Source organism: Epinephelus lanceolatus, chromosome 5 (assembly GCF_041903045.1).
Source record: "Epinephelus lanceolatus isolate andai-2023 chromosome 5, ASM4190304v1, whole genome shotgun sequence".
Taxonomy (NCBI): Eukaryota; Metazoa; Chordata; class Actinopteri; order Perciformes; family Serranidae; genus Epinephelus; species Epinephelus lanceolatus.
The window spans coordinates 41,626,877-41,915,234 of record NC_135738.1 but is presented as its reverse complement, the minus strand read 5'-3'; the positions used below and the strand labels follow the sequence as shown (position 1 = coordinate 41,915,234).

The 288,358-nt window shown below is 41.5% G+C and overlaps 3 protein-coding genes across 4 annotated transcripts; 2 read left to right on the top strand and 1 right to left on the bottom strand.

Annotated features, from left to right (window-relative positions):
- Positions 1–73,637: 73,637 nt before the first annotated feature.
- On the bottom strand, positions 73,638–203,860 carry zfpm1 (zinc finger protein, FOG family member 1). Its single transcript, XM_033634158.2, has 9 exons — positions 203,309–203,860; positions 141,099–141,245; positions 131,727–131,864; positions 102,564–102,697; positions 83,122–83,224; positions 81,796–82,047; positions 80,638–80,871; positions 80,231–80,473; positions 73,638–80,101 (listed from the first exon to the last, which is right to left on the bottom strand). The coding sequence occupies exons 1-9, from the start codon at positions 203,346–203,348 to the stop codon at positions 77,457–77,459; spliced, it is 3,936 nt and encodes a 1,311-aa protein (XP_033490049.2). The 5' UTR covers positions 203,349–203,860; the 3' UTR covers positions 73,638–77,456.
- Positions 203,861–230,133: 26,273 nt separating this feature from the next.
- On the top strand, positions 230,134–248,907 carry ces3 (carboxylesterase 3). The gene is made up of 13 exons (XM_033635344.2): positions 230,134–230,290; positions 232,819–233,020; positions 233,136–233,274; positions 235,294–235,427; positions 235,563–235,716; positions 235,893–235,997; positions 244,401–244,502; positions 244,995–245,135; positions 245,273–245,353; positions 246,275–246,416; positions 246,712–246,861; positions 247,073–247,145; positions 248,501–248,907. Exons 1-13 carry the CDS (start codon positions 230,224–230,226, stop codon positions 248,682–248,684), a joined length of 1,674 nt encoding a protein of 557 aa, XP_033491235.1. The 5' UTR covers positions 230,134–230,223; the 3' UTR covers positions 248,685–248,907.
- Positions 248,908–251,013: 2,106 nt separating this feature from the next.
- kiaa0513 (KIAA0513 ortholog) lies at positions 251,014–287,978 on the top strand. Of its 2 annotated transcripts, XM_033635346.2 has the most exons (13): positions 251,014–251,140; positions 264,993–265,588; positions 271,202–271,301; positions 271,593–271,666; positions 272,280–272,350; positions 273,264–273,471; positions 273,571–273,611; positions 273,760–273,832; positions 275,383–275,460; positions 275,853–275,882; positions 280,790–280,870; positions 281,408–281,502; positions 286,109–287,978. In XM_033635346.2, exons 2-13 carry the CDS (start codon positions 265,188–265,190, stop codon positions 286,156–286,158), a joined length of 1,302 nt encoding a protein of 433 aa, XP_033491237.1. In that variant the 5' UTR covers positions 251,014–251,140; positions 264,993–265,187; the 3' UTR covers positions 286,159–287,978. The 2 variants fall into 2 exon arrangements, with proteins under 2 accessions (XP_033491237.1, XP_033491239.1); XM_033635348.2 differs by lacking the exon at positions 275,853–275,882.
- Positions 287,979–288,358: the final 380 nt, after the last annotated feature.

The following is a 288,358-nucleotide window of genomic DNA, read 5'->3' as shown; positions in this document are numbered from 1 at the left end:
AACTCAAGACTTTTGATTTAGGTATGACATACAAACATTTCTCACTGTAGACATGATAACTTATAAGACAGTGAGAGACACCGAAGCATTTTAAGGCCAAGTCAAGTCAAATTTACTTATTAAAGGCCCAGTGTGTAAAATGGGTTGAAAATAGTGACATCAGTGGTCAAATTCTAGATTGCAGGGCTCACTCGCTCACCCCTCCCGTCGGGTAAATGACGGTGGCCTCGTAGGGACAAAAAGCCTTGCGCATGAGTTTTTCAGGAGTAGGTCTATCTAGTGACGAGGTGAATATTTATTTAGAAATCTAAACCATGTTACGATATTGTAATGAATCCCTCACGAGCAGGAGACCAGAGGAGAGTTCGGAAAAAAGGCCAGTTTATTTGAGCACTCCAGAAACTCCAGTAACACTCCAGGGGGTAAAAGACTCCGTCCCAAACTCTGACTCTTCCAGCGTAACAGACACACTTCATACACACATACTCGTTTACAATACCAAGTGGGGACCCCCTCCTCTCTCTGCTCCACCAATCTCCAGCCCGCACACTGACTGACAGCTTAGCCTGTTAACAAAACTCAGCTGTTTATTTAGCCTAGCAATATCTCAGGACTATAGTAGCTGCAATGGACGACTTTGAACGCGATTTTGAAGAGTTTCTTGTAGTGGACACAGACCCAGAGCCATACCTGTTTGAGCCGGAGCACACAGATGAGGAACTCCATGTGTTTGATGCTGAGCGGGTGAGAAGAGAGGCTGAATGCATAGAATGGGATTCGGTGCTACCATCGCTGGGGAGATACAGTACAGGCCAAAAGTTTGGACACACCTTCTCATTCAATGCGTTTTCTTTATTTTCATGACTATTTACATTGTAGATTCTCACTGAAGGCATCAAAACTATGAATGAACACATGTGGAGTTATGTACTTAACAAAAAAAGGTGAAATAACTGAAAACATGTTTTATATTCTAGTTTCTTCAAAATAGCCACCCTTTGCTCTGATTACTGCTTTGCACACTCTTGGCATTCTCTCCATGAGCTTCAAGAGGTAGTCACCTGAAATGGTTTTCCAACAGTCTTGAAGGAGTTCCCAGAGGTGTTTAGCACTTGTTGGCCCCTTTGCCTTCACTCTGCGGTCCAGCTCACCCCAAACCATCTCGATTGGGTTCAGGTCCGGTGACTGTGGAGGCCAGGTCATCTGCCGCAGCACTCCATCACTCTCCTTCTTGGTCAAATAGCCCTTACACAGCCTGGAGGTGTGTTTGGGGTCATTGTCCTGTTGAAAAATAAATGATCGTCCAACTAAACGCAAACCGGATGGGATGGCATGTCACTGCAGGATGCTGTGGTAGCCATGCTGGTTCAGTGTGCCTTCGATTTTGAATAAATCCCCAACAGTGTCACCAGCAAAACACCCCCACACCATCACACCTCCTCCTCCATGCTTCACAGTGGGAACCAGGCATGTGGAATCCATCCGTTCACCTTTTCTGCGTCTCACAAAGACACGGCGGTTGGAACCAAAGATCTCAAATTTGGACTCATCAGACCAAAGCACAGATTTCCACTGGTCTAATGTCCATTCCTTGTGTTTCTTGGCCCAAACAAATCTCTTCTGCTTGTTGCCTCTCCTTAGCAGTGGTTTCCTAGCAGCTATTTGACCATGAAGGCCTGATTTGCGCAGTCTCCTCTTAACAGTTGTTCTAGAGATGGGTCTGCTGCTAGAACTCTGTGTGGCATTCATCTGGTCTCTGATCTGAGCTGCTGTTAACTTGCGATTTCTGAGGCTGGTGACTCGGATGAACTTATCCTCAGAAGCAGAGGTGACTCTTGGTCTTCCTTTCCTGGGTCGGTCCTCATGTGTGCCAGTTTCGTTGTAGCGCTTGATGGTTTTTGCGACTCCACTTGGGGACACATTTAAAGTTTTTGCAATTTTCCGGACTGACTGACCTTCATTTCTTAAAGTAATGATGGCCACTGGTTTTTCTTTAGTTAGCTGATTGGTTCTTGCCATAATATGAATTTTAACAGTTGTCCAATAGGGCTGTCGGCTGTGTATTAACCTGACTTCTGCACAACACAACTGATGGTCCCAACCCCATTGATAAAGCAAGAAATTCCACTAATTAACCCTGATAAGGCACACCTGTGAAGTGGAAACCATTTCAGGTGACTACCTCTTGAAGCTCATGGAGAGAATGCCAAGAGTGTGCAAAGCAGTAATCAGAGCAAAGGGTGGCTATTTGGAAGAAACTAGAATATAAAACATGTTTTCAGTTATTTCACCTTTTTTTGTTAAGTACATAACTCCACATGTGTTCATTCATAGTTTTGATGCCTTCAGTGAGAATCTACAATGTAAATAGTCATGAAAATAAAGAAAACGCATTGAATGAGAAGGTGTGTCCAAACTTTTGGCCTGTACTGTATATATAAAAGCATAATTATAAGGCTATGAAAACCAAACGAATTTTATTTTATAGCGATTATACACTTGTATAAACATATTAATGGGTAGAATATTCAGATTCAGATTCAGATTGACAATAAACCATGCCAAATATTACACACTGGCCCTTTAAGAGCCAAATCATAACAAAAGTAATGCCAGGACACATTTCAAATAGAGCAGGTCTGGACCATACACTTACACAGGGACCCAACAAATTTCTACAATCCCCACAATTAGCAAGCACTATGGCGACGGCGGAGAGGAAAAACTTCCTTTTAACAGGCAGAAACCTCGAGCAGAACATGGCTCTGTTGTGGGTGGCCGTCTGCCTCAACCGGTTGGGTTGGGTTAAGTTGGAATGAGGGATGGTTGGAAGGAGTGAGAGAGAGAGGGACTGAGAGTGAGAGAAAGAGAGGGGGAAGGTTGGAGGGAGGGACGGAAGAAGAAAGGGAGGGATGGAGGGAGAGAATGGGAGCATCTCTGCATGGGGAGGAGGAGTAATCATCTCCTCCCGGCTGCTGATCAGCTCCTGGTGGATCTTGAAATCCACCAGGGCGTGGAGAAAACCACAAACAGTGTCCAGATATTATTCAGAAACGTTTTGTTACACTGATATATAACATCCCTTCCTTTACTAAATGACTTCTACAGGCTTGATCATTTTCTAACGTACATTCAAAAATCAGATTAACTGAAAATGCATGGCTACACACTGAGATATGAGCAGATATCTCATACGGCTATACACCAGCCTGCTCCACACTACCTTGAGTTCAGACGACTGGGAGGAAGACGAGCTTTTTCCAGCAGATGAAGATCAGCATCACAGTCAGTGAGGTTTATGCTGATACGTGTGTGCTCTTCTTTCACACAATGTCTGGAAATACCTGTGAGGAGAAGATGATGATATAAACAGATAGTAAACAGGAAGGTGGGTTAACTTTATCAGGCCATGAGTGCTGTTTTAGCAAAGCTTTGTTTTTCCATTTTATCTGAAAGGTTATATTTACGTGTGTGTTTCTGGTTCCTGCTGTTCCACTGAGGTCTACACATGGCAACAGGACAGGAGTCAGTGGTGCAGCATGCTGAAGGAGGCTGGTGATGGAGGTTTGACCACAGCTGTCTGCCAGAATCTACAGGTGGAGGCAGTTACTGCAGGTTGCTGACAGAAGCTGTTCATGAAGGTTTGGCTGCAGCTGTCTGACAGAATCTGCAGATGGATGCAGTGGCTGCAGGTTGCTGGCAGAGGCTGTTGATAGCAGTTTGGCCGCAGCTTCTGCCAGAATCTACAGGTGGAGGTGGTTGCTGCAGGTTGCTGACGGAGGCTGTAAGTGGAGGTTTGGCCGGAGCTATCTGAGAATCTGCAGGTAGAGGCAATCGTGCAGGTAGCTAGCAGAGGCCGGAGGTTGAAGTTTGGCTAGGGCTGTCTGACAGAACCTGCAGGTGGAGGCCACGGCTGCAGGTTGCTGGCAGAGACTGTTGATGGAGATTTTGCTGCAGCTGTCTGCCAGAATCTGCTAAATGGAGGCGGTGGTTGCAGGTTTCTGGCAGAGGCTGTAAATGCAGGTTAGGCCGCAGCTGTCTGTTTGAATCTGCAGGTGGAGGTGGCAGATGCAGGTTGCTGGCAGAGACTGTGGAAAGAGGTCTGGCCACAGCTGTCTGCTAGAATCTGCAGGTGGAGGCTATGGATGCAGGTTGCAGAGGCTGGAAATGGAGGTGTGGCTGCAGCTGTCTATGAGAATCTGCAGGTGGAGGCAGTGGTGCAGGTTGCCCATAGAGGTTGGAGGTGGAGGTTTGGCAGGGGCTGTCTGCCAGAATCTGCAGGTAGAGGTGACAACTTCAGGTTACTGACAGAGGCAGTGGGTGAGGTTGATAGAGATTTCTGATGGAACACGGTTCTTTGGCATTTGAGGTGGTGGAGCTGGTAGAATGTTGCTGGTGGAGGTTGACGTTTTACCATTTGTCTGCAGCTCTCCACAGGTTGAAGCTCAGGCAGCAGACAGTGGCTGTTGTAAAAATGCAGTTTAAATCTAAAGGTGGCTGTGAGAGGCTATAGGTGTAGGATGGAGCAGGACACGTTAGAGGCAGAGAGATTTGCGTCAGCAGCAGATTGCTGGCAGATGCTGTAGGTGGATGTGGTAGAATGGACCTAAGAATGAGTTATACTTGCTGTGTAAACACAATAAGAGGCACTGGGGAAAGCGGTCACATTAATCTGGGAGCATTTACACTTTCCAGAATAGTTAATGCCATTGCTGATCTTATACTTACATTGGATAAATGCAAATTAACCCTAAAGTAGCCATATATGTTGTGTTTATATTGTGTATTGTGTATTTGCTAACAAACATTTTACATTTTATGAAGGCTTAAAGTAATGCATAATTAAGGCCATGGCCACTTCGAATGACAGGCTGTCTGCTGATAGTGAAGAGAAGATGGCGACGGCCAAAATGCTGAGTTTGAGGCTTCAAAATGGCTATGTTGATTATTTTTACAGTTTACGGTTGTAGCATAGCAATAATGTTCTTAATATTGTTTATCAATATTTTGGGTAGGGACATTATGAGCATACTTGAATATATTATAATTACTGCCTAGGTGTGTGTATGCGTGTGTGTGTGTGTGTGTGTGTGTGTGTGTCATTACGGCAAAATGTGGCCCTGGTGACAGCCATTGTAGTGTGAACTACCACAGAAGCCGCTAGAGCACTTTGGCTGGTGTTCATATTTCTGTCTGTCTGTCTGTGGACAGATTTTTTTTTTTTTTTTTTAATCACAACAAAGACGATACACTGATGTACTGCAGGCAGTATTTTGTGTGACAGAGGAAACTGTGGCCTTAAGGATGGAGTGAAAAAAAGATGTGGTTAAAATGCTGCTGGGGTTGGCATGAATTAAAATTCTTTATTTGCACTCATATTACATGATTCATTTAGATATAGCCAAAGAGGATGTAGCTGCACAACTTATTGCTCTCATTTATTTTTAGAATTTGATTCATTGTTTGTTCTCTCTCTTGTGTGGCTATGAGATGTGCAATGTGTGCGTTGATGGGTTTGACATTTGAAAGCATCAGTGAGCTTCTGCTGGCATGGCCGCAGTGTCACTGAGGAACACGTCTCTCCGTTTCTGCGGGGGGGTGACAGCACAGGGGAGCTGTGACACTGCTGATTATACGTAATGTTGATTCAAAGAGTGTGGAAAAAATACATCAGAAAACCAAGCAATTAAATCATGTCAGGCTTTAACAGTAACTTGTTAATGTTCACCATGGCAACCAGATTAAGGTGGGGTTGGGTTGAAGGATGGTTGCCTAGTTATGTAGAGTGGAATAAAAAGAGGTCATTGACTAACTGCAAACTGTGTGATGGGTAAATTAATGAGTCCCTTCATGACACATTGTCATGGATAGTTAGATGCCTATTAACACACCTAGCAGACAGACAGCAACATTTGCATTCATTTTGAGTTGTGCATCTGGGCTCCTGATGACTGTATGTCGAGATTTACTTTACACCACAAGTAGACTTGATTAAAATGAACCTCTGAAGCCTGAGCCCCAGCAATCCCTTTGTTCATGTCATTAGGGATGGTTTGTAATTAGATTTTATTAACTATTCTGTATTGTCATTATAATGTCAGTAAGATGTCCCAGATCTACTTTTAGCAATCGTATGCGCCCAACAGAGATACTGTTACTAAGTTATTGTAAGTAAATGTATTGTACTGATAATTAACTGTTTGTTTTACTCAAAGTAGCATGTTTCCACAGAGAACTTAATTATTGCAAAATAACGTCTACAAATAAAACCAAATGACTTTACTGAGAATGGTTCCAGCATTTAGGTTTGGATTACTTTGTATTCTCTAATAGCTGCAGAAGGCCAAAGGGCCCATTTCTATGATACTTTCAATGTTTTGCTTTTTCATGATTGTTAAATAATTACTGCGTGCTGTCTGAGAGATTTTTAATGTGGATATTATCTACTATATAATCAGAACACGTGTCTCTGCCACATGTCTAATTAATGCTCACTGCATTCACAAACAACTGTGAATGACTACAGGGATACAGGCACGGCTAACATTATAGTAATGGTCAGGCCCGCCTCAGGGCCAAGGCCAAGAAGGGGTCCATGAAAAAGTCTATGGTTGACCTTTAAATGGGATCACATGCAATAATTTACTTACTGACTTAAATCATTGACATATGAGTTATATGTATTTACATGATAAATTAATGTATTTCTATCATTAAAACACATTTCAACATTGTACCTACAGGTACTGTGAAATGGTGCGGTCCATCTGATGTGGGTCAGGTGCGCAATGTGCAGAAATCACAAATGCCGCTGATGAAAACCTGTTAAGCTGACAACAGCCTGATTAGCAAAGTCAAAATGCCTCACCAACAATCGGGCTGATTGAGCTAGCTGTTGGCTGGTTTTAGCAAATAAAACCTGATGTATCGGGATCAGTTTTAAAGCTACAGTGACGACTCAGTTATCATGTTAAGCTGGGCATCCACTGGAGCAATGTTATACTATATTGTTGGGCAGGAGGTCAAATAATGCTCCAAACTTACACTAAATTGTGGCAAAAGAAAAAGGAACATTGCCATTTTTCAAAACGGTGTATTTAAATATTTCTGCTTACTAGGGTCCCTAAACAGTCTTGGATTAACATAAATTAGGTATGACTGGAAAACTGAGAGTTGACAACAATAAACTCTTTACGCTATTTCACTTCAGCTCACAGTTCAACCAATATTTTATCAAAGTAGCCCTAAAGAATGAACAAATGATTTGATCTAATGATTTAATAGCTTGCAGTAATTTCTTCAATCAATGTTTGATTTTACTTTCCTTTAATCATTCATTGGAGGGCATTTTTTGGCCCAGGGCACATGCTGTACTACCTCTGCTTTTCAAAATAAGAAAATGTATATGTCAGAGATTTTGTTGTGAGTTGCAGCTGCATTTGATTACAGGTACAAATCATATTTTGTCAATGACAAATGTAATCAAAAGAGAGCTTTGTTAATTGCTACATGCCAGGCAGGGGCAAAGTGCGGTTGTGTTTGTGTGTCTGTTTTTCCCTCCTGGTTTTCTCTCTCTCTCTCTCTCTCTCCTCCTCTCTGCTCCCCAGGTGCCATCAACCTGATTGCCCTGCACCTGTAGAGTGTGGGTGCTTGCAGACTGGCCAATCACATCCAGAGCTCTTGCATAAAAGGACCATGCCTGCAGTGATCACTCTCTTCTCCTCTGCCTGCTAGAGCTGCTGCACATGTTGAGTGAACTTGGATGCACAAAACAAGGTTTTGTGGAGTGAGGTTGAGGTTTGTGGACATAGGTAAGACGGGGTACCCTTTACATTTCTTCATTCATGTAGGTATCCATTGTTGTAAAACACTAGGTTTTAGGGTTCGTGCCACTTCTGTATTTATTTTTGGTTAAGCTTCTTTTTTAGATAAGAGAGTCAGGTTTTTGTTTGAGTTTTGTTTAAAGTTCAGACTCAGTTTAGGTCCAGTTTTATTGTAACTCTTTCTGTTTATTTGGCACAACCACCTTGTCCCACCCTCCTCCACAATTGTGATCTTTTGTTAGTAAATTTAATTATCCAGTAAACCATTTTCTTTGTGTATACACCCGCTCTGACTCCATCTTATTTTTTGATTGTCGTGTTGATGTCTCCTTTCTACCTGCATCAAGGGAGACGTAACACAAATGGGGGCTTGTCCGGGATCAATTGTTCCCTGAGCTAAAGGACAATCAAAATTGATGAGTCACTGTGGTTGTGGCAGTAGTAGTAAAGATGGTTTTCAATTTACAAGCATTTGACAATCCTACCCTTGAGAAGGTTGATGCATGCCATAAAGATGATCTGTTATATATTGCAGCACACTTTAACATTTCTGTACATAAGTATGGGGTTAAGAAAGAAATCAAAAATAGGGCGTTGGAAAAACTAACTGAGTTAAGGGTTCTTGAAGTTTCTGATACCTCAGCCCAGCTGGTGGCTGAAGTTTCATCTGATGTTCCTTCCACTGGACCATGTGCTTCCCCTCTTGTAGATAGTCGGGGGGAAGAGGCTAACATGGCTACACCTCAGGGTGGTGTGCTTGAGGCTCCTCCTACAACTATGCCTCCTTTTGAGCCTTTCTCTCCACAGTTGAGTGGTTCAAGTGTGGATGTCAAAGTTAAGGTTTGCTAGAACAGACCCATAGCTGCTGCCAATGGGTGCTCAAAACAGTTGAATGCCCCACCCTATACACCCAAAACAAACCTTTAACGATAGCCTGTAGGATTTATTGCTATACAGATTTAGAAAAAGAAGTCAAATGCATGCATATCAACACCATAGAAAATGAACAGCAATGACTGACACACACATACACACCAGGACAGGCTGGGATGAAGTGCCTGAGGGGGCTGTTTTACAATGAGGCAAATTTTTTTTTTTTTTTTTTTCATATTATAGAATTCAATTTATACAATAGCCTCTAAAGGACTAAATAACAGCATAAGGCTACTGTTTTTAAATCAAAGAATGAATGCTCGTGCTAAATGTTTTTTGAACTAATTACGATTCTCTGTAAAAAATCAGGGGAAGGCGTGTAGAAGCTCTCTCTCTCTCTCTCTCTCTCTCTCTCTCTCTCTCTCTCTCTCTCTCTCTCTCTCTCTCTCTCTCTCTCTCTCCTCTCTCCCTCTCCCTCTCCCTCCCTCCCTCCCTCCCTCCCTCCCTCCCTCCCTCTCTGTGTGTGTGTGTCAAACAGCGCTGTCCATGGTCCTGCAACAGTAGCAGCTTTATACATTGTACTGACCCCTTGCTGTTTGGAGAAGTTTGCCTAGAGGGCTTTCTGCCAGAAAAGTATTTTTTGTTAAGGCTTGGGTGAAAATGTGGCTTGCATTTATATTCGAGCTGTCAAACAATAATCACATTTATTCACGTTTAAAATTGATTGTCTTGATTGGGAACCAAATGATTGCAAAGAAATGTACTTTATAATGTTGACTTTCAGATATATTTCTTTCAAATCAGTGCTTTACTGTTACAGCAGTGTGGTGCAATGTCTAGTCGGTGTCAGTATGGTGCACAGTTACTCCAAAATGAGTTTGATTACTCACTAATGGTCAGTGATCCCCGATTAATGTGACAGCATGACAATTTTCATAGGTTCCAGTTTCGTTGCTTTCTCTGATTCATACAGGTCCTGTATGCGTGAAACTATTGCTCCCCCCGACAGTAAGGCATATGACTGGGCACAGCATGCCAACCTCAGGACGTCTCTTAGATCCGAGTCTTCACGATGTTGACTGGTCTGCAGTCAGTTGCCACCCATTTAGCAAGCGCTGTAGTTAACTTCTTCGATTTAGTGTCATCCACAGGACTGCGGCGATTCGCACACTCCAAAAGAGGGCTTTGGTGATGTGGTTGCCTGCTGACATAAGTCTGATTAGCTGCACCTGTGTGCTCAGCCTTTAGCTGTTAGCTCAAACTCAAAGTACTTCAGTGATATTTTAAGTCTGTTTGACACAAGGTGCATCCTACTTTTGACTTGTCAACCCAGCTATCTGGGAGTTTTTCAAAGTGAATGGAGCCATTCAAAAGTGTAGCATTGTTGTTATTTTCCATCACTGCAGCAGCAGGATAACCTGGAAATCCAGATGCCCCGCCCCCAGCAAATTCAAATTTACACTGCACGGGGATCTGGCCCCGACGAGCAGAGCCCGCTGAATCGCCTATCGGACCAATCAGATCAGTCTATCTGACAGAGGCGGGCTCTGAGTGAGCGTAACATGATGACGACAGCACTGCACCATAAGAGTCGAAAAGTAAACAGCCAAGATGGCAGCCGCTGAAGGACCGTGTCCATTCAATTTAGCTTTTTCTTTTTTTTAATTTAGCTAAGACAACTACACTTATCTTTTTCCTTGAGAGAGGAACAGAAGACTACCCAAGAAGCCTTCGCTTCCAGGAAGGACGTTTTTGCCGTTTTGCCGACGGGATACGGCAAAAGCATGATATATCAGTTAGCCCCACTGTTCAGCAAACAAATGGGGCCTAGTGCAATGAATATGTCACCTTGCTTTTTGCTCTGATTGGCTATAGTGCTATCCAATTGCATGCGGTGGCATTTATTATGCCTCAGTTAGTGCCGCCCCTTGGGTAGGAAGGGTGTATTGGTGAGGGCCAGACTCAAAATCTTTCTAGATTTGAGTCTGGAGTTCCAGGCTAGCAGCAGGAAGCATTAAATCCAATATTACAAAATGGGAAAAATGTGGCACCACAACAAACCTGCCACGAACAGTCACCAAAACTCAAGGACCAGGGAAAGAGGGAGAAACAACAAAGAGGCCTAAGATATTCTGTTCAGTAACAGTACACATTATACTGACAGTTATAGTTGGCTCCATGCTAACACTCGTGCCAGGATTACGTCTTTTTAAGATGGTCACTGTGTCACATTTGATTATCTTGTAGAGTTTTAATGTAACTTGAAGGACTACGCAATGGACCCTGACCAATCATAGTTGACCATCTTTCATGACTTACACAGCTTACATGAGAGGAAACACGGTGAGAGGATAATTTCATCTCACAGCAGCAACAACATCATTCTTTCACTTTGTCATGTTTACAGTTGTGAAGAGTCCTCTTCTATTAGTCAGTGCTTCAGAATACGTTATAGAAAGAAAAGGTGAAAGAAATTGTTTTGTCCAGATGTCATGAGGCTATTGTGGTTGTCTTCCATTATGACACACTACACAGGATAAAAGAAGCAATTTGTTGTGCTCTACATTGCAGCAGCCCAGTGTGTCGCATTTGTGTGATATTGTGTAGTCTGACCCCAGCACCAGGCAAAGGCTACTATGCCTACTATGTAGTGTAGGTTTAAATGTTAGCATAAAGCATCAAAACACATCATCCACTGAAGACTCAGACAGCCTTGATAGTTCAGTGCCTTTTCACTGAACCCTTTAAGCCACAGTCAGCCTCCAAACATGAGCAATCCAAAATCATCTGACTTACAACAAGGAACTCTGCCCTGTTTATTATTCTGGTTTCAGCTGCTGGTTGAATGGAGGGATTCAAAGAGAGAAGCTGAGAAAGGATCTCTATTAGTCATATATGGTAGGTGGCAGTGACTAATTTACAGAACGTGTGGGCGTTGGTGAACAGTTGTCAGGGTCATTTGATTGACTCAGGCTTACAGCCGGCACCAACATTGCTATGATGCCTGATCTAATCGAACACAATGCAGCTTATGAGTTTATGCCAAAGAAAAATGAAGAAAGAAACAATATGTAATCGTACAATTAAATGATATGCATACTCTAGAAGAAGTCCACTATTCTGAACAAACATCAAATATGAAGTAGTGAAGTTTAGTCTAGGTTTGGGATTTATTGTGTGTGTAAGGCTGAGAGAATGACAGATGGCAGGAACTAAAGAGTACACTGGGTGTAAAGAAGAAAATGAAAATAAATCCCCAACCATATGTCTGCTGGAGTCTTTCAAATACAACGCTGCAAAATTATTTGGTCTCCTCAATGACCTTTTTTTTTACCATTTCTACTGAAAACACCAGCATTTTCGCCATATTTTTCTTTCATTCTCTTTTTTAATTTTTTTTCTCTTATTGTCTGTGCGACATTTATTTTCATGCACACCTTTGTTCACCCAGCATGATGGACACTGACATCCATTTGTTTAGTTCAGTAAGTAAAAAGCACTCTCACTAAAGAGGGGGCTGTTAGGTAGGAACATATGTCCACTGGAAAGGAAAAGTCAAAGCCAGCCTTCAGAGTGAAAATAAAAGGCCTTACGCAAAGCTGACTTAGTACAAAACATGAAAGTGCCAGTATGTTTGAGCATGCCAGTTCAGTCACTGTGGATAATTAGCCTTTTATTCTTCAGTAGTTGAAGCATACAAAGTCAGAGTTTAATAAAGTTAGAGTAACAGTTTCGTTAAAATGAAATGAATTTTTCTTCTCTGGATATTTGATGCAGACACAGAGGTGTTTCAGTCTGTAGATTGATCAAAGCACTATGTGCAGAAGTTAACCAGCCACCATTACTGAAGTGAAATGTACAGTCTTTGTCATGACATCTGCAAAGGACATCCTGTAGAGCTCAACCCCATTGCCAGAAACAGTTGGTGGTATTAAAAAGCCACGGAGTATATTAAAGGTCCAGTGTTAAGGATTTAGGGAGATATATGGGCAGAAGTTCAACACAAACTTTTTATATCGAACACTACAACTGTTGCATTCAGCTCAAATGTTCATGTCAATACTAAAAGACGTCACAAATGTTGCTTCCGTGAATTTGGCAGTACATCCAACTAGCCTCACAACCACACAAATCGGTTACGACAAACTGCAGTCAGGTCAAGCTGGTGTAGTTACATGTGATCTGTGGTTGTAAGGCCAGTTGGAGGTACTGCCAAATGAAGGCAAACGACTTTGGAGATGTCCTATGGTAATGGAATGAACATTCAGATAAAGGGCAACAGCTCTGGTGGACATCCCTCTAAACTTGTGACGTGTGTCATCGTGTTGTATAATCAAACTGCACATTTTAGAGTGTCCTTTTATTGTGACCATCCCAGACACACCTGTGTTGTAATGATGCTGTATAATCAGCATCTTGATATGTCACACCTGTCAGGTGGATGGATTATCTTGGAAAAGTGCTTACTAACACGAATTTTAACAAATTCACAACCACCATTTGAGAAAAAAAAATTCTATTGAGTTCACGAGAAAAGATTTTTTTAACTTAAATCTGTGAAAAATGCAGGCAAAACGACAGTGTTGTGTTAAAATTTTTGTTTAGTATAATAGGTATGTTTTCTTTAGTGTATAATCACCTGGAAATAAGATTTGTCATTTTTTTGTTACTTTAGGATGAGCCATTTATAGTTGCACAGGGAGCGGGTCCTCATCTACAGAGATTACCATATTGCACCGCCATGTTTCTACAGTAGCCCAGAATAGACTCTAGACAGGCTCTAGACAGGGCCATTCATATTTTCATGTAGGCCACCGTAGTTAGCAGCCCCTCGGCAATGAGCAGTGTCAGAAAAAAACTCTGATTTTTTAAATGTGAAACTGTTTTATTCTGTTTTTACCACCTTAACTCAGAAGGCCCAATTGTTCTGGAGAGTAAAGAGACCTCTGTGGAAAATTCAGCACCCGGTAAAACCTGAATGTCTGGATTAGAAAAAAAAAAGTGAACACACAATAGCAGATGTTAGGCCAGTGGCCTGTCTCTGTCATGCTGAACAACATAGGAGAAACATTAATTTCTAACATTAAACTACTTTCTTTAGCAGTTTATTGGAGAGGAAGAGACTTCTGGAGATAACCCGGCTCCCAGGAAAAACTTCCTTAACTTCTGGATTAGAAAAAAAGTGAGCACACATTTGCTGGTGCTGGGCTAGCAGCCCATCTGCGATGAGTCAAACTGCATTGAGGAGACCCTGATATGTAACATGAAACTGCTTTATTCAGTTACGCAATGTGTTTAATCACTTGGTCCATTTGTGTTGCAAAGGAAAAGACCTCTGCAGTTAATTCGTCTCCCAGTTAAAACCTCCTGAACAATGGACACTGAAGAAATTCTAAACAGAAGTTTCAGCTGGTTGCAATCTGCAATCCTCACCACTAGATGTCTCTAGATTCCCCTAAATTTTACACACTTTGCCGTCAACACGTCAATGTCTTTAGAATTCGTACCTTCTACAATATGTGTGCATGGCAATGTGGTATGGTTAAGCTCAGAGAAATATTGTGGTTACTTTTATAGAGCTGTTTAGTTTACTTGTAAACAAGCAAAAGTTAGATTCACATTCACCCTAGTGCCACTTTTTATCCAAGTGACAGCTGAGAGTGAAATCACTCTTCAGCTTGTCATTTAAGGGTGATGGGAGCCTGATTGCTATGATTCATCTTGGGTACTATGTTAACTCACCTAGGCAGAGGTCCAATACTTTAGTCAGTGTCGGTTAGTCAGTGTAACTGTGTTGAGCCATGCCACCACAGTAATAGTGGTGTCAATAGAAACATGCAACACATGAGTCATTAGTTAAATGATTTACCATATATCACTTCATGAAAGCTTTTACACTTGGCTAAGCCAAATGATATGTCTGGGAAATTTACTGGAAAAGTCCTCAGTCAGACATGAAATGTTATGAGTTGTATTTCAAGTTTGTGTGTAGCATACTTTGCCCTCGTTGGTGGAAGGGCCCCTTTGGACTAAATGAATTATTATATACCAACAGATAAATGTTAACAATACAAAAATTGTTGTTGGTTGTTTGCTCCTGATTAGTATTACACCAAATTATCAGCATCATAACAAATAAAAGGTGATTGTTAAGACGGTAACATCTGTTGACTGGGCATTCAAACTGTGCTGCTGGCTGCTGCTGGTTGTAGAGAGAAGCTTACCTGCCCACATGCTTTATTCACTGCAATTCATCTATCTGTGTGATGTGTTATTTTTTTGCATTCCTGCCATTTAACTCCTCTGATTCACAGAAGCCAAGAGCAACAAGAGTAAGTTAACAACAATGTGTTAAAGGGGGACATGATGGGGGCATGGAGTGGAGGTGGAGGGGTGGACCACAGAGTGATACAAGCACATTGTGGGGGCAAAAGTCTATCTTCATGTTGTCAGTAGGTTATTTATACTTGTGTTTTTGTTCTCTCAGACCACCTGGCAAGACATTTTCATAGCTTGCTGGCTGAAATGCACAGATGGATGTCTCTAAATGAATAAATAAAAACACCCCTGTTGTGGTTCAAGGGTTTGTTTGTAGTCTGCTGTTTTATTTTTTTCTTTGTCTCCTCCTTGCTGAATTTGTTTGGCCTTTAGGACTGACTTCCTGGTATTGACCGTTGCTTGCCTCACTATTGCGTAAATTTGTCTCAATAAATTATTGAACTTCCTGTCTGCCCTGATTGCCTCCTTCCACTGCTGCCCTTATTCACCATCATGACAGCCCCTTTTGCTGCTGTCACTTTGAGAAGCCTCATATTGACTCTCATGCCTGTTGTAAGTCTGTGTAAAGTTCTTTTAATATGTTCATTCATTTGTTATGGTAATTGAAATCTGTGCTTTTTCTGGTTATCATGAGCCGCATATTTGAAGTCTATACTTTGAGATTATTTGTCAAGCAGCGACTATTTTTTTCTTTAAGGAAATCTCCAAACACAGTTTCAGCTAATTAATCAAAATCTGTTGTTTCGGTAGTGATTATTACAGGGACTTCTCAGGTTTGGTTTATTGAAGTGACTGGTGGCTTTTCTCATAGTATTTAGATTATATGTTGTGCATTCTCATAACTAACACAACCTTTTTATACCTCTGCACCTGCAAAAGACATAACTGGAGGCATCATGTTTTTGGGTTGCCTGTCCATCTATACATGCATTCATCTGCCTGTCCCACTCTTGGGAAAGCGATATCTCACGGGAATGCCTCACAGGAATTTCTTTAAATTTGGCGCAAACGTCCACTTGGACTTAAGGATGAACTGATTAGATTTTGTTGGTCAAAGGTCAAGGACACTGTGACCTTGTCGGTCTCATTCTCATGAATGTGTATCTCAAGGATTTCATAAGGGAGGTTCCTCTAATTTGGTACAAACCTCCACTTGGACTTAATGAACTGATTAGAATTTGGTAGATAAAGTCACCCCTACAAAACAAATATTTGGCCATAACTTATAAATTCATATGTTAATTATGACAAAATTTCACACAGATTTCTAAATAAATAAAATGAAGTCATGACATTTAAAATCTAAAATGTTAACTTCACTGTGACATCATAATGTTCTGCAAAAACAGTTTTCTGGCCATTACTCATTGTCATAACTCAGGAACAGAAAGGGAGACATTTGGTCACATACTGAATTGGTGACAATAATCTTGGTGCCCACTTTGAAACTGTGTTGTTCTTTGGTACTGCCAGGTTGAAGATGCGCGTGAAGCATCCAGAGTATGTAGTCTCTTTTTAGTAACATCCTGATTTTAAACATTGCCTACTGTCATGGCTATATATGAGCAGACATGTGATGTAAGCTGTAACTGCAACTTGACTGGATCGCAGAGGTATACAACCTTGAGGCTATAATTCTAGTTAATTATGTAATTAAAAAAACTAAAGTCAACAGATGTTTTCAGACATAGTTGTAATTGTTTTCTGTGGCTAACACTTAACAATAAGGTACACAAAAAACAAGTAGTTACAAAGGAACTTATGAGGAACAAAATGACTAAGTAACTATTAGTTAATGGTCAGTTCTTGAGTAACTCCAAATCAAATATCATACAGTAGCTAATTATAAGTTTATAAATAGTGAATTATTTGTGTACCTTATTGTAAAGTGTGACCTTTCATTGTACATATTATGCACACGCTAACAAGAGTTTAAGATTCTAAAAATGGAAATTCAGCAACATATGCCATTAAAAGCATATCTGGGGTAATGCTGTGTCAGTGTTCATTTCATTGATGAAAACTATGAAGATCATTCTTCGTCAACTTTTTCAACCTTTTTTTTTCGTGACAAAAACAAGATGATGATGAGCAAAAAAATAGATCTTGATCGTAAAGACTAAGACAAAATCTATGTTTCATTTTTGTTGATGGGATGTTCGTGGTCGACTACTGGACATTGAAAGCCAAGAACGGCCATGCTTGCAATTATCTTCAAATGCCATATGAGCAACAGGATGACAAACTCCGGTAAATAATCTGCCCCAGAATGTTTTTGCATGCCAGTGACAACACTCTTGCTGGAGCACATCTGCCATTGTAGCAAGTTGTGAGCTGTAAGTCGGTAGTAAATAATCAGTCGTGTGTGTCTGACTATGGATGGAGGAGCTGTTGAATGGATTTGTGGAGTTTGTTAGTTGCAGCGGTTGCTGTTAGCAGCTCAACCTTCAAACTGTCATGCTGCAGAAGTTATTTCTCTGCTTCTTAACAGTGAGAGGGTACAATGGGTACAAATAAGAATAAGAATAAGAATGTCTTTATTGTCATTGCAACAAGTACAACGAAATTGTAAAAAGTTAAAGTCCCACTGATTGAAATTTGTTCTCCGCATTTGACCCATCCCCTGAGGGAGCGGTGAGCAGCAGCGGCACTCTCGCGAATAATGTGGCAATCTAACCGCCCAATTCCAACCCCTGTTGCTGAGTGCCAAGCAAAGAGGCAATGAGTCCAATTTTTATAGTCTTTGGTATGACCCGGGGCCGGGGATCAAACCCACGACCTCCCAGTCTCAGGGTGGACACTCGACCCCAAGGCCACTGAGCTGGTCTTTCCTAACCCTAATTGTCTCAGATTAGCTGTTTGTGGTGTCAAAGTTTTTGAGAGCATACATACAGTACAGGCCAAAAGTTTGGACACACCTTCTCATTCAATGCGTTTTCTTTATTTTCATGACTATTTACATTGTAGATTCTCACTGAAGGCATCAAAACTATGAATGAACACATGTGGAGTTATGTACTTAACAAAAAAAGGTGAAATAACTGAAAACATGTTTTATATTCTAGTTTCTTCAAAATAGCCACCCTTTGCTCTGATTACTGCTTTGCACACTCTTGGCATTCTCTCCATGAGCTTCAAGAGGTAGTCACCTGAAATGGTTTTCCAACAGTCTTGAAGGAGTTCCCAGAGGTGTTTAGCACTTGTTGGCCCCTTTGCCTTCACTCTGCGGTCCAGCTCACCCCAAACCATCTCGATTGGGTTCAGGTCCGGTGACTGTGGAGGCCAGGTCATCTGCCGCAGCACTCCATCACTCTCCTTCTTGGTCAAATAGCCCTTACACAGCCTGGAGGTGTGTTTGGGGTCATTGTCCTGTTGAAAAATAAATGATCGTCCAACTAAACGCAAACCGGATGGGATGGCATGTCGCTGCAGGATGCTGTGGTAGCCATGCTGGTTCAGTGTGCCTTCAATTTTGAATAAATCCCCAACAGTGTCACCAGCAAAACACCCCCACACCATCACACCTCCTCCTCCATGCTTCACAGTGGGAACCAGGCATGTGGAATCCATCCGTTCACCTTTTCTGCGTTTCACAAAGACACGGCGGTTGGAACCAAAGATCTCAAATTTGGACTCATCAGACCAAAGCACAGATTTCCACTGGTCTAATGTCCATTCCTTGTGTTTCTTGGCCCAAACAAATCTCTTCTGCTTGTTGCCTCTCCTTAGCAGTGGTTTCCTAGCAGCTATTTGACCATGAAGGCCTGATTTGCGCAGTCTCCTCTTAACAGTTGTTCTAGAGATGGGTCTGCTGCTAGAACTCTGTGTGGCATTCATCTGTTCTCTGATCTGAGCTGCTGTTAACTTGCGATTTCTGAGGCTGGTGACTCGGATGAACTTATCCTCAGAAGCAGAGGTGACTCTTGGTCTTCCTTTCCTGGGTCGGTCCTCATGTGTGCCAGTTTCATTGTAGCGCTTGATGGTTTTTGCGACTCCACTTGGGGACACATGTAAAGTTTTTGCAATTTTCCGGACTGACTGACCTTCATTTCTTAAAGTAATGATGGCCACTCGTTTTTCTTTAGTTAGCTGATTGGTTCTTGCCATAATATGAATTTTAACAGTTGTCCAATAGGGCTGTCGGCTGTGTATTAACCTGACTTCTGTACAAGACAACTGATGGTCCCAACCCCATTGATAAAGCAAGAAATTCCACTAATTAACCCTGATAAGGCACACCTGTGAAGTGGAAACCATTTCAGGTGACTACCTCTTGAAGCTCATGGAGAGAATGCCAAGAGTGTGCAAAGCAGTAATCAGAGCAAAGGGTGGCTATTTTGAAGAAACTAGAATATAAAACATGTTTTCAGTTATTTCACCTCTTTTTTGTTAAGTACATAACTCCACATGTGTTCATTCATAGTTTTGATGCCTTCAGTGAGAATCTACAATGTAAATAGTCATGAAAATAAAGAAAACGCATTGAATGAGAAGGTGTGTCCAAACTTTTGGCCTGTACTGTATGTAAGATATAAAGATGTTCAAATCACCCCTTAAACCTGTCAAACACTGCTGGAGTCACCTTGATTCTAATTTCTGATACATAATTTAACCTAACTGGATTAGTTTAAAGATAAAAAAAAAAAAACATATAGGAAACACTTACTAAAAGTTGACTAAAATGTCATGATTTTTCGTTGACTAAAACGATTTGAGTTTTTGTTGCCTAAAATTAGACTAAAACTATGAAAGATTATAATGAACAAAATGTGACTAAAACTAATAAGCATTTTTGTCTCAAGACTAAGACTTAGTCTAAAATAGCTGTCAAAATTGCTATGTGCTGTAAACACATTCAGGCAGCTACATGTTGATATGGGAAAGTCAGTGTATTAATGTTAAAGACAGACTTTTGTTCCTGGTGAAAGTACAGGTTTGTTTGAAACCATCCACCACCTTTCCCGCCTGCCCAGATAGGAAAGTCATGAAACACAATTGAAACACATGCGCACACACACACACACACACACACACACCTTTCTTTCCTCCATTCTTCTATTGTGGTCTGACAGAGTCTCATAGCCCGGAAAATTCTTACAAATGCCACCTTTGGATACAATAAATTGTGGTCCATTATTTTCTACTGCTTCCGTCTAATGTGGATATTTGTGATTTTTCCAGTGCATAGCTATGTTACCTGATATTTGCTTTGAACTAAGTTGGAAGTTTTGTAAATTTTATAATGTTCAAATCGAGTGTGGCTCATTACTCTATTCAAAGAGGCGACAGAGGCGGAGGAAGAAAGATCTGAGGGCAGCAGCAAAGCGAAGTAGGTCTTTGGAAACCTGGTTTTAAAGCAGCAGACAGCCAACAGCTGAATCATTACTGATTATACAGTTTTTCTATATTTTCACTCCATTAAAGTATATTTGTCTTCATATCCTTAGTTGAAATTGGAAGAAGTTATGAGTTTATGGCCAATAGTTATATGTTAACATCGTTATATTGGACATTATTAATCTTTGTGGATCAAAGATTCTTTGCACTTTTGTGATTTTTGACATACAGATTTTTGGGGGGAACTGTATACATGCACAAGCATACATGAATGTACCCACCTACATGCAAAAATATACCAATGCATTTCAATTCAATTTAGCAAAATTAATGCCACTGGGAAAAAATGATGCTGTCAAAAGCAAGTCTCCTTCCCCTTTGGTGTCATTTAGATCAGTCTGAGACTACCATCTGTAACTACAGCTGTTAACACGTGAACTCTAGTGTCGACTGTGATTTTTGCAGTGAATTCATATCTTTTCTCGACAATTAAGGAGCCACACTTTAAGCAGGCTTTTCTCATGCACTGTTTGTACGTTTTCCTACAAAAGGTAATGCACCAAAATTCGTATATTTCCCACGTAAAGACAAGCCAGTAATTTGTGCATAACCTACATATTGTAAAGGCTGAGATTGTCTGTACCATGGCTGACTATTCTTGCTTAATTCATCATCTGAGAGCAAGAGATTCAGGGACTGACTATCCTCCTTTACTTGTTTATCCAACTCAGTTTCATATTTACCTGCCTAAAATGGTCCACAGTTACTGGATAGTGCTCATGCACCAGTCACTGTAATGCTGTATTGGACGTGCTTATATCTGTCTGACTTGCTGCATCAGTCTTACTGGGGGAACACTGTACACTTATGGATTGCTGAACTGGTGGAATTATTAGGTGATGATTTACCGCAAGAGGCTGCAACTGCAGGAGCAGGTTGTTTAATGTTGATGCTACGTCCTAGCAGGGGAGCATCCAGCAATCACCTATCTTTCACATTTTTAGAGGGGACTTCACTTGCTTTGCAAGGGCATTTAGAATCCTTGTGGGGAAAAAAGTGTAAGCATGGCATTTGGTTTTAGATTGCCCTTTTAAAGGGCCAGTGTGTAAAATGGGTTGAAAATAGTGACATCAGTGGTCAAATTCTAGATTGCAGGGCTCACTCGCTCACCCCTCCCGTCGGGTAAATGACGGTGGCCTCGTAGGGACAAAAAGTCTTGCGCACGAGTTTTTCAGGAGTAGGTCTACCTAGCGACGAGGTGAATATTTATTTAGAAATCTAAGCCATGTAACGATATTGTAATGAATCCCTCACGAGCAGGAGACCAGAGGAGAGTTCGGGAAAAAGGCCAGTTTATTTGAGCACTCCAAAAACTCCGGTAACACTCCAGGGGGTAAAAGACTCCGTCCCAAACTCTGACTCTTCCAGCGTAACAGACACACTTCATACACACATACTCGTTTACAATACCGAGTGGGGACCCCCTCCCTTCTCTGCTCCACCAACCTCCAGCCCGCACACTGACTGACAGCATAGCCGGTAAACAGAGCTCGGCTGTTTATTTAGCCTAGCAATATCTCCGGACTATAGTAGCTGCAATGGACGACTTTGAACGTGATTTTGAAGAGTTTCTTGTAGCGGACACAGACCCAGAGCCATACCTGTTTGAGCTGGAGCATACAGATGAGGAACTCCATGTGTTTGATGCTGAGCAGGTGAGAAGAGAGGCTGAATGCACAGAATGGGATTTGGTGCTACTGCTACCATCGCTGGGGAGATATATCATCAGGAGGAAAAGCGCCGCAGAGAGTGCATCACAAGGAGTGAAGTTGCGTCTTCTTTTCTTTGCAGATGACGGTTCAGGTTCATTCTCTCCTGTTGCGTGGTAAGTGTGGTCCATTCGCAAAATTTATAACTAAAAAAAACTTTTCACTACTCTCTATCGACGAACTACTAACACTCTCTGCTGTTTCCTCCTCCTTCTTCCTTCCTTCCGCTGTCTTCGTTGGTTCATTTATACACGCAAAACACGTTCTCTGGCTGGCTGGATTGTCCGCTCGGTCTGCCGTACATACATGGCGGCGCAAGATGGCGACCTCTCTAAAGCAAGGCCCTTGCTATATATATATATATATATATATATATATAAAAGCATAATTATACAGCTACGAAAACCAAACGAATTTTATTTTATAGCGATTATACACTTGTATAAACATATTAATGGGTAGAATATTCAGATTCAGATTCAGATTGACAATAAACCATGCCAAATATTACACACTGGCCCTTTAATGGGCAGCACCAGCCCATTCTCCAGCCTGGCGGCTAGAGGTGGGGGAAATTTCTGATTCTTAGATGCATCGCGATTCGGACGTGGACGAATCTGAATCGATTCACAAACTTCCAAATTTCGATTATTTAAATCTGTTAATTAGAGTAATACAGAAGGTTCTAAATAATGCGGAACTAAGAAGCGCGGTACGTGTCATCTCCGGGACACTTTGGGATGCGCACCTGGAGCAGACACGCCGACACGCGCACAGAGGAAAACAAACATGGCTGACCGCTACCCACCTCGCCGTGAGAGCTGAACAGCTTCTTCTAATTTAAAAGCAGATGTGTGGAAATACTTCGGCTTCTACAACGTTGACGGCGGAAGCGAACTGGACAAGAGCCACGTTATATGTAAGCTGTGTCGTGCTAAAATAAAATACTTTGGCAACACAACAAACATGAGAAGCCATGTAACTCGATTCCACCTGACGGAGGAGTCAGGGAGACAGCAGGCTGTTGTTGCTGCGGCTACTAGTAGCGCTACCGACCAGAGAACAATCGAGGAAGCAATTAGAAAGCTGCCACCCTCATCGGAAAAGGCGAAGTGAATTACGAAGGCCATCGCGACATTTATTGCCAAGGATTTGCGTCCTTATTCCGTCGTGGAAAATCGGGGATTTCGAGCACTGCTGCATACACTGGAGCCCAGATACACCATCCCATCCCGACGCTATTTCACCGACACTCTACCATCAAACCAAAACAGAAGTCATGGCCTCACTGTTGAAGGCAGGCAGGCAGGTAGGATCGCAGTTACATGTGATGCGTGGACGTCTGTCGCCACCGAATCATTTGTTACTCTAACTGCGCATTTTATCTTGTGATTTAAGATACCTGTTGTTACCTTTGGTTCCGTACAACGAAGTTGTAACTTTTCAGTTTGCAAGCATTTCCATTTATATGTTTAATATAATATAATGGAAATGAATTCAACTCTTTCTTCTTCTTTCTCTTACAAATGCACTGTTTTTAAAAATTGCAAATGTTGAATGCTTATTCAGTGAAACAAAAAGAAATGTGTGTTGTGAAAAAGTGCATCAATATACATAAATTAAAGATGCATCAATAATCGTTTTATAATCGAATCGTAGCCCCTGAATCGTAATCGGAATCAAATCGTGAGGTGCCCAAAGATTCCTACCCCTACTGGCGGCGCATCATACTACCTTTCACGGTGGTATGATGCACCGCCAGGCGGCGTCAATATGCAAGACAGACGTAACCTTTCACATATTTACGATTTGCTGCCAGTCAGCTGGCTGGCACATGTCCTGGCTGTATGATCAGGTTAATCGGTGCTGCAAGTTGAATGCTGCCAGTAATGGTATAATATAAGGAAATGGAAAGTCTCCATAGGGTGGGTGGGAAAGGTGATAGATGGTTTCAAACAAAGCTGGACTTCCACCAGGAGCCTGGTATTTGCTTCCTGCACGGATGTAGACCCAAACCATGATGTTTTTTTGCTGGACCTAACCATGTGCTTTTGTTGCCTAAATCTAACCATATGCTTTCGTTTACGTCTCAGGGTAGCGGCATCTCGGAACATCAACAGCAGATGAGGGAGGGATACTTAGCACATAATATGTAGATGTGAAAGGCTACTGACAAAATGGCGATGTGTGATGACTTGGGATGAGAATGTGTTGGAACCACCTGCAGGCTCTTTTATCAGCTGTGGCTGACTAAATGCCTTTAGAAAGTGGTACTTGTCAACAAGCATTGTCACACACCTTTCTCCTCTTCTTATCACAAGGAAAGCTATAAAAATCTACATGAGTTCCTCTTGTTGCTTTTCGACTGGAAACTACAACCAGAAGCAGCATTGCAATGATATTTTCTCTCCTATAGGGTGGTTAAAATTGCAACAATTAATGGCCGGTAGCTATAGCCTAGTAAACTAATGGCGGCCTCTGTCGGTCAAAATATGTATTAGACACTGAGGGTTTTTAATGTATTGAAAACATTTCATGTGTTTCTAACTGTGTATCTTAGTAAGAAAAGTCAATTATGGCAAATTAAGGCTGACAACTCTTGACAGTTGGGGTTCCTTTTAAAGGTGAGTGTAGAGTCCTTTTTCAAAATGGGAGAAGAGACCTGGTTTAGTAAGCAAATCCTGAATATGGGCCATTGCAGATGTAAGAATTAAGGAGGCTTCTCTGATGTCTTATAAACATGTAAAAATGACTGCCTCATCTGCGTACATTTAAATATTTATGTTTTGACATGCATTAGGTAGGACATTAATATATAGTGTGAATAAAAACAGAGCCCTGTGGGAACCCTACAGGACACTCAAGGTTAGAGGATTTGACACCTTTAACACAAACACTGTTATTGCTTTTTCATCCACAAGATAGCTTCTTTGGAAAATTTAAATATATAAATTTAGATAAAAGAACTTGGTGGTTGATGGTATAAGTCTAGAGAGAAAGTAGCGACATAGGAGTTCATATAAAGTAAGCATTTGACTTTGCAGAGCTCCAACCACACAGAGCTACAAAGAAATTAATAAAATACAACTGCTCTGCATTCTGCATTTGGGATCCTGTGTCATCTGTGTCTCTCAAACATACTCCAACCTACCCACAAGCCATTACAGTAGGTTTTGGATCTAACAGAAACACTATAATACATAACTGGCATTTTCAGTAGCACTTGCAGAAGGCTCTGGCAGCAAATGTGAACTATACAGCAATTTAATGGAAGAGGACTTATGATTTAATTTGATTGTTTTTTATTTCCACTCCTGGCCACAGATGCCACAAATGACTGAGTGGATTCAGTTGATGTATTGGAATGGAGTGGAAAGTGTGTGGGTTTGCACTTTCAGTGCTGAGCATCAGCAGTTGCATGTTGAGAGAATCTAGGGTCTGCTCCACTCTCTGTCATAATGATTTGTCTCCTCTCAGCTGCACACTCTGCCTTTCTCTCTCATTTTATTGTTTCAAATTTGTGTAGAATACCTTGTAGTCAGTAAGACACTACTTTCACATTGACAGCTGCTGTGCACTCGGAACATAATGTCGACCAACCATAAGTTGTCTTGCCATATACTTGGGTACTTTTTTGGCCTAAGGAGGGTAATTTTAACGATGTATTAAAGTGTTACAATCACAACAAGTGTTAACCAGAAACCTCTGGAAATTTGCTTTGAAAGTTTATAGTCCCAAAAAGATAAGTCCTGATGTTTTGGAGGATCTACTGACATTTACTCTGGTGCCACCATTATGGTAGAATTTCAAATTTTACACAGAAAATATATAAATGTAATGGTCTAACAAGAGAATAAACTCCTTAGTTTGATAAGGATGGTTTGTGAGAACCATCCTCAGTACAGAGTTTATGCTTTTAACCAGTGAAGCTCTGAGAATAGTTACTGTACATCGTTAGGAAGTGTACACGGTTGGCTTCTTTGTAGAGTTTGTTTACATATGATCCAACTTCCAGGGGAATGAACACAAAGTTAATGGAGCACCCAAGGATCAGATATATTATAAAAGTATGGAAACCCTTAACCATTGTCTGGTAAGAGATATTGCAAGATGAAGTCCAACACCACCAGACGGTGCTAACAGCTTTCCCTCCAAGCTGTCAAACTGCTGACCTCATGACATTCAATCAGCACTCAACACAAACCTTTTGCTTGAACATATTTGTCCAGTCAGATTGTACACTTCCAAGGGGCAATAAGCGAAATCGTTTCACCGCTAGGTTCGCTGTTGTGCACTGCCTGTAGAGCAAAACAAAGTGTCATGAGTCACTCCTCCCTCTACCTCTGCTCTAACATACATCTTGGACAGATGTATTTTCATTTCAAAGTTCAACTGTAAAGAGCTAGATGCACAGCCATCAGAATATGTGACCTCACTGAATCTGCATAATAATGAGTTTAAACCTCAAAATAACTGTTTTCAATCCTTCTGTCATCCTCTCACATTAATATGGACACATATATTTGTATTTGGGATCACAGAGATAGAAACACAGAGGTCACATATTCTGATGGCTCTACAGCGGTCATAGATTTCGACGGTCACAGATTTCGGTGTAACACCGGGTTCTGTCCCTTTCTTTATCTGACAACTTCTTCACATGAACGTACATGAACGCGCAGCCAGACCGGCTTGTGAACAATGGACTGGAGATCAACACAGAGAGAGGGTGTGTGAGGTGATGCTATACTCCAGATGAAATTACACCTCTAGTTCTTCACATAGCAATTTTTTTAATTCCTTCAATCTAGAAATGATGAATTTCGCTTATTGCTCCTTTAACAGTTCACACAGAGACCTAAAGTGAGGGTCACTAACAGAGTTGGGTATAATGAACCCAGAGTACTTTGATTACTTTTTGCAGTAACGAGTAACCTAACGCGTTAGTTTGCTGTTTGAGTAATCAAATACTTAAGTACATTTTCAAACAAGACATCAGTTACTTCCGTTACTTTTAGAACGCTGGTCCTTCAGCTCCAAAACAGCAATGGCTATTGTTTGGTTCTAATAACGGAGATAATGTTAAACCTATTAGTCCGAAAGAAGCCACAGAGTTTGTAGCTCGCTACGTGGTCGAAGAAATGCTGTCGTTGTCTACGGTGGAGTCTAAATAGGTGGAGCAGGACTGACAGACATATTTCAGACTCAGGACTTGCATTATGCCTGGTAACGTTACACGCTACACGCTGGTACTCACCAATTATCTTTCACAGCGTGTGTGATGTCATCGGGTTATTCTTGTCCTATTTTTATTACTTTCACTATTATTTGTGTCAGTGTGTCTGTTCATGTGCCAGCTGACATGTTGTTGTAGTCACCTAAAAGCGTCAGCAGATGGCAGGAGCTACATTTGAAGCGCCATATGTAAACTATCAAGCTACTGTATCTTCCACAGGAAGTTTTGACAAATGTTTCAGAATAAAAGCCTATTTAGAAAATGGAGGGATTCTCTAGCCAAGGTTATAAGGGGCTTTTAATTTGAAACAAGTGTTGAGTTTGAAATGACAGTGCGATATGTTAACTTTACAAAGACAACAGAGCGGATAAAAAGTAAATATATAAACACACAGAGGGATTAATAAATAACGGACCGTCTATAATGCAGTCTGTTTCAAATGAAGCTGGGAGCCTCTGCAGTTGTGGTGAGTAAAAGCCCCGCCACTGTTTGTTAATGTTATTACTTTATGTCCGACCGTGAGGATGTATCATTGTTTGCTAGCTTGATGCTAATGACAGTAAGGTTAACTCAGCGGGTTGACAAAGTGCCTCTGCTGTTTCACACCATCATTTCCCCCTTTTACTCTGTGTGGTAACATCCCTAGAGGAAATATTAAAAATGCTGGGGTGTTGTTGTCATACAGTTGTCTACGGCAGCAGATCGTTCTGTGTTTCTACTGGTCAAAGTGACGGCTGTGATGGGAGAATTGGATCTCAGTGAAGGGCAAGTGGTCCATAACTTTAATTTTGGAGACAAAAAATGTAGGCTTATCGCCCTGTGGTCCATTGCCCAATAGGAAATGTAGAATACTCAAAAGTACTTTAAAAGTGCTTGAGTTACTTTTCTCAGGGAGTAACGTTGGAAGTACTTTAAAAGTAATTGAGTTACTTTACTCAGGGAGTAACGCAGTAAAGTAACTGGTTACTTTTTTAAAAAGTAAGGCAGTAACGTACTTTGATTACATTTAAAGTAACCCTTACCCAACACTGATCACTAATTGATGTGAAAAAAACTGGTACTCTTGTTCAGTCTTCATTTTGATGAATAACAAAATAAAATCGATGAGCCACAGCTGATTGTACTTAAACATATGTTTAATGTAAACACAGACCCAAGAGGCTCTTGGCACAGCACAAACAAAGACATACCAAAAACTACAGAACAAAGAGAACAATGATTCAAACTTAGGTAGTGTATTTCACACGTCATACAGGTGTGTCTAACATTAGAGTCCACATCCACAAGGTTGATCTTACAGTATCTTAACCTTCAGATACCCTTGAGCCTCCTCTCATGCCTGCATGCAGACAAGGACTCTTAGGCCTCCAGAAAAACCTAACCATGACCACAGATGAATCATACATTCATACAGTTATAAATGATGACATTCAAATACTTTTATATTAAATAATTTTTCAACACCACTAGGCAAAGTGACGCATTTTGTTTGAGAAATCTCTAATAATTACTAAACATTAAAAACACACAACAAAAGCAAATATTTCCTTCAGAAAAAAATTGTAGTAAACTGAATATAATCTATTTTTTAATCAATCAAGCACACAGTGGACAACATAATACAAAATACAGCTATCAGTATGAACAGGTGCAACCTTAACTTGTGCTATTTGCCTGTGCTATTTGTCGATATCATACATATGTGGCTTTTTTTAAAAAAAAAAAAAAAACGTATGAATTCTATTCTTTTCTTCAAAGATTATTTTACTAGAGACACCAAACTCTACTGCACCTGCAGTTTTTTTAAATACCCTGTTAAAAAAACTTTAAATAAATAAACAAAGAGACATATAATGTTTCTTAATTAATTGTATTCTTGCAGGTCTTTCAGTGCCCATGAACTGTTGCTAACATGTAAGACCTACAGTACACCCAAGACTATTTTGCCCAGCATTATTTCTTCGTCAAAGAACCAATAAATAATGTCACCCTAACTCAAACATACTCAGAAACTGTTTATTTGTACTGCATTAGATTTTTCCATGTCATTCTTTTTAGCTGGACCACATAAGCCATATATTGGGTTTTGACCTGCTCTCTTGCCTCTTGCTCTCCTTACACGTCTTTGGCTTCTTTGATCCATGCTTGCAAATACCAACACAAAGGTGGCATCTTCTATAGCTGAAGAAAGGACTGATTGCTGACTGAATAGTTGTGCAAATGAGTTTCACACATGTGCATTAGAGATTCATAATTATGCATATAATTTCTAACAGCTATGAATAGACGTTTTCCTTTTGTTTAAGACAGAGTTTGGAAGCTTTAGATCTGTGATAACCGGGTGTGAAAAATGTGTGAAACCATTAAGTGTTAACACATTTGCAAGAGAAGACATCTGCTGTGCAAAGGTGATGAAGATCAATTGAGTCCCGGTTTCATTAAGCGTGTCTTTGCAATTAAAAAAAACTGCAACACAAACACACATTAAAACATGTATATCAATCAATCAATCAATCAATCAATTTTATTTATAAAGCCCAACATCACAAATCACAATTTGCCTCACAGGGCTTTACAGCATACGACATCCCTCTGTCCTTATGACCCTCGCAGCGGATAAGGAAAAACTCCCCCCAAAAAAACCCTTTAACGGGGGGGAAAAAAAAACGGTAGGAACCTCAGGAAGAGCAACTGAGGAGGGATCCCTCTTCCAGGATGGACAGACGTGCAATAGATGTCGTACAGAACAGATCAGCATAATAAATTAACAGTAATCCGCATGACACAATGAGAGAGAGAGAGAGAGAGAGAGAGAGAGAGATGCAGGTAATGACAGTAGCTTACAACAACATTATTGAAAGTAATAATATTATAGTTATAGTTCTGGCTACTGTGGTACAATATGTTGAAAGTATGTATTAATATCTGGTAGTATACATGTGTGACAATAGTCATATGTGTATAATAACAGTAGAAGTATGACTAATGACTAATGATGGCAGCAGCAGCAGGAGGCATCTGGCAGGACCACGGCAGCAGCACAACCACACACGTCACGCTGTCCAGGCACCGCTGCGATATGAGTTAATCTGAGAGACAGTGGAGCACAAAGGCTCCGGAGAAGAAGCCGAGTTAGTGACATCCAGAATGGCCGAGTTAGCAAGATGCAGTAATAGAATACGAGAGAGAGAGAGAGAGAGAGAGAGAGAAGGAGAGAAGGTGCCCGGTGTGTTATAGGGGGGTCCTCCGGCAGACTAGGCCTAAGTCAGCCTAACTAGGGGCTGGTACAGGGCAAGCCTGAGCCAGCCCTAACTATAAGCTTTATCAAAGAGGAAAGTCTTAAGTCTAGTCTTAAATGTGGAGACGGTGTCTGCCTCCCGGACCGTAACAGGAAGATGATTCCACTGGAGAGGAGCCTGATAGCTGAAGGATCACGTTTCTTAGTTCCTGTTAGTACACGTGCTGCTGCATTCTGAATTAGCTGGAGAGTTTTTAAGGACTTACTAGACCTACCTGATAATAGAGAGTTACAGTAATCCAGCCTAGAGGTAACAAAAGCGTGGACCAATTTTTCTGCATCTTTTTGGGTCAGGATAGGCCTAATTTTCCCAATATTATGCAGATGAAAAAATGCAGTCCGTGAGGTTTGTTTTAAATGAGAATTAAAAGACAAATCTTGATCAAATATTACTCCGAGGTTTCTTACGGTAGTGCTAGAGGCCAGAGCAATGCCATCTAGAGAAACTATGTCATCAGATAAAGAGTCTCTGAGTTGTTTGGGGCCAAGAACAATAACTTCAGTTTTGTCTGAATTTAACATCAGGAAATTGGTGCGCATCCAGGTTTTTATGTCTTTAAGGCAGTTATGGAGTTCAGTTAATCAGTTCTTAATTCAGTTCTTCTGGCTTCATCGATAAATACAACTGAGTATCATCCGCATAACAATGGAAATTTATAGAGTGATTTCTAATGATGTTACCTAAAGGAAGCATATATAGAGTAAATAGGATTGGTCCGAGCACAGAACCTTGCGGAACTCCAAAACAAACTTTGGTACGTAAGGATGATTCATTATGAACGTCAACAAACTGAAAACGATCAGATAAATAAGATTTAAACCAGCTTAGTGCAGAACCTTTTAGGCCAATTAAGTGATCCAGTCTCTGCAGTAGAATTTGATGGTCAATTGTGTCAAATGCCGCACTAAGATCTAATAAAACAAGTACAGAGACAAGTCCTTTGTCTGAAGCAATCAGAAGGTCATTTGTAATTTTAACTAGTGCTGTCTATCTAGCTATCATTCCAGTTTGATGTACTGGTGTATTACAGTGTGCACTTATATTTTTTTTCGATTGCTTACACACTATAACAGGGCCTATTAACTAAAAATCCCAAACCATAACACCATTATCAAAAGAAAGACCCATTTCCTAAAACTATAAACACTATTCACTGCTTTCACACATGATTCAGATTTGTTAAACTGTTAAAAACTCTGCACTCTATCACTGGCTGCACCATGTACTTATTTAGAAAGCAGTATCATTAACTCAAGTTATCACAGCTGGAACTCAATCAACACACAATTACCATGGGGGAAAAACAGCGGGTCAAAATTGTTTTCACACCAATCAGAGCCCAGATACATAAAAGGGCCACGGGTCAGTCCGTGTGTTTTGAAATGATGGATAAACAAAGACCTAAAGGTAGAGGAAGAGGACACGGAAGAGGAGGTGGAAGATGAAGAGTAAGGACAAGACAAATAGTTTCAGATGAGATTTGAGAAACTCTGTTACATTTATTTTATTTTTATTATTTTTTTTTTTGCATAAAATCCAAATAGTATAAAGGAGAAATAGGAAATGTGTCAGAAGAGGTCAAGAAGCCGCATGACAAAACAGACAATGTGAAAAACAGGAAAGAAGTAGGCAGAAGAACTGAACTAATATTGTACAGGAAAACACAGTGCAGAGACAAAGAGAAAAAAGGGGGGGGGGGGGGGGGGGTATTTAGATACAAGTCAAGAAATAATAAGACATCATGAATTAAATGTAATGATAATTTCCTTGGCATCAATGCCCACTGCACCAGCTTAAGCTCTGACAGTCACTCTGAGGATTTCATTCCAGTACTTCACAGCAGTCAGGGTACAGTTGGCTATGACAGGGAGGTGTGTGCAATCATCTAAGGATACACCTCCCCAGACCATCACTGATCCACCACTAAACCAGTCATACTGGATGATGTTACAGGCAGCATAATGTTCACCACGGCATCTCCAGACTCTTTTATGCCTGCCATATGTGCTCAGAGTGAACCTGCTCTCATCTGTGAAGAGAATGGGGCATCAATGGTTGACCTGCCAATTCACTAGAGGACGCCAGGCCCTCATGCCATCCTCATGGAGTCTGTTTCTGACAGTTTGTTTGGAAACATACACACCAGTAGCCTGCTGGAGGTCATTTTGTAGGGCTCTGGCAGTGCTCCTCCTGTTCTTCCTCACACAAAGGAGCACATACCGGTCCTGCTGCTCGTGTGATCCCCCTCTTCAGCCCTGTGCGGCTCCCCTTGTGTAACGGCCTGTCTCCTGGTATCTCCTCCATGCTCTTGAGACTGTGCTGAAAAACACAGCACACCGTCTTGAAACTATATGTATGGATGTGCCATCCTGGAGGAGCTGGAGCACTTTGGTGTTCCAAATCTGATCCTACAAATTTAGGAATTATATTTAAAGAAATTGCTGAATGGTGATGGTAAGGAAGAAGGTAAGAGCATATATTTGTATATGAACACACAAATCTGATGAATATTTACATCATATACTGAAAGAAGCCTCGGAGTCCTGAACAGTGAAACAGAGGCCTCATCACTATTGAAAAAAGTCACCAATCATACAAATCATTTTTATTTTACTATGTATTTGCCCAAACAATATTACCATAATCAAATAGGGACAGATGATGGAATAGTATAAAGTTAAATAACAAGAAACATTTACAAAACTTGCAAATTTTACACACACATTTTTGTCATATTTTTTTCACAGGTTACTTTTTATTTACTCAGTTGGTGATTTGGTTACTTTTAGTTTTTGTTCTGAAAACAAAAGGTTGCTGGCGGATCTTTTTGTCAGTCTGCTGTTGTTGGCAACTAGTTTGACGGTAGCTGCTGAGAGAGAAGTTATCCTCATTTGCTTTTCCCACCCACATTTTCCCAACAGATAAGAGGACTCAACCCTTAAGTTACAAACCTGCTTTTTCTTACACAAACCCACTCAGCTATCACTGTTTATTATGCGCTGTACGTTTTCAGGACTTACTTCTTTGCCAAGCAAAACTTTTATCTCAGCCCTGAAGCTTTAAGAAAAAGGACACCCTCACTATGAATCTGAATCAAGTCTGAATCCGGCTCTCTAATCAAGTATGGAAGTGTCTCTGTCTGCATAGCATTTGTCTGATAGATACTTATTAAAATGTATTTTTCATTCATGGGCCATATCCGACATTGATAGAGGTCCTTTTTTTTTTTTTTTTTACTCCATTCTGCACACTTCCACTGAAGATGAATTAATCAGGAAACAATCAGGACAACTATCTACTATCTGCCGTTTTCTTCCTGAACAGTAGGCAGTGCATATCCTAAACCTGTCCACACACTGCATCCCTAATCAGCCGTGTTGAGTGTACTGCAGGAGAGGAGAGAAAAAAGCAGAGAAAGAGAGATACTAAGATAAACCCCCCTTTTCATTAAATTCTGTAAGGAGGAATAGTGAGGAGGCATTTACTCATTTCCATTTGGAGGCATTGGAGCCTCTGATAGCTTCAGACCAAGAGGGATCATTACTGTATGCTGCCTTAACTCAGTGACTACCAGCCACTTCAGACTCATTTTACAGATCTCACTGTGCAAAAACTTGAGTGAAATTTGAAGGAACCATTTTGAGTTTTTAAGGAGAAGAGTGTCGTTTGCAAAGATACAGCAAAGAAAGTGAAATAATTTTCACTTACTGTAGGTTTCAAACTGAACATCTTCAGAAGAAAAAAAGTTATGATGGTTATGAGGTTATATTCTATCAGTCATCTTGAACTGCAATAGAGAACCACAAGAAAAATAAACCCTGGGGCTTTTTTGTGTATTTTCATCCTCAACAATTTTAAATATCTGATATGGAGTCTGTTATTGTGATCAGCCTGTCATATTTGTTTTAAATCTTGTCAAATAAATCTGTCTATCTATCATTTCATGTAAGCACAGAGAAAGATCTACATCACTGCTTCAGAATTTGTGACCAAAATGGAGGGAATGACCTTTATGTGGTCAGTGAGTCAACTTCATGTAATTTTATCATGACTATCTAGAGGGAATATTAATGCTAAATGCTGCAATAAAGTCAGTTTTTGCCAAACCTGCTGCTTGTCACAGTATGCACTTTTTCAGCTTTGCAGATCCCCCACAACTAGCCGGCCAAAAATTTTTATTCTTTTGCAAGTTTGATTCATATCCATTCTGCACTCACACCTACTGCCTCAGTCCAGCACTGTCAAAGGCCAACTCTAACCCACCTACTACACTGTTACGTTACCAAACTAACTGTCAGCGGTATCATCAATTCAGTTTCAGTTCTTTAGGTTGCTACTGAGGAAACAGTGACATACACACAAAGAAAGTACTCGTACTCGTACTCGTTGTCCTCCGCTTATCCGGGTCCGGGTCGCGGGGGCAGCAGCCTCAGCAAAGAAGCCCAGACAGTCTTCTCCCCCGCCACTTCCGTCAGCTCTTCCGCGGGAACCCCGAGGCGTTCCCAGGCCAGCCGGGCGATGTAGTCCCTCCAGCGTGTTCTGGGGCGGCCCCGAGGTCTCCTCCCGGTTGGACACGCCCGAAACACCTCCCAAGGGAGGCGTCTGGAAGGCATCCTTACCAGATGCCCGAACCACCTCAACTGGCTCCTCTCAATGTCCGAGCTCCTCACCCTATCCCTAAGGCTGAGCCCAGCCACCCTGCAGAGGAAACTCATTTCAGCCGCTTGTACTTGCGATCTCATTCTTTCGGTCACTACCCAGAGCTCGTGACCATAGGTGAGGGTTGGAACGTAGATCGACCGGTAAATTGAGAGCTTCGCTTTCTGGCTAAGCTCCCTCTTCACCACAACGGACCGGTTAAGCGCCTGCATCACTGCTGACGCCGCCCCAATCTGCCTGTCAATCTCCCGCTCCATCCTACCCCCACTCGTGAACAAGATCCTGAGATACTTAAACTCCTCCACCTGAGGAAGGACCTCCCCCCTGACCTGGAGTGGGCAATCCACCCTTTTCCGGCTGAGGACCATGGCCTCAGACTTGGAGGTGCTGATTCTCATCCCAGCCGCTTCACACTCGGCTGCGAACCACCCCAGCGAGAGCTGGAGGTCACTGTTCGATGGAGCTAGGAGGACCACGTCATCCACAAAAAGCAGGGACGAGATCCTCCCATCACCGAACCTGACACCCTCCGCCACTCGGCTGCGCCTAGAAATTCTGTCCATAAAAGTTATGAACAGAACCGGTGACAAAGGGCAGCCTTGGCGGAGTCCAACCCTCACCGGGAACAGGTCCGACTTACTGCCAGCCACGCGGACCAGACTCATGCTCCTTCGGTACAGGGACTGGATGGCCCTTAGCAAGGGGCCACCAACCCCATACTCCCGGAGCACCCCCCACAGGATGCCCCTGGGGACACGGTCGTAAGCCTTCTCCAAATCCACAAAAGACAGACTCCCATGCCCCCTCCAGCACCCTGGCGAGGGTAAAGAGCTGGTCCACGGTTCCGCATCCGGGACGAAAACCACATTGCTCCTCCTCAATCTGAGGTTCAACTATCGACCGGACCCTCTTCTCCAGCACCCTGGAATAGACCTTAATGGGGAGGCTGAGGAGTGTGATCCCCCTGTAGTTGGAACACACCCTCTGGTCCCCTTTCTTGAAAATGGGGACCACCACCCCGGTCTGACACTCCAGAGGCACTGCCCCCGATGTCCACGCAATGTTGCAGAGGCATGTCAGCCAGGACAGCCCTACAACATCCAGAGCCTTGAGATATCCAGGACGAATCTCATCCACCCCCGGGGCTCCGCCGCCTCGGAGTTGTTTCACTACCTCAGCAACTTCTGCCCCAGAAATTGGACGACCCGCCCCCGAGACCCCCGTCTCTGTTTCCTCACTGGAATACGTGTTGGTGGGATTGAGGAGCTCCTCAAAGTATTCCTTCCACCGCCCGACAATGTCCCCAGTTGACGTCAGCAGCTCCCCACCCCCACTGTAAACAGTGTGAGCAAGTTGCCGCCTTCCCCCCCTGAGGCGCCAGACGGTTTGAAAGTAATCATTATTATTTACAATTATCTAATACAGTTGTATTCATTTCAAACACTTCCTGGAGTTCCACCCTTCTGCTATTGGAGTTTCAGTTTCTCATTTCTCCAGTTCAAGTGCTTATGAATGGGTCAGAGATACTGTGGAGGTAGGTACATTCTTCTGTCATTCTTCCGTTCAAAATACACTTCTGTTTTCAGAGCAAATGTACTGTTTGCCTAGACTGACACAGCATACAGTGAATAACATTGTTGCAATGTCACCCCTGCAACCAATAATGCAATTACATCAAAACCCCACATATACAAATCATCACAACACAACATTTTAAATGGGTTAAACAAAATAACAATCATCTCAGTTCATCTGAAAATCTATGCTGCAAAAAAAAAAGAAAGTTTACAGTCAGTTGTGAGATCAGTTAATCATTCTCATTAAAAGTTCAACATTTTCATGCAATGATTCAACTGTTCTGCTTTTACATAATGACTTCACAGTATTAATTCAGATGAGAACAAGGTAAAAAGTGTTGTGTCATTGTGGTTTCAGTCAGACATGGCTCAAAGCCAAGTAAGAAATCACTAATGACAAAGTCTGCAAGTCTGATTGGTGCTGTCCGGAGAGAGAATCCTGTCAGCACTCGGACAAGGACTGACAGATAAAATCCTCTGCAGATCAAGTTGTTCCCAGCAGAATTTCTTGGCAATCTCTGCAATAGTTGGAGTTTGTCCTGGTTCCTTAGTCTACATCACTTGTGACACTGTACAACACTGTCTGTCTTGTGATGTCAGCCTCAGACTTGGTTCGTTTAAACAAAAGTGAACCCAGCCTGAAAATAATAATGTTCCTAAAAACTCTGGTGTAGCATCTGAAGACAAGCGGGCCATTAGAAGAAGAGCTGTCGAGGAGTAACACACACACACACACACACACACACACACACACACACACACACACACACACACACACACAGAAGGCTGTCATCTCTCACAGTTGCAGACATGATACCTCCACTAGTTACGCCTCACTGCTCTCATGGGCAGATGGTATTGGTTCGCTGTATCACATCAGTCATTGGCCAAATTTTATGACAGCGTATCGTGAGTGAGCCTTCCTTGTTTTCTCCTTTTGAACTGTAGGCACAGTTTTTAAGTGGTAATCTATGACTGTGACCTCTCCTGACCCCATGTTTCTTCCCTTAATACCTTTTCATTCCTCTACATGAGAAAACATACTGTAGTGCAAGGAACACTGTGTTCAGAGACTTGGAGCAGATAACTGCTTGCCCATTGGAGAGATGAAATGGAGAGATGAAATAGAGATTTAAAAGGCCACAGTGTGCATGGAAACCCTGAAAACACCCTTAAAGATCTCTTTGAAGACCCTCAGCATGTCACGATGCAAATTTAAAACAGACATCCACGCACATATTTCTAGCAGTCTAGTCTAGCAGGAGAAATATGTCCCCATGTACCAGCATGTTCCCATGTACCAGCATGTTTTTTTTTACTTTAATTTTTTTGTACCTTAGGACACTAATGGTGTCTAGTTAAGCGATTTTTCATGTTGCCAAGGTAAACTAATGGCCCACGGGGTTGAACTGCCTGCCATGTGAGAGGTGAAAAACTCAGATTTTCAAAACTCCTCAACCAGATGACCTACACAGACAAATGAACCCTCTATTTTAGCTAATTGTGACACCAGGAATCAAACGGAAAAGTCATTGGCACTATTCAGTGGTTTAAAAAAAAGAAGAAGAAGAAAACAGGCAAATAACACATTATAAGCCCATTAAAATTTAACCTTTGCTACGTGGTTGTGCAGTACTTTCCTGCATCAGTGAAATAAAACTAGAGACTTACATAGATCTCTTTTCTTTTTTTGTTTGGCGGGGGGGGGGGGGGGGGGGGGGGGTCCTCTGAGGGATAGCAGGTCAACAGCATATGCCACATAGTAGTGGTATACATCATCTGATGAGATGATGTATCTTGAGATGCAGTATGACACTGTATGTCAAGTTTTCCTAGTCGTCATCTGTATTAAACATTTTGTTTTGGTGAGGCACCAAATTAAATCTTAAAGATTTAGGGCTTAGAACATTATGATAGAAGTATATAATGGTATGATGGCCATTCCCGTGCTCATTTATGTCTCGTAAGTTGTTGCAGCAATTTTTGGGTTGATAACATTTGTTACACAGTTTGGGTGCCAAATTTAAGCATGTTTTACCACTCAAGAATTTATAAAAAAAAGGTCAAAATTCCCTCCAGAGAGCCACATTAAGACACCAAGGAATTGAGGAACGACACAGAGAAATGCATGCTGTGATTTGGAATCAAAAATGTTTGGTATTTGGAGATTCCTGTTACAATTGCATTTTTCTTCAATTGGATGGTGAGCATTTCTCTTATGGAAACAGAACAGAAGTGCTGTTTCATATGATACCAGTATCATCACACTAGCTTTAAAAGTCAGCCCTCTACAGCCTCTGACAGGCGGGAATGTCAGCCAGGATTGCCGGCAACACGGCAAGCCTATCAACTGCAAGATTATTAAATGGATTGCAATCACTCTGACAAAGATGGCAATCTGATTCTACTAGTTAATCGAAAGCATCGTCGTCCATCTTATCATCAGTCACCACCTCATCTCCCCCCCATCATCATCATCAGTGATGACACCAGCAGCCAACAGGTCAATGAGAGAAGGGAGCAGAAATGGTCCACAAAACCAGACAGGCACCAAAATCTCTCCCTGTCTTCTCTTACCCCTGACCCTCATCATATGGTTAAGGTCTTCAGAGGATCGGCTCAGCTGCCTGCTTGTAACAGACCACTACAGTTGACTGACTGGATGTGGGGGATGAGTGAGTTTTGGCAGGAGGGTAGGCAAGCAAAATTTTTGTCTTCTCCCACAATCTTCTTGAGCATCTCTCTCATGACCAGGTTCGATGTGTTTGACTGCACATCACGCACGTAAAGCCCTCCAGCTGCTCCTGCACTTCTGGCCTAACCTTACATTCATTGCCCAGCTGACGGTAAAAAGATTCTGAGGATATTAGCTAAGAGTTATGAAAAGCTGCATTTCTCACCACGCTCATGGCCATCAGTTCCAGATAGCTGCCAAACGAACACCACAACATGAAAATTTCTTAACTAAACACCATTAGAATCCTAAAAATACAGGTTACAAAACAATTTCATGCTGCATGGGGACCTATTTCTCCTGCCAGACTGATTGACTTACACAACTGCAGCCACACTAAAAAGCAAATCATCACATAGGAAGAATGGACTGATGTTGGTTTTCAAGGCTGGTGTTGTTATTTTAAGATCAAATTTGTTGATCAGTGTCATTTTGTGTATTTAAATCTAATCACTTGTGCAGTTTGGGTAATTCAGCTTCTTCCTGGGACTTGGATTCTTTCAGTGTATTCTGAATGGTTGCTTTCACAGTCCCTCTGACCTGTTACACTCCAGCTGTCAACAGGTAGATGGAAAACATATTACCAAGTAGTCTCTGAAGCACGAACGCAGACATGAGCAGAACAAGTTTCCATGCTGCTAACGATGTACCATTAAATGCTTACTTCATTTTTTTTCAACCTGGTCCCTCTTTTCCCATGTTTTGTGTCTAAGTGACACAGGCTGCAGTCTAACCACTCTAAGCAGATGCACCCTCAGCTTACACCCACTAAAAGTTCTTGTTTTCCACTGACAGGCTCAGATTGCTATTTGAAGTGTCTGACAAGTTAATGGAAAGGATCCCTAGAGAGACAGACTTCGTAATTAAAGAATAAGATCCATTTTGTTGAAACAATAACAGTCCCAAAATCACTATCTTCAAACCCCATGACTCTATTTAAATAAACAGTAATTTTATCATCGTAAAACACACCGCATTCAAAGTCAAAAGAAACAAAATAAAACTTTTCTTTCCAACAATTGCCAGCTCTGGTTTGGTCACAATAAATTCTCAAATCTGTAGTTAGTAACTTTTATAAAAAATAACTTTCTTAATTTTTTTCATATTTGCTGAAATTGTCACTATATTCACACAGCACTAAATGAGACAGATAATCCAGAGCTGCCAACTCTCACGTATTGACCGTGAGACTCACGCAACTGACACTTTTCACACGCTCTCGTGCCACATGTCCATTTTCTCACACAGTGAAAACTAAATTCATAACTGATAACGTCGTGGCGTGAAAAGAGGATACTGACAACGCACGGACAGACAAGACAGAGCAGCAAAACGCAGCAGCAGCACCGTGTTATTCAAGTCATCAGGGGGAAAGCAAGAAATATACAGATATCTATATATTGTAATTTATCCCCATGCATGCTGCTCCGAGTAATCTCAGTCAGCGTCTCTTCCTCTCCTCTCATGCCGTGCGCACACAGGCAGGAGCGAGAGAGTTACTATGGTTATGGGAATACTCTGTGTCTCTGTCGCTTTCTCACGATTCCCAATAACAGGTTTTTAGGTTGGCATGCCTCTGTGTAGCGGTAGCCAGCAGGTACAGTGCTATGCGTAAAACCTCACTCCCCGACACATTAAGATGCGCACTAGCGACAGACACTCGGGGCCATGGATTTTAGTCTGGATTATGTATGTAACTAATATAATTTTACATTTTTGGTTAACATTATACATGGTTGCTCTTTCTTGTCTTAATCCAAGAGGTTAGGTGGTGTAGAAATGCAGGACTAATATAATTTTACATTTTTGGTTAACATTATACATGGTTGCTCTTTCTTGTCTTAATCCAAGAGGTTAGGTGGTGTAGAAATGCAGGAAATTTGTTTTAAATTACATGTTTTTTGAACACATCTCACTCCAAGCTGAAGTCAAAAGTTGGCAGCCCTGAGGCTATATTTTTGAGACATGTCCAAAACAAAGTAAAAAACGTTTTTACATTGAATGTGATGTTACCTTTATTGATAAAGTCAAGCAGTCATTTCTTCATGCAATGCTTTACCTGCAAAGTGGCCCATGAAGCTTTCTGAGAGCAGAGTGTAGTATTTAGTCTGTTCTAATTCTTTTTAATGGAGAAAATACATTTACAACCATTCAGTAAAGTATCCAATTACATAAAACAGGAGAAAAACATGAACTGTTTTGGATGTAAAGACTAAAGCATTAGTTTTGTCTGATGATTTTGAATTATTAAGGGTCAAATACCTTAAAAGTATAATAGCTGCACAGAAAATGTTTATAAACGTATATATATTTTGATCTGGAGTACAAGACGAGGAGAGATAGGATAGGAAAGGATGGTTATTGTCAGAAATTTTCAAAAGTTTTTACAGCTCTCAAATATTGTACCACAGTAGCCAGAACTATAACTATAATATTACTTTCAGTAATGTTGTTGTAAGCTACTGTCATTACCTGCATCTCTCTCTCTCTCTGTCTCTCTCTCTGTCTCATTGTGTCATGCGGATTACTGTTAATTTATTATGCTGATCTGTTCTGTACGACATCTATTGCACGTCTGTCCGTCCTGGAAGAGGGATCCCTCCTCAGTTGCTCTTCCTGAGCTTTCTACCGGTTTTTTTTTCCCCCGTTAAAGGGGTTTTTTTGGGGAGTTTTTCCTTATCCGCTGCGAGGGTCATAAGGACAGAGGGATGTCGTATGCTGTAAAGCCCTGTGAGGCAAATTGTGATTTGTGATATTGGGCTTTATAAATAAAATTGATTGATTGATTGATTGAAATATTATATTTTTTCTCAGTTGTTTTGGTGCATTTCTCTGATCAGAATTAAAAGTCTCATAACTGTTAGTTCAACCTCCACAACATTGAGTCATTTGTGCACATCATAGCAGCAGTTTCTCATTCCTTCTAACAAATTGCAAATGCTTTTGCACATGCATCAATTGCTTTCATACAATTCTCTGCTGTTTTATAACATTATCATTTGCTTATGTCATGTCAGTCAAAATGAACTATACTTATGAATGCTGAATAGTCATTCCCTATAAACTAATAGTCGTCATTTAGTTGCTTGAGTCATTAAATACAAACATGTTCAACTAGTTGTCAAAATCTGTCAAGCAAATTTTATACATTTCTTTATCACCTTTTTCCAGACAATGTCGCCTAAATTGAACAATTCCAATGGACTATAATATTGTTTGTGCACAGCTCTAGCCAAAGGGACTTTCTAAGTGTGTATTTTTCTTTTGCACAATGCTGTGAAGAAATTAAAATTGCAAAGAGCATATGCAGTAAAAATGTGAATCGTATGTATTCAGTGTCTTGTACTCAGTTACCTCATTAAATGAAGTAATGTGTAACTTTTACTGTAGTTTTCAAATGGCTGTGCAAATAGTGCTGTCTTGAGCATTTTCAGGTAGTGTCACAAAGATCTGACTTTTTTGCACTGGAAAACACTTAGAGAGTAAGGTGTCATAATGAAAACATGACAAAGCAATTTGACTATCTTGTTCATAAACGATGGTGTCAGGACTTTTTTTATGAGAAGCACACTTTCATTGACATGAATACTTGCTTGCTGCAGGTTATCAACAAGGTTTTGCAGTTTGTACTAATTGTTTTGAGAAATGCACTAACCGTTGTGCAAATGTTAATAGTGATGTGAGAAATGCTCCAAAGCCACTGAGAAAAACTGTTAAAAAAAACAACACATCCAACACATCCAGCACATCTAGCACACTCAACACATCCAGCACATCCAACACATCCAACACATCCAGCACATCCAGCACATCCAACACATCCAGGACATCCAACAAATCCAGCACATCCAGCACAAGCAGCACACCCAGCACATCTAGCACATCCAGCACATCCAACATATCCAACACATAGCACACTCAACACACCCAGCACATCCAACAAATCCAACACAACCAGCAAATCCAACACATCCATCACACCCAACACATCCAGCACATCAAACACATCCAACACATGCAACACATTCAACACATCCAGCACATCAGCACACCTAGCACATCCAGCACACCCAGCACATCCAGCGGACCCAGCACATCCAGCAAATCCAGCACACCCTGCACATCCTGCACATCCACGACATCCTGTACATACAGCACATCCAACACATCCAACACATCCTGCAAATCCAGCACATCCAGCACATCCAACACATCCTGCACACCCAGCACATCCAGCACATCCTGCACATCCTACACATCCAACACATACAGCACATCCAACACATCCAACACATCCAGCACACCCATCACATCCAGCATATCCAGCACATCCAACACATCAGCACATCCAGCACACCCAGCACATCCAACACATCCAGCACACCCAGCACATCCAGCATATCCAGCACATCCAACACATGCAACACATCCAACACATCCAGCACATCCAGCACACTCAACACATCCAGCACATCCAACACATCCAGCAAATCCAGCACACCTAGCACATCCAGCACATCCAGGACATCCAACAAATCCAGCACATCCAGCACATCCAGCACATCCTGCACACCCAGCACATCCAACACATCCAGCACATCCAGCACACCCAGCACATCCAACACATCCAGCACACCCAGCATATCCAGCACATCCAACACATCCAACACATCCAGCACATCCAGCACACTCAACACATCCAGCACATCCAACACATCCAGCACATCCAACACACCCAGCACATCCAGCACATCCAGGACATCCAACAAATCCAACACATCCAGCACAAGCAGCACATCCAGCACATCCAGCACATCCTGCACACCCAGCACATCCAACACATCCTGCACAACCAGCACATCCGGCACACCCAGCACATCCAGCACATCCTGCATACCCAGCACATCCAGCACATCCAGCACATCCAACACATCCAGCACATCCAGCACATCCTGCACACCCAGCACATCCAGCACATCTAGCACATCCAGCACACCCAGCACATCTAGCACATCAGCACATCCTGCACAACAGCACATCGAGCACATCCAACACATTTAGCACATCAACACATCCAACACATCCAGCACACTCAACACATCCAGCACATCCAGCACACCCAACACATCCAACACATCCAGCACATCCAACACATCCAGCACATCAGCACATCCAGCACATCCAGCACACCCAGCACATGCAACACATCCAGCACATCCAGCACATCCAACACATCCAGCACACCCAGCACATCCAGCACATCAGCACATCCTGCACAACAGCACATCCAACACATTGGGCACATCCAGCACATCCAACACATCCAGGACACCCTGCAAATCCAGCACATCTAGCAAACCCAGCACATCCAGCACATCCAACACATTGAGCACATCCAGCACATCCAACACATCCAGCACATCCAGAGCACACTGAACACATCCAGCACATCCAACACATCCAGCATACCGAGCACATCCAACACATCCAGTACACCCAGCACATCCAACAAATCCAGCACACCCAGCACATCCAGCACAGCCAGCACACCCAGCAAACCCAGCACATTCAGCACAACCAGCACATCCAGCACATCCAACACATTGAGCACGTCCAGCACATCCAGCACATCCAACACATCCAGAGCACACCCTGCACATCCAACACATCCAGCACACCCAGCACATTCAGCACATCCAACAAATCCAGCACATCTAGCGTACCAGCACATGCAACACATCCAGTACACCCAGCACATCCAACACATCCTGCACAACCAGCACATCCTGCACACCCAGCACATCCAGCAAATCCAGCACATCTAGCACATCCAACACATCCTGCACACCCAGCACATCCAGCACATCCTGCACACCCAGCACATCCAGCACATCCAGCACATCCTGCACAACAGCACGTCCAGCACATCCAACACATCCAGCACATCCAGCACATTCTGCACACCCAGCACATCCAGCACATCTAGCACATCCAACACATTAGCAAATCCAGCACATCCAACACATCCAGCACACCCAACACATCCAACACATCCAACACAACCAACACATCCAACACATCCAACACATCCAACACATCCAGCACATCCAAGACATGCAAAACATCCAGCACATCCAACACATCCAACACATCCAGGACACTCAACACACCCAGCAAATCCAGCACATCCAACAAATCCAACACATCCAACATATCCAGCACATCCAACACATCCAGCAGACCCAGGACATCCAGCACATCAACACATCCAACATGTGCAACACATTTAACACATCCAGCACACCCAGCACATCCAGCACACTCAACACATCCAGCACATCCAATAAATCCAGCACACTCAACACATCCAACACATCCAACACACCAAGCACATCTAGCACACTCAACACATCCAGCACATCCAACACATCCAGCACATCCAACACATACTGCACAACCAGCACATCCAACACATCCAGCACATCCAACACATCCAACACATCCAGCACATCCAGCACACTCAACACATCCAACACATCCAGCACACTCAACACACCCAGCACATCCAGCACATCCTGCACACCCAACACATCCTGCACACCTAGCACATCCAGCACATCCAGCACATCCTGCACACCCAGGACATCCAGCACATCCTGCACACCAAGCACATCCAGCACATCCAGCACATCCAACACATCCAGCACATCCAAGACATCCAACACATCCAGCACATCTAACACATCCAACACATCCAGCACATTCAACACACCCAGCAAATCCAGCACATCCAACAAATCCAACACAAATCCAGCACATCCAACACATCCAGCACACCCAGCACATCAGCACATCAAGCATATCCAACGCATCCAACACATGCAACACATGCAACACATCCAGCACATCCACCACATGCAGCACATCCAGCACACTCAACACATCCAGCACATCCAGCGTACCCAGCACATGCAACACATCCAATACACCCAGCACATCCAACACATCCTGCACAACCAGCACATCCAGCACATCCAACACATCCTGCACAACCAGCACATCCAGCACATCCAACACATCCTGCACACCCAGCACATCCAGCACATCCTGCACAACAGCACATCCAGCACATCCAACACATTAGCACATCCTGCACACCCTACACACCCAGCACATCCTGCACATCCAGCACATCCAACACATCCAGCAAATCCAGCACATCCAACACATCCAGCACACCCAACACATCCAGCACATCCAACACAACCAGCACATTCCAGCACATCCAACACATCCAGCACACTCAACACATCCAGCACATCCAACACATCCAACACATCCTGCACATCCAACACATCCAACACATCCAGCACATCCAACACATCCAACACATCCAGCACATCCAAGACATCCAAAACATCCAGCACATCCAACACATCCAACACATCCAGCACATCCAACACATCCAGCAGACCCAGCACATCCAGCACATCGAACACATCCAACACGTGCAACACATTTAACACATCAGCATATCCAGCATATCCAGCACACCCACCACATCCAACACATCCAACACATCCAGCACACTCAACACATCCAGCACACCCAGCACATTCAACACATTGGGCACATCCAGGACATCCAACACATCCAGGACACCCTGCACATCAAGCGCACCCAGCACATCCAGAACACCCAGCACACCCAGCACATCCAGCACATCCAACATATTGAGCACGTCGAGCACATCTAGCACATCCAACACATCCAGCACACCCATCCAGCACATCCAGCACATCCAACACATCAGGACACCCTGCGCATCCAGCACACCCAGCACATCCAGAACACCCAGCACACCCAGCACATCCAGCACACCCAGCACACCCAGCACATCCAACATATTGAGCACGTCGAGCACATCTAGCACACTCAACACATCCAGCACACCCTGCACATCCAGGACACCCAGCACATCAAGCACACACAGCAAACCCGGCACATCCAGCAATCCCAGCACATCCAGCACATCCAGCACATCCAACACATTTAGCACATCCAGCACATCCAGCACATCCAACACATACAGCACATCTAGAGCACACCCTGCACACCCAACACATCCAGCACATCCAACACATCCAACATATCCAGCACATCCAGCACACTCAACACATCCAACACATCCAGCACACTCAACACACCCAGCACATCCAGCACATCCTGCACACCCAACACATCCTGCACACCCAGCATATGCAGCAAATCCAGCACATCCTGCACACCCAACACATCAGCACATCTTGCACACCAAGCACATCCATCACATCCAACAAATCCAGCACATCCAGTACATCCAACATATTCAACACATCCAGCACATCCAGCACAACCACCACATCCAGCACATCCAACACATCAATACATCCAGCACATCCTGCACATCCAACACATCCAGCACATCCAGCACATCCAACACATCCGACACATCAGCAAATCCAGTACAGCCAGCACATCCGGCATACTCAACACATCCAGCACATCCAGCACGTCCAACACATCATCACATCCAGCACATCCGGCATTCTCAACACATCCAACACATCCAGCACACTCAACACACCCAGCACATTCAGTACATCCAGGACATCTAACACATCCAACACATGCAACACATCCAGCACATCCAGCACACCCACCACATCCAGCACATCCAACACATCCAATACATCCAGCACATCCTGCACATCCAACACATCAGCACATCCAGCACATCCAACACATCGGCACATCCAGCACATCCAACACATCAGCAAATCCAGCACAGCCAGCACATCCGGCATACTCAACACATCCAGCACATCAGCACCTCCAACACATCATCACATCCAGCACATCCGGCATTCTCAACACATCCAACACATCCAGCACACTCAACACACCCAGCACATTCAGTACATCCAGGACATCTAACACATCCAACACATGCAACACATCCAGCACATCCAGCACACCCAGCACATCCAGCACATTCAACACATTGGGCACATCCAACACATCCAGGACACCCTGCACATCCAGCACACCCAGCACATCCAGAACACCCAGCACACCCAGCACATCCAGCACACCCAGCACATCCAGCACATCCAATATATTGAGCACGTCGAGCACATCTAGCACACTCTGCACATCCAGGACACCCAGCACATCCAGCAGACACAGCAAACCCGGCATATCCAGCAATCCCAGCACATCTAGCACATCCAAAACATCCAACACATCCAGCACATCCTGCACACCCACCACATCAGCACATTCTGCACACCAAGCACATCCAGCACATCCGGCACATCCAGCACATCCAACACATCAGCACATCTAGCACACCCAGTACATCCGGCATACTCAACACATCCAGCACGTCCAACATATCATCACATCCAGCACATTCAACACATTGGGCACATCCAGCACATCCAACACATCCAGGACACCCTGCACATCCAGCACACCCAGCACACCCAGCACTTCCAGCACACCCAGCAAATCCAGCACATCCAACATATTGAGCATGTCGAGCACATCCAGCACACTCAACACATCTAGCACACTCTGCACATCCAGGACACCCAGCACATCCAGCACACACAGCAAACCCGGCACATCAGCAATCCCAGCACATCCAGCACATCCTGCACACCCAGCACATCAGCACATCCAGCAATTCCAGCACATCCAGCACATCCTGCACACCCAGCACATCAGCACATTCTGCACACCAAGCACATCCAGCACATCCAACACATCTATCACATTCAGTACATCCAACACATCAGCATATCCAGCACACCCAGCACATCCAGCATACTCAACACATCCAGCACATCCAGCACAACCAGTACATCCACCACATCCAGCACATCCAACACATCCAATACATCCAGCACATCCAACACATCCAGCACATCCAACAACACACCCAGCACACCCAACACATTCAGCACATCAAGCACATCAATACATACAACACATGCAACACATCCAGCATATCCAGCACATCCACTACATTCAGCACACCAAGCACATCCAGCAAACCCAGCACATCCAGCACACCCAGCACATCCAACACATCCAGCACACCCAACACATCAACACATCCAGCACATCCAACACATCCAGCACATTCAGCACACTCAACACAACCAGCACATTCAACACACTCAACACATGCAGCACATCCAGCACATTCAACACATCCAGCACATCCAACACATTGAGCACATCAAGCACACCCTGTACTTCCAGCACACCCAACACATCCAGCACACCCACCACACCCAGCACATATAGCACAACAACACATTGAGCACATTCAGCACATCCAGCACATCCAACACATTGAGCACATCCAGCACATTCAAGACATCCAACACATCCTGCATATCCAGAGCACACCCTGCACACTATCACATCCAGCACATCCTGCACATCCAGCACACTCAACACATCCAACACATTAACACAACTAGCACATCCAGCACACTCAACACATCCAGCACATTCAGCACACTCATCACATCCAGCACTTCCAGCACATCCAACACATCAACACATCCAACACATCCAGCACATCCAGCACATCCAGCACATCTAGCACACTCAACACATCCAGCACATTCAGCACACTCATCACATCCGGCACATCCAACACATCCAGCACATCCAACACATCTAGCACACCCAGCACATCCAGCACATCCAGCACACCCAACACATCCAGCACATTCAGCACACCCAACACATCCAGCACATCCAACCCATCCAGCACACCCATCACATCCAGCATACTCAACACATCCAGCACATCCAGCACATCCAACACATCCAGCACATCCAGCACATCCAACACATCAAACACATCCTGCACGACCAGCACATCCAGCACATCCAACACATGCAGCAAATCCAGCACATCCAGCAATCTCAACACATCCAACACATTCAGCACATCCAACCCATCCCGCACACCCAACACATCCAGCACATACAGCACATCCAGCACATCCAACACATTGGGCACATCCAGCACATCCAACACATCCAGGACACCCTGCACATCCAGCACATCCAGCACATCCAGCACATCTAGCACACTCAACACATCCAGCACATTCAGCACACTCATCACATCCAGCACATCCAACACATCCAGCACATCCAACACATCTAGCACACCCAGCACATCCAGCACATCCAGCACACCCAACACATCCAGCACATTCAGCACACCCAACACATCCAGCAAATCCAAGACATCCAACACATCCAGCACATCCAACCCATCCAGCACACCCATCACATCCAGCATACTCAACACATCCAGCACATCCAGCACATCCAACACATCCAGCACATCCAGCACATCCAACACATCAAACACATCCTGCACGACCAGCACATCCAGCACATCAACACATGCAGCAAATCCAGCACATCCAGCAATCTCAACACATCCAACACATCCAGCACATCCAACCCATCCCTCACACCCAACACATCCAGCACATACAGCACATCCAGCACATCCAACACATTGGGCACATCCAGCACATCCAACACATCCAGGACACCTTGCACATCCAGCACATCCAGAACACCCAGCACACCTAGCACATCTAGCACATCAGCAAATCCAGCACATCCAACACATCCAGCACACATCCAGTACATCCAACACAACCAGCACATCCAGCTCATCCAACACATCCAGCACACTCAACACATCCAGTACATCCAACACATCCTGCACATCCAGCACATCCAGCACAACCAGCACATCTAGCACATTCAACACATACAGCACCTCGAACACATCCAACACATCCAGCACATCGAACACATCCAACACATCCAGCACATCCAAGACATCCAAAACATCCAGCACATCCAACACATCCAACACCTCCAGCACATCCAACACATCCAGGACACTCAACACACCCAGCAAATCCAGCACATCCAGCACATCCTGCACATCCAACACATCCAGCACATCCAGGCCATCCAGCACATCCTGCACACCCAGCACATCCAGCACATCCAGCACATCTAACACATCCAGCACATCCAACACATCCAGCACACCCAACACATCCAGCACATCTAGCACAACCAGCACATCCAACACATCCAACACATCCAACACATCCTGCACATCCAGCACATCCAACACATCCAGCACATTCAACACATCCAGCACATCGAACACATCCAACACATCCAACACATCTAGCATATCCAACACATCCAACACGTCCAGCACATCCAAGACATCCAGCACATCCAGCATATCCAGCACATCCAACACATCCAGGACACTCAACACACCCGGCAAATCCAGCACATCCAACAAATCCAAAACATCCAACACATCCAACACATCCAACACATCCACCACATCCAACACATCCAGCACATCCAACACATCCAGCACATCCTGCACAACCAGCACATCTAGCACATCCAGCACATCCAGCACATCCTGCACACCCAGCACATCCAACACAACCAGCACATCCAGCACATCGAGCACATCAACACATCCAGCACATCCAACACAACAGCATATCCAGCACATTCAACACATTCAGCACATCCAACACATCCAACACATCTAGCACATCCAGCACATCCAACACATCCAGGACACTCAACACACCCGGCAAATCCAGCACATCCAACAAATCCAACACATCCAACACATCCAACACATCCAGCAGACCCAGCACATCCAACACATCTAGGACACTCAACACACCCGGCAAATCCAGCACATCCAACACATCCAACACATCCAGCACATCCAGCATATCCAAGACATCCAGCATATCCAGCACATCCAACACATCCAGGACGCTCAACACACCTGGCAAATCCAGCACATCCAACAAATCCAACACATCCAACACATCCAGCACATCCAACACATCAACACATCCAACACATCCAACACATCCAGGACGCTCAACACACCCGGCAAATCCAGCACATCCAACAAATCCAACACATCCAACACATCCAGCACATCAACACATCCAACACATCCAACACATCCAGCACATCCAGCACATCCTGCACAACAGCACATCCAGCACATTCAGCACATCCAGCACATCCTGCACATCCAGCACATCCAACACATCCAACAAACCCAACACATCAGCACATCCAGCACACCCAGCATATCCGGCACATCCAGCACACCCAACACATTTAGCACATCCAGCACATCCAGCACACCCAAGACATTGAGCACATTCAGCACATCCAGCACATCTAACACATCGAGCACACCCAGCACATCCAAGACATCCAACACATCCAGAGCACACCCTGCACACCATCACATCCAGCACATCCACCACATCCAACACATCCAACACATCCAGCACAGTCAACACATCCAGGACATCCAGCACACCCAACACATCCAACACATCCAGCACATCCAGCACACTCAACACATCAGCACATTCAGCACACTCAACAAATCCAGCACATCCAGCACATCCAACACATCTAGCACATCCAGCAAATCCAGCACACCGAGCACACTCAGCACATCCAGCACACCCAACACATCCAGCACATCCAACACATTGAGCATGTTAAGCACATCCAGCACATCCAACACATCCAGCACACCCTGCACATCCAGCACACCCAACACATTTAGCACATACAGCACAGCCAGCACATCCAACACATCTAGCACATCCAACACATCCAGTACATCCAGCACATCCAACACATCCAGCACATCCAGCACACTCAACACATCCAGCACATTCAACACATCCAGCACATCCAACACATCCAACACACCCAGCACACCGAGCACATACAGCACACCCAGCACATCCAGCACATATAGCATATTCAACACATCCTGCATATCCAGCACACCCAACACATTCAGCACATCCAACACATCCAGTACATCCAGCACACCCAACACATCCAGCACATCCAGCACATCAACACATTGAGCACATCCAGCACACCCTGCACATCCAGCACACCCAGCACATCTGGCACACCGAGCACACCCAGTACATCCACCACACCGGCACATCCAGCACAACAACACATTTAGCACATCCAGCACATCCAACACATCCAGCACATCCAGCACATCCAAGACATTCAACACATCCTGCACATCCAGAGCACACCATCACATCCAGCACATCCAGCACATCCAACACATCCAACACATCCAGCACACTCAACACATCAGCACATCCAGCACACCCAACACATCCAGCACATCCAGCACACCCAACACATTAATACATCCAACACACCCAGCACATCCAGCACACTCAACACACCCAGCACATCCAGCACACCCAGCACATCCAGCACATCCAGCACACCCAACACATCCAGCACATCCAACACATTGAGCACATTCAGCACATCCATCACATCCAACACATTGAGCACATCCAGAGCACACCCTGCACACCAGCACATCCAACACATCCAGCATAGTCAACACATCCAGCACACCCAACACATCCAACACATCCAGCACATCCAGCGCACTCAACACATCCAGCACATTCAGCACATCCAACACATTGAGCATGTTGAGCACATCCAGCACATCCAACACACTCAACACACCCAGCACATCCAGCACACCCAGCACATCCAGCACATCCAGCACACCCAACACATCCAGCACATCCAACACATTGAGCACATTCAGCACATCCATCACATCCAACACATTGAGCACATCCAGAGCACACCCTGCACACCAGCACATCCAACACATCCAGCACATCCAGCACATCAACACATTCAGCACATCCAACACATCTAGCACATCCAGCAAATCCAGCACACCCAGCACACCCAGCACATCCAACACATTGAGCATGTTGAGCACATCCAGCACATCCAACACATCCAGCACATCCTGCACATCCAACACATCCAGCACATTCAGCACACTCAACACATCCAGCACATCCAACACATCCAACACACCCAGCACACCGAGCACATACAGCACACCCAGCACATCCAGCACATATAGCATATTCAACACATCCTGCATATCCAGCACACCCAACACATTCAGCACATCCAACACATCCAGTACATCCAGCACATCCAGCACATCAACACATTGAGCACATCCAGCACACCCTGCACATCCAGCACACCCAGCACATCTGGCACACCGAGCACACCCAGCACATCCAGCACACCGGCACATCCAGCACAACAACACATTTAGCACATCCAGCACATCCAAGACATTCAACACATCCTGCACATCCAGAGCACACCATCACATCCAGCACATCCAGCACATCCAACACATCCAACACATCCAGCACACTCAACACATCCAGCACATCCAGCACACCCAACACATCCAGCACATCCAGCACACCCAACACATTAATACATCCAACACACCCAGCACATCCAGCACACTCAACACACCCAGCACATCCAGCACACCCAGCACATCCAGCACATCCAGCACACCCAACACATCCAGCACATCCAACACATTGAGCACATTCAGCACATCCATCACATCCAACATATTGAGCACATCCAGAGCACACCCTGCACACCAGCACATCCAACACATCCAGCACAGTCAACACATCCAGCACACCCAACGCATCCAACACATCCAGCACATCCAGCGCACTCAACACATCCAGCACATTCAGCACACTCAACAAATCCAGCACATCCAGCACATCCAACACATTCAGCACATCCAACACATCTAGCACCTCCAGCAAATCCAGCACACCCAGCACACCCAGCACATCCAACACATTGAGCATGTTGAGCACATCCAGCACATCCAACACATCCAGCACATTCAGCACACTCAACACATGCAGCACATCCAGCACATTCAACACATCTAGCACATCCAACACATCTAGCACATCCAGCACATCCAGCACACCCAGCACATCCAACAAATCCAGCACATCCAACACATCCAACACATCAACACACCCAGCACACCCAGCACATCCAGCACACCCAACACATCTAGCACATCCAGCACACCCAGCACATCCAACACATCTAGCACATCCAACACATCCAGCACATCTAGCACATCCAACACATCCAGCACATCCAGCATACCTAACACATTCAGCACATCCAACACATCCCGTACATCCAGCACACCCAACACATCAAACACATCCAGCACATCCAACACATTGAGCACATCCAGCACACCCTGCACTTCCAGCACACCCAACACATCCAGCACACCCAGCACATCCAGCACAACAACACATTGAGCACATTCAGTACATCCAGCACACCCAGCACATCCAACACATCTAGCAAATCCAACACATCCAGCACATCTAGCACATCCAACACATCCAGCACATCCAGCATACCTAACACATTCAGCACACCCAGCACATCCAGCACAACAACACATTGAGCACATTCAGTACATCCAGCACATCCAACACATTGAGCACATCCAGCACATCCAAGACATCAACACATCCAGAGCACACCCTGCACACCATCACAGCCAGCACATCCAGCACATCCAACAAATCTAACACATCCAACACATCCAGCACACTCAACACATCCGGCACACTCAACACATCCAGCACATCCAACACATCCAGCACATCCAACACATCAACACATCTAGCACATCCTGCATAATCAACACATCCAGCAAATTCAGCACACTCATCAAATCCAGCACATCCAGCACATCAAACACATCAACACATCCAACACATCCAGCACACTCAACACATCCAGCACATTCAGCACACTCATCACATCCAGCACTTCCAACACATCCAGCACACTCAACACATCCAGCACATCCAGCCAATCCAGCACACTGAACACATCCAGCACATTCAGCACACTCAACAAATCCAGGACATCCAGCATATCCAACACATCCCGCATATCAGCACATCCAACACATCCAGCACATCCAGCACACTCAACACATCCAGCACACCCAGCACACCCAGCACATCCAACACATCCAACACATCCAGCACATCCAACACATCCAGCACATCCAGCCAGGGGTGGACTGGCCATCTGGCATACCGGGCATGATCTTGGTGGGCCGTTGACCCAGTGTGGGCTGGGCCGGTCCGGTCCGCTACGTTTTATTTTTTTTTTTATTCTTTTTTTTCTAAACTCCCTCCAGTTGGGCCGCCAGCCACTCATCATTGGTTACAGAGAGCTGGAACTGCAGTGTGTTGCCATCGGCCATCGACACATATTATTGGTCTATTGTTTATCATTGTCAATCAATCATGGGCTGACAGGCTCAGAGAGCCCTGACAGTGCTGTCAATCACTACACGAGCCAGGGTGGGGCGGGACCTCTTAGGCTTTTCGCTAACTTAGCTTGCTACACTACTAGCCCAGTACTAAAAACATGACTGAAATGAACAGGAAGAAAAAACGCCCAGGTGGCGCTGAGAAACAGAGGACTAAAAAGCTAAAATCTCTCGAGGTGGAGGCTGCTAAGTGTGCAAAATTTACGGACCTATTTGGGGCCGTTGTTACCACCCCAGCAGCAGCAGGTGCTGCGCCGGGAGACGAGCGAGGGGGGCCGCGTCAGACTCAGCAGCGGGAGCCGGTGGTGATCTTGTCTGTGACCAATGATGAGCGTGTGGAGGCAGACATGGTAAGTAATGTTAACGTTAGCCTGGGGCTGGCTAGGCTTATTAAGCCTAGCCTGTGGGAAAAAATCATACTTTATTGCCTTGAAAAAAATCATACTTAATTGCCTTGAAAAAATCATACTTTATTGCCTTGTAGCACTTCTAATGGCTTTACCGCATGTGAGCAAAAACAACCCATCAGAGCTAAGGAGTCTCTAACATAGCTGTCGATCACATCAATCACTGCTCGTGAACTGCGGTGAAACTGTCAAACTAGGCAGCGCTGAGCAAGTATGAATCAAAATTCTGTTACTGCATCGCCTATTTCTCACCTCAAATGTTTTCGGAAATATATTTTAGTGTACTGTTTAGCTGTAAGATGAGAAAGTTGGTCCAGCTGGTGGGCAGTGCTTGGTGCTTCAGTCACTGGCGCCCGGTGACAAATATTCTCAACTCTGTGAGAGCACACGAGTTTAGAACTCCAAACTATCATGCTGCAGAAGTTATTTCTCTGCTTCTTAACAGTGAGACCAGTCAGTCAGAGTTTACAATGAACCTGGGTACAAATCCTAGTTGTCTCAGATTAGTTATTTGTGCTATCAAAGTCTTTGAGAGCATAAATAGAGAGATGCTGAGCTTTTCAAATGATGATCAGTTAGTGTGTGCTCATAAATCACCCCTTAAACCTGTCAAACACTGCTGGAGAAATGATAGTTTGTAAGTGTGCAGAAAGTATTTGTAGTTGTAGTAAAAATTGTCTAAATGAAAATTTTATACAACCTGTCACCTTGATTCTAATTTCTGATACATTAATTAGCCTCACTGGATTAGTTTAAAGTTACAATGTGTAATTTACGTGGTTGTTTATTAGCAAATACCAATGATTGCTTTCATAAATATATATTTACTAAAGTGTAATGCAATTCACATACAAATGGAAGCTTTCTCATAGTTCCTAGAATGATTTCTCTATACACAGGCAGGGCGCGGTATGCTGGAGGCTGCCCTCTTGCGTCGGCATATTTGAATACAGTGGCCAAAAGAGATACACGCGCTTTGCCTTTCGCGTTTACCTAGAACTTGCCGTCACTGGAGATGGTTAAGGTGAAGATCAATCCAGGGCGCTTCTGCGTGAACCTGCTTTTATGATTCTGTCGCACTTTAAATGGAGGAGCACACACGTTTTGCCCAGTAAGAGGGAAACCACACCACCAAATAAAAGAAAAAGATCAGATAAGCGAGGATGGGACAAAACGCGAGTGAATATCGGCGTTGCTTATTCCAGGTGGAAAGAACTCCTTAAGGAGAAGGGTTTCACAAGGGATGCGGAGGTTGCCTGCTTTCTGCTAGACAGGTAATTCAATCTGATATTTTAAAATCATTTTGGCTTCATGTTTGCAACTACTTTTCCCTCTCGTCTAAATTCAAGTGACGGTTACATTTACGTGCTAAGGTTATCCTAGCCTTGGCTAACGTTATCCCAGAGCTACAGCTAAATGGTTAGCCTAGCCTACAGCCTAATCTGTTGATTCCTCTCGCGCTGCTGCGAAGGCTGCCACCCTCTCCTCCTCCTCCTCCTCTTCCCTCTGGGTAGCTGAGACACACCTCTTCGCCTGGCTGTTCCTGTACCGCCTCTAACATTACCCCCTCGCCCCCTTCCTCTCCCTGGTCTTCCTCCTCTCCCTCTTCCTCATCTCCCTGTGTCCTGTGGAAGAACACTCTGGAAACGACTATATTTTAATCATACCAACCTATATTTGCCGCACTGTGCCGTGACTATCACATAAAACATGTTATTTTAGCATTACTGTGCTACTGCTTGTGTTACCAAAACAATTAGAAATAAAACACTCCTATATATCTCACTAGTAATAACATATCGTAACATGGTTTAGATTCCTAAATAAATATTCACCTCGTCGCTAGATACTCCTGAAAAACTCGAAAAACTCTGCTGTCTGCACAAGGCTTTTTGTCCTATGAGGCCACCGTCACTTACCCGACGGGAGGGGTGAGTGAGCGAGCACAAGTGAGCGCTGCAATCTAGAATTTGACCGCTGATGTCACTGTTACTCACCATTTTTACACACAGAGGCTTTAAAGGATCAATAAGCGAAATTCATCATTTCTAGATTGAAGGAATTAAAAAATTGCTATGTGAAGAACTAGAGGTGTAATTTCATCTGGAGTATAGCATGACCTCACACACCCTCTCTCTGTGTTGATCTCCAGCCCATTGTTTACAAGTTGGTCCGGCTGCGCGTTCATGTACGTCCATGTGAATCTGACTTGGAGCTAGCTCTTCTTCTCCTGAACATAAAGTCAAATGTCTGTTTTAATTAGTGTTACAGTAACGTTAGGCACATGTCGCTATGTCGATTCAGTTAAATTTAATGTTACAATCGTAGCATGGGTTAATGTCTGGAGCTTGAGTTATTAGCGGCTCGGTCCCAGCAATGGGTCAGGCGTTTCGGTTGTGTTAGGTGAGTAGCCCGGCAGCTCAGCTAACATTTGCAATTAGCATTGTAAAATGTAGCCCGGCGGGCAGCCTGGCGGCTGTGTTTAGCTATTCCCCTGCCTACTTCAATGATGATGGTCCGTGTAATAAATGTAATATATTTGCTGAAATGGAGGCGAGGCTCAGTAAGAGCTGGTAGAAGCGCTCCATAGCTGCAAGCGACTCCAATAGCTATAGTAGCTCTAGTGCTAACTCTGGAAGCTAACGCTAACATTCCTCTCTTCTCCGTGAGCCCGCCAGGCTCCATGCTAGAGCTCGCCGGAGCCGAGAAGCAGGCTCCCGGAATGTTAGCATGGCAGCCGACTGGTGCTAACGCTAACGTCCCCACGCTTCTCGGCTCCGACTCACTGAGCCTGGCGGAGAAGCGTGGGGGCGTTAGCATTAATGGGCTGCCATGCTAACGTTCCAACTCTTCTCCGTGAGACCGTGAGCCCGGCTCCCGGCTCAGTTGGAGTTGGAGCGTTAGCGTGGTAGCCGAGTAGTGCTAACGCTAACAGGAAAGCAGGGAAATAGCTGAACGCAGCAGAGACCGAGAGTGAGTGAAAGACATTGCTAACTGCTAAACTAAGTTGGCTGTTTAGGTTTTATTTCCTCGCCCCTGTGGCGAGTGAATCTGCCTGCAGTGAAAGCGGGGGCTAACCGGTGCTTCCTCCTCATGCTCCACTTCACTCAGCTGCTAACACAGCCAGTTAGCCTCCTAGCTTGTGGCTCTCCGTTTGGATCCAACCGGAGCACCGAGCCCTGGTTTGTTATTCAGGTTAATGTGGGAAGAAGCAGCAGGTATATCGGGCAGCTGAGTGAAGCTGAGTGAAGCGGAGCCTGCAGAAGAATCACCGGGACCGTCTGGATGTGATAGTCCATGCTGCGGTACTTGTCTCGCCGGCACAGACGAGGCGAGTGGAGGGGTGTTGGAGAGCAGAGGTAGAGGGAGGTGTGGCTCATGGCAGCTCTGCAGGCAGTGCACAACAGCGAACCTAGCGGTGAAACGATTTCGCTTATTGCTCCTCTAAAGAAAAAAAAACATGATGACTAAAAGTTGACTAAAATGTCATGAAAATGTTTTATTTTCATAGACTAAAACTAGACTAAAACTATGGAGGATGAAAATGACTAAAATGTGACTAAAACTAATAAGCATTTTTGTCTCAAAACTAAGACTTAATCTAAAATACCTGTCAAAATGAACAGTGCACCACAGTCAATTCTAGCAAATGCCATTAGAGGCAGTAGGAGGAGAAAGAGGGACATGTTTTTGTTTTGTTTTTAACCAGAGTATCTGTCTCATTTACATCTTTCAGACTAAGTTTCAGCAAATATCACACAAAGTTATCTTCATAAAAGTTAGAAAATGTACCTTTAATTTACCCAGTTAGATGTGACAATAGTTGCTTCTATGATGTCAAACCTCCTTTTCTCTCCTACTAAGGGTTGTTGGAACAGGCGTCAGACATTTAGTTTTTGTGAGTTGTATTTTGCCTCTGTCAATTTTGAATGAAGTGTGTTTTACAGTGATAAAATTACTGCTTTTTTAAATGGATACTGGTGTGACTGGCGATGATGATTTTGGGGCTGTCTGGGTAAACAAAGTAGTGAGGCGACATAGCTCACAAAGTCAAGACAATCATTGAGTTGTATATATGTAGAAGCCATTTGATTATCTGGGCACTGCAGATTGACATTCTGATGACCATGGCGGCAAAATCCTATCTGGCTGCCACCCAAAAACCGTTTTGTCTATAACTTTTGAAACAGATGAGCTACAAATGCAAGCTTGGTGGGGTGTCGGTGGCTTAGTGGATAGAGCAGGCGCCTGTAGTGTAATGTACTGATTTACTGAAGACATATACTGTACCTTTTAGCTGACCTTTAAAAGATATGTGTTGAAGCAATATAATCTGTGCAACTGACAAATTACACACTGGTTTAATATTTCATGTATTCTTATGACACACACACACACTTATTGAGCACTTAAGCATTGTGGTGGAGAAGTACCTAGGACTCACTGTGAATCATTTCTAAAAATAGCATGAGGATGGGTTCAGAAAACACTAGTGGAAAATTAGGGGAATTACAGCTTGTCCTGAGAATGACCCTAGTAAGAGGAGGCGGTCTTAGATCTAGGGAAAACATTACTCAGCAGAAATATGACACCAATATGGTGGAGAAGAAGTGACTCAGCAGAGGTGGGATATGTTACGATCAGAGCCAAGTGAGAAGGATTAAGGGAAAGAGATGACTCAGCAGAAATTCTACGATAAAAGAGCGAGCGCAAACAAAGAAATTCCAGCCTTGCTCCGGAGCTTGGCTCATTTGGGTTGTGATGTGTTTGTTGCCTGCGAGCACATTAAACTCAGTTGCATCTGATTCTACGTGTCTCCAGTGATTTTTTTGACCTCTGAGTATTTGAGTTTTTGATATCTAATGGAAGATAAAGAAAGTCCGTTTGAGAGGAAAGGAGCGAGGTCACGAGCTAACTGGCCCGGCTCGGGACCTTGACTTTTTTGCTTCTACACGCCCCATGTACAAGGCTGTTGCCGCAGCAGCCCGGGTTCGACTCCAGCCTGTGGCCCTTTGCTGCATGTCATTTCCTCTCTCTCTCTCCCCCTTTCACACTCAGCTTTCCTATGGATTAAAGGCAAAAATGCCCAAAAAATATAAAAAATATGTAAGTTTGTTGTCCATTTTATATGTGTTGACCATGAAAAACACATTGGAATGCATATTTTTATGATTAGATACATCTGAACCCCTAATTTCTATACTTCAAAGATGGTGGCCACCTAAAATAAGTTTTTTTTGTTTTTTTTTTAACTTGATGTTTATTTCATATTTGTAAGCATAAGAAACACAGTGGAATACTTAAATTTAGAATTTATTTTCAAATGATTTTATATTTTATTTATGTTCTCTAATTTTACTAAAAATTTAATTTATACACATTTCTTACCTAGATTGAGTTGTAGGGATGAGTTGTTTCCATTGTATTTCCATGTTTGCAACACCACAGGTATAATTAACACACACGTTATAGTGAAAAATATGTTTTGTTACAATTGAGGGCAAAAATGAATGAATGAAAATGCAACAGTGTACTATTTGAATCAATTTATGAAAACATCCACTACCAGAAAAAATGATCTTACTCCTACAAAAAGGAGTGTAACTGTGGGGAGCCTTTCCATAATGTTGTCAGACACTTAGAATAACAATTTGAACCTGTCAGTGGCAAAAACAAATGCTTTTAGTGGACGTGCATTTAGGGTGCATATGCCCCTGGTTACATTGCAGCCTGTTTTATCACTGCTGTTTGCTACGCTCTCACTCAATACTGGACCAATTTCAAAAATTGTTGTTCCCATTAGTCACCTAAAAACATTGGAAAATTGGGTCCAGGTTGAAAAATACCCTTTAAGGCAGGAAACCTCTGAGAGCAGCATACACTCAGCCTCCTCAGCATATTGACCGAGCACAGCTGCACACACTTGGTTGCTAAAAACATCTAGCACCCCTCAAGTGAACTTTGATCCAGAGTTAGATTGCTGTTTGGCTGATATTGGCCACTTTTCTGAAGGAGGGTTCTTTCTGTTAACAGCCACATAAAGTGACTTCTCTTTTCAGTGTTATTTACAAATAGACACTCTGTTCAGTCAGCCAGCTCACGTGGAATGGATTGTCTGACTGAAATGTGTTTGACGTCTGAGCTCTAACCTCCTGTCACGAATGGGGGATTCAGGCAACAGAAGGAGGAGGACTCAATTGCAGACAAATGCGAAGCACACACAGGAACATATGCACACACAAAAAAAATTACGGTATAACAGACTTATGGGGACATACTGAGAAAAAGCAGGAGGGAGTGGGGAGTGACGACATGCTATCAGTGATGGGCAAGCTACTTGGACAGTGTAGAAAGCTAAGATAACAGTGACTCTACATAAAAAAAAATATATTAAAAAAACCTACATTGAATCTAAGCCCAGAGAAATGTAGCAAGCTAAGCTACAAGAAAATGGCAAAAGTAGCTTTACTTTACTTATCCTCAGTTTCATTATCCTCACTTTTATCCAGACCTCTGCAGAAAAAAGTCCTCTGCACTTAAGAGCTTTTCCTGTGAAAAATAGCTTGTAACTTTTGTGGACGCTACCATGCTACTTGGTCAGTTAATCAACTTCACTAAAGAAAAGCTACAAAAGGTAGTGACGTTACCACCACACTACTGAGAAATGTAGTTAAGTTAGTAACATCGCTACTTGTAGTGATACCACTGCCCAACACAGAACTCTATATGGACAGAAGCAGCAAATGACAGCATAGCTCTCAAGTGAGCTGTGTGGCAGCAGGCATGTTACTGTAGCTAAAGAGTGAGCAGAGGACTAATGACTTTAGTTCGCCACCATAGTATGTATGACATGTGTGCGTGTAGCGCATTGTTGCTCAAAGTGCAGGCCAATGGTGGCCCTCAGAAACACTTTGTGTGGCCCACATGCATTATATTGTAATTACTTGTGACCCATTTAAATACTTTCACTTCGAAAAGCTTACATCTAATACACTACTCAGCCCCTAGCATGTTATGCATGTTAGTGCATGTGTGTATCCCACTGGCAAGCTCATCATCGCTGCTTTGCACTGCGTTCATACAGTGGTTACCGCTGATATCAGGACGGCATCATCGTGGAAGCATGATGTTCATGCTCTGGTTAACACTGTTAGCTCTGTTTACTCTGCCTAACACTGTCTATTTATGGAGTTAGCACTGTTAGCTGTTAGTCAACGGCTAAGTTAGGCTGACCAAACGTCATATTTCTGTCCGAACCCGAACCGAGCCCGACATTATTTAATGACCAAAGCACTGAGCTTGTGTCACACAGTTGTTACAGTTACAGGCTATTTAACAGGCCAGGCACGCTCAGCGGAGAGGGAGACCTCCGTGTTTGAGACGGGAGCGGGAGGCGGGAGGTCCGAGGCTTCCAGCGAGAGGAGATAAAACAAAAATAAGATAAAATAGGAGAAACCTGTCTCCCTCTTTTATTTTATTTTCAGCGTTTAATCAAGGCGGAGGCGGGCGGCTGGAGGTCCGAGACTTCCAGCAAGGAGAGAGGTAGAAACAAACAGCCAGTGTGTGTCTGTGTGTGTTATGTTCAGGTGTTGTCACGTAAATAACAGTGCCCAAGCAATAAACAGGACAGACAATAGGATTTTATTTATTTTTACACTACATTTTCACTGAAAGCTGACCGAATCCGACCTGAGCCCAAATACAATTTATATAGCTATAACGGGTCGGGCCGGGTTTGGTCAAAAATGTAGCTACATTTTTGACCAAACCCGCCCGACCCATCGGGTACCGTTGGGCTTGGATTGCCACACTCTAGTGTCAGTATGTGTCCCCTCTAGAGGCCTATCTGAATTTCTGTCTTTGAGAGATATTATTTTGTAATAAAACTGAATTTTCTATCCATACATATAAATTTTAAATATATTAAAATGATAAGGCATCTTTGAGTAAACTGCGAGTATCATTTAAGTAGTTGTGGCCGGCCAAGTGTCCTCTTTTTTGGAAATCAAAATATGGTCACCCTAGGCTAAGTCACCTCCATGTTGAGAATTGTGCACAGACAACTCACACACTCTGAATTACTTTAAAAACCAGTGATGTAGTCCAAAGACTGCGTGGGTTTTGAGTCACCCCTGAGCCCATGAAAACCTAAATTATAACATGACCCTGACTGTTTCCAACCAACATCTATCAATAGATTAAAATCAACTTACACCACTGATGTAGCTACTATTAAGAGGGCTATTTTCTCCACACATTGAGGTAGGTCACTGCCTGGAACCCCCAACTACACAGAGCCCCTAACAATTAATGATGCTTATAGAGAAAACATACATGTTACTATTTGATCTTGTTACAAACTGATATTCATCCTGTAATATCTTAAGAAATTCTCTTCAACCACTTTCATCACTGTCAGTTTGCCACATCCCACCCACTACTGATAAACCTTATCAATAGAACAGCCACTGTGGCAGCTGCGCTCCACTCACTTGTTGCTAAGGACTTGAGGTAAAAGGCAGTTCAACACAACATGAAACACTGAAATTGAGTCATTAGAGAAGATATTTTGAAAAGAAAAAGCAAGAGAGAAATTAGTACTTTAATTGTAACTCTCCTCAAGGTAATTTTTATTTTTTGTTGTTATTGTTGTTGCTCCCTCTGAGCCTGCCTCATCAATAACTCGTTAGTTGATGGAAGCACTAACCTCCCTTTTTTCTCTGACCCTCATGAAAACAGACAAAGATAATGATGGTACTATAAATAAAGAAAGCTGCTTTCGGGAAAGAAAGAGAGGTAGCTTGTAGCCTATTATAAAAAGAAGCTGCTTTCAGGAGGGAGGGAAAGAAAATGTGCAAAATATGGTCCAAGTGCTGGAAAAGAATTCAGATCCTTAAAGTAGAAAAACTGTAATATAAAAATGTTAATTTCAAGTCCTTCAAATTTCACTTGCGTTATTTTATTACATACTCATGTTATGATCATTACTGACGCATTAACAAGCAACAGTTGAATGGCGTTTCAAAAAAATTTGAATTACTATATGCATGTATTGGTAGTAGGGCGGCACAGTGGTGTAGTGGTTAGCAGGGGCGCTGCTAGGCATACAGGCCCCCAGTCAGAAGCCGAAAAACACTTTTGAGTTCAGCCATTGAACCTTTCAATTCCTCCTTCTGTAGCACACCAAACAAGTAAGCCTTCTACAAGAGGGAATATTACCAAAATAAGTGATTTACACAGTCTTACAATCTCACAAATCAACAGGTACAAAATAAAGAACAGTGACCCCCAAGAGGATATGCGGTTACGAAAATGGATGGATGGATGGATGGATGGATGGATGGATAGTTGGATCTATAAGAAGAGTTATAGTCAAAGTAATATAAAATAAAAAATATGAATGCACTTAGTTACTGGTACTTTTTTCTTGCTGGTCCAATGAGCATTTTTGTCAGAGAACCACAGAAAATAATAACAGGTAATTGACTGCATTCATGGCAACCTGCAGCCTCCTTAAAGCCCCCTCCAGTGGCATTTGGCATTTTTAAGATATTTTATATATTTCTGAGTATGCACATAACTGGAATATTTCCATTTACAGTCCAGTACAGTGGCTTATATTTATGATATTGTATGGTGTAGCCAGAGATAAGGGGAACTTGGTCATGAATAGTTCCTTGCTACATTTCCCAAACTCCCTTGCATGACCCTGTGTTTTTTGGTAGATCCACACACAAAATATTTAAGTTAAAATAAAAAATTGCTCAAATTATTGGGGTATTACACTGCTCAACCTCCCAGGAAAAGTTTATTCCAGGGTGCTGAAAAGGAGGCTCCGACCTATTGTTGAACCACAGATTCAGGAGAAGCAATGTGGATTCGTAGGAGTTTGCCCTTCCAGTCTACATGTGTTTTGTGGACTTGGAGAAGGCTTACGAACACATCTTTCAAAGAGTCTTGTAGGGGGTACTGCGAGATTATGGGATAACGGGGTCGTTGATACGGGCCATCCGGTCCTTGTACGACCAATGTGAGAGCTGCGTCTGCATACTCGGTGTAAAGTCAAACATTTTTTCAGGGGGTGTTGGCCTCCACCAGGGTTGTGCGTGGACGTGGTCTCGAGGCACAGTTGGGGGGAGGAAGGGGTCCGGTTTGGGGACCTCAGAATTCGCATCTCTGTTTTTTGCAGATGATGTGGTTCTGTTGGCTTCATCACGCCTTGACCTCCAGCATGCACTGAGGTGGTTTGCAGCAGAGTGTGAAGTTGGAATGAGAATCAGCACCTCCAAATCTGAGGCCATGGTTCTCTGCTGGAAAATGGTGAATTGCCCCCTCTGGGTTGAGAGAGAGTTACTGCCTCAAGTGAAGGAGATCAAGTACCTCTGGGTCTTGTTCAAGAGTGAGGATAAAATGGAGCATGAGATGGATCGATTGTTTGGTGCGGCATCTGCAGTGATGCAAGCGCTGCCAGACCGGTGAAGAGGGAGCTAAGCCGGGAGGCGAAGCTTTCGATCTACTGGTCCATCTATGTCCCAACCCTCACCTAGGGTCATGAGCTCTGAGTAGTGACCAAAAAAGGGGATAACAGATATAAGCAGTCAAAATGAGTTTCCTTCGTGGGGTGGCTGGGGTCAGCCTTAGACATAGGGTCAGGAGCTCAGACATCCAGAGGGAGCTCGGAGTAGAGCCGCTGCTGCTTTGCATCGAAAGGGGTCAGTTGAGGTGTTTTGGGCATCTAATTAGGATGCACCTGCTGTGCATGTCCCACTGCTAGGAGGCCCTAAGGCAGACCCAGAACACACTGGAAGGATTATCTCATCAGGCCTGGAAATGCTGTGGGGTCCCCAAGGAGCAGCTGGAAAGTGCGCTGGAGAGAGAGACATCTGGGGTGCTTTGCTTGGCCTGCTGCCCCCGCTACCCGGCCCTGGATAAACAGAAGAAAATAGATGGACCAAGATTCCCACAGAAATTATCTGATTCTCTGAACTCTGAACCCCGTGAATATTGTAAAACTGGGGCAGTAAAAATCCAAGAAAAACATATCTGTTCCTAGACATATTACTACTTTCTTGACTTAGGTTGAGCAGTTCCTGGCTGTCATTGATATTCACTTGTTGAACTAGTTTATGTGAATGAATTAACATAATATAGCATTAGGATATGAGTAATTAAGACCACGGAAGCATGAGAAATATATAGAATATAGGTGTAGTCAATGCAGTATTTCTAGCGAAAATTGCTTGCTTGATTTGTTTGAAACTGTTGAGAGCTACATGAACCACAAGACGATGGTGGTGCGATCAAAGTGTGGTGCAACTCACATATTCAAATGGCCTGATACCACTTATTTTCCATTTGTACTTTGTCAGCTCGTCAAAGCTGCTATGCTACATTGTTGTTTCATGCCTGTGTTTATCGGCCACCTGCAGCTGCATCTGCACCTGCCTGTCTGCCTGTGCCTGCCTGTAAAGGTATTTCTTGTAAGTTATGAGTCACTGAAAATGTTAATTGTTTTTTCGTGGACTATCTGCATTTGAGTCTTTTCCTGCTGCCTCACACACACACCAGCTGGGACAAGTAGATATATTCAGAAATAGTACAACCAGTGTTCAGGATTTATACCCTGGAACCATGCCTGTACCAATTTTCATTGGAATCCATTTAATAGTAAGATTTTAACTCTGGACCAAAGTGAACCGAAATTACTATCCTAGAGCTAACATTGTCAAAAAAAACTTCAGTCTGCAAACTTTTGTTTTCCCTGTCCAGACTAATTTGGAGGACTACTTCAGTTTTTGCTCTGAAACACCTAAAAGCCAGACAATCGTTAAAGGCTGCACCACTCAGGAGACTGTGGGGTTTAATCTAGGAGCTTGCATTGTTCACTTCACTGAAACTCTGGAGGCAGCGCTCACAGCTCAGCTCAGTATTGAATCAATCTTTCAGCAATATACAAAGCAATTATCCAAACAACTGAGGACAAGGATAAGTACTCTCTCTGTGACACTTCAGATCATTGTGAATTCCATGTGAATCTAGATGTGATGTTATATAAGGTTCATCATAACTGACTCGTTATCACCCAAGCTGATTAAAAAGATAGAAGCATTAAAGCAACACTTACCTTTCTGGAAATTTTACACTTTTCTTTGTTTAGGTTAGGTTGCTGCACAAAACGCATGCACATGCACTTTTCATGCACGTTTAGCTGCCACGCATATTTTGCGGTCGTTTGGCGCGTAGACCGCACACTTTGCTGTGAGGTAGCGTGACGCGTATGTGAGATGCAATATTGACATGAACACTAGCACGCACGCGCGCGCACGCACGCACACACACACACAGACCAAACTCTCTCGCTCACCCTCTGCCATTTTCTGCATGCTGTTTTTGAAATCTTCCGCGATCACCTGCCCCTCGCATTATTTGTACTTCACCTACTTGACTTGCTTATTGAGTGAATAGAAGAGAGGAGGGGAGGGGGCAGTATTGCGCATGCGCGGCTTCCGGGTGCTTTTGATTTGCAACACAAGACAACGAGAGTAAACTGACAAGAAGCGCGTAATTGTTTTATGTCGATTATTTTGTTTTCATAATCGTTGAAAGCCCAAATCATAATCTAGATTAAAATTCGATTAATCGAGCAGCCCTAGCGGAAATATTCCCTGTGCTTTTCCTCATCGATTGCTCGCATGGGTAAAACAAGGGAAACAAACTCCCCATGTGATTGGTTAAGGGGCCGCACATACCATCTCCAATAGTGGCGGAGACGACGCCTTTTCCTCTGCCGAGATCTTAACAGCTATAAAATTATGATCTCCTCTTCATCGAGAGTGTCCATGTTTGTGTTTATCCGGAAATACACTGTCACTGCCTTCTTCACTTTTCGCGACCTCTGTGTCTGAGTACTGCGGTCTGCCTCTAGCGGAGACCACCAGTATCAGGCGTTTTGGCTGCATGGACGAACGTCTGTGCTGCAGCAAGTATACACACAGGTGCAGCACACCATGTATGCGTACGTTTGGCCACGCAGCAAGTATACTTCTCACTTTACTATTGCACTATATGTTCTTTCTTATATGTTGCACAAATTGTTTTTAAGTGTTTTGTTTCTTTTTGCTTGGGGTACGCAAAATGTCATTTCGTTTTTGTGCTGCAAATTAAAATGACAAATTAATAAGTTCAGTTCAGTTCATAATGTTATGTATGACAACAGCATCCAGTTACTAATGGTTAACGTTAGCCTACTGTAGCGTAGCCTCTGAAACATTAACATTATCTTCCTTGTGCGTTTCCACTTACTAGTAACGTTAACACTACTATCTAACGTTAGCACTGTAACCTTATTCTAAAACTCATCTGTCATCACTGACTCCGGTTGAGTTTTAAAACTCTGGGGTTGCGTTTGACTGTCTTGGTTGTAACGTTACACTCGCTCTCCTCTTCCGTGTATCTAAAGTTACCTTGCCAGTGCCTACGTCTGTCATAGACGTAATGAGGACGTAATGGAGGAGGGGGGAGTAGGCCTTCGGAAGGAGAGAGAGTTGCAGGAGGAGGGGGATGGGACTTTGGAGGGAGGCGGGAGTTGTGGATGTTCAAATTTTTTCTAAGTGCTGTGTGAAATGCAAGAAGGGTAAGAGTAGCTTAAATGAGAGAGTTTCGTCCATGTTTCTCTAGATACAAACAGTGGTAGTCTTGGATTTCATAACTTGGCTCCACAGACATCATTACCCTAAGATAATTGATGCTGCTACATTTACTGTCATATATGCCTCTTTATTGGATTCATTTAAATGTCCTAAATGATGCATTTTTTTCATAATCATCACTGGGCCACCACCAGCAGGCTGGCGCTTAGGGGCGATTGTGACAAAAGTAGATGCCATGAAATGTGCAGAAGACATTCATGAAGCCCAGGCAGCCCTTTGAACAAATTACATTTTCTGTGTGACAAAACAATCTCAAAGGTAAACTGTGCAAGAATTGTCAGTTACTGTTTGTGAACAGGATTGCCAGTGAAAGTAAAAATCAAGGTGAAAGCCAACCCCAGATTCACTGTTCGCTACACTGACATTTTTTTCTGTGCTGTGTCTGTGATTTTTATAACTTCCTCTTGGAAGCATGCTGCTTGTGATGTGGCACCTGGTCGCTATCTTTTTATACAGTCCCGATCTCACCTGCATGCTGTGCCCAGGAACGCCCCAAACACAGCAAAATAAGAGGAAAACCAGATTGAATGCCTTGCGGTTGTATGCCTACACACACCAGTGAAGTTGTCATCCATGTCTTTAAAAACATGGATGCTTAACACACATCTTCCCCCCAGCAGCACAGAAAATCTATGCAATCAGCACAGATTGAAGGTGGACAGCCAATATTAGTGTATCCAATTCAGTATCTGACCAAATGTCTTCCCTTTTGTTCCTAAAATTTGATTTTGAATAATGGCCAGAAAAGTGTTTCTGTAGAACAATACAATGTCACAGTGAAGTTGACCTTTGACCCTTTGGATATATAATGTCATCATTTCATCATTTTATCCAATTAGTCATTTGTGTGAAATTTTGTCATAACTAGTGCAAAAACATGTTTTGTGAGATCGCAGTGACCTTGACCTTTGACCACCAAATTCTCATCAGTTCGTCAATTCCAAGTGGACGATGGTGCCAAACTTGAGGAATATCCCTCAAGGCTTTCCTGAGATATCGCATTCACGAGAGTGAGATGGACAAGGTTACAGTGACCTTTGATGTATGACCACCAAATTATAAGCAGTTCATCCCTGAGTCCAAGTGAACTTTTGTGCCAAATGTAAGGAAATTTCCTTAAGCTGTTTTTAAGGGGACTTTCAGACCTAGGGTTTGCTTGCTTTGGTCAAAATGAGGGACTAATGGAGTTGGTTCATGTTCTTATGGCAGCATCTACAAGCAGACAAGATCTTGATTGTTCAGAGTTTCCATGCGAGAAAAATCCAGAAAGTAAACAAAACACTGAAGAAGAGTACACTTGCCGCACAGGTATAAATAATCCATGCAACACTTTCTAATGTCACAATGGAGGGACATATACACGGGTTGACTTTCGTGCTGGTGATCATGTACTATATTGCTTGCATTGTTCAATTTGGCAAACTATATAGAGGTGCGGCTCCAACTCGAAAACAATGTTGCAGACCTTCGGATGCACCGAATGCGCATATTAAGGCAGAACAGGAGGAGGCGCACATCAATAATCCTCTAGGACTGTAACATGCTCATGCTTGTTTAACCCAAACAATGCCTAATGCGACTGCAGTTGGTTCAGATAGAGGACAGAACACACAACACGCCACAAGCAAACTGCGCCAGAGTTCATTGGAAACTGGACTGAGACCACCTCTTCAAGAAGGTCTCGGTCTGGTTGTTTTGGTGTGCGCCCGAGTGTGATTGCTGTATTTACACCTGCCCAAACAAATTGCACTTAGGGGGCAAACAAACTTGGGTTCGATTGAACCGAACCAAACAGGGTATGTCTGAAAGCACCCTAAGATATAGTGTTCACGAGAATGAGGAGGACAGGTTCACAGAGACATTTCACCACCAAATTCTAACCAGGTTCATTATTAATTCCAAGTGGACATTTGTGCCAAATTTTAAAATATTCCCATAGGGCGTTCTTGAGATGTCATGTTCACGAAAATGGGACAGACGGAAAACTGAAATAAAATGCCTTTGGCCACAGCTATTGCTGGTGTGCAGGCATAATAAGAAAAAAAGGCAGAGGGTTGGAGCCTCTGCAGATAAATCCACCACACACTGTCCTACAGGGAGATGTAAAATTAACATTCCATAATTGAAGGATAAACACAGGGTGAGAAAGTCACTTGGAAATATGCATCTATTCATTTTTTTCTGTGCAGGCTTAAGGTAGCAGAGTTTTTATGGGTGCACTTTGCCATTGATTGAAGCAGCCTTGGGGCTCTGATTGGGCACTCTTTTCTTCTACCATTACTCATGCATATTATTGTGAAAGGAAAGCTGATGATTCACTCAGCCTTTATTCACGAGCAAACATTAAACAGAAAGAGCACACTGGGAGCTTTCTTATGGAAGGAAGTGATTTCTGAGTGAGTACTCATAAGTGACGGTGAATGGAACACCTACAAAAGTCAAGGACTCCCACTCAGTGACGAGAGTTGTGCGTAGGCGTTCACATGAAACAGACTGAAGCCGCTAGAAAGAAGAACATTCTCTATCAGTGTCTCTCAGAACTTTTTTTATTTCCCATGCATAGTTTGGACAAGAGTGTAATGGAACTGAAATGAAAATATGGAAATAAAAGTTTTGACATTCATTGTGATTTTCTCCATTATGGACATCAGAGGAATCATTAGCAAAACATGTTTAAAATTAGGTTTAAAAAAAAAGGGTTTATGGGAGGGTTTAAATCTTTCAGGAAGTCCTTCAAGGTTTGGACGGGGAAAAGTTCTGTATAACATAAATACATTACAAAAAAGTCCCTAAAACTAAAACATTCAGCACATTTTTATACAACACAGTGCAATTAAAAGGGGTAAGTTCCAAGAATGATTTTCCAGCACTCAGTTACTCAAACTGTGATGAGTTGACATGACTGATTTTCCTCTGCTTTTTTTTTTCTCTCTCCTTTTGAACTGAGAGATATAGACCAGCACAATTGTAAACACTTAGCAGTAAGATGTGCCTGGTACAGTGCTGCTCCAAACCACAACAGAGCATTAAAAAATCTAACAGATTTGAATTATGGTACAAAAAAAAAAAAAAAACAAAAAAAAACTTTTAGATTTGGTTTCCAGTTTAGGGAACGAACAGATGGGGTGAACATTAATTGAGGAGCTCATGTTGTCAAATTTGCTATAACAACTTCAAATGGTTATGAAAAGATGTCAATGTTGTGTTTACAGCTTATTCTATTGTCCCTTAACGACAAAAAAAAAAAAAAAAAAAAAAAAAACTTTACCAGGCATGACAATATTTCTCCCAAGAAATGATTAGGCCTATGTGTGGCTGTTTTGATGCTTCTACTGAATAAACAGATCAGTAGTAGTCGATGAAGGTCCAGATCTGTCCTGTGTCTGTAGGTTTACAGTTTGACTGATATCCGCATTTTAGAAAAAAGGTCTAATAGTTGGTTAATGTGCTCCCCTGCCGACCAGAAAAATCCCTTCAGTAGTGAGGACTGGTCTCAGAACTTGCTATCACCTAATACTGTGTCACAACTCTGTAGGTTTGGTGTATCATTAAGGTCCAAATACTGTTTCAAAGGCTCTTGTACATTGACAAGAGTAAGTATGTGTATTGTTTTTTTTTTTAGAATCCGGGGGAGAGAAAATCCATCACAAATTTGGATGCATTATTGGCAGTTTCCATTAAAAAAAATAATGTCCGGGCCCCTAAAAATCTTCAAGGTCCAGTGTTTAAGATTTAGGGAAATGTAGTGGCATCTAGAGGAGAGGATTGCTAATTGCAACCAGCTGAAACGTCTCCTTCTCCTAGAATTCCTTAAGTGTTCATTGTTTAGGAGGTTTTTAATGAGAGTCAAATTACCTGCAGAGGTCTCCTCCTCACCAAAACTAATGGACCAGGTGATTTAAATTGTTAAAAATACTGAATACAAGGTTATACAGGTTACAAATCAGTGTTTTTTTCAATGCTGTTTGGCATGTTGCAGATGGGCGGCTAGCCTAGCATCTGCTAATCTGTGCCCACCTTTTCCTCTGATAACTTAAAACCTAGATCTAATCAGTGTTTCTCTAACACGTTTGGCATATTGGAGATGCGCAATTAGCGTAGCACCTGCTAGCGTGTGCTCACCTTCCTCTCTGAAAGCTTAAGATCCACACATTTAGGTGATGTGTATCATGAGCTGAATTATTTGCAGAGGTCTCTTTCTCTCCAAAACAAACAGACCCAGTGATTTAAACGGGTAAAAACACAAAAATAATCTGCGTTTTCCAACATCGCCAGTCATGCAGGGGGTTTCTAAAAACGGTGGCCAATGCAAAAATACGAATGACCATATCTAGAGCCAGTGTTGGGTTTGTCCATTCTGGGCTACTGTAGAAACGTGGAGGTGCAATGTGGCTATCTCCGTAGGTGAAGACCCGCTCCCTGTGTAGATATAAACAGCTCATTCCAAGGAAACCAAAAAAACAACAATTCTTACTTTCAGGTGATTATACACTATAGAAAACATATTTATAATATTATACTCCATTTCTGCCTAATTCCTACACACTGGACCTTTAAAATGACCCTTACATTGTAAAGTTTGTATCAATATTGAAAAGAAAAAGCATTTCACAGTTCTAACTAACACTGTATTGCATCTGCAACAGCAGCATGGGAACATGGCGTAAACTGTGTGAGTATGTAAGCATGAGTAAGAGAGCATTAAAGAGAAAAGAGTAAAAGCACTCACTCACACCACAGGCCACAATAAGTGATTAGTACATATGTGCTTACTCTGCTGTGTGAGACGTTGTACTAAGTCGTGACTGCTCCCTGCTATGCCTTCATTGCCGGACAGAAACACAATAATTTAAAATAAAAATAAAAATAATGCGCATTAGACACAAAACATTTTACTTTGTGTATCTCTTAGTATGAAATGGGAATGTGCAACAAATAATGTAAAGCTGTGTGTCTGTAATGGCCCTACCTCGCATGGTATGGAGGCTAGTAACTAAAGATAAAGATAGACTTTTGATTGAAAATTTGGATTTTGTGTAACCTCTGGCAGGCCACAATATTCTCACCAAAGAACAAGCACAACGGCCAGAAGCGCTCCCTTCAACTTTCTCATGTGAAAAGCTTTAAGTGAGGAAGCTGCTCTGATCTAATCATGTTGCTCATCAGCGAGGTACAAGAGGGGATAAAAATAAACAGCGCTGGTTTTCAGACTTCACCATCAATTAAAGACGACATGAACAGAAACACCAAATGCTAACGTGATAACAAAGTTCAGTGTGATCCCAGTGATTACTGTGAGAAAAATATTACATATCTACACTTAGAAAATACACTTCAACACACCCAGATCCAAACAGTTCCTTCCAACAGTATGAAAAATATACAAATAAAAAATACAAGTACTCTCAGACACCAGGTAGGTAGTTTTCTGTTGACATGAAATCAGTGAGGACTAAAAGATAAATAGTTCACATTTTTTCTCCCTTGCATTTGAAAGAGAAAATAAAAATTTGTGTGTATGAAAGAAAAGAAAAAACTGTCCATTTGAAATATTATCCTTCAGCAATTAGTAACATTGTGACACCACATATTTGTTTTTCAGCTAAAAACGCTTTAGCTTCTCTAGTAAGCAAAAAAGAGCCAGTGTTGAAACCAAAAGCATTATATAATTCTTTTTTTTTTCAGACATCATACACTATGCACAGAGAATAAAAACATTAACAATAATCAAGTCTTTTCCACACAAGAGAAATGATTCCTCTGGTTAGGTTGGGGACATTAAGAGCTCAGGAAAAGACTGGGGATTCATCATAATCAGCATCATCATTACTGGATCATTATCAGTCAGAAATGCCTCTAACAGCCAGAATCTAATTACTGACGGTTCAACAGAGAGACAGAAAAGAGGCTGTTGACATAAATGTTTTTAACGTCCCGCAATTCAACATACTGTGAGGCCTGGGAGTGGTAGATGTTGAACTGGTGACTGGGGTACAAAGACAGAGAGTGATCTAGGGGACAAGGGCACACCAGTGTGTGCAGGTAGCATCTGTCTCAACTCTTAGTGTACTACAAACTTTGACCCATCGGAGGAGGAATATCAGTTAATGTATGTTAGTAACACCACCTGCAAGTTCTGTTCTGGAGCAGTTGGGCATCAGGCCCTGCCAGGTGAGTAACAGTCATTCATTGTGATTCATGGTCATGCCAGCTGAGTGCCATTTTGGCACCCATGTGGGAGGACTGGCAGAGGAGAGGGGACATCTGAGCTTCTTGGAACCTAGTGAAGGAAAGCCTCCACTCAGAAAGTTAAAGGAAGGGGGAAAGGAAGGAGTGAAATACTCAGCTCACTTGACATGTTCGGCACTGTGGGAAGAGCAGTAGTATTTCTTATGAGCTATGAATGTGGAGAGGCTGCTGAACTTGATGTTGCAGAGCCGACAGAAGCGGGAGTTACCGTTCAGGACAGGGGAGATCACTGTATTTTTGGGGCCGACGGTGGCAGCGGGCTGGGGCGTGGAGACAGGATGGGAGGCCGCGGTTGGGACAGCTGTGTCTGGAAGGTGGGATGACCCCACTGTCTCCCTCAGGACCTCAGGCACAGGTGACAAAGTCAGAGAGGGAGCCCTAGGGGGAGACATGGGCAGGGGTGAGCCGGCTGATGGTGATCCGCCCCCAGCTGAAGGGCTGCCGTTTACCAGTGGGGAGACGGGAGAAGTTGTACCGCTCCTGGTCTGCCCGTTGACACTGTCTCTGTGAACTCGTGTGACCAGTCGAAGCTGGCTGGTCGGGGTGGTGGAGGTTGTTGCAGCAGCTCCATCCCTGGGACTGAGGCTGGGGCTGCGGCTGACTGCACTGCCTGACTGTGGTGGCTGAATGGTTACAACCAGGCCATGGGTAGTCTTGAAGTGCTCCATCAGGTCACAGGTGATGAGCCTGTTAGGGCAGTATGGGCAGACCACCTGAGAGGAACCGACGTTTACACCTTTGGCTCCAGCTCCTGGGGTGGCTGCTAGTGTGGTGGTTGTATGGGGAGGAGATGTGGCATCGGAGGCCGGTAAGGCAGAGGGGTGAGGACTGGATGATGTGCCTTGAACCTGGGCCACCCACTCAGCGGGCAGAGCTTTAGCCTCCATAGGGTGCAGGAGATCCGGGCGCTCCTGCTGAGGCCTGCTTTTGGGAGAGGTAGAGGCTGATCTCTTGAGCCTGTGGAGCTGCTCCAAGGTATGGGGCTGGAGGGTGGTGGCAGGGCAATAGTAGGTTTTATGAGCCAGGTAGTTCTCAATGCTGTTGAAGCTGATACTGCAGGCGGTGCACTTGTGGTAGTCAGTAAGAGGCAGGGCAGGGAGAATACTGCTACTGCTGTGCCGTGGAACATCACTCAGACGGGGCCTCTTGCTCAGGTCAATCGGGCCATCTCCTTCAGGGCTGGAGCTTCCTGCCCCACTGGGAGAAACTTCTTGCTTCACTGCCAAGCCCAGAACAGATGGAGACGGTGCAGAGGCAGCAGCAGCAGCAGTGGCAGCAGCAGCAGCAGCAGCAGCAGCAGCATTGGCTAAGGCTTCAGTTCTGGCCATGTGAATCTCGTACATCTTCTTCCTCTTGCGTTTGCGGATAGGTTGGGGAAGGAAGGCTGCTGCGGTGGTTGCCTTGGCCATGTGTATGGCTCGCTGATTGGATGGGTCATGGCGTGACGCACAGTAGAAGCGTTTGTGAACAGTGTAGTTTTCATGACGACTGAAGCGGATGTTGCAGGCCTCGCAGAAGGTCCTATTGGGATCATCTTCTTGGTCCTCTGCAGAACCACTAGCAGGACTCTGGCTGCCTTCGCTTGCTCTTCCACCTCCACCTCCTCCTCCCAAGCTTCCACCTCCGCCTTCCCCTTCAGAGGAGGATGATATTCCCTCTCTCCCCACAATGGTTTCTGTCTTCACTTCCACAACCCTCCTGGATTCTGTTGCTCCACTCCCTGCAGGAGGGTCAGAGTTAGTAGGAGATGCAGAGGCTGCTCTACTTGCTGCTCCACCCTGTGGAGATGCAGACGAGTCATGTGCCCCACTGGAGGGCATCGTGGCTGAAGCTGCATCCCTTGTTGATCCAGGGCCTGAAGCTGAGGTTGCACCTTCTCCGTGGTGCCTGCTGGAGCAGTACAGCCTCTTATGTGCATAGAAGTTGTTGATGTTGTTGAAGGTAATATCGCACTCAAAGCAGGTGGCTCCTTTGTGAGGTGGAGTGGCTGTGGCTGTCGGTGCAGTCGGTCCAGAGGGGAAAAAGGCCGCTGGGTTGCTCTGAGGAACTGTCTGGCCCTGTTTCAGACGGCTGTGGACCATCTCTGACATTTTAGCCAGTATCTCTGAGGCCTGAGGCAAAATGGCTGCCTCGGGATTAAACATGTACTGAGGCAAGAACATCGCTCCTCCAGGAAGGACTGACCCTGCACCTCCCACATGTGCAGGGCTAGAACCAGGGGTGGGACTAGTTGGTTCTGCCTTCACAGTTGCTGTGGCTGAACTCTTCGGAGAGGTTGATGTCTGGCATGAGACTGTGACAATTTGACCCTCCGTTGTCTCCCTTCCTGCTTCTTGATCTCCCTCCCCTCCACCAATCTCTTCTTCCTCTCTGTCCTCCTTTATCTCCATTTGCTGCTCTTCTGTCTCTGAGTCGGAATGAGGCTCCTCTTTGATCTTTAGGTCAGTGGTTGGGGCATTGGGAGGACTGTAGTCTCGAGGCGTGGCTGAGCTGCCGTTTGCACCAGGGCTGGATGAGTCTGGTGTTGGGACACAGGCTAGGGGCTCCCTCTCCTGGGGAGATGGCTGGAGCTGGGGGTGGTCAATTGATGACGGGGTACTTTGGCGAGGGGTGGGGCTCCTTTCGGCTGGGACCCTGACCTCTAGATGGGTTCGTACATGCTGCTGAAGCTGGGCAGGGGAGTCAGAGTTGTGGCCACACACTTGACACTTCAGCACCACACCAGAGTCCCCTGGACTGAGACCTGAAGAAGAGAGTCGAGATTAATGAACTGCAACAGTATGTTATATCTGAATGGATTTAGAACAATGTGTCTGGTCCAAATTGATCTGCAGTCTTGACAATCAGTTTATACAACGATGGTATGACCTACCAGTGGACAGGGGTAGCTTGGGAAGTCCTGGCCCTGGGGAGTAGACCTCACTGCGAGATCCAGGCTGGCAAACCATGTGGCTGGTGACCAGATGGCTGTAGAGGATGTCCCTTGTGGTGGAGACGAAGCCACAGCCATGACACACCCCGTTGAGTGTGTCTGTGTGTACCTTAAGGTGGCGCTCGCAGTTTGCTTTGGTGGTGAAGGCTGACAGACAGATGAGACAGACAAAAGGACGCTCACCTATTAAAGGACAAAGAGGGACAATAGCTTAGATGGACAAACAATCATCTCCCAGACAATGTAATGAACTGATTGATGAAGGCACACTAGTCAAATATCTACAAAGTAGGTCTAAACGTTCCGACCCTTTGTGTGTTTGGCATATATATAAATCTTGCTCTCACCACTGTGTGTACGCATGTGGATCTCCAGTGAGCTGGCACTAGGGCAGCTCTTGTTGCACTGTGGAAAGGGACAGATGCGTTCATTTGGGTAGGACTCCTTGGGTTTGTCTTGTGGTGGGGATGAAGCTGCAGCCGGCTGCTTCTGACGGCTGGCACAGTAGTACATAAGGTGGGCCTGCAGGTTCCTCTCACTGCGGTACCAGATTCCACAGTCCTTGCATGGGAAAATGTCCTCTGATAGACAGCAGAACATATGTTTAGGATTAACTGCCTGAACAGAGACACAAATCTGTGGTTTGAGCAACATCATGAAAAGCAAGCAAGTGCTGAATTTGGGTTTCAATTTTATCTACCTGTCTTTACATCTACCTTTATTAAATATACCTAAAGTATGTGCATATGTGACTGAAAACATTTTTCAGAAGTCAATCTACAGCTCCACTAGATTGAGCAAGCACTCACGTTTGCCACACACGCACATTTCATTGCTATGAGTATCCAAGGCGACAAGAAACTAAGGTCATGAGAACAATAATTATCATACGTTTTAACTTCTAGGTTATTTTTAACAACGTCAAAATCATTTGCTGCAGTGTTACCAGATGAACGTGTTATCATCTAGGATGATTATCAATGGTCACAGAAAATGTGTGTGTGTTTGGGCATCAGCCACACACATCAGCACAGCAGAAGGCCAATAGGAAACTTTGCTGTGTAGCACTGTGAGGACACTGAAAGAGCTGCAGTGTCATCTTGTGGCCAAAGAGATCATTGCAGCTTTCAGACATATGGTAAATTACAGTAGATCATAATGGCCTGCAGGCACCAGCTTGTGTTGCAGTGATCAGAATAAAAATCACTGGATGAAATATGTAAAGGCTGCCAACACAAAAATATAAAGCATAATAAATTAGAAGGGGGTACTGTACTGGATGTTATATTCTTTAGGCCACATATCTCATATTTCTAATACCAATAACGTTGTACCAATAACGGTTAAAATTCCAGTCCATCTGATTCTAATCAATGACTTGGACAAATTAGAACCCACTTCCATGTTTATACTATTTATAATATATACTCTATTGCCTAAAAAAAGCAGCTATACTACCAACAAGTAAGACAGATATATTTTCATGCCTTAAATATGACACTCACTATTGACAACGGCAGTAGCCAAGATTGCGGCCATGCCAGCTTGCTGCGGGAGGAGCTGGATGTCTGACCGCAGAGCCGCCGGATACAGTGACTCCTCCTTTACCACAGGTTGTTTTTGGGTGACGAGGCTGAGTGGAGGAGAGAGCTGGACCAGCGGGGAGGAGGAAGATGAGGCTCCAGGAGGCGACAGGAAAGCCAGGAGCTTTTCACCAGCTGCAACCTCTCTGGTCACCTTACAGAACAATTCCTCACCTGGAAACACACAAACTTAGGTCACAAATTGAGACTAGCAGGGTCAGTCCCTCGTTTTGTATGACATGGTAACAATTAGCTTTTTGTTTTCATACCAGTTGAATTTATTCTATTTAGGGGCTAGTTTTTTTAAAGGAATACTTCACCCCCGAAATGACCATTTAAACATCAGTTACTCACTCTGAGTTACATTGAATTCTTGAAGAAAACTTGGTTTGTCTTGCATATCTTTACAATGAACAGAGAATCCAACAAACGCAGACCTTCTTCATGAATGAAGTCATTGGAGTCCAGGTTTTTAATATACTTAAATACTTTATAAATCCCAAGGGAGGAAATTCAATGTTTTCACTCCGTTGTCATATACATAAACACACAGGCCCGAAATACACACGCATGCACGAACAGGACCTATACATGCATTAAATGGAGAGGTGTCAACTTTAACAACAGCAAAATGATAAAAACATCCATTAGTAGTAATGTTTCAGTTAAAATGCATGTGTTTAAGAAGTAATGAGCATACAACTAGATAAATGAGGCTTGGATTAAACTGTGCGACTTGTGTGAGTTTGTCAAGGAATGTTTTGATATAGTTCTGCTGCTGTTAAACGAGGTCCTGTTTACTTCAATTCATGAAGAATGTTTGCCTTTTTGAATTCTATGTTCACTGTGGAGGCAAAGTTTTTTTCATGAACTGAAGTTAACCCGCGGTGAGTAACTGATATACAAAGGGTCATTTTGCAGGCAAAGTACACCTTTAAAGGTATACTGCTTGTAAATGCTCACTAAGGGAGATAAAGTAAGATGTTAATAGAAAACGGAAAAAGGAACACTTTCCCAAAACCACACAATGACTTTGAGCAAGGCATTAACTCCTGAGATAGTGAATTGAGGTTGCTTAGAGGCTTCCAGTGACAGACTGGGTTTAGACTGGGCAATAGGAATGCTGATTCAGACGCAGTCAGCACACATTATGAGTGGATCACAAGGATAGACTATGCATCACAAACAGCTGTATTCAGGTGGACACGATGCTTGAAGTGTTCTCCTTTGTCACATAAAAAAACTCACCTTGGCTGTAGATGGTACAGTTGGCAGCGGAGACGACAGGGGTCAGAGGGAGCAGACTAATCCAACAGTCTGGATCTTCACATACAAGAGTCAGCCTGGAGCTCTGCACACAACACACACACACACACACACACACACACACACACACACACACACAGAATGGCAATGAGAACTGAACAGAACCTTTTCATTGATCAGACTCATCACAGTCACTGCTGAATTACACAGTACTCTATATATTGAAGTAGAATGTGTATACTCATACAAATGTGTGTAATACACTGCACAGTGATATTAAAGTGTACTGCTCAATTTGAAAATCATTTCTTAATTGTATTATTGTTTGTTTGTTTGTTTGTTTTTTTACATGATTTTACATTATAATGTCACATATGCAGACTGTACTGAAGGTCTTGTTATGGGACTATTAGTGCTTAAACAAATAGTTGATTTATTGATCAGTCAACAAAAACAAAATCAACAACAACTAAGAGTTGAGTAAAAAATGTAAAAATGTGTTGGTTCATGCCTCTCTTATATAGCATTGTAAATTGTAATATATCTTTGGACTGTTGGTCAGACATAAACAATTCCAAGTTGCTGTCTTGAGCTCCAGGACACTGTGATGATATTTAATAAATCAACCCTTTAAAATCCCACCCATGCCTTAATTTAGACAGTTGAGGTATTAAAGGGTAACTTTGGTATTTTTCAACTTGGTCCCATCTTACCCAATTTTTTTTGTGTTTATGTGACTAATCAGCACAGCCATTTTTGAACCTGCTCCAGTACTGAGAGAGACAGCTGCAAAACAAGTTGCAATGTAACCATTCAGGGCATTTTTGCACCGTCACTGTAGATCCACTGAAAATGCTTGTTTCTGCCACTACTCAAAGGCTCAGATTTTTATTGTAAGTGTCTGACAACATTATGGAAGGACCCTGCAGAGATAGACCTTTTAGTTCAAGAGTAAGATCCTTTTAGTTTAACCAGAAACAGCCCCAAAATCACTACTGGCAAACCCAGCAGACTCCATTTAAGTAAACTGTAACTTTGTTATCCTAAAACACACTTCATTTAAGTTGACAGAAACAAAATAAAACTCACAAAAACCACGTTGGTTCATCTTTCCATTGTTGCAACAATCACTAACTCTGGTTTGAAAGAAATGTTTAATTCACCCAGTTAGATGTGAAAATATGCTTCCTCTATACATGCTAAAATGACTTTATTCAAATGGAGTCTGGTGTTTTAGTGATGGCCATTTTGGGTCTGTTTCTGGTTAAACAAAAAGAATCCTACTCTTTAAAAAGGGTCTATCTCTGTAGGGATCCTTTCCATAATGCTGTCAGACACTTAAAAAAACAATCTGAGTCAAAAATTTTCAGTGGATGTATATTGACGGTGCTCAAATGCTTACATGGATTACATGTACATTGCAGCCTGTTTTGCTGCTGCTGGCTGCAGCTATCTCACTCAATACAGACCATATTCAGAAACTGTCGATCCCTTCAGTGTCTTAGACACACAAACATAGGAAAATAGCATTCAGATTGAAAAAGTTACCCTCTAACAAATTACATTATTCCTTCCATTGTGGATTCCATTTCCTGCCACAAAGACAAGGATCTTACCTGATGATAGATACTTTACATGTTCATATTTATGGAACATTTGCATACTGTACTGGCAATAAAGTACATACAGTGTAGTGCTAGTGTCCCACAGCTGGAACATTATAAAGTCTCAATTCTTTCATGTGTTTCTCTCATGCCTCCCTTTAACAATGTTTCAAAAGGAAACAAATCAAATGAAATAAGAGAGATACTCTTAAAATACATGCCATTGTCACTTTCAAGTGTCCATTCTTTAACTGTGCTGCTGTGTAGTACGTGGAGCATGAGATAATCACAAAAATCCAAGCATTAATTGCTGTCAATTGGGAATACACAGTCACACGGTACTGTCCAGTGCGTGGCCAGTGGTAAACACCCGCCAGCGAGCAGAGGATGATTACAACCCAAGAAGGAAATGAGGAAATGAGGGGAGTACGGGCTGAACAAAGCCGTATAGAAAATCAAGGAGAAGAGAGGAGAAAAGAGGAGAAAAAGAATAAAAGAGGAAGAGAGACCCCGGGAGAGAGGGAGAGAAGAAAGGGAAGAGAAAGAAGATCTGATGAGGTCGACAGGCTGCTATTCAGCCATAATTAGATCCACAGTGAATACACTGGACAAAGAGTGGAGAGTCAACATCCAGTGTCTGTATGTGTGGAGGTATGAGAGAGTGAGACAGGGAGGGTAGGAGAGAGAGAGAACACGTAAAACACACACAGATACACACACACCTGTGTGTCCTCAGTACAATCTTGTCTTTGTTCGTATGAGGCACCAGGAGCATTCCCTCTGACAATCACTCCCAGGACACAGGCTTATCCCATGTCTTCATGAAACACACACACAGACACACTTTTTTTTCCTCAGCTCCACACTCTTCCACCGTCATGCCGTAGCAAATGATTTTACTGCAAAACTGCATTAACTTCAATGTCTTGTCATACTCAACAAACACCATTAGACATCAGCTTGTCTTATAATCTCTTCATTAGCACAGTTTCACAGTGACCTGATGTGATGTTTACAGGTGAACAAACTGCTGTAAATAATCTTGTGTAGTGTTGTCATAATATTGGAATTTCTTACTTTGATACAGTACCTTGAAAAACATTGATATTTGACGCCATTTTTGATGATGGCGACTTTTCTTTTCTTGGGTAGTAGCAATATAATGACTGTAGTAAACATGAACAATACGAGAAAGAGAGAAAGCACAGCTGGTGCTGATGTTACAATACTGTGGAAAATGAGCATTGAAACTGTTTCAAATGTTCAGAAACAATGTGTATCAATAAATGGATATTTTTGACAACACTAAGCGCATGGTTAATCCACATTTTGAAAGTATACAACAAATTTATCATTTTTTTAATGACACGGCTGGGTAAAGGTTTCATCTACTGTAACTGCCCTGCAGATAAAAACTAGTGACAAAAGGCAATTTTACCAGCTTTTAACTGAAATAGCTACCAGCATGGTACATGCACAGGTGCTCTACTGTTTGTTTGTGCTATTGTTGTTGCTAAGATAAAAGTGAAGAGTTTGCTTTTTCACATGTGATATGACTCAGCTATTCTCTTGTTTCCCCCCTAACTTAAATAAAGTACAAGTAGTTCAACATTTCACAAGGGAATGTAGACATAAAGTATGATCTCCATGTAATGGACATTTTTATCAAACCCACAGTGTCAGGGCAGCACAGTATTGTTGTCAGTTGGTGATGCAGTACTGTTCCCTCTCCACCATGAGGCAGCATTCCCTCAGCACTGGACATGAGAGTCCTCACAGCAGACTGACCGAGCAGTTAAAGTCTGTAAAGGTCACAGTTGACATAATGGTGTTTCCTGCTTGTTAAGAGTTTCTACCGTGGCACTCAAAAGTTTGCTTTAATACCAAGGCTCCCACTGCGTTATATTACATGACTTTTTCATGTATTTCAATTCAAAATCACAGCTTTTTCTTGCCCAAAAGTGTTATATATTCCACATTTTGCAATATTATGCATTTTTTTTAAATACTGACTTCCAAACCTCATCTATGCTGATTCCTAAAACAATGCATATTCCCTGTCTGGAAACAAAAATCTCAGAAATAAATATTCTAGAAATGGCCTGAGCACTCAACACTTTTTAAATATATTTAAAAGCTTATCAGCACTTTTTCACCACATCTTAGTTCTGCTGTTATTGCTTTGTATAATAGCAATTTATGTGATTATTTCTCCATTTTGTTGTCAATACTACTGCTTTTAAAGACAGGCTGAACCTCCCAGTGAGTGACAAAAAGATCTATCACTGGCTTTCTCAGAGCAGCGGACAGTGTGATGTGGTGGACAGCCAGTGAGAGCCCAGAACAGGAGGTGTGGTTCATACAAACTGGCACATTTCATGCATTTGGCCAAAAAACGGATTGCCCAAACTGATGAGAATTCTCATTGCACATGTATCTGTCCTCTATTCTTTCCATCTGTAATAAACTGCCAAAAACCTGGTTCCTTCCTTCATTAGAGAACTACAATGCACTCGACACACAATCCAAAATATATTCATTGTATTAATAGAAAATGGTTTGAAAATTTGAATCTGTATCTGCATTAGACACAAGTGCAGTAGTATAAGTATGACATTTCTTGGCTTATAATCCAGAGAGGTGAGAAAAAATGGGCTAAAACATACAAAAAACATTGTTCCTCATATGGTCAAACCTCCCACCAACATTCATTATAGTAAGTTAATGGTCTTTGAGAAATTCTGCTAAATAACAAATAGAAAACACACAAATGGGGTCAAAAACACAATATGGTGTAGATAAATGGAAAAAAAAAAGGATTGCATTGATCCATGTGTCATATTCACGATCTGTACCATGCCACTCCATAAGGTGTCTGTTTACCAAGGTAAAAAAAAACCAAAACTGCATTAATGTACAGTACAATCAGACGGATCATACTGTACGGCCTGAGTTAAATCTTGAAATACCTACAGAGGAAGCTGTCAGTGGGACAGCTTGGGAAGACAGTGAGAAGTGAAGGGAAGGACAGAATGAAGGAAGCCTCTCAGTCTGTTGTACGTTGAAGATTGAGGCAGAGCGTATTGGATTTCATGGGGAACTAGCGCTGATGTGGAGATACTGCTTCTTTTGTTTTAATTTGTAACCCAATGCTGGAGCCGTCTGAGCTGTAAGTACTGCTAATTTGTTTCAGACTAATTCATCACGGCCACGGCTTTGGAATTCGCCATGATAGGGCAATGGGGAGAGCTCAGTAGCGCACAAGTGGAAAACACACACACATATACAAAGCGAGGGGAAAATGAGAAACACACACACACACAGACACACACAGACACACACACACACAGGCTTGTTCTTCAAGAAATATTGGGTGATTACTCACTGAGAGCATGATACCCTCCCATATTTTCTTATTTGAGAATTAATAACACCTTTATTAAAAGTCAATGTTGTCCACTCCCTGATGGAATTTGCTCTCTGACCACAGCTATCAACATGTTTTTATTCATGGTAATGTCAGACTTCTACTGTCCTCTACAACAAACGAAACATAATGTACAGTATCTTGGGAAAGTTATTGATCAAGTTACGTAACATCATCAGTTTTTTTTTCATATCTGATGTTTGACGAGAGAAAACATTTCAGTGAGACGTGGCAGCTAGATCTTTTATAGAGGTACTTCTATCCAGAAAATAAGCCATGTCTGGAGGAAATGCTCAAAACTGTGACATTAGAACCTATTTCAAGATCTAATTTCCCTCTAGAAACCTCTCTAATCCCATGTTGGCCTTCACATAAACAAGCAGTGTCAAGTAGAATGAGACACTCCAGCCAAATATAGCTCAGGATCTGTTGAGAAGACAGGAAGCCTGAAGACAAATATTTTTATTTAGGGGGCCTGCCTGTGGACTCATTGGGATTCAGGAAACACTGCAGGAGCTACAGGAGAATGCAAATCTATGCACTTACATATACGTGCTGAGGAAAATCACTTGAAAATCTATTGGGCATTCAAACACCATGTCCTTACTATGACTGCAGCTGGATTTAAAGGAGATACAATGGATTGTTCCTATGCAGATGCTGCTGGTTTTACTTTGAGAAAGCAAAAGTCAAGGGTTTAAAGGGACAGTTCACCCCAAAATCAAAGCAACATATATTTCCTCCAAGTGCAATTTATCAAACCTAAATTGGATTAGAATGACTTGCCAAGTGTTGGAGAGTTCCAGTATAATGGAACTAGATGGCACTCGGCTTGTGGTGCTCAAAGCGGAATTTATTTATTTATTCATTTTTTTTAACTCAACAGCAATGTCCCTTTCCAGAGATCATGACCTGGTTACTCTGGTTACACAGACCTTGTTGTGAGCAGTTTCATGTAGGAACTATTTTCTTTCTACAAAACCACACCTGTCAACAGTATCACTGCGCAGAAGTAAGCGTTGCATCTACTCAAAGACAAGAAGCTCATGCTCATGACAGCATGAGATGTAACATTTAACAGGGTCTTCCTTGGTTGTGCTGTAACATTAGCTAGCTCAGTTGTGCAGGGGTGCTAGCACTAAATGCACCAATCATTCTGCGTGCTGATATGGTTGACAGGTGTAATTAGGTTGAAAGTAAATATCTCCTAGGTCTGTGGATTATCTTGAGTAACCAGATTGTGATTTTTGTAAAGAGACATTGCCATTACAAATGAGAAGGCAGACATCTCCATAGCTAATATCTCAAACACTCTGCTACTCACACCAAAAAATCTAGACTGATAAACAACATTACAGGTAAAAGCAAAAATATGCAGTTTTGATTTTGGGGTGAACTGTCTCTTTTACTTAGGAAACTAAAATGCAACATAACCACTGATTAAAATAATAGATTATCTACAATGTCAAACTGCAACAAGGAAAAACTACTACTTTACACACTTTACAGCCACGAGTACACACACAACACAGCTTCATGTGAGATAATGAGAATCAGAGAGGCACAGGGCCAGATCACACTTTGAGTGTGTTTGTGTGTGTGTGTGTGTGTGTGTGTGTGTAATTAACCAGGCCAGTAGAGAGAGCAGATGCCAAAGATGTGGGGATGAGTTAAGGACAACGGAGAGGCCACCGGATGGTATCAAAACCCTTTTCACTTCTCTTGGTCTGACGCCGATCTCATTGACTCAAATAGCCAACAGCTGAGGAACGTGTCTGGACCCACAAAGAGTCAACTGAGGCTGCGCCCAAAAGTTTCGGAAGCAGCCAAACAGTGTATTTTATCGAAGGTGAAAAAATACAACAAGCAAGAGAATGAACTCAACAAACTCAAGCACATTTCTTCATGCATGAGTTGTGTTCACTGCTGGAGCTGGCCACACCCCCATCAATAATGATAAAAACAGATCAGCAACATCTGCTGCGGCCTCATTGACTGAGCTGTGACCACAAAGATGCATCCCACAGAGAGCTGTGCAGCACAAATGCAGCCTCTATCTAACGGTAAAGCTATTGAATTTAGATATATGTTTGGTACCAAACAAACAAAAAGTGTCCATAGCACAGAGTATCAAATGCACCTTAAACGCCAGTCTCTACCTGCCATTACTTAGAAGAAGGGGCAGCAACAGCAGCAGAAGAAGGACAAGAGGAGACTCGCCACTATTGTGTACAGTAACGTTGTAATGTTTTAACATTCAACACATTCATACAGTTATTATCAGTATGACTGGTTTTGACCAGGGATAACAGCGCAGCACTACTCCATGATTGAATTCACCACATAACGTTAGCTACATTAGCACTGTATCATTCACTTATCTAATGCTTATAGTAAGTTAGCAAATTAACCTGACTAACTGGCTATTTCATTAGAATGATATGACATAGCATGACTAAACTTCTACCTCAGTCATGTCAGATTTTCAGCTACAATGAATGATTCAGCGCTACTTCACGACGTCATTAAAATCAGATTTTTGTAATCATTTTGATCGAGAAACAGCAGAAATTACATACGGTGGGTATAAAACTTGTACAGAAAGTACTGACCACAGTTGAGATTTTTGTTTTGTCTATTAAATCTGTTTCCATAGTCAGCTAAAACACTAACAAAATGTTTTAAAATGTTGGCACAAAGAGTTTGACAGGGTCCTGACCAGAATTAGATTTCTTTGTCTATCTATTGTTTAATTTATTGAAGGCATTTTAATTGTAATTACTTTGAATCTACTTCATATTTGTGAAATGTTCTGCTGTTTAGCAAGTGTTTGTCATTTTCTGGCAATTAATAATAGTTTAATCCACAATTAACTGTCTAGTGTCTTCAGCTTTCCCTCAGGAGCAAAATCAGCCTAAAATTTGAAAGAAATGATGATTTTGACTTTTTTTAGGATAATTATCAATATCGACTGATATGAATTTTTTTTATCCTGATAACACGTTTAGCCATATCAACCAGTCTGTATTGCTCCAGTATTGATTATGTTTTCACTCTTCCCCAGCGTGGAAATGTACTCATGTAGTGTGTGTTTCTTCCTTACAAAGAGTCTAAGGAGAAGATGAGCGCTACAAGTGTGAGGACTGTTTGAAGTGAGCAGTGACAGTTTGGAGAAGATCAAAGGAGGAAAATAGAAAAGACAGAGGGAGGACTGAAAGAGAAAAGGAACAGGATGATACATTTTTGACATCAAGACTGACAGGTTCCCAGCATGTCACAAAGACAACATGATCACATAGATGCAACACCTTGCTGTACCTCGTCACCCTCTCTTCCTCTCGTCTAACCCTAACTATCCGCCCAGCCCTCATCTATCAGTGGGATGTCAGGCCTCCCCGGCAGAGCTCCATCTTGGTTGAGAGCGCTGCCTTAAGCCCCATCAGCCGGAGGAGAGTCTTTGAGCTGCAGTCTAAGCCCCTCGCCCGGACCCCGGTCCCCTCATGAATATTAACCAGCCCCGAGCCCGGCTTTAATCTGCCTGATCCCCGCACTGCTGCCGCCGAGACGATAGCGAATCTAATTATTTGGTCTGATATTAACCCCCCGCTCCCACACCCCCACCACACATACACCATTCCCACCCCCAATGCCCTGTCCTCACTATAGCTGCTGTAACATTCACATATGAGTGTGTTAGCGCAAACAGACACCAACTGAACTCTGGAGCCACCTTCTTTTGCCAAAGTCAGTTCACATAAAACATTCATACACACACACACACACACACACACACCTCTCTCTCTCTCTCCTATCCACCAACCCCCCTCCACCTCCAGCACAGCCTGCGACGCCCTCTCCTTATCAGGCCCAAAAACGCCCTCCTCAACACCGATAAAACTTGAATGCAAATGATGCCAGGCTGATTTCATTTCTTCATTTTCTTCCTCCATTCCCTCGTTCAGTATCAGAATGGCTCCTCTCTCTCTCTCGCTCTCTCTCTCTCTCTCTCTCTCTCTCTCCCTCTCTCTGGGGAGCCAAACGTGGTGAGTATGATGATGATGATGATGATGATGGGGACAGGAAGCGCAGAACTTTCCCTGAACTAACCCCAATGTCTAACCCCATCTTGCATCGCCTGGTGTTACATATGCACTTTAATTAAAGGGGAGAAAATAGAGAAAAAAATATACTGAGCCCCCCCCTCTCGCCGCCACCACCACCACCACCCTACCCTGCAGATGAGCAGATTAAGATTTCTCTGTACAGCTGTCAACGGCCACAGTTTTACTGCTACCACTGGGGAATAAGTATGTTTGTATATGCAAATCATTACTGGTAGATCTAGCACATGTACTGTATGTCTCAATAGTGTATACTGTTTCACATTGTCTAATATGGTTTACACTGCTGTGTAACAGTCTGAACAGGAGAGTCTCATTATCATTAAATGTAAAACATACAAGTCAGGAGGAGGAGAATGGATAGGACTGCAGGAGGACAGTCGGACGGATACAACAGGTTGGCTTTTGATCGGAATCCAGGACTTGTTTGTAAAACTTAACAGCACTATACTATGGGAAACTTTTAAAATGAAAGGGTATGAATTTCCCCCCAAAAAATTGGTTATATGCTTTAACAGCACTCCTGTCAGGTCAATGATAGCAGTGATATTAAAACATTCAGTGCCTTAGGCTGTAAAATAATTTTAATGGACTTTTTTATGTTCTGACAACAGTTTATTTTTTCCTGCGGATCAGGTATTGGCTGAATACGATCAATCCATATTAAATACATATAATATGAAGTGTTCGATTCTTTTCACTCCAGCAGACATGCTAACCCGTTTTCGTTCCCCGATAGTGAATACTGACGTTTTGTTACATTTGTCGAACCTTCTCTCCCTCTAAAAAATGCACTACAATGTAGTATTATTATGTAGTGACTACATAATAATTGTACAGCTAGTGAAAGACATAAGCCTGGAGATTTTACAGCTCATGACACATTTTAAAACAGGCTCCAAAAAAATCCTCTCCTGTAATAAGTGTTTCAAACGTTTTGTTCTCCTCTAGCTGGGAATTTAATAAGCCACCCTGCTCCTCTCATGACCTTTTCAACCATCGTTCAGTCAGTCACTCCTCTCACAAAATCATTCATTCAATCATCCAATTCACCCTCTTCCTCCCTTCTCCTCTTTCACTGTCTCTCCTGCACTGCCTCCTTCCTTTTATACACCACTTTCTTTCTTTCTTAATCTCCGATTCTCTTCCTCTCCACAACTCTCATTCCTACCCTTCTGTCTGCCTGCCCCTCCTTCCCCATCCTATCTCTCCCTCTTTTCTCTCTCTGTCTCTTGTTCTATCTCTCGGCTACAGGAAATGGTTTCTTTCCCGATCCAGGGGGTTGGAGGGGTGTACTCACTGTCCCAAACAAAGAGGTCACTGTGTGAATCCTCCAAAAATACAAAGAAGAAAAGGAAGGCAGATAAAAATCAGAAACCTACTCTCATCCGCCTCTCGCATACAAACACACACACATACACACACTTTACCTCTGTTGCACTCATGCAAAGCATTTCTCTAACATTCAACAGAGACACAAGATACTTTTTTTCTCCACTGTATATTCTTCTCACGAGGTACAAATATCGTCAATACAGTACATTGCTACGGCTCAGCAGCGGAGTAAAAGCTTATTCCCTTGTGCTCATATCGACGCTCACCTCCGAGAAGCAGAAAAAGAGAGAAAAAAATAGAGGGAGCCAGGTTTGATGAGCTGCATGCAAATGACATGTAAAAATATAAAACTGCGATACTTAAAACGGGGGCCGAGATAAGAGATTTGAAAATGAGGCACTCTTGGAAAGCAGGCTCCTGAACTGCTGGAGATGAGGCTCAGAGATAGAGAGGATAGAGGTTTTCCCTCTCCTCTTCTCCTCTCTTACACCTCCTCCTCCTCCTCTTTCCTTCTTCCTCCACCCTGCAGAAGCCGGTGCAGATGACAGGGAGATGCAGATACCAGCCAGTCATTGCCACTGAGTGATGAACACCTCCTCCCTCCGTCTCGTTTAACCCTCCTCTTTCACGTGCGCCTCACCTTTCTTCCAGTTCTCCTTTTCTCTCATATTTCCTTTTGTCTCTAGTGTTTTGTTTTAGTCGATGGACCTTTCCCTTCTTTCTCTTTGGGTCTCTTTTGTTCCTTTTCCTCTCTGGACTGGCTGGCTTCATTTCTGTCTATCAGTATTTTATCTTATTTGGCGGTTTTCTCTCCCCTCTCTCCAATCAGCCCTCTCCTTCTCCCTTTCTCAGGGTGACAGGCTCTTCTGTCAGGGCCAAGTTGACAGACTGAGAGACAGACAGCTACTGTCATGATGTGGGCAAGTCATACGACAGGTAGCCCATGTGGAGCACAATCACAACAGATAAAAGGCAGCTCAGGCCAACTAGCATAGGACCATGATGCACAGGGTCAACAATTTGAGGAAATATGTCCATCACTCAAGGGATGATGGGTCTGACTTACTCGTATTTTCAACCAACACAGAGTATGGGAGAGTGATCATTTCAGGACAGATTGAATATGATAAATAATTTTATTATTCATACTTGTGCTTTTACTAATGTGACGAGTCAAAACTTATTCCTTATTCCTTTTATTAAAAAAAACAACCCCAAAAGCTAAAACAGTCTTGAATACTGCTATGACATTAAAAGTGACAGTGGTAAGACTAAGTGCATATCCAACGTATCCTCATACTACTGTTTGCATGATATCCTACGAAAATGCAATCACAGCAGTTCTTACGATATTCTATGAATGAGCACACCACTAATGACGTTATGTACTTGATGTAAAGTTACAGAGGTTAGCTTAAGGCAAGTAAAGTTACTGTGGTTAGGTTTAGGAAAAGAAACATGGAATGACTTTAAGTTCACTCAAAGTTCATATGCTTAAAAACAACAGTCTCCTAGGTAAAGTCCCAGAGAAAAGTCCTGTGTTGTCAATCAATCAATTTTATTTATAAAGCCCAACATCACAAATCAAAAACTGCCCCAAAAAAACCCTTTAACGAGGGAAAAAATGTTGTGTGGTTACTCTTGTCAGCGCATTAGTTACGTAATCGCAACCTTACCCAATTAGTAGGTTATAAAAAAATTACTGGCTTATGATTATGTGAGATATGTACAAATTTTGGTCCATCATTTTTTGTCTTCCAGCTCGCCGCCAGATCAGCAACTTCCTGTTGCTGCTTTCTCCAGAACCGCTGTCCCTCCAGCTAACAGTTTAAAGTCTGCCTACTTAGTACATGCTAACACAGCAGCAGCATCTAACATCTAACACAGAGGCATTAAAAGGTCCCTACAAACTCAAGTTACAAGTTTTCAAGGTTCTCTTTCAAGCTCTCTTTTTCAGTCTTCTCACTTCTGTCTAGATAGTCCAAAAAGTGTGCACTGTTATCCCCATATCTGAGCAATTTTCCAGTCTTGCCAGTCTGTATGATGGCCAGCTTTTCACCGTGCCTTCAGATGTGGTTCAGATGACTAAGATTATATTGGGATGGTGTTATGCACATGCAAAAACCTCAGTTTAACATGTCTCTATTCAAACATGTCAAGACTGCAAGAAAAAAGTTTCCTAAATCTACCTCCTGCTATCCCTTGGCTTTGACATTGTCGCCTCCACCCACCTATCTTTCACCTGCGTTATCAAAAAAGAGAGTTGAGGACAAGGAAGAAATGAATTATATTGCAAATATGCACTTTTAGCAATAGAATCATTTTGCCAAACATTATTCAAACACACATCGCTGATCCACAGTATTGCTGTGCTAGCAACTGCAACCCACGAGCAAATAAAGAGTGTGGTTTGATATGATGAAACAGGTTAGGTTGCTCCAAATCACCTATGACTTTATTCATTTACATGCTTCAGAGTACAAGTCACTAAAAATCTAAAAAAAATAAAAATAAAAAAACGTTCTACAGAAAGACTGAAGAGGGACTTTGATATCTAAATACTCAAAAAACAGGTACAGTGTATAAGGACCAACAGATGTTCTTTTTATTTTACAATACTCTTTTATTTCCAATAATCTTTAAAGATGGAAACTCTTGTTCGTGCTCTCTAGTTCCTTTTTAAGAATGTTCCTTATGTGTTGAGTTCTTCTGGGGGGCATCGCAGAAGGTGTCTCAACACTTGCCGTAATCATCGATTTGTCATCTTCTGAAGGAGCACCATTTTAATTAACATTCTAATTTGATGGGCGGAGGAGAGAGAGAAACAGAGAGGCAGAGAAACACTGTTGATGAGTCCAGATAAAAAAAGATCAGAATCAGGATGTAAACAAACCAGCTCAGAGTCAACGCGAAAAAAAAAGAAAAAAAAAGAAGAAGAGAGAAAACAGCTCCAGAGAGAATAAGGAGGAGACTGTGATCACCTTCACTCGTCCTTCCAGGGGAGCGAGGGAAGGAGGAAGTGGAGAGGAGAGAAGAGGAGGTAGAGGGGAGGAGAGATAGAGAGTGAGAAGAGACTACCCAAAAAGTGTTTGAAAAGCCGTGGGTGGCGCGCCTTATCGCCCCAGTTCTCCTGGAGAGATTATTGGGGGATTAGTGCGAACGCTTGTTTCTAAAACATGATGAAAAGACGTTCGGCGCGTGATAACGCTTTGAACTCCCCTACTCTGCTCCTTCTAGGATCGTGCCTTCAGGCTGCCTTTCCACGAAAGACAGGATTGGGGTGGGGTGAGCTGCTGGGTGCTGCTAAAAGAGGAAGAACAATAGGGACAGTGTTGTAAGTGGAGTTTCTCCTGTGGTACACTGTGGAGGCTTCACTTCGGACATCTGTCCTATGGGAAGATGCGACAGACGCAACAAACTCTAGGTTTGCCTACACTTTGGCACCATCACTCTTTCACTTCATCTGAGTGGAAATTTCACAACAATCCTGCAACTTCGGTCCAATCACACACACTTGCACTATCAGTTAATTAAAGCAGGATCCAATCAGAAGGAGAGGAGATATAATATCAGATTTGTTATGTGCGATCCAATCAGAATAGCAGAAGTAGTGTGCTCGCTCCTGGGTTGCCATGGGAGGCTCGCCGAGGAGGACCTGGTTGTTCACTCAACCAAAAACAGTGAGGAATCAGCAGCCAGCTGATCTGTTGATCAGTAAACATTATTATACCCTGTTCTAAAGTCCAACAGCCATATCAGCCAGAATATATTTAAATAGATAAATGGTTTTACGCCTCTTTCTCAAGAGATGCAAATGGCAGGATTTCCATATGACACAGGCCAGTTAACACGCCACTAATCTAATGAAGGAGATCTGTTGGAGGGAGAGCGAGGACTGGATCTCATTTGCCTCTCTCTCTCTCTCTCTCTCTCTCTCTCTCTCTCTCTCTCTCTCTGTCTCTCTCTCTCTCTCTCTCTCTCTCTCTCTCTCTCTCTCTCTCTCTCTCTCTCTCTCTCTTCCACCCTGATTTCTCAGAACTGACAAACTCACCCCCACCCATACAATAACACACACAAGCCAAGACAACATCAAAGACATTTAATTTTATATTGTTTCAGATAAAATAAAGAGTCATTGCTCTTATTACATGTCTTTGTGTACATGTGTATGTGTTGCTTGAGTGCGCACACACACACATCCAAAATGCTTCCTGATGTAGTTGTGTTGCTGGGTAGGCCTCGTATTAAACTGATAGCTTATCTGTCCCGGCCAAATAAGAAGCAAATTTGTTGAGAGAGAAGTTGAGAGAGAGAGGGCGATGCTGGAAGGGGCCGGACTGCAGAGTGGGCCATGCCAATCTCACCCAGAGATGGAGGGCAAAGCCTGGGGGCTTCACAGAGCCCAGCGAGGTTGAGGACTGAGGAAGACAGGTGGCATAAGGAAGATAGAAGTGAGGAAGGATAGACAACTGGGAAAGATTTGTTGGGGGGGGGGAGCACATATATAGAGGTGAGCAGATGGTGAAAGCATGTCTAAAGCGAGGAGATGAACGATTTCAAATTCAACAAAAAATCTTTTTACTTAGATAAGGTATAAATGAACATGACAAACTGTTACCCCTACATGCATTACATACTGTCGCCTGGAAATGAAAATACACTGTCCGCACCACCACGAGTTTAAACTTTATTATGCTAAACACCTGTTGAGAAATACAGAAGGAATGAGAATTGCCCCTTCAAGCATTTCCAACCAGCTCTGTCAGATGAGTGTGTGCAGACATACAGCCCTATTTAAACATCTGTAGCGCATGGTCTAAAGTCCGAGGTGCAAGTGCATTGAAGGTGTGTCCAGTTCCACTTTTGCTAGTTATACGCTGCATAATCTGGGCAAAAAGTGAGGTGCAGGGGGGAAAGGAGTCGTGTTAAGTCCTTTAATTAATCATAGGTGTGTTTTGGGCATAACATGAATTCAACCAATCGGAGAGTCATCTCCTCTTTTCTTTAAAAGCCAGATGCGCCTGCCCCTGGCCCACTGCTATTTACATGGCGGATTCAGCAAATTCAAGAAGCGGGCGGTTTTCTGCTGAGAGTAATGCAATTAGAGCAGTAATGTCACTGCAACAAATATCACGGGACAGCAAAAATAAAAACTGTAGTTCTAAACTTGACAGAGGAAAACAAAGCTTAACCTTTGGCTTATGACAGCAGCTCTCTCTCCTAACCCAAACCCGAACCCCACCCACTCCTATACGGCCCCAGTAGATCAGACTGCGGTGGCAGTGGGCACTTTACAGGTGTGAAACTGTGCAACTATATGTATGTTTTGCTAAAGTACTTCTTTTTGGATGTATGTTCTTTGTCTTTTACCACAGGACAGTGATTTTTGACACTGAATATTATTTTGTATTCATATAAAAAGGTATGTAAAGTGAGTTTATGCTTTACATCCATTGTTTTTGGAATAAAATCCTTCAAATAACCAATGCAGTGTGATGGCTCAGGCTTCAGCGGCGCAGCAGGAGATGAGCAGATTTCTCCTCTCCAACACACTGAGGAGGATAGCCCTGACCCCTGCTGACCCACGAGGGAGGGAGTCAGGGAGGGATGGAGGGATGGATGGTGGAGGGGGAGGATGTGGAGTGACAGGGGGAGAAACACGGGAGGAATGTGAGATTACGGCCACTATCTACAGCAGATACTGAAGGTCCGTCTCCTCACTTCTTCAGTCCACAGATAGGAGGGGGGGGGCACAAAATGAGGAAGAAGAGAGAAAATGGGTATTAAGAATCAGAATGAGATGCTTTCCATATGAATGCAAAGCCCTCAAAAGAACAGAATCTGACTTTACAGTTTAGAGGAGGAATAGGACGGTATGGGCAGCGGAAGGGAGGGGAAGAACAAAAGGTGATGGGTGAGTGAGTGTGTGTGTGAGTGAGTGCTCATGCACACACACACACACACACACACACACACACACACACACACATCTATCTGTACACTCAGAACCTCACTGATAATAAACGAAATCTTAGAAATGAGAGCCTATCAAGCAGGAATCAATCACTGGGGTTTGTTGTCCAGGAGGATGGCGCCATGTGGAGATAAAAGACAGGCGGACGTCTGGGGAGGGCTGGGAGGAGAGGACAGAAGGGGAGAGGAGGGGAGCAGAGGGGAGAGAGGAGGAGAGGACGGGAGAGGAGAGGAGAGGAGAGGAGAGGAGAGGAGAGGAGAGGAGGTACTGAAGAGAAAAGGATTCAGTGTGTGGTATAAACCCTACTGGATTTATATGAACTGGGTGGACATTTTTGTCAAATGTGTACTGGTTTGAACCCAGATACGGACTGGTCAAACTGGGCTGAGTTGGAGTAAATATTACTGATCTACATTTGGCACCTGCAGCCAAGACACCTTAATATAGCTTGAGATAAGACAAGGAAGCTAGGTATAGTGAGGTAGGTCAACTGCAAAAATTAGGTAGGGAATAATGGTGGCCCTCCGTGTGTGTGTGTGTGTTTGTGCTCCATGCCAGGAAGCCTCTCCCAGCATCAGTATCATATGATTAGATGGACTTGCACATGATGCACAAACCCAGCCTCTGATAGGGCTCCATCCGGTCCCACACACTGTTCCCAATGAGCACACACACGAAGATACTAACAACTGTTTTCATTTCCAACTACTGTCACACACATACGTGATAAGGTGTTTATTCTTTGTCTCTTTTTGTTAGTTGACCACCTGACCTCTGACCTTTGACCTTTCCAATTGAAATCTCTCTAGTTAGGTGGAGGTCTCTCTTCAGCCTGCTGCAGGTTGGGCACAATGTCACAGCATGGCTGTTGGACAACATGTTATCGCCCAATGAGCTGTGCTGCTAGCTAGTTGATGCACAATGCAGTAAATTGAGGAGTAACAAAATTAACCTATAGACTGACGTGCCTAACCAGTCAAAAATTATCTCTGCAGTTAACAGATTAACCATTAACTATTCACATCCCACATCAAAAAATGTACCAAAGTGTTTATTTTTCTTATTGGCTAATTAACTCTTTATACAAATTTCTGTCTTATTAATTGCCCATAAAGCAAGTGTTCATTTTATAACATGACAGAGTCATAAATAGGCCCACAGCGCACAGCAATTTTCTTTATTAAGTATTCTGACAACTATGTTTTGATCAATCAAATTTAGTTTGGTCTAAAAAATGTAAGATAAGTTTTAAAATAGCAGTGAATTCCCCAGAGTCAAAGATGACATCCTCAGTTTGCTAGTTTTGTCAACCAACAGTCCAAATCCCAAAGATAATCAATTTACAATGACATGAAACAGTAAAAGCAGTAAATCTTAAGAAAAGAAGTAAGTCATTACAGTACATTCGAGAAGCTGGAACCAGAAAATGTTTCACTTTTTTGCTTCATGAGAAACAAAATTGTTGTTGATTATTTTCTGCAAATCAACTAATACACTAGTAGTCCAGAGCAAGCTAAACTTTCATGGAATTTAGTGCAATTGTAGGGATGCACCGAATATTGCAAAAAAAAAAACACACATTCGGTATTCGGTGGAATAAGTTAAAAGCAAGGCCGAATAATAGCGGCGTGTTTAACGCAATCAAACGGCGTGCCGTGACGGGCGGAGTAAAATGTCGGCAGTGTGGCGATCCGCCCGTCACCGCACTCGCATTTGCGACTAAAAATAGTTTTGAGCGAGCAAAATAGGCTTAAATCATTCAGCATGCTGTGCGAGCAGCCTACAGATTTCAACCAGCAGCAGAAACGAAAGGCGAATCCCATCGATTGTGCGTTGAACGGGGGTCACAGACACAGACAGTAATGCATTCCTGTCAAATACGGCGGCCATCGGCTTACCCGGCGACGGAGAATTCGGCTCCAATAATATCCTCTTCTTGGCGTCATGACTGCCCAGAAGTACCTGGACAGCCGAGCCAGCCGAACACAGGTATGTGGTGTGTCAGAGGAGAAACGAGCCGTTCACGGCCCACAAACCTCACCGCACTTTAGGGACTGTTCTTTACTTATGAAGGGACTGTCAGGGGAGGAGGGTGGCTGGTTGATTTTTATTTTATTTATTTATTTTATTTTGATCCCCCCTATGTTAATCACTCATTGATGCTGTTTTTGAAGTATGAATAAGTCATTAAGTAATTTATTCCATTGAAATATCATTGATGTATTATAGAAAAGTGATTTATCTTTTTATAAATGACAAAAGGCACATCTGCCTCATTTTTGCTGTGATATCGTGATACTACTCAGAACCATGATATTTTCATTGGTATTGTACAGTGGGTCCCAATTTTGGTACCATGACAACACTAATCTGGAGGGGGTTCATCTGCAAAAACTAATGAAAAACTAAACAACAATATTCGGTATTCGGTACTTGGTATTCGGCCAAGCGTTTAATATTATTTGGCTTCGGCCACAAATTTTCATTTCGGTGCATCCCTATGCAATTGTGAGGTTGCCATTCTTTTTTTAAATTAATGTATTGTATTAATGACAACTCAAAACACACTGGGTTCATAACAGAAAAAAATGTAAATTACTGTTTTAAAATTTGTAGTGATTTACATGTAATACTTGACATGAATTGCGATGAAAGAAAAGGCAACCAAAAGCAAAGACAAACATCTCAAATTCAGAAATTAAACAACTACTTGGAATCTAATTACTGTAAATTAATAATTTGACAAACATAAAAAGATACTTCAAATTGAATCAGAATTCAACCCTTTTTTGTAATTGTTATTTTATCATGCTCACAACACACTGATGTTACTGCACAATGATGTGTGTCATTTCTACTTAAGAGCTCCTCTATAAGATTTAATAAGTTTGAGTACCTCAGTCCCAGTAACCACAACAGAGTCAAGTTGTTACTAGACTAGCTGATCGCATCCAAACTCTTACCTCTGTCTCCTGATCATCTGTGCTGCCCTCTGATTGGAGGATTCCTGGGTAGGGTCCCCACGTTGTGTCTGATTGGAGGTCCCTGCCTGCCACCACTCTGCTGTCACTGCCCTCTTCACTTAACTCCAAGTCATCTAGAGGAAGGAGAGAAGAGAGGAGCAGTTAACATCAGGGGAGCTGATATAAGCCAACTGTAGGTTGGACAAATATACAGACATGTTAATTTGACAAAGTGCTATAAACCAAATCATTAAACAACTGGGATCAACCAGGCAGTGCCATCAATGAAAAATACAATAAAGAAACTAGGCATGGTACAACATACTGGAATCACTTTACTCTACATTTTGTTGAGAAACAAATATGTTTATTTTATCACAGAGAGGAAATGCTTGTAATGAACATCCTTTTAGTGAGCAATAATCAAACTATGGTATCTAATCAATATATCAGTTTCAGCCTTAAATAAACCTAACTGGTTCAAACATCACCCATGACAGAAAAAAAAAAAAACTGTCACAAAAGCAGCACTTGAACTTGACCTGAACCCTTGCAGAAGTTCAGATCATACAGCAAGAACTGTCAACAGCTCAACAGCAGGGGGAGTTTAAAACAAGCTGAGCACTTTCTGTCCTGGCCGATTCAAACAGGGGAAACTTCTTGTGTACTTCCTCAAATTGATAACTGTAGAAGGATGGCAGTGACGGCTGTGGTCTAAGCCTGCTGCAGCCCAGATAGAGCCAGTTAGCCGGGAGGCACAGAGGACTGATCCATCTATTTAAAAACTTAAGACAGCTCAGAGTGCAGGAGGAGCAGCAGGCTGTAGTTTAGAGAGGCCTCTGCACATCTGAGGATAAATGAACAAGTTTGAGCAACAGCAGTGATCGTTGCAGTGGGGAGCTTTTTCGTTATAATCGTCCACCTCTCTCTCTGATCAAAACGCAAACAAAAAATCTGCCTCCTCTCCTCCCGACTCCCCCCCCCCCCCCATGGTTCAGGCGACTGTTTTGGGGGGTCGGTCTAAAGTGGCGGGCCTGATAAGAGTGTTTGTCTAACACTCTCCATGTCAAAACACTCATCTATCTTCTCTGTATCTATCCCCACCAGAGAACAACGGACAGACGCTGATAAAATGGCTTTCCCACAGCCGGTGGGGGTGGGTGGTGAGGGGGTGGGGGTGGTGTTGGGGAGGGGTGGGGTTATGGTGGGGAGGAGGGAACAGGAAGGAGTGTGGTTTGAGGGAAGAAAGTACCTTAGAAGGGATACACGGCAGTGAGAAGTACATGTTAATTCAATAAAATGACTCCTTACAGCCAAATAGCTGCAAAAATATATTAATATAAATATAAAATATATAATATTGTTTCACTGTTGGAAAGACTGTTGTGGCAAAGTCACACAGGAAGTGGTATGTTTTTCTTAATTCACAGCGTGACATAACAATGACACTCTGCACACTCTAATGAATAACACACATGTCACACAATGATCAAATTTTGCAGAACTAGTTGATCTGATAGTATCTGTTTTATTAGGATCCACCCTAACTGTGCTCAGAAAAAATAAGACTTTCTGTGCTTTGTCAAGTGCTTCCACTTGTTTTGCTTTTTCAAACAGGTGTCAGCCCACTGTGTTTACCAGTCATGGTATATGTCACACTGTAACCAGCCCTACTTTTTCATTCTCTTGCCCCGGTGCACATGAGAGCATGACACTGATGCCAGACGCAACAAGAGCTGACCTGACCTGTTGTGCTTGGGTCAGGTTGGGCTGAATTTTTTATTGAATGACTCAGGTTTTGGGTGGAGCTCGATTTCACAAATATTTTTGATGACCACCTCACTTCTTTGATTAGAATACACCACATTTAAGAGGAAATATCTGGTTTGTTGGGGTGTGGCCCCCTGATACATGATAGTTGTCGAATTCTGTTGGAGTTTGGACACAAATGTTGCAGGTTCAAGTCGGGTCAGTGTCAGATTTCAGTTCCAGGTCAAGCGCCAACCCAAACATGACTCCTCAGACAGTCTAACCTGCTGGCTACAGAGTCTGAAGTCCAGCGTCTGTCCAGCCAGTATCCTATCTCCTGTCTCATGGGGCCTCAGTTTGGCCACTCTGACCCTCCTTATCTCAGCACTCCATCAATGACCAGTCTGCCTCTGTGCCATTGGCCAATCTTCACCACATGGGACTCTTATCAGGCTGACCAGCTCAATTGACCCTCATTGTGAAACAGTGTGAGGATTTGACCTCAGTGAGCCAACACAGATATTAACTTATAAATAAGCCCAACACAAGCATTAGTTTGTCAAAAAAAAGGGCTGAACATGTGTTGTCCTTCCTTTCATGACCTGTTGCTTAATATCCATTCATGCAGGCATGACTTAGGGTAAACCAAACAGGCCACTAGTTGTTGTGGCAGGGTTGAGGTCAACCTAAATATCCAAATGCGTCCTCTGAGCTGCACTAGGTGTACATAAACTGGACTAACACTAAAATCAATTGCTGTAGGAGACACTGAACAATTCTCACCATCACCAGCGTGACAAAGCGTCATGCTAGTGCAAAAATCTAAGATCCTATCAGGTCTAATGCACGATCCTTTCACAATGACCAACCAGCACTGGTATGGGCAGGTTCATTTCCCATAGGGATTTTAGCTTAATGCATCTTTGCCTGATAACAGTGCACCACTTGCCATCTGTTGTAAATTTCATTCATTTCATCAAATTTCATTGTACATAAAGCCTAAATATAACATTCCCGAACATAAAATCAGTGTTAATGTTAGCGTGGGCTAACATGACACTGACGATAGTATACATTTTGTAACTGCCCAAAAAGCATACTTTTTTTTTTTTTTTTTTTTTTTACATAATTTTATATCTTTCAAAATTATTACATCATCAATTTTGAAAAAAAAAAAGAAAAAAAAAGACCCACCTAAAAGGTGTGTCTGTATCTGTAAAATGTTACTACAAAATCGGACATTTTATTACATTAATGGTCAAAGATGTTAGATTATTGGGTTTTATCACATTTTCGTCCAAGTTAAAGGAATACTGCATTTCTCACCCTGTACACTTTATTTCCAAAGAAATCTTTGTTTTTCTCACATGCCTCCACTGTGAACGGAGAATCCAAAAACAGAGGACATTTTTGACGAGTTGATGGTAATAAGGGCCATGTTTAACAACAGCAAAACTACATCAAAATGTTCCTGTACAACTCTTACACAACTCGTGCAGTATAACCCAAGTACCATTAATCCAGATGTATGCTCAGTTTTTCCCCCAAACAGGCAGCCCTTTCCAACTGGGAATTGAAAGTGAAACCTATATGCTCTCTTCAAAGCCAGACTCCATTGACAAAATGAGTAATTTTACTTGATACAGGAACTGCTGGTATACCACTGCCTCGGTCAGTAGTTTGTTTGTGCTATTGTGTGACTTTGTTGTTTTAAAGTTGGTTTGCATTCACCAAAGTCACAAGTTAACACAAACAAACTACTGATTGAGGCAGTGGTAAATCAGCAGCTCCCATGTTCAATGAGCCAAAATAACTATTTTTTTTTCCATGGAATCTAGCTTTGTAGAGAGCACTTTCTGTTCCTTTTCAGAAAGAGCTGTCTGTTTGGGAAGTACTGAGCACACAGCTGGAAAGTTGTATGACAGTTTATAAACAAATGTTTTGATATACAGTGCCCTCCAAAAGTATGGGAACAGTGAGGCCAATTCCTTTATTTTTGTTGTAGACTGAAAATATTTGGGTTTGACATCAAAAGATGAATATGGGACAAGAGATCAACATTTCAGCTTTTATTTCCAGGTATTTACATCTGGATCCGATACACAACTTAGAAGATAGCACCTTTTGTTTGAACCCACCCATTTTTCATGAGAGCAAAAGTATTGGAACATGTGACTGACAGATGTGTTTTGTTGCCCAGGTGTCTCCCAATTACATTGATTATTCAAACAATAAATAGCACTGAATGTCTGAGCTCAGTTTCAGATTGGGTACGAAAGGTTTTGCCTGTGCAGACTGCATTTAGAGGTGGAACCAACATGAAAACCAGAGAGCTGTCTATGGGTGAAAAAGAAGCAATTGTGAATCTGAGAGAAGATGGACAATCAATCAGAGCCATTGCACAAACATTGGCCATAGCCAGTACAACCATTTGGAATGTCCTGAAGAAGAAAGAAACCACTGGTGTACTAAGCAACAGATGTCGAACAGGTAGACCAAGGAAAACATCAGCAGTTGATGACAGAAACATTGTGAGAGCTGTAAAGAAAGACCCTAAAACAACTGTTAGTGACATCAGCAACAACCTCCAGAGGGCAGGAGTAAAGGTATCACAATCTACTGTTCGCAGAAGACTTCATGAACAAAAGTACAGAGGCTACACCAGAAGATGCAAACCACTCATTAGCAAGAAGAATAGGAAGGCCAGGCTGGAATTTGCCAAAAGGTACAGAGATGAGCCTCAAAAATTCTGGGAAAAAGTTTTATGGACTGATGAGACAAAGATTAACTTTTTCCAAAGTGATGGAAAGGCGAAAGTTTGGAGAAAGAAAAGATCTGCTCATGATCCCAAACATACAAGCTCATCTGTGAAACACGGTGGAGGTAATGTCATGGCTTGGGCTTGCATGGCTTCTTCTGGGACGGGCTCTTTCATCTTCATTGATGATGTAACACATGATGGCAGCAGCAAAATGAACTCAGAAGTCTACAGAAACATTTTGTCTGCTAATTTAAAGAAAGATGCAACCAAACTGATTGGGAGATCCTTCATCATGCAGCAAGATAACGACCCAAAACACACTGCCAAAACAACAAAGGAGTTCATCAGGGGCAAGAAGTGGAAGGTTTTAGACTGGCCAAGTCAGTCTCCAGACTTAAACCCAATAGAGCATGCATTTTACCTGCTGAAGAGGAGACTGAAGGGAGTAACCCCCCAAAACAAACAACAACTGAAAGAGGATGCGGTGAAAGCCTGGAAAAGCATCACAAAAGACGAATGCAAAAGTTTGGTGATGTCAATGGGTCACAGGCTTGATGCAGTTATTGAAAGCAAATGATTTGCAACTAAATATTAAGTCTCATTCACTTTAATCTATTTTAAGTTTATATGTTCCAATACTTTTGCTCACCTAAAAATTTTGTGTTCCATTACAAATAATGCTATCTTCTAAGTTGTGTATCAGATCCAGATGTAAATACCTGGAAATAAAAGCTGAAATGTTGATCTCTTGTCCCATATTCATCTTTTGATGTCAAACCCAAATGTTTTCAGTCTACAACAAAAGTAAATGAATTGGACTCACTGTTCCAATACTTTTGGAGGGCACTGTAGTTTTGCTGTTGTAACACGTGATTGCCTATGACTTCAGCTCATCAAACACTTTGTTTTCTCTGATCGAGAATTTTCTTTGTTTTTGGATTCTTTGTTTAAAGGAGGAATGTGAGAAAAAGTTTCCCTCTAAAATTCAACATAACATGGGGTGAGTAACTGATATGGTCACTTAAAGGGTGAAGTATTCCTTTAAGAGAAAATTGTATTACATTTTCCAGATTATTTTTTATTATTGGGTGATACACGTACTGTAGATTGAGTAGTTGTCAGGTAGTCTGTTCAATATGTCTCTGCCTTTTCAAATTGGTAAAAAGAAAGTGCTATCTGTGCACTTCCACTAATGAGTGCTGCTTGCTAATCCCAGCAGGTTAGCTGTGTTCACTGCAGTAACATGAGGCCTCCAACAATCCTAATCCCTGTTAATTACCCGTCCTGCCCACCACAGACCTGCATAATAACCTAGCGTTCCTTATCAATACGGCTGCACTGGTTGCTACTACCCTCACTGCTCTGTATGATACTACCCTCACCACTGTTATACACACACACATACACACACATCATTCTGTCTGGCTTGCTGTCAATATCAACCAGCTCCACAGTATCCAAACTGCCTCACACATTTAGCTCTGATACGCAACTATTTTACAATTATTCTCTCTGTCTCACACACACACAAACACTCGCGAATACACAATATCCACAGGTCCGCAAGATGACACATTGACACTCAGCAGCCAACACACATGCTGTGCCCACACACAACTAGCCTGTTCACACCATCACACCAATACACACACACACACACACACACACACACACACACACACAAAGGCTTATCAATACGGACGCTTCAGCAGCCACTGGGGCGTCCAGGCCTCTTTGACGAGCCAACACAATAAAACAATCAGTTCGCCATTAATGAAATGACTAACGCAATTAACCGATGAGCGGGGAGGGGGGAGTACAGAGCTGAAGGTGGCAGACAGCCGTTAGAAGAGACCAGAGTCGAGTCGACGGTTTTTGTTTTTTTTCTGGGATTTTTGGATCGATTTTTATTACTTTTATTTATTCAATAAAGTATTGGAGACCGTCTTTGTTAATGAGTGTGATGCTTATATAGATAATAATGAAACAACTGTAATGTTTATGGATGCCTTGATGAAATTATTGGTCAGACATGCTCAAGTCTGCAAAGGTCACTGAGTTTAACACTGCATCATGGCTAAATGATTAGTTTATCTTCTTTTTTCAAAGACATATAGCTTAAAACACATAAAGCACACACATCATGAAGACTTCCAGAAAGATACTACCAATTTCAACTTAAAAATAAAATGGGGTTACAAAGTTAATTTACATTAAAAACAAACTGAAAATGTCAGACATATTAAGTGATAATATAATGAAGCCATCACCAAGCCTCATGACACTGCTCCTGATTTATTTTCACCAACAAAAAGAATGATTTAAGATGTCTACTTAACATGTAGCCCTACTGGAAATAATATGAGGGACAAAAGTGCTATTTCTATACCTAATCAGGCAGATTAATTATTGCGTTCTCAGATGATACATCTCCAGGTGTAGTCACTTGGAAGCAAAATTAATTAAACCTGCAGGTGAGCTGTTATCTTAACTGATATGTCATATTATTAATAAATGCTTACTTTGTGAAAACTGTCCACAACTTTGGGAAGAGTCCAAAACCATTACACTTAACCAAAGATAGAAAAGTAGATTTCTCTGGCTCTAGCTGTGGGCTTGTTATGGAACTGGAAGTGCTTATCAAGACACTTCAGAAGTTTGTTTCCATCCATTTCTTTATTATTTTAAAAACAGTTGTTTGTCAACATTCGCTATTGATTGTATAAAAGGTAATCTTTCTAGAAGGAGCCAATAATTATTTGTCAAAAATATTAAAATCAAAAATATGTTACAGTATTCGGAGTCCCACATGGAGGCAGCTTAGGTCCACTTTCATTTTCTGTTTTTAAAATGATTTACAATGTCTTTGATGTTGTTATACTTACTGTATGTATGTATTGTTTTTTCATAGTAAGAATGATCTCATAAACGTATAGCACCGTTGGAACATGTTTCAAACAGTATAAATGATTGGGCGTCAAAGTAGATGATTTTGTCTTAGTCAAAACTGCATGATAAGAACAGACAATGGTCTGTAAAATGTAAGGTAAGGCAAGGCAAGTTCGACAGCAAGGAAATTCAATGTGCTTAGTTTGTGGGATTTAATGGCATCTAGTGGAGAGGTTGCAGAATGTAACCAACTGAAACCTCTTTGTGTATCGAGCATGTAGAAGAATTATGGTGGCTGATGCAAAAATGCAAAAAGCCCTATCTTAAGCCAGTGCTTGGTTTGTCTGTTCTGGGCTCCATTAGAAAAAACTGTGGAAGACAGGCCCCCAGGAAGTGCACCGGGCTTTGAAGCCAATTTTTGTAGTGGCAAAGTAGTGGTTCTGCAATTTTAAGGGTCCATTAAATGATGCCATTGGGCCCAAAAATACTTTTTCCCATACACTTACATTGGGAAAGAGACAATCAATCAGCAGATTAATATTTTTGAGTATCACAACCCCTGAAATGACTCATTCTATGGTCAAGATTTTAGCCATTCAGTCCGATAACATTTTGAGACGTTTAAAAATGCCGCAAGTTTGAATTATTTTGTCTCCATTCAAGTTAGCAAAGTGGTAAACTGGAAGTCAGCCACTTGGCGGGCAGAAGTAGGCCATTTGGCCATGCTCAGCAGCTTTAAGTCTCTAGTGCGCTTGCTTTATGGGCCCAATGATCAGAGGCAGCACCAATTATCTGGGTAATTTCATACCAAAGAAATAGAGTGTTTTTGGCGTCATGTACCACTGAGCAACTTTCATAGGAATAAACAGGGCCCCGCCGCTAATGCTGTATCTAGGTCTCTTAATACATCCATAATGGAAGAGGATCCACTCCCTATATAGACATAAATGTCTCATTTCAAGGTAATAAAAACACAACAATTCTCAGTTTGCAGTGATTATAAACTAATGAAAAAGAAGTTATGAATATTAATTCCATTTCTGCCACTATATATTCACCTCAATCCTAAACATTGGACCTGGACCTTTGATGTAACATAAAAGCATTTAGAAAAGAAACAATGGCAATAAAAAAAGACAATATAAAGGGACAATAAGGATTTCAAAGAAAAAAAAATAGAAGATAGAAAAAAGGACAAACTAGATAAAGCAGGGCAATAAATACTACAGTGCAGTTACATTACAGTGCAAATTTAATTTAATAAAAAGGCAACATTAGTCTTAAGCCCTGATTTTTTTTTAAAAAAGAGTTGGAGCAGACAGTTTTCCCGGAGCTTGCTCCAGATACAGTATGTGGTGCATTAAAACTGAATGCTGGCTCTCCATGTTTAGCTTTGACTCTGGGAAAACAGACCTGTTCCAGACCAGCTGAGAGGTTCAAATGTCACATAACGTAGCAGCAGATCAGAAATGCATTTTGGCTCTATGCCATGCTTTATAAACGGTACTATCTTAAATTCAATTATTTAAAAGTTAATATCCATTCTCCATCATGTGTTATACACATAATGTTGTTTAAGAATAGGCCACCATGTCTCACTAGGCCCATTTTTGAGGTATATTCTTATCTTTTCATTTTTGGAGTTAAGTCTGTAAACATTCTGTGTGTCATTATTAGAAATGAAGTCTTATATTGTGTAGACCAACTGTGCCTGGTGTGTAAGGAGTCACATATGTAAAAACTATGGATAAAGACATCGTACCTGGTCATCCAATAGGAACAAGCACCCTCAACAAAGCGCCTGCCTGATTGGATATCAATGAAGAATAAAGGGAAAAAAAGAAAGGTGTAACCCAACACTGATGTTCTCCTCTATCCGGCCTAATTGATTTTTAAAAAGACTATTGTTGATATCAAATGAGCACATCGCGGCGGAGCTATTGATTTTTTGACACCACAGAACAGGAAATCTTTATCTGCGTGCTACTCCGACCCCACACTAATAGGTGAGGTTTAACCTCTGCTGAATGACAAATCCCAACGCCTCCAGTTGCAATCCTCTCACTAGTCCTCTTGGGAGACACAGCACAAATACTGTAGTTCTTTTAATGTCAGCCTCTATGTTCTATATCTACACATAATGTCAATTCCTATTATATCTACCAAATATTTAAAGGCTTTCTTCTTATATGTGTATAAAACTACTAACAGTTCTGCTTATAGTCTCAATTGTCTGTATTGTATGAATTACTTTATAGGCTAATACCGCGGTATATATAAACATATATCATAGTATTATTACAGAGACAGTTAGGTATCTGCCGGTTAACATTTTTGTGCACAACTTTGTACACTGCTTTCTTAGATTGATCTGAAATTAATAATCTACAACCATAAAGGTCATGAAACCTATTTTACCAGCTTCTGGCTTTGGGTGATGGGATCCTTCATAACCACACTACCTTCTACCAAGGTTAAAGCAGTTTTGGTTGTTTTAAATGAGAGATTTCTATACTTTCTTTTCCTGTTTGCTCTTCTAACAGGTTTGGAGTGGGTATGGCTAAATTGGAATAAGGTGAGGTCATTTGGTCGAAGGGTTGGTTTGTCACTACGAGCATTTCACACATAGTAATTGATTTAATGTCAATATTAAAGGGATAGTTAAGATTTTTTGAAGTGGGGCTGTATGAGGTTCTTATCTATCATCAGTGTATTATCTACAGTAAGATGGCGGTCAGCACCCTCCTAGTTTGGAAAAGCACACAGGAGTAGCACCACGGAAGCCAAGCAATGCATTACTGTGAACAGGGGTTAGCAGCAGAACATATTTTAGCTACTTAATAAAGGTCTACCTGAAGAAATCAGTCTAAATATACACTGTATTGAGGATAATTTCACCGCCTCACCTTGCAGTCAGACAGTCAGTTCCTTTAACACTACATTTTCTCAACCATTGAACTGTATTCCAATTGTGCTGTGGACTACACTGCAGGTCAGCTGTTCGGATCATACCTTATAGCAGAAAGTGGAAGAGACAACAAATACCAGAAAATAAAAGAATGAGTGATTATGACAGCAATGACAAAATGCTGTTCACTATAAAGACAAAAGGATAACTATTTAAACCAGACTATACTGAAGAAGAACTTTTGTGGAGAGAGCATGCTTATTTGGTGGTGGTTTTACATTATCCTCTTGAGCAAAATATTCACTGCAAACGTTAAGTTGTCTCAGTCTTGGCATTGGGAGTGTTAATGTCTATATTCAATGTAACTAGCCACAGCTGTTTTCATGTCTTTGTTCTAACAGTTTAAAAAATAGAAGCACACAGCATCTTAAAAATCTTTAGAAAAGTGAATTTTCGTTTCAGGTAGATAATGCAACAGCACTTTCTGACCCAAACAGTTGACCTGTGGCATAATACAGCAAGTGGCGCACTTACACGTGGGAATACAGAAGGTCTACAGTTGAGAAAATGTAGTGCCAAAGGAAAAGGCTTTCAGATGGCAAGGTAAAGCGGTGAAAATATTGATATTGATATTTTACTGCTAACCACTGTCCACAGGAGTGCATTGCTGAGCTTCCATGGTGGTACACCTGCCTGCTTCTCCAAATGGGAGTGCGCAGACTGCCATCTACTTTAGATAATACACTGACAATGGTGAAATCCCTCATAGAGCTCCACTTCAAAAAATCCAAACTATGCCTTTAAAAATATTGATTAATGCAGCTTTAAGTGGAATCTTTGTGAATTTTAAGTGATTATCTTTGCTGTTCAGATACACATATTCTCAGCCATACACCATATTTTGTATATCAAGCATCCGCAAATCTTTGAAACGTCTGGCACATTTCAGCATTCAAATTATGCATCCTTCTGCCTTTTCTCATAACACTAAAATACTTTGGTGAATCAATTTATCATCAATGTCTCGTTATTTTGGTGAAGCTCTTGAAGTCTTACATTTACATTTACAAATCCTACCCAGCTTTTCACATTAATGACAAGTCACATAATTTATAAGGCTCACTGATAAAAGGCCTCAATCTAAAAACAACCAAGACCTGATTGCGCCTCCTTTTCTCTTTCTCGTCTCTCTCTCCATGATCTTCCATGCAGCACCCCTGGGTCCCCGGAGTCCGGCAGGCTCGGCTCAGCGGCAGATAGACATTTCTGGGATAGGCATCTACTGCTCAGGACCACGCAATCATTTCCATTTTACCCTCTGTTGCACAGGCAAGATAAGACACCTGCGTAGCCCTGCTAATCAGATGAGCTTCAACAGAACTTTATCATTGACATTTACCACTGTTTACCCAACTAATTTCTCTTAACTGCACTGCTGAACTTTTATCTACAAAATACATACACCACCAGAAAAGAGCAAGAAGCAAACATGCAAATTCACAAATATGCGAAGAAAGATAAAATGAGGGGGAGAAAACTAAAAGCATTTTTTTTCTGTTCAGAGGACGAAGGGGGTGAAAACAGAACAAGTGACAGGGCTACTGTTGATGAGATGAGCCCCCCTCCTCCTCCTCCTCCTCCTCCTCCTCCTCCTCCTCCTCCTCCTCCTCCTCCGCCTCCGCCACATTGAAGACAAACAAATGCAAAGAATGCTGACATTCACATGCAAAACTTCATTTTGCAGTTCAATCACCTGACCGATGGTGGGGAGTTATATTTATTGCTGATAAAAAGTGCGCTTCTGTATGCATATGTGTGAGAAAGAGAGTCCAGCATTATCCAACCAGTCACAAGACAGATGGAGGGGAAATGTGTGCATGCTGTTTTAAACTGATGTAAAGTAGTTGCATTGGTCAGTGTTGGAGCCGGTGAGAGGTTCTACTGTATGTGTGCCACCCCCAGGTCAAAATATCAACTTAATAGACATGATATGTCATGGTCTCATACAGTATATACAGTGTCATGAAATGTGTCGAGCATTGTCCCAAGGGGATAAACCTATTTCATGTCCATGTTTATTTGGTGCACATATGTCTATAAACCCTAAAATAATTAAAGTCTTGAAACCAGATTTTGACACAGAAACCATCTTAACAAAAACTCTCAATTTTAGGTAATGACGGAGAACCCACCTTAAGGCTCTTATCATGTTAGTTGATATTGTGCTTACACAGTTTTGATGTAGACTAATCGGATCAATCAGTACATATATGATGTATCTCTTAGACGCTGGCAACACTCAGCAGACAGCCTTTTGTTCAAAGGGCCACATCCTTAATTATGCATAACTTTAAGCCTTAATAAAACATAAACAGGTGAGTTACATATCAGATATGGGTGGTGATTGTGAGGTCTTAGACCTGGCTTGTTATTGGTCCCTAGAGCAGTAGCACACTGTGATCTTACCTCAAACTTCCTTTTTTAGGGCAGGACAAATTTCACATTTTCTGGGTATTGGTACTGAATATCTTTAAATTATTGATAGAAACAACCAGGTACCAAGTAGTATCAAAATGTCTCCTGTCAAACAATACCTGCATTTGATCTTTTTGTACCATGGGTCTGATCCTAGACATTCCCAACTCTGTTGCTCAAATAAGTGCTATGAATTCCACAAATTTCAAACTACAGTATAGAAATATAAGTCTGTATTCTCTGTCTTTGTATTTTGAAGAAAACAGTCCAAAACCTCAACAATTCCAACATTTAGCTTCAAAGCAAAATATAGCTGACTGGAGAGTCATGACTCGAGGAGAAAGAGGGAATACTTGGGAGTAATTCTAATGTGAAATTACATGTCTGAGAGAAAAAGAAAATCCAAGTAGATGAGTGTGCGCACCTCAGTGAGTGTATGTGTGTGTGAGAGGGCACGTACTTCACGAGCACAGCTGCTCCCTTTACTCACACTCCCACCTCCATCTCTCCCAGCCTTCCCTCTCTCCTCTGCTGTAGCCTGTCACAAATTGAAAGTGGAGACCTTCCAGAAACTATCCCTGATAATCACACATAAATTAATTAGAAAATGTTTCTTGACATTCTCTACGCACAGACTGGGAGAGGAAAAAAGACTGAGGCAAAGCCACAAAATTAATTGTACGGTATGTGACTCCGATAATTAATTCAATCATTAATTCATGTCTGCTTTAACAACTCCTTCTGGCTCCCGCGAAAAAGGACATTTCAATCAGGCCGGTATCGGCAGCGCGGGCCGGGAAAGGAGACATGGAAAAGTTAAAGAGTGATAGGCTTGCTCGACACACTCAGGGTCATTTAGAGGTTCATCAATTAAACAGACAAGAGCAAGAAGAGAGCAGTGAGTGAAGCGAACAAACAGAAAGAACATGAGAAGGGCTGTAAAACACAAAGATTCTTTTTTTTCCAACTCTGTAGTCAGTGTCCATATCTAGAAAGAGTACACAAAAACTGTTCACTAAAGCATCTCCCTGTAATACATCTGTTTAATGCTAACAGCTGAAGGGAAAAAGAAGAAAGCTTTGATGAGAAAGCTGATTTTATGATTCAGCTTCTTTCATTTCTATTTCATCCTACGACACATATCTGGGTTTATTTTCCCTGCTGCTGAATTCTATAAAGTACACCAAAGGATGCCATGCTGTTCTCAATAATTTTCAAAACAATGCATCTATTAGCATGTCTAAAACATTACAACTGATCGATACATCTAAAATACACAGGGGGTTTGCATTCCTATTTCTATACACCTGCTGTAACACAAGAATTTATTTTCTCTGTTGACTTACAGTCCATTTAAACCTGGAGTAGGCAGAAATCTGGAAAAACAAAAAAATGGCACAAGTTGAAAATACACCCTCCTCCCACGGGCATTGGCAAATACTTCATACAGTAACCCAGTGTTTCCCATACATTGATTTATTTAATGTTATTTCATTGTCAAGTTGCCCGCAGCCCATCTGCTTAGCCCCTCCTTGCCCCCACTTTTTCTCTGTTCTTTCTGTTTTTCAGACCATGAATGAGACAAGCCACCCGACGGTCTCTTTGCCTTTGTCCCCGCTGCTACTGACCACCTCGTTGGGAGGAGAGCAGGCAGCAACTCCCTCCGGAGACAGACCTTCAGTTGGCCCCCCCCCCCCCCAGAGCCGGTGGCCAGCAACAGCAGTGTAACCTGTGTAGCAACAACAACAGAAAGTTTGCTAATCCAGTGGGAAGTTGGAGCTGTCTGGTTCCCAGGGGCTGTAGTTTGCACTGGCTTGATTTGGGTTGCTGCAGCCACTAACTGGAGGTTCATTTCCAGGGCTGCTGCCTGCTCTCCTCCCAGCGAGGTGGTCTGTAGCAGCGGGGAGTGAGGCGGAGGACACATTGTTATTCGAGGCTCTAGCTAATGTTAGCACCATATACTGAACTTCAAGCTATAGCTGTGGTCCTGCGGCTCTGGTTAGCAGAATGATAAACTATTCACAACATTTTCTCTCCATCTCTGAAGCGCTTCGACGTAAGTGATGCATGTTTTGTTTTATTTATTGTCACACTCGCTTTTAGACTCTCTTTTGGATAGTGCATCCTCCATTTTTGGGTTGCTTTGCAATGGAGGCAGTTGTTGCTAATGCTGGAATAGCCACTTTGGTGGCAGGGTTCTCTGTCGTTGAGTCAGGCTTTCACAAAAGGGATGTGCACACACATTTGAATTTGTAGAACAGCCAGTAGAAATGCCCTTTCTCTGAAATGACCTGCTATTGGCAAAGTCCCCTTTCATGGGTTAGATTTTCTAAAGCCTGAAAACAGAGCTGAACGAAAACATGCTTAACAGTTCACTTTATAGCCAAAATGACATTGACACATTTGGAAAAATACTAGTGCTGTTGTAGACACATACACCCCCTATGAGTTGGGAAAACAAGAGATTGTTGTCAAATAAAGGAAGGAAACTGGTGAGTGTGAGATACTGTAGAGGACACAGTCAGAAAGAGACAGAACATGATAAGAAAGAGATATGACAATGTTAAAAATGAGCAGAAAGCAGGACACAAGTGTGTTTATTATGTCTTGCTGATGTTCTGTCCTCATTAATGACAGGACATTTAGAAAAGCCTCCTTCCTGCTACAGTGGATACATTTTGGGGTCAGGTCTTGAATTTATCACCAGGCTTAGGCACAAAATCCACTTGGTTATGGTAATGAAAAGATCACGTTTTGGGTCAAAATGCCTTTACCGTCCCTAAAAAGTTGCAGTAAACACAGCAATGACTCGCTAAGTCACAATCAGTTTCATTGTTTGTTGGTCTCAAACAGTGGTCTACAGCTTGGCAAACATCTCGCCTAGGTGATATGCCATCCACCATCCCCTCCACCAAAGTAAGCTCATATAGGCTATCTAAACTATCACTTTAGATATATGCATTAAACATACAAATGTAACATATTCTTGGTTTGCAGAAATGTACAACGCCAACATTTTTCTTCTGGCAACTGGGCTGAATGCTGCTCATTGCAGTTTAGAATTTTACTCCAAGTTTCAACTGCATCAAGACCCAACACCAGAAGTTGCACTTTTACACAATTTTTTTGCAGCAGTACATTTCATTATAACAGTAAAGGGTTGGGGAGTGGATGTACGTAATGGAGAACCCTGAGAAGTTAAATACGGACATGCTTGAGTGTATCTTTGTGTGAAAGGAAGGTATGCAGGGTGTGGTGCGGTGGCTGCAGGAGAAGCCAGGAATCTGATAAGCTGGTAATCAGCGTGCCAATGTCCAGTCCCGCCACCAGCGCCTGGCCTGCCACGGGCTCACATACTGGGAGCTGCTGGGCTGATAGGAGCCGGACAGCACGGAGAAATGTTCCTTTAGATTAGGGCCTCGTGCCTATCAATCATCAGGGATGGAGGAGGGGAGTGACACATCACAGACAGGCTGGAGAGAGGAGATGGTAGAGGAGGGAAGAGTGTGTGTGACAGAGTGTTTGTGTCAGTCAGAATGGGGTGTTGATCAAGAGTGGGTGATGGAGGCAGAGGGCGATGCTAGTTTCGAGTGCTCCTCATGAGCTTCAACTTCCAAGTATTTAAGTAACAACTTTTCGCTGCACACATGTTTTAAGGTAGCTCTTATTCTCATCCCAACATAAATGACTCCTGTGCCAAAAGTTGCTCTTATGGTATGAATGGGCTATAAAATATAACCAGATTTCTACAGTATTATTAAGTACTCCTAATAACTAATAGATGAATTTACATGCTCTAATATTCCACTTCTTCTGTGAGGAGTTTGCATGTTCTACCCATGTCAGTGTGGGTTTTCTACAGGTTCGTTTGATTCCTCCCACAGTCTACAGACATTCAGGTCAGGCTAACTGGTGACTCTAAAATGGCTGTAGGTGTGAATGTGAGTGAGAATGGTTGTCTGTCTCTATGTGTCAGCCCTGTGATTGTCTGGCAACCTGTCCAGAGTGTACCTGCCTCTTGGCCATTGTCAGCTGGGAGAGGCTCCAGCCCCCCTCGCAACCCTGCACCAGGGTAAGTAGTTACAAATCATGAATGAGTAAATGAATGAATAATATTCCACTCCTTCAAGATATACTATGCCAAAATTGTTGACTTTTGTTTGTGAACAGTATTGCCAGGGAAAGTGAAAGTGAAACCCAGCAACTCCCAGATTCACTCTTTTTTTTAGAACAAGCTTTGTCTGCTCTGCATTTGCCTTGCTATATTTACATGCTTTGGGCGCTGTGTATGGGATTTTCTGCTTCCTCTTGGATGCTTGCTGCTAACGGTCGGGCACCTGATCACTACCTTGGAAATTCATCCCAAATACGGCAAAATAATTATTATTATTATTAAGTAATGTATTTCAATCCGTAACATTTTGTTATAACCTACAGTTGAATTAGTCCTTCTAATATAATTACTTTTTTTCTCAGTAACTGTTAACAGATTACAATTGCATTAACTTTGAGATTTAATAACGTAACACCATTATGTGTAACTAGTTACTCCTACACTTGACAACATTTATTCAACTTTCCAGGTGTAAACCAGACTAAAAATAGCTGGAGTGACCTTCATCCACACACGGTTTTCTTTCGGGCTTCTCTTTTCATTGTGAATATCAACTCTACTTTAGACCTATCTGATGGCAAGTGTAATATACTGGGGGAATTGTGATCACTGTAATCACATGTTAATAAAGGTAGTCATTCTTTGTCTTGGATAGGTACAGATCCACAACATGACTTCCCACATACAAAAGTTTTCTTCTATGTGTCCATGGGACAAAAACAAGCTTCCACTGAGTTCATTTCATACTGCAGACTGCACTTTGAGGTATCTCAGCCTCACTGACAAGACAAGCCCTCTGGACACATGACAACCAATCATCATCCCAAAGCAGTTTGATTGACAGGTGGAATTGACAGGGTGCTTGCAGGGACACCCTCCTCCTGAAAGACATGGCAGTCTGCTGGCTGCAGATATGGAGGAAGGTTACAGAGAAGAGTGTGAGAGTACAGCAGGTGTAAGTGTGTGAGGGGTGGGTGGATGTGGGTCAGCCATGCTCTAAAAGAGCTCACAGGTGATGTGTAACAATATATTACAATTGTATAGCTCAAAATGAGGAATTGGATATGGCCAATATTAAGTAGTTGTTATTAGCTACTGGATAATGAGTGTCACCCGATTTAATTTCAGAACACAATTCTCATGTTGTTAACCTTACCCTAACCCACAACACATATCTGACCCTTTCCACTTACCTTCAAACTCATCCTCCTCCAGTGTCAAAGCCTATTTACACCTGTATCACTTATTCTTTTTCAAGCATACTACCAGTTTAAAGATACAGCAGCATTTATGGGAACACCCACAAAATGTCACATCTGTTTAAACCAAGGTGGAAAACAAAACATTTGCTGCCATGCTGAGGAGTTGCTGTGTGGCTTTCTGCAAGTCCAACAAAAAATCCTGAGTTAAAGGGTACTTTTCAACTTTGACGTTAGGCCAGACTGCAATGTAAACATTCAGATAAAGTTCAAACCATTGATGTACATCCACTAGAAGTGCTTGTTTTTGCCACTGATAGGCTCAGATTGTTATCATGAGTATCAGAAAAGATTTTTGAAACAATCCCTACAGAGACAGACCTTTATTAAAAAGTAAGATCCTTTCCTTTTCTTTCAACCGGAAACAGCCCCGCAATTGCTGCCTTCAAACCTACCAGATTCCATTTAAATAAACAGTAATTTTATCATCATGAAACACACTTCAACCAAAGTCGACAGAAACAAACAAACAAAAAAAAAAACCCCTCACAGAAACTATCTTGGTTTGTCTTCAACAATCAGCCACTCTGGCCTAAATTCACCCAGTTAGATGTGAAAATATGGAGCTTTATACACACTTAAATTACTGTTTATTTATATTTAGACTGGTGGGTTTGGCGATGGCAATTTATAGGCCTTTTTCTGGTTAAACAAAAAGGATCTACTGCTTTGTCCAAACATTGTTAGTTTGCTTATCTACTGGTTAAAAAGAACCCTGAGAATGCCAGTCCCTGCATGATAATGGTACAGTACATCATCAAAACATAGGCTGATAGCATTGAGTAACGTAAGTGTTGCTATGCTGTCTCAAATCATGCATGGAATTCACTAAAACATCTAGTCCAATACATCATAGCATTAATGTCTGTATGGTCCTGATATTATAAGTGTCTTGCCTTTAAGGCAGCATCAGAGGTAGCAAAAGCACCAAAAGGACTTCTATGTAAAAAGGCAGTCGGCAAGATGTGATAGTGGGCGGCACAGGTAGCTATGACATTTTGAGGACAGTTAGCAGCTATCTCACAAAATAGCAGGAATAGAGGAAAAATAGCAACCAAAAATGTCCCTCATTGGGAAAACAATGAGGTTCATGAGCTCCTTAACCACTGAGCAGAGGACAAGATCAGCTGCCATTTAACAGGAACCGTAAATAATTGTTGTTGCCATATTATTGCCATCGTTATTGTTTAGTAAACCATGCCGACACATCTGCTACATGTCACACTAGAGACCGACGCTGACGTGTTACAGGTCATGCCAGTTATGCCTCTTTGCTTCCATGATGCCAGCATGCTGTCTTAAATCATACACTGGAGCGACATGATGCCATTGTTTCATAAAACAGCAAAGGCATGCAGCGGCTGTGGGTTCGATTCCAGCCTGTGGCCCTTTGCTGCATGTCATCTCCTCTCTCTCCCCCTTTCACGCTGAAGTCTGTCCTATCTAATAAAGGCAAAAGCCAAAAAAAAAAAAAAAAAATTATAAAAATGCAGAGGCAACATACAGAACGGACTCCATATGGCCCTATAGCATGATCTCTGTGTAAAAGGGGCTTGTAATAGTGACCACTTTTGCAGGCTGGGGGAAAGGAATGTTCTCCCCCATGCCCCCTAACTATGACTAAAAACTGGCTGTATTTAACGTAATTTGGCACTTTAATTCCATTGTTTTAGCCATCATTCTCAAACTGTCAGAAATGTATAGGTTGCTGCCAATTACGGTATGTAAGCCCAAGAAACCCAACTTTTTATACAATGAAATGACTGTTTAAGGGAAGCATAAAGAAAATGTTTTTCACCAAACTCTAACCTGTCGTGCTCTGAGTCCTTCAGCCCACACGGGATGGCCCGACAGTCATTTCTTTATATTTTATCTCCCTCATCCTCATCATCTCTTAACCTCACCCACTTCCCATTCCCTCACCTCTAATTTCACTATCTGAATTGCACCTCTTAAAATCTCTCACCCCTCATCTCTCTCTTTCTCATTGATCCTTAAACCTTCACCCCTCTTTTACCCTTCATTAGTTATCTCGCACTCTAAACTCAATATTGTACTTCTTTATTCCAAACCACTTCTCTTAGGCTTCCTCCCTCTGCCACCTTCTTCACATCCATCCCTTTATTCTCTCTCCACCTGCATAATACCATTCTCTTTCTCTCCTCCTTAAGGCCTTTCAACTCTTTATTCCTCTATCCCAAGTTCAGTCCATTTAATCTTGACCAGGTGACATCTCATCTAAACGCTTCATTTAACCGTCTCTTCTCCTGGTTTACCAGAGAAATGCAACAAACAGATTTTTATGCTTTAACACCGCATATGAGTGAAGAAAAATCCACCTTGAATATTGATTAAAACCTTTAAAACTTTCTGGATAAACTGGTCGCCAAGCAGTAATTAAAAGAAAAAGTCTGTAGTGCTGTATTCCTGGGATGGTAACATTTTAGAGATACTGAAGGTCCTGGATTTGTATGAATAGCTCCACAAGGAGATGAGTAAACAGTACAGAAAAACTGGAAGCTTTTACACAAACATCTTATCCTTCAGTTGCTACATTCAGCCATCCATGACTAGATGGATCAAAGTGAGAAACAAAGGTCTTATCACATGTGGACAAAGTGATGAGGGTGCACCTTGTGCCGCTCGCGATGATTTCAATGGGGGAAAAGTTGCCGTGCACAGTATGCTAATGTGACACAGCCAACATCTCTCATTCCTCAACCCAAATAAATTAGACTCTCAGCGGTGATAGTGTGCGCACATAGTGTGCCTTCATGCTCCATTATAATTAACTACTGTATGATAACCCAACACCCACCCACCCACTACACACACACACACACAAACACACACACACACACACACACACACACACACACACACAGCGCCTAGTAAATAATAATAACCATTATTACGCCTGCCATTACGATGCTTTATTTGAGCTAATTTAAATAACTCTGTTTGGGAGGATAAGGAGCGAGCAGTGCTGGGCAAGCAGGAAAACACTCGCCTCACTCGGCTGGCTTCCCGGGACCCTGCAGTAGACAAGGTGTCACACATTGTGATTGGACAGCCCAAAGAGGACCTTCTTTGCCATCCATGTCACACACTAGAAGCATGGAAAGAAGAAGGACCTGGAAAATTCTTTGAAGGGGTGGAATTCACCAGGGTGCTCCACTGCTACCACAGTGTTATTACTGCTGCTGGTACGCATGGATACTCTGAAAATTTAAGAGGCTAAAGAAATAATGGTGGAAGATTATAAATATCCAACACATGAATATGCTTTCAATTATAAAATCAAAATCTTATTGCAACAAAATGTAATGAAATAAATCCCTTGTTCCAGGTTCTAAATTGAAGGGATTTACTGCTTTTCTTGTCTGTGTGACAAAAAAATGGGAATTTGAAGATGCCAGCTGGGGCTTTAGGAAACCAAGATGGTTATTTTCACTATTTTCTGACATTTCATAGACCAAATAATTCATCAAGAAAATAATCAGAAGATTAATTGATAACAGAAGTAATTATTGGCTTGAAAAATCTTAAGGCAAAAGATTACAGATAACAAGACCACAGGGATATGACACTTAACAGAAATGAAAAGCTTAAGTTTAAGGAAATATTTTTTAGTATTTAAAGGAAAGTGCACAGATTCATAAGATTCATAACCTGTTGTTAAGAGTAGGGCTGCCAGTAAATTTCAGTTGTCTTTTAATCTGCCATTTGTTTTCTTGATAAACTGACAACTTGTCTTGTTGATATAATATCATAAAAAATTGAAAGTCTCTGTTACGATTTCCTAAGGATCATGTTTACCAAGTCCAGCTCTTCAAATAGCTTTTTTTTTTATCCACCTGAAATCTAAAAATTAAACATTTGCTATCACATATGACAAAGATAAAGCAGCAAATTCTCACTCAAGGAATTTTTTTCTTTAAAAAAAAAAATGAATATGGTTACACTAACAGATATCACCATGAGACTTCCTCAGTTGATTATTTACAGTAAGACTATTATTTTTTGTATAATTTTTTTTTTTAATTGTGTGTTTAAATATGCAAAAGGTGCACTGTCTCACAATGAACTGCACAGTGAATAAAGCCAAGTTTGAATTCTTCTTTCATTTTGTTGTCATATCAGGGTCAAAAGTTTTTACAGAGGGAGTTTTTTGATATCTTATTATCACTTTATAAATCAGAAAATACTGTCAACAGCCACAAAAGAATAATTTTTTGCCACGTTTTGAGGAATAAAATGTGATATAAATCAGGCTATGAATGATACATAAACAGATTCCTCTGTAAAAGCCTTCAGAATATAGACAGGAAGACAACTGAAAAGTCTGGTGTATTTTACCGTTATTGAAGTGAAGATTTGAAGAAAAAACTAATTTTGAGAGACGGACTTTAAACATGTTTTGTGTATATATTATGAAATTCTACACATTTTTAGAGCAAAAATAAGACACTACAGGTGGAGAGTAAAAATTTTAAACTAATAGATTTCACCTCAAATTGTCGATTGCTGATATGATTGTTTATATATCCAAATATGTGCTTTTTGCATTAATTTCCAGAACAGAAATCTGAACTAAAAAAACGTGCATAATGTGTATTTTTCTTTTCACTGGTCTGAAAGAAGACCTACAGAAGCAGTCGTTGCAAATTCATTGTCTGTCCAGTGACTAATTAATCAGTTCATTAACTAATTGTAAGCACAAGACTGTCAAATCACGTTCACTTTTATAATGAGTGTATAACTGTCATAAATCCACTACAGTGATCTATGACAGTTTGTGTAACACGGGGGAGGAAACCAGTCAATGAATATGTCTTTTTTTACAGGAACACGAGCACCCTTGGGCACATGTACTGTCCTGTCCTGATGTTTCCTACATGATAATGCCATCACACACTCTCCTCTATGATTACAGTCAGCAGATCTGAACACCACCAAATCTTTCTTGTAGATTTGAAGGTTTTCCTCCATAAAGAAAGCTCTTGTACGTATATTAGCTGATTCATATTCATATATTGGCGGATGGAACACTTTGGCTGTATACTGATGGCCAGTGACAATGGATTTCTACACAGTACTGGAAGGAGAGAATGTGTGGGGACTGCCAGCCAGCCAGCGAATGACAAGGGATTACTGTGACATCCATTTGCATATCAAGAATTTTAAGCAGCGAGGGGGAAAATATCGAACCCTCCAGCCTGCAAGGTCATTCAAAAGATAGTTTTTTTTTTTCCTTCTCTTCATAATTTATTTTGCATATCATGCAGTATGGACACACTGTAGATTAAAATGGTGGCTTTAGCATATCATGCAGCTCCTACCTAGACTTCTCCTAGACACCGTGCCACCACCACACCCTCGTCAAACTGACTGAGGACACACACACACACACACACACACACACACACACACACACACACACCAACGTCATCTTGATTGTTTTAAGACAAACTACACATTGGAGAAAAGAAAGTGAAAATTGCTGAAGCCTCTAATCCATTCCAAGTTTATCATCTCTTTAATTTTAATATTTTTTTCCCCATATCAATGGAAGCCACAAAGCCAATGTTTTGATAGCCGCTGTCGGCAGAAAACGGTCGAAAAAAAGAGAAAAACACAAAAAGAAATGCCTCGACTATCATCTATGACTAAGGAATTTATTGAGATTGACATATAAACAACTCATTACACACTGAGCAGGCACTGCTAAACACGTCGATTGAAAAATGTTGTGTCCAGTAATGAATTGTATTATCTTTAAGCAGGAAGGGAGAGGATGAATTAAAATGTTCTGTTGTTGTTTTTCTCTGTTTTATGTTAATATCAGTCCGTCTGAACAATAATGACTGTCACAAAGAATTATTTGAATAAATTATTTGAATAAATTAAGAGATTATTATCGTAAGGTTAGAACACAAACTGTGCATGGAGAGGGAAATTAAAATTTTCATATCTATGAATTATTGTATTTCAGTCTAAAATCACATTTCTTTACTTTTGAAATATAATTAGCAGATTATTATTCAATTAATTTACACTTTCTATATACTGCATAGAATTTATAGATAAAAGATTTGTGCATATATAAAATAAAAACATTTCTCTACTAAGATACAGAACAGCTAGAAAAATATGTATACAGAGAGTAGTACAAGAGGCATCATGACTTGCTACAGGTGAAGAGACAGGAAGGAGAAACAGATGTAGAAGAAGTGTAGAAGTACGTTGAGAAAGATGAGTAAAAGAGAATACATTGCAAGTGAAAAAGAGGGTCACAAGCAAAATTGAAATGTGAAAATGAATGCACTGTATGACTCGCTCGGCTAAGCTTGAGAGTGTCTTCTTTAAATGAGCGAGTTTAGAGAGGCTTGGTGGCATATAGAGTCAGTGTCAGAGCGACACTCAGTCACTTCTGTTACAACAAGAGGAAAGGAAGGGAAACTCTGTGACCATTTGCTGACCGCTGCATTGTACAGTGTGTGGTAACAGGAAAGAAAAACAACATGTTTTTCATCATTTCATGAATACAATAATATATAATAATATACAAATACTGATTTTTTTCCTCGAGTTGCCTAAGAACTGTTTCATATTGCGTTCTCGAATGTGAGGAATGGATATGATGTTTTTTCAATGTCACACATGAAAGTAAATTAAATATGTTTGAGCTTTGGACTACTGGTCAGATAAAATAAGTATTTGAATAATGACATTGAGCTCTCAGAATTTGTAATCAGCATTTTGCCACATTTATATTCATTTTTTTAAAGACATTTTTCACTATCTTAAGGCAAGTTTGATCTGTAAGATCTTCCTCTTCCTTGCACTTGAAAATTGCTTTAAAAAAGAGAAAAACACAACATTTTTATTTGGAACCTGACAGTGTCCATGTCTCCTTTGTGCCATATAGTGACATATTTATATGTCTTGCAGTATTTCTGCCTGAATGTGTGCCCACTTGTGCCCCTCTTCATTCTGCAATATTTTCCAATTTGTTAGACTAAACAATTAATCAGTTAATGAAAAAACAGTCTGTAGGTGATGAAAATATTAGTTGCTTCCTAATTTCTCCAATTATCACATACCAAAAATCATTCCTTTTTCTTATTCTATTAGCAATAACACTCGTGATTTTTTCAGGTTAATAAAATAGTTGATTTTTCCACTTTAGAAAATTGTGAAAAATTTCCAGTGAAAATTCATACAGGCTGGAGTGACTTGAAATTGCTCACTTTGTCCAAGTGACAGTTCTCACTTCAGAGATTTTCAGTGCCGTCAAACATGAAGCAAATCCTCACATTAGTACCAGGAAATAATCAGCAGTAAATTGATTATCAAATTTGCTGCTGATCAATACTTTTATTCGTTTCAATAATTGGTTGGTTGTTTCGATGCTGCTGTTACGAACTGCATGTGAATGTTAAAAGCCAGTGATAGATATCAGTGTAAGAGTGTAGTAAAAGTAAAAGTTCTTCTCTTTGCTGTAACAGACACACAAAACAAGGTTTCAGTGAGGCAAGCATGTAGATTTGATTCTGTCATAAGGCTGCTCAATTATGGCAAATACAAATATCACGATTATTTTGGTCAGTATTTAGATCATGATTATTTACAACAATTACACATTGATAAAAGGCCTCTTTCCATCATCTTGTCCCCGAGATGAACTTAGCATGCCACAGCCTGGCTGCGAGTGAGTTTGGGATATAAGGGAGGGGCGAAAGCTCGCTGCTGTGAAGGAAAGGGGTGTGCTTGATATATATCACAAGACAAAACCAGAGCATGATTGTAAACTGAGTGCAGCACAATAATCATTTTTATCTCAATAGTTTTGTTTTCATAATTGTTGGAAGCCAAAAATGTAATTGAAAATAAAACTTGATTAATCGCCCAGCCCTTTTTTGTTATTAAAAAAACTTTCAAATGTTCACGAAACAAACAACACTAGACAAAAAGTAAAAGAAGAGACCAAAAAACAAATCCAACATTGCTATGCAAAGACAAAAATATGAAACAAACTATAGCACATAACACAAGCAAGGCGTTGTGCATGATGTTTGTAGTGACGTGACTGGACCAGTGGCAACCAAACCCAAACCCCATGAGATTAAAAGCTCGAAACTTGTGGTCCCAGGAGCAGGAGTGTCTAAAAGGTAACAACAGAGAGAAACGAGTGGAATGCCAACACTCCCAGAGGAGATAAAACCCTGTTTATTTCCATACCAGCTAATACACACCACTCCTCCCATCTGTTTATGGGAAATGTCTAATACATGGTGAACATTTTGTATGAACAAGAGCACATTAGCCAGTGACTCCGGTCCCACTGTGACACGCAGGACGAAGAAGAAGAAGAAAGAAGAAACAATAAAAAGAGAGAAAAAGAGGAAGAGATGTATATGCTGTTAGGGGGGATGGAGAGTGGAGAGGAGGGAGGGCTGTTAGTGGGGTTGTTAGTGGTGATGGAGAGACCAGAGGAGGAGAAGGTGGATGGATGGAGGGAGGGGGAGGGAGGAAGGGGAGGTGGAGGAGGGGGGGCTTGACGATAAGAGAAAAATTCAGACCGGTCAAAGTTTCCTTTTTGCCAATCGTGCTCCTGATAAAGACAGCGCCTGCTCCGGAGCTGATAGAGGGGCTATCTCTCTCCCTTACTCTCTCTCCCCCCCTCCTCCCTCCCTCCCTTCCCCTCCATCCCTCTGCCTCGCTCACCCAGCAGTTAGTTTGTGAGGAGGAGAGGAAGGAGAAAAAAAAAAAAACGAAGGGCCCTATCAGTGCAGCATCATGGTGCTACCATCAACCAGCCACTGCGCAGCAATTAATATCGCTCCAATTACTGTTAAAGGGACAAGGCTGGGACAGGACGATAATGAACACATCCTCTCTTCCCCACCATAGGAATTAAAATACACGTGCACACACACACATAAACATCCACACACTCAACGCTACGTACACACACATGCACAGACATACATAAAACGTGCGCAGCTTGAAAAGGAAATAATGCGAGATAGTGCGGTAATCTTCTTGCATTGTTTAACTCATTGAAGACAACAGACAGAGAGAAATAAATAACCAAACAAACCTCGATAAGAGAGGAAATAAATAATAAAATTATGGCGATTTACTTGTTATCTCCTCTTAGCCATGTGTGTGTGTGTGTGTGTGTGTGTGTGCGTGCGTGCGTGCGTGCGTGTGTGTGTTTTTGTTACGACTTGAATAAATTTTCCCCCGGCCTGTCACATTCACATCTCCTACGGGGGGACAGTAGGACAACAAGACAGACCCTGAAAGACACTCGGAAGAGGCAACACAGAGGAGCATCTCCAAGACACACACATGGACACACAGACATACATGTAGGGGTGGTTAGATCCACTTAAGAGCATATTAAGAGTTGAAATGATAATCTGTTGGCTGGAGTATCCCAGTTAATACAGTCATTTTTTACTATTCTGCAGTAGACCATTTACATCTAATGGTAACACTTGGTGCTCTTTGCTGAGTTATGTTGAAAGTTAGACTGTGGAAATGGGGCTGGTGGAAAGTCCAACTTTCATGACAGAGACTCGAGTTTATGACTGTCAAGTTTTAACAATGAATGTATTTTTGTTTCTGTTAACCTCAACAATGTTCTGTCAAGTGTTTTGTTTCTTATAGGGTAATTCGGTTCTTTTCAAACTGGATACTTTTTCCCATGTTTTTGTGTCTAAGTGACTAATCAGAACACCAATTTCTGAAAATGGTCCAGTACTGAGAGAGAGGGCTGCAGCTGGAAGGAGCAAAACAGGCTGCGATGTAATCCATGGGGCACTTGAGCTACATCAGTTTATGTCCACTAAAAGTGTTTCTTTTTGCCACTGACAGAACAGATTTTTATTCTAAGTGTCTGACAACATTATCAAAAAGATTCCTACAGAGACAGACCCTTTGTTAAAGAGTAAGATCCTTTTTGTTAACCAGAAACAGCTCCGAAATTGCGATTGTCAAACAAACCAGACTTCATTTAAATAAACAGCAACTTTATCAGAGTAAAACACACACTTCATTCAAAGTCGACAAAAATAAAATAAAACTCATGAAAGCTGTCTTCGTTCATCTTTCAACTGTTTTAACAATCACCAATTCTGGTTTGCTTGAAATATACCCCTAATTCACCCAGTTAAATGTGAAAATATGCTGTCTCTATACAAGCTTAAATTACAGTTTATTTACATGGAGTGTGGTTTGTTTGAATACGACACATTTTGGGCTGTTTCTGGTTAAACAATAACGATCTTACTCTTTGACAGAATGGTTGACCTCTCTAGGGATCCCTCCTGTACTGTTGTCAGACACTTTAAATAACAATCTGAGCCTGTCAGTGGCAAAAACAAGCGCTTCTGGTGGACGTAAATTGACAATGCTCAATTGCCCCACAGGGATTACATTACAGCCTGTTTCACCACTGCAGTCTCACTCAATTCTGGACCAATTTCTTAGAATATCGTTTATCTTATTGGTCACTTCACACAAATATGGAGAAATAGGGTACAGGTTGGAAAATATTTAACTTATCCTTTAACCATGACCATATCTTAAGAAGGCCATGCTGTGTGCAGATATTTTAAAAATAAATAGCTTTAAAATGCTGCTTTTAATGTCAAAACACTGACTGATGGCAGTCTGGTGGCTTTGACAAGAGCATAGATGAGAACTGAAGCTGTTAACAGCTTCCCTGTCAGAAAGGGCTGCCTAATGGCAAGGTGAAGTGGTGAAAAAACTTCAAAAGATCCGGACTATCCCTTTAACACAGAATGAGAACACCACCTGATCAGTGCTTCCTGTACAGATACAAAGACCTAAACTTTTCCACAACCTTCGAGTAAATGCTTATATTAGAATAAATTCACTTCTCTTGTTTTGCATCAGTACAATTGTTTTGGTTGGTTCCAAATACCAAATAACATGTTTACTGGCTGTAAGGAGCCCCTGTGAGTGCACTGACCTGGACCCCTCCAGTGTACCGCCTCCTCCTCTTCCTCCCCTTCTTTTTCCTCCTCCCCACCGCTGTGTGCCGGACCTTGCTCCTCCCCATCTTCATCTTCATCATCAGGGCCTCCTCGAGAGTCCTGCGTCCTGGGCTCTGGATGCACAACACAAACAGACACATTTAAACACATTCAAACATACTACTAACTCCTGGCAGCTTCTATCCAAAACTTTAATATCAGCCTCCAAAAACTCTCTGAAACCTGTGTGTGCATCAAAATGTGTGTGTATATGCGTCTGTGTATGTGTGTGCGTCTGGGCAGTGGCTGTTCCTGTCTGTTGATCAAAGGTGGCGGTGGAATGACTCCCTGAGCTGTGTAACACAACACCTCGCCACGCAGAGATGGACCCTTTGATTCTCATTGCAACTCTGGAGAATCAAAGACTCATCAAAACCAACATCTTCACTCCCTACCTTTAGTTTTGTCTCTTGTTTGTCTCCTTCTATCTGTCTTCCACCAGTTTATCACTCTCTCTTCATCACTGCCCAACATCCTTCTCTCTCTTCGCTGTAGGTAGATCTCGTCTTCTCCTCAGTCTTTCTGTTCTGCTCTATCTTTCCATCTCCTCCCCCTTCCTCCCCTTGGCCTGTCACCTTCAGCAGAGACTGAGGCTGCCTGTGTTCCTCTAATCAGCATTGATATCCCTGCCATTGATCAAGCTGATTACAGAGCCTCCTGCTCGCTGATCAAAGAGATCTGTGTGTGCTTCTGCACGTGGCTGGACCTGTGTGTGTGTCACTGTGTGTGAATCTGAATGTCTGGATGTGTTTATCCTGCATGCACATCTGAGAACCCTGAACTTTGCCTGTGCAGCTGGTATCAGCCGGTTCATCATGCTGCTGGTTCCCTCCCTATTAGCGGGACTCATGATTAGTTAGATTAGATTAATAGTTACATCACTGCACCTCATGCAATCTGAGCTGAAGATCTGTCTCTTCTTGTTCTCTGGTCTTGCATCATCATCAGGCCAAAGGTTAGGGTGAGTCAAAAACAGAATGCATTTCACTACTGCATGTCACTAATAATTTTCACTGTAGTTACGGCAAAATAAAGTGACCCAGATCTTAAGGGTTGACATATCAGTTGATACATGAGGGAACTATTTTTAAAAATTGGAAAGTGTTTGAAACTTTCGCACAATTAATTCTATTACAGGTTAAAATTAGGCCATGCAGACAGTGTTGTGTAATGAATTTCATGATTAAAAGTAACCTTCCCAAACATAGGCTGCCCCCTAAAAGTCAAAGATTCAACTCATCAGTTGGAGACCCATCAGTCAACTGAGATGCTTCAAGTTCAGCAGCCGTTTTATTTGTTGTCAGTCAGTAGCCCCTTTTACATTGCCAATCCACAGCCACTCAGGGCGGGTATGTCACACCGTTATCCCGTCTGGCCATTCCTCATAAAAGGTATAATCGAAGAATGGGGGGACAGAGTTGTCTCACCTTTCAGCTTGCAGCGGAGGTAGTAACAGCGCTGAATCAACTTTTTTGTAAAAGGGACAGTCAGCAGGATGGGACCATGGACAGTATGGGTGTGACCATTTGACAACATGTCATGTGTGCAACAAACTGCATGGAGATTTAAAAAGCAGCTAGCAGCAGTTAGCAGCGAACTCAAAAGGAAGAGCAGTGGCCGAAAATGTCATCCCATCCGGTTTGCGTTTAGTTGGACGATCATTTATTTTTCAACAGGACAATGACCCCAAACACACCTCCAGGCTGTGTAAGGGCTATTTGACCAAGAAGGAGAGTGATGGAGTGCTGCGGCAGATGACCTGGCCTCCACAGTCACCGGACCTGAACCCAATCGAGATGGTTTGGGGTGAGCTGGACCGCAGAGTGAAGGCAAAGGGGCCAACAAGTGCTAAACACCTCTGGGAACTCCTTCAAGACTGTTGGAAAACCATTTCAGGTGACTACCTCTTGAAGCTCATGGAGAGAATGCCAAGAGTGTGCAAAGCAGTAATCAGAGCAAAGGGTGGCTATTTTGAAGAAACTAGAATATAAAACATGTTTTCAGTTATTTCACCTTTTTTTGTTAAGTACATAATTCCACATGTGTTCATTCATAGTTTTGATGCCTTCAGTGAGAATCTACAATGTAAATAGTCATGAAAATAAAGAAAACGCATTGAATGAGAAGGTGTGTCCAAACTTTTGGCCTGTACTGTATGTCACACCTCAGGCCGACACTGTTGTGTTACATGTCATGCCCTTCACCTCTTTTGATTCTGCTATGCCAGCATGCTGCCTAAAATCACACATTGGGGCAGCATGATGCCACCTTTGTTTGGTTCTGTGTAAAAATGCAAAGGTGGTGTTGAGAAGGGACTTTGTCGTGGCCCTATAGCGTAAGCTCTGTGTAAAAAGGGCTAGTTTGTGGTGTACTTCTGGGTACATCTCTGTCCCCAGACGTAGCTACAGAGACAGCGCTCTTTGCTTTCACACTGATCTTCAGGGTAAACTCTTAATGCTAGTCAAATGCAAGTCAACCCAGCTGCTCGGTAACCATGTCTGCAAACAGTACAGACAGCTGCGGACACAGACCCTGGGTGAGTCCAGTGAGACAGAGGCAACTGCCCAGAGGAAGAGAGGCCTTTGCCCAATCATTTTGAAAGATAACATCATCTTCTGCTTCCGTATAGCAAGTGGTAAATTTACAGTTCACACCAACTCAGTACAATACAGTCTCTGGGTTTTGTCTGATATGTAGCGCCAGAATTTTTTTTTGCACATTTCTGATCTGTTGATAGTCTAGTTAGCACGCTATAACTTGGAGGGTTAACTTGACTTATTTACTATATTATATGAATGCTGCAGTAACCCTGCACATCCCACTGAACCCACCTATTACACCTACTGGCAGTGATGCTAATAATACTGTGATAGGCCAATCTGGTTGGAATTAATCACAATATTGAAAAGAATATTTTTACCATTATAAATAGATATCATGATCAGCGGTGGAGCCAGAGGATTTTTTTCACATTTACAGTAGCTATATGCTCAATTTTTCAAACCATTTCAGATAACAGAATGCCTTAAAATCTGTATAGAATTTGGGAAGTTGCCAAGGAAAACAAATAATCCTGTAGCACCTACATCTTGTTTTGTATCTATTTGTTCCCTAACCATCTTTATCATTCTGAAACCACAACTCAACAAATGTTGAGGATGATCAAATATCATTCCTTAAACCCTAAAAGAGGCAAAAAAATTGTCTGATGTTACTATTTTGAAGTTACATAACATAGGCAGGGTAGGAATTTGGCTTATTTACTATATTACGTGAAGATTGCTGTCTCCCACTAAAAAAATTTGACTTACAAAATTCTGGTACAAACAAACATGTTGCAGGATAAAAAGCACCAAACTCAGAAGATATCTTTGAGGAAGAAAGAATTGTCTCCTTTACAGTTTGTTCACCAGAGAGCACTGTTCTTTTTTTTCTACTGTAAAATGTCCAGCTAGGTACTTATCTTTGTCAGAATTCTCTGACAATTTTTTTTAAGGGATCCTTTTCAAAAATGTTTGCGTTAATGTAAAAAATTAATATCAACCAACATGAGTACCCATGGCTGCAGAAAATTTCTGGTTTGGGTAACATTTCTTCTGTGCTTTGTCCAAAAGGTCCCTCCCCTCCTCCTCTTCCTAACTTTTGCCCTTCTCTTCACTTCCTCCTTCCCAGCTCTGTCCTCTCTCGTCCTGTTTCATGCTCTCTCTCCCCTTCCCCAAATCCCACCCCGTCTTCAGCTTCCACCCCGATAACACCTCAGCTGTCTGCACAAAGGCCGTGTTTACCCTTGCATTCCCGCTCCGATAAACAGCGATAGCACCCAATCGATACCAGCCATAAACGCCCCACGACCACGTGACGCCCTCACACTCCGCCGTTATTAATGTAACAGTTAAGAGATCGTCAAATAAATCAACAAACACACACACACACACACACACACACACACACACACACACACACACACACAGAAAGAGTAGCAAATGCATACACACACACGCCATCCATCTTCACGTCACGTCCACCTTTCAACCTCATCTTCATGCAAACACTCATACACGGCGACATAGTGTACACACACTAAAGCAAGCAGACCTACACACACACACACACACACACACACACACACACACACACACCACATACACCTCCCCCCCTGCCTAAACAGTGCCATTATTTTCAGCTATAAATCACATTGAATGGCACATTGATTTTATCCTGCAGGGGCTGAAGCGAGGGAGGGGAGCTGGAGACACAGTTATTGCGTTTAATATTATCAATATTATCTCCCATATCATCTCAGACATGGAGGCAGGTATCAGGAGGAGTCGACAGACACTTTTCTGCCAAACCCCCCTCCTCCCTCTCCCTCTGTCTCCCACCTTCCCTCCCCCCCTATAGCGAGACAGTCTCCATCAATCTGATAAGCTGAACTTCCCCTGTCACACCTGCAGGGCAAAGTCACCCAACAATCTCGCCTTCTTCTACAACTTCTACAGCCCTCTATACGTTTCTATCTTTCTTCTTTGTGATTTTAACGCTGCGTCTTGTCTTTTGCATTTTTTCATTTCGTCAGTTCCCTAACATTTCAGGTTCAGCATACTGTATGTCTGTGTTGGTCAGTTTGGTGGCACAGATGAAGCTAAAAAGGAAATGGACAAAACCAAGGTATGGAGCCTTCCACCTACAAGTAGTGTTGGCAATGATACTGCGATGGTTGGACCTTATCACAATATCCAAGAGAATATTTTTTCCATTACTGTGGGATATTATGATCAGGGGTGGAGCCAGACATTGGAAAAATTTGCGCTCAGCCCAAACCTTGGGGGCTTTCCCATTTATGGCATTATTTTTCTATCTGTTGGAGATAATATATTGCCTAAAATTCTGTCTACTTTTAAGTTACATAACATAGGCAGGGTAGGAATTTGGCTTATTTACTGTATTACCTGAACATCACTGTCTCCTGCTGAGGAAAGGAATGAATAGTCGAACATCCATATTTTTAAATTATATAACACAAGTGGGTTAGGATTGAGGCATAAACAACATTACTAATTTTGAAACCTACTTTTGTTATACTGTGCTGGAGTTCATAGAATGAATGTTAAGCAGACAAATCTGCAACATTCAAATCTATGCAATAATAATTAGGGCTGCTCTCATTAACTGCAAAAAACGGATGTTTTGATATAGTTGTACCACACTCACTTCTCCGTTTCCGGGGTCTTTGTTGACCGTGAAGGTATACAAGAAAAACAGTTTTCTCACGATTTCAGCATAACATGGGGTGAGTCATTGGTATACAAATGATCATTTTGGGGGTGAAGCATTGCTTTAACAAATAGATTAGTTATGAATTCTTTGTCTGAGGAGGGCTTTGGATTCTTTTCAGGGAGAAAAAGTATCATATGTCCGTAAGCTACTGATACAAATATAATTTTGGCTAACTCTGGCATATATATACTGCATCCTTTAACAATTCACACTGTCCCCATTAAATAACAATAAAATAAATACTTGAATTATTACAAACATGTTAGCCCCTGCCCCAAACCTGTTGGACGGGGCACCAGAATTTCTAGCCTCACCCCTGCACTCTAGTACCCTGGGAATCCAGAGTTCTTGCGAGAGCACAGTTTGAATTTGCTCAGCGAGTCACTCTGGCAATCAGTAATGATGCTCATTACCCATGCCGTTGGAGCCGAGCTGCACCAATCACATCGGTGTATCTGATATAGGCGGGCCAGAGGCGAGCTAAACAGATGATGACAGCTCTGCGACGACAAAGTCTGGAATCAGTCAGTAAACACTGCAAGAAGACTACGGATGAACACCAGTTGTTTGAAACGGCTTTGGCCGCTACAATGAACAAGTTAGACTTGGCTTTTTCTCTAAAAGAGGAACAGAAGACGGCACTCGAATCTTTCCTTTGCAAGAAGGACGTTTTTGCTGTTTTGCCGACAGGATACGGCTAGAGTCTAATCTACCAGTTAGCTCCACTGGTAGCGCTCTGGATACGTCACCCCGTGTATTGTTCTGATTGGTTGTAGTGTTATCCAATTGCGTGCAGTGATATTTACAAATGCATGCTTGGTGCTGCCCCTCGAGTTGGGCCATTTGTATTACTCATAGCCAGACCCTAAATCTTTCTAGATTTGGGTCTGGATTTCCAGGCTAGCACTCTAGAGCAGAAACTATTACATCAGTTGATTGTTTTTGTGCTGATGGTTTTCTCAATAAAAAGTCAGAAAAAATGAAAAACACCAAGAGCCCAGGGTGAACCACATTAATTTTCAAGTCTGAAAAAAAATGGCTACCACTGGGGTGCCTATGTGGCTAAGCTCTTAAAGCACCGACCATGAAGCACAACATCCCTAGTCTGAATCCGTCCACGGACCTTTGTTGCAACTCTCCCTCTCACTATCACCCCCACTGCATTGTCTCAACTGTGTGTAACAAAAGAATGAATACACCCCCAAAAGGAAAATCACAATATCCCAGAGCCAAAAGTCACATTCTCGAATTGCTTATTTTGTCCAACAAACAGTTAAAACACAAACCTGTTAAATTTTCAATGACATGAAACAGAAAAAGCAGCAAATTTTTTACACTGGAGAAACTAAAATGAGCAACTGTTTCTTTTTTTACCCTTATCATTTATGTAAACATTTGCTCAAGTATTAGAATTTTTTTCATGAAATGTTCACCAATCATTTCAGCACTGCTGCATGCATACAGTCAATAACTGTCCATCATAACGATACCAGAAGAGATTACCTCCTCTGCCATTTGTTTCTCAATGCATCACACACACTTCCTCTATGATCAGATTCTCATGAAAAAAACAAAACTGTCAGTTCACAAAAAGCATTCTGATTGGTCCAAATGAGGGCAGGACAATTAGAGGTCAAAAGGAGGTAACATACTGACTAATCAGGCCAGAAGTGGATTTTATCAGGTTTCCTGTGATGTATAAGTGCGATTGCCTTGTTATGAAAAAAGGACTTTTGCTTGTTTCGGCTGGTTGCTGCAACTGTAGAGCAATTCTGAGAAGAGAGGAGAGAGGAAAAAACACCACAACAGAGAGAGAGACCTACTGAACAGATGCTCAAGTCTTCTTCAGGAAAGTTGTGTGCATGGGCATGTGTGTGTGTCGATTCATTGTATCAGCAGTAATATACTGGCTTTCTCTGGGTGTGATGGAGAGAACAGAGTGCTTGGTCCTGTTACTGGTAGAATGCGTTTTTTTCCCTAAAGTTATCAAGGGTGGTTATCACCTGTGTGTGTGGGTGTGTGTGTGTGTGTGTGTGTGTGTGTGTGTGTGTGCGTGTGTGTGTGTGTGTGTCTTTCTCTCTCTCTCTTCCAGATGGTGGATAAGAGGCCTTGCCTTTATTAGCCAGCTCTGGCCAGATAAAGACCTGGTATTGATCCCAGGTTGAAAGAGCAGGTTCGTCAAACATGGCTGATTTACAGAGAACTGATAATGGCAGCACTGGGCAACCGAGGAACCCCCAGAGAAGAGAGAGAGAGGAGTAAATCAACAGTGTGATGAGGAGGGTGGTGTGTATGTGTGTTGGGAGGAGGGGGGGCTAAAGGCTAACACACACATGCACACAAATAAAGAAACAAAGACGCCAAGTCAGTTTGCTATCGACAGACAAACTTGCTCACATGTGCAGTCTGCCTGAGTTCTCTCATCTTCCTCTATCTAATACACACATAGCCCACTCCTCACCTCAAACACACACAGTCTCTCTCTCTCTTACACATACACACACACACACACACACACACACACACACACACACACACACACACAGCTAATCTCTAATCTTGTCTCGATTAGCACCTGACAGAATTTCCATGGGTTTATCAAACCAAGCCAACCAACAGACGCTTATCACTTCCAGCCCCAAAATTTCACAAGAGCAGGAATTTTTGAGATTAAAAAAACACAGCTAGTGAAATCTTGAATAAGTCAAAAGAATATGACTGAAAACTCTGCTATCACACGGTACAAGGGGGAGGCTCGGGATAAGAGGTGCATGAAGGGGAGGGGGGGCAGATTCGCTGAAGCCAAGATTGAACCCAGAGAATATTTTTTATTATTAGTTTAGGCACAATAGAGTTAAAAGAGTGATACGTGTGGAAAGCTGCAACCTCAAAATGGTTCGTGTTTTTTTGATTGTCAGTGGGTGACGTTAACGGCCTCCTGACAGAACACAGGTTCATGTCTGTTGATGAAAGAAAAGACTTTGAGTCTTGATGAGGAGATAAATCTGCTAATAACCACTGATAACTGCCGGTAAACTAGATATCTGGATTATCATTCATGAAGAGGTGCATGCTGTCAGTGCATTTCTACCAGTTTAGTCAGTGTGGTAGTCTAATAATGAAAACACAAAAAACACAAGGGTGGTGTGATTGTGAGCGCACAGCAGATGTGTTACCCACACACTGTCAAAAGTACGGGACTATTTCCTTGACAGTGAAAACTTCTCCCATTTAAAGGAGTAATAAGCGAAATTCATCATTTCTAGATTGAAGAAATTAAAAAATTGCTATGTGAAGAACTAGAGGTGTAATTTCATCTGGAGTATAGCATGACCTCACACACCCTCTCTCTGTGTTGATCTCCAGCCCATTGTTTACAAGCCGGTCCGGCTGCGTGTTCATGTACGTTCATGTGAATCCCCCCCCCACTCCGCCTCTCAGAGCCCTTGGCCCTCCCTCCCTATAAAAGGCTACAGCCAGTGAGCAATGGCAGCGCGTATTTTCGAAATTAAATGGCAGAGAGCGGAACGTCCACCTGTAGACGACCAGGATCTGACATTACTTCTAAAGAAACAATGGTTGTTGGAAAAAGAAAGGGACAAAACCCGGATTAACATTGGCCTTGCATTTCCAAGGTGGAGAGCACTGCGAGAGCTAAAGGGGCTACAATCTGACTTGGAGCTAGCTCTTCTTCTCCTGGACAGGTACAACATAAATCAAATGTCTGTTTTAATTAGTGTTACAGTAACGTTAGGCACATGTCGCTATGTCGATTCAATTAAATTTAATGTTACAATGTGTTGGAGAGCAGAGGTAGAGGGAGGAGTGGCTCATGACCCACTTTGTTTTGCTCTACAGGCAGTGCACAACAGCGAACCTAGCGGTGAAACGATTTCGCTTATTGCCCCTTTAAGGTCTGTGGCATATGTAGTAGACGTACAGCTTTTTTAAAAAACTGACCCCTGTGCTAATATGTTCTGTTGTAGTTGGATTTTTTTCACTTCTACATCAGGCTTTATCCGTCTTCTCACCTTCATTGTACAGCGATGTGTATTGCGGGGGGCTGGAGCTGTCCCCCTCTGCTGAATCATCTGGGTCCGAGGCTCCTCCCTCCTCTCCTGATAGGCTGAGGTTGTCCGGTGTGTTTTCCTCGTCGCCGTCGACATCCCCGAGGGAACCTGCAAGAGGAAGAGGAGGGAAAATTACCAAATGAATCTAGTCAAATCCAATGTGTTTGTTCCCTGTTGGGTCTTTTGAGATACCTGTCATATTTGAAGAACTAGACCTGATTCTTACGGAATTTCAAAAAAAGAAGACAAAAAGCCATCCGGATGGATGAAGGCACTTCAAGCAGTAATATTAAACATATTTATTATTAATTATTTAAATGACAGCAGCAGAAAATTACAAATGTAAAAAATAACAAGAGATGGAGCAATGTCATCATTGCAGTTGGAGGTCTTTAGTGGGAGCCCAATTATCCACAGACTACTCCATTAGCCTCCAAAACAAACGGACCAGTTGATTTGAACAAGTAAAAACAATAAATAAAGCAGTTATACATTACAATGAGTGTTTCTCCAACACTGCTTGGCTCGTTGCAGTAGGGCCGCTAGCCCAGAACCTGCTAATGTGTGCTCACAATTATTTCTTTGAAAACTGACGTTCAGGAGGCTTTTACCAGTAGCTGAATTATCCACAGAGATCTCTACCTCTCTAAAACAAATGGGCCTGGTGATTAAAGCCTAAATAAACACTGAATAAAGCAATTTCATTTTAAAAATGAGTGTTTCTGCAACACCGTTCCACATGGCGGGGGCTGGAGCAGTGTTACTGCTAACGTTTGTACACCATATTTCTCTGATAACTTAAGTTCCAGATGTCCTTGAAATGTTTACCAGGAGCTGAAATATTCACAGAGGTCTCTTCCTCTCAAAAACAAATGCACCCAGTGATTTAAACCAGTAAAAGCACTGTATGCTCAGCTTGTTTCTCAGATAACTTAAGATCCAGACGTCTAATGACTAAAGTCTCTCATCCGGTTAAAACATATAGTTAAAAACAACCAAGAAATTTGGCTTAAAACTGGATAAAAAGTCAGTTTATGGGGATATAATGCCACTGACAGGTGAAGGCAACCACATGTCCTGGAGCATGTCCTTAATCAACTTACAGATTTCTCTGGGTTGTTGCAATGTTTGGGATAATGCATGAACACAACTCAATAAAATATATAACACTGTGGTCTGGTCATGTTAAGACATTTGAATGTGGAAAGTTACTTATTATATTTTTAGTTAAAAAGAGAATAGCGGATCAGAACAAAATTGCACTTTTTTGTTTAAAACACCAATTACATCAGGTGGGCTTAACACAAAATGCACCTGAATGAAAAGAACAAAGTGCAGGGCGATATGGAGAAAATCAAATATTGCGATATTATAACCAAATATCTTGACATCGATATCGATATCACGGTGATATTGTGGGGTTGACTATTGATGCTGTCACAAAATATTTACATAGTGAGATTTTTGATAAATAATCATCAGTAGTGTGGATATAATGACTCAGTAAGACAGAAAAGTACATCACTTGACTGTAATACAGCCTTGAAAACCAGGAGAAGACAACACTTATGATATTGTGATATCAAAAATCTAAGAAAATATCTTGTCTCATATCATGATGTTGATATATTGCCTAACTCTATAAGAATATCTCCAGAATGGAGCTCCATAAAGAACTAAATTATAGAGGTCTGCCTGTGGACAAGAACACAGAATAATATCACACTGTATTTCTGCAGAAGAAAAAGGATTTGAATTTAATTGTCTTCCCATGGGCCTTGAGTCTAAACAGACCGGTGCAGGAGAGGTGAAATATAAAACAAAGTGATATTGTTAAACAAGCTATTTATGATCATATGTACTGTTGAAGATAGGAAAAATACCCAAAATACACTGATCCTTTTTTTTTTTTTTTGTGACTGGACTCATTCAAAAAACGGTTTCAAGAATTGGACACATTGAACGGTCTAATCCAGAAGATTAATAGCAAGAAGCCAAGGGGGACCTTAAAGCCAAATTACAGTATACCTAAAATTGTAGCTAAAAGAGTGATTAGTGCAGGGCTGATATGTATCAATTACAGTTTCATAATCCCTGCTGACCATAGTAATTATACAGTACTTTTGATCTATTTTAGCCTGTTTGAAGATTACATCCAAAAAAAAAAAAAAAAAGGGGAGTCAGTTAATATGGATTTAATGTGACTTTTTTAAATTGCTTCATTAATAATACTCCTTCTATAGGATGAATATAGCAGGGTGCTTTAACGGTACATTAAGAGCTATAAACCTTGAAATATACTGTCATATTTATTGACTGTTTCTCTGGATCTAAAGACTGAGTTCTAATTATTAGTGATTCAAGTCTAGCTGATTATAAAGGCGGTGTCTATTATGTTCATCTGCATCGGATGACATGCTTCATTGTCAGTTCCCGAGAGGATACCATGATAGAATTATTAATTCAGGGTAACCATTTCTTTTAAGAGGATTAGGAAGTGCTAGAGTGATGCAGAAACGGTTAATCGCTTGCGGAGAGAGAAAACAACTCACATACATGTAGATGTATTGGAAAGTCAAGGCAGGTAGGCACATTCTGAATGACTAAATCAGAGTGAAATTAATACAGAGAGAAAACCAGGATTGTTTTTTTTTTTCATTTCCCGCCTTTCTCCCCCAATCCAGACAGGTTGTAAATTAATTTTCATTAGGTTGTGTCGAACGAACAGAGGGATTGTTTCGGAGCTAAAGCCGTGACTGGGGGCGTATATATTTACAATACTGGAACAAAAGGAGTCTATAATCTATACAAAGCACACAACAATACCCATGAATAAAGAAGCTTGTAGAAAAAGGGAGAGGCAATTTTTCTAATTCTGTTAATTTCACTTCCAAAGCAATTAAAAGCAGGCAGAGATAATGCTGGGAAACAATCGCCGGCTGACAAAGTGTTTCTGTCTTTGTAAATGAAACATCTTTAGGCTAATTTCAACTTCCACGCCTGCATGGTTCACTCTAATTTCAGATAAAATTAACACAGCTAGATTTGGACCTTCATAAAAAAAAGTAGAGGAGAAAGAAGAAAAAAAAAAAAGATCGATCCTGTACACAATATTTTTAGAATTAGGTCTATGTCGCCCGAGCTTTGCTAGATCTAATTTTCAGTATCTATAAGGACATTTTAATACAATTAATTTTCCTTTAATCATAATTGTACAAAGGGACTTCTCTGTATAAAATTCCAATTATATTTCCTGTTTAAAATGTAAGTTTGAATTATGATTTCTTTCCTCATTACGGCTCTGGTTTAATGAATCAATCGCTGCATCACTGCTTTCAGACATCAAATGGCGCGGAAAAGTTTCAGCTCCACTTTCTCCCCTCTTTTATCCAAGGAGAAATATTCTCCCTTTCCCCTTCTCTTCCTGTCTCGGATAGTTGGCAGAAAGGATAGCGGGGCCTGTGTGATAAGTGTGGCACATTCTACTTCATTTGCCAGTTTAAAAGTTACAGCCTTATTAATTGTTACAGCGTGATATCCACAGGAAAATTGGACTGAACTCATTCAAGAGATGGAGAAATAATAAAAAAAGACATAGCCCACATGTGTATCTCTGTAGGAGGGACATCAATTAAGTTGAGACTTATCCAACAGCACCACTGAGCTTTCTAGGTTGTGAACTAAAGACGGAGGAAAAAGCCTAAAGCTTACATTTATTCATGTTTCCAAACTTATGGTTCTCGAGGGGATAAAACTTGTGAAATGTGCGAGATGAAATTCAGGAAATACTTTACATCAGTTCCTGGACGGAGAAGGCCTCGCGTTTTTGATGAAACCTTTACAGAGACATTTATAGACCGAGAACATGCAGACACAGTGAACCATCAAATTCAGATTTTGTTTTGTTTGGACTGCTTCAGATTTATCAAAGAGGTTTCTAGAACAAATTGCTCCTTTGCAAGTAACTGAGGCACACTGAGAGCTTTGACATCTGCCTCAGTGTGGACAAAATTTACCTAGAAGGAAATAAAGACGCTGTGGTGGAGTGAAGAGCAGAGCAGCACTCATCATCTACTGGACTAAAACAGATTTAAAATCAGCTCATCAAGCCCAAAGAGCTTTATTCAAGACAATAATGTATATTAAGACTGAAGATGCAACAAATAGCTATTTCCATCATTAAATAATAATCAGTTACTTTTTTAACTGATCATGTAGTGTATAAAATTAAAGGGAATTAATGGCAAATGCATATATTAAGTTTCTATATCTTCTTTTCTTTGATTATTTTGTCTGAACAACGGTTAACAATCCCAAATCCCAAAAAGATAACATTTCAATGAAACTATGGGCTGCATGTCATCTGAAATGTTGCTGTATTAATGCCAGTATGAAACCTGGTTTTTCGAGGACTATAAACTTTTCTTTTTTTGATGAAAAAACGTTTATTTTGTAAAATAGGACAAACCTCTTACTACCTCAGTTTTTTTCAAAAAAGGGCCCCAATAAGATAAAATACATTTAAAAATAAAAAAGCAAATTCTTGGTTTAGAGTTGGGATTATCCGATAAAGTAAAAGGTAGGGCTGCAACTATCGATTATTTTCTGTCAAGTAATCTGCCGATTACTTTCTCGATTAATCGATCAATTGTCTGGTCTATAAAATGCCAGAAAACAGTAAAAAAAATTGGGTCTACAGCCCAAGATGGAGAAAAGAAGATCATGAAAAAATAGAATATTCACATTTAAGATGATGAAATCAGAGAATTGCCTTTTTTTCTAACAAAATAATTTAAACAAATAAATCCATTATCAACTTTGTTTGGTGATTCTTCTAATAGTTGGCAACAAATGGATTAATCAACTAGGTGTTTGGTCTATTAAATATCAAAAAACAGTAAAAAAAAATGTTGATCTGTGTCTCCCAAAGCCCCAGGTGGAGCAAAGAGGAGGGAAGAAACCAGAAAATATTCACATTTAAGAAAATGAGATCAGACAAATGATTTCTTTTTCTTAAAAAAGTACTTGAACCTACTGATAATCAAATTGAAAAAAAAAAAAAATGAAATTAGTTGGCAATTATTTGAAAGTTGACAACTAATCAATTTATCATTATCATAAATCTGATGACACCAACTTTAGGAACCTGGTGGTCTTTGACACTAAATGCTACAGACACAAACCATTCGGTACTTATAAAGTATTACCTAGCTAACGTTTATTATATTCACTCAATGTATGTCTTGAAACGATTAACTGATAACAGACTGACTGACAGATTTTTTTGTCAGTGAGCTAGAGCAGAAACATAATTGTATTCATTAGCCAATCCACAGAAAAATAATCCATAGCTATTTGAATAATCAATCAGTTCTGTAAGAGTAAATATCATTAGTCTTGAAATGTTAATCGGACAACACAAACAACAAAAAGCACTGATAATTTTGGGCATTAGCATATAGTGATGGACATTTTTCACTATTTTCTTACATATAATGGGCAACACATTGATCAGTTGTTCCAAACATGAAAGTGATTGTTATTTGCAGCCCTAGTGGACACATTGCACCTGGTATTCAAACAGTATTCAAGACAATGACCTGAATGTGAGGTGTTCAATGAAAGGACGTGACTGTGTGCACAAGTTCACTAAATTCCTTCGCTAACATTCTAAAAGGAGCTAAAGTCATTCTCAAAGTGTTTCAGGAAAACAATTTTGAAATTGGGGACAAAGTGATAAAGGATTGGTCGTAAAATAAAATTACAAGTCCATCTTAACTAAGGGAAAATCCAGTCCACCATCAAGATGAGACCAGGACAGATGTGGTAGTACAGGAGTACTTGAGCTCCAGCGCAGAGACTGCAGCTGTCTGTCTTGGAGGCGCGAGGAGAGGCAGAACAAAGTGCTGCGGCTGATGAAGGCGCCAAAGATACTGCTTTATTAACTCTCCGTCCACATCAAACCTGCAGCAAGCAGCTCGCTGATTAAACACAGAGACAACACACATCAAACCTGCATGCTCAACAAGCCTGATTAAACAGACGCAAGCCTCGGCGCTCTCACGCTAATAACCCGCCGCACAAAAAATACATTAGACCTGAAAGCAAGAGAAGGAGAGGGAGAGAGAGGAGGGAGAGGCATACTTGTATAAGAAAATCACAGACTTGTGAAGAGAAACATTAAAGGAGGATATTTAGAGAAAGAAAGGGGGGAAGAAAGGGGGATGTGTGAGCTCTCTCTCGAGGGAAACTAAGGTACCTGACACAGAGTCACGCACTGGAGAGGAGCCACTTATTGATCAGAGTGAAGAGAATTACCCACCACGGAGGAAATACTTTTAATCAACTTTGCACTTTAAACATTTTTCCTCAACGCTGCATGGGCTCTTATCACAGCTCCATGGCCACCGTTCCCTACCATCAACCCACACACAAGAGGAACCATCCACACAGTCCGTGATATCGATCTGTTATATTCAGCTTCAATAATAATCAGCTTTTTCTCCTCAGCTTTTAGGATTTGAGCAGCTAACGACTGCCCATTGATTACTCTGGGGATGACAAACTCAAGCAAAGCAAATTCGACGGATCTGAAATCCCCTGGACTTATTGACCGTCCCTCACATCTTCACATCTAATGTGATGATGATGATAAAGTTCCCAAAGTGCACTGGGGGCGTGCAATAGGTAATGGTAAGACCTAACTATTAAGGCCTGCAGGCTGATCATCCTCTATCAATCCTCTGCAACATCTCTTAGATGTTCTGAAACTGATGTGTCATATCCGTCTCAGTGAAACCTGAGATAGACATGACAGGATACAAATGTTTTCACCTATGCAAGTGTAGCAGTATAGAGGTGCTTATTGTCATTGTTTACAATGTGCGCCGCTGGGGGCCGCCAATGAGGTGGGCCGGTATAAAAGCGGCAGTCCTCCCACTGGTTCTTCCTTTGCGCTCCTATCATCGCCTCTGCGTCACTTCCGGGTCGGAGGTCGTCTGGTCCGACAGGTATGGCTGCACGCTGCTTCACCTCGCTGGTCGTTTGTTTGCCCACGTGCTTAAGGCATTGGTGTTGTGTTGTAGGGCGACTGCCTGTGTGCTGTTCTGGCCCCCCTGTATGCGCTGCTGCGTTTGTTGGCTGTGGTAAGTGTCCTCTCTCTTTGTAGTATAGTTGATGCTATCAGGTGGCTAATGCTAGTGTGGTCGCAGGTAAACGCTGGTGGCTGCATGGAGCCCTCTCTCCCCCTCCCTCCTCTCGTGTGAGTGTGTGTGTGCCTGCGCTGCGGAAAAGGTATGTTATGTGTATTGTAGCACGCACCGCATCATGTTCAGTGTATTTAGCCATGCTAATAGCATTTTTCTTGGTTAGGTGCTAACTGTAGCCAGCTTATCGGGCCGCTGCTGCTTTGTCTCCGCTGCTGCTTTGTCTCCTGTTGTGTCTTCTGCTTGCCTCCATCACGTCTGCCGTTTGTCTCTGCTGCTGCTTGTCCTCACGGCACGGTGGCACGCTGCGGCACTGTAAGCCGCTCCGCAGCTCTGCTTCCGCCATAGGCACTGTTGCTCTTTTTCACGTCCGGAGCAGGACGGTTGCTCGTCCGCCCGTCACGGGCCGAGACATTATTTTTAACCGGGGTTTGGTCCCCCGCATTTTGAGTGAATGAGTGTGTGAGAGTGTGGGTTATATTCTATTAGCTTGTTTATTTTTATATTGTTTGGGTTGAACCTGATTTTGTTTGTCTGTATAATTTATTTGTTAATTAGGTTAATTTGAGAGATTTTGTATATGTAATTGGATAATTGTTTGGGGTTTGTTTTCTTTATTTAGCCTTAATTTCTTTTTTTGCTTTGTCTATATTTGAGTATTTCAATTGGGCAGTTATTAGTTGTTACATTTTGTTAAGTTTAGACTTGTGATCTGCCCATTAATTACAATTTTTGTTAAATTTTGATTTATTGATTTTGTTTGTTTCATTGCAACCCCACTAATTTGTTTTATCATTCTCCTTTTCAGTTGCTGGAGGCCGGTGGTGGCGGTGCTGGTGTTTGGTGGTGGTATCCATCCTTCCGTCTTGTCCGCTGTGTTCCTGGGAGTGGGTTGCTTCACTGAGTGTGTCTGCCACGTGTGCCTGGTGATTTAAGTTGGTTTCTCTTTTTTTGGTGGATCCTTCCCCTTCACTAGTCCTTGTCCACTCACTAGGCCTCAGCCCTGATTAGGTTCTTTCCCCCTCCCTGTGTGAACATTTTTTTTAAAAGAAAAATGATTGTTTAATAAAAAGTATTTTTTTTAAAACTTGGAACCATGTCTCATGCCCCTTTGAGTAAACAAACCTGTGTGTCTTGTATTGAAGAAGTAATTCCCTGGGTGAAATTCCCAGGGTGGCGTTGTCGAGCCCTTTTCTTGGTAACAGTATTGGCTTTATATCCTTTCACCTCCACCTCGCCACACAAATAACAACTGAACATACAGTATGCTTGCATTCAACTCCAGAAGTGAAAAACCTCCAATTTAACTACACTACAGAGCAATTGTTAGAATTCCTACAGTTATTTAATATTACTTTTTCTTAATATCACAGAGCTGTAAAATACCCTTCAGCTCCCGGAGCCAAAGGTGATGTCCTCAATCAACTTGCTTTTCTGACCAACAGTTGACCAACAGAAATAGGGACCAACCAATTACCAGCCATGATATTCCACATTTTTATGATAATTGTTATTATTTATATATCTAATATCTTTGACCTATCAATATTGATATCAACATCGAGATACACTTCACTTTCAGACTTCTTAAAAATAATCATCAGAAACGTGAATATAACAACTCAGTGGGTAACTACAAATAATAGAACAGCTACAACTGTCTGTTAAGTTCAGAAAATGACATCACCTGTAATGCAGCCTTTAATACCAGGAAATAACAACACTAGTGATGCTACGATATCCAAATTCTTGCACAATATCTAGTCTCATATCCTGATATCGATATAATAGATATATTGCCCAGACCTGGCCGATAAAATAGAAATAATTGAAAAAACGTGCTAGTTGGATGCAGCCACCTCTCTGTCCTGGAGAGGACATGACAATTAGTTTGCTTTCATTACCACTGCAACCTTCAAGTACTATTTTAAAACTGAGCACCACCATGCATTATATGTGGAAACTTAAAACAGAAAAGTATATGAAACTACCCTGGTGGGAAAAAGAGGAAGAGGTTATTCAACTTTTTTGTATTTCACACAAGCAAGAAACAGGACATTATTATGACGACCACTTCTACTAATAGTCACAGCTAAGCTAATATCACTATCACTAATATTGCTGCTGTCATCATGATACTGGTGATGATGGTTATAGTGATGAAGATGTACTGCAGGGATCTTAAGGAACCATAAAAATTCTGGCTTTGATGGTGCTACTGTTATTCTGTACTGTATTCTGGAAACTCTACAAAACAGTTGCATGACAAAAAACAAAAGATGGTGGAAAGTGAAAAGATGGTGCTGAAGTAGCATATTATGGTGCAGCACTATTTTTCTTAAAGGAAAGACCTGCATCACAGCTGCTAACTGAAGAGGCTGCTAAGCAATTTGAAATAGGAACAAGACTCTGCCAATAATAAGAAAGGAAAGCAACCACATATTTAAGAATAATGAACAACGGACCACAGCGAGCTGCTTTTGCAGAACAAGACTGCATCAGTATAATGTCTAAATGTAAAATCTTTTGGAACTGCATACACCGATTTTGAAGGTTGAGCTTCATATTAAAGTTGAAACAATTAGTGAATAAATTAATTGGTTGACCGACAGAAAAGCAACCAACTTGATGACTAATTAACAATTTAAGTCTTTTTTTTTTCTTTTTTTTTTTTTAATGGCAAGCATTACTTTGCTCCAGTCTCTCAAGTGTGAGGATTTGCTTCTTCTCTTTGTCTTAATACTTGTGATGGTGAGCTGAACACCTTCTGGTTTTGGAGAAGCCATCTGAAGGTGTCACTGTGGGCAATGAAAATTGTGATGGGTCTTAGAAATGTCAGATAACGGTGGAAATTGTGATGAATTGGAGAAATACTAAACAGACCAATGAAAACTACAAAACAATGAAATGGTAATTAATTGCAGCCCTGTTACATATAATAACCTCATCCCAAGCTTTTTAGAAGTTTGGCTCTCAGTCTAATTGAAGCTTTCCACTCACCAAGAACTACGTAATCCTAAACCTGCAGTTATATAAGAATTGTGACAGGCAGTTTGGGTTAAATACATTCTGCTGTTCATACATTATCCAGTCAGTGTGGTCCACCTCCATCAGGAGAGATGACGTAGGTTGTCATTTATGTATGTATTGTTGAAGCGATCAACTGATCAATTCTAAACTGTCAGTAGGAAGCACTTAACTCGAATCGATTCTAACGAGACAGTGTGATCACGTTACAGCTGGTTGATGGAGAATAAAAGTAGACCAATGTCTGAGAAAGAATCCTCTGCCATACTCCTATACGTCTCATATCAACACCACTCTGCACTGCAGGTGTGTCAGGCAGGCGCACACTGTACTTAAGTAAAGAATACATCAGAAACAGTGTTCCTAAAAAGTTTGGCGGCTCTGACAGCAGTAGTTCAAATCAGACACTTGCTTTCACACATCTCCTGAACCATAAGACTTACACATTTTGTATGAAAACAGACCAAACCCTTCTGCTGGGTTTTTCCAAATAATAATATATATGAAAATAAATTATCCTGTAGTGTCATGTTAAAACAGTACTATTTGAAAAAAATAGACACATAAACAGTCTGAAGAAGTTCTGTACAAACCAAATTTGAGAACGTATGGTCTAATCAGGTGTATACCATCCAGAGCACTATGTCACCCTTAACCTGACCAGAGCATTGAGGTCTGTCCTCGCCAAGCTGACATGTGGAATCTTGCCTCTGGCGGTGGAAACTATCTGATCTGGGAGAGGTCGTAAATGAAATGCAGTTTTTATTGTACTGTCCTATGTATCACAATCTTAGATATAGGCTTTACCTTAAAATGTTCGCAGAATATCCTCATTTGTTTTTTATGTCTGATGAAGGTAGACATCAGCACCTGTTTATAGACAGTGTTTCACTGAGCTCAGTTTGTGTTAAAAATCAATTAACAGCCTCGGAGGCTGCTTTATATTTGACGCGTTAAAGGCGCAGTCTGTGCCTCAGATCAAATGCCTATGTTATGTTGTATAGCAGAAATGTCTGAGGAGCAGGATTGTGCTCATATCTGCTTTGACGGCACAGCTGTGGCTCAGGAGGTAAAGTGGGCTGTCCATTTGTGAGGAGGTTGGCAGTTAAATCCCCCGTTCCTCCTCCTCTGCATGGCAAAATATCCTTGGACAAGATACTGATCCCCAAACTGACTGACTAGATAAAGCCTGGGTCTTTAACAGGGGGTCTGCGATGACTAGGGGGTCCTCAGAGTAACTGCAGGGCAACTGCCAAATTATTGTCTCATCATTTAATTCAAGTCTTAATTTAGTTTTTGTTTCATTTTGTTTTGAAAAATTAGAACATGTATGAAAATACACATTGTCATGAATCCAACATGTTATTAGCAAAGATAACGAGGCCTATTCATGTAAAAGAAAACATTTAATTTACAGTACACAACATTAATGATATACTAACTGTTACTCATGAATCCTTGTGCAATCATGTGAGCTAGCTAACGCCAAATCACTCTGTGGCACTTATCCATAATAACAGTTACATACTATTGAAACATATTGGCTGATTAGCTGTGTTATTTTTCCAAGTGTAGGGACATTCTTGTGTTGTTGGAACTTTTCAAGCAAAACACTGACACACTGTCCACCTCAGGAACCACTGACGAAAGTGCAGAGTGTGAGGCTAAAGCACCTAGCCAGGTTACAGCTGCTGTTGACAGCAGCTACAGGAAAGCACAAAAAAGAGAAGACCACAAAATAAGAGTTATCGCAAGTGCAACTCACTTTTATTCAATGTAGTAAGGGGTCCCTACTCTGTCTGTCTTTAAGCTAAGGGGTCCTTAGCCTAAAAGACACCCGTGAGAGTTTCCAGTATATAAAAAAAATATATACTTGCCGTCCGTGTATCAATACAATATTGCGACGAAAATATCGCGTTACAGGGTTGGATTTTTTCCCCCCGCCCCTAGTGAATGGATTAGTGTGGCATGTGCTGTTAAAGCACTTTGACTGGTTGGAAGATTAGAAAGGTGCTACACAAGTGCAGGTCCATTCATTTATCATTTGATTTTGTTTGACAATATTTGTTCCTTCCCTCTCATTATGATACTGCTCTTGTTTTTGATATGTTCGTAGTGTCTTTGGGGCTGTGTTTTTTTGATTACTTTTTTGACATTATATTCCAACACCACTGCAGGTTTGCTGCCATAAGAAACACAAAGCGCCCAGCCACAGCATGAGGGACAGACTGAAGAGAGAAATAAATACGCAGAAATGTCGATCACAGCAATCAGCGAAATACATACTGTAAGTCTAATGATAACAACTGATTACGCTGCGGTGATAAAGGGGTGAGTTGCTGCACTGAAACACAGCATGACAGCAAATAATCATAAGTCTGAAAATGCATGAACACATTTTAAACATATCATACATTTAACAGGATTGATCAAGCTAAACATTTTTGGAAATTACATAACAAGCTACAACCGGCCCTACAAGTCATTTCCTACATGAGCTTGTTAAATTGATTGTTTTGAAGACCTTTAAAGGCCTCAAGTTGAGAAGAATTCAAGGCATGTTTAGACTATTAGGACCCTGTGTTCTTAGCTATGAACGCCTCTCAGTGAAAAAGAAAATTCTCTCAGTCTCCATCTCTTCTCTCGTCCCTCATCTCTCTCCAACCTGCAGTCTCTCCTTTATATTCTCGCTTCCTCCTGTCTTTCTGTCATTATCTCTCTGTTCCTCATCCCCTTATCCCCCCTCCCCACAACCACCACCACCAACACCGCCACCACCACCTCTCTTTCTTCCTCTCCGTCCCCTTTCAATATCACTCACGCTCTCTCTCTCCCCCTTATACTCCATCACCTTCCGTCCCTCTCTCTTTCTCTCCCTCCCCTCCATCCCTTTTTCTTTCTTTTTTTTTCAGTGAAAAAGCGTAGTGACTGGGAGCGTCACTCTGTGCGGATAGCTGGGAGCCGTTGGCGGTTATCGGCTCCTGCAGACTCTCTCTGCCGGTCTGATCTGTCTCCTCTTCATTAAGCAAATACGCCGACGTGGAAATGAAAACATAATAGCTATTTGATTTCCAGCGAGATATTTTGCATATTGGTTCGGAGCTGATAGCGGAATTTCATCAAGTCGTTTTTTTTCTCTCCTTCTCTCTCTTCCCTCCCTCTCCCGCCACCACCACCACCGCCACCCCCCACCCCTCCTCCACCATCTCCTTCTTTCCCTCCATCCTCATGCTTTAAAAACTGAATTACTGAGCTGGGCCGTCTTTCAGAGAGATTTCTTTACATTGCTGGGAAGAGAAAAAAAGAGAGGGAGAGAGAAATCTAGTTCCCCAGGAAGACTACTTAACCGATTAAATATCCCCCCTATTCCCATCTTTTTTCTCCCTCTCCCTTTTTGATAACAAGGAAGAAAATTTGAAGAATTCACAGTGCTTTAGGTTGACTATACTAATCAGAGATAGGAGTGAGAAAATTAACTCCTTAATGAGCAGAGCCGTCTCCCTGATAAAGGTCCTGGGGAGATGGCGGGGTGGGACACTGGCTGAACCTTGGGAGAGAGACATAGAGTCAGAGAAGAAGAGATAGACCACGACAAAGCCGACCAGCAGATGGAGGGATGGGGTGTAATGGAAACATAACGAGAGAGACTTGACACCATGCAGAGGTAACAATTAGTTTCCCTCCTCTGAGGAGGAGATATTTGCTTCTTAGGCATGAGGGGGGCAGGTAGAGAGATAGCAGCAATACCGCCCCTATAGCTCCACAGATACCCACAGTGCCTTGCATCAGTTCTGGCCGTGATGGATGGTCCATTGGCGGGGGTATCCTTCATGCCCCCCGGAGAGAAAAACTAGCCCTGGAGGAGAGGATCAGCAGCCTCTTCACAGCGGGCCTATCTGATAGTCCGGCGCCTCTCAGGAGGACTATTCACCGGCCCCGAGTCCACTGAAATAAATCTCCCTGCTGCTGCTTTCCATGTTGGAACACCGTGTTGCTTCAGACCTGATAGCAGTCCTGCCGTGTTACAGCTGCAGCCCGTCGAGTACTGTACACACTCACACATACAGTGGACTGGACACACACACTTTTGTCAAAAGGTTCGGGGGTTAGGAAAGTGGTTAAGAACTACTGCTGAAAGGTTAACATCATCAATCAGCATATCAGGGTAATGCTGTTCTATTCTTATTGCTGTCAACAACAGGTAAACAACAGCGTGTTGACCATCCCTCTATTCCTTCTAACTTCTCTTCCCATCTATGACTCTCAGCCAAACCCTAATTCTTTAAAGCTGAATTTTCTAAAAGGCTACGCAATTTCCTACAACAGCTGGGCCTGCCATTTTTGGCAAATGTTACTTAAACAGGAGCAAAGAGTGGATTTTTCGGGGACTATTTTCAGTGGTGGATCAATACACATTTAGGCACTATTCTTAAATTCATCAAACGAGAAGATGTACTTTAATAGACCTCCCCATCTGCCTCCATTCCAGGCTACATTGAACCCCTTACTTTTAATTGATTCATTTAATTATTCATTTTTCAATTTTATATTATTATTTCTTTTCTATTATTAGTTTTATTTATGGAATGTTTGAACTTATCAAAATTAATGTTATTACCCTTTATTTACCTATTTACTCATTTATGTTTCCTTTCCTCAAATATTCCTGCACTCTGGCTCCCATTATTCATAAATATTTGACACACATGCACAACATATTTTCATACATGCACACAAACACTCACAATGCTCACACCAGCAAAAAATAAAAAATAAAAATCTGTACCATACTCAAAGCATGTCTGTCCAATCTTTGTCTAATTTGTCACTTGTCTGTACTGTCACACTGACAAAATAAAGAGAACAAAAAAAAGACGTGCTGCCGTTCTAGTGTGTTTCATTTGTCAATTGTATATTTGTTTTTTGTTCATTTTTATTCTTGGAAAAAAAGGTAAGCAACTGGAAGACATCACCTTGAACTGTGTTAAACTATGATGGCCAAATTATGTTGTGTTATTCTAAAATTAATCAAATAATCAGATACATTTAGTAGATTATTATCTGAAAATCTAAACAACAACTTATACAAAATTGTTCTTCTTTTTTTATTTTATTGTTAGAAAATAGACGTGTCAGTGCTTTCTGCTGGACAGCCAATGAAATGCATACACTGTTTCTATATAACCTTTAACATATCTTTGCCATTTCTGTACTGATGTTTCTTACTGAGTGTACCGATCTGATTTATCAGTTTAGCTCTACAGTATTTTTATAGATTTAAAGGGTAGATGAACTTTAGAGAGATGATCAGTGAGCCAATAGGAGTCAGTAGTGTACAAGAACAAATCTTAGAGTGTACTGTGTGTACACCTGTGTAGTGAAATTCCAAAGATAGGTTTGCTGTAGGGAGAGGGTTGTCATTAAATGGTTTGTTCACCAGACATCACAGACAAACACTTTAAAATGCCCCACTATGTAGATATAAGTTAGCATTCTTTTATAATTAAAGGCGCTGAATGTAAAAATGTGGCCAAAACGGTTACTGCACTCAAATTCAAAATACAGCTGAGGAGACTGCTAATGCTATGTACCGGGACACTGCTAATGATGCTTGTCGTGCTGCTGTAGCTTAGTCGTAACTTTAACTGATGCTGAGACTCTACTGACTGCGTGACTGGTAGACGGCAGTGGGTGGAGCAACAGGCCAAAACACAAATTCAAAACATAAACATGATTTGCGGACCGTAAAAAATTTTTTTAAATGCGAATATTCTGGCTGTACTATTGTTGTCGGTGAGATCAGTATGTTATATGAACATTATTCCTTAGTCTCTGTGACATATTAGGAGGATTTTATAACTATTTGCTTTAGATTTCTTACATATACGTAGCTCCTTTAAATTTCAGGTGTCCATTTCAAAAAATGTTTATGCTGCTTTCAGTCATATAATATCAGATAATATGCCCTAATCAGATTTTTTAAACTTTCAAATACCGGTATCAGATGAAATCCTGTGTCATTATAAAAGCTATTTCAGAGGGTGAGAAAGAAGCTTGGGGGGAGAATCCAAAGAAAAATACTTAAGTGTTCCTTGAAACTGCTCAGTTTAGCTCTATAAAAGATTTAAAATCTTTCTAGGGTTTCTTCATGGAACTGTGTGGGCACAAAAAACAGCATCAATTAATAGAAAATGATCACGGTGTCAGCGAAGAACGGAACAACACACAATGTTTCAACAACAGTGTGTTAAAACGGAACCGCATGACTCACACAGTGTGATAACATTTTGGAGATGCTGCATTTCAGCAGATTTCATCACCTTTGACAGAGAGATCCTATCAGGCTTGTCTGACAAAAACAAAGTCACCTCTCTCCATCTCTGAACACCACATCTGTTCTGCCTCTCATCTTTGTTTTTATACAGCTCGCTGCTATTTTGGCTGCACTTTGTATACACTTCCCATGTACTGGAGGAATGTCCTCCGAGCACTCTTGAGTAAAGTATGAAGGCACATGACAAATACTGTTCCTCAAACAATGGATGCGCATGACTGAGTAAGATATATTTAGTGTTAACTGTGTAAAGTCTGAATGATAAGTTAATACTGATGAGGTTTTATCAAGTTTCAAATAAAGTATCCACATTTTTATTTACCACTATATCACTGAAGCGTCTCATACATTTCCTGCATGATGTGTGGTGTGGAGACACCTCGTGATGTGTTGGATCAAGCCTTTCCTCTGGTATTCTGTTTCACAACCGTTTCTTCTCTGGCAGCACTTCAGACGCACTCACCCTGACAGACTGTTTCATGTTCCTCAAGGACGCCTCACTCCCACATACATCACAGAGGAGCAGCAGTCTGCAGTTTGAATATGACGAAAAATGAGCGGTGTGTTTCTCTGAAAATCTAATGAAAATGTGTGCATTATGATAAGCATGTAAGGGAATGACAGTGTGTGTATGTTCCAGACTCATATTTCTCCAAAGAAGAACTACCAGCTTTCATGTCGCAAATGTAAATTCAATCCTATCAAACTCTTCATTTTTTCTGTTATTGCCACCAAGGCACCAGCTCCTCATGTTTCACATAAATCTGCATGTTCAGTGAGCTCGTCAGACTCAGTTGGGTAGCATCATACTGACAGGCTCCATGCCTACAATCCCCTCAAAGCTGGGCAGTTAACGACTTCAAATTCAGTACGCACCTTTTTTGGTTCAGTATGTCCTGTGAATCAAATACATAAAGTCCAATGCAGTGCAATTACATCTTACCACTCATGGAACACAAACTCAGTTGGTGACTGTTGGCTACATCAAGCTGATCATGTTAGTAAACAGGGATGAGACCCTTTTAGATCAATCGTCAATGAGCATCATGGTTTTACAGTAAGCTACAACAACTCTTTAAAAGGGGCAGTGGCTCAGATTCATCTCTAGTTAGATAATGTTATGTTTGTAGAACTGACTATCTGAGACAAGCCAATTAAAGGGCAGCTAGAACAGTCTGACAAGTTTGGAAAATTACATCACTTTACTGCAATGCATCCTTTAAAACCAGGACAAGACAACCTGATATTACCATACCCAAAACACAAGACAATAATACTCTCATATCACGATGTCCATTTAATGATAATATAAGCCCAGCCCTAGGTGTCTCCTTTATTTATTTATTTATTTAGGTTATCATATTATTCTGTAGATTCCCAGTGGTGGTCATTATGTGTTTCAATCAAAAAAATAAATAAAATTGGGTCCATGTATGTATGCTTTAGCACCAAAATGCTATTCCCCAAGCCTTTATAAAAATGTTTGTCCCACATGACCTGATTTTAGTTTCTGCATGACAATGTTGCTTCATATAAATCAATGTACTGCTGTGGACACCATGTTAGTTCTGTTCCAAAAGTCACACACAAACAATCGAGGTGACGATAGACCAGCAACACTCACGTGGTGTGAGGTAAAATCGCTGTTTCTGTTAATGGAGTCTGGTGGCTTTGAGGAGAGAGCGTAAATATGGAACATTGCTGTAAAATAATCTCAGAATATGTAAAAAGGGTAAAATATATTTTACTGCTGCTTCTGTTCATAGCCATCAGACTCCATTAACAGAAACAGTAATTTTACCTCTCTGAACACTGGAGTTGGTCTCCCACTGCCTCTGATCAGTTATTTAGTTTGTGGTATTGTGTGACTTTTGGACTAACTAATACGGGGTCCACAGCAGTGCATTGCTGCGTCTCCAATTTAGGAGCATGGATATATAAATACTTTTATACGATACATATGTAATATCATGTCATACTGAATCTCTTGAGTGGGCATTTCCAATTGAAAAACACACAAAAGAATGCAGATGGACCCACCTCTTAACAATTTAGTATATGATAGATTACTATTGATACCTTTCAAAAAATATGTGAAAAAATCATTAATTTTGAGCAATGACCCCAAAACCATTCCCTCTGTGTACCATTACATCACTGTTATGCATGTAGTCTACCCTAATACAGTGAACTCTTTTTAAAGGCTGTTGTTTTGTTTGTGAACACAACCCAAACAACCCCATAAAACAAAATAATGAATTCAACTTTTAATACACGGTAAGATATTTAGCATGACTAATTAAAGTTCTCACCGGAAAAGCTCTAAACCAAGAGAACCACAACACTTCTGAACACTTTGAAATGAACTTAAAGATAAAGCTGATGCTTTTTCACAATCGATATTTCAAGTTCATTCTCCTTCAACAGGGAAATGCTATATTTAACTGAATAGAGGAAGGCAGAATTCTGCAACCTTCTCACAACCGTTTAGGTCCTAAAACTCTCATGACCCTCAGCATTTAGAGAGTCAGTTGGTTTCTAAAACTGACTGAGGTTTATTTTTGTCTTTTTTTATCTGGGCAATGAAGGGAGCTCAAAATTACTCACATAAAACTCAAAGTCACTTCTTTTAAATACATGAAATGCATCATCTGCATATCACGTGACCCTCCACAATGGCTCACAACCCAGAGTATGAGAAACTCTGACTGTTAGCAATAAAAATAGATGAAAAAATTCCAAATGACCAAACGGTAACCTTTGTGGCTGAAAAATGAAGCTAACATGGAAATGCCAAAAACTAAAACTAAACTAAAATGTGCTACTTTACAGCAGCAAAAGACATGCTAACAGCCTGGTACAAAAAAACGGTTTGGGCTTCTAAAGCTAATTGCCCCAGTTTGCCCCTCAGTTTGTTTTCAGCTCAAAAAAGTTAACTGTAACGTTTCGGTCACCTAAAAGTCTTGTTCAGAGTTTTGTTGTACTTCAAGACTCTCTAAGCAGTCAGATAATCTGTTTTTCTACATTTTATTTAATGTTTTTTCAGCCTGTTTTTCACCAGCAAAAAACAGCATTCCCATTAGCATTATCACAGTTAACCATAGCTGTCTATGCACCATGCTAACCAAGCTGGCAGTTTGCAGGGTTATCTCCACTGATTATCAAAATAAGGTCACTTCTGATTTCAAAAGTTCAAGATGATGACGGCCAAAACACCAAACTCAAGGCTCAAAATGGGAGTTGACAAACCAGTGGGTGATGCTACCGTGGCAACATCCATTATCTTATTCAGTCTATGTGTTTGACTCTTCCAGGACTTGCAGCCACCCCGTATTTAGTGCAATGTGCTTCCATGCTCTACAAGACAAATCTGTCTCTCAGGCCTGATCTGCTTCTCTTAACAGCTTATATGTCCAGCAATCTCTAAAGAATGAATGGCTGATAGCAAAATTCTCTGTGTCTTTTTAATGGACTGGTAATGATAAAATGTAGAGGAGAAAAAGGAGTAAGAACAGGTGGTGTTTCCAAAAAAAAAAAAAGAAAGAGGGGAGGAGTTGGGAGGGAGGGAGATAGAGAGCAGTTACCATGCAGCCCGAGCTGAGACCCTGGACTATTGAAGCCAGGCATGCAGACGAGAAAGCCAGCCGATAAGCCTGGCTGATAAAAGATAGAAAATAGCAGCAGATTTGAACTTTCCCACCGTCCTAAGATCCACAGGGGGAGGAGGGGTTGATTCAACTACTTATTGAATCCCTTCCTATCTCAAACCATCCTCCACCACCCCCTCCCAAAACCCAACAGCCAGGCAAGGCCACGACTGGAGCGCGGATACAAGGTTGATACATACAAATACACTCTCACTCACACACAGCAGGGTTCCCACTGCACGATTCTTCTAGACATTGTGGTGAACTCCGGTGATACTCTAAAAGTGTCGTGACCAGTGGGAGCACACACACACGCAGAACAATGATGCATACACAGAATTATCAGCATAATGTTATCACATCTTGACGAATTTAAGAGTTAAAATAACCATGGAGAGGTCAAAGAAAGGTCAAGAACTGGTTTCTGCACGCACGCATGCACGCACACACACACACACAAGGTCACACAGTATGTGAAGTCTAACCATCTTCGCTCCATCCTCAAATCATATCAGAGACAGTGTTTCTTTCCATATCGCTGCTCTTCTCCGTTGACATGAAGAGACTTGGCCTTGAGTAAAATGGTGAGAATTTTCACACACTTCTATGTGCAGACAAGCGCACACATGTGCGCACGCACACACACACACACACACACACACACACACATGCACGCACGCACACACACGCGCACACACACACTCACACACACACTCACACACACTCTGTTTGGTGAAATAAGGTCATTCCCATATCCGACATGGTTTTGGCTGTGAAATTTATTGATGGATTGATGGGATTCATTCACAAGGGTCTATATTGCAGTCGCTCTTTGGCACTGCTCTGATTCTTACACAACAGTACAGGTGTGACCTGCCCATATCCTGTATGGGAAAATACACCAGTGATGACAGAAAAAATATACATACAGCAACTCTCATTTCAGTCTAATTTCGCATAGGATAATTTTCAAGGGTTTCATGCTTCCCAATGGGTTAAAAAAACGCCTCAGGGTTTATGGAATATTTTTATGCCCAGACAGATAAAGTCACATTATAAACAAGGCGGCTTGTGTTAGTGCCACAAATGTTGTAAACAACAGCTCTTTTTAACAGTATGTTTAAGAGCAGTGAGCAAATTAAAGCGCTAATGCCATAAGCACTTCTGAGTAAGCATGATTGCTATTAGCTTGATTACCACTGAGGTCAGAAGCCCCTCTTACACTGCCTGTCCAAGGCCAATATTCTGCTTCACCATTTTGAATAAAAAGGTACAATCACGGAATAAGGGGACAGAGTTGTCTTGCCCCTTAGCTGGTAGCAGGGAGGATTTCTGTGTGAAAAGGGCTAAAGTCAAAATTGCTGACTGTTCTTTTGTAGCCAAAAAATAAAAAATAAAAAATACTGCAGCTTGCTCCAGCTCTAAAAAATGGCTGCTGTTCCAAGTTGAGTAAACTCTCAGACTCACACAAAGTCAATAACTTTTATGTTGGTGGTGAATTATATGGACTGTTCCATTATAGAAAAATCTGATATTTGCTTTTTGAGCTTACACATTTATTATGTTTCTGAGATATACTGTATATACAAGTTGCTCAAAGTGCAGCCTGCAATCCAAAAACAGCTCTTACAAAGATTTTGCGCAGCCTCCACAAAATCTATATCGTCTTTTGCAACCATTTCAATACTTTCACTTTCAGTTGCTTACATTTAATACTGTACACTACTCGGCTACTACATCCCACCTAACAAGCATCTGTCAGGTTAGAAATGACAACTAGTTCAAAATCCTATGTGTCACAGTAATTATATTCTGTCATCAATACTAGTGCTGTCAGCTAACGTTAGCAATGTCAATAGACAACTCTGCAGTTTAATGTGGAAGTGAGATGGTCATATTTCCTGTGCGGCCCTAAATCATATCCCTGAACTGGTGGTCAGTCATCAAAACTCTGAGAACTCCAGATTGAGGGAATTCTATCAACAAAATAAAGGCCTGGTAACACTAGAAAGTGTCACAGCAATCTTTTTTCTCTTTCCTAATGCATTACTCAATCTACTTACTTACTTGAGCCAATCCACAAATCACAGTGATTCTATTAATTAATTTAATTTGCCACAAATTTTGGCCATTTTAAAAGCTGGTGTGACCAAGCCTTTAACTTTGTCAGCAATGCAGATTATAAAAGTAGAAATACTATTTCTGGGGGTTAAACTCAGAGAGACGCCCTCCCCTGGTTCCTGGTTTAAATAATACAACTATCGCAAAGCTGATGCTTTTGATTTGATGTTCATTTGAGACTTTCAGGGTAGTCAGACCTAAATTGACAAAAAATACTTGTGCTCTCAACTGGCGGAGGGTTGTTTTGGCTCTCGATGTCACTCTCTGTAATGTCAGCAGTTACACACAATTAAATACAAGGTGCCCTATGGCTAGCAGAGTCACACCACCTGACATCCTGTAACCCGCAGGTTGACTTTCAAATATGTGTCAGATGCAGGACGGGCTAAAGGGCAGTGTTTTATTACTGCTCTTTGAGAAGATTTGATTAAAGCTTAAGCTTAAGAGGAGAGAGCTTATATGCTTTATTTTAGGAGTTCTAAGCCTATACACTCAGTCATGTTATGTGGAACCTGCTCTTCTCCAAGTCTACCCAGGCTACACCCTTCTGCTCAAAGTTGGGCTTTGCATTCAAGATGAAGGCGAGTAGTACACTGATTCAGAACCAAAATAAAAATTTTAAATGTCAGATGGTTAGAACAGAGATATTTTTGTACCTACATAAGATACTGGGTACGGAAACCAGCTGGCCAAACCAACAAATGGTAGGAGGCATGGTAGTTGAAGGTCATGTAACTGACAAACAAAAATATTGGTCAGTTTCACTGTAAATATGTCACATAAAATTGCATCCTATTTTCTTATAATACAGATGGATGATAGTGAGTGAAGCAGATGCCATTAACCCTCGTCCAGTTCCCTCTGTGCATACCACACTCACACACAAACTGTCCCCCAGGGCAGTTCTTGTTGCATTCTCAGGCATGTTTTTGTCTCTGTTTGCCAGAGCTGTTTTCCCTCCATCCCTCCCTCGCTGTGTTTAGTCTCTGGGACCAGTAGAAACATCTGTGTGTGTGTGTGTGTGTGTGTGTGTGTGTGTGTGTTGATTCCTCCTCTGTGGATGCACAGTTGACATGAGGTTTCAGGGTTGACACTCGGATAAAAAAGAGAAAGCGAAGGCCGCAGTATTTGAGAGGATGGATTAGATAAACAAGGAAAGAGAAGGATGAGAAGTTGAAACTAGGCAGAGAAGGAAGAGAGGAAGAAAGTTGTGGAAGTGAGGAGGAAGAGAGAAGCCAGGAAAGAAATGTGACAAAGATGAAAAGTGTAAACATCACCATTTTATAAAAAAAAAAATAATAATAATTTCAGGTATCTTCATAGATAATAAGCAGATCGGAAATTCAGACCTCATCAGCTGAAGATCTTTGTGTTCTCAATGTTAACAACATTTGTTCTCTTCTACGTCCGCAACATCCTTGTGACGTGAACACAGAGCTGCTTCATGTCAAAGATGTGGTGTTGGGGGGTGCTCAGACAGGGAGGGTGAGCGAGGGAGGACCACGGTAAAGGGAGTCTCTCTCTCCCTCTCTGTCTCTCTCTCCTCCTGCATACCATCGCAATCTCTCATCTGCCTTTCGTCTTTTTTTCAGGGTTGAGATCAAGGGGAAGGGATTGCAATCAGGCTTATTATATCATACACACACACACACATGGCACAGGCAAACACTAGTCACACAAAAAGTCAGACGCACACTCTCCCACATACTGTACACACTTTGAGAAATGCCTCTCATGCTAATCGGGCCATACATGAAAGTCTGATCCACCTGGATCTGATGTCTGCAGTTTCCAGCTCTGCCTGGTCTCTGATCATTTGATGCAGCATATCAGCAGATGACGCACAACCTTCATATTAACCAACTATAAATGCAGGTGGATAATTTATAATAATTATAATCATAGTGTGTGTAGTCACATGTATCCAGGATTTACTGTGACAGAGCTCAAGTGATGTGAAAGCAGGTCATATTTGTAATCATGGAAACTTGAGCAACAACATTAATGGGAAACATTGCTATTTGTGTAAGGGGCTATCAGTTGAAGTGTCCTGTTAGGCTCTGAATGATGTATCAGAGGAATTTAAGGGGCATGAAACGGACAAATTCATATGCATAAAACAAAATATCACCTACAGGTGACTTTGACCCAAAGCTGTTCCTGCTTTCAAAGAACTAATAACTCTGTATAGAGATAGAGACGGCACATGATACAGCACAATTACAAGATCCTTCAACTACTGGCTGAGATGCTGTTTGGTTGACTGTGCAAATGGCTCTGTGCAGCGTCTTGCTGGATGACATCACATTGTGTTGCACAACACTATTGTGGATAGGGATGTCAAGTGAACTGACACTTATGTACCACATCAATGCTGAACTTATGAAAACGTGACAATACTTTTTTTTTCTCCAGAACCGTAGGAGGATGCAGTTCTTCCAGACCTGACAAGGTAGCATATAGTATGCCTATTAGTGTTTTAGTCTGCTGTTAAATGCTAAAGGAAGAAGAAAAATGCCTAACAGCACAAAAGACACACAGCAACAAATGGAGGACAGCGACATGTGGAGCTGCAGCAACAGCTCCACCCTGACTCGTCTAAAAGAAAAGCTTTTTTTCAAGAGGCCAGTGTTGTTTTTTTTGTTTGTTTTTGTTTTTTGTTTTTTAATATTATTATCATTCTTTGCAATGGGGAGGCTGCGTATTTACACTATGCTACAAATGCTAGCAGTGTGACAAGGTGCTGAGGGTCTATTCCGTGCTGAGCACTGCATGTTGTGTGTGGGGGTTTTTTTGGTTTTTTTTTCTGGTTGCCAAGAGGTAAAAAATTTACAACCTTGGGTGAAATGCTTCATTCATCACTGGCACTTTGTGCCCAATCATAGTGGAGGAGGGGCAGATCAAATAGCATACCACAAACAACCAATTTCCACCAAGCAGTCCAATACCGTTCAGTTCAGTTCGGTACACATTTTAGATGTGCTAGATGGAAGAGTGAGTGACAACAACCCCGCTCACATTTAAGAGTACTGTGGTGGAAACGCTAAACAAACCTAGGGTGTAGGTACCATGTCGAAGGGTTATGTTTGGCTCTGAAACAGGGCTAAAGACCAATCTTCACACCTTAGATGTCCAAGTACTGAACAACAACAATGGTAGACATATGTAAATATACTGAAGGCTACTATATCAAAATCATGAACCCACACAGACCAGTACTTTGCATTTGAGATGGATAATCAGGCATTGACAATAAAATTTAAATAACATTTATTTTAAAAAATTTTCAATAAAGGAATGTGTGTTTAGGTACATACACTTCAGCAACACTACACAACACTTTAGCTTTGCTCTAGCTATATACTGGAGTCCGATAATGATATTTGACAGAGACATCCATCAGTAGCATTTTCTCTCTGCATTTTTTTGACGAGACATAATCTTGAAACAGATCGCTTAGATTTGTCTTTAAAATGAATTATGACATATGGGGCGATATTTTACAGTGTAAAAATCAGCTGCTAATAATACTAGATTTATATTCATAACTTGTCTGCACTTGCACAAACTATGTAATGATGACTGTGGTTCTAATTTACCTGAAAATGAATTATTTATTGATACATCAATAGTGATATATCAAGCAAGAAGCTGATATTCATGGTGTCAGGCCAATTTATTGGCCTAGCTCTAGTTAGCAACATTGTTTTTTTCTGACTGGCATATTGGCAGGACAATCTGTCAAAATTTTAATATGTTTACGAGTATTTTAAATGCACACATTCTACTTGAAGTCAAGTGTCATATGAGCTGGATACATAAATAAGCAACGATCAAACCACAAAGAATTTAATATGCCGTCGTTCCACACGACAGAATCCCAGTGTTGTACATCTGTGTGATCTCCGGCTGCCTACTGTACATCTGCCTCTCCCACTGCCAAGAAGAGGAAGCTTTTACCAGGAAACCCTCTCTAAGAAGCAAAGAGAAATACCACGAGAGAGAGAGAGAGAGAGAGAGAGAGAGAGAGCGGAGGGGTGGAGGGAGATAAAAGGGCAGAGAAGTGATAAAGATAAAGAGACAGACAAGCAGAGCAAAAGAAAAAACAAGGGGAAAGAGAGATGGAAAGATGGGGGGGCAGTCTTTTTGCTGGAGAGAGAGCAGAAATAGAGAAGGGGGGGGGGGGGGGGTACGCCACTCACAACTTGGCTTTGCATCGCTTATCTCCGCCTCCTGTCATAAGGCTTAAAATAAAAATAAAAATAAAGTGAGATGGTGGCAGCAGTGTTGGTGCGATAGCCCTGTGGAGCATGGAGAGGGGATGTAAAGGAGATAGCTGGTTAAATATAACCCGCTGCATGGTTGGCAGCAGCAAAGAAAGGGGGTATTTTCAAGAGGCAGGGCATCACTGGAGCCCTCACTGCCCTGATAACATCCATGTTAAGTGTGTGTGTGTGTGTGTGTGTGTGTGTGTGTGTGTGTGTGTGTGCCCAAAAGACATATCCATACACTCTACTGATCGAATACACACACACACACACACGCACACACACAAGTATGCAAGCTCAGACATACACAATTACTTTTACACACTGATGGAGGACAAAAAAAACCACACACACACACACACACACACACACACACACACACACACACACACACAGAGAAGGGGCACAGCCAAGAAAAGACGCGCTCGCTCACATCTATGTATCTCTCTGCCTCGCCAAAGGAAGTATCAGCGCCCCCCCTCCAACGCAAAAAGTCACAACGGGATTTCTGATGGGAAAAATGTGCTTTCCTCAGATGATGGTCAGATAGAGGGGGAGTACAGCCAAATGTCAAAGATGATAAATGGAAGGGTGCAGAGACAAGATCACACACACATACACACACAAACAAACACAACACAAGCAGGCATGCACACAGAGAGAAATACTCTTCCTCACTTGTACTCATAAAAGCACACATGCTAATGCAAATACACCAGGGCACACCAGGGCTGCAAGTGTCACTCATGTTTAAAGCATCTATTAAAGCTGACATACAGTCTTTAAACATACACACATAATGTGTATTGTTTTACTTTCAAGAATGTACTCTTCTCCCCAAACTGAAATTTCTTTTTTAGCCAATCCATAACAGTTCTATTCAGCTTGATGTCTGCGTAAATATGGCAGTACATTTTTAAAGTTTTTCAAACTTCCTGTGTATGTAGTGCACTGTGGGCCGCAACCATGGGTGTGCTGCACTGGAGGGACGCTCAGCAACTTTTTAGAGGAGACAGAATAATTGCAGTTCCCATAATCTGGTTAAAATTCATATATATTTTTAAAGTCATTAAAGATCCAGTCATCAGTTAAGCGTATGTCATCCAAGAGAGACAATAAAAACAAATAGAATGGTCAAAGTTGTGATATTAACATTTAAGGTGTTCTGATTGGTTCTGGGCATCAATTCATTCATCACTCATCAATTGAGTGACATGTAAGATAACATTTCACCCTAAAAGTCGCCAGTAGCTGCCGGTCGTAGCCTTTAAGTGGCACATTGAATCAATTACTTTTTCACAGTCTATAGCTAGCTAACTAAAAAAGATGAAAAGGCAACAAAACATCCTTTCGTTTAATAGATACTTGGCTAGTGTGCGTAAACTTGCCATCATAGGAACAGTGGTTACATAACCTTCAAAACAAGCCACAACTTAGCTGTGCAAGTGCACGCATTCGCACGTGTCATAGGTGCACTCCGGTACTTAAAACAAATGGCACTACATCCCTGGCCACAACTAATAATTATTCTTAGTATCAGTTAATCTGCCGGTCTATTTTTCATCAACATACTCATTACTTAACATGACAAAGTCAATTTTTTTCTTGTCCCTTTACAAATTGTTTTATTTATTAGTGCTTATCAAATAGCAACAATACAATAATGTAGCCACTTATCCTGGTTCAAGGTCACAGGGGGCTGGAGCCTATCCCTGCTGACACTGGGCAAGAGGCAGGGTACACTCTGAGGAGGTTGGCAGGCTATCACAGGACAGACTATCATTTACAGCTAAAGCCAATTTAGAGTCACCAGTTAACCTGCATGTCTCTGGACTGTGGGACGAAGCCAGAGATCCTGGAAACAACCCACGCTGACACAGAGAGAACATGCAAACTTCACACAGAATCATCCCTGACTGCTGGATTCAAACCAAGAACACTCTTGCTGTGAGGCAACAGTGCTAACCACTGCACCACTCTGTCACCCTAATAATTCACTTGATGTGCATAAACTCTGACACCACCTAACCAAACTCCTGTTTCCAGGAGAATTAAAATGCTTGCTTGCACTTCAGCTCATGAACTTTGTCTTTGCCCACCGCCATTTTGTGCCAAGTGCCTTATCCATATCGTGTATCAGCAGCTTGCAACAAGTAAGAGAAGGAAGAGAGATGGCTCACTCCTTAGCTACTTCATCAGCTCCGGAAAAAAAAAACAATGCGTTTAATTCTTTTATTACACTTGTCTTATCGGACAAGTAAGCAGAGACAAGCCTGACGTGGCATTTTACTTGCACCAGGCAATGGGGAAAACCTAAATGTTGGGCCCTGTAAACGTATGCATGTTTTTAAAATTAAAAAAAAATTTCACCACTTCATTTCTATTCAATTCAATTGTCTTTTTTTTTTTTTGCTTTAGAGGTTCGACTGGATTCACAAATGTTCTTAAACAGTCCAATGTATACATAAAAATATAACTAATTCTTGTAAGTCATAATATAAAATACCGGCCTGAATTCAGTGGTTCCTGCTTCAAAATATTAGTGCTGAAAAATGTATTCAGTATGTTAATGGAGAGAAAATCAAATACATTTTGATTCTCAATTTAAGTTGCTTTTCTGTTTAATGTGATTGTAAAATTTACATCTCTGTTTTAGACTATTAGTCGGACACAGCTGTTTGAAAACATCAGCCTGGGTGTTAGAAAATGGTGATAAAATTTTCACTCTTTTTTTATTACACATTTGATAGACTTAACAACTTAATGAAATAATGAAAAAAAAGTATCCAAAGATTAACTGATTATGAAAATAACTGTAAGTTGCAGCCCTACACAGTGTATAAGGAAACAATAAATAATCACTCAGGCATCACATATTTTCAGCATCTTTGTGCTATGATCATTAATTACCGAATTCAACAACATCCACAGACCAATACATAAGTGGCAGTTGTGAAGTAAGAGCTCTCCAGTTTATTACAGTAATGAAATGACATTCATATATATATAAACACAACATGCAATATCAATGTAAGCAAAATAATTGAAGTCATGTCCACATATTGCATGATTAAGTGTATGACGTAATTATCATGGCAGGCCTACGGAGAGGTATATTTGATAAAATTATCTGGACAGTTGTTTAAAACAATGAAAAGAGAGTCTGTTACACGTTGGTAATTTGAGAGGCTGGGAACAAAGAATTTTTTTAAAAACTTACAAAATTGTCAAAATTATTATAACTTTATGTTGACTGACGTATTACAAATTGTTTCAGCTCAAGCCCGTCCCAGAGGACATTTTAGACACTTGGTATTAACATAGATACAGACAGTTATTAACCCTTTGAAAAATCTAAAGCAGGCAATAACAGCAACCTTATTATTGCACATTATTAGCCTCAGAAGTTGTTTCCATTTGTTTGAGGTTACATTTTTGACTACGCAGCTGCTAAATGTGAGCTTTTCAGCAACTGACTTTGGAACTTTAGCGCGGGGTTGTTTTCCTTCACACTTTCTTCTGTCTTGGCCTGGCAAACAGGGGTCAGAGGTCACAATCAGCTACTCTGAAACTGGCTAGGGTCCAGGGTCTTGCTCAAAGGCTCTTCTGCTGGTTAACAACTTTGAAACTGCATCATCCAGTAGAGGGATGACTGTGTACTGGATTAGCTCATGGTGGACTCAGTATCTGGTCCAGAGGTGACACCCATGATAGCATCATGTCTTGTCTTTCTTAACCTGGCCTGGCCTTGCCCTGTCTGGTCTGGTGTCTTCTGAGGCTTTAGAGTCGTACAGCTTAGCTTAACTGAGGGGTGTGTATGTGTGTGCATGTTTGTGTGTGTGTGTGTGTGTGTGTGTGTGTGGATGACTTAAGAGATAATTTTAATATCAGGCCGGTGTGGATTGCTGATAGTGTTTTAAGGCAGGGCCCGGTGGACCGAGCGCTGGTAGTACCTATCTGTAATTAGTAACCATTCCCTATCACTGATAAGATAAACTATGCCTGACCTTTTCCATTTGGTCACCATGGCAACCCAACACCCCCACCCCGGCACCACCACCCTCCCCTTCGTATTATTTTAGTGATTAAACAGCAAATAGCGCCGAAGATGTGAGGAGCTGATAGGGGCATGATTAATAATAGTCCTCCACATGGTCCTCTGAGGTGTGTGTGTGTGTGTGTGTGTGTGTGTGTGTGCGCGTGTGTGTGTGTGTGTGCCTGTGTGTGTGTCTGTGTGTGTGCACTGAGGAGGAGGGGCCCATCAGTGTCAAACAGTCATTGTGAAAAGGCTTGGCTTGGCTTTTTGTGGTGAATAATGGAAATTTAAGATGAGCTGAAAGTGAAATAAAAGCAGCGGGATGAGAGCGATAGATGTCTCCCTTTTCCGAGAGCTGCTCTCTGAGGATAGGTAATATTAACATTACCCTCTCCCACACCCACTCAGCTTCTGCCCACTGTGGCCCTCACATTCTGAGGGGCCATGCTGGGGAAGTGCTATCTGTCGATGAATAATGAATGCTGGATTCCAGGGTTACCTCCTCCTCGCTTTAAAACGCCACACTGTGGTTTTAGAGTGGTGGGCAGGAGGACGAACCTCTCGATCAGAGAAACTTGAAATAAGAAACTGAGTGTAGTTCTAGATTGATGTCCATGACAAACTTCCCCTTACTGAAAAGGCCGTCATTGTGGAGATAGTGTAAGATACATTGAGGTGTGAATATGATGAAACACCTTCTCAAAAAAAACCCTAAAATAAACAACAGTATCGAAACTAACACAAGGTAGGACACCAAAAAACTTACTTTGAAAACAGCCTTTAGTAACATTAAGGATGACATGTAGTTAAGTTGCTTCAAGACTGTTATTACATTATGTTATAAATGACTTAAATGTTGCTCTTCAGCAGTTTACATCTACTCTAGCTGCTTTACTGATTTGTCGGGGAGAGCTAAACCAGAAAGTGTTGGTTTGGTGAAATTTACACAACATTATAATCCTATTAAAAACTGTACAACTTGGCATTAACCAACCAGTGTCACCCACCAGTTCAGCATCAAACAGACTAACAGGTTAGCAACAAGATAGTGAAGAAAATGAAGCATTTACTAGCTAAAGAGCCAAATAGGAGCTGGTGGAGACCAAACCTGTGTTAAAAGCCAATTGAAAAGTGAACTTGAATTGATCCAGTGGCCCAAAACAAAAATGACTCCCAGTGAACGATTACGCCGCTCCATGTTGTCTTCTTTTTGTATAAATTGGTATCAATTATTCAAGGCGATTTATATAAGCTATTATTCAGCCCCTCCAGGATGTTGCGATGATAGTAATAATTAAAATTAATTTGTCTAATCACCACAACTTTACCGCCAATTTGACCAATCATAACAGTACCCTGCCCAGTGTCACCAAACTCACTCCCTAGTTTCTGGTTGTGAAGATGCAGACATGTGCAACACAAATGTGTCACATTTACCAACAAAAAATTACTACCAAAGACCATGGAAGGCAATTCCCTAAAGTTCTGCATAAAAGTGGGGGTAAACAGTTTTGCACGACCTGTTACGTTGTGGTGGAACACGAATGAAACACTTTTCTACCACAAAACACACTCAGAGAATTAATGAAACACATGGACAACAGACAAGACAAATCACCATGACAGAGGTTGTTGCATCCATATCCATTGCACATGCTGACAGAATCAAGGTGAGTTAGATTAAATATGCAGGTTAGTGATAATGTTGGTGTAGTTTGAATCACAAAATCCAAACAATACAGTTTTATTCTCACTGGAACAAGTTGCGATTTTTTTTTAAGGGTTTTTTTTGGGGCATTTTGCCTTTAATGGACAGGACAGGTAAGCGTGAAAGGGGGAGAGAGAGAGAGAAGGGGGATGACATGCAGCAAAGGGCCACAGGCTGGATTCGAACCCGGGCCGCTGTGGCAACAGCCTTGTACATGGGGTGCCTGCTCTACCACTAAGCCACCGACGCCCCACAAGTTGCAATTTTTAAAGAATTGTAGAAAACAAACTATTTTTGCAATATTCACCTGCTCCCACAATTTCATTACCACAATGCACCTAAAACATAACAACATGCATCACAGATTCTTAGAGAAGCTGCCATGAAATCAGGTATTTTGCAACAACTGGACTTCTACATAAAAGGTGATGAATGTTCCCTTTAACGTTAAGTTCCACATCCCAGTTAATTATCACCTCTTCCAACAGCGCTCTCCCCTGGAGCCCTCAAAGTCTTCCTCTTCTGTGCAGTCAGAGTCCACTGAGCTCAAAGCGAGGCCTTCCCCACTCCTCGGAAGCCTGCTCTGTATCTCCCTCCATTTGCATGCCAGGGAAATGGTGATATGCATGCAAAGTGGCACCAGTTGACTGAAAGGTCAGTGTGAGTTTACTGAGGCCAGGCAGCCAAAAAAGCTAAGCGCAACTCTGCCGACTGTTATCAGTCAGATCCCTCAACTGATTGGGGATGGGGGCGGGGGGGATCTCCCTTTTACCTTTATTGGTGGATTACAACACTACAGGATGTCCTTATGTAGGTTTGAACCTAACTAATTACACACACCACTATAGACATAAGGAAAATGTGTGCATACTACAACAAAACCTGGCGACAATATGGTTTATTAACTTCACGTTTTAATGGTTTCAAACTGTAACCCATGTCTAACTCCTATATGAACTGACAACAATTTAAAAATGTGATGGCAATAGTAAGGCCATCAAAGCACGCACATAGCTAAAATTATCTAAAATTGTTTTTTATAGTTCTATTGATGGCTCTCTTACAAAAACAAACCAAAAATTGTCCCTTAAAGGGGCACTATACTAATTTTACTCACAATTGTCAAGTAACTCATTGTGGTTTATGCAGTGTTTATGGAGCCTGCCCCATACTAGTAATGCCAAAAACAGTGACTTGCCACAATAATTACATTTTTCTGCAGCTGGGAGGCTTGTTCATGTGTTTCAGGTGAAAGGAAATTCTTCATGACATAGGTCAACATGTCAATGATGTCACACAAGTGTTTACTAACTAATTCGTTATGGGTTTCTCTGGCTGCAATTCGCAGCTAAAAGTTTGGCCGCACTCCGTTGCAGTTGGAGAAGCCGCTGCAGCTGTCCATGGTCATAGTATTGCAGAACGCTGCAGGCTGCACTTCACCATTGCTTGGTGTGTTCTCTGCATTAAAAATATGACAGTTGCTTGGAGCTACATTCAAAAAAAAAAAAACTTCCCATATTAACCGTTTACAACCTGCTTTATAAATATATTAGATTAATAGCTAGGACACTGCAAACAGAGTTGTTGCTGTTTAAATGTACAAAAAGTCACTCCATTTAATTTCATTCACCGCCATTGTTATCCAGATATGTAAAATCTTAGATGAGTAAGTAAAACCAAATCTGCATGGGTAGATACCTCTAGCGTTTTGGGTTTTTTGGGGTTTTTTTTGTTTGTTTGTCTGGGTTAACTGACCTTTTTTGTGTACTATATAAAATATCTTTTCAAAATTTTGTTACTAGATTCACACTGTTTCTATTCTGACATTGTTTCTTGAATGGGCCGGCGCTCCAAAATAAGGATGGGTCTCCCAACATTGCAGTCACTCAGGTTGGGGGGGGGGGGGTCAGAAGAATGTGCCTGGGAAGGCAAATTTACCGAATCAGATGAGTGTCAGCCATCCAGAGATATTTTAAAGATAATAAGCATTCTGGGATATCTCTGGAAAATTCCTGCCCCTTACGGTGGAGCAGATAATGGATGCCATACACTGCTGAGTGATGTGGATGGAGGCAGGATCAGATTCACACAAGCAACATAAACCACACACACACACACACACACACACAGTTTGTTCATACTGCTGCTGCTATAAGCACTTCCCAGCAGAACTTTGAAGGCAAAGAGGCTGTGGTGCACACATGCACACACACACACACACACACACACACACACACACACACGTGCACACACACAGAGGGACACGGTATGTCCGCATGATTGCTTGAGTAAGCGAATTAGCCTCAGCGATGGCTGAGGAGGCAATAAGTTGGCAGAAAAGAGGGATAATCTTTTATCTTTCACCCTCCCAATGATTTCTTAAAGTCTGTATCACGTCCCTGACAGTTGACGTTCCACTTTTTCCTCTTTCATTATTTATTTATCTATTTTTGCTTTGTGTGAATTCAGCTAAAATACTTCTAAAGCGCTTAATGGCCCTATCGCTGCCTCAGATCTGCTGCCACATGCTGCCTTTTCCCCGCTTCCCCCATTTTTTGAGATATTCTCCGGCCCGGCCCCCGAAGAGCCGGCGCTTTATCAAACCGTCTTGACGAGAATGACACGGCCAATTATTGACAAATTATTCCTTCATAGAATGACAGTAAGACAAGGAGAAGAGTGAGAGAGAGGGGGGGAGAGAGACTATTGGCTTGATGAGTGGAACCCACCCCAACGCCCCCCTAACAGGCCTGAGGAGACAGGCGTCTATCTATCAGATTCTATTAAGAGCTCGGCACTTTGGCGAACAAAGCTGCCCGCGCCCCGCCACGCATTAACTGCTATTATACGCTCATGAACTTTGTCACAATCACAATGGTTCCCCCCATTCTCCCTTTTGCACATTTTTAGTCTTCTTTTGTGCGTTTCAGAACTGAGAACCACATCGCCCTCCCTTTGTGTGTCTGTGTGTGTGTGTGTGTGTGTCAAATTTAAAGACTGGATATAGGAGATGATGATGCATAAACAAAAAAGACATCAGTCAGAAAAACACTTTTTTCTTTTTGCTTCACATTCATTCCAAGCGGCAGCTGTCCAGTTCAAAACATATTCGTACACTGCATCAAAAGCATCAGGTGTTGCATCACTACATCACGCAATAAATCAATCATGTTTAAATCTTTTCTTATTGTCAACAAATCTAGTTAAAAAGCACAATATTGGATGTAATGTACCAGCAAGTATTGTGTGTGAATCAAAAGCTTCTAGATTGTCTTCCTTTGAGCCATAGAGCTCTGAAAACAATTCAAACACACCAGTGAGCCACACTGGGTTACATGTACCTGTATGAACACACACACTGTAGTTTATTTTCACTCAATCACACACACACTTTCTTGCCAGAAACACCCACAATTGCGACCAACTACTGTCCCCAACAAATGGACTATTTCTTCCTGTTTGAGTAATGTTCACTAAAAAGTATCGAACTGATTTAGGAAGGATTAAATCCCTTTTTCCACTGCACACAAAAAACACTCACACCCACACTAACATCTGGCTTATTATAACAGAAAAGGTTGTGATCTGCATTCACTCCCGTGACAAATGATTCTGCAGTCAACACAGGCATTTATCTGCTAAATCAACAGTGGTGGAAACATGACAGCTAGGTGCATGCGCTAATTAGATACAATGACACGTCACCACAAATTCCATCCATCTCTGTCCAAGCAGGGCTTGAGCATCCTTCAAAATTAGTCAGCAATGATTTTGAAAAAAGGGACTGAATAAGTAAAAGATATAAAAAAAGAAGCAACCACTGTTAGAATTTCACTGGCCTCCATGCTGCTTTCTACGGTTTACTCACCTGTTTTACAGTGCGACCATGATATCAAATGTGACACACCATGAAAAAAAGAAAAAATAAACAGAAAGGCATACTCATCTACTGCAGTTTACATGGCTCTGGTCTACTTGCAATAGGAAAGGGTTCTATCAGCTGCTTTAAACTGTTTTTCTGCGTGTTTTAAAAAAAACTGTATACATGTGCTAATTTTGGTGGATAAAGGGTATAAGGAGCCTGTTTTTTACCCCCAAAAAAATCTACATTTGCCTTTGTTGTTTTCTAAGACTCATGTCCTAAGTAGGAAAAAAATGGGCTTGGGGCTGAGAACCACAGACTGCAGGGAGATTAGAATTTATTACACTACGTCTGTATGCGTCATGCCCATGCATGGCATGCTTGACACAGTTACTTGCTTTGAGCACGTGCTGTCAAACATGGCGGATCAAGTTTTTTGACATGATGCCCCACAAATTTTCCTGGTTTACCTCAAAGGCTGAGCTCAGGAGCTGAAGACAAGAATGAAGAGTCTTTCAAAAGGTAGAGAGAGGTGTGACCTGTACAACTATTCTTTGTGTCCTTTAAAAAACATTTAAATGAGGAGAAAGTTTGGAGGAAAACATCTGAATCTTAGCACAAGTTCTCTGACAAGTGTGTGAGTATTTCTGTCTCACAGACAGCTCTTGGTTTTCAGGTGCAACCTTGCTGATGGATCATAAGTGTTCAACGTGAGCCGTTCCACATTCAAGATACAGTATGACATGGTTAGACACCACAATCGCCAGAAAAAAAAGCTGGCATGTGGTATGTTAGATTGATATGTTATGTAGTGGAGACATTAAAACTTAACACTTCAACGATGTTGTGGTAAAATCCAGTTTTGGTGGCACAGTTCAAGCAGGAAATGCAGTGATGCCTTGTTTAAAAAAAAATAAAAACAAAAATGTTTTTTTGGCATTATACGCAGTGATAAAACAGCCATGGGTGACTAAAAAAAAAAACCCCACATTTTGGGGCTGGACAGATACAGGAAAAACAGTGATGACTGGCTAAAAAACAACCAGTTTTGTCTGTCCCTAAAACTGGTCTGCAGCTTTGCGGACATCTACATTTCTACATTGACAGGCTCATATACTATGTCACTTTAGAAACGTTGATATGATGCTTATGAAACGTAAAAAAATCTAACATTTTCCTGGTTTGCAGATATACACAATGCTGACATTTTCTCCTGATGACTGGGCTGGGTTATTAATGTTGGTTATTGAGCAGCTCACCTGCAGAGGCCGTTTTGTTTCCAACAGTTTTTAGCTCAAGGGCTTCTCAAAAGTTCCCCTTTTCCACACACATGATCTGACCTGCTCAGAGGACTCAAATTGGCAACCAATCACATTGAGTTCCACAAGCCAACAGGATTCTTCAAATGTACACCACTTTCAAATGAACACATCCTATGCATTTACAAATAGCATAATTGTAAAGATATGACCCATTTTAACTGGCCCACTAATCATCAGTCGACTAACTACCTAATGCTTTATCAGGCATTTGTACCATTGCTTTTGTGAACCGCCTCTCTTATCAGTTGCATCATAATCGGGGGGACTTTGAGGCCTGACAGTGATGGCTGTGAGATAGAAGCTGTCGATGTGTTCACAGGGACGGATGGACCGCAGAGTTGGCGGCCGATGAGAACTTTGATACTGACGCGGTTAGGCCAGCAGGTGGGTAACCTTAAGCATGAGAAAGGAGGGCAGGTAGCTAAATTTTCATTCATGGGTCAGGAGGTTCGATGAAAAATCCTGAATGATGGGAAAAACAACCCATCTGTTAAGATTAGTAAATAAAGGGTGCATGCTAAACACAGCCATGAAAATGTGGGTATTTGAAGCATATTGTAGGTGTTGGGCAACTTAGCTGATGTTGTCAATGTTGAAAGTTTTCCACAGATATGGACTAAGACATGCACTTGTTCCTTGTTCCTGAAACATGTAAGGTAAGCTTATGTTTTTCTTTACTCTAGAGGGTTTTTTGCTGAGGGTAAAACATCATAATTGACACAGAAACCCAACTATTAAAGGTGGGAAACGGAAGAAAGGGAGCTCTGTTCAAGGAGCAGAGAAACCCAAGAAAAGAATAGACTTGGTGTGTGTTTGAAAAAGAAAAGAAACACCCATTGGGGCCTGACCCCTCAACCCACGACTGATGCCAAGAGGACCTCTTTTTACTCCCTCATTCCCCTCCCCATCGCCGCCGCCACCCTCCTCTTCTTCCCTTTTTCTCCATTTTCCACCTCCACGCACCCCTCCCTATCGCTCTGCTTTGCCAAGTCCACATCGTCGGTAACGAGGGTGTAGTTTCTTAACATTCATCATCGCTGAACTCTGAAACTTTATCAGCTCCGGAGAGCGGCGCCACAGCCCCGGCCCTGGCTTTCTCAGCTCTCAGATAGGGCCGATAACACGCTGATAGATTACAGCAGATTGTTTTACTTCAGGGGACACTACTGCTGCTGCTAATACTAATACACAGACAAGAAGACTCGCTGGTGATAGAAGGGGGAGGTGGAGGGAAGGGGGCAAAGAGGCACAAAGAGGTAAGGGCAAGGAAACCGCGATGAGCTGGAGGAAATTACAGACGATGTCCGATTTGTCCTCATCCCGCCTCCACAACCATTAGTGGAAATACGGGCTCACAAATTTAGAAACTTCTTGTATCTATGTGAGTGTTTTGTGAGCTCGTACAGCACACAAGTTCACGTCAATTAATCACACGGACCATAGACCAAATAATTAACCATTCTGATATTGATTTAAATTAAGAAAATGTTGATTTAGAAGAAAAAAAGAAGCAAAATTGTGTGCAGATGATGTGATGTATGTACACACACACACACTTACAGGGGTAACCTGAGCTAACGGGGTTGGGGGGGCAGAGGGGTAGCGCGCCAGGTGACCTACGGTTAAAACAGGGTCAAGTGTGAAACACAAGGACCACTCTCTCTCTCTCTCTCTCTCTCTCTCTCTGTATGTGTGTGTGTCTTAGCTTTATTCCAACCGTCTCAGTCTCCGTCCCAGATAGACAGTTTACTGCTTAATAAAATCCCTCTTTCTATAAGAGATCCTAATCTCCGGTAGAATAACCTAATAAAATCTAACCTTAGAAAATAAGAAATATAACCTAATAAAATATCTCTCCAAAGACATTAAATTAATGGTTTATCTTTCTTTACTTCATTTCATTAATCTTCCTACACTATTCTCTCATTTCAGTTATGGTTTTTTGTCCAGCCTTTTTCTACAGGTGTACTCCATCATGATAAAAAAAAAAGGGGGGGGGGGGCATTATTGTATGAAATTACTATAAAATATCTGTTCATGCAAATGAGCAGTGACTTCTGTAGTTAAAGCCCACATGAAAGCAGTAGGCTACTATCTAAACTGTTAAAAGTCCAGCATTTGGGAAAATACACAATAGCCATTTTACCCCGAGTGAGATGAAAAGATAGATAACAGAATCATCACTGTACATTCAGCACAGATACAAGTCTTGGAAACGTTTAGCCTAGCTTAACACAAACACTAGAAACTGAGGGAAACTGTTAATCTGGCTGTATTAAAGTGAATGACCCCAAAGCTGTCTCCACACATGTAGATTGAGAAATGTAAGGCACTGTAGTCTTGGAATCTGTTTTGTAATGAAGTTGTGAAAAACAATAACAGGGAATCTATGAAATATCTAGGGATGCACTGATTTATTGACAAATCAGCAGATATTCGCTTAGTTGACTGCCATTGTTCTATCGCCAAATAAGATGACATTCATCAATGGCAGTGGCCTATGTTTTTCTGTTGCATCACATCAATTTTGCACGGGTTAAAATGCAGAGCCTGAGACTAACAGCGTCCCCCTGTCCCAGGGACAATAGACAACATGTCTGAAACAAAAATGAGATCATTCCCAGTACACCTTTTGGGATGAAAGGACACAATAAATGCACTATCAACGCATCAGGGGACATACCCTGACAATGCTACATCGTAAACAACAAATCTGTGTTGGAATCTCTCCTCAAAGAGGAGAGCTAGTTAACGTTAGCTGTAAGCAGCCAGTGGCCACAACTAGCAGCGGGTGAAGGTTGCATTGAGTTACATTATGATGTCTTCAAGCTCTATTCAGTAAAAATGAGTATTGGTATAGGTAAATTAGAACGATCTCATGATGTGTTCAAATGTAATTTTGTAAAATGTAGTCGCATATAATAAAACAACACAGTTCCCTTCACAATGACTGTCTTAAAGGGACATAAATGTGTGTCTCGCGGCTGTCAAAGCTCCATCGGCCTCCCTGTCTTTCCAACGGAGAAACGGACACCAAAAGCAACTGCTTGTAACTGGTTACTGTAGCTACTTTAAAAAGACTCTAAGAGGTGAAATGCTAACACTTCCTGCTTGATGTGGTGTATTTCCTGTTGAAATGGATCCCAGGGCTTGATCCAATAGCAATAAGCTATTAGTTATAGAGAGAAAGGCAGTTGGATTTGGTAGAACAGGCAGAGAGTAAGGACTGATGAAACATTTTTGATGACTTAATTGGTTGTTTTTCAATTTCAAATAGCATGAATTTTAAACTTAAAAAGATTTTTGAATATATATTCCATGAGTCTTGTATTTTTATTTTTTTGATCTTAAACAATTGCCCTCCTTTTTCCATTTTTAACCACTATAGTACTGTTATTAGTGTCAGAAATTACCTTTTTGGACAGGGTTACTGGTACATGAAAAAAATCCACCAGCCAAACATATTTCTTCCCGCCAAAATAATAAATTGCCTTTTTTCCAATGTATACATTCATATCAGAACACTTCATTGAAATGACAAGGTGGAGCAGACTTTGAATCGAAATTATTATTTAACAACTCATCACTCAGCCTCAGCATGAGAATAAGTTCCCTCTGGTAAGCAGTGATGCAGTGTTTTTTTTGTGAAAGGTTAGAACAGAGGGAGTGAAGCTGTAAAGCACTGACGTTAACAATGTGGGAGCCAAAAAGAGTTTGCTGTCTTGGTTTAGACTACAGAGCCTCCAAGTTATACCTTACCTACCTAAGTATGGGCACGACTCAAAACCCTCTGCTACAGTAATTAGCTTAACAGTAACCAGCAGTAGACCATCAGCAAGCAATGGTTTAGCAAATCAGCTGATTTCCTGTACGGCAGACTGTCATGTCGTGGCATCTGTAGTGTGTTTTTGGTGCTTGTGAATGACACCAAAACTTATTAGAGAATAAGTATGTTACATGACTATTTAGGTGCAAACATTTAGCCGCCATTGTGGCAAATAGCCTTCCATGATTTCAACCAGAAAACGATCCACATTTGGCTTAGCGGGTGTTTATTTCGGACCCTGACTGGGTTGCTTTAAGGTAACATACCCACAAGTGTGCCCCCAATATTTCCTAAGAATAAGAATAAGTCAGGTGGCTTTCCAACATTAAAATTTCCTCTAGGGCAGCTTTGAATTAATGAAAGCAATTTTGGAAGCAATGGCAATGACTGTGCTAAATTATACTAAACACTGTACCCATGAGAAGCTGAGTAGTGGAAGAGTACTCGCACACACACATACACACACAGAGTCAGACAGTCAGCTGGGAATTCAGAGCTATTGTATTAAGCACAGGAGCAATTAGGGATTCAGATGTAAAGTGGGGTCAAGCTGCTGACCCGCCTGTCTTCATGTCTTCTGTTGGGACGGCATCAAACGGCTCCGTGCCACAAAGCGGCCAATCACGGAGCCCCATCCCTGCCGCCGTTGTCGACAGCAACGTTACGGCCTGTCATTGTGGAAACTCAAACCTGTCCGCTGCCGGTTTGTGCCTCTCTATTAGCGACAGATTGAGGACTGAGCTTATCTAGGCCCACCAGAGTGTGTGTCTGCATGTGTGTGTGTTTGTGGAGACAGAGGGTGTGCGTGTAATGAATTGGTGTCAGGGAGGGCATAAAGAGTTAAATGAGGTCTAATCTGCTAATAGCAAGCAACGGCAAGAAATTATCAACGCACAGCTTGCACACAATGCAGAAACCTTTACACACACACACACACACAAACACAAATATCATTATGAAAAACACTTGCAGGGCAAAAAAGAAGTGCATTGTGTATTGGTCTTAATTTTGGCATCAACATTTTATCAGCCAACCCCCATGAATAATCTGCACGGTAATTTCTTTCTTTCTCCCCTTTCTGTTCCTGGCATTTTGGTGCAGCAAGATAAGGGCTAAAAAACAACAGAAGGGCTCGCAGAGTGAAAAAAAGACAGATAGATAACATTGATATCAACTCCTACACAACACAGTCATTCTCTTATCTGGGCTTTTTATCACAGTTTCGTTTTTTTCTTCTATTTTCTTTCTTTCCTTCTTTCTTTCTTCCTAACTAAGTCTTCCACTCCCCGTTCTTTGTGGACTCACAGCACGAAAACAGAGCACTGCCCTTAAAAAGTCAAGTTTTGGTGTCAAATGAACCATAATTTTGATTTTCTGCATCTTCATTCTGGTTAATATGTGAAATGCAGCAGCAGGAACCTGCCACTGTTTAAGAGATAGAACATGCCACATACAACAAGCAGGCTGTGGGCTAGAAAAGAAAATATATTTAGATATAGAGATACATGATCTAGTGAGGTGGAAGGGGAGTTGCTTATTAGACACAGATAGAAAGATTGGTTGGTAGAAGCAGACTAACACACACACACAAACAGAATCTTGTCCCAGCCCACACTGCAGCCATATTTCTGAGAAGAGAAAAAACTATTTCACATACAGACTTATCATTGCTCTGTGTCAGACAGAAAAGCCTCTCTGGGTCTAATCTATCAAGGTCAGCAAGTGTGGCCCGGACAAACAGCATGTTGTTCCGTCCCGCTGCTCCCTGCTGGAGAACACAACATCTGACTGACTCATTGAGGGATGACTGGCTGACCCACATGCTGGATGACTATATGACAAGCTGGCCAGACTTCTAATGTAATAAATGATAAATGGACAAACACACCGCTGTACTGCGATGGATCGGTCTGAGGTTGAAAAACCTTGTGATAGTGTCTTTTAATTGAAGTATCAGTGCTCATTGAAAGCTTTCTGTCTGTCCATCCTTCATGCACCAACACCACATATTAAGCTGTTGTTGTAAAATTAATTACAACTACATTGGATTATGAGCAGAATATGAGATTTTATGATTCATTAAATTTTTTGCTCAAATCAAAAAAATTACTAACTGATATGCTGATAGTTTTACAGTTTGCTCAAACCAAATACCACTGAATGAGTTAGTTTTGACTTAAACTCAGGGGCAATATCAAACAATCCAAACTATATTACAGAGGGTGCACAATACATTCAGCTGGCAGCTTAAAGAAAAAGTTTGAAATTCTGTGAAATATTCTTATTTCCTGCCAAAAGTTCAGTGAAAAGATCCATAGCACTCCATAGCACATGGGTGTATGAGGAGACTTAGATGCAGCATTGGAGGCAGAGTCTCGTTCATTCAAGGTTGTTCAGTGGCACATGATGGCAAAAAAGTTCAACTGCTGCATTTAAATTACCCGGATGATCAGCACTGCTTCCACATCGTGATCCAACAGAGCAGGCACACTAGAGAGCTCCACAGGCTGAGCAGACTACTTCTGGTTAAGCACTCCGCTAACTTGAATGGGGATAAAATGATGTAATCATGTGGCTCTTTTACACTTTCCAAATGGATCAAATTCGGCTGGTAAAACGAGTCAATTTGCGGGGTTTATGATGCTCAAAAAATGTATCCACTGATTTACAGACGTGGTTTTCACAAAGTCCACGGGAAAAAGTCTTTTGGTCACCATGGCATCACATAACGTACTCATAATTCCTCTATTTAGCCCATACAAAAACTGGCTTTAAAGTCTGGTGCACTTCCTGGGGGCCTGCTCTAATGTCTGTATAGTAGGAAGAAAGCAGCCAGCAGCTGATTAGCTTAGCATAAAGACTGACAACAGTGGGAAACCACGATTAGCTTATTAGAGAGCTTCAGAGGTGGTGGAAGGCAGATATTGTTACCTTTGGACATAGCCACACTTGCTGTTTCCAGTCTTTATGCTAAGCTAGGCTAACTTGTTCCTGGCTGTAGTTTTATATAAGACAGACCTGCTCAAGAATACAACCACATAGGTCCTTTTTAAAAGCACCAATGATGAGAGCAAAAGGGGAAGCCAGTTGACGTAGTATAAATGGCAACAAAGTCTGCTTAGGGTGGAACGGAACGGAGGGGTGGTGGATGTGTCAAACAAACACACTGCCATCCAGGAGAGCGCTGTTCGTGTAAAACAAAAACTCAATGTTATTTTAACAACGTAACGTAGTATATCGTAGTATGTCATGTCACGAATGTTCGGTATGCCATGTGAGACACGTCACGTTACATCAGTAAAAAAAGGATGTCCTCACGTTACTGCTTAGGGCATGTACATTAAACTGTTGCATCCCCAGTGTTATACCACCTGGGGACCTTCATTACCGGTCCTACCCTTCTCATTCTCTTTCCATATTTCCTGCCTTTACCTCTCTACTGAATATCTAATGAAGGGAAAAAAGCCAAAAACATAATGTTTAAAACATAGCTTTTTTGTGTGAGAGATCCTGCCCTCCACAGAGAGATCAGAGGTTACATACAGCTATAAGGCTGCAGCAGGACTCACCAGCTATCCCCTGCTACTGAGAAACATTAGAAAGCAGAAGTCACTGTACCAGCAACGACTGCCAGCTGGATGGACTTTAACCCTGCATTATAATATCACATTTGTGTATCACATTTTACGCTAGTTTTATTTAACCCTTACCAGATGTGTAACCTGTGTGTTCATTTTCAGGATTTCACACTGGAAGCACCCCAAAGGCAGAGTTTACTGCTGCAGGGTTTATATAAATATAAATATTTCACTTATATTCCCATTTGCATGCAGCCGTGCATACTGTGATTAACATGCCCTAACATGTCGTTTATCACATCAAAATATGGAAAAGCGGACAGCTGGAGTCACTTGTGCCATTTCACTTCTTAGCCCCAACGTAGAATTTTTCCACCAGTGATGAACACAGCCTCCTTCTTTCAATCCTTTCACACCTTCTTGAAAAGGTCAGCATTGTAATATTGCACAGATCAAAAAACCTGTTGATATCCAAGTCTTTTATAGTCTTGTAAGTGTGTTTCTCCATGCAACCAGATGTCTTGCAAACAGTTGGCTAGTTGACTTGTGTACAACGCACAGGCATGGCTGTGAACAGGTAAGAGGCCGTGTGTTGCAAACTGTGGTAAAAACACCAGTTAAGAGACATATTCTGAATGTGCTGTATACATGCCCAGAGAAGGCTCTTAAACTCAAACAATACCAACATATCCTGCATATCTTAATTGTAAAATGCTACATTCGGAAAAAGGCCTGATTGGGATTATCTAAACAAATATGCTGTTTACATGACCCACATTAAAATTCAGAATACTGTCATATTTGGAATAATAGTGGAACAGTATTGTGCGTGTAAATGTAGTTGCTACATCCTACATACTGGTGCAATAGGCCAGTGAGCAGGAGGTGACTAAGGTTTGATTGTTGAGTAAAATGTAGAACTGGACAGAACAGACAAAATAATAACTCGTCTATTGTTATTACTGTCTGAGGTATTGCTTATGTGAAGTATTTATCTTAAAATTCTGCAGCAGAGTTGCTGCAGTGATTACAGTTGATTTGATTCTGCAATTAATAAGCAGCGTTTTTTTATTTATGTGGAAACCTAACCTGCCATTTACTTTAATCTCTTTCAATGCAATATGTCAAAACTCACATCCAACAACTTGAATGAAAACCTAGCTACTGACAGACAGCAGCCACCGTCACCATCACCATCCTGATCGAGGTTGAGATGGGGAATTTCTCCTCATGGAGAGGAGAGAGGAAGAGGTGAGAGGAGGAGGAGGACAGAAGTTCAGTTGGACAGATAGAGAGCTGGAGAGCTAAAGATAAGAGAGGGGAGGGATAGAGGTTGCTGGTGGTGTGTGCGTGTGTGCGTGTGTGCGTGTGTGCGTGTGTGCGTGGGGGGGGGGGGGGGGGGGTAAAAAGCAAATGGGTTAGAGGATTTGGATGCAGGGAGCATATCCATCAGGGATCTTTCCTGGTATCAAACTGGAGCGATCAGTGATAAAAAGTCAACCTGGAAACGGCTGTAGCTGCAGTGGGAGTTCACTGGGCTGCAAATAGGCCTGTCTGCCCCTACTCTCTCTCTATCTTTCCATCTCTGTGCCCCCTCCTTCTCCAGCCACTCTTGTTGCCTTTATAATGACTCGAAAAGCCAGTAATACAAGTTTTCTTTATACTCAGGCTGGTACCGATGGCCGTTCTGCAATGATCTTTGTGCTCGTGCTGTTTTAACACATCTATACTGCCTGCAGGATCTGCAAATATAATACACTTCCACATCTCGATACTCTTCTTCCAATCGTATGACCACTACAGAATCTCTCAATCCCCCCTCCCTTTCTCTCTGCACTTCATCTCCCTCCTCCGAAAAAAAACCTCCACAAAAGAAAAGAGAAATGAAAAGAGGAGAGGGTTTTTCTTCTTTCTGCTGCGCCCCACCCTTTTCTAGATAGAGAGAGGGAGAGAAGAAGAAGAAGAGGAAGAAAAAAAACATAATTTATCTGTGTATTATCAAGAAAGGCAGACACTTTAATCAGTCAGCTATGAAGTCAGTATTTCCATTCTTATCTGTCGCAGGAGTGGAAATGGAGAGGAGATAGCGTTCTGGGAGCCCATCGGTGGGCAGGAATGATAATGGGGGGGTGGGGGGGTTGAGGGGGTGAGGGAAGGAGGGAGGGGGGGCAGGGCTAGGCTATTGGACCGCTGTGTCAGCGCTATCTGCACCCATTATCAACAGCCTTATCGGCCCTACCATCAGCCTCGCTGTAATGGGGCCAGTTCAACTTTCCACATTATCATACCGCCAAGACCTGGTTCGCCAAGGCTAGGGGTCTGGCTGGAGACAGAGGGAGAGAGAGGAGGCGGGGGGAGGAGGGGGCAGATAGATAGAATGAAAGAAGGGGTGATAGAGAAGTGGAGGTGGAAGGGTAGAGATAGAGGGAGTAGAATTTTAAAAAAAAACAGTGGATGGTGAAGAGGAAAGACAGAAAAGATTATTTAAAAAGCAGAAAAAGGATGAATTGATGGAACAGCTGAAGGTGGAGTTGAGGGGAGGAGGGTGGCAGAGTGATGGTAAGGCCCAAAAATCCTAATAAAGTTTCAAAAAACATTACAGCTAAGTTATCACTGATATCACAGTGACATTGTTTGCACTCTGCTGTTGCGTCTACACACTGGAGGAGTGTTTACGGTCTGACTTCCTGTCTCTCCAGGCTGTTAAGTTATATTAGATCCACACGCCCATAATAAATGATGTTACAACAGGGCTTCATTAATCAGAGAGATTACATAAAGTTAGTTATTTGGATCACTCAAGCTTTATCTGTGTCGCTATCAAGAGAAAAGATGAAACAGTGTGTCAAGATATTACACAAATGTGTTTTTCCCAACAGTCTTAACCAAAACATAGAAAGATTGGATGAAAATTAAGCGGTGTCTTGATTTATTTTGAGTTAGAAGAATCTGATATGGACTTTTCTTTGCTGATACCAATTGTGTTGTTGTAGCAACTGTAATAATTTTGACCATATCATGCCACAACATTTAAGCCTTCAAACTAATGTGTTTCCAGCATGATTCTATTCTTGTAAAACTGGAAGAGCCTCTGAAATAAATATGTTATATGTTAATACAAGTATATGAAATCTATCTGAAATGCAGCATGCATGTCTACCATACACAACCATAATAATAACACCACATTCATTTCCACACGACTGAAGTGGCAACATCAGTGGTTCCCGACCAGTTCCGCTTGTGACTGTGACTTTGATAATCAATGAATGCTGCTTTTCTCTGTCTTACCTCATTGTATACTGAGTATCGGGTTTTGGACAGTTAGTCGAACAAAACAAGATATTCAATTATGGGCAGATGTAAGGATGTTTGACATAGCTTTAAAATAATTTCACTATACATTAGGCTATATCCTGATAAATGGTATCTCAATATTTTGAAATCTCTTAGCTACTGTTGACTACTAAAATACAAAATTAGTTACAGTTAATTAAAATAGCTACTGCCGTAATTAAGTTAAATAAAAACTATTATAATAAAGTTTAACAAAAGTTCTGTTATCGTGAAGTTAAATAAAGTATTGTTATAATTTAGTAAATCAAAGCAGAACCACTGATGCTTTTATTTTAAGACACCCGGCTCATCTTGGGCCAGACGTGTTGATATTTTTGCTGTGAACTTGAAGTTTCCTGTCAGCAGTTGTTAGTAGATAGCACAAAGTTAATCTGTTACCGCTGCACTTTTAAACATGAGAATTTATTCATTGTGAGCTGGAAACAAACTAACAGCTCTACAGTTTGTGTATAGTATTTGCAAGTCACACTGGTGCTCCATAGACACAAAATGTAACCAAATAGTCACTGTCTGGAGCCCTGCAGGTAGAAAACACTCCATCTATTCGCACTATCGTGAAACTCATTGAATTTAACTATTACTGCAACGCTGTTAATTGTAATGATTTATTAACTCTAAGCTGGAACCAAACTAACAGCTCTCAGTTCATATTTCAGTAAAAAGGGCAAGTCGCAGTGGTGCTCCATGGTTGCAAAATATGACTGGATGAGCACTGAAATGCTGAAGTGAATCTCATGGTGTCTTAGTAAAACTACATGACCATTTATACTTGATGTTTGCGATATGGTCATTTAATATATCCCACGCAAAACAAACCACAATACATCAAGTAAAGTCAACATATGGCCCACCCCTTGGCAGATGCTATTAGCACCCAGGTGCCCATAGCTTACAGTGCTATTTACACCCAGATATATATTCCTGGATGTCCTGGGCTTGTCAAAAAGTGACTTTAGCACGTACTAGTGCTGAAATAGAGGTGCATATACCCCATACACCTTATGGGGTATATGCACCATATTACCATTTACGTTCTACTACACCAGTGACATAAATGGGTCTATTCAGCTAATAAGCAAAAGTTTATGTACACAGTGTGCATATAGCAGCTTTATACATCCAAAAAAATAAATAAAAAAAATAATGAGCACTGACTAAGACTGGACTTAAAACTCAGTCTCCTGTGTGAAAGTCACTGCTTGCAGCCTTATGAAATACTCTTTGAAGCAGTGGTTCCCAACTGGTCCTGCCATGGGGTCCAGATTTCTCTTAAGTCAAATGGAAATTCACTTTGCTTGCAGTGTGTTTTTTTATAAATTTGACACATTCATGAGTCACTTGCGATATATTCAAAATGGACCTGCAACACACTTTAGGGACTGCGACCCACTGGTTGGGAACCACTGCTTTAGAGCAAAGGTGTAAACTTTTGACCTCGCACTCAGGGTTGAAGACCTAATCAGTTCAAACCAAGAGGGACGTTCTCAGATTCTTAGGTTGTTTTATGTGAACAGGTTTTAAAGGCCTGGATATGGAAAAGTACACATGATCTTAAAATACAAAATCTGGAAAAAAAATGGCAGAAATGGGTTTGTTTTTTCCCTCTCCTGTTAATGCAACCCTTGGGGCGGGGAAACAGTGGGTTACATGTTGTCAGATGCTGCATGGTGTATGACAGACACAAGCCTTCACTCTCTCCAATGGCCAAGCCTTCAAAGCTAAGGAACTAGTGAATGTCACATCCAAAATAAAGACAATATAGTCCACACCAGCCCAGTGCTGAACACTATGAGGTATAATTAAGATAGCAATGATAATCTTCAGCCCTAAAACCTTTCCTATAATCACTCCAATAAAAACATGTACGTGTATTTATAGTGAATTATAGCAAAGAGTGAAGTCTCTATCAAAATCTATTTTTCACAGAAACTGATTTATTAAACACCCCAAATATGATGTATTTTCACCTGTGGCACATACCACACAGTCTATGAGCATACTGTAAGGCCAGACACACACACCTCCCACCCCACTATACACACACACACACACACACACACACACACACACACACACACACAGCCAGTTGATTGGCAGCTCACTTATCAGTCGGGGAGCCAGAGCACCATGGTTTACACAAGCACAAAGCAATCCAAAGGCCCGGATCACTGCAACACTACTGGCTCACATGACTCATAATGTACACACTGAGACGTGAGAGGGAGAGATACTGAGAGACAGGGAGAGAGACAGAGAGGCAGACAGAGAGAGAGGTATGTTACTCATCGCTCACAAACATGGCCCTGATCGGCCTTATATTCCTAAATGTGAGTACATAAACACTACATTTCAAAGGAAAACAAGTAATTTATGACTTTGATCATCCTCTGTTGGCAGTCAGAGGTAACTGCAACAACAACAGGCTCCGTTAACTGATAAAAAAAAAAAAAGTTGCATTTTCAAAACACAGAGGAGTAAACAGGCTGATTAGGAGACAAGAAAGTGAGTTTTAAAAGCTTGAAATTTCGCCTCTGCCCAGGTCATCACTGGTGTCAACAATCTGAAGATATATGATGTGTTTTGCTCTGCCACAAAAAGGCTCCAGACATCCCTGACAGTGTTGATCTGAGGGAACTGTGCTGTTTTTATGGAAGCTGATTGTTTGTGTGAGCATGTGTGTGTGAGTATGAGTGTGCATGTGTGTCAACAGACAGCGAGAGGAGCCGCTGGTCTAGACCTCCTCTGTTAAGGTGGCTCCCAGGAGGCTCCTCCAGCATCTCCTCTTTCTACTTGCATTGTCTCGGACACAGAGTCGCCTTATCGCCTCCTATCCTTCCCATTTCCTCCTTCTGACCCTCCTCTGCTTCCTCATTCCCTCACTGTCCCCTTCTCTTCTTCCTCTTCTCTTGTACATTACTGTACATATGGTGGCTTTCTTTCCTCTTCTTCCACTCTGTTCCTCTCTGCTTTCCTTTCTTATGTTCATTTTTATAACCAGCCTGGTAGCTTAATCATCAGAAGTATTCGCTATGCAAGCAACAACACAGCTCCCAAAATTTCTGTCCTTGATATAACAGAACAAAACACAATTTCAATTAACATCAGCTGTCAAGAAATACCATCTGCCTGTTGCTCTGTGTATCACGTGCTATTATGTGCTTTGTAGGGATTGCCAGTTGCACTTCACCCATACCTCAAGAATATGAATGCAAAACAATTTTCTGTAAACATAACTGGCTAAACATCCATCCAGATATTTTCACAGCAGATATTTTGTCCAAGTAGGAAAAGCACGTGTTCTATCCTGTCAGGTGTCCCAGTATGCCATGATAGTGCGACAATGAGCCAGCAAGAACAATTAGGACCCCGTCTACATTGTTTTCAGCCTTTCCTTGTCATGTAGGACAAACAACATTCTTGTTAAAGGGGAACTACACCCATTTTCAAAATTCATACATGTTATTCCTGTGGTCTAAGACTTGCCAAACATATTGCAAACATGAACATTCGATTGATTATTTAATTAGTTTTGTGATTAATTTAATGGTTAACAACTTGTTGATTAATCAATTTATCATTGCAGCTCTACACACCTCCCAGCAACGCCAAAGTGTTCACATGAAATTCAGACTGAAGCAAGTACTACAGTTAAAGCTGTAAATGAATGTAAAAAGCAGATACATCTAATATAAATGACTCTGTTTTTAATCTACACATTCACAGCACAAAAATGACACTTCTCATCCTTTTCTTCAAAATAAGAGTTGCCCATATGGAGAACTTTTTAATTTTTATCCAAACATTATCATGAGTATTTCACTGATAAATATAAATAAAGGGTGAGAGGATAAGTCTAACCGTGTATTTTGCATGTTTACTTATTGAATATTTAATCTACTACATTTACGCAGGTGTCTATGCATGTCTACAAAGCAGATTATATCACATTCCTGCATTCATGATGCCATGAAATCAACTCTTGTTTTAATACCTGTATTTCTGATGAAGGTTTTATGCAAATCTGAGTTAATACCTCCCTTGTTGCCCATTAAACCCAAATCAATAAACTACAATAAATAAATGAATACACTCTAAAAAGAGAACTACACAAAATATACTTAAACTCAACACATACAAGATTTTCACCCAGTAGTGACAATATGACATGATGACTTGAACGCTCAGCACAGGGAGCAGGTGCACACAGGGTCAAAGGTCACAGGAAAAAAATGTGTGTGAATTACGCACTTTATGATCTGTCTGGAGTTGGTGGGATATTTTTCCATCTTGTAATGCTGCTGTGACCTTTGACCTTTGACCTCCTATCTGTTTGAGTTCACATTGGTGATCTGAGAATTCATGCTTGGGCAGCTTTCAAGCTACAGTTGCATATATTGTGTGTCGGGTGGGCAGGCAGGCACACATATATGTGTGTGTGTGTGTGTGTGTGTGTGTGTGTGGCTGTAAAAGCAGGTCAGGCGGTGTTGTTTGCCCAGGTTGCTTTAACACCCTGGAACAGAGCGCTCAGCACAGTAGGAGCAAATGGTCTGTCTTATCACTGCCTCTGGGGGGGCCTTGTCATAACACTGGCTGTCTCTCTCTCTCTAATACACACACACACACAGATATATCCACACAAACACACTGTCCTTTGAGTGTCCAGAGTCATTCTGACCAGAGATCAGAGCCACGTGGCCCACAGCTATCCCACACACAAAAACAACTCCTACAACCAGCAACTACACACAGAGCTGCTTCAACCTAAACACCTTCATTTGGTCTGCTTTGATAAAGTGTCTGCTAACCTTCCCTGCGTACTTGGTGTTTTATATGTCTGTTTGAACATGTTGATAAAAACCTTGAATGATGTGTCCCCAAACCTGTGTTTTCATGCATCCATCAGATAGCAGCTCAAGGAAAAGAAGGCTCGGATTCTTTGGTTACTGTAGTTAAACATCACCGTCTCTAATAGGGAGCACGTCAGCCGTGAGTTAAGCCCTCACAAAGCTCCCTGGGAAGAGCTGGCGGAGTGGTAATTACTGCTAGAGCAAACAGTTTGGACGTAGATTACGCTACTGTTGGCCAGGGTAATGTTTTCTCTCCTCCCTCAGCCGCAGAGTCGTCAGTGCCGAGGTCAAGGGTGACACCGTTTACAACGGCACTGAGTTGGGGAACCATAATTCACCACATGGCCGTCTCGTGGGTAAATAGCAGAAAAGGGTAATAACTCATCCACACACCGAACACAAATGGTGTTTCCTCTATAACCCTGCCAACTTCCCCCTTTGGTGTATCTGACCATGCACACACACACTATCTCCGTCAACGCCGCTCAGATAGTTACAATGCAGACACACTTCAATGCAAGGAAGCTAAAGACAGGCAAATCTGCATGGTATAAAAACCCTAAAAATTGTGCCTTTCATGAGATTATTTTGAAAGAATTCCAAATAGTTAAAAATAAGAGAGTAAGTTCAAGTTCGATAATGTTTAGGTCACATGAAAAACACATTACTGAAGCATTTGGGAAAGTAGATTTTCAGCTTCTTCCACCATCAAAGAGCTGACAGCATTCTTACAGAGATCCAATCAGGACTGCTCTGACTACACAGTGATAACTTGATCATTTCTATGTTTTTGAAGTGCTCACTTTGCCTTGTCCCCCCTCTGTGCAGATCCTATATGTGCATGCATATGTGGGTGTGACCGATGTGCAGTCATGTGCAACTTTAACACCAAGCTATCTCATCATGAGCATGAGAACCGTCCGATCAGTCACCATCTAGTCAGTCTAATATCTGTCAGTAGAATCAACCAGTGCGAGTCATCCTGCTGATGCTGTTACTTTCCTCTTTTTCTTCCCCCTCCCGCGCACTGTACGCTCTTCAAGTTTTACGCCTTTAACAGAAAAGAATATTTAAAAAGAAAAAAAAATATATCACCCTGGAGATTATCATCAACGAACACCAAAATTTCCCAACATGTCTGCACTATCTTACACAGAATCTGGAATGAGTAATACGTGGTATTAATTTTAATTAAATTAATCAATGACAATGCTTGTTAGGGTGGAGAGAGAGAGGAGAGACAAGGGGGGAGGAAAGGAGGAGGAAAAGGAGGGGAGGGAGTTTGAATGAGTGAGAAAAGATTGAGGGAGAAAAGAAATGCATTCACACCTATCATCTAATTATACAACAACATTAATCCCATTAGGGCTGGAACTGATTGCTAGGGTCCAGACCCCGGCTGCTCCTGCCTGGGCCTGTTGTTATTGCGGTGGAGCCTCAGCTCCTGCCTGCTGCAGCCTGATAACAACTCTAATCGCACTTGGCGATCTCTATCTGCACCGGAGATCAGGCCCCGCAGCTTATCAAAAGTTCACATCAAGCTAAAAGCAGAACAAAGAAGGAGAGAAAAAACACACAAGGGAAAGCCACCAAGGCGCTGCATGAGTCTTCTGGGTGTGTGTTTGTGTGTGTGTGTGCTTGGAATTTAGACATGCTTGTGTGTTTTATTTCACTTTGGCTCACAAAGAATGAATTAATCTCTCAATTGTGCATCCATATAACAATCACGTGACCTGGGCCTTTTAGACTGCTGATAAAAAAACAACACTAACACATTCCTTTCAGCTGCAGCACTCAACTCGAACCTATCTGAAGTCATTTTAGAAATCTAAAAACACCTCTTGTATGAGCTATAGGGAAGTTTCACCGTTTAATGAAAGGGGGAAAAAAAAGGAAAGAATAGAAGAAAAGGAGGAGGAGGAGGTCAGTGTGGTGATTTCCTTGTCTGGCCTCTGCAGGCGTCCCGGTTTGCTTTAAGTCGTGGGAGGCAGCGTATTATTCATGCTGACCTCTGAGCTCTAGCACTGATGTCATAGGAACCAAGCTTTCTCACACACACACACACACACACACACACACAATCAGTAGTGTGAATCTGCAGGGTGTTATCTATTTACCATCAGCAGGCTTTCTTATCAGCTGCAAACATCTTTCACCGAAGGGTGGGGGAGCTGCAGAGCTGGCTGGGCTGCCATTAAAAACACACCACAACACATTCATCTACCAGCTATGTATTCCACACACTTTTTCACTCTTTCTCTATCTCTTTCTTCCCACTATCTACCTCCACTCCTCCTCTTCTCCTCCCTCTTATCACCGCACTTTTTTTTTCCACCTGCTCTCCCTCTGCTTTTCTTTTCTTTTAATTATCTAGAGATCCACCCCCAGCCAATCGCAAACAAAACCACTGACAACAACGCAACAACGCTGGGAAAATGGCATGGAACAGCCAGATGTAATTACAATGTGCCCTCCATCCTCCATCTCTCCTTCCATCTGCCCAACCTCCAATCTCTCTCTCTCTCTCTCTCTCTCTTTTGCTTTCTGCGATATCAGCAGCAGCGATCGCCGCCAAGTTTTATCACGTCTCCCATCTCAACCGCCAAAATACAAGCCCAGGGATCCAGCCTTAGTGGGCTGCCTGCCTGCCTGCCTCCTATCTCCCCATCAAGGAGAGAAGCCTTATCAGGCTGAAAGATCACCAACCGTTGGGGAGGATGACGCACAAAGAGACACAGACAAATATCTATCTGCTACACAAACACCCGCTTCTCCTCTTCAACTGTGGGCCTCCAGAAAGCCCTGGACTTAATCCATTGTTGCTGGGGGGAAAAATTGAAAAAGATATCCATGCTATGTTGTCTTAATGTCTTTGTTGGGAGGGGGGGGGGGGGGGGGGGGTTGCTGCTGTTGTTGTTGTCAATTGTTGCTTTTCTGGTGGTTTATAATATTTCTGGTGTGCACACTACCAAACTAAGTCACCTGTAGGTCTGGCCATAATGTATACATTTTTGATAACAGTGGCATCTGATAGGACTGACATCAAAGCAATACTTGCTACTGTACAAGAACTGTGCCTGTATGAAATAGTCTAAAATTGGCCAAATTGTCATTAAAATCTGGGAATTTCTGACAAAAGCATGCGTCAACAACATTGCAATTTTGATGGATATTCGATGCCAACCTTCAGTACCTGACAGTTCTTGATACTCAGTGGTACAGACACATTTTGCTTAATAACCAGCCCTTATCACTTGTTTACCCTGCTGATGTACTGGTGGTTATAGGCTCGCCAAGATTGCAGGAAGCACCTGTAGCCTTCACTTTATCGTTTCCAAAACATCAAGTGTAGTCAATTGAGAACTTACATGTAACAGGTTCAAATTAATTCAAACCCAATTCATATAACCTGATCTTAAAATGCACTGTAAAGCTATCAGTGCTCTTTTCATTCACAGTACCTCCACTGCCTTACTTAGTGACATCAACAGTTTACTTCAGATTAATGCCAATGATTAATTCAGCCTGGTGGCCAGAAGAAAATGTTGGCATTGCAGGCTTGTGCAAACCATGAATATGTTACATCTGTATGTTTCATACGTATCATATCAACGTTTCTCGAGAGACATAATACATGAGCCGACTTCATCATTGAGAAGTGAAGGGGGTGTATGGGGTGACACTTCGGCGAGATGCCTGCCAAGCTGCAGAACACTGAAGACCTCTGTTAAAGACCAACAAACAGCAAAACCAGGTATTTTTTAGCGAGTCATCTTTGCATTTTCAGCAGCTTTTTAGCCACCAAATGTGGCTGTTGTTTGCTGTGTTTCCTGCCAGGATAGTGTCACAAAAAGCAGATGTGTTTTATATAATACTGCCTGATATTGCCACCAAAACCATATTTTTTAAGCACTAACATGGTCTTTTTTCTAACCATAACCAAGTGCTTTTTTGTGGTTTTACACCTAATCACACATTAACCACAGCATTGTTGAAACATAAAGAAACATTAAGTTTCAGTGCATCTAGTACATAATATCAGACATATTTAACATATCCGTTAAGGGTTTTTTTGGGAGGTTTTCCTTATCTGCTGTGAGGGTCCAAAGGACAGAGGGATGTCATATGCTGTAAAGCCCTCTGAGGCAAATTGTGATTTGTGATATTGGGCTTTATAAATAAAAACTGAACTGAACTGAATTTGTAGAAACGCACAGCCCCAACAGTTCTCCTGGTGAATAGGTTTATTGATTAATTAATTAAATCATTCATTATTAAATAATTAACTGAAACATGCTTTTTTTGGGCTACGCCTCATGGCAGTTTCTTATAGTCTCATACATGAGTTTAATATTTGCTTTTTTTGTTCTTCAACCGATAACCACGCTTGATACACAGGTTCACCCAACGCATTACTGAAATTTCAGTGACGTGCACATCAGCTCCTCTGCAATCGGTTGCCTATCACGCCCTTCTCTATGTAGGTTTGCACAGACATGTATGTGTGTGTCTGCAAAAAGTTTAATAGCAGATTTTCTCACAACACTTATCTTACCTTTCTCTGTCATTTTTCTGTGTATGGTGTCAAATCAAAAATACTTCAGCACAGCTCAATAGCTTCCTCCATTTTGAGTTAATAAAGAGAACAACGTTTACATATTTTACTGATGGGTCAACAGGGCTTCAACAGATCAGACGACCCACTGCAAGACAAGGCAGTTTGGTCTGTTTGCAATTACGCACTCTGAATACTGGATTTGGTCTGATCATCTGATAAATTAAAATCAAAAATTTATTCTTTTTTTTGACAGCCCTACCTGTATTAAAAAGTATTAAAAACTGACAAAAAAGTGTGTCCAATCGTCATTAAATAAGGAGATACCAGTAACTTTCTAACTTTATGGGCTCAACCCACATTTTCAAGTAGATATGGATATGCCAGGTATGTAAATAAAAATGGATAAATAAATAATAATAAAAGTGTTTTAGGTGACACATATTCAAATGCAACAGTGTGTCAAATTAACATTGCTCAAAGCACCCACTTTCTCAACTTTCAGACATCATTCAAAACTCCTTGCACCTGCTTCGCCTGTTAATACCTTCCAGAGGTTTTTAAAGCGGAAGACTACAACAGCTAAACAACCATTACTTGGCTTTAGCTTCATCGTGTAATTGTACACATCAAACTACATCAATGTGTTGCATCATGAATAGTTTTTAGAGAGAATGTTAGAGGTATATTACTGACAACTCAACCCAACAACGCTGTGACTTGACTGGAATTTGTCATATCAGTGACAGCAAGCAGCACGCTCAAAACAACATGGTGGACACACTGCATTAGAAGTAATAGTAGTAGTGGTAGTGGTAGCACCAGCAGCCCCCTCCTCTGCTGAACCCCCACACACACACACCAGCCGAACAAAGTCCTTATCACTCCTCACTCTTTCCTATCAAAATGTCTGCCAAATCACAAGAGAGTCACGGGGCTGAGAGCCTGGCTGGCCTCAACCGCAGCCGGGGCCTGGTGCACAGGGAAGCATAGTGGACCAGAAGCACTGATAAAGACGGCCATAACACCCCTGAGACGCACACATGTACACACACACTCTCTCTCCCTCTCTCTCTCATGCACGCCAAGTCTAGCCTGGGTTTATCTGCCTCAGGGTCTGGGATACATCTCCAGGCCTCACTGCTGGCTTTACTGTAGGTGCCTGCTGGGAGTTCACAGCTGATAGGCCTCTCTATGGAAACACATGAAAAAACAGGAAGTAACGGACTATATAGACTACGTGCAGCGGCACACCAGGGAACCTCATCAAGAGAAATCCTAAATGGCAACCCAACACAACGGATATGCTTGATCACAACAGACCACATCAATGAGTTCAGTGAGGTAACCTTTGTAAGAAATTAAGTACTTAACAATAACTTAACTACATCTAGTTAAGAATAAACACTTCACTATCATCTGCAACAAGCAACCCCATGCATTACATTTCTTGGTCCAGGTTAGCTAGCTAATGCTACTGATTACACCAGCCCAGTCCCCAGAAGAAAATCTTGGCATTTCATGTTCCTGCAAACCACAAATACATCACATGTGCACATTTCATATGCATCACATCAAGGCTTTTAAAGTTACATAGTATATGACCTGACAATATCATCAGGAGGAGGGGATGGTAGATGGCGTGACACCTAGGTGAGACGCCTGCCTAACATTGATGTTAGCTTCACAAGCTGACAAGACAACCTGCCTCTGAGTACTCAACCCCGGGGGTGCCAATTCAGAGCTTTTAGGATGATGAGCTCAAACAACAATATAATGTGTGTGAAAGCTGTCTGTCATTTACACTCAACAACTACAAAGCTACCTGCTAGCTGCCTATTGGAGTGAGGCAATCACCTTGATCATTTATGTAGAGCAAGACCAGAAGGAAACGGCCAACTCTCTATTTTGTCACAAAGAGTGTGTTCTTCAATAAAACCATCTTTAGCTGAGCAATATAAATACACAAACCAGCTGATAGAGAGCATCTTAAGCGGAGCTTTAATTAGCTGATTAGCCGGCAAAATCTAAAACCTTCCATCTCCTATAGCGTATTGAGACACTGTTAATTATCTAAGTAATGGTTAAAATCAAATTTTCAAATTGTGATTTTGATATAAAAGTTATTAAAAGCACTAACAATGGTTAGCCTTAGAGTGCAGGTTGCACGGTAACTTGTGGGCAACTTACACCCCCTTTCCACCAAATTACCTGTGGTTCTTGAACCGGTTCTGTTCAAGATTAGAGGAACCTTGGTATTATCTAGCAAACCAGACCATGTTTGCACCAGTTCTGCAGGAAACCCTTGTAATCCACAATGTGTCATCAGCAGAGGGCATTACAAAATGCACAACTTAAGTAACAGTAGCAAAATCACATATTACATTGATTACCTGCCAACTTTTGTTTTCTTATTAAACATACTTGTTTTTACTCCCAAAACAAGCATGGACCAACTATTAATGCAACCACTGCATGTTCTTTTTTTCTGATGATTTCTCACTCAAAATCTTCGTTGCTGTCTTCTCCATCATCTCTTTCCAACCTATGGTATATGACACGCCTACTGAGGTTGTCACAGCTCGCACTTTAGGTCAAGGAAAACCTGTTGTTTTTTTTTTTTTTTTTGCTCTAGCTGAGAACCAACTTTATGGGTTCTGAACCTATTTAATTTTGGTCGAAATGCTCTGATTGGTTCGAAATTTGGTGCAGGACCTGGAACAGAACCAGTTCTGTGTTGGTAAAAAGGAGTGTGATTAATATGATGTAATGATCATTGCTTCCTTTGACGTCTTGCACTCAAAAATGCCCACAAGGGTGGACTGCATTAGATTAATAATAAAAAATGTTGATCATCATTGGATTTTTCTAAAATCAGAAATCTCTATTTAAAAAAAAAATCAACTCATTAATATCATAACTGTGTTTAGTGAGTGACGGTAGCTCAGTCCGTTGGACTTAACTTGGTAACCGGAGGGTCATTGGTTCAAGTCCCTGCACGAACCAAGATGGAGTGTGGCCTGGTAACTGGAGAAGTGCCAGTTCACCTCCTATGCACTTGCTGAGGTGCCCTTGAGCAACCCCAACTGCTCAGAGCACATCCCGAAGGCAGCTCTCTAACTCTGACATCTCTCCATACATCGCCAAATGAATGCATATAAGTCCTGTTTGAGCATTTGTGAATTTGGGCCTGTGTGTGCATATAAGGAAACAATGAATTTCCTCTTGTGGGACTAATAAAGTATACATCATTATTGTTATTTATGTAATGATACCATGCAGCCTCTAAATGTTGCTTTTAAATACTAGGTTTCTGGGAACACAGTGACACAATCACTGATGACAAGATAGTATTATTTGTTCAATGTGATAACTTACCAAACAAACTGTTCTGCTGATGTCATGTTTCCATTCCAGCTGTACCCTCCAAAAAAGATAGACACTTTTCCCTTCATCTTAATCCACGTATAATGACATTAAATTTAGACTGAGCCTCTTCATCAGCTCAGAGTGCAACATGCCTAGCAGGGGTTAATCAACAACATCATTAATATGCTTTTAATATCAACTTTGAACATCAGTCACCAGCGATAAACATTCACGCGTCTCATGAACAGGAAGAACTCGTCAAGCACGGAGACCAGCCAAGCGCCAGACCAAGAAAAGGCCTTTCAAGCGGCCCTAAGATGCATTATTGAGTTAAAAGGATAGATGAAAAAAAGATCCAATTGTAAGCAGCTATCAGCAGGAGAGATCAGCCAGGCGGCCTATCTGACGCCCCATCTCTGGGAAAGAGAAGTGAAAAGCCAGGGGGAAAATGCAACGGCGGCCTCGGCGCTGCCTCAGACAGAAAACAAATAAAAAAGATCCAATTTTAATCTTTATCTGGCCTCACATCGGATCGCTGCTTTATCTCTGTTCACATCGGCTTTTTCAGAGAACACTGACGTTTCCACAACAGAATTAAACAGGAAGCCACAGCTACAGTTTTAGCTGCCAATGGACAAAGCATTCTTTACAGGGTAATAAAATGAAAACTTTTTCATATTCTTGCACAGTCAAGATAACGAGGCTTCTAAAGTGGCGCTTAAATATTTTGGTCTTTAAAAGGGTGTAGGCTACGTCACTCGGCTATTCTGAGAAAATACTCTATCCTATCTGAACTCAACTGAACTTGTACTTTAAGGTTCAATTTACTGATATCATCAAAGTCTTGTGTGGGCCTTTAGGCTGTGTTTTAAGCGACATTTACTCAGAAAGACGGTGTCATGAAACTAGCCTGCTGTCGACACAGTCGGGCGTTACAGTTGGGTTTCATACTACTTATTAACTTTATAGTGAACGCACAGTTGAAGCGAAGCGCCGCACTAAGCACGCGGCTTCTGCCCAGAGCGCGCGTGCCTCTCACCACACTACAACTACTCACAACACTCCAACAAAAAAGACAACATTAACAAATAAGCTTGTTTCATCCTTACGTTTTATCTGCCGGGGTTTGCTCTGCTTTCTCCGGGACATGGTGGCTCTTCTTTCTGACCGGGAGCCCGCTTGGACTGGCAGACGGAGCGGCAGAGAAGCGGTCTGGTTCTTCTGTTTTCTGCTTCTTCTCTCTTTCCCACCGGTTATTATTGCTGCGACTCGGCGCTCCGCTCAGCGACCGGAGAAATCCGCATGACCCGCCTGCACTTTGATATCTTCTGCCACGGCGGCTAACGTGAGGCTACCTGTGGCTGAGTTCTTGTCACTGTCCTCCTTCGCTTCTTCCCAAACGTGCCTTCGCCTCACCTTTCTCTCCGTTTTCCTCCTAACGTTATTCCTTCTCCGGGCGAGCCACCGCCGCAGCCCCTGGCGTGTCTGTCAGCGAACACACTTGGCTGTCTTCGGAAATATTACCGCTGATAAATATTAACAGTTATATGGAGGTCAGCGGAGTGACTGCTGTTGGTTTCTGTGAAGTTTCCTCTCGCTGGTCCGCCCCCTTGTCCGCCTGTATCGTCACTGAAGCGGGGAGCCACTTTCAATGGAGCTCGAGCGCTACAGTCAACTCCGCTTACTACTGAGGAGAGGACGCGGCACTGGAACGCCCCTTACGTCTGACGTAAGGCACCGCACTCATCTCCTATTGGTTCAAACTTATCCATGTAAAGCATGCATTTTTTTAATCTATCAAAATCTAATAAAATAAAATAGACCCACTGATAAAAGTCTATAAAAAATACTGCATGATTATTCAGCTACAGAAAATACATCAAAACATGGATCAATCATTAACACAAATATTCAGGGAAGTTAAAGGGTAACACCAACTATATTAAAAAAAAAATAATATACTATTTCCATGGTTTAGGAAAGTTCAAGATTTGTGGTCATAAACTACTCTCTCTCAAAGGCTAAAACTAGAGAAGTAGCCTAAGTCTCAAACCTGCGATTTTTTTATTAAGTTTGGAGCTGCTCCTTAAGTCCCTTTTACACTGCCTCTTCAAGGCAGGACTTTAACGGCATTATGCTGCCTCACCGTTCTGTATTAAACGTACAATCGTGAAACGGGGGCACAGAGTTGTTGCATGTAAGGTGGCATCAGAGGAAGTAATTGTGCCAAAACAACATCTGTATAAACGAGACAGCTGGCGGGACAGGATCACGGGTGGCACAGGTGGGACATTTTGACAATATGTAATGCATGTGAGCCACTGCAGGAGATTTAAAAAGCTGATAGCAGTTAGCAGCTGATGATTGTTATTGCCATGTTATGTCATTGTTATTGTTTATAAAGCGCTGCCGACATGTCTGAGGCTGTGGCTTTGGTGTTACACATCATGCCTGTAAAGTCTCTTTTGATTCAGCAATGCCGGCATGCTGTCTATAATCACACTGGAGGCATGATGCCACTGTTGTTTTGTTCTATGTTAAAATGCAAAGGAGGCTTGAAGAAGGGACTTATAGCGGCCCTACAGCACGATCTCTGTGTAAAAAGGGCTACTGACAATGAATGTGAGACGGATTTTGTGGAGCCACAGAATGTTTGTTTCCTTTTTTTATACTCAGATGGGCTTTTTATATTGTAGTCTTCTCAGATATTAAACAGAAAATGTGCCCATATACTCACAACATTCCCCTGGGTGCTCTCTGTGTCATCTAAAACACCAGTTCATTGTCTATGGAGCAGCTCCAGACTTTATACTCGATGACATCACAGATTTGAGTTTCAGCAGTCTAGTTGCTCATGTTCGCTAATATTTTTGGACTGTCATATACTATAGGAATGACGTATGAATTTTGAAAATGGGTGTAGTTTCCCTTTAATGTTGTATCTTTTAGGCACTGAGAAAAATTATACATGCATTGTCAAATTAGATATGCATTTAAGCATTTTTTTTACCCCTTTATGATACATCTATTCTAAGACTCATAATTTTGCTATATTAAAAATAATAAGAGAAATGTTTAATATGCTAGAACGGCTGCTAAATTAATTGTCGGTTGCCTTAAAAATATATTACTATTGGTATATATATACATACATATATATATATATATATACTGTATATATATTCCATCAATTCTCTGCCCTCCCAAAGGAACACGAAAAGGTGGAGAAGTATCAAGGGTTGAAAGAACAGTGGGAACAGATGTGTAAGGTCAAAGTTGACGTGGTCCCCATGGTAGTAGGAGCCCTCAGGGCAGTGACCCCCAAACTGGGAGAGTGGCTCCGGCAGATTCCAGGAACAATATCTGAAGCCTCAGTCCAGAAGGGTCCAGTCCTAGGAACAGCTAAGATACTCCCAGGCCTCTGGTAGAGGACCCGAGCTTGAAGATGACACAGACACCACCCTGAGAGGGGTATATATATATATATATATATATATATATATATATATATATATGTATAGCATAGCCTTCAATTGGGAGATTAAGATGTTTTTAAAGGAGAACACCACCTAAAATAAGAATTCCAATATGTTATTTCCGTGGTTGAGGAAAGTTCAATCAATATTAGTGAACATGAGCTGCTCTCCATCAAAGCCAGAAACCAGTGAACTTGTGTCGTGTCGAACTTGTGATGGGTATTAAGTCTGCAGCTGCTCCGTAGACAATGAATGGGAGGCTGCTTTTGTGGACCCACAGAATGTTTGTTTTCCGTTTTATACCCAAATGAGCTTTATTCTATTGTAGTGTTCTCAGTTCTGAAAATGTAAAGAAAAAGTACCCATATATTTAGAACAGTGCTCTCATTGTCATCTAGAGCATCTTTCCCCATTCATTGTCTATAGAGCAACTCTGGACTTTATACCCTATGACATCACAAATTCGAGCCTTGGCACTCTAGGTTCTGGATTTTGGGAAAGAGTTGTTTGTGTTCATTAATGTTTTTGTACTGTCACAGACCACAGGAATAACATGAAGGAATTTTGAAAATTCATACATTCTGTCGCTATTAGGCAACAAGAACTTTTAAATATGTTTAATTATATATTCATTTAAATATTTTTGTTTTGCCCCTTCATCATTCATCAATCATCATTTTCTTATAATGAAACAATAAGGGAAAAATTTAACATGTGAGAGCAGCTTGTTTGTTGCCTTAAAAAAAGTACATTACTTGTTTTACATTTTTTTGTTTGTATATGTTGTCAGTAACTTTTCCATGTTTAACCTCAAATGAAGACGAATAGCATTATCTTGAAATGGGAGGCTATGGTATTGTAAGTTCATGGCACTCATGAAACCCTGAAACCTTGTTTTGTCCAAGTTGTGATTTTTTTGCCTACGCAGTGTGTCACCCATATTAACCTTAAATAATATAATATAATTCAAACCTGTTATTATATTAAGTGTGTCATACATGCTATTGTTGAGCACTTTCATTGTATTGTACTTTGATTCTTGTTTAAATGTGATACAGACATGAGATTAGCCAGGATTTCCTTTTGGGCTGATGACTGGCTGCTTTAGTTTCCTGCATGGGTGACTCAGATTTAAGTTATTGCATGTTGAAAGCACAATGGCAGTATTAGACTATGATATGTATTGAGGGTTTAAGGACACGTGAATGTTTTTTGTGTGTAGAAAATAAAATACTGAATGTGTTCAGTCACTAACATCAGCAGTAGAATGAGAACAGCAGGGAGAACTGTGGGTTTAGTGTTCCCACTGTTGTTTCATTGTGTACTCCTTCATGATGCTGATTAAGCATTTTAATACCTGTATTTTTACATTACAGGGACATGGTGCATCCATTAGGAAAGGTATATTTAGCACCTATTCAGGAATTTATTTACATTTTGAAAGGTTCATTTCATTTCCAGATTTCATGAGGTGAGACATTTCGACCCTTGTTTGAAGGTTTGTATACATCCATCACTTTTTGAAATAACTGATGTAAGAGTACACTACAAAAAATCTCACATTTCCCTTTGTTTCTGTAGTAACAAAAAAACTATGTCAGTGGGTGAACTCTAACTCAAGAAACCTGGTTGATGCCTTAATGTTTTGTTCTGTCCAGAGAGATGAACCAGCAACCCCTGGGTCACATACTTGCTTTTCCAATGCATTCCTGCCTTTTAAAATGAGCAGGGAGAGGAGCTGGAGCTGGCTTCTTACCAGCTAGATTCACTGGTGCCATCTAGTGGCCGTCATCCAAATCACATCAGTACCTCACAGAGCAGAGAAGTGTTCACATCACACGCTCTATGCTCTGTAGAGCTAAACAGTGCAGTAACATGAAGACTTGCCATATTAGCAGGTGTGAGATTACAGTAGACTGGGTGGAGATTCATCTTGAGAAGCTATATTCTACTGGTTTTAGTCAATGATGGTGGCAACTTGTAGCCCACACACATGTGCATGTACAGAGGAAAACCCAACGTCTACAACATCTTAGTAAAGTGTCACTGTGAGCCTCCAGAAAAGCTTCAGTTTGCCTTGTCAAGATTCTCAAAGTTTGTTGAACTCTACTAATCTGTTTGTCTAAACCACATCTGAGGGCACCGTCTTTATTACAGTGACAGCCTGTGTAACACTTGTCTACCAGCACGCTGGTAGTACAGTATATTACTTTTCTATCCTGCATAAGGTAGTAATTTGGAGATTTGTGTGGTTTACTGGAAAATTTGGTCATCAATCCAAATTCCAGACTGTTTGTTTGGACCATGAAAACATTCCCTGAGTTTATTTGTGGTCAGTTTGAAATTTTCCATTTCTGTTTTCTAGTTGCGTTCTCATGATGACAGACAGTGGTCAGATTGTGGTTTACTAGCATTTGTATCTTTTGAGATATGATTTTTAATGGGTTTTATCCACCTTGTGAACCTTTATGTAACATGTACAAAATAGAAAACAAAACATTTTTTGCAAGTGGAATCATCACCCACTGCTTATCTATGCTGAGAAGGACAGATGTGTTTGAATCACATTTGTTTTCTTTTCAAGGGCAACACAGCAAGAAATGTTAATTTTGAGAGCTTGTGTTGTTGCATGTGAAGTGATGCAGACTACGAGTTTCTGTGAGAAATAAATTATTGTTTTGCATCTGGAAATGTTGTCAGAAAAGAAAGAAACATTGTCCTTAGTGTTACAGAAAACGCTCAAAAATAAGATTCAGAAAGCTTGGACTCAGAAGCACAACTCAAAGACAGGCAGGTAGAATAACAGCCCAAGTTTACTTGGTTCAGTGAGGCAGGCAAGGGTCAAAACCATAGACGGTCAGATCATGTGAACCAATCCAAAAAGGGTCAAGGCAGAGCATTATCAAACCGTGTGTCAGGCAATGGATCAGTCAGGCAGGAGCAGAAAGGTAGAATAACACTAGAAAGCTGGGTAGCACATACTGTACTAACTAATCTGGCAAAGACAAAGTGGAGATGGGCCGCTACAGCAGGTGGTGGGAAAGATGAAAAAGGGGTACATGCAGGACAAAAGGGGAGTGGCTGGATCTGAAATTATTATAACATGTTAAACACAGTTGGTAAATAAATGAACGGTAAAATCTGACTGAATTCTTCCCACAACTGATATAATGGCTAAATGGTTTTACAGTCTAATGTTAGCTAAGATCATCTGTAAACGCTGCACTAACAGTGCACTAAACAAGTGTGCATTTGTTGGGGCAGAAGCATAACATCTGTTTCACTGCTGTTTGTCTTTATGCAGCAGCAGTGTTTCACAATATCTGGTTAGTCATGGCGCTTTGCTCAGGTTCTGTGTTTGACATTGGTCTCTAGAGCCAGAGAGTCAAGGGAGCGACTCCGGCTCCTTTTGATTTTAGCGCTTAGCCCTTCAAAAAAACAAACAAAAAAACAAAACAAATTTGGTCCCTGCATTTAAGCAATGGTTACAAACTTAGGAAGTGAAGGAATAGAAAAAAATAGACACAATTTTGTTCTCTCTCTCTCTCTCTACATAGTCTTGTTTTTGGAAGTGAAATGCTGCACAATGTCACCTCTTCAGACTGCCAATGCTCACAGCCTTAGTCATAAGGTGTCACAACTCACAAGCAAGAAAAAGATTGGGAACAGGACACTTCCATGCTTAAATTTAGTATAGTATAGAAATATGGGTGGATTGCTATATAATTCAGTAGGCTACAGACATTTTTACCAGAGGATGAATTATAATAAATTTGGTGATTCCCTGACATTTATCAGGTCTAAATTCTAATTATTACCAATTGTAGAGTTTACCACTGTTACAGCAGTGTATGTGTTCTGTGCTGCTGTCCCTTTTTCTCTCCCTTGTAGATCTGCCTAGGTAGGCTGTATTACCTAATGAGGTGCATCACACCAGGCATGAAGGAGGTTTTTAAGAGCTCCTGTGCCAGCAGCAAAGGAGAGAGGCCTCTGGTGTGGGGACTGCTGGTCCTGCTGCCTCTCAGCCTGGGATTTTTGTTGTTTTGTTTGCTTGTTTTCATTCTAATAAATCCCATGGATTTGATTGTTTTAAAGGTGTTCATGTGGTTATTTTGGGTCAGTGTTGGAGTTTTGTTCACCCCATAGGGGTGGGGCATAACAACCACCACAGAAGCCATTTTGAGTACTTTGGCAGATGACAGATTTTGTCAGTGTTAATGTCAAGCATTAATGTCACAGCTGTATGAGATAAAGTCACCTCACAGATGTGTAGTTCAGATCACAGTGAAGGTCGCGTTCAAAAAATGGGTGTCCAAGCAACGGAGCTGGAAGGGAGCCTGCGGAAGCGGTGCCTACATTCAACATGAATATCACCAGCAGTGGTGATATTCATGTTGAATGTAGGCAGCGCCGGGTGTGGTGCACATGGAAATTTTGCTTGCTAACTAATATTAGGTAGCATGCAGATAAATACAGTTCAATCAATCACTTTTATTTATAAAGCCCAATATCACAAATCACAATTTGCCTCACAGGGCTTTACAGCATACAACATCCCTCTGTCCTTAGGACCCTCACAGCAGATAAGGAAAAACTCCCCCAAAAAAACCTTTAACGGGGAAAAAAACGGTAGAAACCTCAGGAAGAGCAACTGAGGAGGGATCCCTCTTCCAGGACGGACAGATGTGCAGTAGATGTCGTTTCTGCCAGTTAGGCAACATCTCTCATGTGGAGCAGTTTTTCATGGACAATATCATACAATATCAGGTTAGACATGGCAACAATCAATGTCTCCTTAAGACATACTTCTTTCCTGTTGGTTGAGGCCGAGACTTCACTGGTCAAAGTTCACCAGAGTTGAACTCCTCACAAAAATATGAATTCTCTTTATCACTGGAAGCAAAATTTGTATTTGCCCCTTTGCTCACACTGTATGGAAGTGAACAGGAGGAGAATATTTGTCAGTAGTAATTTCGCTCATGTGTTACTGTACCCTTAAATGGTGGATCATGGTATTGCGGCTAGAGTGATCCCATCGCCGGATGGTCTCTAGTTTACCTAATACTTTGATTATGACCAAATACCTGACACTTCCATTAGCCACAGATGTACTTTGTGTTAGTGCTAATTAGCTCATGTTAGCATACTGACATGCTAAACTAAGATGGTGAATATTACCATTTTTTCCTTCTCAATACCAATTCTAATACCTGAACTTGCATACTGGCCAATACCAAGTACCGATCAGATACCATTGCATTAAAAAATAAAATTAATAACTGTATACTACAAAGTCCATATCTATGTGAATTGCTATCTTCGTTGTATGGTATGGCTCAGGTTAAAACTTTTAAAACAGGTACAAATACACATCGGGAATGAATGCCATAGAGATGACCAAATTGCGTTCATGATTTCCACTATTTATTGGAAATAAATTCTTCTTCACTGCTCTGAAACAGTAGTTGCCAGTCGCTTCACAGCAAAACTTGCCGTCTAAGTTACCGTTCTAGAGTGGCAAAGGAAAAACAAATTCCTGGGGAAAACTGCCACATTTAACTACTGTAAAGTTTATTAATAAAATGGAGCACTGCATAGACTTGCATATTCGTCAATAGACGATCCAGCATCTTAGTTGGTATCCAAAGCAATTCTGATGCCGGTATCAGTATCAGAACATCTCTAATTTATTATGGAAGACATTTTAACTTGTCTCAGCAGGAAAAGTGCAGAGGTAATTGATAACATTATTTCAGGTTAGCTACTATGTTCAGGTGAGGCAGCTCCAGGGCCTAGTTTCGTGCATGATAGCTCACTGAAAAGCCTAACCTTAGACACCCTCTTGAGCAATCATTGATGTTATTAGTTCCACTTGTGTTTTACCTGCTGTGACAAGTCAAAATTTCTGCTGTGAAAATGACTATTGTTTACTAGATGCTCCTTTGCCAAACCACTACTCTGCAATTTTACTATTAAGCAGCATGCAAATGGAATGAATCCACCTTAAAGCAGGATGAGGTTGATAACTACATGGCCTTGTTACTCTTACCTCAGGTTCACAGAGCTCAGCATGTTTGTCTGGCCTGATGGAACATGGAACACGTTTTTCTATTGATTACAGAAAGGTAAACAGTGTTGCAAAACCTGGCCTGTAGGGTGAACGATTAAATTGACATGCTATGGATCTGTTCACTGTTTTATCAAATTAGATTTGTCTAAAAATTACTGGCAAGTGTCTTCAAAGCACCTAGAGCTTCTGACATCTCTGTTTGTAACTTGCACTACACTGTAATGGCATTTATGTAATCTTCAGCATGTTGGGAGATGTCAGTAGCCTATAGTGGAAGTTCACTTGGATGATGTCAGTATTTTTTCATGTTCAGTGACTTGTTGTATTTATCCATTCCTTGTTGAGTTCCATTTCCAATCTGAATCATTATATCAAGCTACCACTACCTTGGCAAGTACTGTAGGTTGGTCATTGTTCTCCACTCTTGCAGTAAATCTTAATCAGATTTATTTGCTTTTTTGTGTCATAACTTTGTTGCCAGTAGGTCATCCCAATTGTCTTTTAAGTACTGCACCTTTTCCTAAGATAGTGTGCGGAGGGCTAAACTGAAAGGTAGCCACTCAGCTGGCAGAAGTCTCTAGTATGCTTGCACTATGGGCCCAGTGATGTGGAAGATCTGAATAATTTTACACTCAGGAAGTCAAACTTTTTTGGCTTCATGAGACATTGAGCATCTTTCATGGGAATGAACAAGGCCCCAATTCCAGTGCTGTATCCAGTTGACTTTAGACATTCATCCCCTAACTCTAACCCATCCATCCATCCATCCATCCATCCATCCATCCATTCATCCATTTTTGTAACCGCTTATCCTCTTGACGGTCACGGTGGGGGTGGAGCCTGACAGCTGACATTGGGCGAGAGGCAGGGCACACCCTGGACAGGTCGCCAGACTATTGCAAGGCTAACACATAAGCCGTTTTTAGATAGGAATTGTGCAAATTTGCAGGAAAGCTCAATCAGTCTTTTTTCAGCATTGGCAGTATAAAACATGGACAAATTAAACATTGGCTCCAGGTAGGGCCATTTGTGTTTTTGAATTTTCATGTTTTCAACCACAGTGTCATAAAAACACTCTTTTTTTACATTGTACAATGGTTTTTCTAGTGGTTTTATTTTTGGGACCATTTTAATATTACTGGGTCTGTTTGTTTTGGAGATGACCTCTGCAGATAATTTGGCTTACAGTAAAAACCTCCTGAACAATGAACACTAAAGGAAGTCTAACTGGGAATTCACGCTTGCCACATGGAGAAGTTTCAGCTGGTTGCAATCCACAATCCTCACCACTAGATGTCACTAAGTCCTACACACTGCTCCTTTAATGTGTAACTGGATGGTAACGACAGGAGAGCTGGAACAATGCCCCTACAAGGTGCTGACCATTCAGTCAGTGGTTTCTAAAACAGGTTTCAACCTCCTAAGTGTAGTGAACCACAGTGAAGCATTGTGAACGCAACCCAGGTAGTCCAGCAAAACTCCTCCCTTAGCTCCTCCCCCTGCCCAGGTGCAGTATAAAGGGCCTCAGCTGGCTCAGTTCAGTCTTTTGCTGGTTCCTGGTGGTGGTTGCCTGCTGAAGGTGGTGAGTAGGGCCCCCATTTTGTGTTTTCTGGTTGCTTTAAAGTTGTTCCCCCCACTAACATGTGCTTTTTTTGTGTTTTAGGCTCACCTGCTGCTGTTCTGTTTTGCTTTTGTTTTTGTTAAGTTTGCCTTTTCTTTTCCCTATTTCTTTTCCTTTTGAACCAGCTTCATCTGTTTTGGCCTTATTTACTTACTTTGCTCATTTTGTATGGTTTTGACTTGTTCTTTTGGTCCAGATTTATTAGGTTTACTTACTTTAAATACATTTGTGTTGGACATCTTTCTTTGAGTGTATGTTTTGAGATATTGTTTAATGATCAGTTGGGTTGTTGTTGTTGTTGTTTATGTTGTTGGTTTTGTTAACTTTTGATTCTCTTTGTTTCAGGAAGTGTCTTTTTGTTTTTTTCAGTGCAGACTGGGTGTTCTCAGGTGGGAGGCTAGGCACTGTGGTGAGAATCTCACTCCTGTTGCATGCAAGTAAGCACTGGGGCTCTTTTAGTGCATGTTTTGTTGTAGTGTTTGTAGTGTTGCCCCCAGACTAGTGAAACGGGGTACTTTTCCAGTAGTCTGCCCCCACTGAGGCCTCAGCCCACTGATTTTAGTTTAATATACTTGTTTCATTAGAGTTTTAGTATTGTTATAGTTGTCTTTTGTTTTTTTCTTCCACAACCCAATTGATTTGTATTGTGTAGGTTTGTTTGTTTGGCAGAACAGCACCAGGTGCCGGGCAGCTCCTGGCCCAGCCAGTTGTTTCTTACCTCTTCTGTTTTGTTTCCTCATGGAGGAGGAGATCGCCCAGTTAAGAGACTTGATCACTCAGCTGCAAGCTGAGAACCAACAGATGCGTCGGGAACAGGAGGCTAACCAGTCTGGGCCAAGCACAGCATCAGCCAGTTCATCAGCACCTGGACCCTCCTCAGCTCCTGCCCTGGTAACTGAGAGACTGATCTATCTCCCCAGGGACAGGAAGTGCCCACTGTTCAGGGGCAGGACAGGACTAAGCATTGGGGAGTGGATCGAAGAGGTCCATGCCTGCATACGAGCACACCACCTGTCTCCAGCGGACCAAGCGCTCTTCATCTACGATCACCTGGAGGGAGAAGTGAAGGAAGAAATTAAATATCGGTCTCCGGGGGAAAGGGGAGATCCAAACAAGGTCCTGTCTATATTAAAAGAACTCTATGGGTGTACAAAATCATATGTGTCTCTGCAGGAAGACTTCTTTTCAAGGAAGCAACAAGACAGTGAAACATTGCAAGAGTTCTCTCATGTGTTTGATGGAAAAGATTGTACAAAGATCCCCTCATGGTTCACTCAATAGGGAGGTGTTGTTGAGAGATCAATTTGTTGAACATGTGTCTGATTGTTCCCTTCGCAGAGAGCTCAAGCAGTTTGTCCGGGGACACCCTACTGCCACCTTGATAGATGTCTGCACTGAGGCCATTAGATGGGAACAAGAAGGGATGCCTGGGGGCACAAGGGGCAGAAGCTGTTCTGTTCCCAATGCATTTGGCTACCAGCACACCGTACAAGGCAATCGGTCCAACCACCAGGGGGCAGGTAACTCATCCTTCAGTTCTGAGTTGTCCGAGATACTCCACATAGTGAGCCCTCAGTCCCAGGTGTACTGGGAATGAACATCATCAAAGAATGTTACTGGGAGTTGTTTGTGCAACATGGGCCTGCTCTCTTTAACTTACCTTCTGTGTTACAGGCTCCCACGCCCATTCAGCAGGCCCTTCAGCAGTGTCATCGGGTCCAAACTAAAACTCCCCCTGAACATTCAGGTTGTGTAAAGGTAAAAGGGGGGAGGGTTTGCAGAGTCCCAGGGGGTACTATGAAAATGGTGGCGGCCACAGGTCCCCAGCATCTGGTAAACCAGATTTTGTTTGAGCCCCTTAGCAGTGGCTTGCCTGCTGGACTATTGGCCTCTCCAGCTCTGGTTCACATGAGTAAAGGCACTGTGTAGTATATCCCCATTGTCAACATGGGGGCCCAGGAAGTCGTACTGTACCCCCATACAGTCCTAGGTACTGTAAGTGAGGCCTACCTTGTCAACTTGCCTGATAACCTTGTGGAGGAGGGAGTAGTAGCTACTGTCTCCTCACAGACTACCACAAGTTTAGTGCAGGATAAGATCGCTGCAGCTGATTTGACAGCACTCAATCAGGAAGAGCAGTGTCAAGTTGGGATGCTACTGCAGAAATACAGTGGGATATTTTCAGCCTATGAGGGAGATTTAGGTTGCCGGTGCGCCAGCAATATCGGCGTATTCCACCTTCGGAGTATGAGGCAGCGAAGGCCCATATTTGCCAACTTCTGGATGCACAGGTCATCAGAGAAAGTAGTAGCCCCTTTGCCTCTCCCATTGTGCTTGTGAAAAAGAAAGATGGCAGCCTTCGGTTGTGTGTGGACTACCGGCTTTTGAACAGTAAGACTCACAAAGATGCTTTTCCCTTGCCCCATATTGAAGAATCCCTTGATGCTTTATCAGGGGCTCACTGGTTCTCCACTTTGGACCTGGCTGCTGGATACAACCAAGTACCTGTCACCGAGAAGGACAAGGCAAAGATGGCATTCTGCACCCCTTTCGGGTTGTTCGAGTGGAATCGGATGCCTTTTGGTTTGTGCAACACCCCCAGCACTTTCCAAAGATTGATGGAAAGGATCTTTGGGGACCAGCATGGTCAATCATTGTTGTTGTATTTGGATGATGTTGTCGTCTTTTCTGCTTCTGTGACAGAGCATATTCAACACCTGGATGCTGTGCTGGGTCGCCTGCAACAGGAAGGACTGAAGGTGAAGTTGGAGAAATGCTCGTTCTTCAGGCCAGAGGTGAGCTAACTGGTTCACGTCATTTCCAGGGAAGGTGTAGCCACTGATCCTGGCAAAATTGAGGCCGTTGCAAGGTGGCCAAGGCCTAACCATGTGTCAGAGCTGCGCTGTTTTCTAGGATTCGCCAGCTATTACAGACGCTTTGTGGAGGGGTTTGCCAAACTGGCAGCCCCTTTGCATCGCCTGGTTGCTCAACTCGCTGGCACCAAAGCCCGGAAGCCACCAAAAGCAAGCCTGCGTGCTGCATGGACGGAGGAGTGTGAGCGGGGCTTTGAGGGCCTGAAAAGAAGGTTGGTGTCTGCTCCAGTCCTGGCCTACGCCAACTTCTCATTACCCTTCATCTTGGAGGTGGATGCCAGCTACAGCGGACTGGGTGCTGTACTCTCCCAAGAACAAGAGGGTAAGGTCAGACCCATTGCGTATGCTAGCCGTGGTCTTCAGCCAACAGAGCACAACATGACAAATTATAGCTCCATGAAATTGGAATTTCTCGCCCTTAAATGGGCTATGACAGAAAAATTCAGGGACTACCTATTGGGACAGAAGTGTGTGGTGTATACAGACAACAATCCTCCCAGTCACCTATCCACAGCAAAGCTGGGTGCTACAGAGCATCGTTGGGCTGCACAGTTGGCTTCTTTTGACTATTCCATCAAGTACAGGCCTGGTTGAAGCAACAAGAAAGCAGATGCACCCTCCAGGCAGCATCCACCAAGCATCCATACATCAGAACATGTAGCTCCAGGCACGTCAGTCCCAGAATTGCTACAACAGGTTGCTGAGGAGAACCAGGTGACCCAAGCCACTGTTGCAAGCTTTTCCTTGCCACTCTGCCCCTGACTTGCATGTTTTACAGGAAGCGAATCCCATCATCAAAGAGTTCCTGACCTTTTGGACGAGAAATAGGGCCCCTGATGCAGCTGAGCGACGCCAGTCTTCCAAGGAGATTCTAGTGCTGGCCAGACAGTGGGACCGGCTAGTGGAGCAAGAAGGGGTGCTCTATCGCCATGTCATCCTCCCCAGGGGGGACGAAGTGCTCCAGCTGGTACTACCTGCATCACTCAAGACACAGGTACTACAACAGCTGCATAATGAACATGGCCACCAAGGTGCTGAGCGGACAAAAAAGCTGGTCCATCAGCGGTGCTATTGGCCTGGGATGCACCGTGACATCAAGCAGTGGTGTCAGGAATGTGAGCGCTGCCAGGTAGCCAAAGACTCTCAACCTACTGCCTGTGCATATATGGGTCACTTGCTTGCTTCTCGTCCAAATCAGGTCCTGGCTATTGATTTCACCGTCCTGGAGCCATCGAAGAATGGGGTGGAGAACATCCTGGTCATGACTGATGTTTTTTCAAAGTATACCCAAGCCGTCCCAACCCACGACCAGCGGGCATCTACAGTGGCCAGAGTGTTGGTTAATGAGTGGTTCTGCAGGTTTGGTGTGCCCGGTCGCCTCCATTCCGACTAGGGCAGGAACTTTGAGAGTAATCTCATCCAGCAGCTCTGCCATATGTATGGCATTGAGAAAAGCCACACCACCCCTTACCATCCAGCTGGAAATGGCCAATGTGAGAGGTTTAACCGCACATTACACAACCTCCTCCGCACTCTGCCCATCACCAAGAAGAGAGACTGGTCTAGCTGCTTGCCCCAAGTGACTTTTGCCTACAATACCACTGCACATCAGTCCACTGGTGAGTCTCCCATTTTTTCTGATGTTTGGCCAAGACCCACAATTACCTGTTGACTTTCTTTTGGGCAGAGTACAGGAACCTGTAGCTGGCCACCCCCATGATTGGATCATGGAACACCAGACTCGGCTACGTCATGCTTTCGAGAGTGCAACCAGGCATCTGGAAGCTGCAGCTGCCCGGCGGAAGGAGCACTATGACAAGCATGTTCGAGATATCCCCCTGCAAGAAGGTCAGCTGGTCCTCCTTAGAGACACTGGAGTAAGGGGCCGTCACAAAATTCAAGACATCTGGAGCGCAACAGTGTACAAAGTATTGAAAGCACCTGGATTGGGAGGATCTGTGTACACCGTGGCGCCCGTGCATGACCTCCAGCAGGTAAAGCATGTTCATCGTTCATTGTTAAAAGGCAAAGTGGATTGTGTTGCTGATTGTCCCACCAGTGAGCCCCCTGAAAGGATGGGATCCACCCCAGCAGATGAGTTGTCTTTTGATGGTGACTGGGCTGTGGTGATCTCAGAACCCATGGCTGTCCCAGGAAACCACCCACCAGCTCGGCCAGTCACCACCACCCTTTCACCAAACCGAACTGATGCCGCTGCAACCCCTCAGCCAGGCGAAGGTCCAGTGAATCCAACGTCTAGTGCTGCAACATCAAGTACCAGTGAGGCCTCCCTGAGGAGAACCACCCGTTCAAATGCAGGCACACATCCAAACCTTTACCACCTTCCACAGGCTGCTGGGAGTAGAGCTACTGGGGCTACGAACTCTCTGAGGCCTGTGCTTAGTGGCTCTGCGGTGTTTAGGCCTTGGCAGTGAGTGCTAATCGTCGGGCCGACGATTGAAAACCTGGGGGTAGATTGTAGTGAACCACAGTGAAGCATTGTGAACGCAACCCAGGTAGTCCAGCAAAACTCCTCCCTTAGCTCCTCCCCCTGCCCAGGTGCAGTATAAAGGGCCTCAGCTGGCTCAGTTCAGTCTTTTGCTGGTTCCTGGTGGTGGTTGCCTGCTGAAGGTGGTGAGTAGGGCCCCCATTTTGTGTTTTCTGGTTGCTTTAAAGTTGTTCCCCCCACTAAAATGTGCTATTTTGTGTTTTAGGCTCACCTGCTGCTGTTCTGTTTTGCTTTTGTTTTTGTTAAGTTTGCTTTTTCTTTTCCCTATTTCTTTTCCTTTTGAACCAGCTTCATCTGTTTTGGTCTTATTTACTTACTTTGTTCATTTTGTATGGTTTTGACTTGTTCTTTTGGTCCAGATTTATTAGGTTTACTTACTTTAAATACATTTGTGTTGGACATCTTTCTTTGAGTGTATGTTTTGAGATATTGTTTAATGATCAATTGGGTTGTTGTTGTTGTTTTTGTTGTTGGTTTTGTTAACTTTTGATTCTCTTTGTTTCAGGAAGTGTCTTTTTGTTTTTTTTCAGTGCAGACTGGGTGTTCTCAGGTGGGAGGCTAGGCACTGCGGTGAGAACCTCACTCCTGTTGCATGCAAGTAAGCACTGGGGCTCTTTAGTGCATGTTTTGTTGTAGTGTTTGTAGTGTTGCCCCCAGACTAGTGAGACGGGGTACTTTTCCAGTAGTCTGCCCCCACTGAGGCCTCAGCCCACTGATTTTAGTTTATTACACTTGTTTCATTAGAGTTTTAGTATTGTTATAGTTGTCTTCTTTTAGATTGTCTCTGTTAATAAAATATATTTTCTTGTACTTACCTGGTTTGTAATCTTTTCTTTCAGCAGTTCCAGTTTCCCTTTTTTTAAGTTTCCTTTACAGCATTATAAATAAAAATATTTGTTTTATTTATCTACTGTCTCTGCCTCATCAGTCTTGGCCCTGTGCCCTTACAGATTTTGGTTTTCATATCCTGGGGCGAAAGTCCCCCGGTGGCGTTGTCGGTCCCTAAGTTAGTTTCCTTCCCTCCTTAGTTATTTCTATTTTTCCCCCTTATTTGCGTTTATAAAACTCCACTCCTTGCCACATAAGTACAGCAGCATTAAACAGGAAATGATAGCACTGCTATGGTTAATAGTGACTAACAGTCAAATCTTTTCCGTTTATTCTAGCAAGTGAGCCGCCATCACAGATCTCACTGACTGCTCAATGAACTTGATTCAGAGCTGCAGGGTAAGCATGAACATGTAATCAACATGATCAGTTCAGTGAACACTGCCTCCTTCTGATGCCAGGAGTCCTGTTAAGGTCAAGGAAATACATTTTCCAACTAAAGCACTACCTTTTTTAATCAGAATTATTTTTATGTTTGTGTGCATATTAAATATGTATGCAGGATATCGGTAATATCTCATTATGACCGGTAGTTCTCACTGGCAACTATAAAAATATTTGTTGGGCACCTCCACACTACAAGTTACTCAAACATGAAAAGTATAACATTTAAAAGTCTTAACTATGTTGTGTGATACTATTCTTTTCAAAGTGACATCTGCTCCTTGTCCCTTCTTCTCACTGAGGCTGCCCAGTACTGGACCATTGGCCGTCCTGAGGCCGCTAGAAATGGATCTTCATCCTCCAACAGATTCATCCTCACCTCGTCTCACTCTTTCCCTTGTGTGAAAGGTTTTCTATCTTTGCTTCCTCTGTGTGAATGGTGTGCTCGAGTTTTGTCTGTTTGTGTGGTGTGTCCTCTTCCAAGTCGCAATGATAGAGAGGAGGTTGTGTGGCTCAGGTCCTTTGTGTTTGGAGAAACCTGAAAATTGCTGACATCAATTATGAATCCACATTCTTCATATATGTTTACAATCTATTTACAATCCTTCTTGTATCATGTCAGTGGATATCCAGATTTTTCATATTGTAATTTTGTCTGCTTTGGTCTATTGTGTACACACTACATCTATTGCCTGTCTAGCTGTCCTAGGAGGGGGATACCTCCTCTGTTGCTCTTTCATTTTCTCCCCTGTTGAAGGGATTTTTTTCCCTTCCCATTAACACAATATCATATCATATCATTGGCGACAACAGAACTGCATATCTGCTGTTTGCAGGTGATGTGGCTCTTTTGTCCTCATCACTCCACGATCTCCAGCAGGCACTGAGGCGGTTTGCAGTGTAATGCCCGGGTGTAAAACCTTGAATGTAAAGCTGTCTGGATTAGTCAGCACCTCCATGTCTAAGGTCAAGGTTCTTTGCCAGAAGACAGTGGATTGTCCCCTATGGGTATCTTGGGGTGTTGTTCTCAAATGAGGGTAAAATGGAGCCTGAGAAGGATTGGCGGTTTGGGTTGGCCCCAGCAGTAATGTGGGTATTGACCTGGAAGAGGGAGCTGAGCCAGAGGGCAAAGTTCTCAGTTTACTTGTGTATCTATGTCCCAACCCTAACCTATGGTCATGAGCTTTGGGTTGTGACTGAAAAAGCAAGTTTGCAGATACAAGCAGCAAGGCCCTCTGATTGAGATGCCTCCTGGGCATCTCCTGTTAGAGGTTTTCCAGGCATGTGCAACTGGTAGGAGGCCCCAGGATAGACCTGGAACATGCTGGAGGAATTTCACATCTCATCTGGCTTGGGAGTGCCTTGGGATCCTTCAGGAGGAGCTGGAAAGCATTTCTGGGTAGAGGAACATTTGGAGTACCTTGCTCAGCTTGCTTCCCCCTACAACCTGGCCCCTGATAAGCAGATCAAAAAAGGGATGGACAAAGTCATGTCCTATTTTACCAATGACATGAAAACATAACAACCATAAGGATTTAAATTGAAACTGAAAATGACAAAAACATTCTGGAACTGTGGGGTTTATTATTTAACCATTTATGACCATTACAACCATCAAAAACTGTCCTCACTGGGTTAGGGTCAACCCAAACCAGTGTGAGCTTGCTTATCTCTAAAGACCAGATATGTTAACTTATGTGTAGGAAAAATGCTGAGTAGTAATAGTAGTAGTGGATCTGTTGGAACTGGTTTCCGCTGGGAATTTAATATCTTGCCATCCAGTGGCTGTTTCTGGGTTTGCATGTAGTTTAGAGTCTCACACCAGGAGCTCCTCCCCCTCAGCAGAAAAAAGCAGAGGGATCCTAAGTCTGAAATGTGGAGTCAATCCTTAACCATCCTTTTGTTTGGAGACCTTTGAGTGGCATTATCAGGAAGTTAATTGTTTATCATTACCATTTTAATGTTTAGGATCGATAATTTTCAGAAATTTGTTACAATATACAGCTGTGTGACTGCACGTGCAGATCATGTGAATACTTACCTGTGTACTTCGCTGTGTATTTTCCTTATCATACTTACCTTTTGTACTTACCTGCTTTCCTACCAGTAGTGTAACATCATTATTTTATCTGTCTTTATTTACTTACCTGTATTGCCATTATTTTACATACCTTTATTTTTATTGTACTTTTTTTCAGTTTCAGTATAGCATATAACGGTATAGTGGAGTAATGTAGTAGAGCTGCATGTATGGCGCAGCAGCAATTAAGAGAATCCTAATATTAACACGTTCATTACATCACAGTTGGAATCAAAAATGGTAGATATTTGGAAATGGAATAAGAAACATTTAAGAGTTTTCAGTAGACCACCAAAGTCATTGCAATGGCAACAACTTTAACATCTCTGTCTATTTGGTCCTGACTTTGATCAGCACGTCTTGGTTTGAGTCCTAACTGTGAACCAGCAACCAACATGTTTTTAATGATAGGGCTTCTATAAATTCCATAAAAATACCACAACCAATAAAAAAAATCAGTCAGTCTCAAACGGTAAGAAATGGGTTTTTTGCATAGGACCTCATAATTCGACATGCTTTCGAGAAGGCACCATGATCTCATGCCTACTCTTAATGTTTGACACTTGGACAGAAGCCTTTTGCGTCGTACCTTGACGCAGAAGTCAGTGGCTCTCGATGCAGTGTTGACTCAATCTGACTGGGACAGGGTTGGCGGTTAGGTTTAGGCAACAAAATTACTCGGTTAATGTTAGTCACGTGAGTCCACTCGAATGACTAACAACTCACATGACTAACAAATGACTTGACAAAATAACTCATAACAACAATAACATTGACATTTAGTTTCACACAAGACACAAACACCAGTCTCCTGGGTCAAAGTTCTGTGCTTGTTTGACTTATCCACTTCGTCTCCCACCCACCCTAATTGGACTTTTGCACTCTTGATATTATGTCCGTTGCTCTGATCATCTAAAAATGATGTGATTGGGTTTCCATTGTAGTTGGTTAAAAGGGTGCCTCCAGCTTCACTACAATGAAGCTGGGGCACTGCCCAAACAATGTATTTTGACACCCTGGGAGTGAGACCAAGCTGAAGATTAAGGGCAGGCAACCAGAGGAAGGTTCTGAGGCAGCAGCAACCAACAGCAATGCCTGTGGTTTGCACTATTTACAGCTGCTACATAAAGGACAGAAGTAATAAATAAAAAAAAAAAAAAAACTCACAGAAGGCAGCAGATGTGGATCAAAGACCTCCGTCTGGAATCCAGAGGAGCAGAGTCAGTTGAAATTTACATTAAACATGCTTTGAGTTGGTATTCCCATGTGTTACAGCTGTGTATGTGTTCTGTGCTGCTGTCCCTTTTTCCTTCCCTTGTAGATCTGCCCAGGTGTGCTGCATTACCTAACGAGGTGCATCACACTTTGCATGGAGGAGGTGCTTAAGAGCTCCTGTGCCAGCAGCAGAGGAGAGAGGCTCAGGTGTGGGGACTGCTGGTCCTGCTGCTTCTCACCAAGGGATTTTTATTGTCTTGTCTGCTTGTTTTCAATCTAATAGATCCCATGGATTTGATTGTTTTAAAGGTGTTATTATTTTGGGTCAGTGTTGTTCGCCCCATAGGGCCACCTAAGGGTGCATGTAATAAGTATATCGTGACAACTTCTCTGTGTTTTTTAGCCAAGACTAGTAGCTTAAGTTAGCTAGCTAGTGGCATTATACCAGTGGTGCATCAATGTACATATTGGAAAGAGCAATATGAAAAAAGACATAAGCCCAATCCTCAAGTGCAATTTACTCACAGAGGAAAAGCACGACAGTAGCCACTGAATACTACAGGGTTCCTACACAAGTATGGAAAGTATGGAAAAGTATGGAAATAAATTTGATCAATTTCCAGGTATTAAAAAGTATGGAAAATGAAAAGTAAAGTATGGAAAAATATTTATGTTTCCAGACTATTACCACTGTTCTAAAATACTGTTTTCTAAAATAGAAAATTAGGTATTTCCAAAAATAATTTCATCAATCCGGATCGTGTTTTATGCCAGGCCAAGCACAGTTTGTGAGAGCAAACGTCTCAGAAAACATATCACCCCTTTTACCTGATTGACAAGTGGTATGTCCAATCCGCTGCCCCATGACCCTCCTCCAGCCCCCCAGGTATCAAGTTTCACTCCAACACTGCACCTTCGACAAGAAGACGAGTTTCACGTGGTTCACAATGGGTAGATGCAAGTTTTTGGATGGATGGCTTGACAATACCGTATATACTGGTTGGCCAAGGATTCCCAATTCAGACACAGAGCTAGATGCAAGCTTTGTGTGAAATCGTTTGACATCGCCAACATGGGGGAGAAGGCGATTCTGAGCCACATGAAAAGAAAAAACACCGGCTCAGCCCAGACATTGAACTTACCTGAGTTTTTATTTGTATGCCATTATGGTACTTGGCTACAATCGACTATTAACAATAATTAAATATGATGTGAAATATGACACACTGTTACTCAGATGTCACATATTCTCTGGAAAAAAAACACACACACACACACACACAGAAGTCTGGAAATTAGGGTATGGAAAAGTATGGAATTTTTAAATTCCAAATGTGTAGGAACGTAGGATTGTGTAGGTTCAGAGGTCTTGATAGGCGGTAATTTATGATGTGTTGTGGGACAAATCACTTTCCTCCCCTTTTAAGTGGATCACATCTACCTATTACATTTTTCAGTGATACCTGCTGCATGCAGGCTCAATCAACCCTTTTATGCATTCATATTCCTCCATTTCCAGTTCATGCAGTATGTGGATTCATCACTTCCTGCCCTCCATCTGACTTTTGGGCATCATCATGGCCATGTAATTGCGAACATGGTAGTGCATTTGTTGGGGACTATATTAAACCATAGATTGATATAAATTTGGTGTTCTAATGAGTGATTACAGCATCAGGATGGTGTATATGGGATTAAAGGTCCAATGTGTAGAATTTAGGGGCATCTCTTGGCAGAAATCCAATATAATATTCAGAAATATGTTTTTATTGGTGTATAATCTGAAACTGAAACCAAGAATTGAGCTGTTTTTGTTACCTTAGTATGAGCCGTTTGTATCTATGTATGGAAGCGTGTCCTCCTCCACAAGTCCACCATATTGTTTCTACAGTAGCCCAGAACGGACAAACCGAACACTGACTAGATAGGGCCATTTGCGTTTTTGCATTTTCCCATCAGCCACTGTAGTTCTCCTGCATGCTTGGCACAGAGGTGGAGTTTCAGTTCTGCAATCTCAATGATATCATTAAATCCCACACACTTTAAGTTCCTGTAATGAATAACAACACCTAATTTTAATTTTTTTTTTTTTAATTTTATATACTTTATTAATCCCCGAGGGGAAATTCAATTTTTCACTCTGTTTGTCAATTACACACAGGTCTGAACACACATGCACAAACTGGACATATACATGCACTAAGTGGAGAGATGTCAGAGTGGGCTGCCCATGACAGGCGCCTCGGCAGTGCCCAGGAGATGAACTGGCACCCCCCAGCTACCAGTCCACGCTCCATATTTTGGTCCGGACGGGGACTTGAACAGGCAACCCTCCGGTTCCCAACCCAAATCCCTATGGACTGAGCTACTGCCGCCCCAAGTGTAGCAAGTGTACCACCCTAGTGCAGCAGTGTGGCTTACTGATCTGTTTTCAAATCAAATCAAATCAAGTTTACTTATATAGCACATTTAAAAACAACATTTGACCAAAGTGCTGTACAAAATTAATAATAATAATAATAATAATAAACTTTATTTATAGAGCACCTTTCATGCACGAATGCAGCCCAAAGTGCTTGAACAAAGCAATATCAGAAACAACAAAACAACAACCGTTAAAAACAACACATCAATTTAAACAACATCAACAAAACAAAACAATAACAGTGATAAAAATCAAATCAAATCAACTCGTATTAAAAGCCAAATTAAAAAGATAGGTTTTCAATTTCTTTTTAAAAATAGCTAAGGAGTCTGCCAATCTCAGATCTAAAGGGAGAGTGTTCCATAGTTTAGGGCCATAAAAACTAAAAGCAGCTTCACCGGTTCTCTTGTGGGACACCTTGGGAACAACTAAAAGACAGGCAGTGGAAGATCTGAGAGTTCTTGTTGGGGCATAAGAAGAAAGGCAATCGCTGATATAAGACGGTGCTAAATAAATAAATTAAAATTAAAGAATGACACACAAATATATAGCAATCTGTAATTGTTCTTACCAGTTTTATTCTGTTTTATTTTTGTGTACATTTTAAACATGAAAATATTATAAAATACTAAAATATTACAACCACTACAGACAACCAAAGGCCATTGAAAACATGTACGTTTTAAGAGTTGTCTTAAATGTGTCTATGGAGGGGGAGCATTTGATTGAGGGAAGGCTATTCCAAATCTTTAGAGCAGCGGATGCAAAGGCATGATCTCCTTTACCCACCAGCCTCAATCGCGGGATAGTTAAAAGACAATGTTCAGAGGATCTGAGAGGTCGGAAGATGGAATGGGGGCAGAGAAGTTCAGCAATATACTGGGATGCCAGCCCAAGTTTGGCTGTAAAAACAAGTCAAAGTACCTTAAAATCAATCTGTATTTGATGGGTAGCCAGTGCAGGGACGCTAGCACTGGTGTAATACTTTTTTTATGGCACCAGTGAAGAGTCTCGCTACAGCGTTCTGAACCAGCTGCAAATGAGACAAAGATGACTGGCTGACACCCAGGTACAGAGAGTTACAATAGTCCAGCCTTGAGGAGATGAATGCAGTGGTTACAGTCTTGAGGTCATTGTGTGAGATGATGGACTTAAGTTTTGCAGTGTTTCGTAGTTGGAAATAACAGCCTTTCACCACAGTGTTGATTTGTTTGTCAAATTTGAGAGAAGAGTCAAAAATGACACCAAGATTCCTGGCATGGGTATGAGCATAGTGGTGTGAGTGGTCCTAAGTGGCTGACTAAGCTGTTTGTGGTGTTTGGGAGGGGGGACCAAAAACAATAACCTATCATTTAACTGAAGACATTTTTTTGCCATCCAGGATTTCACATCCCCCAATCTTTACAGAAAAAGATCTGGTGCTGTATTCACAAACATTCTGAGAGTACCTTGAGAAAGCTCTTAACTTGGCCTAAACACATTCAGTAAGGAGTTCTAGCTTAGGAGTGATTTAGGAATTGTCTTCTGGCAAGTTTAGGAAAGGAAGGGACAGAAACTTTTATCTTAGTGAGCAGGTGTGGTTGACCCTGTTGCTAGGTGTGATGCTTTCTTTTAACAGATGTGATTGGTTGTCACAGACATGCCCTTTTGTGAGCCTGCAAGGTGTGGACACCCAGTGCATCACAATATGAGATTGACAGTGTTGTCATTGTTAGTGTGATCACTCTGCTGATCTTAGGTCATTACTGCTGCACTGTTGCATTTTTTCAGTGTTTCAAATATCTTGGTATTGTGATCATTGTATTTCTGGCGTGACAGCTTTATTTTGTTAGGTGTGAAATGTGTGCATATTCCAAATAAGATCGACCACAAATATTGTCCCTGCACAATCTTATCTGTAGCGTTTCATTTACTTTCTGTCATTTTGTATTTAGAGACCATTTCTCTGACCTCTTTGTGTTTCCACCATTTTCTCCTCTGGTTAGGAAACTCTTAAGCCTCTTAAAAGTCCTCCTCCCTGCTCCGAACAGTTTTTCACCTTAGGAACTCTTTTAAGGTCTAAGATGCTCTTTGAGTAACTTTTATCTTTACAAGAACCTAGTCTTAACTTTAAGGGGAGATTCTAGAAAACACTAGGAAGCTTTGTGAATATGGCCCCTGTCTGATAAATAGGAGGCAAACCACTTGAGGGCAGTGTCCTGGATGCCAACCAGTTCTTGAAGACGGTATAATAATATACAGTGATCAACAGTGTCAAAGGCCGCACTGAGGTCCACTAGTATTAAAATGGCACATTAACTACTATCTAAAGACAGCAGTAGGTCTTTGACACTTTGAGAAGGGCAGATTCTGTGCTGTGACGAGCCCCAAAACCTGACTGAAATTTCTCCATGATGTTGTTATTAGCTAGATAAGACAGAAGCTGTGTGCTTTAATAGTTTTTAAACAACAATGGAGCTCTATGGCACAGAGGAGACCAAGGTTGGAAATTAGCATTTGCCACTCCCATTTGGCTGGTGGTGGGTGGATTTTATGAACCTACTCACTTCGGTGTCAGGTAAAAATTTAAGCCAGTGAACTCTTTAGGCCCGTTTCCACTGAAGAAGTTCCTGGTACTATTTGCGGGGCAGGAACTACTACAGGAACGTCCTCTCGCTTGGCCCTCTCAACCGCCGTGTCTCCACTGAGAGAGCGGAGTAGGAGGAAGGTTCCTGTAAAGTTACCGGGCTCTGGATGTGATGTAATCGTTGCGCGACCATTTTGACCGGGGCGACATAGTGGCGTAGGGACGCTGTTAGCTGTTAGCTGATAGCGGTGTCTGTAATAACTCACTAAACTCACAAAGTGGCCCGTGAAAAAAATATTTTTTCCAGCGGATGTCTTAGTTACAACATGATTGAGCTAACTGGAGTAGTTAAATGTCGTTTCTGACAATGGGAGGCTTTTAACAGATGACGTCCTGATGTTAGCTTTGCTGCTGTTAGCTGTCCCTGTCAGCTGCAGCCACTGATGCTTTCTAGAAACGGGCCTTTAGATGAAAAAGTTGACTCAGTCATGGGACGCTCTACCTAGGAAGCGTAGTGTAGTGTGTGTCCTCACTGCATCTTCTCAACCAATCCGAGTGAGGTTTTTCTTCTTCATCTTCCTATTTGTTGTTTACTGGCGGACCACAAACCAACCAACTGCAATAAAAGAAGACGAAGAAGAAGATTTACAAAGCTGAGTAGCATTAGCAGTTAATGTTAGCATGGGTGTGTTTGTTAGTCTAATTTGATGGAAAATTTGAAGGACAGTGTGACAACATGTTACTGGTATAAAAAGAGTGGCTAATGTCACAGAGCCCACACAAGTTCATGAACCCAAAGTGTAGGTGATGCTTCTTGTTCTTATTCTTGTTGTTGATAATAATAATGCATTTGAAGTGTGTGCGTGCGTGTTTGTGTGTGTCTGTGAGGGAGATAATTCAAAATTGATAAGCTTTAAATGAAATATTAAACCGATACTTTTTATGAGAACAACGTGTATTAGTTGTTTGCTTTTTTCTTTGTTCAGACAAACATAACACTAAAGTTAGTTACACACAAAAGTGAGATAACAGAATGGTGGCTGGTAGAATTTAAAATCCACCCGTCACTTTGGCTAGTGGAGGAAAAAAATAATTTCCAGCACTAGAGGAGACACAGAATTCATGTTATCTGTCCAGTACTGCTACATCTTGTCTTCTCAGTGAAGGTCAAAGTGCGAGAAGGATGTCATCCAGCTGTCAAAATATTCAGGACCACCTCTTAGATATTCAGGGTCATACAACAGCACAAGTCAGCCATGTGAGTTAGAAATCACTAATAACAAGCAACAATATGTTTTTGAAAACACCTAACCACATAATGTGTATGCTGCAATAACTGACTGAAATAAATTGATGTCAGCAGGTGATTACCAACATTTACATCTTATTTACATCACCAAGTAAATAAGGTTTTATTTTCTTAAATCCAAAATTAGTCAGTGCCTCTCAGGTGGAGGAGAACATTTGTTTAGTGTATTATCAAAAGTATTTCAAGTATTATAGAAACTATGGTTTGCAGCAGTTAACTGTAGTGGTCAAAGAGCAGGATTTTATCAATTTTGCCTGTGTAGTCAGAGTTGGTCTTGTGGTCTACCGGAGGTTAAATCAATGGAGATTATACTATTCATGCTGAGCTGTGCTTGTGACATAATGAGCTTGTTTGTGATGTGTGTGGGAGTTAGAGGTTGAAAGTGCATGTACTTACTTTATGTTTGTATATATTGACAATATCGTGTGTGTGTGTGTGTGTGTGTGTGTGTGCGTGTGTGTGTGTGTGCGTGCATGTGTGCGTGCGTGCGTGCTTGCGTGCGTGCGTGTGTGTGGGCGGGTCGATACTAGAGGGCCAGGACAGGGGCAGAGGGCTTTTTCTCTGAAAGTACACTGTACCTCTCTGTATTTTCTTTGAGCCCGGTCAGGATGAGAACAACACTGTTCATTGTTCATCTCCTTCCTGCGCTGACAGCAATAGCAGAGGCAACACCAGGTAAGAAAACACTTCATTTTACCTCAAACTACGACACCACATTCTGATGCATTGTCCACTGTGGATGACAAATGCATTGGTTCATTGTATAATTTCTGTAAATCCTTAGCAGCCCCAGGAATGTTAAGAACAATATAACAAAAACAAATTACACAAATGAAGAATAACCATACTGACATTTAGCTAGTGTGACCACTGTGATTTATTTTTCTCAGAGATTTTAAAAAAGGCTTTCTTAAAACAATACCTGGATTAAAGACATTTCCAAACTCACCAAGTAATCCCTGGATTGAAATTGCATTTTTGTTGTTTTTTGATGTTGTTTTACCATCACTTACATGCATGTCTCCATGCTAAATACACTTTTAAAATCAGTGGTAGAGGAAGTATTCAAATCCTTTAGTTCAGTACAAGTTGTACGGGTCATTGTGCTTACACTGATGTGCTGCATTCAGACTTTCCTCTGCTATGTTAGAAGGTGCAGGTAATAGACTATGATGAATAATGACTGTCTTAGTTTAGGTGGAGTGCAAGTGAGGCAGATGGGTACGCGTATTGAGTACTTTCATCCCCCACGGCATCCGCATACAGCTCTGGACTTGTAGCTACTAGTCGCGCAGATCAATAGCATAAAAATATTGAAGATGCAACTGGTGCAGCACACTGGGGCCCAGAGGCTGTCAGGGGCCTATGTAAGAAGGTGATTTTTTGCTGCTTGGAGAGGTCAGGCTGTGAGGGTTTGAGTCCAGCATAGGCTGTTAGATTAATATTGATTAATTTGATGCTTCTGATGCTGTCTGTGATGCTGATCAAAGGATGGGAAGAACACCCTTCAGTTGAATAATAAGGAAGCCTGTTTTGACACATGCCATTTAACGGCAGTGGATTCTGGCCTTAATTCGGCAGGAGAAGAGCAGGCGGAGATCACGGACTGTTGCTGTAGCAACTTGAATTCAAGCAGTGCAAACCCCGGGGGAGCCTACCCCAACTCTCCGTCAGATCAGCAGTCCTTCTGTTACTGCTCTCACGCAGGTTGGACTCAGTGGTGTGAGTATGTGTGCGACCCACCCCTGGAAGATGATGATCCCTCCCTTTTCGTCTGGGTATCTTAATAAGTTTAACCTTCTAGTACTTCTGGTGCTGACAAGCAAGGGTAGCGACCAGTCAACTATGGCGCACATCTGTAAAATAGTCCTATCTTTTACCTTTATTTGTTCAACTTTTTGGCGATTGTTCTTAGCTGTCTATTTCTGTGTAAATACATTGAGAGCATTGACAAAAACAGAGTCGAATTCCTTGTTGGTGTACACATACTTGGCCAATCAAGCACATTCGGATTCTGATGAACATTTGGAATGATATCTGGAAATACAAGATACAAATAAAACAATAGGGCCTATTACAGCAATAAGGTTCTGGCCTCACCACATCAGCTTACTGTACAATGGGTAGAGTAGTGAATAAGTGTACCATTAGCTGAGTTGCGGTGCTTGCTATAGGGAATGAAAATCGTGGAGCATTCTTGGGGGGCTCAGCCATTTCTGTAGGACAGTGTACATTTGCTGTCACAGGTCCAGTCATCTTCATCTGCCAAAACATTGACTAATCATGCTAACTTAATCCCCCAGTAAATAGCAAGATGAAACATGTAATGCTATCTTACCTTTGTGTCTGACTCATGAATGTATTAAAGCCGTGACACTCCAAGTCGACAGTCAGCCGCTGATCAAAGACAAGGCTGCTGGTGAGCATCGGCCACGCTCGTTGGTGCTAGTTGAATTGGCATTGGTGAAAGTGGAGCCCTCTCTCTTTTTGAATGACAATTACAAATGACTGCCATCTGCAGGTATGGAGGGGTATAGTATGTCCTCTCATGCAAGTGACGAACGTACATACATACTTGTAGGCTGTCTGTTTGGTGTGATAATGTGTGACTTTTGGGCCATGACACAGTGACTTGCTTGCTTCCACTTTTTCCCAGTGGCCCCTTGCAGCCCAAAAACAGTTTTCCCATAGACCACCATTGTAAAAGAGACATTGCATTTTTTAACTTTTTGGTTTTAATCCTTTAAAAAGCCCAGAAAGTCATTTAAAAAAAAAAAGAAAAAAAAAAGTATTTTAGAATGACATCACCATTGTGTAGGAGCACCCCACATGCATTTGTGTTCTGTCTCAGGAATGAGGATGCTAGTTTAACACTTCACAAATGTGCAACAATAAAAGAGAAAACTGAATAAATGACACAAAGGCGGGGCTTCTTTAATTTTAATTTCATCAGCCAGATTTTTTGCCATAGACTCACATTGAATGTATGTGAAAGATATGTCTAAATCATTGGATACATTTTTTTTATGTCAGAAACCCAGTGAAATGACTCCTTTTCACTATACACTATATGTCCAACATTATTTAAAAAATCTAGATTAGTCGCATTATTAAGTAATTTCATTATCATCATCATTTTTAAAACCTTGCACAAAGACTGGTATGGTCCTTTAACACAAAAAAACACATACTTGTATCTTCAGCAGGGAGCACTGACCCTGTGGTGTCTCTGAAAAATGGCCGAATCAGAGGAGAATACGTTACAGTGAAAGGCACAGAGAGGAGAGTGAAGCAATACCTGGGAATCCCTTTTGCCCAGCCCCCGGTAGGGCCCCTCCGCTGGGCTGCTCCCCAGGATGCACAGCCATGGGAGGGGGAGAGAGACGGCACACAACAGCCTCCCATGTAAGACCGGGTGACTACTGAATCCCCAAAGGGCAAAGAACATGACAAGATTTGAACAACAGTTTTTTCCTCTCTGGATGACACACACTTTATCTTCTCCCTCTTTCTATTTCAGGTGTATCCAGGACCCAGAAATAGTTGTGAATGTTTCTAAAACCATGTCAATGCAATACACCCCGCCAGAGCTTTCAGAGGACTGTCTGTATCTGAACGTATACACTTCAGCTGAGGCAACAAAAGGGGACAAACTGCCGGTGGGTTAAACAGACAGTGGGCATATACATGGGTGGACAAAACAACAGAATCTCGTCACTGTGTAAATGCAATCCAGTGAAACAGCCCTGCATTAAACACTAACTCTGTGAAAGGAGGGAGTAACTTAATGATATTGTTGGACCGAATTCTAATGAAAGGTCTTCATGTTATATTGTTGACCCTGTCTTTTATGCTGAGTATAGAGCTGTTGTTGGCTGTTCATTAACTTTGTTCAAACAAAGCTTCAGTGTATGTTTGATTTTACCATTCAAGAGTCTTCATAACAACACACAGTTGGTAGATAGTGTTGGTTTGGCTATTTCTGCTCAGTTAGCTTGTTAGCTTTGATGCTGCTTGTGTTTATTGGTCAGGTTAACATATATCACATACATGGACTGTTCACCTACCGAGACTGATGATTCTGCTTTACTCCAATATATGATTTTAGCACATACCAGCTATCAGCCTATCAAATTTAATTTAGGCTTTAGCAGACATGTGAATGATTTCAGCATCCAAGTGGCATTTAAATAACACGTTTAACTCATTACTCTAACTGACTTAATCCACTTTCAGTAATTTCTTTTTTTTTTTACATTTCAATGTGATATCTCCAACTTAGATTTTAAATGTTTTTCATCTTTTTTCTTTAACTGAAATCTCAGTTGCTATTAATTCCTACACCAACTGCAATTCTGACAGTTTTCTGTGCACCGATAACAAATGACACCACATTTACTTGTAGTTTGGCTGGTTACAGTGTTTTATGGCTGGGGTAGGCAGAAATCAGGGAATGGCAAAAAAAAAAAGATTTTGCACCCTCCTCCTATAGCTACCTCTCTCCTCTCTGTCCTAAGCCCCTAACACCAGATGACCCTGTGGATGCTTTTCATACAGTAACCCATTGTTTCCCATACATTGATTTATTTAATCTTATTTCAGTGTAGAGCTGTACTCAGCCCCTGTTTGCCCCGTTCTCTATATCTGTGTTTATAAGACCACAGATGAGACAAGAATTAGCTAGCTGCCCCATGACAGGCCTACCTCCAGTTTGCTCTCCAGCACTGTTGACTGCTTTGCTTTGAGCAGCAGCTCTGGAGACCGACCTTTGGTTTGTAGCTGCAGCAGCTTGAATATGGCTGGTGTAAATCCGAGTGCTGAGTGTCACAGTGGGCTGGTGGCCAGTGGCAGCTCCAGGTCTAACTTATGTAACAGCAGCAGAGATTTGCACTGGCTGGACTCAGGTTGCTGCGGCTGCTAACTGGGGGTCCATCTCCAGAACTGCTTCCTACACTTCTCCCGGAAGAGGTTGTCTGTAGTGGCAGGGAGTGAGACCAAGGAGACACTGTGATTCGAGGCTCTTGCTAACATTAGCTACATAAACGTGAACTTCAAGCTGCGGCTGTGATTTTTGCAGTAGGCTAAACTGTTAGCAACATTTACTCTCCAACTCTGAAACACTTTGCTAATATTGGCTCTTTTTTTATTATTATTATTATTGTCTGACTCTCTTAAAGACTCTTTTTAATAAGTCCATCTTCCTTTTTGGGGGGGGTGCTTTGCAGTGTAGGCAATTGGAATTGCAACTTTATCTGGAGGATTTTCACCCACTGAATCAGGATTCACCAGAGGGATGTGCAGATACTTCTGCATTTGTAGAACAGCTAGTAGTAACGGCGTCTCTCTGAAATTACCTGTTTAATGGCCAAAGTCTCCCGTCACAGATTTTCAAAAGCCAACAGGAGGTGCTGTAGTCCAGTTTTCTCTTGGTTCACTTGCATATGCTCAAAGTTTATTATGGGATCTTTGCCCACTGATTCCAAAATGAAACTGCCTACGCCAGCTAGACTCTAGATAGCACATTTTGTAAACAGAAAGAGTCGTCTCTCTTATTAATGGGCTTATAATCTTTTATTTCTTATGCATCACAATAGGTGATGCATAATGAGTGGTTGTAACTTATACTTTCTGTGTGGAGAGGTCAACTGTGACCAGCAGGCTCCTGTGTTATGTGGCAGGTGATGGTATGGATCCATGGAGGAGGTCTGTCGATGGGTGCAGCTTCTCAGTATGATGGCTCTCCATTAGCTGCTTATGAAAACATAGTAATGGTTATTATTCAGTATCGCCTCGGCATTCTGGGATTCCTGAGGTATGTTGCTCATCCCATTTCTGTCTGGTTTCAAATATAAAAATAAACTAAAAAATACCCATAGTATCACAGTAACTGTTTTAAATGATTTTCTGAGATTCCAAAGCAAGTGTCTTGACTTTTCATGTTCCAAAGCACTGGAGACGAGCATGCTCGGGGCAACTGGGGTTTCTTCGATCAGCTCGCAGCCCTGAGATGGGTGCACGAAAATATCGAGGCATTCGGCGGTGATCCACAAGCTGTCACAGTGGCTGGAGAGTCTGCAGGAGGCATCAGTGCTTCCATACTGGTAACAAAAACTCATCATCATATCAAAGAAGCATGTTAGTTACATGCATTTACACATTTTTAACATGCTTACCCAAATGTGAGCGCCTCAGCACTAATGTATAACTTCATCTTGAATTTATTATTTATTACGTTCATTTGTCAAGTCACTGCATATGTATTATTTCTCATGAACAGACTCTGTCACCACAAGCAGAAGGACTGTTTCAGAGGGCAATTTTTCAAAGTGGAGTAGCAACACTTGGGACCTACACTACAAGCCATCCTTTGGCTTTTGCCAAGGTACTGTGATATGTAAACTGAGTAGGTTAGCATTAATTCAGAAAAGTATTTATCAGACACAGTCTCATTGTGTTGAACAAGTGTTTAGTTCTGACTACTTAAAGGTCAAGTGTGTATAATAAGTATGTTTACTTTAGTGTATAATCATCTGAAAATAAGAATCGTGTGTTCCTCAGAGTGAGCCGTTTATACCTGTCTATGGAGATCACTATGTTGCATGTTGTCATGTTCCTACAGTAGCCCAGAACACACAGCCAGAAACACTGGCTCTAGATAGGGCCATTCACATTTTCATGTTTTCACATTATTTGTGTTTTTGCACTACCATAGGTAGCAGTCCCTCCATGACGAGAGCCTCTGAGAAACACTGAATTTTGTTGATGTGAAACTGCTTTATTCAGTGTTTTGCTGGTTTAAATGACTGGGTCCATTTGTTTTGTAGAGGAAGTGACCTCTGTGAATAATTCAGCTTTCAGTAAAAACCTCCTGAACATTTGGATTCAGATTTCAGATTTCAGATTTCAGATTTATTCGCACACCACACAGAATCAACATGTGTCAACAGTTACACAAGTACAAGACACAATTGTGTGGAGTGCCAGGTCTCCCATGAAGCTATTTAAAGCTTATGGCGGGAGCCTGATCAGGAAGATGAGTCAAGATGTATAGCAGTGACATGGTACAAGACATGTTACAAACACAAAACATATTGCAGACACAAAACATAAAACACACAGGACAAATCAACATACATTCATTCCAAGATCAGTGAAGGATACTATACATATGAATTAAGCATTTTTTGTTTCAGTTTCTTCTTAAAAACAGAGATGGATTTAGATGTTTTCAGACTCTCATTGAGCCCATTCCAGATCTGCGGCCCCCTGGTTGTTATGCTTAAACTGGTGCATTTCAGTCGTCTTTTTTTTACCATGTATAAGATGTGTATTTCGGGTTTTATAAACATGCGTAGGGCGGCTGACTGGGATGAGCTTGTAGAGTCCTGGATTCAAGTTATGGACAACTTGGTACATTGTAGAAGCATTTTGATGAACATTGAATTCAGCAAGCCTCAGGAAATTATAGTTGTGGAAAAGGGAACGTGTGGGAGTGTTATAACTGTTGTGACTATATGTCTATATTAATTAAACGAGGTACACAGTTGTTTGGGAGCCATCGGTCATGCCGTCAGGTTTTATTTACCTTCCGCTCTGCACGCACATACAGTCAAGCTACTTCCTTATCTGCTTCCTGTCCAGGTGCATTTCAAAGTAAAGGTCCTGCTGTAGCAGTAGTGTTAAACATTACATCTCCCTTCAACAAAAAAAAAAAAAAATAGCAGGGTATTGACCGGATATGTAAGACAGTAAACTAAACAATCTCAAGTCATAATGCAAATATAATAAGCAAAAGGGCACATAACTGAACAATCTTATGTCATAGTGCAAAACAAAAACACTGTATAATCCAGTCATTAGTGCATATGTTAGTACTTTTCTGCATTCTGAGTTACTGTGCACACAGAGGTAATAAAGAACTTTCTTCTCTGTCTGTTGTCTCTCTGAGAGTAAATGAACTACATGAACATCTCACAACAAGTGGGTATAACAGGTCAGAATCATAATAAGACATATAGCAGGTAAGTTACAATGTTTTTTTTTTTTTTTTTTTAGGGCAGTGTTCTTCGTACACCCTTTACAATCAGTTATCAGTTATAAGTCAAGGACTTGCCTTGGCTTAATGGCACGTCCATACCTTGTGCGGAGACAAGGCTTAGAGTGATCTGGTTCATGTCCTGAACCCTGGGAAGGTTGCTGTTCTCCTTGTCCAGAGATCAGATCATCCTCACTGATCTCAGGATGCTGTATGGCAGGTGTGTGCTGGTCCACTCGGGTGTCGAGAAGGTGCCGACGGTTGCGCCTGAAAGTCTGTCCATCACTGGTTTTAATGTGGTAGCTTCGTGGAGTCTCTGCAGGTTGGATGACAGTTGCTGGTTTCCACCTGCCATCATCCTGCTGGAAACGGATGGGCGCTCCAACGTGCAGTGTTGGTAGAGGCCTAGCAGACCTGTCATAATGCTGTTTCTGACGCTGCTGGCATATCTCTCTCCTTGCTTGCACTGTGTTCTGAGGGGTTACCTGAGGTCGTAGCTGCAGTGTAGTTGTGGGTAAGATGGAACGCAGCCTGCGGCTCATCAGAATTTGGGCAGGAGATTTGTGGCCGTCAACCGGCGTGTTCCTGTACTCTAGCAGACTGAGGTATGGGTCTTTCTTGTCCTCTCTGGCCTTTGTGAGGATCCGCTTTGCAGTTTGTACAGTCTTTTCGGCCAGGCCATTGCTCTTTGGATAATGTGGGCTTGAGGTGACATGTTGGAAACCCCATGACTCTGCAAACTGATGGAATTCATGTGAGCTGTAGCATGGCCCATTGTCACTGACAACTTTACGTGGTATGCCATGTCTAGCGAATACTGCTTTCATTTTGTGGATGACAGCAGCTGTGGTGATGTTGTGCAGGTGTTCAACTTCAAAGTACCTCTTGAGGTAGTCAGATATGATGATGTAGTTCTCTGAGTTCCATGTGAACAGGTCTGTTGCTACAGTCTGCCATGGGTTCTCTGGGATAGCCTGTGAGAGCATGGGTTCCTTTGTGTTGGTATTGCGATGTGTTTGGCATATATCACAGTTCATTACAGTTTTTTCGATCTCCTTGCTTATACCTGGCCAAAACAATATGTCCCTGGCCCTGTGTTTGCTCTTCTCCACCCCGAAATGTCCCATGTGTATACGCTGTAGCATGTTTGCTCTGAGTCTGTGCGGAATGATTATCTTCTCACCTTTCAGAAGAAGTCTGTCCGCCTCTGTGATCTCATCACGGTGGTTCCAGTATTCACTGATGTGTGGGTGACATTTCTTTCTTGTTTCCGGCCAGCCTGACCGAATGACTCGCTTGAGAGTGGACAGCTGCTCGTCCTGAGCCGTAACTGTCTTGATGTCATCGAGCCTGTCTGCACTCACTGGAGCTGCGCTGATGACAGTGTGTACCTGGGTCTCCATAGCCTCAGACAGTGAACTGTCCTCGTCATCCAGAGATTTTCTCGACAGCATGTCAGCCTCTGGGATCTCTTTTCCTGGTCTGTGTATGAGGGTTATGTTGTACTTCTGCAGTGCAAACATCATGCGCTGCAGGCGAGGTGGTGCGAGTGCTAGCGGCTTGCGAAGTATAGTCTCTAGTGGCTTGTGGTCAGATTCAACAGTTACATGTCGCCCGTAGAGGTATTCGTGGAATCTTTTACACCCGTATAGGACTGCATAAAGCTCCTTCTCGATTTGGGCGTAGTTTTTTTCTGTGTCGCTGAGTAGCTTTGATGCATATGCAACTAGCCTGCCTTCCTGCATGATAGTTGTACCCAGGCCATTTTTCGACGCATCCACTTGTAGTGTCACTTCCTTTTTGGGGTCAAAATAGGCTAACACTGGCCCTGGCTCGGCCGTGATAGTGTCTTTCATCAGCTGAAACGCTTTTCCATGTGTTGTGTCCCATTTAAACTCTGTGTCATGTCTCAGCAGGTGTCTAAGTGGTGCAGTCACCTCAGCCAGATTGGGAGCAAATCTGGCGAGGTAATTCCCCATGCCGAGGATCGTCTCCAGCTATGCCTCATTTTCTGGTGGTGACATGTCTCTGATTGCTTTTACCTTGAGGGGGTCTGGTTTCAGGCCATTGGCTGTGAGTGTATGTCCGAAGTAGCTCACATCAGACACACAGATGCGGCATTTGTCCGGATTCAGCCTCAACCCTCTCTCTCCAGTTCAGCTGAGCATGGCTCAGAGGTTGCGGTCATGCTCCTCTTTTGTCTTTCCGAACACAACAATGGCATCCACGATGCAGGCCACTCCCTCGAGGCCCTCGTACAGTCAGGTCCATAATTATTTGGACAATGATACAGTTGTCGTCATTTTGGCTCTGTACACCACTACAATGGGTTTTAAATGAAACAATGAATACCTGCTTAAAGTGCAGACTCTCAGCTTTCATTTAAGGCTTTTTTCAAAAATGTAGTATGAACCGTGTAGGAATTACAGCCATTTCTTCACACAGTCCCCCGACTTTAAGGGCTCATAAGTATTTGGACAAACTAACATAATCATCAATTAAACAGTCAGTTTTAATACTTGGTTGCAAATCCTTTACAGTCAATGACTGCCTGAAGTGTTGGACCCATAGACATCATCAGATGCTGGGTTTCTTCCCTGGTGATGCTCTGCCAGCCCTTTACTGCAGCCGTCTGCACTTCCTGCTTGTGTTTTGGGTGTTTTGCCCTCAGTTTTGGCTTCAGCAAGAGAAACGCATGCTCAGTTGGATTCAGGTCAGATGATATGACTTGGCCGTTGCAGAACATTCCACTTCTTTGCCTTAAAAATGTCTTTGGTTGCTTTTGCAATATGCTTCAGGTCATTGTCCAACTGCACTGTGAAGCATCATCCAATGAGTTTTGAAGCATTTAATTGAATCTGAGCAGATAATGGTGCCCCAAACACTTCAGCTTTCATCCTGAATAATGAAAGTGGTCAGTTATGTCAGCCAGAACCACTCCAGACTCCGGCTTGGTGTTGTGCATGTTGGTGACAATATTGTCAATGATAGACTTAGACAAATGTGTTACTCTTGTGTAGGTGTTTATCTTTGGAAAAATGAGAAGGAATGCAGTGTATTGATGAAATCATTTGTAGTTGCATCTTCCTTGGAAATATCTATATTAAAATCACCCATTAGAATACAGTTGTTATTTTTCTTGTTTATGGAATATAATGCTTCTTCCAGATTGTCTCTGAAAATATCCAGGTTTGAGTCAGGGGGTCGATAAATTATTCCAACTGTAAGTTTTTTACCATTATGAAGTTCTATATCAATGAATAAGGAATCAGAAGGGTCATCCAGATCAACAGTTGCACTAATGTTAGTTTGGAGTCTGGAGTTCACATAGAGACACACTCCTCCACCTAATTTCCCAATTCTATTCTTGTAAAAGAATTTGTAACCCTTTAGCTTCAAAATATCAAAATAGGACTTGTCGTTTAGCCAGGTTTCACTGCATCCAAGAATGTCAAATTTACATCCAGTAGTAGTCAGTAAAGTAACAAGATCATTATGATGTTTGGATAGGCTTCTAATGTTCAAGTGTATCAAGGAAAACTTGGTCTCAGTGTTTAAGGAGTTAAGTTGCTCTGGTTCTTATTGCCTACAATTAGTGTTTCCACCATCAAGCCAGCATTCTTGAGCATAATCACCATCCCCATTTTTCAAGTTAAAGAAACCCATATGGATAGATTTTCTAGTTTCATGTACTCTGGGAACAATACGCATTCATACAGACACACACTCACACACACACATCAATATCAGACAAATCAGACTCATACAAAGACAAACCAACAAAAAAACAAAAACAGACATAGCTTCCTGCTTTCTGTCCAATCATCCTCTGATTTCTGTGCCTGAGAAAATGCTTGAGCTTCCTCAGCTTTGGTGAACAAGTATTTCACGCCATCATGCGAGAAGATGAGAGCAGCAGGGAAGGCCAATGCGAAAACGGATGTTTTTGTTGATCAGAGAGATGCAGACTCCGTTGAAAGATCTTCTTTGCTGAACGACCCCTGTAGATAAATCAGAACGGATGGAGACTGCTACTCCGTTGTATATCACGGGCTGCTTTACCTTGTAGACGGCCAGAATCTTCATCTTGTCCGCGTAGTTATGCAGCTTGATTACGGCCACATGGGGCTTGTTGTCTCTTCTCGGAGTCCCTGGCGTCTTGTGGGCTCTGTCAATCTTCACGGTTCCGTGCTTTGTGTCAAGGTGCAAAACATTAGGCAGCCAAGTTTCGAAGAAGTCGATAGGTTGTCTTCCTTCAATCCCCTCTTTTAGTCCAAATATCTGGATGTTATTGCGGTGGCTGCGACTCTCAAGTTCATCGGTCTTTTGAACCAAAGTGGAGATTGTTTTTTCTGCCTGGTCGAGGCGAGCTTTAAACTTGGTTACATCGTCCTCGGTCGTGGAGATATGCTTTTCCGCTGCCTCAACACGTTCATCCACTACTCCAAAATGTTTGTCAAAGTTCTCCAACTTTGTGGTAACCGCGTTCAGTGTCTCACAGATTTGGGCAAGTTTTACCTCCAGCAGTGCACCCACTTGAGCTGCTATTTCGCTACATAAAGAAGCGTGTTCACTGGTCAGCAGAGTAGAAGAGGTAGCGGGGTTGGCGTCTCCTTCTTTGGCAGCCATGGTTGCTTGCCGGCGGAGTACGCTTCTTGTTGATCTTGGTTGAACGACGGTATTTGGAGTCTGTAAAGCTTTCCCCTTAGTCATATAGTCTGGTTAATCAGCATTTAGCGTGGCATTAAGGCCAAGATGCCCTGAAATATCACATAAATCACAGTTTGGTAGTGCGGGGGAGCCAGGTGCGTGCCCTCCTCTCAGTTGCACATGCGCACTGGCCTGGATCATTAGTTACCAGAGGAAAAAAAAAGTTCCACTAAAAACCTCCTGAACAATAAACACAGAAGGAAGCTGATAGAAGTTTCTGCTGGTTGAAATCTGTAATCCTCGCTGCTTGCTGCCTCTAAATCCCTCTAAATCTTACACACTGTTCCTTTAAAGCTGTATTAAAGGGTAACTTTGGATTTTGTCACCTGGACCCTATTTTCTCATGTTTTGTGTCTAAGTTACTAATCAGAGAAACAATTTTTGAAATCATGCCAATATCGCGTGAGCCTGCTGCAGCCAGCAGCTGAAAAACGGGCTGTACTGCAATTAATTGCAGCAATTATGCACCCTCAGTGTACGTCCACTGAAAGGGCTTGTTTTGGACGTACATTGACGATGCATAATTGCCCCAATGATCACATTGTGGCCTGTTTCACCGCTGCAGCCGCAGCCCTGTTGCTCAATACTGGATCAATTTCAAAAATTGTTGTCAGCATTATGGCAAAGATGTTAGTCAACAGTTGCCTATTTAAACATCCAGCAAACAGAACAGAACAACATTAGAATCCCATTGCAGTTGTGTTTGTGTCCACCTGAGGAATTTAACTTCAATTTTCACACTCCGTTTAGTTTTGTTCTCCACCAACTCCTGAGACAAATATTCCATCCTTTAGATGCTAAATGCTCTACTATTTTCACCAGTAGTCTCTAACTTTGTCGGTCTGATGTTTGATGCTGGCCAGGTAAAGTTAAAAAAATGTGTTATGTATCTGTAGCCTATATGTTAGGCAATTCATTGATCTTCAAATAGGCTGTTTGTCCTTCTTCTTAAAAAGACAAATATAGCCTACAGCTTTATTTTGAAAGAGTGCATTGATTGAAAGGAACAAAACATTTACGGGGAACAAGTTTAGGGGAGACTTGCGGGTACCCATAAACTCATTTTCATTGAGATATCTTGAGGTGAGAGCTCAAAAGACCTATGTGACAATGAATATGCCAGTTGTTTCCTTACCTTAATTCAGCCTTCTTTGGAGCATTATTTAGCCCACTAAATACCGCTACCTTCATGGTATTTTTTTAGCTTAAAAAATGAGTGCCTCTTAAAGACAGTAATATCAGCCTCCAAATATTTTCACGGGGGTCAGTGAGGAGGCCCCACCCAAGACTCTCCCTTGGAGAGCCACTGCCTTTGATCTACTGTTTAAACATTTTAATAGTGCAAAGTTAGCAAACTAATCGGAGCAGGGGTCCAACAGAAGAACTAGCAAGCAAATGCTAAATACAGTTATAGGAAAACTGCTTTGGAATTGGATTTTTACTGTAGGTCTTGTAGCACAGTTCTTATCACTGAAGAGAATGAAAATTGGCGTAAAAGTAGGTTTGAACTTATGAAAATATGTAGCAACTCATTTGACCGATACCGATATCGATATATCCACTTTTTTCCCCACCCAATTTTAGTCATCACCAAGTCTCTACTGTAGTGGAATTAACATCATATTATGCATGCATACTCTTATCCTGGTGGCCCACCAGCAGATGGAGACATGAAATACAATGCTTTTCAATGTATGTAATATTCATTCATTGTGCAAATTAAGAAAAAGCATGTTGGCCGATTCTGATAGTTCATTTTAAAGCCGATATTGGCTGATACTGCTGATATTATCGTGCATCCCTTGTTTGAACACTTGAATATGTCAGCAAAGTCAGTACTACTGCTGATCAACAAAACAAATGTCAAACAAGATATTGGACATCCTGGCTCTTTTGTGCAGTGGCTGAAAAGTTCAGTACATTTTCATTGCAACTTTCACATGCCTAAGAGAGGGCTGCCACCTTTTCTAGAGAGTTACTGTATCAGGATACATTTACTTATGTATTTATGATTTTTATTGATCTTTTCTCTATACCTAGATTGTTGCCAACCTTACTGGATGTGACCGCAGCAGCACAGAGGAACTGGTCCAATGTATGAGAGGAAAAAGTAAAGATGAGCTAGTTGATTCAACAAAAAAGGTAAGAGCAAGCAGATGGTAGAGATATATTTTGCTTTAATTTGATTTTGATGATTTTGTGTTTTATTCTATCTTGCATCACAATGATTTTTGTAGTCAATATAGTTTAAGTTACATTTCTGTGTGTTTCCAGATGGATGGACACTGGATTAACGTAAACCAAAACTATTTTAAATTGCGGATTACTGTAATCCAGATGACAAATCTAAATTTATTCAGTCTAATTATGTAGAGAAATCGGATATATACTGTGCAGGTATAGAGGATGAACAAGCTAATAGAAACCTCACCCAAAAGGGAAGTTTAACTTTGTCCAGGTTCACTGTAAAATGCAAGATCAGAGTTATAAGAGTCAAGACTAAGTTTAGCCACAAGATGGCAGCCTTTGAACACTCTTAGCTGGTAATCACCCATTGAAAGACTGGTTTACCTTCATCCACTTGGCCAAAGTTGCATTGAAGTTCAGTAACAGTCAATTCTGCCCTGTGATTAGATGAAAATTTACCTGGGAGCCGTGGTGGATGGTGTGTTTCTGACTGACACAGCAGAGGAGCTTCTCAAGAGGAAAAAAGTGCTGAAGGTTCCAGTGATGATGGGAATAACCAACCATGAGTTTGGATGGATCCTGCCTCAGGTCACACAGTTCTCTATGCGTTTACTCAGTCATAATGTACTTCAATCTTCAGATCACTCTCTTCTGAAAGGAACTGTGGTTGTTTTCTTTATCTCATCTTGAACTCATTTTGAAGCATTGTCTCATGACGATCACAGAGCTTTGCCCCCCCTGGCTGGGAGAAGGGTATGAGTAGAGAGTCTGTGCTGGCAGTGGTCAACATGTTCAATCCTCCTGGGGTGAGCTCCATCATAGCTACTGATGCTTGTTGATTATAATTATAATTATAATTATAATGTTAATGAAAATTATATTGATTGATTTATTATAGTAATTTATTTAATTTTACAGTTTATATTTTTTTTGTGTGTGACTATGATTGATTATTCAACTCTTCTTTTACCCCTTAAAAATCTGACTAAAACTAGTGACTCAAAACAAAATGGTAGCGTCAATATTGACGGTTTAATTACATGTTTAAGATTTTATTTATCCCTCATGAGGTAACTTCAGGCAAGTGAGTTTGCAAAAAAAAATGAACGCATAAACAAGTCATTCACACACAAATAAACATACAAAGAAATACAACATATGATAATTTAAGGAAAAGGGTGAACAATGCAATGATCAATGGCCACAACCTATTTACTGCTGAGTATCAGAGTCCAGTGATGCAAAGAAACATTACTTGAAAAAAGCGCAGAAAAGCTCAATTTTTCTTTTGTTTTTAGGGAGTAAAACCTTCAATGTGTTTTTCATGCAAGCGATTTAAAACACATTCCTGATGACATTAGTTTAAAGGAGCTGTATCGGACATTCAGAACATTACTATAGCAGTAAAACACGATTTGCTATGTAAAGATATAGTGGAGTAATGGCGTCCCTTGCCAGAGAATGAAGTCACACTCATTGTTGTAATCCAAGTTTCTCTGTTCTTTGTTGTGGTAGCCAGTCCAGCCATGTGTGTGTGTGTTGTTACTTGCTACTTCTTCACATGAGGAATAAACTCAACTGAGCATGTTCAGAGTGAATCAGGTGATTGGCAGCTTGTTCCTGATTTGAGAAATTAAAAGTGTTACAACTATCCTGTGTTACAACCATCCCCGGTCTCCCCTATCTCAGAGGGAAAGCTGATGGTCCAACCTTCCTCCCTGTTCCAGGCCTCCTTTGCCAACAACCTTATCGCTGATGAATACTTGAAAGATGCTAAAACACCAGAGGAAATCAGAGATGCATTCACTGAAATCATGGGGGACCTGCTGATGACGCTGTCTGTTGTCAAGGTGGCTGGATACCATTCAGGTCAGAGGACACAAGGCACTGAAGGCACTGAAGCATCCTGACAGCTCTGTAAATAAATGGAAACAAATGTGAATTGGTTGTGTCACACACAGTGGACTAACTGACCAGTGTAGGAGGACGTTCTGTTCATGTTGGTGCAATTTGCTGGTATAGATTGTAGATTACTTGATGCTCTTGAAGTTTCATTTCACCCTGATAATAGGACAGTTCATGCCTCATCCTTGCTCTTGATCTTTTACCTACATCTCAGCCAAAGCATACATCTCTTGTCTTCTATCTCTTGGCTTTTTTTTAGATGCAGGTGTTCCAGTTTATATGTATGAGTTTGTGTACCGTGCTGAGATACACAAACACACCAGACCCAGCTTTGTGAAGGCAGATCATGCAGACGATGTCGGCTTCATGTTTGGTGGATGTTTCTGGAATGCAGATATAAAAATCATCGGTAGGTTATATGTAATATGGTATCCATGATATACTGTATAGATAAGATGGGCCCTTCTGCTCCTGTCTTTACTTATTGCAAACTTTAGAGGGCTAAGTACTTCTCCACTTCATGCCCAACTTGTTGTTGGAATAAATGAAGGAATGAATGGGACCACTACAACACAAAAGTACTGAAGTGACTGATTAAATTCCTTCTGTTCAATCTTCAGGCAACATTTCCAGGGAGGATGAAAGTCTTTGTAGGACCATGATGTCTTACTGGGGCGCTTTTGCCCGTACTGGGTGAGTAAGCACTGAGAACAAAAATATAATTAAAGCAGACAGTTTTCATTAACTTCCAGTATACTGACACTTCAGTTACTTTCAGCTGTATGGAGCTTTTTTAGTATTCTCCAGCTCAGGGGTTCTCAACCTTTTGTAAGTTAACACATAAACTGGGCTGTAGATATGTGTTATGCTAATGTCAGTTGCTGACATTGTGAGTACTCTCTGTTGTGCCTTAAGCAGCTCGTCCTTTTTCCTTAGAAAATATTCTTTTGACTTCCCAACATATCCCCAGTGCTTTGAGTATAACAATATATCTTTGGAGCTTTGATGATTTTAACGCCTCATTTTACAGAATTTCGCCACTTCAGCACACTGTGCTTTCAGTTCTGCATCACTGCCTGCTATTATGAATCAAACTTAATGTATTCATGGTCATATTTCCTCATCACATGCCATGGAGTTTTTACTAGTGCTGAGTTGTCTCCTCCATCACTTTTTTGTTTCAAAAACAAATCCAACGATCCATTTGTGTCACTGCATCATCTAACAACCAATGGCAAAACCATGAATGCATAGAGAGAACTGGATACAGCATTGAAAGTTGCTTAGTGGCGCATGAAGCCAAAGAAGTTCAACTTCATGGGTATAACATCACAGATTTTTCACATTGTGGGGACCATAGATCAGACGCACTAGAGACTTCCCTCAGCGGAGTTTCTTGCTTTCGGTTTATCCTTTAGCTAACTTGAATGGGGGTAGAAATGATTTAATCGTGTAGCTCTTCTAGACTTTAGAAATATTACTGAAAAAAAAAGCCAATTAATGCAGTTTTAAATACAGTCTTATTAAATGATAAGCAGAGTGGCAGACTGGCTCAAGAAGCTGCTTCATTGAAAACTGATACTTAATTGAAGAGTAACCTGTTGCAATGTCATGCTTTGGAAACTTTTTACTGTGAAACAGTAGAATGGCATTATTCAGCAGAATGAGCATATATTTATAGATACAATATATTTGAACTGAGCTGTTGCAACAGCAAATCTTCACTCAAGATTCAAATAAAAGATGATACAATTCAAGAATAAATACAGTAGCTGAACCAGAAATATAGGCTATGCTTTATATTATGTGTATAAGGTATGAAGCATGCAGAGAAAGAGAAATTAACATATCTATGACCTTACGGAGTACTGAGTGATAAAAGAAAAGTAAAGTACACAAAATGTGCAAAATCATATTACCAGGCAATAAGGCAGACATTCATTCTAAAGCCTGACATTAGGAAATCAGTAGCAAGCATATATAAAGATGTTTTTTTCTGCATAGATTTTCCTAATGTCTGTAGCTGGCATGTTTAAATATCTCCTCAGCTCTCCCAATGGTCCTGGGCTCATCAGTTGGCCTCAGTATGACAGGCAGAAACAGGAATACATGGAGCTGGGCCTGACGCAGACAGTGAGACAAAAACTGAAGGAGGACAGAGTCCATTTTGCCACTGTCACCCTCCCTCAGAAGCTGGAACAGTTAGCAGCTGCAGCCAAACTTGGAAACTGATCTCTGCAAGCTGTCATGTTGTTTGTGTTGGTCCCAAGTTTGAGAGTTTATGTCTCCACACCAAAACTAACTGGTATAATTACTTCCTGGAACCCTTTATATCTGTGTTAGAATGCATTTACTGGGCGTCTTATCCAAGTCTTTTGATTCCATGCAAGTGTCTTTTTTGACATGTTTATTGTGAAATAGCTGTAATTAAAGGTGTCACTGCAAAGAATGAAAATTTGTCTCTGGTTTAAACATCCTGATCGCATGGTTGTCAGAGGCAGTTTGAAATGATTGTTTAGAGCTCACAGTAATTATGAAATAATTGGGAGTGACATGTCCCATAAATTTAGAAATTAAAGTGATTTCCCATAAATAAACATTGTATAAAGTTTAGGCACCATGGAAATTTTCAGATGATGTGCAAACTGTGTAAAAATTCACCATGAAGAAATCATCATGTGCTAAGGAATACTGTTATTGTGAACATTCTGTTTGTACATCTGGGCTTGTCCCACATCTAGTTAGCATAGACCACTGTCAAGCACATTTCTGACCATTGGGTTTTTTTAACAATCATCCTGTAACAGAGTAACATTGAGTAACGTGCCGAGACTAAAGTAGCCCATTTGCTTATAAAAATCAATAATTGTAGAACAATAATATAGATGTAATATTTTTCTTTTTCAAAATATTTGACGAGAACATCAACAGACCTAATCTACTTTAAATCTAGCCTTTCAATAATAGATCATTTTATGACAAATACTTAAGGAATGCAACTTGTGTGAGTAGAGAGAGTTAATTTAGCAAAAAAAATTAACCTACAGAAACAAGGCTGTAGCCATGGAGTCAACATTGGGGGGAGACCAAATCTGCACGCCCCCCCACCCCCCCAAACACACACACCCTTACTTCCTGCCATTGAAATTCTAAAGTAAAATATGCACAAATTGACTAACACATCTTGGACAAACCACACGCAGAACTGCAATACTTGAACCGATAGTTGTAATAACAGGGATTTGTTATGTTTAGTTATGATTACATTATTTCGAATGGTGGTATGTGGTTGCCTATCGTAGAATAGCAATGAAAAAAAAAATGTTTCTTTTTTGTTGTTTTTCAGTTTCAGATATATAAGGGGGGGGGGGGGGGGGGGGGGGGGGGGGGGGGCATTTTGGGCATATCTGAACATTGGGGGGATGTGTGTCCCTCATTGTATATGGTGACTACTGCCCTGTTCAGCAATATTTGTGCTGACTTGATGCAGCACCACAGCTCTTTGTTTTAAACTTCCTTTATTCAATCCTCAAAAATGATACAAAAGCATGAAAGAATACAATTTAAAACAAGGAGAACAAAGAACAGTTTCAAAGTAAAGTTCCAGTTCATACATGAAGTGGTGGATATTGGTTTTCCCTGTTAGAGCATTTGTATCTATAGATGAAAAATGTGCCATATAAAATGAGAGGATTCAAAATGAAGACATGACCTCTGTCTAAATCATTTTCTCCATAACAAATTATATCTTTTTTTTGTAAATTAGTCTTAGATCCACATCATATGTCATGTCATATATTTCATCATATTAAAAAAAAAGTAATTTGTGAGATTGGTTAATTTAAAATTTTTGAAATATGCCTCACTCACCTTATTTGTTAAAGAGAGTTGAGATTCATTTCCAATTAATGCTCTCAAAGTGACTATTCTAATAGTGTTTACAGGAAGAAGTTGCAGAGAGGTGTATTATATGTTTCAAAAGTGTATGACTACATTTGTTATCCTTTATGTTGATGCCATTTGACAAAACATCTGTCCTAAACATTGACTGTTCATTAGACATATTACCTCCCTGCAACAGTCTCAAAAAAAAAAACGTGTAGCTACTGCATCAAATACTATGCTATCTTCTCGTGCAGGTATTGGGATACCAGATGGCTTTAAGAATTCAGTATGTGTAGGCTAAGTAATTGACTGTCTTTTTAATCAGTTGTGATATCAGTAAAATAGTATTTTGGACCCAACTACCATACAAGATTGATTTATTTATATATTTTTATTATTCCATATCAAATGTTTATAGGGGGGGAAATTGTGTTTGTGAATAAGCCAACATAAAAGAGCCTGCCTGTGAAAGTAAGATAACTGGTGGGAGGAGTATTTTTACAGCTAGATCGCACTCAAGACATTCTTCACCGCCATTTTAAAATAAGTAAATAAGTGAATAAAGTTTGGAATTAGGTACCATATCCCATGTTTATTATTCATGCAATGTTTGAAGCACCACGGCTCATTGGTTCATTGGGTGTGCTGCTTGGTGACGTCATTGGGTTCCCCCCTTCGTCGTGTTCGCATCTGTCTGCGCATGCGCTCTTCTCCCTCAAACCCACAGTCTCGAGCAAAAACCTACGACGCACAAACATCAGTGAGGAGCAGCCCCCTTCTCCTGCCACCACGGGACATCTCATGTACGTATAGCTGTGTCGTCTTCTCATTAAATATCAATTTATACATTTAACACTTGCTCCTGTACGACTCATTGACGCCATTTTTGCATAGCTTCACTGTTTGTTTGAATGGCTGTGGAGCCAAAGCGGAGGGTTAATTTTCTCCTTCTCGTGATGTTTTGGCCTCTATCGTTGTTATAGGAGTTGTTTTGGTGTGTATTTGGCTTCACTTGCAGATACACCTCCGTCACTGACGTGGGGTATCCCTGTTTGCCTGGAAATGCCAGCGCTGAACGTTTCAGGAAACGTCAGCCTTTTGCTGTGTTTATTCAGCGCTGCTTCCTTTCTCAGCTGTCATGTGCGCCCAGTCTGCTACTTGAACCCATCAGTCAGCATTTGTGTTCAGTATTAAACTATGGTCTGCACAGGGAGTTCAAGCACCTGTTTGTTTCATATGTTTTTAAGTCGTCATATCTTAATTCATTCAGGATAGACGGTGCGATGATCTGTTGTCCTCTGTGGAGACAGCGGAAACCAAACCACATTCAGAAAGACTGACATTTAAGGTGACCTTGCTTATTGAGAAATAGATAAACCAAGTGAAATATAACACAAGGTGGTTTGTTGATTGTTTCGAGACACATTTGTATTCGGCAGGCGTATCATCCACCAAGCATATTGTATTTGTAGGAAAATTCGACTTTTGAAATTCATCCACATGTAAATTCAACAAGCTTCTTCCAGCAGCATCATGGCTGGTTGTAGCGAGTCGGGTCAAATCAGAAGTATTATATTTGAGAACATAAGAGCTGCTTTATATTACTGCTACGTATACCACACTGGGGGATACCACCTCTTGATTTTGCAGCTGATCGGCTGATAAGCAGTGCATTATGAAATTAGCTGATTCTTTAATGGAGTCTGGCGTGACGTTCTCTTCATGCTTGATAGAAAAGCAGGTATACAAGCAGATGTGAGATAATACACGTAGCCCTATACAAACAGTACATAATGAGGTCATTATAACTATAGATAGTGAGCAGTGCACACTCAGGATACAGATCTGTATTAAATATGTAAAGCATGTAGCCTCAAGCCATTTTACACAGTCATGATTTCTAGATTAATCATAAACTACACTCTTAATCTGCATTCACACTACTTATCTCTCCATTTTCCTTGCCTAGGTCTTTAATGGCTATTTGCCAGTTAAGGCAAACCTGACAAAAATAATACTGGGCCTCCAGTTATTTGGGTTGACAGATATAGATTGTGTTTGGTTTTATCTGGAAGTGCACACGGAGAAGAACTTCCTCCCAAGTTTTATGGCATCCACCGCTCATTTTACCATGGCTCTGTACTGTTAGGTTAGTTGTTTTGCTGTGCATGCTGTTGCACCACCTGTCAGTCAGGTTTTAAAATATGGAGAAAAAGCTTGAAATAGTTCTATAATGCACAGGCAGGCATGTTGTTTAGACTCTTGTTCTTCTCTGTTACACAGTAGGTTGTGATGGGAAAGCAACACTAGGGGGACATGGGGGATAAATGAAATGATATTTGACATGCTAGGTCAAGAGGTGTTAATGGTATTAGTATTGAACAGCTTGCTCAAGCGTCCTTTTTGACCTCTCTTCGACCTTTTCGTGTTGTTTTTGAGTATAAGCTGCTTCAGTGCATTCAGACACCAAATCCTGATAGTTTCTGGTTCGCAGTCTTAAAAGAAAAACCTGTTTTGTTTTTTTTTTGTTTTGTTTTTTAAGAATTTCATGGTAGATGTAGTGGACAAGGTGCATCGTACTACATGGGTACATTGCTTTCATGTTTACTGACATGGTGATGGAGTCGAGTGCCACTGTCTTCAGAAAACTAGCTTGTCTCTATAAACAAATTTAGCGTTGCTGTGTTGGGAGTGTTGCCTGTGGTGAACAGATTACATCTGTAAGTGCAGTCCCCTCAGCTGTTACACAGGCCAACCTCAGCCGAGATTCTCCACCTAACTTATCAGCTATCTGCCACTTCTGCTTGTCACATATATTGTAGCGTGTGATGTGAGGCCATGCAGTTCAGCTATCACACTTTGGCACTGTTGTGCTGCAGTGTTCCCACGCTGAGGCTTACAGTAAATGTACAATTATGAAGGCATTTTGTTCCATAACACAAATTTACCACTTCAAAAGTGACAGTAAATCAGTGATTATTTGCATAGGTGATGGGGTTTCTGACTTTTTAGCTGTATTGTAAAAATGGGACTTTATTATTGCTGTCAGTCTTAAAGCTATGCAGAGCGGTAGTTCCTACTTGTTGGTGATAAAAGTTATCACTGCCCCCTTAACACCTGTAATCCGTTGATGCAGACAAACAGTTCTTTTCTGATATAGTCCAGTCTTGTTTGGGTCCACTTGAAGAGGCAGGGGCCAACATTCCTGCACCTAGAACACTTACATACCCCCTCCCCTCTGCCTGTGAAAGTCTGATCCACCTCAGCTGGAGCATTGCTATTCCACTATCAGTTTGGAGACTGATACTCATTGTTGGTTTAGGGCTGTGGTGGAAATAGCTTGGGACATGTACTCAGGCACTTGACCTGAAAGATCATTCTGGTTTCTTACAGTCTTGGTTCTATTTTCATAGTTTGGCCACCAATCCTGGCTGTTATAATAATATTATGCTCACAAGTTTTTGCAGAGCTCTGGTAACATTGCTAAAAAGGAGTTAAGCAGCACAGGAAACATGTGCAGTCATATGATAAGACAAGTTGTAAACAAACCCTCAGGTAAGACAGACTTCAAGAAAGCTGAACAGTAAAATTACTACCCAAGCTGTCTTTTGTAAACATCACAGTTTATGAAACAACTCCTGGTTCGGCTTTGACTTTCAATACTTGCTGTTTTTATGTGTGCACAAAGTTGACAAAGAGGGATTATTACAAACATTTAAGGTTTACCTCCAAATGCTCCACTGCTTATCTTACTTGCCTTGGCTTAGATTTAGTTGCTCCCAGAACTCAACATTTTCACAGCAGATGTTTTGACTTGTTACAGTAAGAGCATGTGCATGGAATTTATCCATCATTCATTTTTCTGTGTACACTTGTGGTTTAACTATGACATGTCGAAATGCGTTGTGTGAAAACATCCATACTTTGATGGGTACGGTGATACCACAGCAGTAGAAACAATGGTCAAACCAAAAAAATTAAAATGAAAGTTGCAATATTCCAGAATTATCCTTTTAACTACAGTGTTGAGGTGCTTGTTCCTTATCTATTGTCTATTTTATGGTACTTCATACTTCTCCATTTCAGAGTGAAATATTATATGCTTTACTCCTCTAAAATGTACTTTCTTTGCAAATTGATAAGCTTATAAAATATGATGTTTTGTTATCGAAAACAATTACCAATATACAGGGTATTTCAAATCATCAACGTTAAAATGCTGCCTACATATTAATCCATCATAAAACCTAATAATTTAATTTTCATAATGATGTAACGCTCTAAGAGGAGCCAATGCGTACTACTGAGTGCTTTCATTTATGATACTTAAAGTTCTTTGATGCCCCTTTTTAATTAGCCTAAGTGAGAAGACTAAAACAAAATGAAAACACAAATTTAATGCAGGGCTTTAATAGTACTGAGTACTTTTCAGTGTGGTCTTGATTTACAACACTTACGATACAACTATATCCAAAATCCAAAAGATGATGTATCACGACATTGAAATAATATTGATATATTGCCCATCCCTGCTGAATTCTGAGATTCCAAAGTTTCTAAAGATTCCAAATGTGTCAGGCTGAATTTTGGGGAGATGTGAATTAAACTTAGAATGTAAAAAATAATGAATGTAGCCACCGTGACATCACCCATTGGTATGTGAACTCTCATTTTGAAGCATCGAGTTTTGCATTTTGGCAGTCGCTATCTTGGATTTTTGGAGCCAAAAGTGACCATATTTTGATTAGTGGGTAGAAATAACTCTAATGCTAGCTGCTAACTCGGTTAGCACGGTGCATTTACAGTTATGGTTAACTATGATAATGCTTAAGCTAATTTCTCACTAGCAAAACAGGCTTAAAACTTTTAAAACTTAAAAACGTACTTACTTAGCCCTAAGACTCCCTGGAGGGTCTTTTAATACAACCAAATGCTGAATGAGACTTTTTTAGGTGACCAAAATATTACGATTAACTTTCATAAACTGTAGACATACTAAAATGGCTATGCCTATAAAGAATGTAAAGTTGACGTCACAGCATGTTAAATTTTATGGAGGGGGTACCATCTTGTCAGGTATGTCAGGCTCTGTTACCTGTGTCTACGTGGAGGTGAAGCAATGGTATTTGGACAAACCAATCAAGGTAAATAATCTGACATACAGATGTGTGTGTGTGTGTGTGTGTGTGTGTATCAGAGAGTGTGGAATAGGTTTATAACAACATTAAGGAGTAATTTACAAAGAAGAGAAATAGTGAGAAATCACATTTTAATGTGCCGAGTGTAGGAGCTAGAAGAGAAACAGCCTTGTTTCCAGCTCTTTGTACAAATTCATCCAAAGGATCAAAGAGCGGTGAGACAAAGAACGTCCACATTGCTTTTGTTTTGGTGACTGAGACATCCCAGTAGACACAATAATGAAGATACTGAACAACTTACCCTCTCAAATTACTTAAGGAAGCCAAAGGATTGTGGGTCAGGAAAGTCCCAAGTTGGGTATTAGTTCCCACCTCTATCAGGCTGAGCTTTGTTCAGGAATGCTTGAGAGAGCACTTTGGGTAATAGACTAGTGGCCTGAGAAGGGGACTTTGAAAGCACCTTGCTACTGTGCTGAATTGATGTTTTATAATACTGTATCTGACATGAAAGAAAAGCTGATTTATTGCTTTGCATTTGCCGCATGTTGCCCATAAAGCCATAGTGACAAAGATAGATGAACTGTGAAGCACCATGAGTGTTGAGGTTGACGCCGCCTTGCTCATATCTTGCTCAACTGATGTTTTTGCAGACGAGTGTGCTAAATAATATTTCCTGGGGGTGGGAAAGGCTCAGGGGCACGTTGCATAACGGTACTGGCTTCCATGTGTGAATCATGCTAAGTGCAGCATACTCTGAAGATGAGAAAAGAGAACAGGACGGGTCTTGTGATGCTGTTGCGCTGCAACAAGCAGAGATCTTCTCCACCAAATCACTCAAGCTTTTCAGTATCTTTTCACCATCCTCCTTCATGACAGAAGCGCCTCTCTCTGTGGTCTGTGCGTGGGCGGATGTGTGTTTGTGGATATGTGTATGTTGCAGGAGGGATGTTTGGTGGGGGCTCCCCTTCTTGCTCGTGAAAGCAGAAATACTGCAGCCTTTGCGATCTGAGTGAAGGAATGCTGATGTAATGAGTCCTCCAGTGTTTTATGCCTTTGTGTGTGCATTTGCTGTGGCCATGGCAGGACAGGAGGACAGGACACATTAATCAGGCCAAAAGGCGTCACTGGCCGGCAGGTGATTGTACTGCTGCCATCCATCCTCGGCAGGAAATCATGACTTGAGGAGCTCTGCTGCTAGCTTAGCTCGGCTCAGGCCTCCAGCTGTGACAGGCAACATTTCACACTTCAAGCATTGCCAGTAAGACTGTTGAACTGTGGGCCATATGCTCAGTTTTCCTGGTGAGATCTCACTTTGCCTCATCAACATGAAAAACTTAGGCTTTATTTATTCAGGAAGTCTTATTGAGAGATAGTCATATTGAGATCAACACTGAAGAGAGACCTTACATATATACAGTACAGGCCAAAAGTTTGGACACACCTTTTCATTCAATGCGTTTTCTTTATTTTCATGACTATTTACATTCTAGATTCTCACTGAAGGCATCAAAACTATGAATGAACACATGTGGAGTTATGTACTTAACAAAAAAAAGGTGAAATAACCGAAAACATGTTTTATATTCTAGTTTCTTTAAAATAGCCACCCTTTGCTCTGATTACTGCTTTGCACACTCTTGGCATTCTCTCAATGAGCTTCAAGAGGTAGTCACCTGAAATGGTTTCCACTTCACAGGTGTGCCTTATCAGGGTTAATTAGTGGAATTTCTTGCTTTATCAATGGGGTTGGGACCATCAGTTGTGTTGTGCAGAAGTCAGGTTAATACACAGCCGACAGCCCTATTGGACAACTGTTAAAATTCATATTATGGCAAGAACCAATCAGCTTACTAAAGAAAAACGAGTGGCCATCATTACTTTAAGAAATGAAGGTCAGTCAGTCCGGAAAATTGCAAAAACTTTAAATGTGTCCCCAAGTGGAGTCGCAAAAACCATCAAGCGCTACAACGAAACTGGCACACATGAGGACCGACCCAGGAAAGGAAGACCAAGAGTCACCTCTGCTTCTGAGGATAAGTTCATCCGAGTCACCAGCCTCAGAAATGGCAAGTTAACAGCAGCTCAGATCAGAGACCAGATGAATGCCACACAGAGTTCTAGCAGCAGACCCATCTCTAGAACAACTGTTAAGAGGAGACTGTGCGAATCAGGCCTTCATGGTCAAATAGCTGCTAGGAAACCACTGCTAAGGAGAGGCAACAAGCAGAAGAGATTTGTTTGGGCCAAGAAACACAAGGAATGGACATTAGACCAGTGGAAATCTGTGCTTTGTTCTGATGAGTCCAAATTTGAGATCTTTGGTTCCAACCGCCGTGTCTTTGTGAGACGCAGAAAAGGTGAACGGATGGATTCCACATGCCTGGTTCCCACTGTGAAGCATGGAGGAGGAGGTGTGATGGTGTGGGGGTGTTTTGCTGGTGACACTGTTGGGGATTTATTCAAAATTGAAGGCACACTGAACCAGCATGGCTACCACAGCATCCTGCAGCGACATGCCATCCCATCCGGTTTGCGTTTAGTTGGACGATCATTTATTTTTCAACAGGACAATGACCCCAAACACACCTCCAGGCTATGTAAGGGCTATTTGACCAAGAAGGAGAGTGATGGAGTGCTGCGGCAGATGACCTGGCCTCCACAGTCACCGGACCTGAACCCAATCGAGATGGTTTGGGGTGAGCTGGACCGCAGAGTGAAGGCAAAGGGGCCAACAAGTGCTAAACACTCTGGGAACTCCTTCAACACTGTTGGAAAACCATTTCAGGTGACTACCTCTTGAAGCTCATCGAGAGAATGCCAAGAGTGTGCAAAGCAGTAATCAGAGCAAAGGGTGGCTATTTTGAAGAAACTAGAATATAAAACATGTTTTCAGTTATTTCACCTTTTTTTGTTAAGTACATAACTCCACATGTGTTCATTCATAGTTTTGATGCCTTCAGTGAGAATCTACAATGTAAATCTTCATGAAAATAAAGAAAACGCATTGAATGAGAAGGTGTGTCCAAACTTTTGGCCTGTACTGTATATATACATATATATATATATATATATATATATATGTGTGTGTGTGTATGTATACATACATATATATATAGGGAGAGAGAGAGAGAGAGAGAGCGAGAGAGAGAGAGAGAGAGAGAGAGAGAGACATATATGGGTACGGTCCTTAGACGTTTTTGGTGGATAGTACCAAAAGCCAAACCAAAAGGACTTTTCAATTATATATTTGGTGTCCTGGTTGTTAATATTGAAGTCAATTGAGGATGTTAAATATCTTGCCAACTTAGATAGTAAGGCCTCATAAATGAAAGCACAGATATGCTGATGCCTTGTAGATGTCAGTGATGACCATCCAACTTTTTGACATAACTCAAGAGTGGTAAGTGTGACAGCTGTCTTAAGCAATGAATTCAATGGCACAGTGATAAATATCTTCCAGTGGTTTAAGGGTAGTGTCAGTAGCATTAGCATACAGAATATCTATATGATCCAGAGTAGAAACATATAGTGGCAACATCTTGGGCTGAACAATGAAGCAATGTGGAAGTGCCAAAAACTGCAGTTCCTTGAATGGCCACTTGAGGATGGCTTGAAAAGCGAGTCAATCCCGATAGATCCCCATTTCAAAATGCTCACCTTTACAGCAGAAATAAACATGTCTACAGTCCAGTACAAAAAACAGATTTGATCTCTTTAGCTAATTTACCCATCCATGACATCTGTATGAGGGATACATTTTTATATAAGTCACCCGTTTAGATGTTTTTAAGGCTTAAAGATATGCATAAACTGGTCAAGTTAACAAGCCACTTAAGTGTATTTTCAGTTCATCAAAGTAATTGTATTTTTTTGGTTGCCTAAAACAATCTTGCTCAGCATTTGGTTGTACTAAAATACTTTCAAAGGAGTTGGATGTTCTGTTTTTCGGGTAGGTTTTGTTTGAATGATTTTAAGCCTGTTTTTCACTCGCAAAAAGCATTAGCATTATCAAAGTTAACCGTAGCTGTAAATGCACCATACTAATCAAGCTAGCAGCTAGGGCTGTGCCCAAATATTAGGATATTCGAATATTCGTTTCTATGGGTAGGTATTCGTTATGAAAATTTGGTATTCGATATTCGTTTTTTTTTTATTTACTTTTTTTTTTTACATATTTTTTTGGTGCTAATGTAGTCTTTTTGTTGTTGGTAAATGTAGGTTATCAATAAAAATCAAAACTTTTAAATTGCGTTGTTAAAAATGTGAAAATATAGTATCCTACCAACTGAGCTTGTGCACACGGCACACTTGAGCGCATCCGTCTGAGGCTGTGGATCAATGCCAAGTTTTACCAGTTAATCACTATTCCCTCTAACTTGTAGCTGTTTTTTCGTTATCTTTTGAATTTAATATGAATTATGGAATCGTTTTTGTCAGCGTTTGTTTCCCCCGTTTCGCACAATAAATTATTGTTTAAAGTTTCAACAAGTTTCTTTTGGAGTGCGTGACACAAGTGTGTTTTGAAAACGGCCGCGGACTGTCACCTGCTCAACGCATCAGTACCTTCAGATGCCATGACAGTAATAGCCAATAATGTCAAAATATCATTTACAGACCGATTTAACAGACGATCACTGCTGCCCGACCTGCAGGTCCATTTGCGGGTCCTGTGGGTTACGGGTCGACCCGCACATCACTACTCAGCTCAGTCTATAAAGGCTGTACACAGCAGTAGACATTATATTCTATTCAGGCCGGCAGAACCAGCAGCGCATCGGCTCTACAGTGCACGGCACTGCTGATAAACCATTTTATTGCAGCACAGAGTGTCTGCCAGCAACCAATTACTTGCAGAGGCTTCCTACAACTTGTTTCAACAGTTCCGATTTAATCAGAAGACAAATTAAACAGGATGACAAGCCAATGTGAAAATCAAAAGAAAGCATAGAATAATGTACTGAAGGAGACTTGCCAGCACATTTTTTTGTGGTTTGAGACCAAAGATCTGGTCGCCGCTGTGCTAGGTCCGAAAAAACCCCGGAGGCAGACCGGGGAGGCAACCCACCCCCCATCGTGAATGAATATTCGAATATTCCTTATAAATTCTGCCAAGGGTCCAAATGCTAAAAAATGGTATTTGGGTCAGCCCTACTAGGGTTAGCTACACCTTCATGCCCAAATATGGTCCAAGATGGCCACAGCCAAATGCCAACTCAAGGCTTCAAAATAAGGGTGGCAACTTTTTGGGCAAGACACAGGCAACTAGCAGTGCAGCTGGTTTTCATTGCCACTAGTTCTTTGACGTAGGTTTGCTGTGTCTGGGCCATAACAGCCACCAGACAACCGATAACTATCTTCAAAATCTGATTAATATTACCCTTTTCCAACTGAGACAGCGGAGCAGAGGAGGCACAAGATGGTAAAAGCATAAAAATTGAAATCAGTTGGACAAGAAATATTTATATTTAGAGTAAATAAGAGGGCGCGTGATATTGATCTATGTGGGACACCTTCATCAACCATCTGGGGACTTGATTTGAAGCAATCGGTAACAACTGTATGTATTCTTCCAGAAAGATAAGATTTGAACAAGCTATAAGCAGAATCATATAATCAATACAAAGCATATTACTACCAAAAGCATTGGTCAGATCTGCAAAGAGAGCAGCACAGTGTTGTTTTTTTATCAAGGGAGGTAACAATGTTATCATCAGTAGTTGCAGCAGTTATTGTACTATGAGTGGGCCTAAAGCCTGACTCTCCTCCAGAATGACACACAGTAGTGAGCTGACCAGAAATGATATGATTTTAAGCAGATAGGAAGGCTTAGATACAGGCTAATAGTTGTTAAGGTTAAACTTGAAAGAGGCATTGAGACAGTTTGCTTCCATCATGTCTTTTCCTTCATTTTTGCTGATATTTTTATATGTTACATATTTGTTTGCTTATGTGCATGTGTGTGTTTATCTCGGCCCTCATGCTGTGTGTGTGTGTCTGAATGTTTCACACTGGGTCTTACTCACTAAATACTGCATTATATAACCTACTCATCTTCAAAGTGGCAGCCCAAACATACAGTCAGCCCCAGGGCTCCTAGCCTGTGTGTGTGTGTAATGATGTTATAGCTGTGTGAGTTCAGTCAGAAGACCAAACGGCGCATCGATAGAAGGGCTATAGCAGATTAGCTCAAGGACAGAGTGAAGGATGGAGGCCGGGGTGGGGAGTCCTGGGAAGCCCTGTGTGGGAGTCAGCAGTATTACAGACTGTGCTATGACTGGATCATTTATTTAAAATCAGTCCAGTGTTGGGTACAGTGCTGTTTGAGTGACACAATGGACAGAAGTTCAGCAGACAGTTTATAATTGTGGGACATTAGATTAGATATGCAGTTTAAGAGTTTCCTGCATGTCTCTGTGGTTTTCAATCAATGAATTAAACTTCCAGTTATCTGCATGATATCAGTGCTGACTCATGGATAAAAGGAAGCGGTTAGCTTCAGCAGTCATTTGAGATTTTATTAACACAGGCAAGCAACTTACTGATTGAAAGCTTCACAGGGTTTGAAGTATAAACTGCCCATGTTGTGAACTTAAATACAATGTGGAGCTGCAACATCCTGTACTTACAGAGTCTCCTTATTAGATCAAATATAATTCTGGGATGTGTTCTGTTCACGTCAAAATGCTCCCTCCTTTTTTATGTCACTGTGCTGACAACAGCTGTTGCCAGAGGCATTCTGTTTTTTGGTTTGTTTGCCCATCAGTCTGCCTGTCCTAGTCTTGCAAACACGATATCTCAAGAACGCCTTGAAGTAATTCCCTCAAATTTTGCACCAGTATCCACCTGGACTCCAGCAAGAACTGATTAGATTTTGCTGGTCAAAGGTCAAGGTCACTAAAGGATTCATATGCTAATTATGACAAAATTTCCCACAAATGTCTAACAGAAGAAAATGATGGAGTGATGACATTTTATATCTGAGACGTGAAAGGTCAACTTCACTGCGACATCATATTGTTTTCTGGACTTAATACAATGCCATAACTCAGGAACAGAAGGGGAAACATTCGGTCAGATGCTGAATTGATGAATCTTTGGTGCCTTGAAACTGTGGTAATTGTAAAGATCTTCTGGGCTGCCAGAGGGAAGATGTGTGCAAAGCGTCCACCTTTTAGAATACATAGCTTCTTTGCAGCAACATCCATATTTGAAGCACTGTCTGCCACCATGGCTACATATGAGCATGGATGTACATGAACTGTAACTGCAACTTACAGTCGGTTGGCAATTTACAGTTTGTTGGCAGGGCCATACAATCGCGAGGCAATGATTCTAGTTTATTTCTGCTTTTTCCCCTTGTGAACTGAAAACTGATATGCATCAGTCCTGTTACAGAACTTAACTGAGCTGCTTAAGGTGTCTTTCTAGCAACTTCTGATTAAGGAATTAGAGATTAATCTATCAGGAAGTTTTTTAATGTCAGACCACAAAACCTACTGTGCTCAGGCGCTCTTTTAAGCTTATCAGCAACAACATAAAACCATACATACATGTTCCAACTAACCCATTTAAATACAAGCTGCATTTTATGTGTGCTAAAAAGGTTATGCATTGTCAAGTCAAAAGGGTTGACTGGTATGTTGTATTTATATGCCCATGCCTTGTGCCATGTGTCTTTTTTAGTCCATATGTGTTACTTTATTATTTGCTATTTTCAGCTTTTCAATTCAGATTCAAATAACAAAACTGAGAGAATTTGAATAACATGTTTTTTCTTCTAAACTTTTGTTGTTGGCTGTGGGGTTGGGGATTGTCTGGTATCTATAATGACTTTTTCACAACAGACATTTTCATCTTTTCATGGCAAGAAAAGTAGGTCTACACCTTTGAGTCACTGCCCACATCTCTGATTTTATCAGTTATTTCAATAGGATGGGTGCAGGGCTCCAACTAACAATGCGTGCTGTGAAAACGCTCCACTCAGTCTGATTATCAGGATATGGGGAAAGCCCAATAAGATTAATGATGACTCTGTTTGTTTCATGATGATAAAACATGTCCTTCCTCATAGTTACTTCCTGGTGCACAGTCTATTGTAGTAAGACAGGAGATAAAAGATCAGTAAGAAGGACAAATTGAACATGCCTCCGAATGGTGTCGGGTCTAAACTCTTCATCCTCTGCCGAGTGACAAATTGAATTTTAGGAGTGAAATCCAGCAGTGAGCTGTACTACTGAACTGCTTGCTGCGTGCCTTTTTCAAAGATCCAGGATGTCAAATTTTTAGGCATGTTGGTGGCTATATGTTAGACTTCCTCCAGACTAATTTGTTTTCATTTTAAAACTCATAACTGCTGCTGTGTTTACACCTAGTGTCCACATTACTTGGTATTTTGGAATTCCTAAAACAGAGATCCTTGAGACCCTGTTGACCCAGTTTTAATTAAAAAACTCCAGGGTTGCCTTTTAATTTGGCTGGGCAGAAACAGAAATGAATTTTAAAATAAAAAAGTGTGGATTTGTATCTGTATAGGTATCTGTATAAATATTTAATAACTTGACATTCATGTTATCCTCAGATTATTTGCAAAAACTTTGATGATCCCTTGACATTTAATCCTCAGTTAAATTTTTAATTTGTCCAATACTTTGGTTTATGGCCAAATACCTGCAAAAATAATGGCATTCCCATCAGCCTTAGCGGTACTTATTATTTATTGCTTATCAACAAATGTTAGCATATTAACCAGCCCGGTCTCACCAATACATGAAATGGACACAAAGTCTTAACAACGCATTACGTGTTGGTGGGCATAAAATGTGCTAAAATTACTTGCTAGCAACATGGAAACAATGTTAATGCAAAGTGAATGAGGGTTATTTGTCGTGGTGGACACACAAATTAAGCATAAAGAGTGAGATAGTCCATGTAGGGCTGGCAGGCGGGTGGGAGGGGTGGTGGATGGGTCAAGCAAACATGGACTTTCAACCAGTAGATGGTTTTTTGCATCCAAAGCCAAAAGTACTTATGGAATACGCAAAGTATTTTATGTAAATTCTCTATGGAGTTACACATAGTACATAAGTTTACGTCGCTTACGTCCCATAAATAGTTATATTTTAAGCAAAGCTATGATCTTTTCCTGAACTTGACCAACTATTTTTTTTTTATCCTGTGACCAGTGATAGACTTTGCACTGCCATTATTTTCGTGTTGCCAACACTTAATTTCAACACATTTCATGCCCAACACCACTTAATGCATTGTTAAGAGGTTGTGTCGATTTCACATATTTCTGTGTTGTATTAACACACTAAACTAAGATGGCAAACTTGTAAACATTATGCTTGCTTAATGCCAGCAACTTTGCATTGCCACTGTGAGCATGTTAGCATGCTGATGTTAGCATTTAGCAGGGACTTGCACATCCCACTCTCAATTGGATCTGTTAGGTTGTCTAGTACATTTTTAGATAAATGTTAAAGATTAAAAAGATTTTTCCTTCCTTTGTTCACAGATGCATTGGGTTTGTGAGTTCACTTGATGTCGGCACCCTCAGGGGGTGGGAGGGCCTGCAGAATCAAAACCCAGTCATCACAGGTGAAACCTCCAACTAGCACATCTGTGACCACCCTCATGTTCCTACAGAGCACCAAATAGCTCATTCTGGAAAAAAACACTGCTTCAGAGCTAAAAGGGACTTACTTCCAACATGGAGGGTGTAGCCGTCAACAACCTTATAGACTTTGACCTACCCTCAGAGGCCACAACTCTCAGCATAGATGGAGACCAACATCAAGGCCATACAGACATTTTCTCTCCAGAGCCGACATCTTCCATGGGAGTCCACCAGCAGCCCTTACTGCCAGAGCCCATGGCGCCAACCAAGCCCAGCCCTCACCACCACCACCACAATCACCAAGAGGAAGGAGGCAATGACAGCGATGCTACAGAGTCGGCAGACAGCGAGAATGACATGGACCCGCCATCGCATATGTGGGAGCTGAGGAGGTCGTCATCTTCGTCCGCCCACAGTGGAGAGGAGGCTGATGCAGAGACAGTGGAGAGGAGGCAGTTCATGAAGGCTTATGTGGAGAAGGTGTTTCATGGAAGGTAAGGAGGAACTATTTTTTAATATGTGTATGTGTTTTACAAAGACTCATTCGATCAGTAAGTTCATAAGATAGTGAAGGTAGGATTATTTTTGTGAAACTAGAACTACAACCTAGTTTGCCCTCATTCAGTCAGTTGAAAGAAACATGATCAACAAATTGAAAGCCCCTGTGTGACACGTTGGAAGAAAATCTCTTTTGGCAACTCCAAGAAAAAAAAAGACTGCATCAGTTTTCACCTGGATTTTATTATTTTTCTACAAACAAAAATGTATGCCGGCAGAATATTTTGAAAGATGCTACAGTAATGGAGCTTTGAAGTGTAACCATTTCTCTTTTTATAGAAGGAATAGCACATTCTTTGTCTTACAGAAAAGCATTACAAGTTCTTGCAGAATGGTTGTACAGGTTATACAAAAGTAATAAGCATCAGCGACTCATTATTGTAATCATTGCTAATACAGTTTCAGATGTACAGCTAGATGAATATCTGTCAAAATTGCACCCAAATATAACTTTGAAAAAATGCATTGGTACTGTTTAAATGCACATACAGTACAGGCCAAAAGTTTGGACACACTTTCTCATTCAATGCGTTTTCTTTATTTTCATGACGATTTACATTGTAGATTCTCACTGAAGGCATCAAAACTATGAATGAACACATGTGGAGTTATGTACTTAACAAAAAAAGGTGAAATAACTGAAAACATGTTTTATATTCTAGTTTCTTCAAAATAGCCACCCTTTGCTCTGATTACTGCTTTGCACACTCTTGGCATTCTCTCGATGAGCTTCAAGAGGTAGTCACCTGAAATGGTTTTCCAACAGTCTTGAAGGAGTTCCCAGAGGTGTTTAGCACTTGTTGGCCCCTTTGCCTTCACTCTGCGGTCCAGCTCACCCCAAACCATCTCGATTGGGTTCAGGTCCGGTGACTGTGGAGGCCAGGTCATCTGCTGCAGCACTCCATCACTCTGCTTCTTGGTCAAATAGCCCTTACACAGCCTGGAGGTGTGTTTGGGGTCATTGTCCTGTTGAAAAATAAATGATCGTCCAACTAAACGCATACCGGATGGGATGGCATGTCGCTGCAGGATGCTGTGGTAGCCATGCTGGTTCAGTGTGCCTTCAATTTTGAATAAATCCCCAACAGTGTCACCAGCAAAACACCCCCACACCATCACACCTCCTCCTCCATGCTTCACAGTGGGAACCAGGCATGTGGAATCCATCCGTTCACCTTTTCTGCGTCTCACAAAGACATGGCGGTTGGAACCAAAGATCTCAAATTTGGACTCATCAGACCAAAGCACAGATTTCCACTGGTCTAATGTCCATTCCTTGTGTTTCTTGGCCCAAACAAATCTCTTCTGCTTGTTGCCTCTCCTTAGCAGTGGTTTCCTAGCAGCTATTTGACCATGAAGGCCTGATTCGCACAGTCTCCTCTTAACAGTTGTTCTAGAGATGGGTCTGCTGCTAGAACTCTGTGTGGCATTCATCTGGTCTCTGATCTGAGCTGCTGTTAACTTGCCATTTCTGAGGCTGGTGACTCGGATGAACTTATCCTCAGAAGCAGAGGTGACTCTTGGTCTTCCTTTCCTGGGTCGGTCCTCATGTGTGCCAGTTTCGTTGTAGCGCTTGATGGTTTTTGCGACTCCACTTGGGGACACATTTAAAGTTTTTGCAATTTTCCGGACTGACTGACCTTCATTTCTTAAAGTAATGATGGCCACTCGTTTTTCTTTAGTAAGCTGATTGGTTCTTGCCATAATATGAATTTTAACAGTTGTCCAATAGGGCTGTCGGCTGTGTATTAACCTGACTTCTGCACAACACAACTGATGGTCCCAACCCCATTGATAAAGCAAGAAATTCCACTAATTAACCCTGATAAGGCACACCTGTGAAGTGGAAACCATTTCAGGTGACTACCTCTTGAAGCTCATTGAGAGAATGCCAAGAGTGTGCAAAGCAGTAATCAGAGCAAAGGGTGGCTATTTTGAAGAAACTAGAATATAAAACATGTTTTCAGTTATTTCACCTTTTTTTGTTAAGTACATAACTCCACATGTGTTCATTCATAGTTTTGATGCCTTCAGTGAGAATCTACAATGTAAATAGTCATGAAAATAAAGAAAACGCATTGAATGAAAAGGTGTGTCCAAACTTTTGGCCTGTACTGTAGATATTAATCATACACAGAATTGTTTGCAAATATATATTGCAAAGTGTCAATTCCCTGATAAGTCACTTGATAGAAAAAAATCGAAACCTTGAGGAAATTCCTTCAAATCTGGTGCAAATGTCCACTTGGACTCAATGAACTGAGTAGATTTTGGTGGTCATAGATCAAGGTCAGTGTGACCTTGCATCCCACTCATTCTCGAGAATGGGATATCTCCAAAAGGACTCGAGGGAATTTCTTCAAATTTGGCACAAATGTCCACTTGGAGACTGTGACTTCATAATGTTCTTCAAAAACACTTTTCTGGCCATTACTCAGTGTCATAATTCAGGAACATAAATGGAGACATTTGGTCAGATGATGAATTGGTGAGACTAATTTTGGATGTCCACCTTGAAACTGTGCTGATTGTATAAATCATGTGTAATGCCGGTGGGAAGATGTGTGTGATGCATCCACGTTTTCACAGACATGGATGTAAACTGTAACTGCAACTTGATTGTTTGGTAAAGGCATAACTGTGAAGCAGTAATTCTAGTTAGAGATCAGTGTTAGTCATGGTGACTGCACAAAGCACCACAGAAACATACTTTATAGAGACAGTCCTGATTAGCTCATAGAGATACTGCAGACACTTTTTTGGGACAGTAAGTGTTGTGTTGCTGGATGGCAGCCACCATATTATGGGTGCAGGGGAAGAGATGAAGGCTGAAGGTGCCCTTTCGCTGCATCAGCTCATTTCAGAGAGTGCTAAGTAGGGTCTAAGAGGGACCTGATGGTCTCCCACTATGGAAGCAAAATCTGCCAAATCAAAATCCCCACTGATTCTGGCTTTAGTCTGCTCCTCCACTAAAGAAGCATAGGGAAGTAGCTGTAGGTGCTTTTGTTTTGTTTGTTTTTTTACTCTGGGATTTTACTGTGATTAAATGAACAAGGTTTAGCCCTCTAGGCAGGACTTGTCCCACCCCTCATTTGCACAAATAAGAAGAAATGCATAAAAAAAATGCATGAAGAAATGTATGAAGTCAATAATGCGGAAATAAATAACTTTTAGGAAATAAAAAGGGGAAATACAAAGGGAAGTAAATAAATAAGTATCATTAAAAAACAAAACAAAAAATGCAAAAATTTGATTAAAAAACATTCATTTTAAATGAATAAAATAAATGCAAAAATGAATAAATGGATAAAAATAATCAATTTAGATAAATAAAAGAGAAAACTAACTAGTAAAGTTAATACATTGGAGAATAAATACAAAGGTAAATAACTAAAGACGCAAATGAAAACATTTATTTTGGCAGCTTCCGTCCTCCATATACCACTGCCTGTAGAAAGTCTACACTCAATAATGTGACAACATTTTAAACCCTCTAGCATCAATAACCTTGGTAGTAGTTCCTCAGCACACAACACTACACTGTGGTGGCTTTTTTTTACACTTTTACATTACTCGATAACTAACAGAAACTTCTCTGACCTCACCCTCCCCATTTTTCAGCAGTTTTTATTATTTATCTCCTAAGTTTTTTTTTGGTGTTGTTGATGCAGTGACTTTTTCGTTGATGACTGCTATGTTTTGTCAGATTGTTTTCCTTTTTCCTGACTGTGTGGTCCCGTCACTTTCTCCTGCTTTAGGCTGTGACATCACTTTTATTCAGATCAACTCTGTTCTATCTTTGTCACCCAGAATAACTAGAAACATTCACCCACTCAAAGATTCCCATGACTCACCAGCAGAGGCCCATGGGGGACATGAATGAAAATTTGACAAGAAATCCAATGTGAGCAGGGTGAAATGTTAAAAGGGCAGTTCTAAATATCAGGGTACCTTTGTATTAAATTTTGCAGACATGTATTGAACTTTTTCTGGCATTTTTGGGGCAGGCTAGATTATTTCTGACAGTGCTGAATACAGTATATCTGATAGGTAATTTGCCATCTGTGGGTCACGGACCTCTTTGGTCAGTGAATTAACACACTGACTCCTTTTTTAATGTCATAATACATCTTGTCTAAAAGAATTAATTTCTGGCCATGAGAACTCCAGGTCTGCAGTCTCCTAGTGATGACCTGCACCCTTTTTACCCTCTTTAAAGCAGTCTAGTCATCTTTTAGGGCTGGACTCTGTTAGTAAATTCCTTATCATCTGAATCCTTCTCTGTGTTGACTGGATTATGCAACCCTAAACCCTTGCATTTCAGGACTACACAGCTTGCCTGGCTACTTTTCTAAAATTGCACTCTTGCAAAACTTACATTTTTACTGTAAAGCAGTGGTGTAGAGGAGGGTATACGCAGGTATACAGGGTATACCCACATCTTTTTCTGGCCAATTACAGTACACCCACCTATCAGACAAAAAAACATTAGACTATATAGGAGAGTATGCCCACTTCCTCCTCTGTATCTTACCCAGCTACTAAGTAGTACATCCACCTCATCAGCTACCACTACACCACTGATGTAAAGGTACTGCCAGATCAGCCTCAGCTAGGTTCTCATTGTGTGAGATGGCCATTAGTGTAACACAGTGTACTGTGCTGTATTCTCCAGCAGGAGACACATTGCTGCGGATATTCAGTGGGCCACATAGCCTACCCTGGAATTAATTTTGGAAGCTAGAAACTTTTTTGATGTATAGCGCAAGCGCAAAGCCAGAGACTGTGTCGTTTTAAGTGTCAGTTAGCTGTAGATTCACCACTTACAAGCAGGTGAGAGAAGATAATGTTTTCTTCAAGCCTTACGTTGGAAAGTTTCCTCTCCTCTGTGCTGCTACATCACGTCAGCAGCTGTCTGTACCAAAGAGTAGCATGCAGCAAAATCTGGGGGCCAAAACTTCCCCAGATGTACACTGCACAGCACGCTGTCAAGCAAAAAAAAACATAAACAAAAAAAAAAGATGCTCAACCTGAAGCAATCTCAGTTAACTGACGAGTCTTCAACTGACTATTTGAATCTCCTACTTTCATTGGGCAGCCCTATCTTAACTCTCAAAAGAACTCTTCCAAATATATTGAAATATTTCTTTTAAAGTCCCCAAGATTGCCAATCTTGAGCTTGGTAGTATAGACACAGTTGTAACCCACCCACACTTCTTGACATTGCTAATACAGTAATTTATTTGGTATTTTAAAATTTTTTGTATGTTTTCCCTCTGTTTTTGTTCACACTAAGTCTACATAGATTTATCTTATGTTAATTTTTTATTACCTTTTTAACTTTACAAACCACTTTTTATGGATTTAATGCCCATGTGAAGTTCTGTTAAGTCCTGTCAGATTCTCAGTGAAACATAGTCATTTAATATAATCAATAGTAAAATCAATCTGATAAATCATGAAGTTAACAAAACCAGCTTCTGTGAAGCGACTTTCCACAGGGTCTGTGACTTACAGCTGTAATGAGTTTTTGGACCATGTTTTCACAGGGAGGACTTTGATCAGGAAGAGAAGGCTCGTTTTGGAGAGCTGTGCAGTGGAGAGAACGGCAAAGGCAGGGAGTGGTTTGCCAAATACGTCAGCGCACAGGTGAATATGGGGAAATGGTGACTCGTTAGATGTCAGACCTGACCTGTAAGGGAACATTCCACATGCATTGGCCAAAAATTACAGGTTCTTGTTGGACCTGTACACACTGTACATAAAAAAGGTCACACATTCTAGTAAAATACCCACATATGCAGGAAATCAAACTGAAATATCTTGTAAAATAAGTAGTGGAGTTTATTTATGTAACTTAGCTGACGATTGTTGTGGTCTTGTCTCTATACTAAGCTTTCCTGTACAAACTCATAACTCTCTTTCATACTTTGTTTACAGCGCTGCCACTCTAAATGTGTGAGTGAAGCCACCTTCTACAGACTGGTGCAGTCTTTTGCGGTTGTGCTGTTTGAGTGAGTCTTTATGTGGTTGACTTTGTTAAGACCAACTTAATGTAATCATCTAATCTTATTGCACTGTAAAGGATAAGGTAGATGATAATTTATGAAGTTGTTTATGTCAGCATTTCCCATAAAAAGACAAAAACCTCTCAATACCAGTTACTCAAACAGGAGAAAATAATGCATTATGGGACTATTTTCAGCAGCGGATAAATACCCATATGGCGCTCTAGTAAGTGTTTCTTGCAGCAGGAGTGTGTTTGTGGGATTGAGTCCAAAAAACCACAGTGTGGGTATTCACAGTTATGAAGGAACATGACACCCGGTGCAACAGTTTGATTCACTGATGTGTTTTTAATAGTTTTTGGACAACAATGGAGCTCTACAGCACAGAGGAAGATGATGCATTAGACCTTGAATACACAGACAACACAAGGGATTAGTAAGATCAACAGTAGGATCAACTCACTCTGGGTTGTGTCTATTCATGGGATTTGTTGCCAAGAAGAAAAATACATCACCTACTCATCCTTTTAGTGAACAAGTTGTAGTAAAATACATCATTTCTAGCAGCAAGGTCATGATCAGGATCAGGATCACCACTAAAGAAATGGTGTGTTTACAGATGTTACCAGATGGATGACTACAGCCCAGCCAAAAACCTTATGACAATGTGCTTCACATACTACTACATTGGTAAGGTCTAGTTCATTCTTTATCTGGCATGCATATTCATGACTTTTCTTTTCAAACAATCAGTCACTGTTTTAACATAAACACAGGCCTCTGTTGCCCAAATGAAAAGAGCAACCAGAGAAAAGGGTTACCAAGCAAAAGAGAACATGTTTAGGTAAAGATATTCCTCCTCAGTGCTGATTCAGAGGGTGTCACCACCACAGGTTGTTCCTGTGGTTTCTCTTGCAGCAACACCACAGACACATATGCAGTGACTTTGTCGAGTTGCATGACGGTAGTGTATTTGTGCTTATGCAAGCAGGAAGCTTTCGGTGATTAGTGTACCACAGTGGCACAGTACGTGTTTCTACATCCGTCTACTGTCAGGTCTGCTATAATTATGTTTTACACACAAAACAAAACCTGCACTATAGGCAACTTTGCATGGTGATGAACAGCTGCAGAGGTCTCCTCATAAACATAAACTACAAAGAAACATCCCTGGTCCAAAGGAAGACTAAATGTGCACGTTAACAGTTCTTTGTCTTCCCCAGTTGGAACACTGTGAACACTAAATGATCTATCCAAAGCGGACTAATTATTGTTTCCATTTCCAGCTCACTGGGTTGCAGATGGCTGAGAAGAAGCTAATTGGTCCATCAGACTTCATTTTTTTCTAAATGTGAACACCTGAGAGATTAACCTTGCCTCAGAGGCTAAACAGTAATTAGCCATTGGTAAATGTTCTAAGGCACACTGTTTATCAGCCCACCAGTCTGTTGTGCCATAGACCAAGGACACCACAGAGACACTGAGTTAAAAAGACAGACTGATGTGCAAACAAATTTGCCTTATGGGGATTTAAAACAATGTTTTAATGATGCCATGTACAAATAGATGTCCTCTTTTGACCTTCTGCTCTCCGCTTGCTCAGGGAAGTGCCAGCCATCTCCCTCAGAGTTGCTGGATCGTGGTGGTCCTCCAGCTGGTCTGGACTCGTACCTCAACAAGGCCAACTTCTGGCTGTCTGGGAAGAAGGATGCTGCTGAGCGCCTCCTCAAGAACACATCTAAAAGTGACGTCAAAGGCTTCTTTGGAGGCTTAGAGAGCAAGCTGAGAAGCTCAATAGCTGCCAAGACTGAGTGAGCAAATGCATCTTCTCCTTTACATTCTTGTCATTAACACAGCTATACATAGTTTTCATTCCTCTCTCTTTATCTTTACTGCATTCTTATTTCAAGGGATGGTGAAAGCCCAGTTGAGACAAAGCCCAAATCACCAGGTATGATGCACCAAAAATCTCTCGCACTGCACTTATTACAGTGCAAAAAGCTATTTCCTTCTTCTGCCCCTCTTTTCTATTTTATAAAATGTGATTTAGAAATGACTTGAGCTGTACCAGTGCCTTCATGTATCCTCTTCCATCCCAGTGTCAGAGGCTCCAGAGGAAAAGAAAGGAGAAAAGGTGTATCTGTACACCCACCTGAAGCAGCAACCCATCTGGTAAGTTGGGGAAACTGGCAGAACAGAACACTAACAGGAGCTCTCTAGCTTCACCATGTACTGTCCTCTGCTAAATTCTCCATTGTGTTCACCAGCCAAATCAGTTTTTTTTGCTGAAAACAGCATCCTCCTGCCAAAATTTATGCTATGAGAGTGGTGTCATAAAAATAGCTATAAAATCAAAACACTGGGCACAGTTCTCTGTGGATTTATCACCGCAATAACCTCTTCCACATACACTGTTGTGTGCACCTTTTTCCTTAATATAAAAATATTGATTGTAGGAATACCACAATCTAGTTTTTTAAAAATCAATCAATCACAGTACACTTAAATATGTTACTGAAAACATTTGAGGAAAGAAACAGGCAACGCAGTAACAGAATCTTGATTCATATTTGATCAGCGCTGCCTAGTTTGACAGTTTGACTGCAGTTAATGAGCAGTGATTGACATGATTGACAGCTGCTTGACAAACTCCTCGACTCTGATTGGTTGTTTTCATTCAGCTGTGGTGGTTTTTGGCAAATGCCATTAGAAGCACCACGAGGAGGAGGAGGAGGAGGAGGAGGAGGAGGAGGAAGATTTTTATTTTTTTTCACAGATTATCTTTCTCATGGATTGCTGTGTGGATGTAGTGATAGTTTTAGCGAATTCTAAACAAAAATAAAGTTATTATTATAAAAGTTTTCAGTGTATTATACTGCAGGAGTTGTTTCAGAAGATTCTATGAATCTCTGGTCACTGTGACCTCACAAAACTAGTTTTCTCAACTCAAGAATTCATGTGCTAAATATGACAAAATCTCACACAAATATCTAAGATGATGAAGTGATGATATTTGGTACCCAGAAGGTCAAAAGTCAGCTTCACTGTGACATCATAATGTTCTGCATAAAACACTTGACTGGCCATTATTCGGGTCCATGTCATTGGTTCGACAGCCCATTGGTTAGGCATCCCATTAGTCCGACTGTCTGCGGCGGGCGTATGGTGCGCCGCGACCGGCTTGAGGCGGAGCAGGCTCACGGCTTATGTGTTTGTCACTTTCTTTTTCATTTTAACCCACACCATGATCTTTTCCTGACCCTAACCAAGTGGTGTTTTGTGCCTAAACCTAACCAGACCTTAACCACAGGGCATCATGATGATTTCGGAACGGACTTCGGAACAATGAGTTTAATATGGTCGGAACAATGGGCTGTCGAACCAATGGGCAGTTCCCCCATTATTCAACGTCATGTCTTAGGAACAGAAGGGGAAACATTTGGTCAGATACTGAATTGGTGACACTAATCTTGTTATAAAAATGACTGGCCACATTAAGTGTGCATCAAAGCATTGTAATATGTGAATCATGTCATGGCTTAGTGACCATGTGCCTTCATGCTTTGCCTGGAGAAATAAGATGTGGCAAGTTTAACCGGACTGATTATGACATGATCTCATTCTTTGCAATCACTGTATGTCATTTGCAGCCTCATTTCAAGTGGTTTGGTGAATAAGGGAAGGCAGGCAACCAATAATATGTTGTCTGTTCTCTCTGCCAGGCACACATTAAGGTTTTGGAATGCTGCATTTTTTGATGCTGTCCATTGTGAGAGGAAGAAAAGATCACCAACCACGAGGTGAGTCTGAGTGTGAATCTAAACAGATAAATAATTATACAAAACGATATATTAAAATAAATGTATCATAATGTTGTATGGACTGTGGAAAACATCTATGATCTTTAAAACATAAGTGTGTTGTTTTTTTGTGTGCTCCTGTGTCACTGTATCCGTCTGAGGGAATTTAAATAAAGGTTGGAGTACTGCTGGCTTCAGCAAAGAGCTGTATGTAAAGACAACTGTCATAGTCTGAACCACTACTGTCTCCTGATGCCCCACAGCCTCTCTTCTCTTCTCTTCTCTTCTCTTCTCTTCTCTTCTCTTCTCTTCTACAAGCTGTTGTTGTTGTTCTCCCTCTTTCCGCATGTTGACTTTAACCCTTTGTCTTCTTGTGCCTTGCTGCCGGGCAGGGGAGCGCAGGATGAAGAGAAAGATGAGAGGTCTGTCCCTGTATTTGTCCACTGCCCTAAAAAACTACTCAGACTAACAGAAAAAGCAAAAGAGGAGAAGAAGGGCAGGGGCTTTGTCATTGTATCACAAATCCTATAGAAACAGGTATCATCATGGAGGTCCTGTGTAGACATTGTTTGGTGATAATAAAAACAGCATTTTCTTTTGATAGTTGTTTTTGTGATGAATTGGAATGTTTTGTGTATTTAACGCTTCCCTTTTTGGTCATAGTCTGAGCATGAGGAGCTGTACTGAGGATTTACACAGCGAGCAACAAGTAGCTTAGAAGGCTTAGAAGCTAGTGATGGTTTGTGGTGTGTGTAAAACATTGTCAAAATTCTATCAGGGTGGCTATGACCCCCCTGGCCAGCCCTTGGCGGTGCCACTGAAGCCAACACTCCCAGTTCAAAATCAAAAATTAAATTGTTCATAGCCCTGTTAGTCTGAAGCTTTCCTACAGATTAATTACAGGCTTTTACAATGTTTTAACTATAATCTATTAATACATTTAAAACCTGCTGTGGGGCAATATTTATGTCCTTTATCCATCTTCATGTGGGGGAAGGGCTACACAGCCCAGAAGGTGGTTTCATGGCAATATACTGTTTAGCCATGCGACTATAAAAGCAGGGACAGAGACTTACTATAAATGAAACATGGAGGTAAACAGTTCAGGTATCAAAATATCTATTTTCTATCTATTTTATTGAAGGAAATGCATTTAAAATATTGATTGGGCATCAAAAATATGCACATTGCCTAGTTGAGAAACAGTAAATGTTTACAAGAAAACTTCACCGGGTACCTTTAAATTAAAGAAAGCCATCTTTAAATTAGAGCAATCAGAAAATGGAAACTGTAAATGCCAGGGCAGGAAACAAGTGAATTGTCAGTTTGAATACAATAAATAGAAAATCAAAATGAAATTCAAATAAAATATCAAAAAAATAATTCAAAAAGAAGATCACAATAAATTAAAATAGATTTCAAAAAATAAAATTTAAATAGAGTAAAGGATAAAATTCAAATAGAATATCAAAGTAAAATTTAAATGTAGTATAAAAATAAAATGTAATGTAATTGTCAAAATAAGATTTAAATAGAGTATAAAAATACAATTTAAATAGAATATCAAAATAAAATTTAAATGAAATACAAAGAATAAATAAAGTATGGAAGAAAATTCAAATAGAATAACAAAATAAAATTTAAATAGAGCATTAAAAATAAAATGTACTTAGAAGGTAAAAATAAAAATCCATTTTAAAATCCGATCGCTAATTAAACAGTTCATTGATGAGTCATTAGGAAATTTAGATTACTCAATTTTTAGTTTATCAATGTACTAATTGATTTTAATTAAACATGGTACTAGTGTGCAGTGGCACACTCCAGACTCACATGGTTGTGAGATTGAGCATCACAGTAAAACAGAGGCAGCTTCCAGAATGGTTGTAAAAAGCATTAAAAGCTGAGGGAGATATTGAGAGACGCGGTAGATGACAGAAACACATTGTCCTAGAGTGGGTTGATGTGAGAGCAGCTTGGTGTTTAGCCCTGTGCTGAAGGGTCAGGCTTAAGGTCTGGGAGTTGCCCTGGGTCTATTTTGCAGCTTGTCATATGCGCTCTAGTGAACATGGACAGGATAGTCTCTAATGGTAAATCCCCAGACTGGATGACAGGAGTCTGTGGGACTGTGTTTGGTATAAATTAAAAGATATAATCTGCTTAATCACAGCAGACCAATGATGTCCGTAGCACTAGAATTATAATTTGGATGTGGTTTTATTGTAATTATAATAGGATTACTGTGTGTGTGATCATTGTGTTTGAGTAATGTATGTACATATATATATATACATATATATATATATATATATATATATATATATATATATATATACATATATATATATATATTTTTTTTTTTTTTTTTTTTGACTGCACCCTATTTTGTTGTTAAGCTTTGTATGACTTCCTTACTGGTTTTTACTGTATTATTTCATCTTCCTTCATTTGGCTTCTGTTGGCATGGTGTGGTGATGTGATTCACCTTGGTGTTCTATCACGCTGCTGTTGAAATTATTTTTGTGCCTATCTTTGAGGAGTAAAAGCACCACACCCACACAGTTAATATCCGGAATGTGTAAAGAGACCTTGTATAATGTCTGGGATGGTATTTATATCTGGAGCAGGAGACAGAGGCAGCAGATCACTGCAGTCTGAAGGTGTTCTCTGCCTCTTCACAGCTCACTGCACGTTCACACCATTAATGTCATTGCATGTGATATTTTCTCTCCCCCTCCTACTGCATGTTCCCTTTGCTCTCTCTTTTTCACCATATTTGCATGTTTCTATGTTTCCACTGCAGATTGATTGCAGGGATATGCTGCACATGCCGTAAATAGAAATATCAACTTTAAAACAATTGAACACAGCCATATGCTGATGTTGAAGTTTGGAGATGTGTACATAATCATTCCTGCCAACACCTTGGTAAATATGCTATTGGTAGATGTGGTGTTATTTTAATATATTCATAGAGAACCTATAGTACAGTAAATGTTTCCCTTACATTGTACAGCCAAATCTACAGGATCAGTTATATCCTTTGTAATACATTCAACACAGCTTTTTCTGGACAAAAGAGTCAAAAATCAACCCAATCCCCAGAAAGAAATGTTGGCATTATATGTTTCTGCAAACCATAGATATGTTACATTTTTAGGTTATTATGTAGCAGATTCATTGAAGCTTTGGAAGCGTTAAAATAATGCAGGAAGCACAGCAATGACTCACTAAAAAACATCCAGATTTTTTATTTGTTGGTCTCAAACAGTGGTCTGCAGCTTGGTGCCCATCTCGCCTGTAGCTGTGACACCATCCACCATCCCCTCTACCTCCTCATGACAAAGTTAGCTCATATACTACGTCACTTTAGTAATGTTAATATGATTCATATGAAAAGTGCAAATGTAATGTATTCATGTTTTACCGAAACGTACAATGCCAAGAATGTTTTGAGCAACTGTGCTACAAAAGTGACCCTGTTCTTTTACAGAAGCTGCATTGGCATTAATTTGTTTTCTTGCCACCTTGCCAACACTGACACATTATTACCTTATAAATTTGTCATGGTGAATGTGTTAGCAGACAGGTTATACCCTATTTTCACAATCAGCAAACACAAAGCAACATCGGCATTCATGTGAGAGTCATGTTTGTGACCACTTAATGATTTTAAGTTTTATATTCCTTCCAGTTTTCATCAGCTAGGCTCCTACTTTATCTGTCTACTGTTTGATTCTGGGCAGGTAGTGTACAGTGGGTTTATTAGAGATTTTTCTTTGCTGAAAACAGTCGCCTGCTGCTGGAAATAGATTTAACAGGAATACTGGAGTCATGTGATAATGCTCTATGTGATGTGGAAGGTGTCATTAGACCCACTGTTAATTTGAAAATGGGATGGTTCCCCCCAACATCAAAAATACATATTTTTCCTCTTACATATAGTTCTGTTTTATTAATTTAGATTGCTTTGGTGTGAGTTGCAGAGTGTTGGAGATATTTGATGTAGAGATGTCTGCCTTCTCTCCAATATAATGGGACTAGATGACACTCAAGTTGTGGTGCTCAAAGAGCCAAAAATAAAAAAAAAATAGAAATGAAAAGCTCAACAGTAATGTCTCTTTCCAAAAATCACACCCCGGTTATTCAAGATAATCTACAGACCTTGTTGTGAGCAGTTTCATGGAGGAACTATTTTCTTTCTACCAAACTACAGCCACTAACAGTATCACAATGCAGAAGAAAGTGTGCATGTACATGAAGCACCACTGAGCTAGCTAACGTTACAGCTCAGTCAGAAGGAACGCCCACACTGTTTATATCTCATGCTGTCATGAGCACAAGCCTCTTGTCCATGAGTAGATGCACGCTTCCTTCAGCGCAGTGATATGGTTGGCGGATGTACTTTGGTAGAAAGAAAATAGCTCCTCCATGAAACTATTCACAACAAGGTCTGAGGATTACTTTGAGTAAGTGGGTCATGATTTCTGGAGAGAGACATTGCTGTTGAGTTTTTCAAATGTATTTTTTGGCACTTTGAGCACCACGAGCCGAGTGCCATCTACTTCCATTATATTGGAGAGAAGGCAGACATATCTACAGCCGATATGTTCAACACACAAAAAGGGTCAGGTAGCATTCCAACCAAAAAATAAAGGCAGAGAATGCAGATGGGATTAAAGAAAGTGAGAATATGTGGGAGGTTTTTCTATGTTGTCATCGGCCTACAGTAGCTGTATCATTGTGCTCAAGTTCAGGACAGCACAAAAAAATACTAAGTATACAGCTCAGTTTCTTTTGACATACCTCATGACCTTAGTGGTGTTGGTGAGTTCAGGCATGGAAACAGGTTACATAATATTTGTTTTCACAGCGATTCACACTGCAAAGTTATGTCTTTCATCTGTTTGGTAATTATGATGATTCCTTGTGAATGAATCATTTGTTGTTTTATTCTTTTGCTGATGGCTGGATAATGTGCCTTGTATTGTTTTATGTGTTTTATGTGTAATCATATCCCTTTTTTTGCATCCCATTCCAATATGAGCAGTTACAGGGATGGATGTCATGGATTTTTCTTTTCAGGCAGATAATAGTAATGTTTTTTAACCTCAAAAATTCACAGACTACCGGACAGTTAAAGATCCGGTTGTCCAACAGTTTGAAGTTTTATGTGATTTATTCCTTTGGTATCGCTGCAAAAAGTCAGCATGACAACGACAGGTGATATTTTTTTGACACCCACCCCTGGCCTGTTACTGTAGAGAAGCTGAAGGTCAAGTGGAGACTTTGGAATTAAAGCCTGACTCCCACTGTCTGTGTGCTGCAGGGAGAAGTGGTGTCATATGACCCAGGAGGAGAGGGACGACACCTCCAAAATCGATGAAAACATCGCCTTCGGCCAACTCGGGTGAGGAAGCTGTCACTGTGTTGTGTGTGAACCGAGAGAATAGATTAACGCACATAGAGGCTTTGGTTTGGAGCTCAGAGGAGATTTACCAGGCTGCTTAAGGATGCCTCCTAGTGGTAAAACAAGTTACTGCTCCAGATAATGGGATGAATACGTGGCATATACTTTTAATTGATGAATAAAGTATTACAACATTTTGGGAACAAGGTGGTTGTTAAAAGAACTTTATGTCTGTGTGTGCCAGTGACCGATAACATCAGCTTTAATAAAACTATTATATATGTCTTTATATAGTTATCATGAACTAATAGATAGACCATGAACCTGAATATTAACAATAAAGTCAATAAGTAAGACCTGTTAAATACTGGATACTCTAACTATAGCACAGAGTTTAATTTATTATTGGAGCACACACTTTGTTTCTTTCAAAGGTTTTTTGTTGTTGTTGTTGTTCATGTTGTAAATTATAAATACAGAACATTTAGTGTCCAATAATTTCAGTTTGTACTGAGATGAGTTTGGTATTGTTTTCAGGACATTTACTCATAACATGCTGGCGTTTGGGCTCAGCAAGAAGCTCTGCAATGACTTCCTGAAGAAGCAGGCTGTCATCGGGAACCTGAATGAAGGTAAAGCATTAAAGGAAAAATTTAACTTGAAAACACTTGACCAGTCTCTGCTCCTATTTGCTTATTTGGTATTGTTAGATGTAAAGCTGTTACATGTCTAACTGACTTATGGAGACTATTATCGACATTGGGCCAGTATTGAGCACGAGGGCTGCAGTCAGTTTAAGTCCATTAAAATTGCTTATTGTTGTCACTGACAGGCTCTGATTATTACTTTGACTGTCTGACAGTGTTACGAATAAGACCCTACAGACTTGTTTAGTCTTGCGTGCTAACATCATATGGTTAATTCATAGCACAATTCAATCAGGAGCAAAAAATTATTTGTCTTTCCCCATTGATTACTGTGCATATTTTTCTCTGAAAAAAGGTACCATAGTGGTCTACTGGAAGATACTGGTGATGGAGTTTGCTTCTCTATTCCTGGTAGATAACTTTGTAACAGGATTCACATATTTCTATTGTTTACCTCACAGTTTTGATGAAGGTTAGAATAGTCGCCTCTTAAATAACTTTTAAGAGTGACAAAAACCTGTCTGTATTACAAACTGTTGTGCAGTGTTTTGATGTCTGATAAGCCTTGACAGTCAGGGTAAAATGAAAAATAAATATGTGTAATGAGTTTGTCATGCCACAGAAAAAGGTGTTATTAACCACCCAGCCAAATTTGAATGATTAAAAAATTAGCAAGTAGGTTTCAAAGAACAGCAAGGGAAAGAGTCTCTCAGCTAACTCAGTTGCACAAAGCACACACAAACCCTGAGCCAAAGAATGGGCCACCATGCAAGTACAGGTACTTGTTAGCAGCTAACCAAGTAGCACAAAGCACACACACACACCCAGCAAAAGAATGAGCAGCTGTGTAGCTACAGATTCTCATTAGCAGCTAACCCAGCAGCACAAAGCACAGACACACCCCGAGCCGAAGAACAAGCCGCCATACAGGGACAGACTCTTGTTAACAGCTAACAGTAGCTAATGTTAACACAAAGCACACACTGAAAGGTCTTTCAGCCAAAGACACCAATGCTATGCACCCTGAAGTTAGTTGTAACGCAGGTTTTATATAGTTGAGGAAGGGATTGTTAAGGATGGCTTCAGTGCATCATTGAGCATGCTTTAAAGGGGCAAGAAGTGAAATCGTTTCACCGCTAGGTTTGCTGTTGTGCACTGCCTGTAGACCAAAACAAAGTGTGTCATGAGCCACTCCTCTCTCTACCTCTGCTCTCCACCCCCCACTCCCCACTCGCCTAGTCTAGCAGTTAGCGATGTCTCAGTCTCGCGGGCTGCCCACTAGGCTAAAACATTGTTTCAGGTTAAAGTGGGAAGAAGTAGCAGGTTTATCGGGCAGCTGAGTGAAGCTGGGTGAAGTGGAGGCTGTGGAGGAAACACCGGGATGGGTTAATGTCTGGAGCTTGAGTAGCCTACCAGGCTGCCCGCCAGGCTCGCAGGCTGCCTGCTAGGCTAAAACATCGCTCTCATTCACGGGGAAGAGTAGGAACGTTAGCGTTAGCTCCCGGTGTTAGCACTAGCCGAGTCGGCTGCCACCGGCTACTGGAGTAACTTACAGCTATGGAGCACTTCTATCAGTCACTGAGCCTCGCCTCCATCTCAGCAAATATATCCCCTCGCGGGGAGGCTACATTTTACAATGCTAATTGAAAATGTTAGCTGGGCTGCCGGGCTAACTTACTCACTTAACACAACCGTAACGCCTGACCCATTGCTGGGACCGAGCCGCTAATAACACAAGCTCCAGACATTAACTCATCCCAGTGTTTCCTCCGCAGCCTCCACTTCACCCAGCTTCACTCAGCTGCCCGATAAACCCGCTGCTTCTTCCCACATTAACCTAAATAACAAACCAGGGCTCGGTGCTCCAGTTGGATCCAAACAGAGAGCTGGGGCTAGTTAGGAAGCTAGCGGAGGCTAACTGGCTGTGCTTCCCTCCGGTCATGCTGCAGCTAACGCCTCGCCAGCCGCTCCCAGCTAGCTCCGGATTGTTATTGAGGTTAAAGAGGGAGAGGCAGCGGATCTGTGGGGCAGCTGAGTGAAGTGGAGCCTGAGGAGGAAGCACCGGTTAGCCCCGGTTTCGTTCCGCTCTCTGCCATTTCATTTAGAAAATATGCGCTGCCATTGCTCACTGGCTGTAGCCTTTTATAGGGAGGGAGGGCCAAGGGCTCCGAGAGGGGGGTGGGGGGGGATTCACATGAACGTTCATGAACGCGCAGCCGGACCGGCTTGTAAACAATGGGCTGGAGATCAACACAGGGAGAGGGTGTGTGAGGTCATGCTATACTCCAGATGGAATTACACCTCTAGTTCTTCACATAGCAATTTTTTAATTCCTTCAATCTAGAAATTATGAATTTCGCTTATTGCTCCTTTAAGGCCTGCCCAAAAAGTCCTTGACGCAGTCTAACTCCACAGTGCAGTAAAATACAGTTCACAGTCTTTTCAAGTTTATAACAACTATATGTAACAAGTATAATGTGTCTTCTCTCACTCAGATTGGACTTCCCAGATTGTTTTTCATTGTGTCACCAGTACTATAAACAACAACCCCTCACCAATGCGTTGTTATGACGCAGGTCTTATTTCGGTATGATTATCTGAACTCTTGCTCAGTAACGCTCCCAAAAAGTGTGCCCAGGATGCTTCAGCTGTCTTAGGCCCAAACACACCAAACAGACTTCAAGGCCCCCTGCACTGTTGCACGTATGTTCTGCACTTGCATGACATACCACTCCATAACAGGAGGCGGCGGTCGTCTGTAATCATCTTTCAAAAAGGGAAATCGGAAGACCATCTTGATGCTAGTTAGCCAGTTAGCACATTAAAAACACAATCAAGTGTTGAAAGATCAAAGCATATCTACTGTGTGCCAGTGAACAATAACACAAACCATCAGGAAACGTTTCTGCTCAAACAGCTCAATGACTTTATCCTCTCGTGCACTGAGCTGAACTACCAGAGTGATTTCATTCACCAAAGGGCTCCACAGTGCTGACGCCAAAACTAAAGTCGTAAGGGGACAATGAGGGCGGTAGATGCTCACCAAAGGCCGTACTTTGACCGACAGCCAACCATTGGCTGGGTGTGTTTGGGCCTTAAAGGGAAATTTCTGTTTATTTCAACCCGTCTCCTATCGTCCTAAATTTGTTTCAAGTCACTAATGACATAGAAATAATAGTTAGCATGTTAGCCATTAGCCTAGATACAGCCGTAGCGTCAGACCTAGCGTCAAACAAGCTTTTTCTCCACAAAGACCACCTCATATCGTTAGGATAAATGTCAGAGAACATATAGAAAACGACATGTAAACGTGTTGTCTTAGCTTACCGGTGTGGTGCCGTGTTTGTTGTTTACCATTTAGCTAAGGCTGCAACCAGTCCCATTCCTTGCAACAGAGGTATTCCTCTTCTGTGGGCATTGGGGTACAGCATTCACATGTAACGTTACACCACCGAGTTCCAGAGCTAAATCCTTCCAGCAGCCATTCCTCCTCTGTCGTCCTCTAACGTTACCTGTTGTGCCTCTCTCTCTCTCCGCCTCCGTTCTTCAATTTCATGAAGCTCTTCGTCAGTGTATTCTGGCTCAAATAAATAAGGGCGGCCATTGCCTCTCGATGTGGAAAGCCTATATACTAACATTCCACATTTAGATGGTCTTCAGAGTTGTTATCTTACCTTACGGTGTGTTTACCGTTTACCTCTGCTTCCCAAAGTGCGGCCGAAATATCGCAAGAACAATCAGCGATCTCATACCGTGCCTGAAATCTCGTGAGAACAAGCCGCAGCAGCTGCAAGTCAGAACCGGACAGTAGCCTGAAAAGTTCATTCATTTATTTTATGAAAGATTTATAGAATAATGGCTGACTTTTTGCCAGACTTCGACTTTGTCGAGGAGGAATTTGATTTTGCAGAGTTTTATGGCCGCCCTTATTTATTTGAGCCAGAATACACTGACGAAGAGCTTCGTGAAATTGAAGAACGGAGGAGGAGAGAGAGAGAGAGGCATAACAGGTAGAGGACGACAGAGGAGGAATGGCTGCTGGAAGGATTTAGCTCTGGAGACTTGTGGTGTAATGTTACCTGTGAATGCTGTACCCCAATGCCCACAAAAGAGGAATATCTCTGTTGCAAGGAATGGGACCGGTTGCAGCCTTAGCTAAATGGTAAACAACAAACATGGCACCACACCGGTAAGCTAAGACAACACGTTTACATGTCATTTTCTATATGTTGTCTGACATTTATCCTAACGATATGAGGCGGTCTTTGTGGAGAAAAAGCTTGTTTAGTGGACTAACTCTGCACTTGAAAGGATGCCCGTTCAATTAAGTTTTAACAGGTCTGACGCTGCGGCTGTATCTGGGCTAACGGCTAACATGCTAACTATTATTTCTATGTCACTAGTGACTTGAAACAAATTTAGGACGATAGGAGACGGGTTGAAATAAACCGAAATTTCCCTTTAAGTCTCTTATGTGACCTTTGCCTTGCACATCACAGAGTCGCATACAAAATTGTGTGGGAATACCAGGTGAAAATGGACTCTTAGTCCTGTGACACAAAAATAACCCTAATGTTTTACCCCTTTGCAGAACAGTACAAGTTGCTGACCGACCACATAGAGAAAATGGCGGCAGAGTGAGTTTGAGGACGACAGGCCGCATTTCAAAGTCTCCACACAAGAGACTGACAGCACAGACACACACACACATCAGCAATTTCTTGGCAACTCGGTGTCACAGTGACCAACTCTTCGTTTGACTGTTGTTGCATTTATGTGATGCACTGCTGATAAACAACATAACTTACTATACTGAACTGTGCCATAGTTGTAGCAAATCCTGTATATCCAGCTTGGTAGTGCTCTTCTGCACCCTGTCCTGTATCAGCAATAATACAACATCATTAGCCAATGCATACTTAAATATCTTTAACGCCTCTGTCTGTGACCTGCTGGACTAAAAGCATAAAGTGAAACCATCCAGTATAAACCTAAACAGCCTCAGTATGGTGTCACACACTCTGGATTTATATATTATACACATGATGTGTAAATTATATATCCTCAATGCTGTTTTTCTTCTGTGTTTCCATGGTAACCACATTTATTACATGTTAGCGTATCACATCTAACAGCATCTGATGAAGCGCTGTACTAAGTGTCGCCCTGCTTTGTTATGTTTTACATCAATGTCTACAGCAGTTCAAACCAGACTGGGGTGTAATAGTATATGGCAATAATAAGTCATAGTGTTTCAATGTGCTATTCAGGTGGTATCGGGTCAGTTTTCTATCCCAGTGTCACTTAAGTTAAAGGGACAATTCACCCCAAAATTCAAAATACATATTTTTCCTCATACTTGTAGTATCATTCAAGATTATTTTGGTGTGAGTTCAAAGTGTCAGAGATATTTGCTGTAGAGATGTGCCTTCTCTCCAGTATAATGGAAGTAGATGGCATTCAGCTAGTGGTACTCAAAGCACCAAAAAGTACATATATAAAACTCAACAGCAATTTGTTGTTACTCAAGATAATCCATGAGTAGATGCACAATTCCTTCTGTGCGGTGATACAGTTGGTGGATGTAGTTTGATAGAAAGAGAACAGTTCCTACATTAAACTGCTCACAACTACATCTGTGGATTATCTTGAATAACCAGATTATGATTTCTGGGAAGTGACATTGCTGTTGAGTTTTTCTTTTCTTCTGTGTGTTTTTTTTTTTTTTTGGCTCTTTGAGCACCACAAGCCAAGGGCCATCTAGTCCCATTATATTGGAGAGAAGGCAGACATCTCTACGGCTGATATATTCAACACTCAGCAACTCACACCACAACAATCTCAAGTGATAAATAACACTACAGGTAAAACGAAAAATATTTTGATTTGGGATTAACTGTCACTTTAACTACTAAATACTAATCTGGGCTTTCTGTAACACTGTAGTATCCTATTTGGCAATACAAACAGCAGCTGCAGCTTTGACATATGTAACATGTAACACCTAACCTTATTGCTGCCATTCAAAATTGTAGAAACAATGCCTTCTCTTAAAGAAATGGTTCATCATTTTGAAAGATATGCTTATTTGCTTTATCGCAGAGATAGGCAGGAGGATTTATATCATCCTCATGCCTGTATGTTAACTAGCTACAGTAAGGAGACAGTTAGCTTAACATGAAGCTTGGAAACAGGGGAACTGCTAGACTGGCTCTGTTCAAAAGGTAAAAAAAAATCCACCTACTAGTATCTCTGTGTTAATTAATGAGATTCAGAGGTGCTGGCAGGTGGATATTAGGTGGATATTTCTCTCTGGATAGGCTAATTGTTTTCCCTGGTTTCCAGTCTTTATGCTTAGCTAACTTAGTGGTTTCAATCTTCTCATTGTCTCAACAACAATAAAAAGCAACAAAGTCTTCCTTCTGATTACTTACTCAGAGAAATCATAATACTTATTTCCCTCCCATTTTTGCCCTTTTCCCTCTGCCACAAGATTACAGTCTAGTGGTATTAATTAAATGTTTTTTTTTAATTAGAAACTTGATTATACCCTTAAGACCATTAGAGACTCCTTATCTATCCAAAGTGCCTTTCATTAAAGTTAACATCTTTATCTTCTGATGCTACCCTCAATTGCCATACCAAACACTAATGCAGAGCCTGCAATGATTGCTCTGGTAATCATTCCCTGCTGGGTATATAAAAAAAAATCTAAAAAAAAAAAAAAAAAAAATCTGCATGGAAATAAAAATCATTGTACTGCTATCTGTGTTTTCAGTGATGGACGTAAGTTGTAGTTTATTTTCAGTTGGTTGAGCTGTAATACCTGATGCATAGCTAT

Excerpts from the sequence above, each read along its gene's own strand:
- zfpm1 (XM_033634158.2), bottom strand. The coding sequence starts at position 203,348 with ATGTCCCGGAGAAAGCAGAGCAAACCCCGGCAGATAAAAC. Across the intron at positions 131,865-141,098 it reads CACATCGCTGTACAATGAAG|AGCCCAGGACGCAGGACTCT; the intron begins GTGAGAAGACGG and ends TTGTGCATCCAG. Across the intron at positions 102,698-131,726 it reads GGTACACTGGAGGGGTCCAG|ATGACTTGGAGTTAAGTGAA; the intron begins GTCAGTGCACTC and ends TCCTTCCTCTAG.
- ces3 (XM_033635344.2), top strand. The coding sequence starts at position 230,224 with ATGAGAACAACACTGTTCATTGTTCATCTCCTTCCTGCGCTGACAGCA. Across the intron at positions 235,428-235,562 it reads GGCATTCTGGGATTCCTGAG|CACTGGAGACGAGCATGCTC; the intron begins GTATGTTGCTCA and ends CATGTTCCAAAG. Across the intron at positions 247,146-248,500 it reads GGCGCTTTTGCCCGTACTGG|CTCTCCCAATGGTCCTGGGC; the intron begins GTGAGTAAGCAC and ends ATATCTCCTCAG.
- kiaa0513 (XM_033635346.2), top strand. The coding sequence starts at position 265,188 with ATGGAGGGTGTAGCCGTCAACAACCTTATAGACTTTGACCTACCCTCA. Across the intron at positions 273,612-273,759 it reads GACAAAGCCCAAATCACCAG|TGTCAGAGGCTCCAGAGGAA; the intron begins GTATGATGCACC and ends CTTCCATCCCAG. Across the intron at positions 273,833-275,382 it reads CTGAAGCAGCAACCCATCTG|GCACACATTAAGGTTTTGGA; the intron begins GTAAGTTGGGGA and ends TCTCTCTGCCAG.